The sequence below is a fragment of the Plectropomus leopardus genome, chromosome 18 (assembly GCF_026936395.1).
Source record: "Plectropomus leopardus strain MGB_pleo_1.0 chromosome 18, ASM2693639v1, whole genome shotgun sequence".
Taxonomy (NCBI): domain Eukaryota; kingdom Metazoa; phylum Chordata; class Actinopteri; order Perciformes; family Serranidae; genus Plectropomus; species Plectropomus leopardus.
In genome coordinates, this window is record NC_142193.1 from 14916849 (window position 1) to 15188543 (window position 271695).

At 40.5% G+C, this 271695-nt stretch overlaps 4 protein-coding genes and 2 long non-coding RNA genes across 17 annotated transcripts; 3 read left to right on the forward strand and 3 right to left on the reverse strand.

Moving 5' to 3' along the window:
- Positions 1-2883: 2883 nt before the first annotated feature.
- LOC148186455 (uncharacterized) lies at positions 2884-10718 on the reverse strand. 2 transcript variants are annotated; one of them, XR_015779694.1, is made up of 4 exons: positions 10244-10718; positions 10075-10150; positions 5840-5964; positions 2884-5656 (listed from the first exon to the last, which is right to left on the reverse strand). It is a non-coding gene; the product is annotated as an uncharacterized LOC148186455 (long non-coding RNA). The 2 variants fall into 2 exon arrangements; XR_015779693.1 differs by lacking the exons at positions 2884-5656; positions 5840-5964 and adding an exon at positions 9031-9512.
- Positions 10719-32751: 22033 nt separating this feature from the next.
- sdk2a (sidekick cell adhesion molecule 2a) lies at positions 32752-137074 on the forward strand. Of its 6 annotated transcripts, none has more exons than XM_088069124.1 (45): positions 32752-33224; positions 85913-86075; positions 88642-88748; positions 89018-89165; positions 92337-92470; positions 97045-97156; positions 97570-97760; positions 98028-98111; positions 98246-98440; positions 98898-99014; positions 99297-99464; positions 101005-101107; positions 102252-102428; positions 102765-102901; positions 104428-104575; positions 105755-105895; positions 106262-106443; positions 112148-112263; positions 112503-112698; positions 112798-112896; positions 113001-113192; positions 113355-113476; positions 113624-113733; positions 115275-115425; positions 116844-117081; positions 117168-117283; positions 117484-117673; positions 118283-118381; positions 118548-118742; positions 118828-119029; positions 119163-119266; positions 119563-119633; positions 119712-119847; positions 121023-121079; positions 121523-121624; positions 121730-121845; positions 121963-122149; positions 125111-125248; positions 125890-126072; positions 126181-126306; positions 126773-126937; positions 127035-127175; positions 128535-128703; positions 132809-132938; positions 135115-137074. In XM_088069124.1, exons 1-45 carry the CDS (start codon positions 33065-33067, stop codon positions 135523-135525), a joined length of 6729 nt encoding a protein of 2242 aa, XP_087925250.1. In that variant the 5' UTR covers positions 32752-33064; the 3' UTR covers positions 135526-137074. The 6 variants fall into 6 exon arrangements, with proteins under 6 accessions (XP_087925250.1, XP_087925252.1, XP_087925251.1 ...); XM_088069126.1 differs by having other exon boundaries at positions 125911-126072; XM_088069125.1 differs by having other exon boundaries at positions 85916-86075.
- Positions 116511-121514, reverse strand: LOC148186456 (uncharacterized). The gene is made up of 3 exons (XR_015774821.1): positions 121330-121514; positions 117156-117271; positions 116511-116981 (listed from the first exon to the last, which is right to left on the reverse strand). It is a non-coding gene; the product is annotated as an uncharacterized LOC148186456 (long non-coding RNA).
- A 2060-nt stretch (positions 137075-139134) lies between the features above and the next one.
- Positions 139135-161002, forward strand: cdc42ep4a (CDC42 effector protein (Rho GTPase binding) 4a). Of its 5 annotated transcripts, XR_006106727.2 has the most exons (3): positions 144586-144846; positions 155935-157435; positions 160854-161002. XR_006106727.2 is itself a non-coding variant. In XM_088091083.1 (2 exons), the coding sequence occupies exon 2, from the start codon at positions 156061-156063 to the stop codon at positions 157102-157104; it is 1044 nt and encodes a 347-aa protein (XP_087947209.1). In that variant the 5' UTR covers positions 139135-139160; positions 155935-156060; the 3' UTR covers positions 157105-159217. The 5 variants fall into 5 exon arrangements, 4 of the variants coding, with proteins under 4 accessions (XP_087947209.1, XP_087947208.1, XP_042361330.1 ...); XM_088091083.1 differs by lacking the exons at positions 144586-144846; positions 160854-161002 and adding an exon at positions 139135-139160 and having other exon boundaries at positions 155935-159217; XM_088091082.1 differs by lacking the exons at positions 144586-144846; positions 160854-161002 and adding an exon at positions 140846-140865 and having other exon boundaries at positions 155935-159217.
- A 1088-nt stretch (positions 161003-162090) lies between these two features.
- On the forward strand, positions 162091-181824 carry pmp22a (peripheral myelin protein 22a). Of its 2 annotated transcripts, none has more exons than XM_088091085.1 (5): positions 162091-162230; positions 179634-179730; positions 180257-180350; positions 180456-180596; positions 180707-181824. In XM_088091085.1, the coding sequence occupies exons 2-5, from the start codon at positions 179653-179655 to the stop codon at positions 180865-180867; spliced, it is 474 nt and encodes a 157-aa protein (XP_087947211.1). In that variant the 5' UTR covers positions 162091-162230; positions 179634-179652; the 3' UTR covers positions 180868-181824. The 2 variants fall into 2 exon arrangements, with proteins under 2 accessions (XP_087947211.1, XP_087947210.1); XM_088091084.1 differs by lacking the exon at positions 162091-162230 and adding an exon at positions 178738-178883.
- A 66568-nt stretch (positions 181825-248392) lies between these two features.
- On the reverse strand, positions 248393-262711 carry hs3st3b1a (heparan sulfate (glucosamine) 3-O-sulfotransferase 3B1a). Its single transcript, XM_042504778.2, has 2 exons — positions 261879-262711; positions 248393-250277 (listed from the first exon to the last, which is right to left on the reverse strand). The coding sequence occupies exons 1-2, from the start codon at positions 262370-262372 to the stop codon at positions 249659-249661; spliced, it is 1113 nt and encodes a 370-aa protein (XP_042360712.1). The 5' UTR covers positions 262373-262711; the 3' UTR covers positions 248393-249658.
- Between the last annotated feature and the right edge of the window lie 8984 nt (positions 262712-271695).

The window sequence follows — 271695 nt, forward strand, 5'->3', positions numbered from 1 at the left end:
CTGAACAAACTCTGGCCCTTCATTCATGCAGAACATATAACCACCCATTCTCTATCTTACAACTCATGCACAAACCCATATATTTACATCTTTCTGAGCTCTCGATTTCTTTCAAATGCAACGTCCCAGAATGCGCTATACTTACTCTGCATTACTGTGATGTTTACATCTGAGCTGGGGAGACGTGTTTACAGAACTGGAAGTAATAGGACTGCTGGAATACTGGGCCCATCGCAGCCCCGTCGATGCTTTTATACACCTGCAATCCGAAATTCCCTCACCCACTTTTAAAAATGCAATTAACAAAATTGTTGTTCCCCCCAGGGACCAACAACTTACCTGCAATTTACCTGAATCTATTAGTCAATTACCAGTTTGTCTTCAGTCTGACCCCATTGCCTAATGGCTTTGGAGGAAGGCCAGGCTCTGATTCCCTTTTAACGCTGTCTAATGGCCTGTCGACCTATACATTATGAATGCAAACTGACTGAACACAACCCGTCCCACCATTGCTATTAGAGCCTTTTTCTATTCATTGATTTCTCTCTTTACTTTTAGCTAATGATTTTCTCCTCTTTTTATGCATGCTGGTGAATCTGTTAAATACTTTCCATTGTAGACTCGACAAAAAGAGGATTTGGAATGCATTTGAAGTACAGAGATTCTGTTTGACCGCCCTGTTATCAAACGATAATGTGTAATGCATCCAAGATGAGCAATGTCTCTGTCACTATTTATATGTATATGTATGTATGAGTGTCTCTGTCTTTCCACCTGAGAGGAGAGTGGGCAGGACTGGCTTTGTTTCATTTCACCCACGATTTGAATACTAAGTGGCCAAACAAATATTAGATACATGATTTTTCATATTATTATTTAAATGATTTTTTTTTCTAAAAACCCTGTATACCATTTATAAACTGCTGGTTTCTGATGCATTACTTTTCAGCAGTTTGATGCTAGAAGGAAACAGTTTAAAGAAAATAATTTACTGGGGTGTGATAGCTACATAGTTTGTTTCTCCACATGAGTAAAAGCTATCATGAGAAATCTGGTCAAGACATTTGCTGCTGTGCACTGGAAATACCGAAATCTGTGTGCTGCCACCTTGTCCGCCCTCCATCTCACTCTCTCCTATCCCCTATATCTCGCTGTCTGCATCTTTTGCCATTCCCCTGCCCTCCTTTTTTCACCATCCCTGACTGTCTTCTCCATCTCAAACTCACATCTTTATATCACTCCAATTTTCGCACGGCAAGATGGAAATTGAGTGGGAGGACTGGGTTGCAGGATAAGATGGAGGTCTCAGAGTAGACAAAAATAAAATCCAATTCCAACCAAAAAAACTAATTGCCCCCCCACCTCCCCAAATTGCAGCCCTCCTGACTGTCCTTGCCCATCTTCAGCAGGTCTCACCTGCACAGCTCCAGAATCTCAAAACCTGACACGCAGCAGGAGGGCAAAAATAGACGGACCATGCACCAAACCACCCCAACTCTCTCCTATCTGAGATTGGACACACATCATTGCCTTTTTTTCTTTTTTTCTTTTTTTTTTACTTTAAAAGCCAATGCATGCTTCATATCATAATGGAGTGTACCAGGTGAAGCTATGCTCCAAAGAATCACTAATGTTAAAAGTTGCCAGTCCAGACTTTTAAAAGGTCTAAACAATTTAAGGAGTCAAAAGAGAAAGGCACTTCAAGAAGCTGCATGCTGTTTTTTTCTGACTGTGCTTTGTGACGGCCAGCAGGTTTGATTTGGAAAGATGAGGAGCAATGAGCTCTGTGTCTGTTGAGACTTTCTACGCAGAAAGCATTGTGTGTCCATAGTGCTAATGATGAGGCAAAACCTCTCACAGCAGTAATAGGCGTCTCTTAGCCATCAAAACACTATAAAGCTCACAAGGCCACAGCTAACTAGGCTGACAGCTCAGTGGGAATGTTGACAGGTGAACGAAGAACTGGTGTTGAAAAAATACATAGCTGCAAAACAAATAAAATGAAAAGGGATTAAAGGTTTGAATAACACGTGTCTACTGCTTTCATAGATCTTTGCATCTACAGGGTTACAAAGTGTTCAAGGATTCGTTGATAGCAGCTTTGTTGAATCAAATTCAGATTTAGTCATCCAATTCTGTCTTTCATGTTGGGTTTTCTGTAACACAACCTCCGAAAATGGGAAAAACAGACATCCTCAGATATTTCTGGCCAGCAAAGTCAGGAGGCATCTACTTATTTTTGGAGGGTGAGCAATAAGGATCCTCCAGAGCTGTAATCTAGTTGAGTGACAGCAGCACACAATGCCTTTCTCCACACCTAACCAGAAGACATTCAGTAAAAGCAATGCAATTCATGAGAAGAGAACACAGACAGCGGGCGAGGTGAGAGAAATGCACTCAGCCACAAAGAGATAAGAAGGAGGGAAGAAGATGAAAGACAGCAAAGGTGGGAAAAAAATCCTCACAAGATCTTAAATTTTGTTCTTCTAACTACACATTTTTGAGGTAGATCCGCAGTCATTTGGGGGCCTCACCCTGACTTTCTATTACTGTTACCATGGTGTGTGCCCATATTGTGTTGGTTGTAAATGAGCACATCTTTCAAGACAAGCCCCATAAGACGGGAGTATTTAAAGATAATGATGTCATTGATTTGTAAAAGTCCACACTGTATAAGAACAAGACTCAACCCAGTTTAAAAAAAATACATGCATACATACATTCACAAAGTGCTCTTTTCTTAGGCAAAATATTACAGACTTTTTGGCAGCATTAGCCCCTCCTAGGTCCTCCTAACAGTTGAAGACCTTGCAGCATGGCAGACCCTCTGTCAACTTTCCCATTAACTGTTAACTCAGATATGCTACGTGCATAAAAAAAAAATCAATATCAGTATTAGTGTAGCCTGCACTTTATTTATTTTGTAAGCCCTTATCTCAAAGCCACCTGACTTCATTGAAAAAAAACAGTAATTTTATGACAGGGGACTTACTGGTGTAACACCAACATATTCTCATCCCAAGTCATCACATATTGCCGCTTTGCAGTGGACTTCCACATTTGCATATTAGTTTTAGGTATTCCTCTGTGTCTGCTATTTATGTTCTGGGATAGCGCTACTGTGATTTCAACAAAGGCACAAGGTGGGATGACGCTGCAAATTTTTATGTTTAGACTATGCAAGCACATGGCAATAAACCCTGGGACGTTATCAAAAGCACATGCTAGCACTGATGGTTAGGAGTAGGCAACAAGGGTAGGGATGGTCAAGTTTAGGCAAAAGGGCACATGGAAAAAGAAAAATCATCACATTCAGATGGGAAGAAAACACCCTACTCCCGCATGAAAGTCCAGGTTTGTTACTGGCAGGTTCCGTCCAGCCATATCCTCAACTGATGCCAACTATCTACATATCATATTGCCGCATCAGGTGCCATTCAGTATAACAATAATGCAAATGGCTCTGTCTGGCCACATTCTCAGCTGACGCCGTATTGATGCGAAAAGGCGGCTTTTGCCATCTGGATTTTACGCACTGCAAAAGCAGCAGTATTTAACGACTTTGGCATGAGATCAGGCTGGTATCACTGCCTTGATCACTTATTGATGAAGTTAAAGTGGTGATATTTCAAATACAGTGAACAATTCAACATTTTTTAGATGGTTAAAATACATTTGGCTGCAGCTCTTGTCCAGAGCAGGGCATTGTCTAGCTTCTTTACTGGTAGATTTGGATTGTCAAAGACTCTAGCAAAGCAACACAGGGTTGTTAACTTCTGTTCGAATGGTCTATTGGTTGGGTGATGTGCTCTTGTCTGATCAAACTCTTATTGGTTGGACAATTGTTGTTACTTTAATAAGGCCATGTGTCCACCAAAGCCTTTCTTTTTCTGGCTGAAAAAGGCAGTTGTTGATGTCAGCATTTGCATTTGTTCTCAGTCCTGCCCCTTCTCCACTGTGTTTGGATGGCTGGTTTCACTGACGAGTGCAGCGTTACCCAAAGCTAAACATTTTTCCATTATCATTTTTAATTGGAAAAGTGGATAAATAATCAGAAGACATTTAGTGTCAGATTTATCATTCTGGATTTATTTCACTAAATCTCCAAAAGGACACTGCAGTTCAAGGCTGGATTACAAAGCCTATGAAAGGGATATGATCACACTGGAGCCCTTGTTTGAGCGAGAGGATGGCTAATGTTAGCTTCAGGGCTAAAAATAGTAAGTCATTCCCTTGCATGCAGCGTTACAGAGATTTTTAACTATCGTAACGTTATGTTGTATATGATATCGTCAAAGTAAATTTTTATAGTGTCCACAATGTCAGAGTTTTCTCAGTAGTCTTGTTCAATATTTAATGGTGAGATTGACTCGCTGACACAACTCAGGTGGAAAAGTGTTACATTGCGCAGTCTATTTTTGTCTAAAATAATATTGAAGAGCACATATAAAACTAACACTCAGTCAGCACCATCATCTGTATTCAGTAATAAATAGGCTAAGAAGAGTGTCCTCTGAACAGCAGAAGGGGAAAAGGGGACACATACTCAATGTCAAAAAGCCTACCCAACATACCTAGCAGTGTTTACTGATTGTTGTCCAATTATACCTGATCTTCATTCATCTTAATGCAACATTTGTGGACAGTATTTCAATTCACACCAGAGCTCCTTCTAGCCTTTTGAGATTAAATCAAAACTTCACAATTTCAATCCTCTACACTTTAGATATTTCAAGCAATAAGCAGAAAAATCAATGCAATAAAACCAAACGTAGTTGCTCAATTAAGGTGCAAATTGTTTTGGACTCACAGGATTTACTGCAGCTATTATAAATATAGACACACAAACTTTTGAGAGGATTAGGTCAATCAAGGAGTGAACTAGGCCACGCGTATCCTCTGAGTTTGAGAGGGATCTGAATTTGAATCTGACTGAATGCACTGCCGAGTCCAGGGGGACTGAGAGGAGGAGAAAACAGCAGCAGAGATGGGTACAGTCGGGGAACACAATGCAGCCCATCACACTCTCTCTGTTAGATTTTCCTCGTAAGACCTCATTCCGAGCGTCTTTTGATACGGGGACATGGCTCTCTCAATCATTAAAATTTCCATAAACTTGCAATTTCATGGAAGATAATAAAAAAGGTCTAATTCAGTGGAAGCAAATAGCACCTTGTGTCCTCGGGCGCCCTTATCTCACAAACAGATATCAGATTGTACACTGTGCACGCAACCAAATTATATTTTTGTTTGCCTCAAAGTGCAAAACAATCTTGCAGACATCTAACGAGTGCTTTGAAGTACTGCTTGTATGCCGGGATGAGGCCATTTCAGCACTTGAGTTTAATCTTCCAAATGTGAAAAGTGCAATGCTTTCGCCTGGTTGATGTCAGGGAATCCTGTTTGTCTCTTAAAGAATCCTGTACTGGAAAACACAGATAAAGTAGTTGTGTTTTTTGTAACCAAACATCCAGATACTCAGGGATAAAATCCATCCACATGAAATGAGGTGCAGCATTGGGCTGGAAAGGTGGCGACACGAGGGTTAAGCAGGGTACAGTCTCTCCCGTCACGTGGGTGTGACCCTGGAACGCTTGTTTTGCTCACAGAGCTTTTGCTTGGCCATGATAGCTGTGATAAGCCTGAGCTTATTGTTCTGAAAATAGAAAACATACAAATACAACTTGTAATACCTCTGGCAGTCCATCAGCATAATATCATCTTTATACATTATTTATGACTTGGTTTAAAACTTCATAGATTCTGTTCTGCAATACCCTATTATTATCCATTATTTGGCTTCACACACAAAAGATTTTTATGAACTATTTGAACTTACAAATCCACATGTGTATGCACACACCGCCACACTGCAGACAAGCTCTCTTCACACGTTGTCAGAGACTGAGTGCTTCTCATCTCCATCCTCATTAGACAGCAGCAGATAGCTGGGCTCCACAGTCGCTGTGGAAAGAAGCAGCCAGACACTCTTCAAAACTCACTTGTCAATCAATCTGGAAGTTATCAAGATTTCACTGACCATGCTGTTGTCTGCAGGTTATGTTGTGGGTCAAACTAGCTCTATTTCCATAGCTGCCGCTGTTATTGTGTGCAAGTTAAAACTGTCTATGTTTAAGGTGTTTTTTGCCTGTGGAAAACAGCCATTATTTTGTGAAGACAACATGGGCATTTGAATGTGCTGATGTAGTGCAGAATGCTTGAATACTAAATGTACCATCTGTATGACAGAGCAGCCTGATCAGGGGCACTAACTGATAAATGACTTTGACTGACTTTGTTCAATTAGTTACTATTTAGTTATTGAGTCATTATTTTATTAGGTACTGGTGTATAGTCTAATAAAATCTAAAACTAATGCAATTAATCTTATATTCAGTTATTATTCACTCTATGGTCATTGTTGAGGCTGAAGTTATGTTGTTGTTGTTGCCCTGGATTGGTGACGGTTGTGTTCCAGGTGAGTCGGTGAATTTAAACACATAATGACCCCACAGAGACACATAATGGCCTAAAAAATACACAACATGACAACAAAGAGACAAACGATCTCAAAGAGACACAAATTGACAACAAAGAGGCACATAATGACAATAAATACACACAATGACCACAAAGACATGAAATGACCTTAAAGAAATACTAAAGGACCTTCAAGAAAAACAAAATGACTACAAAGGGACACAGAATGTCTAGAGAATACGCTAAATGTCTACAGAGACACAAAATGAGTAAAAATACACAAAATTGCAGCAGACGCATAATGACTAAACCAAAAAAAAAAAAAAAAAAAGAAGAAAGACTTCCACCAAGTTTGTGTGTGTTGCTCCTATGTAGGAGAGATGGTGGGTCCTTTTAAAGTTTAGGCCCATTTTCTCATAATCCACCCATGTACTATGACCCCAGGCCTCCAGGGGGTGCATGGATTACAACTGTCTTTTCAGTCACAGCATACAGGTGGCACTCGACCAAACTAAGCCAAACATAGCTTACGTTCTCCTGGAGACACAATGCTCCACCACACAACATAAATATTAGTTTAGTTTAGTTTAGTATCAAAGAATATCATCAAATAAATGTAAAAATGAAATATTTATGGTGTAAATTAAAATGATAGATTTCTCAAATGGTACCTGGGAGACTGAAGTTTGATTCATGTCCACTGCATCCATCTTTTTGATCTCCATCATATCAACCAACACTACACTCACTTTTCGAATCTGCCCTTGTTACATTGCCTTGCAGCTCCAATATGCTCTCTCTTTAATTAACCTACCATATGCTCATCATTTCTCATTGACCTGTCAATGCTGACTGTTCTTTCTACTACTGCTGTAATTACATGTGTTGTTCACTGTATTCTTTGTTTTATTAATACATTAATCCAGTTAAATGCATGTCTTGTTTTACATATACTGTATCACTTACTTGATTTATACATTGGTGATTCCATATTGCATGCTATAATTTATGATTGCTAATTCTACTGAATGCCTAGAACATATATCAGTGTGTGTTGCACCTGTTAATACATCAATAGATAAACCTTTTAGTGCTTGTTGGCTTCAGTATTCATGCACACTTAAAAAGCAGCTTGCTTTTGATGTTTGGACTAAAGCTTATTCACTTAAAGCTAAAGTTGGTAACTTTATTAAAAAATCTGTTTCATATTTGATGAAACTGCCACTTCATTCTGAAAGACGTATGAGAAGATTATTTGTTAAAGAAAAGCTCCTCCTTCTCTTCTCAATGATTCTAATAGCATTGACTAGAATCTACTACAATGCACCAAAAACACCCAGTTAGAGCTGAGGAGTCTCTAACACAGCTGTCAATCCTGTCAATCACTGTGGTCAAACCAGGCAGTGCTGATCAAATATGAATCCAGATTCTGTCTGCTCTACTGCCTATTTTTCACCTTCTTTTAGTGTACTGTTCAGCTGTAATTTACAAAGTTTGTGAGTTGGCTACTGGCTGGGCCAGCTTTCTCATTTTAAAGCTAAACAGTACACTAAAATATGTTTCTGAAAACGCTGAGGCATAAATAGGCAATGTGGAACAGAATCTCAGTTCAGAAGCAGTGATTGACGTGATTGACAGCTGCGTTAGAGACTCCTCAGCTCTGGTGGGTTTTCACTCACATGCGGTAAGGACGACATGTTCTCATCCCATTTTGTCACATATCGCCGCTTTGTCATTGGACTTTTGCGCCTACATATTATGGTTATATTATTTTTATATTAGGTTTAGCAAAAAAACAAAAAAAACATCATGGTTTGGCTCTATTCACACTGGGCTCCTGCATGAAAGTCCAGGTTTATTTGGACCCATCCACCACCTCTCCCTCCCAGCCTATAGGGACCTTCCAGCCTCTTATCTTATTATGTCTTTCCAAGCAGCGTTTCAACCTGACACCATTCAAGAGTGTATCATATGGTCACAGCAGTTCTGTCCGTCCGTATTATCAACTAACACCACCTGTCTGTATAGCAAACTGTTCCAGCAACATATCATAACATCGCAAAAGGTTACGCCAAAATCACTGACAAAGCAGTGGTATTCAGATGGACTTCAGAATGAGAATACGGGCTGGTAAGCAGAGGTATATGATTTTTTTTTCACCAATGATCTGTATCAATTAATGCCGTGTGAATATAGTGACAGTTTCAGCAAATAAGACAAAACTTACTTTTTTTTAAAACACAAGTTACCAATTACAGCTTTAACACCACATAGCATGTCTTCTTTGTCATGCCCCTGTAGAGGGTCACACCCTGGCTCTGTCTGCCCTGCAGCTTCACATACACTCGATCCCACTGCCCTCTGCATCCCTTTCTCAGACCACAGCACTACTCTTTTCACGTGGAAAATTGTTCTCAATTAACACAAACACCCTTCAGACCATCATTTTTTTCTCTAGAAATCCAGAGAGATTTTCATTCTGCTTTTTTAATGGTTCTGGTCATGACCTTTCCCATTCTGAACCTAAGTACTCCACCTCCACACTGGCAGCTCAATTTCATGGCTGTCTCTCCTCTTCCGAAAATACACTTACTGCACTCAAAATATGTTTTCTTCTTTCACAATGTCCCCGACATTTCTAAACTCTCTGCATTTGGTGACTCAAAACCGTTTATACAACTGCTAAGCCTTCACTCATGTCTCACCCTAATGCCCTTTGCAGTATGATTGTCCTTCACAGCTTTTTTAACCAGTCATGTAATTAAGAAGCATAATAGTGGACAGCTCATGGCAATATTTTCCATCACAGACTCACAGTCATGAATATTACAGATCAGATTTATTTTCTGTTCACTGTGGTAATCTTAACGTTTGAGTTATCTTCCTTTTACTGCAATGGGTGCTATTCCAGGTTTCCCAACCAAGTATTTGTTTTTTTTTCCTTTTCATTCCATTTTCTCTATATCCTCATCGAGAAAATCTTTCTGCAGGCTTTTGGGCACTTCAAGACCAAACAAGATGCAGTTTTCTCTCTGCCAAAAGTATGAGAAAAAAAACAGGCACACCATCAGACCAAAAACAATTTTGCACCTAATGCAAATGAGACAAAAACGTCCACATGGCAAAGTTTTACAGGTTTAAAATCACGTTTGTTGAAACTTAGATTCACCACCGACAGGTCAACTCAAGATAACTTAAAATGACTTATACACACATGCCTGTTTTGACTTGTAAGATAGAAAGTGAATATTGTTTTCTATTTAGATGCGTTGAGACTTCTGTTATTGTCAGCGTGTCCTGGGATCAAAGAGCTCTTTACCACTGAAATGCACTTATACTATCACTGAAACACACTTTGAAGCGAACAATACAAATGGCTGGATCTATTCCATAGTACTCTTGGCAGGAATTTTAGAGGTCATTGTGGATTAAATAGTTCAAATGAAAAATCTTCTCATTTAGTTACAGTGCAGCTGAAATTGGCATTAATTTTGTCTTTGCTGAAACAAAGGACTCAGTTGCATTAAATCCCTCAGCATATGTCAAGACTCTGGAGGTAACAAAACAAATACTGTGTAGCTAAATTTAATTTACCTGGTGTTCTTACATCAGTGCATCTTTCGGGTTTGGTCAAGTCTGTCTGACGTTCACTCATGCTGTTTTGGAGCCTCTAAAACAAAAAACATTCAGGTTAAATTTAGTTCAGCTGAGGTATATGCATGGGTAATAAGCATAATAGCTGCATTATGAACAGTAGACTTACACTGTGCCTCTGATGTTTCAGTTTGTTGGGTGGTAAAAAATGAGACACAGTTCTGTGCCAGGCTGAGGCAGAGGGTACAGAAGGTGTAGCTGCAGTCTCCTGAACACAAGCCAGAGAACACGTCCACACACATCTGGCAGCAGATGTCACAGCAGTGTTCAGAGCAATATCTCCAGTCGTCACACACACACGAACAGCCACCAGCCGGTCTGCATTCCTCCCTACTTTGCAGGCAGGAGTTGCAAAGCTTGCAAGACTGTAACCCCATGGGTCTGCCTGTTAAAAACACACACAGAGACACAGGGAGACGAGATATTGGAGGAAATCACTGTCTGGAAAAATGGTCTCCCTTTCAAGTCCAGAATTGGAATTGAGGATGTATATACAAAAAGGAACTCTGCGGAGAAAAAGATGCTGATAATTGACTGTCAGCCTGTCCCGAACATTGTACAAGTTCCCTGCTAACTCGAGTTCAGTCCAAAGTTCTTGCAGTATTTGCTGATGTTCTATGCAAACAGTTTGACCAACTTTGAGTTTTAACGCTTGATGTCATACTTTCCCCCCTGAGGCATAACTCCGGTCTGCTCCGCTAACTCCCCCGTTCACGAGACACGGAATAAAGTCAGCCTGAAGAACAAATCTGCCCTCCAAAAAAGCATGACAACCTCAAAAATCACTACCAACAGAGTTATTCTCTGTTCATACAAACCCAAAATGCTCATAACACCAAAGAAGTAATTTTTTTTCTGTTCCTGGCATGGAATTCAACAGAGAGGCTCTTTCTCAGACCTACTCGTCATGGGGCCTTCAAAATAGAGATGGTGGTAAGCAAGGATAATGAGCTTTGCAGCATGAATGGGGAAAAAGTTATTTAATCCAAACAGCACTAACCACCCGAGTTTATTAACGTAATGCTGATACTGATAGGATACCAGATGTTTGAAACAATTTGGAACAGTAAATTGCTTTTTGTTGTTACTCAGAAACATGTTTTAAGGAGAAAACAATTTGCAGATTTATTGTAATGATCCCCATTCTACACATCAAATAAGGGCTGAGAGAGAAAAAAAAATAAAAAATGATCAAGAGAGAACATACACTGAAGTTTGATCAATTCTGAATTTCCCGTCATGTGCAAAACAGATACCTCATATTGATCACAAATGATCATCATTTACTAAAACAGTCAGTCTAAAGCCAATTATATTTACTTCAAAACCAACAGCTGGAGAGATGTCTACGGGCACATTGCATTTTCTTAATGAAGCATGTGCAAAATCATGTTGTATAGTTTGCTTTTAGGCCCAGATACACCAAACTGACATCAAGGAACTCGTGGCAATGAAGGCTGACTTTTGCGTTGCTTTACGTTGTCCGTGTCTTGGCCAAAAAGTTGTTGTAAAACCCATTGCAAATACTACAGTCAGCAGCCAGTCAGCACATACCTTCATGAGAGAAAACAATGTCCATATCAGTAGGCAGTGGTAGTCTATATATGTATTAAAAATAGAAGACAGGGTGGAATCAAAATGCTAATTAGCCAGTTAGCACATTAACAACACAACCAGATGTTAAAAGGACGAAGCATATTAACCATGTGCTACCAAGCAGTTTTGAACCATTTATGCTAAAGAGCTCAGTGGCTTGAAGAAAATATTTCTGTACACTTATCTTTGCAGTGTAACACTTTATTTTGATCTTTTGATGTATCCATCATCATCAGAGAATACATGAAACAGCGATAGTCAGAAAGGTAAAAGCACCGCAAGCAATCATTGGCAGTATGTAACACACCTGTGCACAATCCTATTGTTAGAGGCTCCTCATACTGGCCATTGTAGTTTTTTAGTACTGAATGGAGTGAAGCATAAAACTGAAAGCCATAGTTGTTATAAAATACCACAATACAAAATAAGGGTGGAACTAAGTAAATGCAGACAAACGGGCACAATCAGGAAGCACCTTATTATGATACCACACTAGTTCTACAAGTTTGGACTTATTGATGTTTCCAGCATCTTGCTGAAACCAAGCTGGGTAGAACGGCTGTCATCCTTTTTCTGCTAAAGACAAACTTTTTTCAATCTCACGCCCTTTTGACTTTAGTCATTTTATTTGCCTTCCTCACTTCAGTTTCTCAGAGAAATGCCAATCAGAGTAATTTCACTCAGAGTAATTTAGGGCTTCACTGTCTCCAACGCAAATTCAGCATGCTAAATTGGCCAAGAAATAGCCGACAAGGGCTGGCTATTGCTAATGGCGGAGGAAACACCATAAAAACCAGGACGATGATAGCGACAGCCCGACAGTGACTGTCGGCCAACTTGGCTTGGTGTGTCAGGGTTCTTAAAAGGCACAGTTTTTAGGATTTAGTGGCATCTGAGGTTGCAGAACGTAAACAAAAACACAAAAGGCCCTTTCAAGAGTCAGCGTTTGAGATGTCCATCCTGGGCTACTGTGGAATAACATGGTGGACTATGTATGTACATATTAGCAACTCACTCTAACAAAAACACACAAAAAAATATTTTCAGATGATTATAAACTAATGGAAACATAGTTATGACTATTACACAGCATTTCTCTGCTGACAGATGTCTACACACTGGACATTTATATTTGTGGCATATGCACACTATTTTTATATACTTTGTTCTTATATCTTTTTATATTGCATTTTCTTTTATATTTCTTTTTTCTAATGTTATTTTTCACACTAGTGTTTTAGCAAAGCCTCAGAAGCATGCCACATGCCATTTTTTTTACAACTCATACACCTTATATATGTCACAAATAAACAGGTAAAGTAAGTAAAGGCTATCCTTTATTTATTGCTTTATAAAAAAAAAACCTGTCCATGTTTCATATTGTATAGTTCTTTCTTTAGTACATAGAATGCATTCTGCAGTGAATTAAATTGAAACTGATTGATCAAAGATAGAATACCTCTCCTTCAGTGTGTGGCAGATGCAGCATTTAATTTTATTAAGTCTTCAACTGTCTTGGAAAACTAATCACTTCTTTCCAAAAACCAATGATCCTGTGATTAAAAAATCTCCCCAGGAAACAGATTGCCTTTATATTTTTACTTACATATTGTATTCTCACAGGAGCTATACTCATCACGGTTAATCAAGGACAGAGAACAGACTACATCTGTTCACATGGCAGCCCTCCTGACGTTTTATTATTTCCCTTCCCTCTCCTCTCCGTCATTCTGTCTCTTTCTCTCTTTCATACTCTTACTCTTTTTAAGACACACGCACTCCTTGCTCCCCATAACACAAATGTCAGCACGCTGAGTGTGACAGGTGAACGACAGTGAGGCAGATTTGACCTTGACGGCTCTGAGAGTGAAGTGACAGTAATAAAAGGCGGTAGTGAGCTATTGTTGGCCCTGGGGCATCTATTAATGAATGACATGAAACAGCGGTGAGATTCGGGGACAGGTAGGGGAGGAGGAATGATGGAGGACAGGTGACAGCAGCCCACACAGAGCCCTCACCCCATGATGAGCTCAACCAGGAACTCGCACAGGGTTCACACTTAAACATACATTCGGTTGCATGCACTCAGACGGGTGAATCCAGACAACGATGTGCACACAAACATGTGAGTAATGTACAGAGGTGTCAAAACACACAACTTACAAACATTCAACGTCTGAAGACATTCTGTCAAAACCTTGTGTGTACTGTAGAATAAATCACCAGCTATTTCATTTCATTATTCATGTGCTAAGTAGACCCCTCTGCACCTGAGGGCGACTTACATTTTTTTTCTCCACCCACTCACTCTGACTCTCATACCCGGATCATGCACTGATACAAACCCTGGTGACAATTCAGCTTAATCCCCAGCTTCTCCTGCTGCAGTGCATCCTGTTAGTGAATTGTTGCGAGTGCGAAAATGAGGCTATTTCGGGGATTCGAGCATCTTATATTCAACACACTGAAAACACAGCACAGTTTTGGGATCTTACACTCCAGCAGATTTTGTTGGTCTTTTCATCTGATATCAGGGATAATATTAGATAATGAATTGATAGGGGTGATAAATGTCAGACCACTAATGGAATGCAGTACTTAACCTCCATAATCCCTTTGTGCCCTTCACTTAGTGTCATGATAATTAGATTACTCCTGCTGATACTTTCTTTTCTCGCAGACACCAGCTTGTACATACACACTCATGACAACATACACACTTAAACATACACTGTGTCTGTGTATATATAACGGACATGTATAAATTTGCATCAACATACTGTAGTAAACAACTGTGATTAGTTAAAGATGTAAGTTGTAATTTTTCATTGACTTGGAGTTTTGGAGCGAAGTTTTTAAACACTAGCAGTGTGGTGGAGCAGGTCTTTGTGAGTTGGTCATGATTTGGGGGACTGCCCATTGCTCCAATGGCCCTTAATTCTGAAGCCCCCATTGTCTGAAAAATATCCCATTGGACCAAAAGCTCATTTTTACAACAGCCCATTATTCCAAAAACAAATGACCATTGCTGCAAAGGGCTGTTTTTACGACAGCATTTTCCCAAAAAGAATGTCATGGCTATTTTGTTATACAGAATAATGTCATCGGATCTTCCACTATACAGACAGAGCATATTTAAGTCCCGCCTCCACCAGAGGGGGAAAACAATTCATTGCTTTCCATTGAGTTTGTATTGCATGAAGGTGCTTTCTTGTCATTTAGTTTTTACAATCTGCTGAACCAAAAAACAGCAGTTTTAAGCAATAAGTTGTGAGGCATCCACAGGAAGATATGGAAAAAACTGTAGGATCCTGACACTTAGAGTCCTTATGTGCAGCAAGCTTTTTTTTTTAAATTTGGCCAAACAAACTGCAGCAAACAAATTAAGCAATGTAATGCCTGGTTATGATCTTTGTCAGGTCAAATGATTATCTTACCTGATGACTCAGTCAAATAGCTGTAAATATCAAGTATATCATTACTGGCCATTGAGTTGGATCATTTCTCCAAGATAATCAAGGTAAGGAGAAGGGACACTAAGACAGACCGACAAAATTAAGTTTATTGATATTTACTTTTCCTCTCTGGTAGACATAATGAGCTAAAATAATGATTCGACATTCTGAAATCTTTTTTTTTTTTTTTTTTTTTTAGCTAGCTACAGGCATGTTGTTAGATTTTTATCCTTTCAGTTTCCTATTGTGGTTCTGATAGTATTCCTCTCCAGCGGTGGGGTTTTTAGAGTATGACACATTGGACTATGTCTCTGTAGTAAAGGTATAACCCACCCTGCTATATCTTTGATTGGCCAGCATTTATTGACATTGTTGGTTGGGTTGCTTAGATTTAAGCAGAGGAGAGAGGTAGGTTAGGCTTATGGTAAGATTATCCGTGTAAGCCAATTGGAGGCAGAGTAGGGGAAGTCATGCCTTCTCTATTGTAGGAGGGTCTGATGACTTGATGTTGTAATGATTAAGATTTGATAAACGAGTTTGTTGGTTAGACTCCAGAGGGAGATTTAGTAATCGAGGGGTATCTGAGCAGCAGCACAATAAATCTCCCCATGAAGTCCAGGCACTGGTGGTGGTGTTGGCTGATGACTCTAAGACTAATGGCTTATGAGACTGATGAATCTACGAAGACAGGCAGTGATGGGGAGGTGGAGGGTGCAACATGACAAACTACAGGCAGAATGAGAACCATTTTCAAACTAAGAAGCAGTAAGAAATAAGGTATGTCATTGTGCTATTGGTCAATTGTGATCAGCTGACAAAAAAGCCAACACATTCTCATTCCAACTCGTCGCATGATGCCACTACTGTGATGTCAACAAATGCACATGGTGGGATGATGCAGCACATGGTTATGTTTAGAAACATGAGCACATGGCAACATTTCAACCTGACATCGTCCTTGCCCATTTCATGCGCATGCGACAGGTGCCATCCGTGTATAATAACAATTCCAGCGGTTCTGTCCGCCTGCATTCTCTCAGCTGCTGCCGTCCAGTGACGTTTCATGTGGATATGCAAGGTGCTTTTTGGCATCACGCACTTTACGCCAAAAGCACTGATAAAGCGGAGGTATTTGATGAGTTCTAAAGGAGAACTGGCTCAAACAGGTCATGTCAACTGACAGTTCCCAGCAATTACAGCAAAAAATGAGTAAGCATGCATGCAAAAGGTAAACACCAGGATAGTATGAGAAATTAATTACAGACCTAAACATGCAAAAGTATCATCCTCCAGACTGAACTTTGGCTAGAGCTTCATTTTCATGCTATTCACACAAAGACAGCTGACTGAGTTGACAGCACAAAATAACATATACATTTGAGATGTGTATGAGTAGTCATTCTGAATCAACCTTTGGAATGCTTCATCATTTAAATCTACATATTTTGAAATAATAAAAGGTGGCATGTGAAATCACACATTTGATACTGTCATTTAAGTTCCATCACTTCAGCACTGCGCCCAACAGCGCCAAGCATGATGTCCACAATGTTCTCCCACAACCTGCCTTAGGAGGATGACTCAAGATAAGCAATGAGTAACAGTTTAAACAGTAAAAACAGTGAGAGATTTACTGAACCTGTCGGAGAAGATATGGCAGCGCTAGGTGATATATGACGTGAAGAGGGCACACTGCGTAACGGGCGACTCCAGCATTTCATCAGGATTGGCAAGACACTCATATTTTACCCTAGCCATCGCCCAAGGGCTCTGCTCCAGCACACGGCATCTCTACATCACTCCTATCAACTGGATGGGAAGCAAGATCTAATTGGCAGGTAGCATGTCACATTCAGGGGTGACAGAGAAAAGAAAAAAAAGGAAGCAGGGAAAAAAAGGTTAGCAGGAAGGAGCCCTGGTAGGTATCATTAAAACAATGTCTGAATTTATTCTAGTTATTATAAGAACTACTGTAATGGGTGTACTGCCATTCAGTTTTGCAAAGATATCCATGATATCCATTTTTCCTTTTTTTACTGTCACTAGTAGGTAGGTTTTCACAAAGTTATTCTATTTGTATAGACATTCATGGTTCCATTGTTTCATAATGACTTTTATGAAGTTGACATATTTGCTTTTTAGCGACATTAATTGCCCCCTAAAGATGAATTGCGATAACTTTGATGATTCTTTAGCTTCCACTAGAACCATCAGGTCAAAACTTAACTTGGTCCAATATTTTAGATATATTAAAAGATAAAATGTGTTGTTGGTAAGTGACCTTCAGAAATCTTTCTGATTTGACTGTCTGATGAGCGGGAAGACTTGGATGACTTGGTTTGGGTTAGGAAAGGAATGGGTTGTGCTAAAATAGGCACTTGTTTAAGGAAGAATATAATAATTAAGGTTAAAAAAAGTACATCCTTAAGGTGGAAAACTAAAACTAACTGTTAACGCTGCAGATCTCACTTCTCACATCTAATTTACAGAGCTGGAAGTACTAGCTACAGTCTAGCAACAGCAAAACCAATCCTATCATTGAAAAATCTGTTACTTCATGACTAGCCAATGACTGAGAAGGGAGGTTATGCTAGTTTTTGATCAAAATTGTTGTGCGATTGGCTGAGGAGATAGATCAAGTCATCCACAAAATGGAAGGTCAGCAGTTCAGTCCCTGACTCTTCCAGTCTGCATGTCAAAATATCCTTTGGCAAGATACTGTATCCCAAATTGCTCCCGATTGCTGTTCCATCAGTTTGTGTTGTGGTGGCAGGTTCGGTAGCCTTGGCCACCAGTGTGTGAATTTAAGTGTGAATGGGTGAATGCCACAGGCACTGTGAAAGCACTTTGAGTGGTCAGACGACTTGAACAAAGGCACTTTAATATTGGTAGGGACATGTCCCCACTGTCTCAGCCAAATTCTTTGCCCTTGTTCAGTGGACCAACGCTGAGAGCTGCATCTGGGATGCAACTGACATCTACTGCAGCGCATCTGATGGAATTGTAAACATTGTAGAATGATCAGCTCTGGCAGCCTAATATTGTTGAATGAAACACAACCATGCCCAGTGGAATCTGGGGGTTAACCTTTATTTTTTAAACATCAGCACAATTTTAAACACTGTTGACTTTTACACAGATGGGCCTCTTGGGCATTTTTTAACCACTGTTCAGATATACAAGACCAGGTGAGAGTATATAGCGCCTTACTAAATGATACGTTAAGGAGGTAATTGAATTAGTGTTCTCATTCACACTCACATAGACCTTCAGCCTGTCTAGAGATTTGAATGAGCAGCCTTTCCAGAGGGCTGCTTCTTTGACTTTTATGCTTCTGCCACTCAAGGACAGACCGGCCATCTGGAGTTGTGGAGGACCTCTGGGCCAGTGGTGACTCTAGCACTACTGATATGAAAAAATGAAACTGCCCATTCTGTTTGGCTATCCTGATTTAGACTGAGCCACTGGGTCCACAGAGGTGCCTGCATCCAGAGGTCATCAAGTTATACCATCTCTAGAGTCAAACCTTTCCTTTCTGTCACTGTTACCTTGACACATTGTTCTCTTCATAGAGAATTTGGATGTTAATGTTGTGGTTTTTAATTGAAATATCACACTGCATGTAAGATACAAATATTATTTCTAAGATTCCTATATGTCTAGGAAGGTTTTTCAGATACCCCTGTTGCAACATGTCAAATCAAGGCTTTGGATCTTTTTCAGAACTCATCCTGCAGTTGTTGATAAGATGATTTAGTGACTGTTGACCAAGGAGGGTTTTTCACTTCAAATGTTAAAGACAGTGATGTATCTTTTTAAGCATACAGTGCATTAATGTGTCATTTATCAGCTCAGCTCAGGCGACAACTTCTCCTCATGTTTGCCAGCTGGAGACCGACTACAGCATTTCCATCATCACCTGTGAAGTATCAGGTGGAGCTGATACTGAGCTGCAGTGGAGAGGTGCCATGACAGGCTTTTCATAATGACTGATGTCATCTGTTGCACTTTCATTTACTGTTCAAAGTGATGGACAAATGCCCAGAGAGTGCCAAGGGACCGTGTCATCAAGATGTCTTTTTGAAGAAGTGTTTCTGGCACTTGACAAGCTTGCAGGGTGTTTCTGTCTCTTTCTTGCCCACGGTGAGGCAAGGAGATCGATTATGATTGGTTTCTCAGCAAGTAGTCAAGCTGCAAGATTGACTTGGTAATATGTGTTGACATGGAGATCAACTGAGCCTACTCGAGCAGCTGGTATTAATGAAGCACAAAATAACAACTGTTTGTTAGCTAGTGGCTACGCAAATCCTCATTCCCTCTCATTAAGCAGAACACCCACTCAGGGCTGCACTTGTGTGGCAGCAAACTAGTTTTCTGTACTAAACTAGCCCAGACTCACGTGTTGTTATGGCAATTAGATGATCCAGTGTCATGCTTAGTCAAGCATCAAACTTTGCTTCACATTCTCTCAACATTTCACTGAGGAATTGAATCTTCAGAACATTTATATTCTTCTTTTAGCGACTGAAGTTTTTGCAGCTAGCTTTTATGGTCCTATTTCATATAACATGCTATCAATTTTTAAACCTTTATAATGAAGGAAATGCTGGCATTGTACCTTTCTGCAGACCATGGACATGATAATGCTTCATTTGTATCATATGAACATTTCTAAAGTGACTGAGTTCTAATTATGTGGATATGAGCTGACTTTGTCATTGGGAAGTGGGGGCAAATGTTGATGGCATGACGCTAGAGGATAAGGCTGCCATCCTGTAGACCACTGTTCGAGACCCATAAACAACAAAACGGTTGTTTTTTATACATTGGTGTCATTTTAAGCTATAGTTGTGCCACCAAAGCCAGGTATTTTAAGCCAAAACATGATCCTCTTATAGACATAACCAAGCAATTTTAGTGTCTAAACATAACCACATGCATTGTTGGAGTGTAAAATTACAACAAATCTGCCACATAATAGTGTACAAAGGTTACATATCTGTGGTTTGCAGAATCATTCAATGTCAAAATTTAATCAGATTATGATTGGTGTTGACTGTTGCAGGTGTCGGGATGAATTGCAAAAACAATTTTTAAAGAGCAATGATGAAGTTGACATTTTTGCTTTTTAGCGAAATTGATCAACAATTTTGGGATAAATTGTCATGACATTTGGCACAGACATTAATTCCCCCCTGGAGGATTAATTGTAATAACTTTTGGTGATCTGTTAGCTTTTCCACTAGAACCATTAGGTCAAAGCTTCACTGAGTCGAATAATTTTAACAAATTAAAAATTTAAATTGCATTGTCGGTAACTGCCTTTCAGAATGTTTTCTGATCTGACGGTGCTTTCAGGGAGGCGACAAATTAGTTTGGCCTAGGGAAAGGTATGGTTTGCTTTAAAAAAAGCACTCATTAAGGTTGGAGAAAACATCCTGGTTTGCGTTAAAATAAGGTTAGAAGACCTTCCTCGTCATGGTGGAAGTAACTAAAACAAACAAACAAAAAAACGCTTGGTTAAAGGTATACTACGCTGGAGTTAATGTTTGTAAACAGAATTGCTAGCGAAAGTAAAAGTAAAAGCTAGCCAGATTCGATGCCAACATTTATTCTGATGATTAGGTTGAAATGCAGGTGTTAGGGGATACATTGCAAAAAAATCTTATAAAAGGGCAAATCAAAAAGACATCGAATAAAGCTTTTCCAGGAGGGTGAGTACCTCCGCATTATTTTCTACATTAACAGTATTTAGAGTTGCTGAACAAATTGAGCGACAGAGATGCTACTGCAAACTTTAACAATTTGCTGTCTTGTTTGTATGGACCGCACATTATTGGAGCTCGCTTGGCATCCAGTGCTTGCTCTCACTCATTCATCAAAATGACCAGTGCTCTTGTGAGTGAGAAGATTTATACACCATGGAAGAGAGGTGGAGAATTAGCCCAGATTTATGAGCACAGACCGCAATGGCGAGGCACTGGCAGCTGCTACTTGACATTTGAAATGGAGAATGTGAAAGAAAATTGAAGACAGGGGAAACAGGAAATTGGAACAACAGAGAGGTGGAGAGGGATTGAGAAATGAATGAATGAGACATGAGCAGGTCCAGGATTTAAAAAAAAGGTATGCAATTGGGAAAGCTAATTTGTAGTGAATAAGGCTAAAGAGGAAACATATTCAATCACAGCTGTCTATTAACTTCTAAACATGAGGCCCTTTATTTTTGAAAGGTGTAAGCAGATGATTTTTCAAAATCTCCTCAACAGAGGTACTCCTGGTGAATGGGATATTAGTGTTAAGCATTATATTTGGCACTGAATACATAATATGGCCTATAATGATCTCTGAGAAGGTTAATAATTTAGATCAGACTAAGAATTAATATGTGATGCTAAGATCCAAAGCCAATGAGGTGAACCAACATTGTGCTGAAAGAACTTGATTGGTGGACTGAAATGCAGGTTTTAAAGCCCCAGTTCACTGTCCTTCCAACTCTCTGCCACCCACTGTCATATTGCTGTTGATAACATGGCCCCATTCCTTTAGCAGGTAAGAGGCTGCAGCCTATAAGTAGACTCCCTGGGACTCCTGGCACACTACACATCAGTGTTCACTTCTCACTGTTGTAGCAGCAGTGGTAGTTCTAATAGGTGTGGAAAATATCAAGTCCAACTTTGGCTACACAACAGGGCAAAGGAAAAATGGTGTTTGTGCAGAGAGCAAAAGAAAGCACTGTGAAGCTTGTTAGTGGGTCTATATTCGAGGAAAAGAAAACACAGAACAATATTTTTACCAAGCAATTCTTAGCAGAATTATTATTATTTTAATAAGCTATTCTCTATGAGTATATCTTATAGCATAATCCTTGCTGGCATACATAGCGTAGCTGTTTGTTGACCTACAGTAGCATATTTATTTGTTGATCATATTTTGTATCATTAATCTGAATCTGCGTAACTATTAACCAGTTCTTATGGAATATTTTTTGTGAAGTTTGTTTGTTTCCTTTCTTTATTTTTTCCGCATGCTTTGAACATGCAAGGCCGGAAGGTGGTTAATGGACTGCACTTATACAGCACCTTTCTAGTATTCCAGCCACTCAGCGCTTTTACACCCATTCACACACACACTCACACACACACACACACACATTCATATACTGGTGGCCAAGGCTACAGTAAAAGGTGCCAGTTGAACATAACAGCAACAGTATGTTGCCCAAGGATACTTCAACATGCAGACTGGAGGAGCTGGGGATCAAACCACTGATCTTCCGATTATTAGACGACCCACTCTAACTCTTGATCCACAGCCTCCCCAGATGTGTGTAAAGTAATGGTGTCTTGTAATCCCACATAGATAGAGCTAAATGATTGGGTGTGACACAAAAATAAAAAATAATAAATGAATGAACAAGTAACTAAAGCTATCAAATAAATAAAGTGGAGAAAGAAAGTACGGTATCAGTCACTGAATTATAGTCAATAGAAGCACTTAAGTGTCATAAGTAGAAGATGGAAACAGATAACTTTCAACAGCATTTTTAGGTAGTATTATTATATTATTGTACTGGGGATATTAACTGAAAAGAACTTACAATGATATTCTTTGGTAACTAGCAGTAGCTACCTGAGGACAACAAAAGCTTAATCCTCCTCTTGTTCTGGTTGCACAATGGTTGATGCACTCCCTGTGTGCCATAAATCGCCAATCTGTTTTCCTGGTAGATCGTACTTGGTGGCCAACAGAATGTGAAAGCAAGGCTTATAGGAAACTAATCAAAATGCCAGTCATCATTCTATAGCCATTACACTGAGCTGTCAATAATGTCTATGTAGTAATAAGTTAAAGCAAAAAACATGTCTGTTTCCAGAGTACTTGACTATGATTTACTGTAGTTACTTTCCACCACTGGCAATGGGTGGCTTCAAGAGAATATACAGTGTCTCTGAATGGATCTGGTTCTGAAAACCAGTAATATCAGTGGAAAGAGGAGTGTTCTGTCATCACACTACCTGCAAGAAACAGAAGAGGTGGTGACAAAAATGTTCCTTTTCTTCAGTCTTTACATGATAAGAGATGATGGATATACCCTTCTAGTAGAATATTACACAACCTGAGTCAGTGGGGCAGCTCATTGGGTCTCTGTACATACAATGCAGTCATTTTGCCTTGTAGGAGGAAATAGTGAGCATGAATGCCTCGCACGGTCTGCACCGCAGAAGGAGGCTGACCTTCTCACCTGGCCTTAGAAAACCATGCTGGGATGGCTGGAAGATCACACAGAGGTGAGAAAAAGTATAGAGAAGGCTTTTTTGGCCGTGGCATATATGCAGTCACATCCACTCAGGGGAAATTGTCATGAGGTGACACAGAAAACCACAGAGGACAGTGGATGCTCGGCCTCGCGGCAAACATCCACATCCCAGCTTCGTCCAAATCTGACTCACAACGTCAGTTTTCAGGTTCCATTAGTCTGCTGGTGGCCTGCACTCTACCTTCTGACTTCATCATGATCCCCCTACATCCTGTTAGCCATCTGTGAGCATGAAAACATTGGAGGCAACCCTTAGTTGGGGACTGTCCCTGCCAACGCTGGTCAGACTTGTCTTGGCTGGATGGAAAGAGCCCCAGGAGCAGGCTCGCTGGCATTAGTCCATGGTTCTTTACTGCTGGAGAGTTGAGAGTTGTCGCAGCCAAGCTGGGTTGTTGGGTCTGACAGAGCTAGAGCTGAACAGGCTGGAAGCCAGTAAAGTCTCTCCATTGTAGCAGATCAGCTCTTGCTGTGTGATGCTCTCCTAAGCTGGAAGATCAGCATCCTTTTTGGCCATGGCAAGTGTGCAAGTATATCCATTGTCGTGTTATGACAAAGGACAGCGTTCAGTCATAAGGAAGCGCACAGATTACTTTATGACCTTCCAGTTCCGAGACTACAGAACTTTTGGAACTGTTCGCACCCCCAAAAAATGACAACAATGGTAATTTACAAATGCAGCTTATTACAACCCCTATTTATGTTTATTGTCAGGCAGCACTCTCTGGTGGTATCACAGTAATCATGACAGGAGCAAAGGAGCAAGTCAGGAGACGTAGTATGAAGAGCAACAAAGTCAGCATAGGGACATGGTCAGCGTGGATGGCTGAGTCAAAAAACACAGGACTGTGACCCAGGAGACTGCTGTTTGTGTCCCATGTGAGGCCTAAAGTCAACATTGAGTTATTTTAAGTTTGAGTTTTAAATTATGTATGTGAGTTAACTCAAGTAATGTGCTTAGCTTACATCACTTAAGCAATGCAACATATATTTACCTAACCTAAATTACTTAAGCTACATAACAGTCGTACTTATGTTACTCAAACTATCATCTGTTCATAAATATAACCAAGTAGTTTTGTTGCCTAGCCCTATACAAGCTGTTTAAAACTGCAACTGTATATAGTTATGTCATTTTAAGAGTCACCGGCAAGTGGCCTATTCTGTTGTTTAGGTACACTGTAAAAAGAGACAGTGTGTTTTAACTAAAACAGTTCTGGCTTCCTTAATTTTTAAGTAGACTGCATTTTAGGAGACAAGTTGAATCATTACGAAATTACTTACGAATAACTTTATCTTCTCAAATTCAGTCGTCTCAAAATTTTAAGGCAGCTCAAAAACAAACTTTTTTACACTCACTGAGAAATAGTTTTACTCACGGAGAAATTGTTTCTTTTTACAGCACTATTAGGATGTGTTGATCTCTTTAGGGGCGCTACTTTAGGAAATGTTCCTGTGGGTCTTATTTTAGGGTAGGAATTAACAACCAATGTGGTTGTATGGGCTGAATGACTTGTTGATATATTTTCCACCTGAGAACGTTTATCTAATTTGAAAAGGAGCTCCCTGGGTGTCCTCAATGTATCAGTTTCTTTATGCAGTATATTCATATATTTCATAGATTTATGAGCTGACATTCATAATTTATTTATTCTTACCCTGAGTAAGAAGGAGTGAAAAAAAAAATCTGAGGTTTGGGAGCTCAGTCACTCTGAAGTCTCATGAGGCAGCCATTATTGAGTCAGGAACAACAGAGATAAGTCAATAAAGACCTGCGAGGGCAGGGCAGCAGGTCAGGACCAGAATTTATCCAGAAAACATCAATCAGACTGCATAAATTCAATAGATTGCTCAAGTTTTTCTATTGAGTCTTCATTCTTTTCTTTTGATAGTCTTACATAAATGAACCACACTTGATTCTTATTAATCATAACTCGATCTTAGCATAATTACTTGGGGAATGACTTCAGCTGAGGCATACTGGTCTCTCTTAACAACTGAGGAAGTTTTTATTATGGATTGCTGTGTTGAGTATAAAATACAGGAAAGGCAAACATGAAATGATAATGATAAAGCTGTTTCTGATGTATTTGACTGTGATCCCCTGACAGTATAGTAAACCCCAAGCTGAAACATAAAGACTTTGCATTTGGGAATAGATAAGGCCTCAATTGCAGGCTATTGAGGCTGCTGGAGCCCGCAGGCATTCTTCCTGGAGGTTTGCAGGCTGGCTGTATGGACTGATGCAGGCTGTTGCATCAACAGGAGATAATATCTGACTCCCCACACTTACTGCCTGAGGGGGAAAAAAATATGTGAACCTGAAATGCGCTCAGTCTATTCAATCCAAGACTGACGTCAAAAAGACAACCAGAGGCCTGCTCAGTGGTTAATGTTTAATGGACTTAAAGGACACGATTGCCTTTTGGCACTGTATCAAATTTATGAAGCAGCCATATTTAGTGGCAGGATATAAATGTGTGGCTCCATACGCCTAATGACAAAAAAGACCTCCATGATAAGTGTATGTGTGCTTAGTTACTGCAGCTGTCCAATTTCAAATGTGATGCGTTGACGTCACAAGGACACTAATTATGTTTTTGATGTAATCACTTGACAAGAGCTCTCTATGATTAGCTCAAGTGGCTTCTCTAATGAAAATGATGTCTTGCTTTGTTAACCTTGTGTGGCTTTAACACTGAGGTGTTAAACTGAGGAGAACGTGGGCCACATACTAAAAAAAAAAAAGAAAAAAAAATTAACATCAAGAATATAAACCCCTAGCCTGAACAGCTCCATCAAATCTCATCAGCTTTGATGCTGTTATAACTTTCCTGGGTTATGGTTTGATGTACTTTACGGCCCACTTTATTGTTGCTTTATGAAAATCAATATGTCATTTTATGGCAAATCTTACAAATACTTCCAATAAACTGTTAACGGGTCATCTAATCTCCTGCGGCCAATTACATTAGGAAAGAGGGAAGGAGCAGTCTTTCAAGCCTCATTTACAGGACAGCATCATGTTGCTAATGTTTTAATCTCCCTCTATTGGGAATAATTTCTTAATGACAGTCGGCAAATGCTCTTGCAAGACATCTGCGAGAATCATCACTGCCATTACTCAGTCTAACCAATTGTTAGTGTGTCAAAGCCGTATGCTACATTATCTTTTTGTTGATGTCTAAATAGTGATTGATGCCAGTCACTTTGAGAGCAAATTTCTCTAACTGACACTGTACAGTTGATGCAACTTAACATAATGACATATGCTCTGATTTGCCATTCAGCTTGAGAGGGATGACTCACTCCTGATTTTATAGTCATCTCATTTACACTGTGATTGTGTTGACAATAAGACGGAGAGGGCACAGAGCATTTGGACTGAATGCTAATTTTTCTGTATACACCTTGTCTTGTGCTTTCTAGACAGCCCAAACAATGTCCGACCCACATGGGAGCACTCCAGCTCCACCACATTCATTTACATTACAGTACAGGCCAAACCTGAAAACTACATAAATCACTCTGTCACTGCTAAGCTACATGGGCAATTCAATTGGCTTAAGTTTAGCCAGCTAATATGGTATAATGCCATCCGTACAGTGCGATAATTCAAACCCATTGATCTGATTACAAGCATTCTGCTCCATAATTCACTGTGCTGGAAATGCAGCTAATGTATGCAGACCAAGCAGACAATAGTTTCATCTCTGTGGGATCGACACAGCTGGGTCAAACATGCTGTTTACATTTTAAAATTCTGCCCATGCAAGCTGTGAATAAACAGGAGTTGTTTTTTTTAGAAATCATTAGACTTCAGAATCTTCACACTTTGTTAAACTCCAGGAGCTGTTGTCACCTCGACTCCTGCATTGCTAAAGGACATACTGCAATGCCAGGCTGTAACGAACACCTGGAAAAAGGCACCAAGTCCACAGAGACCCTTAACATAATGTTATTAAAGCCAAGATATGGATTCTTCGCTGTGTAGATGCTGGGTTGAATAGGTATGCTGCAACAGCACACAGGAGTCTTATGGCAGAGTGATGGCTACAGGGAAGAATTTCACATGCTAAAACCAGTGTGAAATCGTAAGAGACCTCTGGCTTCTATATCTCTATTCATCCCACCTAATCTTTAGTGTGCCCAGGGTATTTTATAATGCCATGATATACCATGGCGGGGTTTATGGGCTCAAGGATTTAGCAGTGTGATGTGATCAGCCAAAAGGCAGAGTGGAGAACTATTTGGGAAAAATTATTTTGCTCTGCATGTAAATAGCTGCTTTAATTACCTTCCAACAGCCGAATATGAAGATGACAAAGATGACCTTTATCAGCCAGTGATCTAAAAATTACCAGGGAAATGCTCTCTAATGATTCTTCCTCCTTTGCACATTTTTAGCTCGCTTTTGTTTACACTGATCCAAACTATCTTGTGATTTATGAACTGCTTTTCATATGCAAGGGAAAAACAAGCAGTGATAATTATTGATTAGTCCATTCATTTTGTGAGAAAACTCATAACTCTGCAGCACAATGCGGTAAACATTGATTATGTCGCCATCTACGTGACGCTGTAAAGTACATTTCTGCTCTCCCTTTTACAGCTCAAAATGACCATATGCAATGAAAGTAAGTTCTTTATATGCTGTGGAGTGCTGCAGCTGTCACCCTATCAGCTGCTCAGATGGAGCCAGCTAAGTGAGAGAAAGGACAGAGAAACAAAAACACAATTTCTACCAGCCGTGCTTTCTCTGATTCATTCTCAACAAGGACATCGAAAGGAAGAAGAAACAATAAATTGCCAAATCAGCGCGCTGAAGGTCACAGGGAGTGACACAGGAAGATGGAATAGTTCCAAACATAAAATAGGACACAACAATCACTAAACAAATGTCAAATTGTCAAGCAGCACGGCGGATTTATGAAAAGAAGTGTTTCGAAAGCAAACAGTCTGATAAAGACTTGGCCCTGGAGTGGCAGTTTACAGCATAATGTGAAGTCATACTGTAACTGACTCTGCATTGGCCATCAAATGTAATGTGTGCGCATGTGTATATGTATACTATTCCAGGGTGCTCATTTCTGTCGGGTAGTATGGTGGACGGAAATTGCCTTTGGCAGGGCGCAGAATCAATCCCAATAATGCTGCATCTTTCAGGTAGTGCAGTTTCTCCGACAAGTTGAATGAAATGCACCCTTCACATCTCCAGTTTGAGACATTCAATTTCCAGCTGCTTCTTGGGGCAGAATTCTGCAGTGGAAGATCAATGCAAAATGACTGGAAAATTGCTAATGTTATTTACATCAAAGTGAGACTGGAGGAGACCAATTATGCCAGTGATTCAAGGCAATATTCCTAAGTGAGTTGTCCCTTGGGTAATAACCGTACAACATTCTGATATTATTAATATTCTGAGACTTACCCAGCATTGTTTTTTTTCTGTAACAACACATAAACTCAGATAACTTGACTGCGGTTATTTGATATGCTGTACATGCTATGGTTTAAAATCATTTATTTTGAAACATACTCTGTTATTGCAAAATCCTAAAAGTACCTCAGCTGCAAAGTCCAGCAGAGGCACAAAGACATGCAAATGAGGTTTTGTTGTGTGGAGAAATCAGATCTAAGGGTGCGACATAGAATGGGATATTATCCTCTGATGTCTTTGCTGAGACGCAGCTATGCATCTCAGGAGCAGCAGTTTGGTTGTATTTTTCATGTTTCAATTTGCAGTTGGAGTTTACCAGCATCTCAAGGAAAGAGCCGTGAGATGATCTGTTACCGCAGAGAAATCAGATTTTCTCTGTGAGATACTATAGATGAGGTGTCAAGACGGATATAACAACATTGTGCAGTGTATGTAGTCTATGTGTGTGTGCTGGCACTTGTTAGGGAACACATTTTTTTTTTCCTTCTGAGGAATTCACATCCATATTGGAAAATCAACAACAAAAGCATGTGTGACAAACGGGCAGCAGCATCTACAGAGGAGCGCACAGAATGAAGAACAAAGCCAAAGCGAATGGCTGGACTGTTTGCGCGTTTAAAACAGATAGACTATAGTAACTTTACTGTTTGTAGCCACAAATGTGATAGGCAGAGACTGGTATTTCACGGCAACTTTGTTTGCCTTTGCACTATCATGTCTGCATGCATAAGTGAGCGAGTGCGGGGCCAATCTCAAATAAAGCTCATTTCAATCAAGCCATTTCAAATCAGGCGAGCTGATGGAAAGAGAACAGCTTTTGAAAGGCCACGGTGCATTCCCCATCTCCCAGACCAACAAGAGTACTTATTTAGCTGTGCTGCTACATGAGAGTGCATTATCATCACAGTCCTGCTGAAGCTGAACTACAGTTACCTGCCAAGCGACTATCATTGACCCAGAGAAACAGCCAGGTAGTCTGAACATGTTGATACATGAAAAGATCTTGATGTGCAGGGGCAGATCTTTCTATAGGCAAAGGACATAGGTACCAAAATCCCATGCATACACACACACGCACACACACACACACACCTCAAAGTCATGGTGTCAAGACCACACTTGTTGCATTGAAGCACTGATTTGAAAAAATAAAACATTCAATTAAAAATTTGATTAACTATTGAAATTCTGTGATGAATTGTGTTTTTAAAAAAATATTTAAAAATGAAAATATGAATATGAAAAGAAATTTAAATCATTATTAAATGAAAAGGGGAAAAAAAAGATCCAAAGACGTAATTCTGTTAGTTGGTCTGTAGCAGTGGTACCACCTCTAGTCCTGACAATGCGGTTGGGGGGGTACATTGGGGAAGCTTGCACAGGGCGCTGAATATGCTTTGTTTGTCACTGCTAATGTGACAAGAATATAATATCGTATGTGATGACTCAAATAATTACAGGTGAGTGATGCCTCATAGATACAAGTTCAATACTATACAGTAAAAATGAATGTTACACTGCAGCAAGCATCTGTCTGAAGAGTCTTTTTTAACTCACATTCAGCTTCCAGTTCTATCAAGAAAATTACATTTAAATGTAGAAAAAATGAAACATGATGACTTCTTTTGTGCTTTTTACAAGAAATTTAGAAGAAGCCATCTGTTCAAAGGGGGACTTGAGTAGTCAAAGGCACACAAGTCCAAGGTTGTTTAATGTTTCATAATGAAATGGAAGATTTCTATTTGTAAGAATTAGTTAACCTTTTTTGTTTGTTTGTCAGTGTGACTAAAGCAGTGCAGTCTATGGATGTCTGATCATTTCGTTCATCAAGGACTCCTGCAGTACCTTTTTAAAAATACCATTACCATTACTTGATATCATGTTATTCCTCTCAACTCTTTCACTAGTCTGTTTACGTGTGATATGAAGAACAAGCACTTTGATTAAACACATTTCCTTTGGAAATGAAAGACCTCTGTCAGCTAATGGTGCAGTTTCGACGTTAGAAGATGAGTAAATGACTTTGTTTTATTATATTATGTGCAACTCTGTGATGCAGTGGGTCTCCTTTGGCAAGTAAAAGAAGCTTTTCACAGCAAGTGTATGTATAAATGTCAGCTACACAATACCATATTGTTTGACACCACACTGTGCCCCCCAACACCACCACCACCACAGTGTGGCTTGTAGTATCAGGCAGTGTCTGTTTCCTTTGCTGCAGAACAGTTATAGAGACGGAGACGGAGCACCTGCCCTGGTGCCTGAGCACTGTTCCCAGCAGCTTGCTAATGTCAACCTGCCTGATACGCACAGCGGGGTGGGGGCTCCAAGACAGCGGCAATTTTCCACTGCATGCGAATGAGACTGGAGAGCAATCTGCCGGCCTAAGAGCCTCATAATCAGCACATCATTATCAGGAGGGGATTGGTGCATGGGGTGGCAGCGGGGTGAGGGGAGAGGAAATAAAGAGAGGGAGCGATGGATGACACCAAATGAGCTCCTGGTGGGAATGAGACTTTGTGAGACGCAGGGAGAAGGGGAAGTTGGTTATTTTGTGGAGCAGATTCGCTGTGGGACGACACAAAGCGCAGCATAAAAGGGACTGAGGTGAAGCAACAACCCACAGGCACAGAGTACCACCTCTGTTTACACTTTAACCAGGCTTTTTGAAAAGCAGCAGCAGGCTTTACCCAGCTTGGATGTTCCCCCGTTAGTCGATATTACTCACAAAATCTAATGGCACACATACAGCAGAAATATTGTGACAGCTCTTTTAAGTTCACCTTGCCCTGTTTGCATTTTTCAGTGAGCTCAAAAGGAGCAAGGACAACAAAGCAGATATCACAGCCCATATGTACCCTCCTGTGTTTTCAGAAGTGCCCACCATTTCAATGCACTCCAACTCGCCTTTTATCCTTTGTGTGCTGATAGAGGAAGCACTTTGATGGGGTGAGCATTCACAGACGGTAACAGTCTGCCATCCTGCTTGATCTCAGACTAATTTCAGAATCACATTAAATTGCTCAGGTGTAAGCTATTTCCTATGCTATTTGTCTGTGTAATGGCTCGGCTGCTCTGCTTTCAACCCACATCACAGGGCGAGGGTTAACTGAGGCCAATGCAGAATAAATAGATTTACAGAATGGGGCTCATACCATTTACTTTAAATCTCTCAGCCAGTTTATCCTTGGCAGTAGAAACATCCAAAAACAGCTATTTGGAAAGATTTAGTTGTCATCAGGTAGTTTCCAAAGCGAGGCTTTTTTTAGTTTGAACGTGTCAACAATCAATCACAGCTGTCCAAATAGACGTTTCCTACCGCTTTCTGCCGCGTGGTGGCAATAGCGTACAGAGCACTTGGCATGGCATTGCTCGGTTGAGGTTGTGCGCACTGCTAAATGTGATGGTCAATTCATTAAAAACAAAACTATATATAGTGAGTTGCCACCAATAATGACAGAATGGCAGTATAGGGGTCGTTTTTAAGCACAAGGAAACCTTTTTAACCTCTGTAGGGAGAGTTTATTTACACTTTGAAACCCACACACACACCTGGGAGCTACAGTACAGCCTGGTGAAATTGAGCCTTGCTGAAGTGCCTTGCTCAAGGACAGTTGCAATTTGAAGGTAATTTAGAGAACAAATGCACAAATAGATGATTTTTTTTTCATTTCAGGCGACTGACATATCGATTTAAGCTGTCCTCTTGACATCACACGAACTTGCGCGCAGCCACCATCTCCCTTTTATTTTTTAGTTCACTAATCTCTCTGTGATACATTCAGAGGTTATTCGGAGCAGTAAGAAGATGATGTCAATATTCCGTCTCGCACACTTGACAGCCGAGCAAATTCAATTGGACTGACTCCGCCTTGCTCATGCGGGACTTGTCCACAGGCTTTTCATACTACCGCGTGCCTGTCTGCGTGCCTGGTGCTCTCTGACGGGGAGTGAGCTCTCTCCACAATCCCGCTCTCCCCCCACCTCCTCCTCTTCTTTCCTCCAGTCACTCACCCTCATCACCAGTGAGGAGCACACAGTCTGACGCGCGGGAACCAGCAGCAGCAGCAGCAGCAGCCAGGAGAGGACTCTTTCCCCGGGAGTGTGTGGCCACCGAGCAACATGTCCCCAGTGTGGAGACGGGGAAGGCGCACCGGTGGCTCGACGAAGGTGGTGGTGGCGCCGGCGCGGACCATGGTTACAGCTGGACAGGTCGGACAGGTGTGGGTCTCCTGTTGGATTCTGCTGTCGGCGACTTGTATCCTCAGCGCTCGGGCTCAAGGTAAGATGCACTCAGAATTTTTTGGGGTTCACTGTTGTCGCTGGCAGCAACCAGAAAAGCGCACGAGAAAGTCTGTGGAGAGATGTAGTGGCAAAATGTATATATATTAAGGCAAACAAAAATGATAAATGCGTGCTTTTACAGATCTGGTGACATACCCAAACTTCGACCAGTTATACCCCTGTGCCTGACACACTAAAGAGGATCATTTTTTTAAATTCGTTTCCTTAAACAACAACGTGTAAACTGTTTAATCTCCACCACATTCCCCAGTGTAACCACAAGGCCACATGCAACAAAAGCTCAAGGAGCTCAGCCTGCCTGTGTAGAACCGGACACTATAGTGTCAAATGTTTGTAGGTTTAAATGAGCCTGTTATTTGTCATTGTGAACATCACAGTCATTATAAATAGCCGCCACCATACGATATTAAAACAATACTTAAGTCACGATACAACATTATTGCACTTTTAAATGTGGTGAGATATGCTATGTTGCCATAACATGTATTGCAATATGTTGCATTTTATTACCTTTTTTAAAGCACTAATTACGTCCCCAAAGGAAAACTTTGTCAACATCTGTTTTATCTAATAAGATACCGTCTGTTCATCTCACTTCAGTCATTTTTTATTGCAGCAAATTGTATGTGGTGGACTGAAAAAAAGGATTTTGTTGCTGTAATAGACAACCAAAATTTTAATTTGTTTTGGTAATATTAATCATTCATATATTAAAATAGACTGTGATACTTGGCACCCTTGCATTGATACAATATATCCCGAAAATATCACAATACTAATTACAATACAGTATATTGCTTTAAAATGATCTGTACATACCTTTTAAATCATTTAGATATCATATTTTAATATTAATGTAATTTAGTTTTACTACATTTTTAAAAATCTCTGTACCCCCCCTGCCTATAGGCCCATCTAAATAGCCCAGCAGAGCCAGTCATTAACTTGTATGAATATGACTATGGAACAATGAAGCAGGGCCATTATTTGAAGGCTGTGTCACATTTGCCTAATGTCCATTTTTGCACTCTTACTCACAGGCCGCGTGAAAGTAATAGAGCAGAATGAATAAATCAAAACATGCAAGGGTCATGCACATCCAGTATATTCACAGATATGCGGATAAAGCCGTGAACATGATCTACAGTAATCAGACAATTACTCTGAGATGGTTGTGACTTGTCACTTGCTATCTGTCAGGGAATGTGCTTCTTGACCATGTGTGGAGAAGGTAATGAGATATACACTAGATAGTAGATTGCAGGAATAAGCCAGCAAGAGCAAATCCTTCCTGCCTCCATATTTCATAACTGGAAAAGCATAACTGCCAGTTGTCACAAGAAGTGAAGGTAAGTTGATGAAGGACAAAGTACATTGTGTGGGCTCACTGGGTTATGAATTTGAATCAACGGTCTTGATGTATATGCGGATTGCATGGTGCTTAACCATATGTTTCAAGTTCCAACCACAGGGTCATGGCTTTTATTACAGAAGGTCAGGTGGAACCACAAAAGACAGACACATGCTTGACACATAAATCCTTGAGGTATTTACCTCGGAAGGTCCCAAAGGAGAAAAAAAGTCTCGTATTAAAAGTTGACTCATACTAGAAGTGGCTTCTCTATGCACTCCCCATCTTATAATCACAATGCTCAGTGCACCAAAGTGCTAAAAGCAACATAATCCCTTTGCTTGTTTGTCTTTGAACAGGTCGCATTGCTCTAAAGTGCTCCCAGCGTTATCTGAAAAGAGTCTCAGGCGTCTCTTATTATGCAGGGCACAGTTCCTCTAGCTGTTATTACCATCCTTTTCTCGAGCTAACATGCCTGGAGTCTGTGAGGATCTGTTGAGCGCTTCAAGGCTACTTCACAGGGTTTTACCTTTCCTCCCCAAACAGACCTCTTTCTCATCCTTGCAGTTGGTATTCAGGCCCCTTGAATGTTCCCGGCTGCGCATTAGCATTGGTGAGAGATTCACTCCTCTGTCTGCCTTCTCTTTCAATTGAGAAGGACCTCCTCTATGGCGCACAATCGCTGCTTTAGGTTCTTTCGTGAAGACGCAGTTGCAGACTTTGCAGGGGGTTCTCTCTAAAGTCAGAGAGGTCTTGTTGTTCTGAAGTAGGAAGCAGATCTCATCCTCGTGGGGCATCCACGTTTGCGAATGACTGGCAGTGTGGCTGTGCCTGTGCATAAAGTTACAGATGTTGTAGTCATTCTGTGAGGAGGGAGGACCTCTGAGGATGTCATAAATTAGGCAACATACATGAGGCCCCAGGGAACCGGAGGTAGCATGTACTTGTTTTTCAACAGGTTCCTACTGAGGCTCCTGCTGCGTTTAATACTGCTGGCTGCTACAGTGCACAAGAGGATACCTGATAGAGTCCACGGGGGGACCTTTCTCCTGCCACAGGCTGCTCTCAGCATGCCATTTTAAGACTCATTTAGACCCCCTCATCGAAATAGCTAGTAAATAGATGTGAGGTTTTGTCTTTCTTCGCCTCTTAGCGGTCTCTGTATCTCCTCACCTCTTTGCAAAGCCTCCACTGCTGAAATCTACCCGTGTGTCTTGCGAGTGACTGTGTTTCTATGTGCATCTTGTTGTGTGTGTTTTTAGAAGTGTGCATGAGCTTTGCTGGCGCTTACTGTATGTTCCTGTCTATTGAGCTTTAATCTAGATAGCAGCATTGACATTCTGCCAACCGGCAGCTGCTATAATTTTCTGGACGTACGTTATTATGCAGCTTGACAGCTGTCAGGCATTTCCAAATCTTTAAATCTTATGATAATCCACCGTGCTTACAAAAAAAGCATTTGTTTAAAACACTCTGAATCCTTGTGTGATTAAAACTCCCTGCTCTAATGCGGGCACCAGATCATAATTCATCTACATCAGTGACACACCAGTACACACGCACACGCAAACACATCCACTGAAAGATAGAAAAATCAATGTGTACAAGATTACACAACTCCATCAAGAGAAATATAATACAGTTTTAATAGAATCAAAGGCATCTCCTAGTTCCAACAAAGACTGATGACAAACCCAATCGTCTGCGCCCACACGTACAACACTCTCTCACAAATAACAGAAAGCCTAATCTGTTTTGCATGTAGCTCCACGAAAGTAGACCTACATAGTCACGTTGATGCCACATCGGCCTCAGGCGTCTGATTTTAGCCATGATACCAAATCCAAAGCCATACGTGATGAAATCATTGCTTTTCCCTAAGGTTAAAGCACTTTGATGACATCATAGGTCCCATATGGGGCCACAGTGAAGTGGGAGTGCTATAACTTCTCAGTCGCCGTACCGTAATTACACATACTGCATATTCATGACATATGTATCTCCCCGTTTGGCGAAATGTAGTTAATTAAACATGTTTACGGCTCCAGAGAGCTAACAGATGTCTGCTGAAATTTGGACTAAATGCTTGTTTTCTTCGCAACATGGCTCATGCCCAGAAAGACCAGCTAGTGGCTTGCACAGCCTCAGGTGAAACGTGGTGGCAGCCTGGCTTTTTCCAAATCGGGCTTCTTGTGTGTCTTCAGCGCTTGCTTCCCATATCTGGTCGGTTGGCTGCTTTTTCTCTGGCTGCCAAATGCTCTCTACACATGTTTATTCATGTTGCCACAGGATGCTTTATTCAGAGATGGAACATATCACAGCTGAATTAGAAAAAAAAGCTGTACTCACTGGCAGAAACATTAGAAACAAATTAATGAAAAAGCTTGATACCTTTTTTCCCTTTTTTTTTAATGTGATATTTCAGAAGAGAGAGAGGAAATACATGTGCCTCAAACCGGTTTAAGGGTGACAAATGATTAGGATCTGCTTTATTGTTGAAGAACAATAGGGCCGCTGCGCTGTCAACACTTTTTAGCTTCAGGAGGCCTTTAATTGGCTCAGTCGAGCAGCAAAACTGTGTTTATAGTTCATAATGGAAATGTAATCAAATTAACTTGTACCGCAGGGTTTTGGCATTCACCCCTTGCCCAGTAATTGCCATTTGCCCAAAGGGATATGGTAATGGCTATTTGCATGGGGCAAAGAGTCCTATCTCCCACCATGCGTCTGTCTTGCTGCCATATTAGGGTAGCTGGCTGAGATGATTACTCACTATGCTGGAGTTTAGTGTTGCTGTGTTAAGTTCTTATCAGTGTGATGTGAGTTTGTGTTTAGAATTTTATTGGTAAAAGAAGGTTGTGAATACACGATGATGCAACCTGATGGGGTACGGCAAAATCTTGCAAAATCACGTCATGCAGACTGATTTTCATTACTCACGGAGAGCCCTTCTTTGTTCCACTGGGTGAAAAATACAGTTAAGAAAAGGTATAGGCATCCTAAATTAGATTTTTCAATAATGGCAGCATTGACTGAGGAGGCAAGTCCTTCTTCTGGGGCCAGTTTTAATCACATAGCTGAGAGTGGTTTTGTTTCCATGTCTCCTTGTTTACTGATGAGACTGAGGGGAGAAGCGCTGCGAGGGGGGAAGAGACAAATTCTTCCCATATTAATTCTCCTGGCTAAAAGTCTAATCAATCTGACACAGGACCAGGAGGCACCTCTTCAACTATCAAGAACAAAAAGAAATGTCTCAGAACGGACCCTGAGCTGGGACAGACATTGAAAGGAAACGACCTTGGGTAGGGAGGGGGATTCAAAGTGGCCCTATTCGTTTAATTTGTCTAATATCATTCTGACAGGGGAACAGAGATGTTGTGCATGCTGCTTCGTCAAAGCGTCATTCTAAGGAGTGATTTGAAAAGCCCTCAAAATGGTGTCATTACTTTCATCCAGGGAAAAGAGGGATTGTACTGAGGCAGTATTCTTGGACCATACATCTGTCTTGAAGCCCCCAAGCTGTTCCATGTAAACATTTAAACAACACAAAGGCAACTCAAGGAAAACTGTGGTGTGAAACAATGCTTTTTACAGCATAATGTGCACACTGAATCTCTTCTCTCATTCAGCCTGCCCCTCCTGGGGACTGGTAAGTGTATTCTTGTGTTGTGAATAAAATGGCAAAAGAGGCAAAGAAATAGAGAAATGAAGGAGAAGCTGTGGTGGGGGTGTGGGGCCCGCGTTTTGTCTCCTTCTCCTAGAAAAACAACTGGTGGTACCAATCCATTTTTCTTTGTACATTCACATGAATGAATTCACATCTTGACATTCTGCCCCATTCTTCTGCTGACCTCAAACCTGGCAAGTCACAACACTTGGTTATGTTGCCCTACCACCAGCAGCAGGTCCCTGCAGTAAGCGATGACGTGGATAGACATGCCAATACTGCTGTTTGAAGTCAATACAAAAACATAGAAAAAGAAATAGAAAAGAGTCAGATGAACAAAAAAGCCCCTTAACATGTGGAACTGGGGAAGATAGGAAAAGAATGTTTTGCTTTTGCTTCCAGTTCTAATTTGCTGGCGGCTTTTTCGACTATCAAAGCTGCATCTTCCAGCCGTCACTGACAACTTCTATCTTGTTCGAAAAGAGCTTTTTTTTAAATGTGCCTTGCCCGTGCATGGAAGTGTGTAAGAGAGGCGGGGCTGCACTATATAAGGAAAATATGTGGTATATGATAAAGTTGTTGAATACTGCAGTAACAATATAAGTTGCAATAAAAAAAACAGATATTTAAGTGTACTCTGCTCTGCCTTTCTGCTGCTTTTATAGAGCTAAAATACAACAAATTGCTTATTGAATTTGAAAAAAGGAAAGAAAATTATTTCCAACATTCTTTTATTGAACAAATTGAACACAAAAGGCACCAATTAAGAAAATGGTTATATTTTAACGTTTTCTGGTAATATTCTCTTTCAGCTAAATAAAAAAGAAATCACTGAGAGCAATATCACAGTCTTTCATTACAAGTGGCACCCCAAAAGTGAGGCTGGGGGGTTTCCATGGCTACGCTAATATATGGCTGGGTGGTATGTCCTTGAATTAATATCACAGGGCGCCCAGTAGCTCAGTTTGTAGAGCTGGCGCCCCATATACAGAGGCTAAGTCCACATGGCAGGGGCCGTGGGTTCGATTCCAGCCTCAGCCCTATGCTGCATGTCGTCCCCTCTCTCTCTCCTTTTCATGCTTAATAATAGAGTAAAATAATCTTAAAATAAATAAAATAAATAACAATACAAAAAAGAAATAATATCACGATATTTTTGGGCCATATCAAAATACACATTATATATCACACAATTTTAATCTCTGCAAAGCTTCATAAATGTTGGACTGGGCACAAAATTAAATGTCACGATATGATGAAATACATAGATATGGATACTGTGACAATAGTTTAGGGATAACAGTGTGTACTTTGATAAAATATTAACACAATGAGATTTTTGATTATCATCAGTAATGTGGATTTAATGACTTAAGTGGGTGAACGCAAGTATGTAGAACAGTCTGATAAGTTTAGAAAATTACATCACTTTACTGCAACCTTTAAAATCAGGGAAATACAACACTTGTTTCATATCATGATATGACGATATCCAAAATCTCAGATGGTATGTGGTCTCATGTCACAGTAACGGCATGTATCATGTATATTGCCCAGCCCTGTGCTAATACAATTGCAGCTCCCCGTGGCAATAATATTTATTGTATTATTTGGTTATTTGGTTAAATGTTCTTTGTATTTTTGTATTTATGTGTATTAATGTGAAACCGTTGACATCGTGGGGCTAATCTGATAAACTAAATCTAATTATCAGTAACATTAATTGCAAAATGAGTGATCCAAGTATATCAGTGTGCAATTCCTTAGCTCTCCATATTGAGGTAGTTTTTCACCAGGCTAAATACTTGAGCACTTGAACTGAATTCCTGAAATTCAGTCATGGCTTTGTTTTTGGTGTGCCACCCCAAGAGTTTCAATGGTTCCATCTGGCCTCTGCTATGAAAAGATTTTTGGGATGCCACTGTTCGAAATGTGTTTATTGTGTAGGTGATGTCGCAGTGGCCATCATAAACTATTTATATTGAAGGCCTTGTCTGGGGTCAGAAGTTTGGGCATAGCTGGGTGAAACTATTTCAGTTCATGGATACTTTTTGTCCACAGCAGGGTCTCATTTGAAAAGACGGAGTCTCCGTGCTCTCGATCTGCAGGGCTGACTTTGCTGCTCGGGTTGTGCTTGGCAGCAGGCCTACCAGTCCCACTAGGGGGCCTGGCGAAATGCCTCAAGCTGCATCTCAATGCCTTGTGCTCACTATCGATTAGGACCAGAGCTGACTTTCATTCCCTATTGTCCTGTTCCGGGCCACATGGGATGTCTTATCATGTTTGCTATCACTTTTGTTACCCAACACCTGGCGTCTTCCTCCTCCCCAAGATAGGCAGAGCTCAACATCAATTCCTCCCCGCCCCCGCCCCCTATCCTCTTCCATTCTGACAGTACTCCACCTTCACTGTAAACAAATGGCTTGCGACGGAGACACCAGGGATATCAGTGTGGATGCTAAAGCACCGAACATGTAAAAGCATCTAGTGAGATAAATCTTAAAGAAATTCCAACCTACAATCTCATCCAGCAGCGCTTTTTTGTTTGCTGATAAGGAATTCCTGTCTGGCATGCATGGCATGGAGCAGAGCTGGTTGTCATTGTAGTATGGTGGCACTTTAATGTACACGTATCTTTGATCACTGTCCTTGCCTCTAACATCAGTACAGTGTCAGTTAAGAAGTGTGATGGTGATGGCAGTTGACAGCGGTACTGCGGGCTTCTTGCTCGATGGCTCGTGTCACATCTGGAGTCCCTTTCCTTGGCCTCTTAGCGCAAACCATGAAAGTGCTTCAGGTGCTAGACTGAAACCATATGGCGGGATTCAACCTCGAGTCAAGGCCCAGACAAAGTCTTTGTCCAAATCTGTATGGAAGACTTCTTTCTTCTTTTAGGCACATTGCTTATAGAGAGATATTTATACACTTAGAAAACAAACATCTGCCTTGTTTCCAGTTTCCAGGCCTGAAAAAGTCATGGAATTGGTACAAAAATTCTTAACAAGTTTGTAAAAGAGCATTTTATTTTCTGTAGCTGTTACTGTAACATACCTCTACAATGCGTGTTGATGTTTGAGTTTTCCTTGCAATCATGTACATTCCTTCATTTTCTCTTCATATTTTGTTTTCTACTTTCATGTATGCCAGCTCGCTGAAGTGATGTTGGAACAGAGTTTGAAGCTGATATGTTTGAAAAATTACTGGAAAGTTGAGCAAACAAACAAACAAAAATGTTATTATGGCTGCTTGAAAAGTCAGTATGAAGTTTTTAGGTTTTGCCTGTGATAATATGTGGGAACCCTGTTTTGGGGTATTTATGCAACAAACTTTCTTGAAAACACAACGGATGACAACATAATTTTTTTAATTTTCTCCACCAATCATTGCATTTCCATTTGTGTGCTGAGATTTGACTAGGAAGGTTTAAAGTATTTAATCGAGACATACAAAATGAACAAAGGCTCCAGAAAAATAAGTATGGTCTGAGAGCTTGACCGCTTGAATGATACAAATTATGTAGGTGTGCTGTGCACATACAAAAATCAATACAACACAGTAGCTCCTATTGAAATCAGCAAATTGAGAAAGTTGTTGTATTCACTTTCCCTCTGCATGCTCACAGGATTAATAGATGCAGGGCCATGGAGAGCCAGTGTTTGACAATGAAGCATGAATCTGCCAATACGCAAATCGAGTCCGTCATGTGTTTCCGCCTAGGATGATTTAGGATCTGTTCAGGAGAGCTCCTCAGAGGTTAAGCGGGAAGTCTGTGGGACATTGCACCTTTGAAAAGCAAGCAATACTGACAAGGACAAAAGAGATCCTGCTCAGATACAGATGGATATTTATTTTAATTTTAAAGGCGGCTCGAAAGAGGAATCCAATAAAAGTGGCATTATTGCTCTAATGCATGTTAGCAGATGCACAAACATGCACACAGCAAGGGTGCGCGCGTACACTAATACTCAAACACATTTTCCCCCTCTAACACATGCATCTGCACACACGGATTGTTTCATTACAGCTAAACGGGGCTTTCTCAGAAGACCAAACCAGTATTTGAATCTTGTTTTTGAAACAACTAATGAAAGTGGGGCACAGCCATGGTGTCTCGTGTGAATAGACAAAATCAGAATCAGCTTTTTTCAGTGTGAAGCGTCATGCTCCGATGGTCCTCTGTGCAAAATACTTTCCAATTTAACCTGTCTCCATGCCATGTCGCAGTCAACTGCCAACTGCAGTGAAGTGTCAGAGGAAGAGAAACAGAGAGAGAAATGAATATTGCTATGGACGTTGTGAGGAGGCAATAGGTGGGGGAGGCAGGGTGGGGGCCGGGCGGGGTATTGATGGTGGAAAGAAAAGAGAGCGCTGCATCAGTGGGGTAGAGATTGCTGTGGTGTACAGTAGCACAAATCCTAAATTCTGTGCAGATCCGACGGTAGCTAGGAAACAGCTGACAGTAAAATGGGGGGATCAAAGGGATTAGTGTGCCCAGTTTGAGCCCAAACAGTAACCCTTCCACTTCTCCCACTGCCAGCCTTTTTATACATTCACCCCTGCATTTCAGTGCTGTGCTCAGCCTGTTAGACACAAACCCATCTCTGGTTATCCTCCCCTGAGTCTAATTGTTTAATTTGGAATCAGCCTTTTTACACACTCTTTAGCTCTTACATACTCTCGTAGACAGGCGATATATAGAAAAAAGGTCACTGTTTCAATTTTAGAAGAGAAGTAGGCTGAGTGGAGCAAAAACACCCCCGCTCTGACACACAAACACACACAAGAGTACACAAAAATACAAATGCCTACACACAAGTAATCCAGACAAAACAAAGACACTGCATCTCAGGGAAGAGGATGCACATGTCAGACACAATCAGTGCTGCCTTTTGTGATCTGAGTGAGATTTCCTGTCACTGGGGCTCGAGACGCAGCCTGCTTAATTCTGCAGGGGACTGCCATGTCCCCAATGCTTCGGTCACTCTCTCCTCTCGTCTCCAAGCTGGGGAGATGTACCTCGACAAACGAGCCCAAGCGTCCCCTGTTGGGGACGTGCACTGTACCGCACCAGGAAGACTTCTGACAATGTTGGCCCCCTGTCTCCACACTGGAGAAGCAGTAGACATGTGAACACACTCTAGGCTGACAAACAGCTATACCCAAGAGAGTGAAGCCAAATCAGATCTACATCACATGTGACGTACATATGGCTCAAAACTGATTTTGCGATGCCTGACTAAAGCAAGAGCATTATGGGAGCAACAAAAGCAGGCCGTTGTTTGCGAGCAGATTCCACATGTGGACGTATGATGGCTGCAGCTGCTCTGACTTGTGCAGAGGCCTTTGGGTAAATTTCTGTGTCGTTGTCCTCAAAGCTTTCTCAAATTGCTGGTCAAGCTATTTTCATGTGCAAGTTGGGGGGCTTGCAAAGAATAATTTCCTTGTGTCTGAAAGGGAATGTTTGAGCATATATCTTCTTGTAGCAATGCTGGACATGTTCTCCGCCTGTGGGGACAGCAGAAATGGGAGCGTCAGTGGGATTATATCAGTTTAATGAAGTTGCTCCGGCCGATGTTTAATTTCATGAAATTCAATTAAAAAAGCTTTATTTCCATTTCTGTAATAACTCAAGGGGTCGGCGTCATTAGATTATAGAGAAGGAATTGTGAGAAGAAATTAGCAACCAAAAATGTGTTCTTTGAGTACATGTTGCGGTGATCCGCTTGTGTCTTTCACATGCTTCACAGTGAAACATGTGACTCCATAAGAAGATAAACATTGCAATTTGCTCGTAGGAACAGAGTGGAATGAGTGGGTTGACTGGTGAGTGAAGATAGGAAGAAGTACAGCTGGACAATAGACGCAATCACTGTAGCACAGCAGATACCTTTCCACTTTTATCTTCCTCTGTGGACCCTGCTCTGATTTTATTGTTGAAGCTCCCGTTGTTGCTATATATGTTAAAGCAGGCCTAGCACTTTCTTTGCCCCCACTGCATTAGTGAGGAATAGTGAAGAAGAGGAAAAGAGACAAGGTAAACGACAGAGCGAACACGTACCCCACCAGCCCTGGTTACAAACACAGACTGCAGAGCTGACATATGCAAACTCAAAGGGTGGCGGTGTTTAAAAGCTTTAATCACACCACTGCTCAGAGCCCAATGTGGCGTTGCACTCTGCATCATTGAAAGCTTGTTTTATTAATGTTGTCCAGAGTGAAGTACGGTGGGGTAGCGGGGCTGGGGGAAGGATGCATTGTGCTCTTGATTTAAAGTGGGGTGGAGCAGAAACAATGGCCATGAAAAAAACATGGCAAGGCTGTGAGAAGCAGCCCACTTCCATTACTTTAGAAGGCACGATGCCCAAAATGGTGCATGGGAAAGTGGATGTACAGTACAGAGAGAAACACTCACACGTGATTGGGCTTAATGATTCTATAAAAACTATATTTATATGTGAGAACACACAGCCTTAGACGAGTGGATTTTTCCTGAATGCCCGTTGTAGAGGAGGACTCTGGTTGACTTTATGAAATGACTTCATCTTGTGCTTTATGTGACACATACAAGCCAATCAAGGCAAAGTGTGCTGTCTTTGAGTGAGCGGGTGAAGTGAAATCTCGTGCGAGTCTGATGCCTAATTGCTCTCATTAGCAGCCGACGTTCACACCAGTTATTCTGCACAATTAACCGGCTGCCACCAAGATGCTACGAGGCAGAATATTGCAGTGGGTCAAGGGAAAAAAAGGGAAGGTTGTAATTAATTCTCACTTAAATTAATGATTTCATATTTCAAAGGCTGGTACAATGGCATTTTCTGTCGAGATTCCCCAAGGGGAGAACACAGATGAGTGTTTTTTTTTTGTGTGTCGTGGAAATGAGGAGGTGCACGCAGTTGATTCAAATCAGGAGCCATTGTTGTTTGACAGTAGGCACCTTTGCAGTGATTGCCTGTGTTATTAATTTGTGGGATGAGAGGAGGCAGGCTCCTCCAGCCTCTGATGGTTATGCGCCGCATTAAAGAACTGCTGCTATGAATGACACTCAGGGCTAATGAATATGAATACATTTATAAAAATAGGCACGGGCTCCCCTCTCAGTGCAGATTGGGAGTGACAGTCACATTGGCTGGGCATGGTTGATGAGAGAGGGAACCGCTGCCCCTGGAGATGGAGGGATCAGACAAACAACCCACACACACAGTTCCACACATCCAAACGAATGCCACAGCATGATCAAAAAGGCTCCAGCATTTAAGAATGACAATCTTGTCATCTTGTGGTACTGTTTACTCACTGGACACAAATAATCTGATGTATCTGCGTCTACCTCACTCTTTGTCCCTGAAATAATAATTACCCCATCATTCATCAGAGTATCCATCTTAAATAATTGCTCCATTTGTGCATGATGTCACAGCGAATAGATCACTTATTACGATGTGTGAAATATTGAGCAGGTGGGAGGCTTGAAAGAGGATTTCTCTTACTTTTGAAAATCCACAGGTGTCATATTGTTTGCTGGTGATTTATGCCGCACAAACAACACATTTACATTGCCTGTCAACCAATTTATGGACCGTTTCCTGTGGAAAGAAAGTGCTGTAATTTATTGTCATTAAGCAACAATTCATTACTTTGAGACTCATTTTGGAGACATGAGGATATGTCAATTTATCTCTCTGTGTTTGTAGTTTGGCATTTAAACACCGCCATTACCTTACATGGCCATTAAAAAGCAAGCCAATGTTAACTGAAAGGCATTTGTTCAAATTTCATCCAATATACAAACACAGACGCTTTTAGTTCCACAGTTGCTGTTTGAAATCAGAAACTAAACGAGAGCACCCAGCAGAGTACAGATTTTCACCAGGCGTACGCCCGAGCTGCTTGCGGGTAATCACCCTATAGACAATTCTTATAATTTCAGCAGACGTGCCACAGCATGTTTCAGAAGCTAATAAAAAGACACGTCTATTTTTGACCAAGCCATGGCATGTTGCAAAGAGCAGATTGAGTTTGCCTGTTAACAGGCACTGTATGTAAAATGTAGATAAAATATAATTATGAGGATGAAAGTATTTTTAATTACTAGTGCAGGGCCACAATTTTTTGATACATGTCATTCATGATTGGACTTTGAACGGTATTAAGTTTGTTGACGACAGCACGCCAAAGATGGGATTAACAACCATAAGAACAATTAAAACAGACCAAAAAAGACACATTTTCTGGCTAGTTAAGAGTGAGGAGTCAACATTCAATGAAAGTAAAGAGTAGTCAGTGAAAATGTTTTTCAAAAATTATGAATCACGAGAGGTCCTTGAGTATAGTCATAAATGTGCCCCCAAAATAGCATGCTGATTAGTCCAGTAGTTTGTGAGACAGATACATATGCTCACAATCACACACGCACACATGCAGCCATACAGATGATCCCTTCCTGGTTTACGGCAGACAGAGATAATAATGCAGAATGAAACTGTTCTTCTTCTTGAGTGGGGGGAAATAAAGTCAGTGCGTATTCTATCGTGTGTACTCTATCACACGCAGGCTTTATTTTCTAAAGATGTGTTTCATTTTTCTATTTATCAACATCAAAAGCCCTGACCTAAAAAAAAAGCAACCCCACAGTCATCCCACCCCACAGCCATCAGAGAAATTTAGTATCACTAAGTGTTCTCTCTTTAACCCAGATGAGAGTTATGGCAGACAAGAATATGCAAATGCGTTCATCTGTTTCCCTCGGTAGGCGACGATTTTAATTGATTAATTGAGGATGTTTATTTGATTGGTTGCAGCTTAATAATCCAAGATGTTATTCGTCAAGCTGTTCAGTTTAGGTGCAACAGCGTGACTGTTTCCTTTCCATTTTCCCCCCAAAACGTAATATTCTTTTTTTTTTTTTTCTTGATTTGAAGCACAGACAGCACCAATCCCTCAAAGATTTGTGAAGGACTTTGATTGAGATAAGTGGGATACTCATTGCCTCTGACAGACGTAACCTTGGTGAGTGTTCTCTGGCAGCCACTTGAGGAGCGCGGCAGACTGTGAGCGCCGGACATTGGGCATGACTGACACCATGGTGCTAACCTTGAGCCAGGTTCCTGTAGAGCAGCAGCTCAGTATTTAAGGCCCAGAGAAAAACTCATTGAGCATCTGACTTAACTGGGTTAGACTGCACCCATGGATGCAAGCCATCAAACTGAACTAATTAACAGCTGAAACAACCTTGAAAGCTGCAGACAACAGTGTGTTAGCAGCATTTGCCCCACCCCACCCCTACACACCACTCTCATTCCCCCACTCTTTTTCTGGTGTCTGTTCTACGCGCTATGCTACTCAATTCATTTATTTTGCACTTGAACAACTGTTACTTTATAATCTTTTCTCTCCAGCTGAAATTAGGTTAGAAGTACCTACCCATCAAACCGTTCTGTTGAAAATTGGAGAGGCATAAAAAGACAGATAAAAGCACTACATGTTGCCCCTGAAAAAAACGTGTCGGTTTGTGGGGTTGGAGACAGAGAGAGCGAGCGAGAGAGAAAGAGAGAGAGAGCAGATGCACGCTCAGAAAAAAATGCTCATCACTTTCTAGGATGCTCATAAAGACTCTGCTTAATGGGATGACTCATTTATTTACTTGTTATTTCTATGTTGGCATGTCTGTTCATGGTGTTGCCCTAGAAAGTAAATGTCGGTGCTTTTGACTTATGTTCGCATGAATCAAAAACGGCAAAAAGGATTTACTCAAAGGGGAGACTCATCAAATTCTGTCAGATTTGAACTCTCATACCACTGAGCCCCAGGGATTCTGTTTGATTTCCTCCTGATTCAGCAAGGCTGCCATTTTCTTCTGAGGGTAGTTTGGCTTGAGTTGCTGCAGGGGGTCAGGGGCCAATTCAACGTTATTGAATAATAAATAAATAGAAATGTGTTCCGACTGTAGCTGATCCCTGTTGTTTCTTCTCCTCTCACTTCCCTGGGCAGACAGACAGCAGCTGGGGCCTTGTATTCCCTGTAATGGCCTGTATATATGCAGGGTTTCATATTTCAATCACCGCCACGGCGGCAGAAATTGGTGGTTTAAGATGAAGTTGAAATTGGAAAGTGGCTATCGTGTCTGCATGAGGAAACACATTTGAATCCCAGTGGAGAAGGTGCTTGGCAGCTGCATCTGGAACGCAGACTGACAAGTCCTTAGGAGTGGAGTTAAAGTTAGAGCCACAAGTGCTCCGGCGCCTTTCAAGCCTTAGCCAAATGATTTTCCAGCGGAGGTCGCATCAGGGACACGAGATTTGAGGAAGTATTTCATAATAGCCCTATAATCAATGATTCATCACTGGAAATATTAACGAGCCATAAATGATGTATTGGACTCTGATGAGGTAGATCTACAATCACATCGTTAAATGTCACGCGGCTGCTCGTTCATGGTAATAAGGTATTTGTAATAATTAATGTTTCGTGTTATTTGGATATGAAGTGTAGGGAAAATGATATGGCTGTGCACATTCATTTGCTTTCCCGGGGTTGCGCTGTAAGGCCTTTTCGGAAATCAGTTTGAGAGTTTCACCTTTCATTTCGAGCTGTCACTTATTTCGGTTACTCACACAGTCTCTTCTCTGTGCTACATTAACTGAATATTCATTATGTGGCTAATAGTGGTGCCTTTGAAGAGGAATGATCATATTTAATTTTCTCGCCTGAGAAGGAACAAGTCAGTGAAGAGAGGGTGGAGGAGAGACGAGCGACCGGGAAAGATAAAGGGGAGGGAGTGAGAGAATTAGATCAAGCGATGAATGGAGCGGCGGAGGGGTATGGAGTTTATGGACCAGCAGGGGTGGGAGGACACGGGTAAGGGAGGTGTGGGCGAGTGTCCAGATTACAATATGATTATATCAGTCTATCTTGTGTGATAGCATTGATTGACCTGCACCTGTGTCTCCACAACTCCTCCATCTCTCAATGCCAGTACAGTGTACGGAGGTGCATTGTTCTCCCCCACGTTGTGCCTCGCCTGCTTGGAAGAAGTCGTTCTTTTTTTTACTTTTTTCTCTTGGCAAGAGGGGATAAGATTATGAGAAAAGGAGAAAAAAAAAACTCAACCAGTGGCCACAGCGGTATTTCTTCGCTCCAGCAGCTGCAGTCCCTGGCTGAGTTTATCGCTTTATCGATTACCATCACAAGGCAGTAATTTGCCGGGACTTGCAGGGACATGATTAAAGATCCGCAAGCAATGCATGGTGGCTCAAGTTGGTGCCGGAGTGTCATGTTGATGAACACGCGCTGACACACAAACACACGTTCACAGACTCTAACGCGCTGGTAAGCAAGGAGTGCTCAAGGGAGGGAGGGTGGGGGGGGTACGTTCCTGTCATAGACATCAATGGCTTTAAATCTCCTGAGCTAACCTTTTAATGCTCTCAGATCCTTATGGCTGGCTGGATAATTGATTGAGTTTGGTCTAATGGGATTAAGAGGCAGTAGTGGCTATGGGCTGGACACAGTGATGGCAGCAGCAGTGGTAGTGGATTGGAAGATGGAGAGGTAGATAGAAGCATAAAGCGAATGGAGTGTGGATTGAATCGAGGCAGAGGTGTGTGCGTGTGTTTGAGGGAGACAGACAGAGTGACAGAGACAGACAACCAGCAAAAAGAGTGAGAGGGAAGAAGGATAAAAACAGGGTGGATAGATAGCTGCAGGTCTGCTTCTCAGTCCATCCCTAATTAGCTGTATGAGAAAACCAGGGAGCTGATGGTATCCCCAAGTGAAAAGCTTGTTAGCGTAAGAGATGCTATCTGCCGGCTATTGGTTTTGGTTGTGTTTTGCTCGCTGGGTGAGTCACTGGGTCTGCGGTGTGCAGTGAGATGAAAGCGGCGGGAAAATAAGAGCCAAGGTGGTGAGCCCCCCCTCCCCCCATCACCCGGGATAAAGCCTGTCCCCTCCTAACTTATCAACAGCCTCCGTGCTTTAGCTTCATCCTTTACACCAGAGCTTGTTTGAATGTGTCAGTCTGCTAGCCCCTCTTTCTTCTCTGAATTATTTTTAACTTCCCTCCACACTTGGGATGAGATAAAAGCAGAAGTTTGTGTGGGAGAGTAGTGAGGGATGAGGCTGTGGTTAGTACATTTTTTTCGCTGGAGTTTTTCACTGACTGCTTGTCGCCTTGTATATTGCAGCCGTGCGTCTGGAATCCCCGGTCTCTTTGTGCGCTGCATGGCTCTATCGTGAGCGCACACGCAGCGCAGAGCTGTCATCATCAGTGCCAGTGTTTTTTAGTATTTACTACCCCCTCTCTAATACTACGCACCAGAGCCTCCCTCTCCGTCTATGTTGCATAGCCAGACACTATAAGGGTTAACAGGGTCTGTCGTGGCTGGATTGCTGGCTCTATTCACAAGTCCAGCCGGCCAGATCATACCACAGATCCAGGTTTTGTCTCCAGTGAATAGAGAGGCTGCTGCAGCCCACCGGCCCTTTATACTGGGCCACGTTTTCACTTGGGCCCAGAATATGCCAGGTCAGGATAACTGTTGCCATTTTGGTGGGCGGCGGAAGGCATTTTGCCAGCATCCTGTGGCCAGAGTAGTGAAGCTAAAATGTGTTATTGTGCGTACGTGTCTGTGTGTGCATCTGTGACGAGTGTTGCTGAATGGGAGACAAACAGAGAGGAGAGAACAGAGAATAGAGGGAGGGTATGGAGTGGGCTATGTGTGCTCTGTAGGGAATATGAAAGAGTATGGTAGGGCCTGCGCGGCACATGAAAAATCATCCTGCGTGTTTGCGAGTTAGAGAAAATGTGTCACTCTGACCTGGCTGTCTGCCTATTCTTGTCGAGGAGACGACAGGTGAGGGGTTGCCATGGTTACCTGGAGTAGGGGTAGGGTTGGAATGAGTGTTTTTTTTTGTGTGTGTCTGTGTGTGTGCGTGTGTGTGGTAGCCTCGCAGTCTCAGTTAGAACTTTTTTTACGCCTCACATGTTCTAGTTTTGTTTAGGTGATGGGTGATATTGTAGTGCCATATGGATGCAGCAGGTGTTACTAGTAACTGAGTGCCAGTCTGTGTGCAGAGTGGGTGTTAGAAAGAGCTATCAGTCAGCCCCTTTCTCGCTCCGCAGAGACTTCCCAGAGAGCTGTGTTGTCCCTACAAGGGCCAGATGCTGCCTTGGTTTGCTCTGCTGCCCTCTTTCCTCTCTTCCCTGGTTCCCAGGCCCACATCAAACATGCGCAGCCCATTTCCCCCCACAGCTCTAAATCTCTTTAATTCCATCATCTGTTGCCCATTGAGGGCAGCAATTTAGTCTTTACGCAGCATTTTAGTGTGCCATTAAAAATTCCGTGAGGTTGGTGGCCGGGCCCTGTAGCCGAGAGGTGGCCAGTCTTCAATCTGTGTCTCTGTGTCTAACCTCTGCATCGCTGTCTCCCGGGACACATCCAACCATAAAGATAGTGTTTGAACAGCTCGGCCTGGACACATAGAGAATACATTACATATTCCCTACGCGCCTAGCACAGCCACTCCATCATAATGATTGTCTCTACATCATTCATATATTGTGATAACCAGAGGCCACAGTATGGTGTAAGGGCCTGCCTGAGTAGTTATCAAGTTGTTTTTTTACTTTTTTTTTCTCTCTCTCTCGCTGCTGTGAACAATCTTATACATGTCACTGTTCAATATCTGACAACTGTGGGTGCTCTGACCTTAACCAACATCTGGAGTGGGAGGTTGTAAGTGCTGCTGCATGGATTTTATAGACACTAGTTTTATGTAATTTCCAGCAATTCCACCATTACTTTTACAGTGATTGGAAACTGGCTTCGCTCAGTTAATGACTTCCCTATCTCCCAGATGGAGAGCAACACCCACACTCAAAACAATGACAGAACAATGACTTGCAAAATAATTCTGTCTCGGAAAAATTATACCAGTTTGAATTGTTTACATCATTACGGCAACAGCTCTCCAGACCAACCTGAAGCGGCTCGAGCTTAATAAGCAGCCGGTTATACTGTGCTGTGAGTCAGGGGTCTCTTGAGGTTGGGTTTCACCGGTTCACTCCTGCTAATGGGGGGTTGGTTGAACCGGTGCTGACCCTTTGCCCCTCTGGCCAGCTACTCTCCTCCTCTGAGGTAAGAGAGACGCTGCACTGTATGTCCTTAGCAGACCTGACATTGACACTAAGAGCGGTTGGCCTGTCCTAATCAGTGGATTGCCTTGCAGAAGTGGGGAGTCACTCTGCAGACCTGACCTGTCCTACTGCCCTGCTCTCCAGCTCTCTTTCTCTTTTCAATAAACTTTTTACTATAAGAAAAACCTAAACAGATAATCAAATAAAACATGATAAAGAGGCAAATGCTCTGCACTTAACAGAGCAGTTTGTAGTATTTAGCGGCATCTAGTGGTGAGGATTGCAAATTGCAACCAGCTGAAACTTCTACATAATATTCCTTTGGCATTCCTTCAGCATTGATCAGTAGTTTTTTTACCAGCAGCCAAATTATCCAAAGAGGTCTGCTCCTCTCCAAAACATGGATAAGGATAAGCTGTTTGGCTTGTTGTCAACAGGTTGCCTCTTGTAACTTAAGATCAATATGTTTAAGATGTTTTTACCGGGAAAGAAATTATCGTCAGACGTCTTCTCCTCTCCAATACAAACAGATCTGCTAATTTTAACGAGTGAAAACACTGAATAAAGCAGTTTCATGCAAAAAAAAAAAATCAGTGTTGTTCCAGTGCTGCTTGTCGCTGAAACTGTGGTGGCTAATGCAAATGATACATGACTGGCCCTATCTAAAGCCAGTGTTTGGTTTGTCTATTTTGGACTACCATAGAAATATGGCAGTGCAACATAGCGGACTCTGTGGACAAGGACGTGCTCTGTATTTAGATAGAAATGGTTCATTCTAAGATAAAAAAAACAAAACAAAACAAAAAAAAAACAGCAAGTCTTAATTTGAAGTATAAATGAAGAAAACATTATTACTATATTAGGGATGCACAATCATATCGGCATGTCATCAGGATCAGAAGATATTGGCTTGGTATCAGCTTACATGCTGGTTCCTGCCAATATGACAGACTGATTTTTTTTCTTTGTTCATCGACAAAGTGAACATGTACAGAACATCAAACTTTGTCACTTTGTTTGTTTGTTTTTTTTTAATTTTGCACAATTAATGAATATTATATACATTAAAAGGCATTGTATTTTATGTCTCCATCTGCTGCAGGGCCATCACGATAATAGTATGCATAATATGTTAATTTCACCACAGACAAGAGACTTGATGATCACTAACGTTAGGTGAGGAAAAAAGTGGATATATCAATACCAGTATTGGTTATCAGCCAACTGGGTTGTTTTTATGTTGGCATAATCAATAAAAAATCCAATATTGTACATACCTGTGTTATAATATATTCCTTTATGAACACAAGACATACCAGTGGTGTTGTTAGGCCTTGGTGTCCCAGGCTTCAGCCTTGAATGTTTTAAAAATGGCCACGCTTCTAAATTTAGGCTATATATAGCCAATGATTCAAAAAAAGAACTGGCCTAATATTATTTAAAAGCCTCAGATCCAATAATCTGTCATTTTGTTCGTGTTTATACATGAATAAATATACTTACATTCCACTACTATTAGCATGAAGTAATGCATTTAACAATTTTTTTCAACTTAAGTCAATACAATTTAATGATAGCAGTTGTAAAGCATTCTGATTTTACTCAGTACTAATTAATAATATTTTTAACATCAAAGTGTATATTTATTCCGGAAATAAAAAAAAAAAATTAAAAAAAGGTTTTAAGGCTAAATAATGTGCCTGAGTGCATAAAAAAGCATCAAAACAGAGCTTGTTCATCAAAAAAGAGAGGTCCAGACTAAGCCCCAACGTCCTTAAATCCTAGAAACGCCTGTGCAACTTACAGCCTAAATCCTACACGGGACCTTTAAACACTAGAGACAGAATTGTTTATTTTCCCAAAATAACTTATTTATATGCTGATGTCAGTTTAAAAGCCCTCTGGAAATCTGAAAAACCACAGTCTTATCAGGACATGCTTCTCAGTGAGGTCACAATGACCAAACGAGAGATCAGTGTCAAGTGTCCCTGAGAGGAGCAACACAAGCCAAGCACACTCAGCAAGTGAGTCATAGCACAACCACCATCAAATATACAATGAATCACTGTTTTATCTATGTGAATCATTCCCTCTTGGACTATGTGTACATTTCAGCAACATTTTTTTTTCACGCATGTTTATCACGTTGCATTTACCAGGATTGATGCAGAATACGTTATAGCACATAGTATTCCTACTAACACCACAGAGAGGATGTTTATTGTTGAGAAAATAGAACCTCCATTCATCTGTTTGATGAGATTATTATCAGTAAATATTCCTTGTCTACCTGTTTGCTCTGGTATCTCATTGGCAGCGGCCGGCTCCCATCTGGGAGTGTTTTTCACCCAGTATCTCGCAGACAATGATAAACACTGGTGTTGTTTGCCGGTGAGCCGATGTCAACACCAGTGATGTCACGGATACCCATTGTAGCAAACAAAACCAGGAAACAATGATACGGGATTAGCTGCCCGCTGATCGGGGACAGCCCAAGGGTAGCAGAGAGATACGGGGCCTGCTGCATGGTGCTTATGTGTAGCACATCTTGCTGACAGCTGTCTGTCCACATGTCAGCCAGTGCAACAAACCTAATCCAAGGCTGCGTGGCGCCTCCAACATACAGCAGCAGTGACAGTAAGGAGAGCAACAACATGCACCCCCCTCTGCTCCCTCTTACCGTGGAAATGCTAGGTGCGGGATTATTCGTGGTGTGGCAGATCATCCGCAGCCCTCTCACCCACCCAGTCAGCCTTAGAGGTGGATTAGAGGCCTGGTAATCTGACTGTGTGCGGTGACACATGTCAACCACGGGATGTCTAGAGAGAGGAGTCGGGGTGAATTAGAAATGGCGAGGTAATCCAGGCTATACAACCCCAGAGTCTTTCACTTGCACACCAACCCACGGTCAGGCAGAAACACATACATGTACGCACACACTCGAGTGTGTAGACACTTATTGCAGTCATTCCTGTACATGGGGCCTGTGGGCTTCCTTGACATTACCTCCCTGACATTACCTCCTCAGCACAAGCCCAGCCTGGGATTCCTGTCACATCCTTCCATGGGCAAGACTCACATTTTCATTACGGTGGAGCCAGTGGCGCTGCACAACCTTTCTCTCCTCTCTTCCTCTCCTCTTCTCCTCTTCATCACTGTGTCAATCATCACAATGCTGTCACTCTGGATCTGTCTCTGAACTAAGCTGTCTCTGAGCTAAGATCCAGACACACTTGAGAGACAGAGGCAGACTACTCACCCAGACGCTTCTCTCTTGAAGTTGTCCCAGTATTTCACTCCTTTCTGCCTCTCGACACTTCCCTAAGTTTTTTTTTTTCCTTTTCCCAGATTTTTTTTTTTTTCTTTTTTTACTGATCTAATTTGCAATATTTCCACATATTAGATGAAGCCTGTACATGCGGAACAGAGTACACATGGCCAGGGAATTGAGAACTGCAAATAATTCCCTCATGTGGAAAGGCAGCAATTAACTGGGGATGTCAGCCTTTGTAAAATATAATTGAGTTCAGGACGAAATGAACGTCTCTAATCCGGCCGACAGAGCACTGTCAATCAGCGTTCCTCGCATCCCCAAAACCAACTGTCATGCTTGTTTATGTCTGTCTCTCGACTGAATTTTTGGACACTAATGCTCTGGCAGCTGCCTCTCTTTAATGCGTGGGTGACTGGGTGACTTTGTGCACGCCCGGTGGGAGAGGAATGCCGCACTAAAGGGGAGCAAGTGGACATCTGTTTTTTCTGGTCGCGCTGGAGATAACATTGTGCGCTCAGCCGTGGTGTCAAACACCTGTGTGATTGAAGAAACATTTTCTCCGTTACTGAGCATAAATCGCCTCTTGTGACATGCAGAATGATATCAACAGTGAATGTAGCTATTAGCATAGCACGGCTTCACCTCAATTCTGAGGGTCAAATAACAGTCGGCTATTCTGCTGTCTCTAGTCAATAGGTCTCTTCCTCTCCCGTGGATACTGTATGTGAATTACCTTTCCCATCATTGCTGAGCTGTGCAAGGCATCTGAGAGACACCCTTCTGGAAATGTCAACCATTTACGACGCTCAAATAATGCCTGTCATGGCAAAAAAGACAAGTGTTGACCTTAAAGAGCCGGGATAAATGAGTGCAGTTAGAGAATGATCATTTTTTTGCTCCTCTTTTATTTCCTTTCCACCTGTCTCTCCAACGGTGGCGCCTGCTTCAGGCTCTGATCTATGACCTTTCTCTAATCAACCCTCTTACCGGGAGGTAAAAGGGCTGGGAACACATCAAATACCTCTGTGTCACTCAAAACAGCCCTCCGTGTCTTTGTCTTATGTGTGTCACACAGTTCAGTTTTTGTGTGTCTAATGATTGCCTTTCAAGGGCCTCCTCAGTGATCCCCACAGACTCCCAGCAGGCTCCCATGGAAATGGATTAATTACAGGGCGTCTGACAAATGGCTGCCCACAGTTTCGGCGGCTTTGTAAACTCTCTTGACTAATCAGCTGAAGACAGAGCCTGGTCACTCAGCACGACCTCATCACTAGGCTGACACTGTAGCTGTGGCTGAAGGGGCCTCTAGTCAGAGATTAATTGTATTGACTCTCAGTGCGGTTCACCCGCTAACTGACGCTGTCATCTCAGCGCTGCCAATGAAAGCAGCGGTTCTTCACCCCGAACACCTGTGGACCCCACATGATTGAGGAAAAATCTCTCTAGTCCTCTTCAAACCCTTTATCTCTGAGAGTTTTGATCTCTTAGTGAAATAGATTTCGGATTGATTGTCTGCACTCTGGGCTCAGTTGACTGAATTTCTATGTTTGTTGTGTGTGTTTTTTTTCATGCTCTGTCTTCTTTTTCATATTGAGCAATTGAAGGCAGCGTTTGTTCTGCCTTCCCTGAGTGATCAAGATTAAATTTGTTGCCTTTAGTGCAGCCCTCTGAGGCCTTATGCCAAATGCATACTTCGTAAAATAGATACTGAAATGTGTGTTACAACAAACAAGCGATGATTTCCCTGGAATCCCTAATAAGCAGTTATTCATGTTCATTCCTGCAACCTGCTCCTAAGCTCTTCTCAGTCTGTAACCTGTTTTCTCAGCCGCTTACCTACCATATGTTAGTTTTGAAGCTAGTTTCTCATCCAAAGCTTCAAAATTAGAAACTCAAGTCGGAGTATTCATTTAATATATTCAGTCGCCATTTTCTGAAATACAGAGAAGCGCCCGCAGCATTGTTTATGAATTTGAATAACCCCTAAAATCATAGAATACAGCAAGAATATAGAGTAATGCCCTGGTGTACCTCTAAGAACACCTTTGTAAGTGACTAAATGTGTGTGTGCGGAGGAAAGAGGGAGTGGATGAGAGAGGTTTTGGTGGGGTGGTGGGCTTGCGTGATCCCCCTGACTGGGATCCAGATCCACAGGCGGAGCACACTGAGCCCTCCGTCAGCACATCACATAAAAGCACCAGGCTTTGCAGGATTGCAAACTGAGAGTTTATTTTTTCCTCATTTGTTTTCCTTCCTCTCGGTGAGGACAGGTTTTTCTACCATTGTGAGGAGTACACAAAAGAGTCTACCATTATCACAGCCGTAATCGACCATTACGGTTTCTCTCTCATCAGAGTGCTCGTTAACTGCAGGACAAAAAGCCTCCAAAACAGACAGAGTGTCCTGGTGCAAACAACAGGGTGGTGTGCTGTGCCAGCTTAAACCAACAGCTTGTAAATTGAATCCTGTGGCATACAGTCAAGTTTACAGTGTTCAGTGGAGCTTTGCCACTATCAACCAGCCAGCAGAGCCCCAAACTGACCCTGAGGCTCAACAACACCTGGCTCTTCCCTTGTTAATCACAGGCAAGCATCCAATCTAAACAAAAGTGCCCGTGTAGCTTTTGTAATCCATGTCAGATGTGAACCATGCTTATACATCTAGGTATTTTTATACTTCAAAAACAATGCTTTTCTTTCATGTCTGCAGGTTTATAGTTTATGTCAGCCATGCTGCATTGCGCCTATTTCAGGGTTAGTCTAATTCACTGTGCCTCTCACCGTGTCTGCATCCATTTGCAAGTTTTTGTTCCCTTTGTCAAAGCGCATTATTCACGCTAATGGGCTTAGATGCCATTCATGATTGGAACTGTCAGCATCTGGATAAAAATAAAGGCCAGTTGAAGATGTAGTATGTGTTTTTCAAGTGTGTGTTTGTATTTTGGGACAAACTGTTACCTGTGCGTACGTGTGCATGCAACTTTACCTACGCTTCGGGTGGTTCGTTCTGGAGGCGCTCGCGACAAATATCCAGTCGCATCAGAGAAATTATGTGCGACAGCAATCACTTTACATTCCCAAAACTGAGCAGATGGAGCGTGTTATACAGTGAAATAAACACACTGGTGATCGTAGCACTGGTTGAATCAAGCCAGCTCTGGAAGGTTGGGGGGAGGACGGGGAAAAAAATCCTGGAGAAAACAACATTTGGCAGGGCTTTGTTCAGGGCTGCCCACTGCGTTGATGGACTTAAGGTGGAGGATTAATCTGTTGATTGAAGTAACATTTGTCCTTAACACCATGTCATCCGTTTATTTCAAACACATCTCTCTAACGCTCAATCTGCCCTCGACTCTTCAGATGTCTTCCACTTTAAGTGTGTTGTGGTCAAATGGGATTATGGGACACCGGACCACATATGGCCTGTACTGGTCCCCATCCCTGTTGGGGGATGTAATCCTGCCCCCTGCTGCCTTCTGCCCTGCCTCATTATCAGATGACCAGCATGTGCAGCAGCATTATGCCACATACCAGCACTATCTCTCACAGATATAACTGAGTACTTCCAAAAGTTTTTTCAGTCTCTTTTCTTTTGTCTCCCCCAAATTGTGGCTGACCGAGATGTTTGATATGCTATATTTAGTGGATTGGGGGGGACAGAATGGACTTGCAAGGAGATTACAGTGAGGGAAGTAGAACAACAACAATGTACGGATTACAGGCAGGATTTGTGTGAGGAACACATGATATCCTCTCTCATCCTTTTATCAGATTGGCCGTGATGGAGAGGCAGTGGTGGCTGGGACCAGGAGGAGTAGGTTTGGATTCATTAGGACAGAGCCAGATCAGGACAGAGAGTGATGATAGCGGCACATAATTCAATAGAAAATCATCTCACAGTTAGATGACGTGCCTGCCTGCAAAGTCCATTTGAGCAAGTAGCTAATGTTAGAATCAGCTTTCTCCTAAAGCGGGAGAATACATTTGCCAGTTGGATTGGATAATTGCAGCAATCTACTGTTCAACTTGTTTTGATTCATGGATTTCTATAATTAAGTCACATCACTGTATTTTAGACCGAGTGCAGTTATTGCACAGACAATGACACTTGTTCCTTAACCAAGAGAAAACAGCCCACGGAAAATATGTTATAAAGAACAAGATTTAAAATAGTATCATAATGTTTTTTTTGTCAGGTTTAGGCCATATTTCGATACTGTCTTCTAGTGGCTGTAGTATCTAGGATTTAAGAGACCTGAAGCTGTTTGTTACCTGTTTCTGAGCTGTAGTGGTTATGGTTGTAGTCATGACAATGAAGGTTGCCTAACCCTAATGAAGTAGTAATTGTAACCCAAACTTAAATGTTTTTTTTAAAATCTAATTACTTCTCAAACCATAATCTATTCATAATGGTCCAGACACACCAAACTGAAATCAGAGAACTAGTGCCAATGAAGGTCGACTGTAGTGTTGCCTTACTTTACTTTACTTTACTGTGTCTAAGCCAACAAGTTAAACTTGAACACACCATAAAGACTGCAGCAAATGGCCAACTTGCATGTACGTTCTGCATCTATGTGAGAGGAAATCACTCTCCATAGCAGCAGGCGGCGGCAGTCTGTATTTGTCATTCAAAAAGAGAAACCTAAAGACCGACAGGACGAAGCTAAGACACTAGCTAGCCAGTTAGCACATTAACGATACAACCCAAAATTAAAAGAACAAAAGATGTTATCTGTGCATTAATGAACAATAACACAAGCAAACAGTTTCTGCTAAAAAGTTCAATGGCAAGGAAAATAATCTTACTTCATAGACCAAGTTTATTCAAATCTCACTCCCTCTTGACTTCAGCTGTTTGTCTGCTTTCGCCATTGAAATTTCTCCGCTCAATAGCTGAACTGAACTGCCAGTCAGGGTGATTTGATTTGACGCCAATTCAACGTACTGTATTGGTTGAAAAACGGTCAACATCATTGACCAATGGCCGACCATTGGCTTGTTGTGGCAGGGCCCTAACCCTAACCAAGTCGTGTTTTGTGCCTAAATATTACCAAACCTTAGCCATAGAAATGTCAGGTAGTAAAGCACCCTTATTTTTCCAGCATTTTATAGCTTCTTTTAAAAGGCACTTATAAATTATGCCATCCTGTCGATTGGAGTATCAGGTCAGAAAACACTTATTCAGGCTGGAAATCACAAATCACTTTGCTAATTCAACATAGTGCTTTGTTGAGTTCAGTTCAAAGATTAGTAGTCACTGACTATGTAGTCCACTTTTTTCCTAAGCAGTCCTATCACTGTCTAAATGCACTTCAGTAAGTGAATGCATCATGGCTAAAAGCGACTGATTCGGTCAGTGACAATGGTGATACAGTAAAGTCAGTTTACTTTGATGTGACGATTCATTGACAAAGATCCTGTAATGTTTATATGTGCTGGTCTGAAAGATAGTTACAGACAACATGTTTCGATGTCATTTTAGTTTTTGTCAGTTAGCTGAATATGACACAATAATGCGCTCTATTGATAGTCTCATATTGAAAACACCTTGCTTGCTATAAGCCATTTAAAAACACCAGTAAAACACAGTTAACTTCTACTTAATAACCTGAAAGTTCACAAAACAAGCAGTATGGTCTTTTAAACCACAAGATAGGTATTTTTCTGCAGTGATGTTGACCACATAGTTAATGGGAGCCTCTCGAATCTCAGCAGTAAGGCAATTGTAATTTAACCTATACAGACAGAAAATCTATTCTTTTCCTCCCATGAAGCCGTACGCAAACAGAGAGCAATCAACAACATGCCCTTTACCTATAGTTATCTGTTCTGAAGAAGGGGGAACTGAATACACAGTTCTCTGCCGTATTTACGGTCTGCATTGTTGGGAACCCAACTCTGACAACATCAAACAGACAAGGCTGGATCCATCACTAGTCAAGCCGACACACCTTCTCACAGTGCTGTCCTCCCACACCTTTCTCTCCACTCCCTCCACTTGTCTCCCCTAAATAGCCACAGCACGGGCCTGCTATGCATGCAATCGAGGGGAAAAAAAACAAAACGCCGAGGTTGACTTTCTGCTAGTGTAGTTACGCCATAATGCCACACAGAGGGAGTTGGAAAAGTGATTGAAAAATGAAAGATAGAAGAAATTAAACGGCTAGAAAAAGAGAGAGAAAGAGGAGAGAAAGTAAGAAAGAGCTGAAGGAATAATAGACTGAGAGGAACGGGGAAGGAAACTGATCGAACAAGAGGATGCCATGACAATTATAGGCAACAGAGCCCCTAACGTCAAAGTGGAACCCTATTTCTGGGAGCTGTCTATTCTTCTGCATGTGAGACAGTAAATACCTTGTTTCTATCTTCCCCAGACGTCATTGTGACCACCAGCGCCACAATGGAAACCCTGATGAGGAGCACATGCAATTGCTCTCTCTTAATAAAATCTCACAGTTCCCATTACACCCCGGCACAATGGGCCTCTCGCCTGGCCGCTGATTGAGTTCCTACTCTCCGGGAGCTATAATAGCAGCCAAGCCCCTCCCTTCCACCACCTTCACCCATTTTACCCTGCTTCCCTCCTCTGCCTTCATCAGCCCTCGTCCAGCTCCTTCCCTTGCTTGGGCTTGAATTTTTTTGTCACATAGTGAAGTCTATTCACCCAATATTCTTACTCCCTTTTTCTTGTCTTTCTCTATCTACCTTTCTTTCATTATTTACCCCCTTTTTCTTCCCACCCTTGCTACATTTCCTCTCACACTGAGGAAAGAGCGAGAGATACCTGATATCGATCTGATCGATGGGTGGATACTTTTTAGAATGTTACCTCATCTTACTTATTTGAGGCACACCTTTATCGGGACGGCCTTAGTAGCCCTGCAGACAAAGTCTGTCAAGGAGCAGTGCTGATTATGAGGGATTTCGAGGAGGTTTGCTGAAAGAGTCACGAGGTGGGTTGGATTCCTTTGCTGGGGAAAAGGGCAAGGTAGTTCTCAGAAGTGGGTTAGCTTGTGGGAAAGGGGATTTATTTGGTGTAATTGCACTTTCTTCTCTAGCAGTACTTTGGCCGCAAGAATAAAAACACCTTAGAGGAGAATTCACCCCAAAGTAGAAACACCAAAGTAGTAACAGTAATTATTTATCAGTTCACAAAACAATGAAACTTATACAAGTATTCAAAAGCTCATTTCATATTTTTACCCTACACAATGTTTTCTAGTGCCGCCTTCCCCCTTTAGAACAGAGTTACAATAGGAAGTGGTTAAAAACCTCCTCTATGAAAGGGGGACAACCCTTCAGGACCCTGAATGTTATAGGTATGCTGGTGTTTATATACACAGACATAACAGACATTGTGAATATGCCGTCTTCTGCAGTGGTAATTTCTTTACCCTGGACTACATGCATCCTTTTGTGGTTGTCAGGACACTTGTGATGTGTTCAAACCTAAGTTTCATGCTATCAATCGATCAAACAAGTTTCATTACCAGGCCACTAGATCCAGATCATGATCTATAGGCTAATGTTAGCATATTTTGCTCCTGCCCTGCCAATGTACACTGATATAAGAGGAGCAGTTATCAGTGCAGTAACTTTGCTGCTGGACTTTAGTTAAATTTTGGGCACCATATGCCATCAAAGTTGGGGGATTTTGGCATAGAAATACGTCAAAATGCATGACTGTCATGCCCAAAATGTAACGTATCTGAAATTTTATTTAACATTAGCAAGCTAGCTAGTAAGCTGCCGAGACATCAACACACTAGTAATTGCTTATAATGAAAAGGACAACAATGTATTAAAACAACATTACACTACCATAATAATATAATTATTATTGTAATGTTTAAAATCTTTATAACAAAGAAAACATAGTGATGTGTTTCATGTGTTGCTTGTGCAGCCATCTTGCTAATATTTCTCCTAACACTCATTTCAAAGTGTGCCTTTGAAAAACTTTAATGCTAAGGGCCATGTAGCCCTAAAGCTACTTCTCTTTACCAACAAGAATAAGGATACCTTACCCCTAGTAGTGAGCACGCAAAACTGAGGGGTAAGGGCCAAGTGGTAGGGGCAATTTTTTACAGCCAGTTTAATGCCAATTATTGCTTTATGTCCATAAATATTGAGTTGGCTACCCATAATTAAAGAACAGCATGAATAGCATCTGCCTTATGATGCATTTGTACTACAACAGAGAAATTTAGTCAGTGGTGGCCAGACCATGACCTCATTTGACCGTTGCGACTTCTTAAAGTGTGGTTGGAACGGCTTGGTTGGAAGGGCCGTGTGGTTACTACAAATTAAAGGATGAGCATAAAACTCAGATTTGATTTATTAAAATCCACTGACTCACTCCCACTTTGAGGGCCTTGGCAGCACAGCCCACATCCACTTTGTAGTGGGTCAAAGAGGTAATTTTCTTTCCCTTGTTGACTTGTAATGATATAATCAAAACATTACATAAGCATATGTACACCAAACACACACACACATACATCCACACATACCAAGCCAGTACGTAAATACACACATCAGTAAACAGACAAACACACATATCTCCTCACAGGTGGTAGCCCATTAGAGACCTTTTTGATTAGCTGTTTTCAAGATGTGAGTCAGGTAAACCGAGGCACTCCCTGCTGTTGTGTGATGCTCGTAAAGGTCAGCAGCTGGTGGCTTCGCTCCCGTCTACACCACACTTACTCCCTGAGTGGAGCTCAGACACCCTGGGAGCGAGGAGAAAAAACCGAAAAAGCTTGTATTCACTAGCTGGCATCATGTGGAGGCCATAGACATACACAATTGTAGCCTGACACCTTTAATGGTATACTATCAGGAATTATTGTTGGTTGATGTTTCTAAACAAAGCATTCTATAAATGTGTGTGTGTGTGTGTGTGTGTGTGTGTGTGCATATATATATATATTTATATATATATGTATATATATATATATATATATATATATATATATATATATATATATATATATATATATATACAAAATTGTTGTTATTATTAGAGTAACTGAGAAGGGGTAGGAAATAATGAGTTTAGATTTACTACTATTCCTTTTCGAACACGTAAGATCTATTCTGTGTTGGTTATTAGAATCTATTTATTGAGTTGTGTTTAGAATATCATCTGTTTAGTTATTGTTATTTTGATTTATTTTTATCTTTTTTGTTTTGTTTTTGTTCTACATGTTCGAAATTAATACCAATCAAGCAGTCAAACACAACAAAATAAGAAGAAAAAAGCAAAAGCACAAGCAGAGGGCAGGTTCTTTGCAGACAATTCTACGCCCACACACTTTTAATGGGTCAGAATTGAGAGGGAGTCTATACATAGTTTTTAAGAAAAATCCTGCATAGTATACCATTAAAAAAGTCACAAAAAAGGATGTGCAATTTTCAACTTAACACCTCCTCTTTTTTAGATAAGAGTATGGCTTCCAGGTGTCACTTTTTCTCTGGCAGGGAGGATTTCAGTTGGCAGTGTGTATGAAAGCGAGCAGGAGAGATACAGAAAAGGAAAGGTGTTCATTCTGGCATTGCCCAGTCTGCTGTTTAACTTCACTGAAGCAGTTTCTTGGAGGTCAGAGCTCTTGACGCAGGCTTTCTCTCACTCTGATACTCCCCAGGCCTGGCATCTGCTGCTTATGTCATATTAATTTCATATGGACTAGTAGATGGGCAGCCTCTGATGTACTTTATATTGATTTTTTGTGTGTTACTTATATTTGATCCAGTTGGCTGACTTGTCTATGTGTGAGGGGCCTGATACCATGAAGATAAGGGTGTCAGATCAGTCGGGTGCCATGCTTTATTTCCCCCTCGACAAATCCGCCAAAGTTTTCTCATCTCATCCCGGCAACACGGTGACAGCGCGACAGGAGGGGTCCGGCCCGACACACTGCAACGATAGACAGCTCACGCTGACAATAATGCCACCGTTGCTCATGCTGACAAGGGCCCATCCCTTCTCATTTCATTGAGAAGGGAAGCAGAGAGGGAGAGAGAGAGAGAGAGAGAGAGAGAGAGGGAGAGAGGAGGAAGGGAGAGTGGAGAGGTGGGAAAAAAGAGGGAGGTTGACTGGCATCCAGTCAAGGAAAAAAGACCAATTTTTGAGCTCTAGACAGTCTGCCACTGCGATGGTAATCCTTCAGTAACACCCTTCTTCTGCTGTGTAGGTAGACTGTCAAACTGATGAACACATGCACACACATAAACATGGATTATATAAACCTGGCCTATATGTAAGCAACTTATGGTAACCCAGGAAATTGAGGTGGAAATCACTGTCTCACTTTCAGCAATGTAACTTATCTTGTCTCACCTCTAATAAGTGCAAGTAAAATGTTAATACAGACATGTTAACACTGATCAACTGAGAGGCTAAAAGCTAAAAGTTGACTATGTTTTCTTTAAAACTGCAGTATTTTTATATATTTAATCCCCTCTGCAAACTTTTTCCACATCAGATAATATCTATTACTATCAGAAGCAATTTACAACAGCAAATTCGAGTATGAGATTTTTGTTTTGTCTCGACTCTGACCTCGTGTTTAAAATGAGCCCCGCGCATCTCATTTGCACTTGTATATATGCACAGTAATGATGCCACAGTCAGCAACACAACCATAGCAATCTTCGAAAGTATCAACACTGGTCAGTGTTGAGCATCTCGGCACAGTTGCTCGTTATCACCCACGTTCTAAAGCAGTAAGACATATGCTTTCATCCCCGGCACAATGTGTGCAGAAAATATGTCAAACACAACCTGCCAAAAACATGAGTGATTTCTTCCTACACTGAAAAGCAACCAGTCATTAGTTGTTTTAAAATGTGGGTGTGTGGCTCTTTGAGACTAATGTGATTAAGTGCTGCACAAAATAAGTTCAACTTGACTTGTCTTATTAGGGGTTGCACCTGTTAATCCAATTTTAAATGTGAGCTTACATCTGTGATTTCGACACCAATAACTATGATTACTTTCCGCCCGAGCATAATTAAAATGCTATAGATAGTTTTGAAAATTATTTTTACTGTTGCTCAAGTTGGACATCAGAACTGTGAATATATGAAAGGAAAGAAAAAAGGATTTTATCCTTTGATCGACCAACAACCTGTCCACCCTGCATCACACTGCTCGGATGTAATAGTTATCCTCATAAAAAAGTTTTTCACTGCTTCAAAGATGGCCTTTTCATAAAACTGGGCTGTAGAAAAACACAAATGAAATTGGTGCTACATGACCAGAGAAAACAGATGAAAAGGGCTGTGGTGTTACTTTTGTCATAGATATAGAAAACATACCAGAATGCATTGCACCACATCAGAAAAATTAGTGTTCCCACTGGTGGGAGAGTAATTCAAGCTTGTCTGTTTTGACACAGGAAACAATTTGGCGGCTGGCTGGTAACAAACGATCTCCAATTACAGTTAAACAGTGCACTAAAATATGCTTCTGAAGATATTTTAGGTGAAAAAATAGGCAATGCAGTGATAAAATCTCGGGTCAGATTTGGTCAGCAATGTTTAGTTTTACCGTTTGATCTCAGGTTTTTTTCCAGCCTGTTTCAGTTTTCCACCTTCCAATTTTAAAATACAGTAAACCACTTCCTGTTCACAAATTCTCATATTACAGTTAAGCAGTACATTCAAATGTGACTCTGGGGATGTTTTGGATGAGAAAGGGGCAGTGCAGTTACCAAAATCTTGGTTTAAATTTCATTAGCACTGCTTAATTTTATTGTTTGATCTCAGCTTTTTTTCAGCCTGTTTTTGCAATACAGGAAAAGGTATGGTTCCCACTTCCTGTTCAGAAATTGTTATATTACAACCAATCAGGGCACTACAGTACATTTCTGAGGACTTTCTAGTTGAGAAATAGGCAATGCAGTCACATAATCTTGGTTTATATTTAATTGACATTGCCTTAATCTGAGTTTGGTCTGAGTTTGAAAGAAAGCTAGAAGGGTGAGTCTTTCTCTCTATCTACTTCTCTACTCTTTGTGTTTGTGGCATACGAAAATGCATAAGTACAGTCTGTAGTTCAAGTAACAGCCCTTTAGGAGATGAGCAGGGAGATCTGGGCACTGGAAGATAAAGAGAAGTTTACATGGTTCATTTTACACAGACTACCCACATTGTTATAAATCTGGTTGAAAATCAGTAAGTGTCGCTTCAAGAGAAGAAGCACTCATGCAAGTAGTAATTTTGTCATGATTTACAAAAAGAACAAAGGAGTAAGCAAGGAAAGGATTGATATAATAAATAGGAATGAAACTTAGAGTACATGAAAGAGTAGCTAGTAATGAGTACTATTTATGGAAGAAATCTCAATGTTGTTAAGGACACCACGGCACTACAGAGCCCCAGTGCTTGATATATAAACATGGCATTCTGTGGCTGATATGCATTGGATTAGATCAGAGTGGATTAGAGGAATGTGGAGGCAGGTTGGTGAGAACAGATCACCTAGATTGAAGAGGGATTTCTAACACTTCTAAATGAGATATGGGCACGCATTCAGAGATAAGAAGCCGCATATGAAAATGGGTCAATTGTTCTGCAGGTTTAGCTTGTGATTAAGAAGATTACATTCCACCAGTGAACAACAATGGTAAAGTCAGACAGCAGCCCAGTTGTACTTAGCCACTCCGTCAGCCTGGCTGATCCCTATTCTGTCCTTTCACCAGCATTCAGACTTTCATGTTTTGAGCGATGGGACTTAAGTTCTGAGGCAGTGCTTGTCAGGCAGCAGATTTTCTGCTGGAACAGAACATAACAAAGCACAGCATAATTTGACTCATTCCCAGACCAAAGACTGTTTTGATGAAAGTTTGTGCGGGTGTGTTTCTGGTCCTACCACATCATCCTCCATTTTTCTAAGGAGAGTGATTACAGCGGGAGCACTCAGGCCGGAGCTAGTGGACTGCTATTGATTGATCAAACCTGGCCGTTCAGTCCTGGAGAACAGGGAGGGTTTCCATGCAGTCTTCTATCCCTCCCTAATGAAAGGGAGGCAAAGCTTACTGCCTCCTTTGATCCAGAAGGGATTAAAACAGTGTTGCTTATGGAAGTAGAAAGATCAGGGCTGCCTGTTTCTCTGTCTGTCTGAAGTACTCCTGGGAAAGATATACAGCCCTCTGCTGAGTAGTCCGAGGCTGGGTCAGTTGACGAAGGGGCTAGGAAGTCTAATTCACTACATGGACAACTAGCAAGACCACCTGCCAGGCGATGCTTTAATCACATCCATCATCACTGGCTCATCTTTATTTACTTTCAACCTCTGTTTTCTCCCTTCTGAGGATTTTGCAGGATATGGGCTGTGCCTCTATCTCTTGTTTCTCTGTTTGTTTCTCATTTTCCTCCAGAATGATATCTGTGTTTGCTGCTATTACTGTACATGTTTCCTCTGTGTCTGCAAACAGTTGTCTTTGTAATGCATCACAAGCTCTCCATCGAAGGCAACAGATCTGAGTTTTTTTTGACAGTCTGTCTGTATTCAACAAGGAAAGCAGGTTAGAATCAATGAGATCATTTTTTGATATGCACAACGGCGCCTTGGACAGCTATTTGAAGGAAGTCCTGAAAAACACTAATAAACTTGAAGCCATGCTCTCAATAATTAAAGCTGATTTTCTCTGAGAGAAAATATTTTCGAGGGAGCTGGTGAGGTGGAAGGCTTTGATACAGCCCAGAAGCCTTCATAAAAGTTTTAGATGTAGAGAGAGTAATTGACATTTTTCGCAAGTTGGCAGTCAGAACCACATATGCTTTGCCAAGTGGGCCCTCAAGTTTGTGCGGTCAGCCGCTCGCGTTCTCTCTCTCCCTCCCTTATTTTCTCTCTCTCTTTCTCACACACACACACACACACACACACACACACACTTTCTGTCTGCTGTATTTTCAGTTTGATCTGCTTTATGGATTTCTCTCACAGCTCAGTTGAAAAATTCAATTAATTGAGCCATGCAGTGAAATATCTATCGGATCAGGATACAGTCGTTTTTCAGCTTGTAGACCATGCTGTATTCATATCTATATGATGCACAGAGTGTGAAACATAAACCATGGTGGAACAGCTGATTTATGAACATATCTGCCTGATTTATCTGTACTGTTACACACACACACTGAGGCAGGCACTTTAGGTGATGAAGCAGTCGACCAGGTACTTAGGTTTTCAAGCCCCGGGGCAGTGGAATGCGCTGTACGGTGACATGTGGCTCCACTATTAACCGTACACTTGTATGCCCTTGTGAGGCCACTGTTTGTATAGCCTTCAAGCTGTTTAGAATGGCCTGTGTATGCTAAAGCCAGCCACCAGAGGGTTTTTGTGTGGCTATTTAACAGTTTTTTTTCCCCACATGCATGTTCCCACAGAGGGAAGGTGGAGTTGTTAAAGAGACACTGATAGCCGCTGGCAGAAGCTGTAGCTCTGTCTGATCGTTCTCTCTAGGAGCGCTGTGCATGAGAGAGCGAAAACACAGCAAGTGGCATCAGAGAGAGAGAGAGAGAGAGACTCTTTCTGCTCCGTTCATCCTCTCCCTCCAACTACCTGCTCATTAGGCTGGAGACTTGGGAGCTGCGTGAGGCCTGCTAACTGCGTGCCTACCCGAGAAAAGCCTGACATTATCGCCTATTTATCAGAAGTTGCTGAACTCGTCAATGCACTACTAGGCATCAATGCATCAATAAATCAGCAATCACTCTGGGCGGTCTTGACTTCTATAGCTTCCTGCTGCCCTGACACACTTTTATATACTCCGTTTTATTCACTTTTTATGTGCTGGGTTGATGTATTTTATCGAGCTAGTTACTACAGAACATAAACTAGGGATTACAACCTTGTGCATAAAAAAAATCTGCCCCAAGAGAGAAATGGAAGCAATCTGTTTTTAATATACCCTACTTCTTATTCTGCGCACTGCCTCCACGCTTCGCCTTCCGTCACTCAGCCCGCCGTCCTTGTTACCTGCGAATGTATGCAGGAGCTGAGCAACTTTGTTTTTATATCCTATTATCCAGAGAATTTGCCTGGCCCTCTCACCCCTCCATTTTCCCCCCTACTTTACCTTTCTACCTGTTAAGACTTTCCAGAAGCAGATGCTGTTATCTCCCAGGCTTTCAACAGCCTGTCACATCCACTAGCTTCTGCTTTCTTCAAAAGCTGTCTCCAGTTACCTCGCTGGATGCACTCCCTGCGGTTGGTGGTACCTGCTGGGAGGCGCAGCCGGCGATGTCAAAGTTGGACGACTGTGGAGGGAAAAAAAGGAACCAACACAAGGGTCAGAGTGATGGAAGGAAGGAGAGGGTATGAGTGAAAGACTGAGGGGTGCCGCTGCACTAAGGTTGTTATTTATTTTTTTCCCCTTCTCCTTCCAAAGCTGACTTTATTGATTTCTCTAACCTGAAACACAGCCACAGTAGAACCTTCCATCGTCCTATAGATTGGAATTGATTGCCTTGAGGCTCTCTTGTCCTGTAAATATTTGCAAGACTTTATTGATTCCATTAGTGGCTGGCTGCTATTTGTGACAATGGTATGGATGGTTGCTGTTGGTAAGCGTAAACCAATGCTGGGAGGCCAGTCCTTTTTTCACAGCACATTAAGGTCTTGTTTCACTCGTGTATTGTTGTATACGACCTGTCCTTGCAGCCATTATGAGGCAAATGGTCACCTGTGTGATTTGTGGGGCACTTTTTCAAAGCGAGCTATTCAGGTGAATGATACACTAGCTCATGGCTGTTCTCATTAGTCCACTTGTTCATCTTCAAAGAAGGCATCAATACTCTATTTGCTGCCAGATGTTTCTTTATATAAAGCCATACACAGGGGATGACAGTATTTTGTCGCTAGGTGTAAAGAGCCTGACCTTGGATGTGGCCCACGCTAGCCCAAGCTGATTTCGGCATGATGGAGAGGGAGAGAGGAGGCCGCTACTTTAAAAGAGCTATAGTCCCACGCTCATAAAGCTTGGACACAGTGCTCATATAGGGGCCCCGTGATGTACAGTGTATATAGGCTGTGGGTGTTTCATCTAATCTGAGGAAGCGAGGGGCCCGGAGAGTGCTGCTTAAGAGCACAGGGGAGCACGAGGTGGCCCACGCACTGCTGCTCCGTTAACCCGCATCTCCTCAAACACTCCCCCACCTCCTGCATATTCTACTGTTGTCTCAGGAACACAAAGACTATTTTCAGGCAGCCAATCCACAGAGGAGTGGGGAACTGCAGCCCTGCATGCCCCTAAAAGCCTTCATGACTTTTTAATCGGTGGCTCAGGGCTCTGCGTCCGGCGGTTGGAGAGTGGACCCCACCGCTGGTGCTCCACTCCACGGAGGGATCAAATCCCCCCCGCTTGAATCTCGGGCCTGTCAAAGCAGTCAGGCATGGAGGCAGCGGATGGGTGGCATCTGAAGGTGAGAGAGAGAGGGAGAGAGACGGAGTTGGCAGTGGAAAAGAGCAGTTTTCGGTTGAGAAGGGTGGATGGTAGAAGGCAGCCAGGAGGGAATGTTTGTAAAGGGAGAAAGAATTTATGTGAAACTGCTGAGAGAAGGAATAGCCCCTGCACCGAAATAGCAATTTCTGAGGTGAGAAAGAGTTTGTTCAGTGGAGTTGTAAGAGAAAAGTGATGTGTGTGTATGCGTTTGTGTGTGCATGGTAGGGGCAACACAGCATTTGGAAGTGATGGATTGTTACAGCATACCAAACAGAGTAGGAAAGGTGGGTGGTGGATTTTATTGGAGAGCTGGAAAGGTTTTGTGATGAATAATAGTCATGAGTGAATTGGTCATTGTCAGAACCCTCCAGAGCCTATTGAATCAGCAAGGCTAGGGTTTTACAATGAGCTTCAGCCATGAAGATCAGCCCGTTGGGTCGTAATAGATGGAAAGTGAGTTGATGGAGGCAGGAGGTACAATAGATGAGGCTAGCTCTCACCACTGGAGCGGCATTTGTCTGTGGGGAAATGGGCCACAGGAGAGACCTGTGTTCCTCCCACACACTGTGCAAGAGATCAGAGAGCAATACGGATGCATTTGATGATCGCGCGCAGGCATGTGCGCCCACACGCATGTGCGCCCACACGCATGCACAGGTGCACGCACACATACAATCAGGGCCCAGAAAAGAGTAAACATGCTGCAAGGGTACCCTTGCTGGCTAATGATGCCCTGTTGACCCATCGCTAATGATCCCCCTCAACTCAGGCAGGAACATGATGGGCTTTGATCTGTCTGTCATTAAGGGACTGTGGAGTACATGCACGTCTCTTTAATCTGATGAAGAATTCAAATATACATGGATCAACTGGGGAGACACGCACACATTTACAAGCATATCCTCATGAATAATTATGCATGAACGCTCACATGTGAAGACACGAGCAAACACCTACTGTACACTCAAAAACATCTGCATTTACTGCATGTAGAGGTCAGGTTTGCTTGCTTTCTACACACACACACACACACACACACACACACACACTTTAAAGCGCACAAAAGCCCTTGAATCCATGACAGAGATTAAACATGTCATTTACTCGCTATGGTAAAAGAGAAGTAATAAATAAAACAGATGATTTATTAATATCCACAGTTGTAATCCACTGTATTATATGTGTATTAAAGCACATTACTTACCATGGCATGGTGAGCGTTAAAGTGCTTCTAATAAAATTCCTAAGTGCCTACAGGCATTTCAAAGCAGCAGCAGATCTCTGAGCAGTATCTCCTCAGTGTCTCACTAATGGGACTGATGTAAATATGTTCATTTGTGAATCTTCCCTCCAATTTAGTGCTGCTCACATTGTAGATGAAGATTATCCAGGGATTATGAGGCTTGAAAAAAAATGCTATTTGATGTGTATTTATGCACGGCTTATAGATGTAGTAATATGGAATTAGGTCCCATCATGGGTGGAAAATACAAACGTGAAAAAAGTGTCACTCTTACCTCCCCCTCCACCCCAGCTGGCACCCCGTCAGGTTGTCATTTAGTGATATTCGTTTTCCAAAAGTGGAAATTTAGCAGACGTTTATGATGCAAATCACAGGCTATAACTCTGTGTGGTGTGGAGGGCCGCATTAAGCCTTCAAATCACTCATCCTGTTGCTTGGGCGCTGGTAACATTATGCCATATCCGCTTGATCGTTCGCATATTTCAATGTGTGATTGCAGCCAACAACAGTTAATGCCTCTGCTTTGTAGGTCCTTACAGGCGGAGAAAGTTCAGAGAATAACCAACATAGGTTGTTTTTTTTTTCACACTGGTGTGTTAAGAGCATTGGTGGGAACATTTCAAGAACACGGCGGGGAGGGAAAAAAAAAGCTCTCTGAATATATTAACCTGATGGAAGATGGCTTTCCTATTTAAATTTATGTAATTTCTAACGATAACCTCCAGGATATATGTGACATTGTGTGAAGACTAAAATTGCTGTGGTTGTAATTCCTCTTTTTTTTTTTTTATAAAAAGAACTCTTGCATATGTATAAGATGGTGTCAGAAAAACAGAGCTAACCTTGGTTTTTACTTTCACAAATTCAAAACTTCTTTACACCTATCTATATTTCATATCAGATGGACATGTTGGAGTGCACGGTGTTGAAGGTTTGAATCTAGAATGTGGACTTTCCCCTTAGCAAGGTTCCTTAATCTTTACCCTCAACCCGAATTTGGAGAAAACAGCCCTGCCAAGATCACCGCAGCAGTACTGGAAGCAATGTGAGCTTGAGTGCAAACTTAAGAATATAATTAGAAAAACATCATCAACCTCACATATTAGATAGCATTGTTGGCACAGGGCTCTTAGCTGTAGTTTGTGCCAGTAATCTGATAACTATCAAGGGGTATGCTTTTCTTGTAAGACAGCTTGCAGTTTTGAGATCAATCTGACAGAATCTTTACAAGTGGAAATGCAGGCTTGTTGCGTTTATCATAAGGTGAGCAGGTGTTTCAGATGAGGAAGAGTGAATATGTACACTTTGACTGTATGAAAACAACAACTATGTAGTCAGATTTAGGGGGCTGATGTTCTATTTTGTTATCTTAAGTTGTGTACTTTCATTATCAAGAGAAATGTACACATCTTTAATGTTCTAGTGTGGCCTGTCAGAATTCACGTCTAATCATTATTCATTAATTTCATCCTCATGCATGCATAATTTCAACGTATTCACATAGGGTGCTATTAAGTGCACCCGATTTTAACAAGTCGTGTTTCTCGCGCTAAACCATCCTAGAGGATCGTGTGGAGTGAGCACAACAATTAGTATCTCTGCCTCAGAATTTTCTTCCGCTTTGTTCAAGTTGCATGCCTCTCACTCAGCGCCTGTTACTGTATCTGATAATTGAGATGAGCAATGTGGTGTGAAGTCATGTAAGAACCAGCCAAACGCCTCCATTAGCATAATGTCAGGGCGTTCAGATCTGCTGTCTGCCTGCTGGCGTAGTGCTGGCTGCCTGTCTTCACACAATGCCACAGAACTGTGTTTCTGCTCTGTCTTTCCTCCTGCTTGATGGGAGAGCTGCGTGAACCAGTAAAGAAGGCTTGGATGCCTCAGAGGTCAGAGATGTGGTCTGGTGGGGATTTCGGATATGGAGGCTTGCAGCTTTGAGGTTCCATCTGAAGGAAGTGATTTTGGAGGTGATGGGGTAGCTTTCACACTATCACAGAGCAGGACTTGGTTCTGTAGCATGGATGATGGGAGAAAATAGTGGTCAGAGGGCCTCTGTAATGCGGTGGAGAGAGGCAGTGATGTGACAAGCTCCATTCTGTCAGCTCTCACACTCCAGAGGTCTCAATTAGGAGCAGGGACTCTGGCGTCCCACAGGCTGGGCTGCACACAAAGGTGATGTTCCTGCTACACATCACCCCAGACCTCCAACAAAATTAGAAAAGACAAAAAACAACCATACACTCTTCAACTCTATTCATCTCTAACTCTAACTCCTGCCTAAAAGCCCTGACACATAAAGTTGATGATAGCCTGTTAGTCAGTGTTGGTGAATGCTAGGTTTTGCTGTGTGTCCTACACCGTTGGCACTAGTTGGCCCTTGTTGGCCCTTGTTGGACCTTGTTGGACCTTGTTGGCTTTTTTCAGCAGCTTCAGCATATTGAGATGGTGAAACTATGCTGATGTCCAAGAACTTGCAGCGACGAAAGCCCTCTGCTGCATCGCCCTCATGTCGCCATGTCTTGGCCAAAAAGTTGCACAGGAAAACACCAAATTGACAGCCAACGAGCATGTACGTTCTGCACCTGCGGATACCTCTCCATACCAGCACACGGCGGTCATCTGTATGCATAATTCAAAACAGGAAACCCTAAGACCGCCGTAATGCTAGTTAGCACATTATCAACACAACCCATTAGTACAAAGTACAAACTATATTTACTGTGCGCAAGTGAACAACAACACAAACTATCAGGAAACATTTCTTTTTCGAGCTCAATGGTCAAAGAAAATCAGTTTCACCTCATTAAACAAGTTTGTTGGAATCTCAGTTCCTGTTAACTTTAGCTATTTGTTTACTTTCTCTCCTCTCTTTCTCTTCTCATGCACTAAGGTGAACAGCCTATCAGAGTGATTTCATTGACCAATCGGCTTCACTGCTGCTGATTCTCCATGCTAAATTGGTGAAAAAAGCAGTCAAGGGTTGAGAGGGTTGACAAAGGTCAATGGCGCGGGACACAACGCAGTAACAAGGTCTGAGGGTGCTCACCAGCGGCAGAACGTAGGCGAACCGTCTGCATAGTTTGACACAGCCTGTAATCACTTGATTAACAGTTCAGCTCTATGCTCAATAAAAGAAACAGAAGTGAGGAAAGCAAACAAACAGCTAAAGTCAAAAAGGCATAAAATTGAGACTAACTCGTTATATGAGGTACAATTGTTTTTATTTGGTCATTGAGCTCTTTTGCAGAAATGTTTAATAATTGTTTTGGTTACTTTTTTGTTAGTGCATGGTAAATATTCTTTGTTCCTTCTTGAACAATGAATGCAGACTACTGCTGCCTGCTGGTATGGAGAGTTATTTCTTGTTACGCAGGTGTAGAATGTACATGCTGGTTGGCCATTGACTGCAACCTTTGCAGTGTAACCCATCAGCTGGCCTTCATTACGAATCGTTTCTCTCACAGAATGTGAAAAATCCCATTTTTGTGTGTGTGTTTATGTTTATATTTACATTTTTTATCATTCTGTGACCCCTCTTTAAATTTGGATGTTTTTGCTTGTCAGTGAAGGCAGCAGGGGCAGAACCCTTAATGAGTTTTTTTTTTTCTCAGCAGCAGTTTGTGGAGTTTGAGTTGCAGGGATGATAACTGAACAGTCGGTCCAGTCAGAGCTGATCAGATCAATGGATGAAAGGAGCTGCTGCTGCAAGCTCGCTGCACCTGGCGTTCTGCTGCTCCATTTGAGCCCACAGTGCGCTATGCGCAACAAGAGTGTGATGCAAATGAATAGCTGAATGGCCTATACAATCCAATATGTTGCGGCAGATGTTTTAATTAAAGCAGAACGTGTGGGAATCCTGAGTTATATGATGTTTGCTTGGTGTGTCTGGGCCTTAAGATTCAGTGTTGCTCATGTGTAATCAAATCTGTGTAATGCATTTTATATTTGGGAAACTCCTGAGATCCCGATCCCCGAGCGAATGATGCATTGACACAAAAAAAGAAGCTGTTTGTCTCCTGCAAAACATGTAAATAAAGCATTGCCAACGCTGATTGCTGTTCACGTCTGGGCTCGGCGGAAGGAAGTGGGACAGACAGGCAGGCCGTGTAAATGTAATGAAGGGAGATAATAATTCTTTTCTCTGTCAGCTGCTCTCTGCCATTAGCATTTACTGCCAGCCCCTGCCACTCACTGCTTGGCGCCCATGCACTCTGCCACACTGATAAGAATCACAATCACCAGCCATTCCACACGCATATATTACAATGGCAGGCGCCCTGATACCTCGCACCTAGCAAAACACTATTAGCATGCCAGTGGTATCGCTCCAATTCAGAGATTCAAAGGGATCGGCTGGGGGAGAAAAGCACGGATGGGACATGGCAGTTTGAGTCCATGCATTTTTGCCTGATAATATTCCAGTGTCGGTATCTTAAAGACACACAGTCACAAACACAGAACATACATATTCATGCAGAGGCACACATACAGTGTGAGGGATACATGAGAACAAGGAGCAGGCAGGTTTACATAATGTCAAGAGCGAGGATGACTCTCTCCTCCAAAAAAGTACAACTCTATCTATATGTTAATGGTGGGAGATACAGATTCTGTCTGCATCAAGCAATTAAATCAAGACCGGTCTGATATCTTCATGGAGCTACCCACGGAGGTCCCAGGATGGACGGGCAACACAGCATTGCAGGTGCATCTGATCATCTCCATCTCAATGCGTGTGAAATAATGTTTCCCCCACCATACCATCTACTAATTAGGATCTAATTATCCAGGCTAGTGTAAACAATCGCGGCAGATGGCATAGCGCGCAGTATTAACTCTAATGACCCGGGGCCCTGTGGAATTCACATTTCAGCGCGTTTGTTTATTTTCCTCCATTAGTCTTTGCCCTACTTTCTAAATTCACTTAGGCCTATTTCCAACCTTCTCATGCCTTGAGAAAAGCTGCCCGCCTCCTATTCCCGATGCTGCTCTTGTTGTTTTTTTTTTATTTGCTATTTCTTCCACTTACTGTCGTTTATCTGTTTTGTGTTGCTTTCTCTTTTTTTTCAAACAATGTCAATTAGCTCTCACAAAGATCAAGTGAAAATTTGTACCTATTTTCTCCCCCCACCCGCTACCATCTCACTTCTCCCTAGCGAGAAGAGTAAAGAGGGAAGTCGAAGAGAGACGTGTATGTGATCTGGCGCACAAAAACCTTACTTCTTCCAAATCGGAGAAGCCGTCTGTCTCACCTGGGAAATAATGCTGTGATGTCAGTCACACACGCGCTACAGCGGGTGGCAGGATCATTTCCCGTTGTGTTCTCCCCATAAAAGCTTTCCAAACCTCACTTCCGTAAGAAAAAACAATTCCATACATCTTGTCCTTAGAAAGTAAGAATTTGCCATAGTGTCTGGCTTACATTCCTAAGTTGATACATTGATCTGTCGGCTGCTAGAATATGTTCACAGCTCGCTGCTACGAGACATACATCTAATCTGAGTGCCACAAAGTCAGACAAGGATCCCTGCTTTGTCTTTTCAGAGCTCGGGGTATCCCCTGGTGTTTAAAGACATAACTTTGCTACATCTCGCTACAGTTGTTCATTTGTGGTTTCCCTGCTGTTCATCGGACAGGGCTGAGCTGACTAGAGACCCGATGCTGCAGAGGGCGTGTAATGGTGGCTGTGGGTGTGTGAGGTCTCATTAATTGACGCCGGGCCTTGTGCCTGTGCTCCTCTGCGTGCCGTGTTCTCTGCCAGGAGCTGGACTTGCTAATTAGGCTCCTGGATATCACAGACACGTCCCTTGGTACGCCATACAATATACTGCTAGTGACTCAGAAAGTGCTAAAGAGAAGGAGAGAGTCAGGCGAGGGGAAGGAGAGAGATGGAGTAAGGAGTGATGGCAGAGAAAAGGATGGAGAGACATCTTGACAGAGAGCTCTGAAGGAAAGGGAGAGGAAGTGAGAGAGATGACAACTGATTAGAGGGCAAGGGGAGAGAGTGTGAAAACTACTGTATTGGGAGAGATCAAGGCCACCAAGAAAGAGAAACTGCCACAACACAAAGGGAGGGTACTGATATTGTGGCGGGGAAAACAGAAAAGGGAAACTTAAGATGGGAAGAGAAAAAAGACGAGCAAATCAAAAAGAAAAAGAGGAGTTTGAGACAGGCAGAGCATAGCAGAGAGGTAGAGGGAGGCACTCAGAGGAGCAGCGAGGCAAACAGGGAAGAATTCCAAACAGAAATGGTGTGTGTGTGTGTGTGTGTGTGTGTGTGCGCGTGTGTGCGCGTGTGTGCGTGTGTGTGTGTGTGTGTGTGTGTGTGTGTGTGTGTGTGTATGACTGAATTTGTCTGCGCTGCCCGCTGGAGTGTGTGTCCAGATAATTCAATCTGCTGCCCATTGACTGGCCTCCCGCTCCGTCTTCGCTCCTAATTAAATCTCCATTTGTTGGCTGGATGCTGGTGCTTCTAATTGTGTTGCTGTAGCATCAGATAGACACACCTTAAAACACACATGCACACACACACACACACAAGCCCCGCAGCGAGCGGGATCCCAGACACGTCACCGCGGTACATTACACCTCAATTAATCACATCAATTACACATCAATTAACCCATGGCGATCCACTAAACACAGCTGGGATGCAGGCGGCATTTCATCTGCGGCGACCTGAGGACTTTTTCTGCAACATCAAAGCAGACGCATCATCAAAAAGAAAAACATTTGGGACAACTTCACATGAAAATCCATATTCCTAATTCATCTCTTTCCTCTGAGCAGTGACTATGAGCTTTTAAAAGCAGGCCACTTGTGCGGTGAAACTTATATTGCCACAACATCGATGCGAAGGGATCTTAAACAGTGCGTAGTCCTACTGAATGGGGTGCAAACATGTTCCAGGGGCTATAAATACAAAGAGGGTTGGGAGACTTCGAGGTGTGATGGACTGGCACTCGCATGCGGCATGCAGATGCTGATCCATGGGCCATTTCTCTAAATGAATGTAGGGTTAGATGGAGGCTCTCCATCTCCCCTCCCTGTCTCTGAGGCCTGGCCTGCTTGTTTGGCTTCGGCTGTAATGGGTCGCTTCACCTTGCTGCCTCGCGTTGGAGGACACCCCCCTCTCTCTTTTCATTTCTAACCCCCCCCCCCGCTCTTAGTCCCTCACCTCATCCTGCCTCTACATCACTTCTCGATCTCTCTTTCTTTCGTCATTAAGCCCTGCATTTCTCCCACCATCTGTTTGACCGTCAGTCTCTCTTCCCTTTCTTTTCGTGTTCGCTCTCTTTCTTAATCCCTCCCTTCGTGTCCGCCTGTTTTGTGACTCACCTAAGTGATGGAGTGTAAATCGGTGGGGTGGCTGTTGTCACGGTGACAGCAGCTGGTGACAGAGTGACAGATCAGGCTGACCTTCAGGACGGATCGTGTTTTTGCGAGGGGAGGGAGGGGTTCTTTTTGTGGCTGTTTGTTAAAAGAGCTTCACATTGTGGCCCAAACATTATAACGTCAACTTGCAAAGCAACAAATGTTAAAGACAATCCAGTGTGTGTGTGTATGTGTGTGTGTGTGTTTGTTGTGCATGTGTATACCTACACTGTAAAATCTGACAAGTTTATATTACTTAAAATAAATGTTGAAATTGATTGCCTTGAAAAAGGAAAGTAAAAAGAACTATTAATTAATTTTCTTAAACTTGGTTTACTGAAGTCGCTAAAAAAGATTGATTCAATTAAGCTTGTCATTTATAAGTTGCAACAACTCCACAAAAATAAGTAAATATAACACATTTTTTTAACTAAACTTAATATTTAGATATAAAGCAAACATAAATTAAGACTAATACTTATATTTACTTAAATTCTTCAAGGCAATTGGTTTCCTAGATTTTTAAATTCCTTTATCAGATTCTACATTGTGTAAGGTTGGTGTTTCATCAGCGTTTAAGATGCTTTTAACCCCCACCCCCACCACCCCTGCCCCTCACCTACCCCACACCCTTTCACCAAGCCATTACCAAGCCAAGGTCACTGCCATGACTGTTGCATAACCCCCATCAGAGAGGCTAACCATGACCCATCTCGCATGTTAAAGTCCAATTGGAGAGGCTAAATGACAGCTCTAAATTTTCCCGGTTGACATGATGCACCATGAGGTGGACTGGAGGCGGTCGATGGAGCAGGGAAATGTGCATATGTACTGTATGCATGTCTGGGAAGAGAAAGAGAGGTGGAGAGGAAGAGGTGACGAGGTGGAGTGAGCGAGAGGATAACAAGACAGTAGACCTCCAAATGTTTCAACAGGCAGGGGCTCCACTTTATCGCTGCATCTCACTGATACAGTTGTGCCGAGTGCCAGTTAAGATGTGGTTACATCGGCTCAAACACGGGTGCCTGAGGATTAAACAGAGGGCAGGGAGAGCACCCTGCGGCTGGTGTGGAGCAGGGGTAAGGAGGTGAAGCACAAAATAAGCAAAACAAAAGCTGAATTTGAACACCGTCTGTGTGATTGTATGCCAGCATGGCGCAACGGGGAGCACAATGGGCCTTGGTTTATAAAGCTGCCCTGGTGCCTGTGGTCTTTGTCTCACAGCCATTAAAATTCTGTGGATGTAGCAGGGGACCCGGCTGGAGCCATGCCACCATTCAACCTCGGCTGTCAGGTTAGAATAAGGTGTTTTCATATCTTTGGTGAATGGGCTGTGGTGGTGCAGCTTGACTGTTGGGGGGCAGCTGCTCAGCACAGCAGCCACATTAAAGCCCCCCTGTTCCTCCCATGCCAGTTTTTGGTCTTCCCTAGATCTGCCACCCCGTTTCGGATGGCTTTTATCTGCCCTCATAGTGCTGCAGGAATTCATGGTCCAGAAGGACTGCCCTCTAGCTTTCCATCTGGAAATCGAAGCCTGCAGCAGGCACTGCCATGCACCTGCCAAAGCCGCCACTGTCCCTCCGTTCATCACTGGAATGGAGGAGGCGACAGTTTTTCACGGCCAATGCGCTTCCTTTTCTTCCTCCCTGTCTCTTCCAGGAAAGATGTCAGCTTTACCTTGACACAGTGCAGCCAGTCAGCCGCAGTCAGATGGACTCATGTCCCTCAGTCTTTAACGTGTCTCTCCAGACACATTTGAAAGTAAATATTTGGTTTAACATTGTTTTAACATAAAAGTTCAAGAAAAAAGAAAAAACTCAGAAAAAGAGCATCAGGCAGAGCTACTGTTTTTCCCTCATTGAGACATTTTCTTGTGGTTAGTTTTGCTTTGGTTTTCTGCTCTCTCCAGTTGCTCACACTAGGTTTACCCATAGACTGTATATTAAAATAGACAACATGTCTCTTATTACTCCCACTCTAAAAAAAATGAAGCTAAAATATCCCGGATACTGCTGTTTTGCACTGGTGACGTCATTTCGAACCAGAGTCCGCACAGTAGCAAACACCACAGTATGAAGTTCCCATCCATACACCCGCCCGATTATATTCGAGCAGCACACTCGATCACATTCACAGGGATTGGCACACAGCTGAAAACTAAACATTTGTTTAGTGACGGATCTAATCTATTTTTCCTAGCGTTCTTCTGAATCCTATATTTTAAGGAAGTGACAGTGCCCCCCCTCTACTTTATAGAAGAATAATGTAGAGGTGTGAAAACACCTCTTCAGTGACAAACTTTGCACAGATACACGTCACTGTAGGCAAGGGCATTTTAGTTGACATAAAGAGAATAAAAACACAGTTTTGAGTGGAGATGGATTTTAAATACCTCTTGTCTATATGTCATGTACGTATGTGTCTGTAAACATGTACTATATGTCTGCTGTGCATATAGTCTGTCGCTTCGGTTCCATGAAGTCACAATGCTCTAAAACAAGACGACACCTGAGACAAATTCTGGATGAGCTCAGCGATGATACCACCAGACAAACACATCCACCTGGCACATTAGTGACAGCAGCATCAAAAGTGAGCTGTCTCTACTGTACATAGTGTTTTATCAGAGCTTTGTACTACTGTGTGCATACATGTGGAGGATCACATCTGCATGAGCAAAAATAGACAAATGTTACCGCATTGACATGTGCAAACAGACACATTGCATCTATTTGTAGTATTTGTGTTGCTGACAATCACACAAAGAAAATAGGTGAAACAGAAAAACTACACTTCAGACTCATGCAGTGTGCACTACAGGCTCAAACGTGTATCAGCGGTGTTTGACCTCAGTGGGCCACTGCGAAGATCAAAAGCACAGTGATGAAGACGAAGAAGAGAATGAGGGTCAGACAAGAGGTTCTCTGCTGGAAACTCATTAGATCCCAGAGCTCAGTGTGCAGAGGAATTGGTCCTATCTTCCTTCAGCAGTGCGAACTGTTAGCGGTCAGCGGTCATTTAAGTTCTCACAGAGTCTGGAAGAGAAGATCACTTCAGTTTTGTAGCGAGCAATCTTTCCTTGGATGTCGATTTTGCACTTTATGTGATCTTAAACAATGGCTTTTTCCTCTCCCCAGCTGGCTTTGTACCTAAAAATACACACTTTGCTCTGAATGGGAAATTGGTCACAAGTGCCAGTGTTCAGGGATTCATAATCCACTCAATGGGCCATTTTAGGCAGAAAGTAATGTGACCACATGAATGGCGCTAAAACAGGTAGCCACAGTGGTGATTACTGTGCACTCAATTTCGCCGTTCAACAATTTCACATCACTAACTTGGTATTCCGCATATTCCTTGCCTCAGACGATCAATGTGCGAGTCTGGGTTTGGCATGTGCAGGTCTCTAATGGTGGCTTGTTGATGGAGCTGCATTGCTAAGTGGATGCAGCCACCAATCCCCTAAACCAGCTGGAAGCTGTTGGGTGTTGCCTGTGTGAGTTTGTTCAGGCATAATTATAAATGTTTGGGGATTGTGTGTGTGCACGTATGTGTGTGTGTGTGTCAAGTACGACTGCATTTACTAGTGGATGGATCTACAGCAAAGCCACCACTCCAGCGGCAACTGCCTGGGAAAAATAGGGATGGCTCCTCTTTTTGGGTGCAGACAGGGATCAGTTTCAAGGGGCTGTTTGGTTTGATAGTGTTTGTTTTGGAGAAGTTCGTGCAAGGGTGGTAGAAAGAACAGATTAGCCAGGTAGTGGGGTATTGTTGTAACCAAACAGGCAAAACGTAGAGACTGGTTTTGGAAATAGAAAGCGTCAAGGTGGCTGTTGTTTGTTTGCCTCCTTTTATGAGTGGTGTCTTTGAGGGTAATAGAAAGGGGAGTAAGCTGCAGCTTTCACAGGGATATTGCGTTTGCTGGTGTGTGCGTGTGTGTCCCGTTATCTGTGTTTGCGTGTACAGTGCGCACATGGCCGCCTGTGTGAAACACGGAGGTGCACAGTCATTCTTTTATTTACAGTTTCAATCACGCTCAATTTTCTGTATCCCCTTCCCTGCTCGCTGAGGCTGCCCTCACATTCACCCAGTATTGCCGCACCATCCTCCGCTTTTACCGCCATTAATCTTGGGCGTGAACCTGTGTGTGGATCTGGAGAGAGGGAGAAGAGGCTCCAGCGATCTGCCATGCGAGTGAGTCAGCGAGTGTGGTAGACCTAGAAACAGGCGCGCTCGAGGCCTTGGCGGCTTACTGCAACTATTAATACAGACTTTAATTAGCCCGCCACAAACACTGGCACAATCGGCTCAGTGTCGCCCGTGGCTGGCGAGGCAGACAGATCAATAGGTCTGATCATGCCTTTTTCATCAGCTCAAATGAAAGCACTTTGTCTCCAAGCTCAGCCCTGGACCTTGCGTATCACCTTAAAGGCTTTCTGTGGCTTCACTGGCTGTGTGCAGTGTTGCGGATGGGGCTTGTATAATCTGGCTGCATTAGGGAACTATAAAGATAAATGAAGGGAGGCACAGAGCATAACTCATCCTGTCAGAGAAGGGGTTTTAAGGCTGGGAAACTTTGTGTTTTCTAAAGCAGCTCCTACCACCCCCACCCCCCATGGCTTCCTAGTTTTGCACTCTCTCTTCCTCCTACTTGTATTCTATGTGTGCGCGTGTGTGTGTGTGTGTGTGTGTGTGTGTACAATCTCTGCTGTATTTTTCTCCATCTGCTTTCTGTCTATTCCCCCATCCCTCCTCTCTCCATCTCCCTCCCCGTCTCTCCCCATCCTCTTTTTACTGATCTAGAGGTATGGAAGAGTTCATTTACACTTCCTCTGCTGCACAAATTGCTCCTCTACCTCGTTGCCAGCGCATTTCAGTTTGAAATAAAAGAGTAAGCTGCTTTTGCAGTAACAACTTATTTCATGTGCTTTTTGGCAGGCTTTCCCGTTGACCTTCAAGTTCCCAATCAGTGCAGAAGAAAAATGGAAATAGCTTGTTCTGAGCCCTCATTTCCTGTGAATTGCTGAAATTGTGTTGTGTGTCTGCTTGCAGGGGTTACTGAATCACCAAATCACTGGCTTTTTTTTTTTTGCCAACTCTCTGACTCTTATCTGTCTTTTCCTATATGTCTTTATATATCACTCACTTTTCTTTTCTTTTTCCTGCCAGTAGATGATGTCCCACCTTATTTCAAGATGGAGCCTCCTCAGACCCAGGTGCACCTGGAGGGGAACCGCCTGGTTCTAACCTGCATGGCAGAGGGCAGCTGGCCCCTGGAGTTCAAATGGATCTATAACGGCACCGAGCTCACACGTTTCTCCTTGGAATACAGGTGAGAGATGCACCCTTGCCTGAGCTCACTCAATTATCATTTTCTTATTCATTCACTATAATTAGCTTACTACACGAGGACATTTTAGCGGCATTTAATTGTAACTAATAGCTCAATTGCTCATTTTTATTCATATTCCAGACTCATTTCTATGGATTTATTCAGGCCTGATTTGGCTACATGTCTCCCCTGAGACATAGCATCTTGTGTTCAGGGGATTGTCAGATTTATCCCGATTTGTATCTCACACTGTATTCAACATGCAGAGATGGTTTGAGCAGATAACTCTTCTTTTCTCCCTCTTGCTGTTTGTTCAAACTATCATCGCTGCAACAGAATCTAACAATGCATATTCCTTATCAGATTGTGCAGTGTGGGTGGGCTACTTTGCTCTGTCAGCAGTAAGATGCTGTTTCACTGACCGTGGAGTTCTTCTGGGCATTTTCTTTTTTTTTATAACACTTATACTTCAGCCTCTAAACACAATACTGAAGAATTCTACTAACAGCACAGAGTGTGGCCAGAGAAAGCTCCAGCCTGTGCTAACAAGACCTCTGCATGTGTGTGTGTGTGCGCGTCAGTGTGCCCATTTGTCCATGTACTGTATTGCTTGCATGCCCGCGTGTCTGTCCACGAGTCACTGTTGCAGTCCACAGTTAGAGTCAGTTTCTATCTAATTCTAGCCTTGTTTTCTTCACTCTCTACTCCCAGTCTGTCTAGTCCCCGAGACATGGACAGACTCTCTCAGGTGGCATTTACTGATTGCTATCACTGGCTACACCCCCTCCTCCACACACACACACACACACACACACACACTTTCCCTTCGCTTTCTCACTCCCTCTCTCACATCCTCTCTCCGCTCATCTTCTTTTTCTTCCCCTGTCTTTCCTCAGTATTTGGCTGTGCTCTCACGTGGCTTAGTCTCTGGGTCTGCTTTGCAGGCCAGCCCTCTGCTTGTTATTCTTCACCAGCCCTGATCAAAGGAGAACTGGAATCCATTTAATCAGACCCCCCCCCCCCTCCTCACCAACCCTACCCTGAATTGCAGTGCAGGGGGAAACATGGCAGGGGCGGACTCCACACTCCTAAGTGGCTGTAGCAAACCAATTAAAGGGGCCTCAGCTCTGGGGTTATCTACCTAGCATTTCGCACACATCATTTAACATGAATGCACATCACAGGAGAGACAGAGTTATGGCTGCCCAGGACGAACAGGTGAGAGGTGCACGTATGATTTGATTTAACTGACTGAAGCAACAGGATAACAGCAGGTTTTGTGAGTCATGCCAGTCAGAAACTCTCTTTGCTGTTCGCTCCCTAATGGCCTTAAAGAAGTAGTTCACTGCTGAAAAGATGGTCTTTTTGTAAAACTTGGGCTGTCTATGCAGGAGGAGGCTTTTGCTTTCGCTTAAGATGTAGAAATCATGCAACTACCAGAATGCACTGCACAGCACCTGACCAACTGCTACCGCTGGTGGGACATATAATGCCAAGCCCTTGGGAAGTGCACCAGACATTGAAGCCAGTTTTTGTAGTGGCCAAACTTAACAGACTTGTTGACTTTCATGTCAAAAGAGACATTTTTTTGAGTGTTAAAACCTCTTCAAAATAACTGGTTCCACTATTAGAATCTGATCTACTTGTTTGGATAACATTTGGAAAGTCTAGAAGAGCCACCAGTTGAATCATTTTATTCCCATTCAAGTTTATGTTTGTCCTCCAACCAAGCTCCCAGCAACAGTGCCAGGCTTTGAAAACTGTTTTTCATGGTGGTCAAAAGTGGAATTACAACTTTGGAGTCTTTGATGCAATGCCATGGGGCCCAAAAAGACTTCTCTCCATGAACTTACATTGTGAAAGAGTCATCTGTCTATAAGAGCTGCACAATTGTATCATTTTACTCACATTCATGTTAGCAATGCACTAAGCCAGAAGTGAGCCACTCAGCAGGTAGAGCTGTGCCGTTTTTCGAATATCAGCCCCAGAACTAGTGTCATCTGTAGGCATCGGCCTGGGAGATCAGGTCGCTGGTATTTAATCAGATTGTTTGACAGAAAGAGACGCGTGCTCTTTCTCTATATGCTTTTGTACTCTTTGTGTCAATGTTGGCCATCCGATGAACATGTGAAAGTAGAATCTGTTGTCAACAGTCCAAGAGCCAGCAAGAAAGACAAGCAGGGAGATCTGGGTGCTGGTAAAATGGAGGAAAGTTTACCACAGTTTATCTATACATACCACCCACATAGTTATGACATAAAGCTGGTTGATCAACAAAGAAGCCTTTTAAGAGTATATTCTGCCTTCTTTAACTTACCATCTCCTGCCCATCTGAACATCAGCACTTAATCACACTTCTAAGCCGCTCTGTTATATCCCTGATTTACAACATCTGTGTCTCATGGTTAAGTGGAATGCCATTTAAGATGTGTTTCAGGTGCCCAATGAAACATCTCGATTAATTTAGCATCATGAGTGTGGGGGATAAAAGCGCCAAGATGACAAATGTCTCTGTCTGTCATCCTGATGATGACTAATGGCACTTTGCGTTGTGTGTGCCCATTAGGTACCTGATCCCCTCGCTGGACCGATCGCACGCTGGCCACTACCGCTGCATTGTAAGAAATCGAGTGGGTGCTATAATGCAGTGCAGCACTGAAGTGCAGGTCGCCTGTAAGTGCTGGTTTCTTTCCATACATCTGACAGAGTAAGGGAAGGACACAGTTTTTGTTCAAGGCTTGTCAGGCACAGTATGTGGATGAGTCACTCTGAGCAAAGGAGCTTAGCTTTTGAATAAGGTACATAATGTGGTAATAATGACAATTCTTCTTTTTCATCTTGCTGGCATATATTTCCAACATTTTCTCTTCTAGTATCAATTTTCCTCTTTTGCTCACTTTCTTTGTCTCCACTTCTCACACTTTTCTGGTTTTGCCCACCAGATATGGGCGGTTTTGTGGAAGGTGAAAGGTCTCAAACTGTATCGCAGGGTGACGGCGCTCTCATCCACGCACCGCGGATACACAGCTTCCCCAGGCCGCAGATCACCTGGTTCAGAGATGGGCGTAAGATTCCCTCCAGCAGCCGCATGTAAGCCCACCTTGGTTTATTTGGTTTGAGTAAGAGAGTGTGTGTGACTTGTGGGTTTCTTGCGTGTGTTGAGCACTCGTTTGCAAGTTGTTGGTGAAGCTGCTGAGGCAGAATAAGGCAGAATATCTTTCACTTTAGAGAACTCCACAAAGTTCAATACTGCACAGAGATTTTCTCCCACCCCCCCCCACACACACACACCATGAGCGAAGTTGAGCAGAGTAGTTGATGAAGGAATGTTGGCCCTGTGTTCATCATTGAATCACCTCTCAATGATAAAGCGGGTTATTATATTGCCCCTATTGACTTTGCAGGCGGAATGATTGAAGGGTAGAGATAGAGCAGGCAGCAGGGGAACCAATTAGACAAAATTGGACAAAAGGCCTCAATTGATGATATGTTTGACTGACAGCACTCACCCCTGGGTGGATTTGTGTGTGGGAGCATGTGTGTGTGTTTGCATTTGTGCCTGTGGTAAGAATCTGTGTGAGGCCGAGTGTGCACAGTGGGAGTTCTGTGGGTTACTGTATGTCTGTAAGGGCTATGCTTGGAGCGTGGCGGCTTTTTTTGTGCCTGCTCTGATATGCAATTTTCTTGAAGAGACACTGTGAAGATAATCACCTGAGATTAATTTTGCCATCTATACAAATTGAGGAAGGCAACTCCTCAGAAACCACCTCCTTTATGTATTATTCAGCAGCAAGTTCTACCATGTTGTAGCTGACATGAAGACTCTTACCTCGAGCTTGCTCTCGCTCGAAGGACGGATTGGTGCGTGTGCCTGCGGGGCTCCAAAAATCGCAGCACAAGCAAAGAGGGTAAACTGCAAGAAAAATCTCAACCCCTTCCATGAATGTTTCGACCTATTGCGGAGCCGGTTACTATGCGGCTGTCTCTTATCAGAACTGGAGCAGTGAAGCTTTTGCTCTGTGACAATGAGAGCCACTGACAGGACACTCCGCATTTACCGCTTGTTTGCTCGCTTTGTGTCAGGCCACATTGATATTCACAGGCGTGTGTGTATATATGTTTGTGTGTGTGTGCGAGTGTCTGTTGACTCGGTGAGAGCCACGGCTCCTAATTGTCCAGGAGTGTGTCTGTTTATCCTGCGCCGATCAGGCAGATGCTGGCAGATACGGAGAGCCTAATCTGGCCGCATGCTTAGCGTCAGCTCTCATTTAATGGGCTCCTCTCAAACGTTTGAGCCCATCAGCCTAAACAACATTCAGCCATTCTATGGGCACAAAAAAGATTTTAAAGAAATAGCTTGGTATTTTTCAGGCCGGTTGCTATTATGTATCCATTTTCTTGTATCCTGCAAAGCATACACTAATTACTATAAATGCAATTAATGTGGGACAAATCAAAAATCCATTCTAAGCCCAAAAGACACTCAGCAGATCAGCTGAGCAAACATGATGCTAAAACAACATATTATATTGAGTTTACAGCATTAAAAGAAAGAGATCAGTGTTTATTGCTAAATTAGGGACTTACTCTTTTAGTTTCTGTCTGTTGCAATTATCTCATCTGTATTCGCTGGGGCAGGTTGCACAAATATGGACTTCTTTGACTGTAGCTTACATCTTACAAATATACTTCAAATATGAAGACATCTAAGTAAATCAGTCGTTCAAAGCTGTTGTAGGGCCAATTAATTTGTCTGGGTATATTAAGTATATCATAAGACCAGCCTCAGTTATCTTAACCCTCTGGGTTCACACAGCGATTGAAACTACAGTTACTTTGTACTTTATACCCAACTACTGCAGAAACAGTGAGTATAAAAATAACGAGAGACATTCTGAACTTTTCTTTTAAGGCACTGTGGTACCTTGTAGATGGAAGTGCTCATAAAATTGTTTTTGTGTGCCTCTTTTCAGACATAATTTATGAGTTTGTGTGTGTGTGTGTGTGTGTGTGTGTGTGTGTGTGTGTGTGTCAGTTTACCCTCAGGATTTATTGACTCTGAGAAACAACTACTCACTTGTTTAATGATACGAGTGTGTCTGTGCGCTTGTTAATGTGTGTGTATGTGTTAGTGGTGTTTGGGGACAAATTTTGTAATGCACACTCGTCAACAGGGGATGTCGATTAATTGGGAGCCAAATCGGTGACCTCAATTTGATTTGACTACATTCAGTGCTGCCTGAAGCCATTTGTGTGTTTATTGGAGTAAGGTTGACGTTGTGTGAGTGTCATGAATGAGTGTTAGGCAATGCAATGTCCTCAAAGGAATACTTTACCTGCAAAGTGACCATATGTATTGTTAGTCATGCTGTGTTACCTTGAATTTGTGTAGAAATTTTGGTTTTTCCTGCATGCTTCAACAGAAAATGGCAAACACATTGATTCAGGGAAAAAAATCAGGCCTGACCCTACTTGAACCTGACCCACGGGGGCTGGTTTGGGCCCGGTCCCGATTAAAAACTAAAATAAATATGTTTTTTTTTTTTTTTTTGAATATTAAAACATTGATTTCCAGCTAAGATGTTTGGTGTTTCCTAGCGCCACTTCTTCTTTTCTTAAATCAATAGTCTGTTGTCTAATGCACAACAGGTTCAGAAGTTCAGCTTACACCACTAGATGTGTTGAGTGTGCATGCCTGGTGATGTTGCATCCTGAGGATTACCGCCCTGCTACCCCGGAAATACTGCCAACCACGTCACCTTTCTCTCTCTCTTTCTCTTGTTTCCTGTCCCTCTTTCTCTCGTATGCACTCTCTCTCACCTGGTTCTCCTCTATATTGCTGCGTTGTTCCATCACTTTCCTGTCACTTTCACTCTTTCCCTCTTGAATCAGTCCACTAAAAAATAAAAGTAAATGGTGAATTGGCAAGAACCCAACCCAATTCAAGTTGAGGTGCAAGAATGAGAAATTAAAGCCTGGTCTGGCCCAAATGTGGTATTCCTGGTTGGGTCCAGTCAGACTCGGGCAGAGAATTTTAATTGGGGTATTGCAAGAGTTTGTAAATGGATGTTTTGATATGCATGGACTTAAGTCATTCAGTAAATCAATGTTTGCCATTTTCCGTGGAGTTTGTCTTCAGTTTTTTTCATGAATTAAAGGTAAAGTAGCATGACTAATTGATGTACAAATGGTATTTTTTTCAGGTGAAGTGTCCCTTTAAAACTATGCGTAACTAATGTGGGCATGAATGTTTACTGCTAGTGCCATCACCCTGGACAACACACTTGTCATCCTGTCCACTGTGGCCCCTGATGCGGGACGTTACTATGCCCAGGCGGTTAACGACAAGAATGGAGAGAACAAAACCAGTCAGCCCATCACGCTCACAGTGGAGAGTAAGTACACATGCAGCTGCACATGCATCCATTCAAGCAACAGGCTTCCTCGCCCACTCAGAGATACACACCTCACTTGCAGAGATGTGTCATCAGCAGATTGCCTTAACAGGTTGTTGCAGATAAAAAAAAAAAGTTTAAAAAAAATTTTCCTCTTATTATTTATCACCTACAACACAGCAGCTACACAACAGGTGGCTCAGCCCGAGACAATAGAAACAGAGATAGCGCCCTCTACTGGCGTGCCCTTTCATCATATCACACCTTTCTGCCATTTCTTCCTCTACTCTCTCTGACAGACATAATCATACCCATTATCCAGAATAGTTGTCCTCTTGTCCTGCAGTCCTCCTCTAACCTCTGGCTCAGGCAGTGAATTACGGTCATGAGTTGTGTGTTAAGGTGGAGCTCCAGCAGCAGCAGCAGCAGCACCTCGCTGACTAGCTGGATGTACAGGCCCCCGTAAAGCGGACCTTCAGTTTAATCGCTCCTCACAAAAAGCAGATTTATGAAAATGACACTGAGCGAACAGGGAATGATTAAACCTACACACACACACACACACACACACACACACACACACACACACATACATAAACACACACATCAGGTTAGAAGGTTGGCCTCACTTATAAACGCTCACAACTTCAAATAAAGTTCGGCATTGCTCATGCAGGCGTGCTACATGTCAAATCATTAGAGTGTAGCTGAACCTCACGCTTCACTATTCTCCCACCTACTTTCACCTTCTTTCATCTGAACAAAGTCGCACAGATTCTCCCACATACTTTCATCTAGACAAAATCAGCCTTCCTCCACTCACTATGACCAACTTTAGGAGCCGCTAAATGTATTTTCTATCTGGCTCTGAAGATAATATTTATGCTGATCTTTTATTCCACCTGTAATACAACCTTTGATAAAAGATATCACAGAATCTGTCTTGAGTTGTATTATTTATCTAATGGAGGGGGTTCAACTGTCATGTGAGGATTTTGACCTGCTCACATGCGGAGCCGCACAATTTTTAATATCAGCTTCTTGCTCACTCCAGCATCTGCTCATCATATCGTTAATACAGTGTTTGTAATTCAGTGCTCAATACGCATGACACAGCAATCTGTGGGGACCAGATATCACGGAATATCACCGAATCTGACCTTGCGGATCACACAACCGTATTTTGCATCTGAAAGTCAATAAGGTTTTTTACAGCTGCATTTGTTCATTTTAGCAATCCTGTGGAGTAAAAGACGGAAAAATATGCAGCGAAGGGAGCGTGCTGTTCCAAAGGGAGCATACAAATGAGACAGAGCCGAGTGTTATAGTATAAAAGCAAGCTGACATCCGCTAATACCCACAGTGGGCAGACATTTTGCGTTTCGTTTTCTTATTTAAATGCCAAATTCACTCCAGTTGACTTGGGTTAACAATTGTTTTTTGGACACAGACAGATGTAAACAATGTGGTGACATTATAGCAAGAATTTGCTATGCAGGTCACCGAGTTGTTTACTTTTCCCATTTAATTAGAAGATTACACACTTGAGGTATTCTCGACACTGAGAGTTTATGAACTGCAATACATTAATTATTCTCTGCCAAGGAACCAATCATGTCTTCTGGAAAATAAAATGAGTTATTTGACTAATCTAATGGATTCCCAGTTTTCATTGTGTCATTGGCAAACATGATGCAACGTTCTCAGCCAAATATTACGGGATTTAACTTAATTTAACAAACTTGTGTAGTGTGTGTAATTACACAAATCTGTTACACATTTGATAAACTTTAAATAGATATTAAAGTGTAATATTGGCACTCTATTTGAAGGGGACAATTTCACACAAGAGTAGCACCCATCACGTTTTTTTACAGCTTTAACACGACTGCATCAACATTTCACATCAATGAATCATGAATAGTTTATATTGTATATTATGCTCTGTTTATACCACTACTAATTCATGACCTTCCTAACCACTTTGCTTATTCCTCATCTCTTGCTTCTCTTGGTAGAAGTGCTGATACAATTCTTCTTCTTTCCTCCCTTCCATCAATCACTTCCTCTCCTCCTCCTCTCTCTCTGCTTCTTCTCCACTTCAAAACTCTATGTACCACAAGCTCAGAGACTATAAGACCCACACCAATCAAACTTTCTACATAATCTCACCTGTTAATTAAGAGGCAAAAATTACATCAGACAAATGACCGGAATCTTACATTTTAGCCAATAACTTCTGGCCATAGTGGTTTAGATTTCTCCTCATAAATCAGTTGGACTTTGGTGAATCTTTGCAGCCTGTTTAGTTTCTTTCTTTTTCAATTTTGTGACTTCTTCTATGACGTTACAACTAGCTGTTCTACGTAGATTGATCAGTCTTCACTGCGCTAATTCATAACAATGTTAACAATACCCTCAAGATTCTTGTACAACCATGATAAAACTCATTAAACAGGAGTTCTTGAAGAATTTGAAAACATTTCAGTAAGCTGTAAAATTGATCTATTTACCAACCAATCAATGTGTTAATCATCTGCCTTCAAATATTTTATTTTGAATTAAACACATCACATCTCACATTTCTTTGCCTCTCCCTCCCTGTCTAGACTTTTCACTTCCAAACCCAATTTGAGTTTTTTGTCTGACAAGCATGCAATGCATTTAAAGGTCATGGTCCCCCACTTACCTGCTTTATACACTCTGTGCTGTCGTAAGGAATTATCCTTACAATCTGTGCTCAGGTATGCTGTGAGGTTAATTCATGAGTCTTATTTTTGAAATGTTAAATGCATTCTTTGAATGTGCCAGCAAAATGTCAGCAGCAGCTACATCTAACTTTGTTCTTCTTTTCCTTCCCTGCTTCTTGAAGCTGTACAATTAGAGTTAATAGTATCTGAATCAGCTAAAAGCACTACTTTTAAGGGTCCGGTACATAGGGTTTAGGGGGATGTATTGACTGAAATGGAATATTATATAATAAGTATGTTTTGTTTAGTGTATAATCACCTGAAAATAAGAATTGTCCTGTTTTTGTTACCATAGAATGAGCCGTTTATATCTGCATAGGGAACGTCGGCCATCATAACCTCTGTGACTAATCGAACGGCATTGGAAAAACACAGATTTTTAACACTGAACTGTTTTGATCAGTGTTTTACCAGTTTAAATCATAAAGTTTATATAAAAGAGGAAGAGACCTCTGCGAACAATTCGGCTCCCATTTAAAACCTCCTGAACTTCTGGATCTTAAGTTATCAGAGAAGAAAGGAGCGCACATATTAGCAGTTGCTGGTCTACTGGCCTGCCTGTGACAAACCAAATTTTGTTGGAGAAACACTGGTTTGTAACTTAAAAATACTTTATTAAGTATTTTTAGTGGGTTTAATCACCCACTTCATTTGGTTCATTTGTATGGGCGAGGAGTAGATCTCTGGGGATAATTTGGCTCCCAGTAAAATATATAATGAAGTATGATATAATGAAGAGTGAAGGAATCCTAACCAGGAGTTCACGCTCTGCACATGGGACAAGTTTCAGCTGGTTGCAATTTCCAGTTGTCACCACTAGATGCCACTGAATCCTGCGTGCTGCTCCTTTAAATGTCAGCTTTACAGTATGTAGCATTTTGCATATTAATGTGGGAGCCCAGCAAAAAACTAAATCTAATTTTGAAAAATGAATTGTATTTTCAAAACAACTTGCTCACTACACTGTATTAAATTGGTTTGTTTTTTTTAAATATGATGCAACTGAAATCACAATTTCAAACTGCAGAGCTTAGGAGATGGAGACTTGAACGAAGCAATCAAACTGGGGAGCAGAGCCAAACAGTAATAACCCATCAGGAGGGCTGCGCCTACATTCAGGCAGTGTTTGTAGAGGAAGCTTTGTCATTACTCTGCTGAGGTCCCTCAGAAACAGGCCTTGAAAGGCTGTGATTTACAATGAGGTGGCGCAAAATAACAATAATGATAATAAAAACTTGATTAGAGGCCGCATTAACCTGGGGTAGCCCTGAAAAAAAAAAAAAAAAAAATTCACACGTAGACAAAACCACACGCACGCAGTACACACATCGTAAATACGCCGTAAACGCGCAATCACTCAAACACATACGAGTGCACAGGCCCATACCCGTACTCTGGGGAGGTAGGGGAAAATGAGATCAGATTCAGAGAGAGATCACTGATTGAGGGCAGTGAATCGATGGTTGGCTGGAGGCTCCGTGAAACCCGTGAGTGATGGTGCTGCATTTAATCGCCTTTTGTGTTTGTCTCAATTATGCTACATAATGGCTTCTAACACCTGGGCTAACACCGTGCTCAGGAAATGCTGTGTGCACTGGAAAAAGGATCTAAAGTAAAGACAGAGGTGTTAATAGTTGGCTGATAGCATGCTGGCTACCTGCTGGCGGCAGTGACAGACTGTGTGTCAGTCTTTGTGTAGGGATCTAGTCATGCTCAGTTGGCTACATCAGGCACATTCGCAGGCTTAATCTGAAGTCTGCATATAGTTTATAGATTTTTTCATTTTCTTCTATCTGCGTCTGTGTTTCTCTGTGTGTGTGATAGATGTGGGAGGACCTGCAGACCCCATCGCCCCTTCCATCATCATCCCCCCCAAGAACACCAGTGTAACCATGGGGAGAAACGAGGCTGTCATGGAGTGTGTCGCTAATGCCAGGTAAATTTTATCACTCACGGAGGGACAGATAAATAAAAAGCACACGCCGACAGACACACACATTATCAAAACACATCCCCCTTCTCTCACCTCCACATCTGATATTTTGTGATTCAAATGAATCTTGAAACCTTTTGTTTGAACATGATAGAAAAGTGTTTTGTACGTCTCTTCTCCATTCTTCCCTTTGATTCAAGGCTTCACTGTGTTCTCCGTATCTTGCGCAATCTCAGTCCTCAATTCTGACTATTATCTCCAATTCAAAGACTTAATCAGAATGACAGATGTATCCCATTGCTCCCTCAATGCTCTGTAACCTTGAAACAGAATATAAATCTGTATTAAAAACCCAAACTACACTCCCTAGCTCATGCTCGCCTTTTTCGCCTTTTCATCTTTTTTTTCTCCCCCAGACCCCTCGTCAAAATGAGTATCACTTGGAGGAAAGACGGGGTAGTGGTCAATACAGGGATCCGAGATTTTGGCCGGCGGTTGGTCATCAGCTTGCCTGCGGTCAGTGACAGCGGCTACTACGAGTGTGAGGCGTCACTCCGCAGCAGCAGCGTCCCCTCAGTCACTGCCGGGGCCTTCCTGCATGTTCTAGGTAAATCACCCCCAGCTTTCATTTTAACATTTCATGAAGCAGACAGCGTCGAAATTATCCAAATATTGCATCAGCATGCTAACCCCCATGTTGAGAGAACATTTTTTCGCCATTTTATACTTCAGTAATTGAGTTGATGTTGTTAACGAAAGTGTTGCAAATGCTGGTTTACCAGAGAAGGGTCAAGATAAAAAGCACAGATGATTGCGAGTCATTCTTAAAGGCTTTAATGCCGCAATGTTTTATGCTTTTTCTTCTTTGAAACAGAATATCCTCTGTTTGTAAAAGAGCCGCCGACTCACATCAGTGCAGAGATGGAGAAGGTGGTGGATATCCCCTGTCAGGCACGAGGTCAGTGGTGTTTGTTTTTCTGTGTGTTGTTGCATGTGTGAAAGAGCAAGAAAGTATAAGAAAAAAAACAGAATAAAAGAACAAAAGGGTCACAGTGACAAGGAAAAAAAGTTAATCCTCTCCTTCCTTTGCAGGAACGCCGCAGCCAGACATAGTGTGGTATAAAGATGCAGTGCCCATCAGCCCGGTAAAGATCCCCAGGTACAGGGTGTTGGTGGGAGGCAGCCTGCAGATCAACGGTCTCCTGCCAGATGACACAGGAATGTTTCAGTGCTTTGCCCGCAATCTCGCAGGAGAAATCCAGACAAACACCTACCTAGCTGTTACTAGTATGTCCCTTGAAAATATTTCAAAGCTGTCTGCTTAATTCTGCTCATCTTCCCCTTTCTGTTCCCTCCCTTTTTTTATTCTTAAATCCGCTCCTCTGTTCTCCTCTCTAATCCTCTTTTCTCCCTCTCTCTGTCTTGCCTCCTACACCCCATCTATCTATATATCTCTTCACATTGACAGATTTGTCACCTTGGATGCTTGGGCAATTATTGGCTATTTTTGAATCAGAGAACGTGCAGGAGAAGCAGTGAGATGGCGGCGCCTTGTCAGATTCTCAGAGCTGTCCCTCAGAATGAGACCTGACAGCCGCCCTTTTTGTCAAGTCTATTAAGCTCGCTGCTGCCGTCTGCTTTATTAGGGAGAAAGCTGTTTATGTCTCTCATTATCACCTCTGTCTCACCTGATTTTTGTTTTTGCGCGTGTCTCTGTGTGTGTGGCCGACCCCTCCCCTTGCAGGTATCGCTCCCAACATCACCGCTGGCCCCACTGACAGCGCCGTGATTGACAGCATGTCAGTCATTCTGCATTGTGAGACCTCAGGAGCCCCACGGCCAGCCATCACCTGGCAGAAAGGTGCGTGGGCTAACAGCATGTGGCTCCGAGGTGGGGGTGGGGGTGGGGGTTCATTATGGCACATTTGGACTTGACAAAGTAGACGACAACTGTGGAGAGAATTCAAAATACGCATTTTCTCTGAACAAGCTCCACTTCTTTACTTTTGCTGCACTGCTTTCCCTCTTGTTTGTTTTCTCTGACGTTTCTCCAATACCCTAATCTCTGTTTCTCCCCGTTCCCCCCCTGTTCTTCCCATGTCCTCCATCCCATATCATCAATCACTTCCACCCCTCCCTGCAGGTGAACGTGTCTTGGCCAGTGGCTCGGTCCAGCTGCCCAGGTTCACTCTGCTGGAGTCGGGCAGCCTGCTAATCAGTCCCTCTCACCTTTCTGACGCTGGTACCTACACCTGCATGGCCAGCAACTCCAGGGGAATTGATGAAGCTTCAGCTGATCTAGTGGTCTGGGGTAAGCATATCTGAAACTGGACTCTCTGGCAAGGCAAGGCAGCTTTAATTGTGTAGCAAATTTCAGAGAACAGGGCAATTCACAGTGCTTTAAGGAGCAAAAAAATATAAAACATAATGATGGATACAGATTTACAACAAACGAGTAAAGAGAAAATATATAAAAGGTAAAGTTTAACCCTTTGAAACCTGAGCAAATTGTTTTGATTTCTTTCAAAACATGGGAAGAGGACAATCAGCAGCTTAACAAGAAATGGCCCAAAAATGAGCAGTAAATTTGTGGAAAAAAATACAAAAAAACAAAAGAAATTTGTAAAAAATTACAAGAAACCTACCTGAAAACAAGTGCATAAAAGCTTAAAAAAAGAAACCAAAAAAATGGCTAAAAAATATGATTTTTTCTGTAAAATAATTTTGAATAAATAATTAAGAGAATTATAAATATAGTTATATTTTTATTTATATTTTTCTTTTTTTAATCATATTTAATAATCCCATCCAGCTCATTTTCCGATCATTCCATTTTCATCCTTTACTTTTTTTTGTCCTTTTGCAGTGTGCAGGACATATCTTGCCAAGGTGCTTAATATGTTTTTGTCTATGTTTTTGAAAGAAATCAAACCAATTTTCTTAGGTTTCGGGGATTTAAATGCTCATTAAAAGCATCTAAATGCAGCAAAGAAAAACTGATGTCGATCCAGGTGTTAAGGTGTTTGCAGTCATTACAGGATAGAGTAGGAAGTGTAAGAAAAAGAACAATTTTAGCTTTCACTTAAAAGTGGCTACAGTCTGGGCTTGTCTTGCATCATCTGGGAGGTTATTCTAGGTTTGTGCTGCTTGATAACAAAATGCTGGTTTACCATGTTTTGTTCTAACTGGTCAACCCCAGATGTCCTTAGGGTCCTAGAAGGTTCATACGTTACAAGCATGTCAGAGATAAATTTGGGCTGTGAGCCACACAGTGATTTGTAGATAAGCAGCAAGATTTTCAAACCAATTCTCTGAGTGACAGATAGCCAGTGTAAAGATTTTAGAACTGGAGTCATGTAGTCATATTTCCATGTTTTTGCCAGGAATCTAGCAGCGGCATTCTGAATAAGTTGCCTAACAGCTTGTTTTGAAAGGCCTATGAACAAAACAGTATTTCCTACATTGTCTGCAGACCCCTGTATCCTCATTTTGTCCAATGCATGTGGAAAACAAACTCAGAGCCTTAGCTGGAAAATTTAATGATATATTTTATTTTTATACCACAGATTTTTTTACTTGGCAGTGCAGTGAGTACCTGGTTGCTGGAGGTCATTGTCAAGATATTCTAAATATATAGTCTAATGACTCACGCATATAGTCATTTTCTGTGCATAAATTCACATTATCAGTCCTCGGAAGCCTTGCGAAATACTCCGCCCCATCAGAAATATGCTGATGATTCACCCTGTTTCCAAAAGACATTGAGTGAAAGATGAGACCAAGTCCAGTAAGCTCTGCTCAATCCGCTGTTCAAACAGTCTCTGAATAACAACCTCTGTGTGTGTTGGCAGCACGTACCCGCATCACTAAACCGCCACAAGACCAGAGTGTCATCAAAGGGACCAAGGCTGTTATGACCTGCGGTGTGACCCACGACCCCAGTGTCACAGTGAGGTAATGACATCATCCCCTTGCGATATCTTGGAAATTTTTCACATTTCAGAGTCAGAAATTAGAATCAGAAAAACTTGATAGGAAAAACTTTATTGATCCTCGGGGGGGGGAAATTGTGGTTTGTCACAGCTGTTCTTATCCAAGCATAGAATTATACAAAGTACAAATAAGTGCTAGCACAAAGTATGTAAAAATAAAAAATAAAAATACAGTATTGAAAAGAGACAGTTAGCACCAGTATGTAAATATTGATAATTACAGATATGTATAATGTGCAGAGTGTGTGAAGTGTGTAAAATATAAAACTCTGGGCCTTATGCTACAATGCAATGTTTAAGCTAGTATGTTAAGTTACTTCTTACCCTTTTTTAATCACGTTATTGTAATAAATGTCAGAATTCTCATAGTTTTTGTCACAATTTTTTGATGCAACTCAAGTCTAGAAAACAAGCTTTGGTATCAGTGTTGTGCCTAATTAGTTTATGAAATCTGCGAGAGATCTTGTAGTGTTTATCCACCCTTATACGACCTCCTATGGGAAGATTTTGAAGCTCTTAGAGTCTGATTGAGGAATTAGTCCATCACTTCTCCTCACTCTTCAGACAGTTTTGATCATGATAGAGTGTGTGCACATGCATCTGTCTCAGAGGGAGTGAAATGATGTCTGTGGAGCCCAGTGATTAGAGTGCCTGTCACCTGTGGGCCCGCGGCATTGATCAGATCGCGGGGTAAACAGATGAATATGTAAACAGAGTAATAACTTCAGACAGCGCCTTTAATTAAACGCAACACAGAGGAGATTAGCTGGAAAGCCCGAACAGTCGCAATTAATCACAGGAGCTCCTGGTGTGTGCATGTGCATGTGAGTGTGTGAGGGGGACGCCCATATGTGCGCTTGGGTATATGACAAGGAGAGAAATGCATGGAGGAGATATTCTTTACTGTATGTGTGACAGAGAGAGATGGTTTTAAGATTGGAATCACTTTCCCATCAGCCTCTGAAGACTTTTCATTGGTGTCAGCGCCTTCTCTGTTTTGCTGTATGAACTGGTGCAAAAGAAGCAGATTTACTATCACAGCACTTGGAGATGCAGCATGTTAGAGTATGATTGTGTGTGTACTACTCTTATGTACATACCTCCAGGTACGTGTGGGAGAAGAGTGGCTCTTTGATTGACGTGAGCACGTCCCCGCGCCTGAGGCTCGATCCCGACGGGACCCTGCACATCTCCCAAACGTGGTCGGGTGACATCGGAACATACACCTGCAGGGTGACCTCAGTAGGTGGCAACGACTCCCGCAGTGCCCACCTCAGAGTCAGGTCTGAATATTTGCCTCATGTCTCCCCTGTCTTATCTCGCTGTCTGTATTTTTTTTTTTCCCTGCTCTTATTTACGTCTGACCGGGACATGATGGATGGATGTTTTCCTCACTGTTGTGCTTTATCGCTGCTCTCCTCTCCAATCCATCAAACCCTCTAATATTTACAATGCAAGGCTCTCGGTCTGGCTGTTTAATGCTATTATTTGCTGCCTCTCTTGTCTGATTCTATTTCTCTTTATCACTTTGTCCCTCTCTCACACACACACACACACACACACACACACACACACACACACACACACACACACACACACACACACACACACACACATAGGCAACTGCCCCATGCTCCAGAAAACCCAATAGCAGTTCTGAGTTCCACAGAGAAGAGGGCCATCAACCTTACATGGGCCCAGGCCTTCGACGGCAACAGCCCCCTGATACGCTACATTCTGGAGGTTTCTGAAAACAGTGAGTGGTTCAGTTTCATCTTTAAAATTTTCTGATCTTTGTGTGAAACTGAGCTGTCTATGCAGTAGAAAGACACTAATACTTTTGAAATTGGTGCTACATGACCAGAGAAAACAGAGGAAAAAGGCTGTGGCATTCGCTTTTGCTAAAAACATAGAAAACCTATAACTACAAGTATGCACTGTGTAGCACCAGACTAATAAATGCTCCTGTTGACGTGACATAATGCAAGATTGTTCTTTTGACACAGGAAACAATATGGCAGCCGGCTAATAACAATCTCAAATTACGGTTAAACTGTGCACCAAAATATATTTGTGAAGATACTGGAAGCAAGAAATAGGCAACACAGTAATTTTGGTTTATATTGATTATATTTGAAGTTTTATTGTTTGTTTTTTCACCTTTTGTTTATACAATACAGGAAACAGTACGGCGCCCACTTCTTGATCACTGGTTCTTGTGGTACAGCCAAACAGTACACTTAAATATGTTTATAAAGATGTTCTAAGAAATTAATAGTTAATACACTGTTAGAATCTTGATTTATATTTGACCAGCACTGCTTATACTGTTTGATCTCAGTCTTTCAGCCACCATTTTTACAATACAGGTAACAGTATGGCATCCACTTCCTGCTCACATTTTCTTGTATTACAGCTAAGCACTTCACTAAAATGTGTGTGGAAACAGGGGAGAAAGATACAATAAAGTAAAATAATCTTGGTTTATATTTAACCGGCACTGTATAGTTTTAGACTGAGAGGTGAGCAAGAAGATCTGGGCACTGGTAAGATTAAGGGAAGATTGCCACAATTCATTCACACATACTAACCACATTGTTATGATATAAAGTTGGTTGAAATCGACAAAGTATCTCTTTAACAGTTCCTGTTGAAGAACTAATGAATTTATAACTTGTAAGTCATTTTGAAGGCAATATTGTTGCTTTACCCTCCTGGAAGCACTCATTTGCTATCCCTCTTGTATTTCATTTCCATTGTGTCCCGAAAATTGGCAGTTGCATCCTCTCTTACCCTCCGCAATCAGTATAACTCAATTGTCTCACCTGTTCGCTTCCTTGCGAATGATCAGGGGGAACCAAATTGTGTTGAAGCCCGATGCTCTTGTCTTCCACTCACGTGATAGAATCAAAGAAGTGGGAATGCTCTCACCCGGAGAGAGTAAATCGTTCAGCCATTTCTCATCGAAGCTCAGGCTTACTGAGAAGATGACAACTCATTAAGAGGAGAATGAATCTGAGGATGCAGATGGGATCTGGTTTTTGGATAATTGAATTTCAATCTGATATTTAGAGGGAGTGTACACAAAATAAATGACTTGTTTTTTATCAGTAGCTGCAATATTATTACTGAAAATGAAACAATGGTGTGCAATAATAGTCAGGAATAACAATGAATTTAAATTTGCGGGTGCTAAAGAGATTTTTTCTCGAGGATGTTCACACAAGGTCATTTACTGTTCATTCGCTATCACTCACAGCTCTGTCTATGTGTGCGTCTCAGATGCCCCTTGGACGGTGCTGCTGGCCAACATTGAACCAGAGTCTACAGGGGTCACTGTTGGTGGCCTCATCCCAGCACGCTCCTACCAGTTCCGCCTGTGTGCCGTCAACGACGTGGGCAGAGGCCAGTTTAGCAAAGAGACTGACCGGTGGGTACTGCTCTGAGCTGTTGTACATCTACCAGGATATTAAAGATGTTGCTGTGTAACTTAATGTGTATGCTGGTGAGAACAGAGTTGCACTTTCCAGGGCTTTCACAGCTCTGGAACAGCACGTTCTCCTCCCTCGCCTTGCCAGTTCAATAGAAATGATTATTTCCTGTAAGTCCACTTTTTGGTCTTCACTCCTGTGGGAGTGAGTGAGAGACGAGCCAGCTTCGAGACGGGCCTTTTCAAGATAAAACTGTGAATGAGCTGAAATTGCGCTTTGTGAAGACTTGATGGGTGTGCTGACCCAGCTTCATCTCTCTCCCTCCTATTAACTGTCTTTGCCGTACTGCATAGTAAAATACAGGGAGGCTTGAAAGAGGCAAAGCTTCACACAGACTCAAATCTCAAGTGAATTCTCTTGATTAGCAAGACGAAACGGTCATCGTCATACAGGCACACCCCACGCTTGTGCACACGCATTCTCAGCTCATCATGATTCACCTTATACATGCCACTGCCCGACCTTGTCTGCATCAACACAACCCATTTACCGCTTTTATACCTGCGGCAAGGAACTCCCTCGAAAGCCATCACTACCCATCACACACCTTTTTCACCGCACACTCATTCACAGAGTTCCTGTGTGAATGTGCCCAGACAAGAGCGCACCACAGGAGGGTGACTGAGCGTCAGTGAGAGTGCAGGGCTTTTCTGAGGCATCTCTCGGGCACACCTCTTTGATCCTAAACACTCTGCTTCATCTCCTCCAGAGCACTGCACTGGGAAGAAATCAAGATGTCATCTTAAATTGGCTTAAGGGAAAAGTCTGCCTGGATCTCTCTTTCTTGTTCTTTTATATCTTTCTCTCACTCGCACGGTCTCTCTATTGTGTTGCTCCATTTTCACCAAGGCCTCTTTGATCCTTGTCATGCCATAGCAAGATGTCCCTCTGCGGACAGTATTGTAGAGAATATGCTTTGGACAAAGACACAGTCACACGTATCCCAACTTTCCTTTATGGTGTTCTTAAAAATACAAAAAGCCGGCTTTATTATGATTTGATGTCTATGATGAAATGGGATAGAAATATGCAGAAACTCATGATAATTAATGCATGGATTTGCTCTTTGTCTCTTATTTCACCTCTCTCTTTTCGTTTCTCTTCCCTCACCACTGCAGACTAACTCTTCCTGAGGAGCCTCCCAGTGCCCCCCCTCAGACGGTCATTGCAAGTGGCCGCACCAATCAGTCCATCATGATCCAATGGCAGCCACCCCCGGAGAGCCATCAGAATGGGCCACTCCAGGGCTACATCATCAGGTAAGAAGACCATGACAGCATGCATTATTTCTTCCTGGGGATAGGTGCCTGTCTGGGCCAATGCCATTCAGATGTGATAATAACTGTTATGTCAGCTCTTTTTCTTCCTCTCCATTTCGCTTCATTCGCGCTCACCGCTGCAATAGAATAATTGGTGCCAATTAAATACCTTCCCCTCCATTCATCTGTTGTCTTCTCTCTTTTTGTTACCATTTTAAAACTGTTCAGCGTGGCTTCTTTTCCATTACTTTCCTCGCTCCTTCTCTTTCTTTCTGGTGAATCTGCGTTCTAATATGTCTATATTTATATCTGTCTGTCTGTCCCTTCCTCCTCCCTCTGTCTATCGATTATTCCCCCTGCTGCCAGGTACTGTCTGTCAGGGCTGCCAGTAGATTGTCAGATGAAAAACATAACCAACCCAGACCAGACCAGTCTGCTCCTGGAGGACTTAATTATCTGGACCAACTATGAGATTGAGGTGGCAGCCTATAATGGAGCAGGGCGGGGCACTTACAGCCACAAAGTCACCGAATGGACGCTGCAAGGGGGTGAGGGCAACACACGGACTTAACATCATACACTGCATATGCACAAGTGGCAACCTCCAGTGCTGAAAAATTAAGCTATAACATGGAATTGTCAAAAACTGCAGTTCCTCTAATGGCCTCATGAGGCTGGCTCCAGAAGCGAGTCAGTCACCATAGAAACCCATGTTAAAATGCCCAATTTTAAAGCATAAATAAACATGTTTACAGCCTGGTACAAAAAAAGGTTTTGGTCCCTATAGCTAATTTTTCTATTTATGACGACTGTATGGGAGGTGAACTCACTCGTTGATGTTTTATTAAGGCTTAAAGGTACGCATAATGAAGGTTGCGGCCAATTGAGTGACAGACTGTCTTCGAGGCGTCATGACAGTCTTACCCCTTCCCACAATAATTAGCACATGAACAGATTTTTTTAAACACACTAATAATAGGGTATGCACGAGGGTTGCAGCAATATACCGGTTTTAAGGTATACTGTGATATGAAAGTTGACGATTATCATACCATGTACATTTGCTAATCTTTGATATTGGGGGAAGAAAAAGCAAAAGGGAGACTTTTTACACGTACTTCTATAAAAAAAAAATGTTTCAAGTCTTAATTATATTGACTGGGTTATTTATTTTATTGTTATTGTTGTTGTTATTACTATAATGATAAAACATTTAACAAAACTAACCCTTCTGCTTTCAATCCTGTAAGGGTCATTCTGATTCCGTGAAACTGCAGGGTTTTTTTGAGACAGTTATCATAGCGTGAAAATCTCATACCGATGTAACACTACCATAGACTCCCCTCACTTTGCAGACTAGAGCCGTGTGCAGCAGATGAGTAAGCGTTTCAGTTTCTTTTACTGGTATCTCATGTTTGACAGCATGGACAGGCCAGAAAACAGATTAAGGTACAATAGAAAGCAGCATGGAGACCAGTGAAAATCTTATGATGGTTACTTCTTTTTTCCTTTTTCCCCCTACTCAGTCTCTTTTTCTAACTCAGTGCAGACTAATTTGCAACAATGTTTAAGCACTGCTTGCGCAGAGACAGACAGTGTTATGTAGTGGTGCGTCATTGCAGCTCTTTAGTTAAGGGGTGTTGTATTTCCATTACTGCTGATTGGAAGAGATAAATACCCATGACCGCTGCAGACTCATTTGACTTTTGATGTGAATGCTAATTTTAACCTTTCCCATTACATACAAAATCCCGATGTTAGTGGGTTTTTTGTACAGTGGGAAAGGGGCTTATGATTCTTACGTCTTCAAAGCTCCTCCCACATGTCCAAATATGGCCACTTCTGGCTCCAAAAATCAAAATTGTAACGGCCAAAATGCCAAACTTGAGGCTTCAAAATGGCAGTCCACAAACCAGTGGCTGATGTAGCTCTAACCATATCCTTTATGTTATACAGTCTATGTATAGCCCAAGTAAGCCTATCAGCAATCCAAGCAGCTGATTCTGCAGGCATTGGTTTATGAATTTCATTTTTTTCCCTGCAGCTTTAAGTACCAGAGGCTTTATTTAGTTCTACAAATTCCATTCATCTGCAGCCTCATCATGTTTGTCCCTAGGCTAATGTTAAGCCTGCAGCATAAAACTTGTGACTGATGGTTAATCCAATCATCTGTTTTTAACGACCAAATTAAGAGTAGCAGAGCCATGTTTTCTCCACAGCACGCTTTTTTAAAATCCTTTGCTATAACCTTGAAGGAGGTGATTCACACACTTTGTTAAGAAGACCGAGGCAACTGTCCTCACTCCTGTCTCAATCAGCTGTCAGCACTTAATACAGAGTGCAGCAGCAAGGCTTTTAAAATGTAAAAGACAAGACCATTTAAGTGTTAATTTGCCTCTTAGCACTGCTTATTTTTTTGTCTGTGTTTTGTTTAGCTAATTTCTCAATAACTGCTGCAGTACTGTAACTAACATGAGCCTATAGCTCATTTTAATTTAAAGCAAAGTCTTAATTTGGGTTTTTAGATCACTTTCATCTTTTATCACTTATTTTTGTGTGGTTTCAAAAAAGAAAATGTTCATATTGTCCACCTGGAGACCTTGGCCGGCCTCTTTGAGAGCGCACGTTTAATTGATTCTGTACATAATTTACCAGGTGATGATGTGCGTCAGACTCATGACATACCTTTTGATATTGCCAGAGGAAGCTGCTGCGGATGACTTCTTTTCTCATTCTACATGCTGAGTAGTATAATTAGAACACACATTGTGAACTTTCCCCGGTGTCATACAGCTACATATTTCCGTCACACCCCAGTGACTCCAGAACCTTATGTTCCATGCCTTCCCCTGTCTATTCAAAGTCTTCAGAGGATGAAAGTTACATTTCTCACTGTAAACTTGCATCAAGCCAAATCTATACTATACCTTTGGCACCGAATGTAAGACTCTTTTTTTCTAGAAGTATAGCCAAAGTAGGCTATAGCTAATGCATCAGTGTGTTGAAAGGTTAATCCATGTTTTCATTACAAGAAGACTGAATAATGCTCTCTTTACTGGCTTTCCTAAAAAGTCAATTCATAGATTACACAGAGTTCAAATTGCTGCCGCTCGACTTGAACAAACACAAGAAAGAGGATATCGCTTTCTTGGTTTAGATATGCTGCGCTGGCTTCCAGTTTGATTTTTAAATTCCTTTAACTTGTATATAAAGCTTCAAAAGGCTTAACACACTCACATATCTCCCAATCCCTGTCATGTTAAATCCACTCCATGGACAGAGATCCTCTACACCAGACTCACTAAATATTCTCAAGAGCACTCATAAGAAAATTGGGATTGTTTCCATGTCCCATTCTGTTCCACTGCCTGCTCAGATGCATTCATTAGAGAGGGTGAATCAGCAGATATTTTGGCTTTGTCTGTTCTTACAGGTGTCTGTGATGCTGCATATCAGTTTGTTATCTTGGTTTCAAGTTTAACATCATTTATTTGTATCACTTTTTGTCATGAGCATGTCTGAAATAACTTGCAGAGAGAGCAACATCTAGACAGGAAAGCAGCAGCATTTCACACACTTGCCTGAATGCATGGAGTCTGAAACCCCACACCACTCATAAAACACACACATATACTTATTCTCTGTATGACTCACTATATTTTTATATATAACAGGGCTGTAAATAACAGGTTTTATAAGGATACAACATTATACTGTGGAAACTTCTAAAGGACGCAGCTCTAGATGATGTTAACCTTTTTTTTTGACAGTTAACACGGGAAGTGTTCTTTTAAAAAAATAGTAGTGATGAAATACAACCGCCAACTCCTGATGGTGTAAACTATAAACTCACAAATACTACAGTATCAAAAAGTGCTATTTGTGTTTTAGAACACAAAACAGTGAACTGAACAGCAATCTGTGGAGCTGTGGGCGACGCTACCATATTGATCATTTGTACGACAATACAATATTTGCTGACATTACAGTCAATTCAGGAGCCTACAGTTGGTATTGTTTGAATATTTAGGAAGGAGGAGTGCTCAGTCAGAAATGGTGCCATGGGAATTTCAAAATAAAGGTGTATCTTAAAGGGAAACTTCACCCATTTTCAAAGTTAATACATGGTTGGAGACAGTCTAAAAATATTAGTAAAAATGAACAACTTTCACACAAATCCAAAAATTAGAGTGCTAATACTCAACTTTATGATGTCATGGAGAATGAAGTCTGTAACAGATCCACAGACAGTGAATCAGGAAAGATGTAATAGATAACTCTAATATACATTTTCCACCAAATTGTTGGAACCTTGGTACTATCTCAAGAACCAGACCTTGTTTCCACCAGTTTTGAGCAGAACCTTTTTAATCAAGGGTGTATCATCAACACAGGGCATTGCACAATGGAAACAGTAAAGGCAAAATCACAGACTGCATTGTTTAAATGTGAACTTTTGTTCTTCTGTTACTTTTTTGTTAGATCCCAAAAAACAAGCACAAACTATTAATGAGACCCTGGACGCTCTTTTTTGTCTGGCGATTTCTCACTTGACTTCTTTGTTGCCTTCTTCATCCTCTGTTTCTGATCTGTATTATATAACACACCTACTGATGTTGTCACGGTTTGCACTTCAAGATAAGGAAAACCTGCAGTTTTTTGGTTCCAGCTGGGAGCCAGCTTCATTTTGGTTGAAATGCTCTGAAAAGTTCAAAATTAGGTTCAGGAACCGAAAAAGAACCCACTCCATATTGGTAGAGAAGGGGTATGAGAGCACCAAGGGAAATGTTCTGAGTAAAAAGGTACATTTTCAGAGCTTTCAGAGGTTTCAGAGCAGAGAACACAACAATGAAATGAAACTCCTGTGGGTATATATATATATGTATATATATATATATATATATAAAAAAACACTCTGTGGGTCCAAAAAATCAGGCTCCCATTCATTGTCTGTAAATCAGCTCCAGATTTAATACTCGATAACATCACAAGTTTGAGACTTATTCCTCCAGTTTCTGGCTTTGAGAGAGAGCAGCAGTCCATGTTCACAAATATTGACTGAACTTTCCTAGGCCATTGAAACCCATATTTGAATCATTACTTTAGGTGGTGTTCCCTTTTAAAGATGACAGTAAGTATTAATAGTTTTCACTTTGCATCACTGATATTGGATCATTGATCATTGCACTGGTATATAAGTCCAGATCAATGTAGCATTACCCCCCTAATATATAAATATTATAAATTATTGTAATTGTGCCTCACTTATTTTTTGTCTCTTTTAAAAGTTGTTACTTCTGATTTGCTTTTGATGATCTTCTCTGCTTCATTTTTACATATACAAATTCTTATGCATAAAGGTATTTATTCGTCTCAGTTCATTTGTATTATGAATGCTGGGCAGGTGTGTGTGTTCCTGTAAAAATAGGGCTTCTATTCATGTCATTTTCCTTTGGCAGGATGATTAAAAACTATTTCAAATGCCTCGGAAATGATGACTTCCTCATGGCACACATCATAGTTAAAACCTTGAAAACTTGTGCTTACTTTGAGTGATGCCTGATCAATCCATCGATTAATGAGCCCAAATCAGAGTCTGATGTGTCTGCAAATAAACAATTGTACTGTGCTAAAAGTGTTTAATTACCAAAACTTTGAAACAGGAAGGTTTTTTTGTTTTATTTCCTCGTCTGTTCCCCTGCGAAAAAATAAATAATAATTTCATCATCCAAGTCACTGTCAGTGAATAACGACAGTGAACAAGGCGCTTGTGTTGTTTAGCTCAGCTCTCATTAATTGGATGTTTCCGTCACTCACTCCATTAAAGGCTCAAGAGCAGATCATGATGTGCATTTAAATACGTTCAAAGGGAATCGAGGATAGCATGGGGATATGAGGACCAATACTGGCCAATCAGCTTCATTAACGTTTGATTCCCCGACTGTTTTACAGTGTTACATCAGAATCGCATGCTCACATCAAACAAACTGCTGCAGGGTTCACCTGGAAGCCGCCTGAGGCAACCGCTCTCACACCCGGTTTGATTGGCATGTTCTTACCTCCCCAAATGAGTCAAAAAAATTTTTAAAAATGCTTCAGCCTGGTTTTCACACTCTAAAAGAGGCTGGTCTGAAAGTGCCTCTTTACAGTACATTTCCCCCCCTTCCCTATCTCATCACTATTCTCTCTTTTTCTCCCTTCCTCTTCCTCTATCTCTCTGTCTCGCTGGTTTTTCTCGCTCCTCTGGATCAGTGCCCACTGTGCCACCAGGAAATGTACAAGCCGAGGCTGTCAACTCCACCACGGTGCGTTTTACCTGGAGTGCCCCGAGCCCGCAGTTTATCAATGGAATCAACCAGGGATATAAGGTGAGCGGCTCCTTTCTGTCAACTAGTGCACTCTAGTGGTCAGAGGTAGAAGAGCAATCTGTTGGTAAAATCTCATTGCAGTGTCTGAAAGCTTAATTTCCTCAGTGAATCACAAACTTGAAATGTGTGAACAATATATAACTTTTTATATCATTAAATTGTGTTTTAATCTTGATTCTACCAGTTGTGTGCCTAAAATGTGCATATTAAAACCCCGTCCCTTATCGCCTCATTTCCAGCTGTTGGCGTGGGAAGGCAGTCGTCCAAACGAGGTCACTGTGGTGACGGTGCGACCCAACTTCCAAGACAGTGTTCATGTTGGTTACATCTCTGGCCTGAAAAAGTTCACAGAATACTACTCATCAGTACTGTGCTTCACTACCCCTGGAGACGGCCCACGCAGCCCGCCTCAGCGCTTACGCACCCATGAGGATAGTAAGTTTGCCCATTCAGGATATTATATAGCATTTGCAGATAATTACATGTCAGGCAGTTGTTCTGTTCATTTATTGCCTGTGTTATTATTTTTTACAGCCCCTGGTGCTGTGGGACACCTTAGCTTCACTGACATCTTGGACACCTCACTAAAAGTCAGCTGGAAGGAGCCACAAGAGAAAAACGGTGTTCTCACAGGTAACTATTAAAGATAACTATGTAACGTTAACATGTCCTCTCTGCTTTGCTCAATTTATGAGCCACTGAGCTGTGTTTACTGTGAACACTTCCACTTCTTCCAGGCTATCGGATCTCCTGGGAGGAGTTCAACAGGACCAATACTCGAGTGACCCATTATTTGCCCAACCTAACTCAGGAGTACAAGGTGACAGGGCTCACTGCCCTCACCACTTACACCATCCAGGTAGCAGCCATGACCGCAAAGGGCCAGGGCCAGCTCTCTGCCTCCACCATCTCCTCCGGTGTACCACCAGGTCAGTCAATAACTATATGATGCTAAGTTGACTGTTTATAAGTAGTTTCAAGTATCCGCTGAAGAGCTACAACCACTTACTATGACTCTACTCAGCTATTAATAAAAGCAGCAACATTTTAACATGTATTTTAATCTGCCTTTCCTCCATCCTCTTCCACAGAATTACCTGGGCCTCCAACCAATTTAGCCATCTCCAACATCGGCCCTCGCTCTGTCGCCCTGCAGTTCAAACCTGGTTATGATGGCAAGACATCCATTTCCCGCTGGCAAGTTGAAGCCCAGGTAAGATATCTACTTCAGCATAATGAGAAGTGTTTTTTTTTTTTTTTTTTAAAAGTATGTCTGATGTCTTAACATCAGCGCAGAGGCTTTACAATACCCACTAATTTGTTTAATTTGATATCGCCACATCTTTTTTGTGCGTTTTAGATTGGCATAATAGGAGAGAATGAAGAGTGGCTGATGGTTCATCAGCTGGCTAATGAACCTGATGCAAGATCACTGGAGGTCCTCGACCTGAACCCTTATACTTTCTACAGGTGAGCACACACACGTACACACACATATTGATACAGATGACGTATATAAATAGAGCTGGGTGATATAAAGAAAATCAAATATCACACTATTTTTCACCAAATACCTCGATGACCATATTATAGGTTTCACAATTGGTGCTTTCAAACAATATTTACACAACATGGTTTTTGATAAATAATCATCACTAATGTGTCCTTAATGACTAAGTGGGTAAAAGCAAATAATAGAGCAGCAAGTAAGTACAGAGAATTGTATCCAATTACTGTAGAGCAGCCTTTAGAACAGGAAAAGACAAAACTTCCAATATTAGGATCACCTCACGGTCATGGAAAACATGGAAAGGTCAGTGGAAAAGTTTTGTAATCAGCAAAAATCCTTAAAAAATCTTGGCAAAGTCAGGAAATTTTGTTGTATTAAAATTGTTACGGTAATCTTGTAGAGATAACCTTTTACATCCAATTCCAAGGCTCAAAGTGTACAGATCCAGAAATGAGTTTTTCATCTAATGCATTCAGAGTACCCTGACAATAATAATTTCTGTTTTCCCTCATGTCAGACTTAAATATTGTAAGTGTTTGTATGACTGTGCCCGTAGTTTGAAGTTTTAGAAGTAACTATGAACATAACCAGCTTTTACAGATTGGAAACATTGCTGAATAATTTTCATACAATAATTAATATTTGGAGTAAAGTATAGCAAACAATTCCATGTGAGTCATGGAAAGTTAATTTTGTCCATGAAAATGTGTGGAATCCCTGTATGTTGATATATTTCCCAGGCCTAATGATGTGAAAAACTTCTGCTCTTAGTCGATCTTCATTTTGATAATTAATTAAATAAACTTGATGAGCCACAGTTATTTTTCTTGAAAATTAAGTTAACTGACAAGACAAATCGAATCCAGAAAGCTCTTGGTACAGTACATACATGGACAAGACATATTGTGAATTTCACACAGCATACAGCTGTGTCTGACTTTGTAGTTAGAACATCCACAAGGTCTTGATGTTATAGTACTGTAACCTTCAGACACTCTGGAGCCTCCTCACATGCCTGCACGCAGACAGTGAAGGACTGTGAAGGCCTCTGAAAGTACATAAACCATGACATGGCTAAATCTTACATTCATACAGTTATTACAACTATACATGATGATAAATACTTTTATATTGAATAATTTTTCCATGACACCTAATCTAATATGAAATAAAGATCTTGCATACCTGTCGTATGAAAGTGTTGCAAAGTTAAAAGTCTGCTGAGATAGAAATTTGTCACTGGTTATCCTTTATCCTGATTAATCAGTTTACTGCTATCTAGAATATGTTACTTTTTAAATTTTTTTTCTCATTTTTCTACTTATAAATAGCTCCTCTTTTCTGCTACTACGATGACCTAGTTTCCCTTTGGGCGTTGTTAAAATTTAATCAAAATCTAATCAAAAATGATCTAATCCTTTAACGTATCACCATCACATCTTGATCAAACAACCACCTTTTGATGATTTATCCACCATCAGCTGGTTTTCTTTGACCCCAGGTTCCGAATGCGTCAGGTGAACATTGTGGGCACCAGTCCTCCCAGTCAGCCCTCCAGGAAAATTGAGACCCTGCAGGCCCCTCCAGACATCGCCCCCGCCAATGTCACCCTGCGCACAGCCAGTGAGACCAGTCTGTGGCTTCGTTGGGTGGTAAGTTGTGAGTGCACATCAGGTCTGACTCAGGGTGTATGAAGTTAGCAGAGTTTTATTAGATTATTTTTAGCTTTAGATATGCATGTCTGGGTTGTTCCTATTCAGACTGGGCTGGATAAGGTATGCCTTTGAATGCACATTAGATATTTGAAATTGCTGTCTTTTTGTCCTCTCGTTGGTGGAAAATCATGTTGGGACTGAATTGGCAAAATGCCCTTGGGATATTAATTGCATGCAACATTGATAAGATAAGCCTTGTTAAATCAGATTTAGGCAATTTCATTTTGCCCATTCAAATCAAAAAAATCTAATTTTTTCATATATCAAAAAAAGTTTGACATTAAATGGTGACTTTCTCTATGACAGACGGCTTCAGCAGCTGAATCACAAGCATCCCTTTTGTCGGAAAAACTCAATTCAGAATTTGGCACCACTTTATTATGCCTTAATTGTGTACTTTTTTTGTCATGAAATGTTGCCTGCATTCTTCTATAAATGTGTACTCTTGGGGCTTCATATGATGAATACAGCTGATGGCAACGATAATGTTTTTGGAAAGCTGTGCGCGCTCTGTCCTTGATTATTGCTGCCTCCTGCGTCAGCATTTGGCCAATGTATTCTTTGCTACATCTGTCCATTATCATCACCGTGCCAGTGCCTGAGCAGTGCCAGGCAGGGAGAGACAGAGGCGAGGTGCGCCTGCAGCTCCTGCAGGATTATAAAGAGTGCACGTCACCTGGGTTTAACAGCAGATGGGTGTCAGCTGTGTGATATGACTCTTCAAATTAATGGCAGAGCTTAGTGATTGCGAGCCTTTTCCAAAGCTGTGTGTTAAACTGCAGTAAAAGTTTGTGGTCCACACCGTGCATCTAGAAGTCTTTCACTTCCATGGAAATAAGCCCAGTGCATATTTAGGTAAGTGTTCTCACTTACCATGCTCACTAAGTGTCAGTGCAAGATGTACTGCAAACCAAATAGATTCCTACTGGCTGAGTGAGTTTTAGAGTGATTGCAAACACCCTGAAAACACTTAAGCACCGCAGCTAATTTCAATATTAATGAATCTCTCAAACCTCTACCTGTGCCCTTCTCAAACTTTATTGCCTGCTACATATTAAAATTATATTATTGATTTAAGAGATTTATTGAATGTGCTATTATTTTAAGACAATGGAGTATTACCACATTTTATTAAAACCACTAAGTGCAGTACTGAGCGCTGAGAGGGTTTAAGCTTCTCTTTCCATATTGCTTCTCATCATTTCTGACAACGCCTCTTAGCTGTTGTAAAATCACTGTAAAATACAGCCTCTCATGGCTTATTGCTTCATTATGCACTCAGTTATGATGTCATTTATATTGATCTCGATTGAACTTGGGGAACAAAAACAAAACAAAAAAAAAAATCCTCTTAGCCTCTTCCAGAGTGGGAGTACAACGGGAATCCAGATCTCGTCGGCTACCGGGTCCAATACTCTAAAGCCGGATCTAAAGGGGGCGTTCTCTCCCATGTCATCATGGACCGGCTGGAGAGGGAGTTCACTATCGAGGACCTGGAGGAGTGGACAGAGTATGAGGTCAGAGTTCAGGCCATCAATGGTATCGGCTCTGGGCCCTGGAGCCAGCCAGTCCACGGCAGGACCAGGGAGTCTGGTGAGGAAGGCAACATAAATATGCCAAACACATGCTTCCATCATGTTTGAAACATGCTAAACTAAATCTTTCACCTCTTGCTACAGTGCCCTCCAGCGGCCCCACCAATGTGTCAGCGTTCGCTACCACATCCAGCAGCATCCTGGTGCGATGGGGGGAAGTCCCAGAGGCTGACCGCAATGGACTCATCCTGGGATACAAGGTCAGAGAGCAACAGTCATCCCCCAGCATACACCATTCATCTAAGCATGACCTCTTATGTTAGAAAAATATGTGCTAACAACATCAATATTTAGCAGACTGTGTGCTGCTCAATCACTTTGAAAGCCATAAAAGCATAAAGAATGTTACTGTTACCTATTTCCTCATCAGTTGAAATGTCATCTGAACAACATATCTCAGGTTGTATATAAGGAGAAGGACTCAGACACAGCTCCCAATTTCTGGGCAGTGGAGGGCAACACCACCCACACTGTCCAGCTGAGTGGTCTGGGCAAGTATGTCCTGTACGAGATCCAAGTCCTCGCTTTCACACGTATTGGAGACGGAAGGAGCAGCTTGCCGTCCATTTTAGAGAGGACCCTGGATGACGGTAAATATATCCATCATACCATCATCATTTTGCATACTGCAGTTCATTTTTAGTTGACCACTGCATAATGTTTATAGACAAATTAAATTAACTTTGGTATGTTTTTTTCATACTTGCACTCAGTTATGTAATGTTTGCTTTCATGGTTCTTTCCTGCAACTTGATTGGAAGATGTTGAATTGCTTTAAACAAAGTGGATCTAGGGAATTTACTATTGACTTGCTGGGACTGAAAAGCCTTAACAAGATTTGATTCAGAAAATGAAGGGAAATTAATTGAGTTTTAGCACTCTTTAAACAACATACTTCTTAAGCTTTGGGCTTTGGGAAGATTTCAAGTTCAAGTCCAACTGAAGTCACGAGTGTTTGGTGTTAAAATCCAAGTTGAGTTGCAAGTCTTCTTTGATTTTTTTTTTTCTTCAAGTTAAGTAGAAAGTCATCAAATTTGTGACTGTAATCTAACTTAAGTCAAAGTCATGTGACTTGAGTCCACAACTCTGGTGGCCATGTGTTCTAAGACGGTTTCTTTGATTCAGTTTTTATCAATGGATTTATGCCACATCCAACACTTTATTCTGATTTGTCATTTTGGTCATTTTTCGTGTGACAGTACCAGGCCCCCCAGTTGGCATCCTCTTCCCAGAGGTCAGAACCACCTCAGTCAGGCTCATCTGGCAGCCTCCTGCGCAGCCTAACGGCATCATCCTGGGTGAGTTTACTATATACAGACTTTCATCTATGACCTGATATATCATCATGAGACTGAATTTTCCCTCAAATACAGTCTTGTTTGATTTTGTCGTGCAGCTGAATTGTTCTCTTTGCACAACCTTTTTTTCTCATGGTTTTATATTGATGTGAGATTGTACTCTTAGCCTATCAGATCGCATACAGAAGAAACTCTTCAAACAGCAACGCAGCCACAGTAGATGTGCTGAGCCCCAGCGCCCGACAGTACACAGCGACTGGACTGAAACCAGAAACAGTTTACGTATACCGCCTCACCGCTCAGACACGAAAAGGTTGGGGTGAGGCAGCTGAGGCTTTGGTGGTGACCACAGAAAAGAGAGGTAAGTGTGAAAAACTGCAGCTATTTAAATTATTCACCTTGAAATATTATGTTTGAGAGTGACTGTGTGTGTGTTTGCCCTTCAGCCCGACCCCAACCCACGAGCCGTCCCGTAGTGCCTCAAGAGGAAGTCCAGGCTCGCAGAGTTCTGTTGTCATGGGAACCAGGCAGCGACGGCCTGTCCCCAGTGCGTTATTACACGGTCCAGTACAGAGAGCTGCCGGACAGCAACTGGACTGTCCATTCTGCATCAGTCAGCCACGAAACACACTCCTACATTGTGGACAGGTAGATGTGAAAGTCCACTTTTGCCCCCCCCCCCCGTCCACAGTCGTCGTTATTCAGTTAGAAAATAGAAAGTGAGCAGGGCAGAACATGCTGTATGTGACACGTGTATTGCAATCCTCTTCTCTCTTTAAAGGTTAAAGCCTTTCACTTCATATCAGTTCCGTGTGAAAGCCACCAATGACATTGGAGACAGTGAATACAGCCAGGAGAGTGAGGCAATCACTACACTTCAGGATGGTAAGATCTTGCAACTGAAGTAATTACACATTAACCAGAACATGTCACCATGTAGCCCACAGCCATTATCCGCTGATTTTCTGTTCAGTTGTACAAGAACACTTTTGAAATTGTACGAACATGCCTTTACATCAATGTTTTGACTTTGGATTTTCACAGCGAGTGCTTTACGTCAACAGCATGTCTGTTTACTCTCAAGCTGTTTCCTAGCAGACTGTTTGAATTATATATCACTCTGCTCAGCTGTGTTGGTTTGCTAACACCAAAATTCTCTATTTTTCCCTTATCTTCTCCAGCTCCAGACAAAGCCCCGACAATTCTGTCCGTTACACCTCACACCACCACGTCTGTACTGGTCCGATGGCAGGTATGCTGTATAATTACTGTGTTTTGAATATGTCCAAATTTGGTGAATATTGGGTACTAAGCAGAATTCTCTTTGCAGCCACCTTCTGAGGATCACATAAATGGAGTCCTGTTGGGGTTCAGGGTCAGGTACCGCGAGTTACACTATGACCGGCTACGCAGTTTTACTGTCCGTACAGTGAACAGTCCCTCTACCAACTGGGCTGATCTCACTGGTGAGTTCACTTGCTCACTCCTTACCCATCAACTGCTTCTGGATCTGTACAGAATATGATGCCACCTTGAGCCTTGAATGTTCTTACTTTAAATCCAGGTGTTAAAGGTCCAGTGTGTAGGACTTAGGGGCATCCATTTGCAGAAATGGTATGTGATAATCATAATTATATTTTCATTAGTTTAAAATCTCTTGAAAATAAGATTTTTTTTTCATTATGTTAGAATGTGCTATTTATATCTACAGTTCTACAGTAGCCCAAAATGGACAAACCAAACACTGGCTCTAGATAGGGTGATTTGCATTTTTATGTCGGCCACCATGGCTCTCCCACACGCTTGGCTCACGGTAAAAGTTGCAGTTCTGCATCCTCACAGCTAGATGACACTAAATCCTACACAGTGGACCTTTAAAGCTACCAGTAAGAACAAAACAAAGTTATTTTATTTAACATGGGCAAAACAAACAATGTGTCAGTCACTGACGATCACTTTAGGACTGAAACTCATTTATTTTTGTCACTAACAACGGCTTTTTAGCTGAAATATGTTTGCTTTTTCATTGCTGATTGTAGCTTTGTAGGTAAAAGTCATTCATTTTTATCACTGACGTGGGCTTTTTGGCATTGTTTTTGTCAGTGATGATGGCTTTGTTACTGAAATTTGTTCATTTTTTTAACTGATGAGGACATTTTAGCTTTTTTATGTCACCGGCGATGGCTTTGTAGTCGAAATGCATTAGTTTTTGTCACTGACAATGGTTTTGTAGTTTGAACACATTCATTTTTGTAACCGATGTTTTCTTTGTAGCTGCAATGCATTAGTTTTTTCGTCACTGACGAAGGCATTTTAGCTGAAATGCCTTCGGTTTTGACACTTATGATGGCTTTGTGGCTGAAACACGTTTGTCTTTGTTCATTTTGCGCACATTAAGTACGAAAAGTTATTTGTAAGTGCTGTTGTTTTGTTAATTTTAATCCTTGCCACAACCAGACATCATTGTTCAAGATTTGGTGTTGTACATACTACCATTTTTTAACGTATAGGCTACAAGTAAAGCCTGCGGTGGTTTTTTTTGCTAAATAGACAAAAAAGTCAACTAACACTGCTAATCTTTCCCAACCCTGCAATTTACCCTTGTTTTCTTATCTCTGCCCATTCCCTTTCCAACTTCCAGCTCCTTACAGCATCAGGAACTTGAGTGAATCCTCGCTCACCCAGTATGAACTGGACAGTAAGTCTTCTATCTCTTCATGCCTCTTTTCCGTCACTCTCCATCTGTTTGCATGTCATCTGTTGCATGAAAATATGCCATTTGTATAATAATTTACAGCAACTGTGCTTTGCGCCATCCTCCCACTCAGTCGTATCCGCTGAGGGGCCGCCGCTGAATCTTAAGATGCGTATATGACTTTAATCTCTCCAAGCTGCCCTGTCATTATTTCAGCAAGCTTTCTTTCTTTTTAATCGCTGACAAATCTTACCCGTGTCCCCGCGACAACCCCATCTTTTCATCACTTTGCCTCATAATTCCACACCACCGTCTTTTTGTTCAATTTGTGATGTTGTCTTGCCACGGGCATCACTATGGCTGTGTGTCTCTCTGGAGTAAATTCTTTTTCGCTCTTTTATCTTAACTGTTCTGTTATAATGCTGCCATGGGTTCTCTCCTCGCAGATTTGAGTAAACACAAACGCTATGAGATCCGTCTCAGTGTGTATAACGCTGTGGGGGAGGGTCCCAGCAGTGCACCACAGGAAGTGTTTGTTGGAGAGGCGGGTATGTTTCTTCTGTCACTGTGCAGCATGTGTGCTACTTACCTTTAATCTGTATTTCTTAGGTGTCAAGCAAGTTGTGATTATTGTTTACACTGCCACATTCTAGTACCAACATCCCCTCCTCAAAATGTGGTGGTCCAGTCCTCAACAGCCACACAGCTGGATGTCACATGGGACCCTCCTCCTCTGGATGCTCAGAACGGGGACATACAGGGTTACAAGGTATCAATAATGTGCATTTTTTTGGTGTTACCGCAAATCAGCCAAATTTACATCATGCCTTTCCTCTTTTTTTAGATTTTCATTGAAAAATCCTGAACTCTGTAATTCTGTTTATAGATCTATTTCTGGGAGTTTCAGCTCCAGAATGAGACGGAGCGCTTGCGAACTCTGTTCCTGCCGGAGCTCGGGGTGAAGCTTAAGAACCTGACAGGTTACACCACCTACATGATCAGCGTGGCAGCTTTTAATGCTGCAGGGGATGGGCCCCGCTCCCTGCCCACCAGAGGGCGCACTCAGCAAGCAGGTGAGTTGTGGTAAATACAGATGTGGTTGAGGAGATAATAGTGATAGTTAAAAAAAAAAAAAGAGAGGCCAGTGGTGTTTTATCTTACAGCTTTGATCTTCTGCCAACACCATGTAGCATTTCACAGCTCTGTGTTTTTTTTATACCTCTGTCTCTCCCTCAATCTGTCTCCCTCTGCCGTCTGCACAATGATACTCCCGATCATGTTTAACCTTATTGTTGATTCATGGTGCTCAAGTGCTTGTGTGGAGTGGTATCCCAAGGTCAGTCTTCTGTTCAGTCAAGAAAAGGTGCTTACAAAAGACTCGATGAGTACTTTCATTTTGTGTTGCACAGAACTGCAAACTGCCCAAACAATGTAAGACCCATTCTTTCTATTCACTAAGAAATAGAACATTTTAACTTTAGAGTTTAGTTTTCTCCTGAGAGACATAGCAGTAGAGATCAGAGTTGTCTTGGCCCCTTCATCCAGGACAAGCCACGAGGGTGGAAGCCTAATGACGACGGAGAAGCAGTGAATACAGAGTGCGGGGGACACATGTAGATTAGTTTCTTGGCCGCAACTGCACAAAGACGTCTGTGTTTACCAGCGAGCAAGAGTCCCTCCTCTGCGGTTTCAGCACAAAAATGGTTTACAGTATAAATTTCTCTTGTCTTTTCCGCCCCCTTGAAGGCTGTGACATTGGCAAGGGGTACAAAGTGCTGAGAACTTAAAAACACAGGCAGGAATTTTGGCTCTCTGCACCACAGGGTACTGGGAAGTGAGCCAACACAAGCTTTTGTGAGTTTTATGCAGAATTGTGGCGAAATCCTGACACTTAGCTGGATCTGGGTTGGGTCAGCAGGCAGAATTGTAAAAGCTCTTCGTTCAAGGTCACAGAGTGATTTTGTGTTGTTTGCTTTTTAGTGACGGTTTTGCAACAGTCATAGGATTTTTTTTCCAGTTTTGCATTGAATTGAGCTGTACACCACTGTATCTGGTTTTACACGCACAAAACATTTCATTATTCATGCTCGGATAAAGAACAATGAAACCACTTTCATCACTTTTATAGTGTTTCAGTTTCATTTTATCTAGCATAACAGGATTTTTTCAGAATATATCTGATTGTCTGCTGCAGACCATGAGTGATGCCTTTAGATTTTCCTCTGTCATACTGGCCAAAATCTCCTTTTGATGACAGTGGAATTGACCCAAGTTTTTTGAGAGTTTGGAGGAAATGGAGAAAGTAAAAACTAACTAACTAACTTAATACTAAAAACAAAGTATTATTTTTTTTAAAAATCGTAATTAATCACAGAATTTCAATAGTTCATCGTGATTAATCACATTTTTAATTGCTTGTTTTCAATTCCATTATTTTGCATTTCAAAACAGGTTTGAAGTCCATTTTGACAAGGTGAAGCAATTCTTACCAGATACATGTCCGTAAAGGGGAGACTCAAGGGTACCTACACGACCCTTTTTCATTTAGATATCTGGAAGAAAAGGGTTAAGGGACCTTTGTGAAATGGCCATTCCATTTTTCCATTGCCAAAATTGAGCCTAACTTTGGAGCATTATTTAGCCCTCTTCCTGAGGAGCATTTTTTTTTTTAAATAATGTGTTAAATTAGTATTGCAATTTCTGGAAACTGACTCCTGTATATGAAAGTCAGGAATAGCTGACATAAAAGTTGTTGAACAAGTTGAATACAGTATTATAAATATTGAGGTCCTGTCCCAGTATGTGCCATAATAACAGAATTCTGACAAATACACTGAGAATTTACAAATGTTGTCATGACTATGCACTATAAAGCCTCTTTTATGCTGCCTGGCCATTCTGTATATAGGATTTGATTGTGGAATTGGGGGACAAAGTTGTGTCACCTTCAAGCTGTCACAGGAAGTAATAAAAACGCCAAAACAGGACAGCCAGCGGACGAGATCATCGGTGGGATGGATGTAATGTTTTGATAATGTGTTATGTGTGTGACCCACCACAGGAGATTTAAAAAGCAGCAGTTAGGGATTAACTCAAAAAGGAAGAACAGCAGCCATAAATTTCCAAAAATTATTAAAACAATGAGATTTGGGAGTTCCTTACCCTCCAAGCAGTGGATGAAATAAGCCGTCAAATAACAGAGAAGGTATTGTAAATGCCATTGTTATTGTTAATAAAGTGCTGCTGAGGCATATGTGATGTGTCACAAGAAAGGCTGACTAAGGCTGTTTTGGTGTTTGGGTCACCAGATTTTGCTGTGAAGTAAACACACTGACTTACACTATACTCTTTGAAACACAGAGATGCATACATGCTGCAGCTGCACAGTATGACTCTATAATAACATTATCTTTTTTTTTATCTGCTTAGAAGTGGTAAATTTACTGTTCACAGTAACTTAAAACCATACAGTCTCTGGCTTTTGTTTGATATTTAGTTTCTGCAAAAAAAAAGTTTGTGATCTGCCATTAGGGCTGTTAGTTTGTGTACTATATTACATTAATGTCACTGTCACACTGAACGTCCTGATGAGCCCCGTTCTAGCTTTAAAGCTTTATATGAAAAAAAAAAAAAACTTGAGTCATCAAATCTTCATATTGAACTGCCAAATATGATTCAGCTGGCATAATTCTGAGCCGGATACAGCCCTAAGGCTAAAACCGTTGTGTTAGATGTCAAGCCTGCAATTCCTCTCTTGGTTCTGCCATGCCAGCATGCTATCTAAAATCACAAACTGGAGTGGGATAATGCTGCCGTTATTTGGTTCTGTGTAAAAATGCAAAGGAGGCATAAATAAGAGACATTAATAGTGGCTCTATAACAAGATATCTGTGTAAAAAAAAGTTTAAGGTGGTATATTCAGCTAACTGAATTGCACTTTTACAGTTGAGTAGGCAGAGCAGGTCGTGCTTTGTCTCTGTATTGTGAAGTGATCCAACTGTATTAATCACTTATCTTCCTTTCTTCCCCAAAAGCACCAAGTGCTCCCAGCTTCATCCACTTCAGCGAGTTGACCACAACTTCAGTCAACGTGTCCTGGGGAGAGCCTAAGCAGGCCAACGGCATCATTGAGGGTTACCGTCTGGTCTATGAGCCCTGCACCCCAGTCGATGGTGAGAAACTTCGCCGGAAGCCTAATAACTCTGCCATGCTTTGACTTTTCACAGCTGGCTCTCTCAGACTGCAATTTACAATCTCTTACCCAGTTACTATACTCTTTTTAACTCGTTCTGCTTAAGCTCACGCTCTAATCTGCTACAGATGAGTGTAGGCCCTGCAGTTACATATATGGCATGGCTGATAAATATGTGTTAGAATGCACTGGTGAGACTTTGCACAGTTTCCTCTCTCACTGAAAGAAACATGGCTAATAGCTGGCTAAGTGTGGTTGCCTGGACCAGATTGTCAAGTAATTGGGAGCAGAGGTGGAATGCTGAGCTGAGGCTGCTGTGGTCCCTCGGCTATCCGCTAATGGACCCAGAGCAAAGCCTGAACAGAGCAGTTAAGACAGGGAATATCAATTGGTCTATTATAAAAAGGTCCTGGTGTCTCTTCCTATCTGGATATCTAGAAGGCTGCTGGATAATAGACCTTTTCTGTTACATATGCAAAGATATGCATGTCTCTGATGGTCCTTGAGTCGGTCTGTGTTAGTCCTCTAACTCTTTGTGAATTTGTCTTTGTCTGTTCAAAAAGCTTTGCTATTTGTCGCTTGTAGAAAGCAGCATCTAGATTCTTAGTGTTTCTTGTACAGACTCCTCTCCTCGCACTCCAGGTGTCAGTAAGATAGTGACAGTAGATGTGAAGGGCAGCGCTCCCCTGTGGATGAAGATTAAAGACTTGGCTGATGGCGTCACCTATAACTATCGCATCCGGGCCAAAACTCTTACTTATGGCCCTGAAGTGGAGGCCAACATCACCACTGGGCCTGGAGAAGGTGGGACACAAAATCTGTGATCAATCACTTCTTTTTTCTGACATTAATGCCACGAATATCATCTTTTAGAGTGCCTTGTTAACTTGTATTTTTTTTTATCTTCCCAAGGAGCCCCAGGCCCTCCTGGAGAACCCTTTATTTCTCGGTACGGCACTGCCCTCACACTGCATTGGACCAGCGGTGATCAAGGCCGTGCACCCATCACGCGATATGTCATCGAGGCCAGACCCTCTGGTGAGCCCCTGGAAGAATTAGCAAACAGGCCTACCGGGTACAGGACTAATGGCCCAAATTGAAAGAGGAGGGCCCTGGCTTTCACCTGCAAAATGTCACTCCAATTAACACATACTGGCCAAAAAAAAGATTCAAAATGACCACAAAGAGATGCAAAGGAACTGCAAAGAGACACACAACAACCACAAAATTACTAAAAAGAATTCAAATTACCTAAAAGAGACACAAAAAACGATTACAAAGAGGCACAAAACCAGAAAAAGATGCATTACAACTACAAAGGGATGCAAAATGACAAAAAATACTAAACATCTATGAAGTGTGTGTGTCTTGCTTCTGTGTCGAAGAGGTTGGGGGGGGTTGAGCCACATACAAAAAGAGTCTTCCAGTACCTGAACTAGTGATTCCTACATGATGACAGCTTTCATTGTGAATATAATCACCTATTTTCTCTTCTTGCCTTCAGATGAAGGACTGTGGGACATCCTTATCAAAGACATTCCTAAAGAAGTGACGTCCTACACGCTTAACCTGGACATGTTGCGAGAAGGGGTCACCTATGACTTCCGAGTAATCGCAGTCAACGACTATGGCTATGGGTCACCTAGTGCTCCTTCCCCTTCTATATCAGGTACCTTAAACTGAAAAAAATAAATCAACAGTGAGTTAACAAAACAATACATGCTTTTTGGGGTGTTATAAATATCTCTTATTTGTTATGTTTTCAGCCCAGAAAGTGTCTCCCTTCTACGAGGAGTGGTGGTTCCTAGTTGTAATCGCCCTTGTGGGCCTCATCTTCATCCTCCTCCTTGTTTTCATCCTCATCATCCGAGGCCAGAGTAAAAAATACACGAAAAAAGCAGATTCAGGTACGATACACCACTGTCTGCTAAATTTGCTGCTAACATCTCAGTTCCTCAGTCTGCTTCTGCAGTGCAAGCTATCGACTTGAATTTGTCATCCTCTTGGACAGCTCTGCTGAGAATTGCATTTTAACGATTGCACATCCGAAGTCTATTTTAGAAAATGGGATTGTGAAGGCTCACACAATTAGACAAATTACCTGGGTTCTCTTAACATTGTTTGGCTGACAGGGGAAGGATGAGCGTAAAGGTTACCGGTGAAACAGCTTACATAGGCAGGTGAATAAACATTATTGTTCATGTTTAACTGCAGCGACGATCAATACCGGGATAAATGGCTTGGCAGTGGTTTAATGCTCAGGTCATTAGTCAGACTGAGAGTAATTATATAACTAGAGCAGTAGCAGCTCTTACACCACTGTATCAAGAAGCCAATTTTCATGATTGTGAATTATCCCAGGTGACAGTGCTGCTCCTAGAAACTCTTTATCAGAGTTCAAACCCAAAAACATAAGGTAGGGGATGTTAATCAGTGTTATTTGACTTATAGTTAATACTTCACATTATGGTAATCACTGTGAGGGCATCTGGGACTAATATTTTAGATGCAGTGTTGTAACCCAGCATTATTGAGGTAGTAGTGGAGTTGGACAGAAGGGTGAGATGGGGAGAAGGAACATTTTAGGGGGGGAAGAGGAGGGTTCGGTCAAGCCTTCTGCCTCGTACCATTGACTTTTTAGCACAGTCAGCATTCAGCAGGGTGCCAGGGTTACCAGGGTCAGTAAACAGGGCTTGGCGAGACCAGTCCAGACAAGGATTGTGTTTGTGTGAGGATACAAAGAGGGCTTCTTAGCCCCTTTAAACCCCTCCCCAATTTTCTCAGCCATGAAGCTGATGTGTGTGTTTGTTTTACTAGAGGTCATGACTGGACATTGGGCCTGACTGACTGTCTAAATCAGCATCTTTACTTGTTTTGTACGTATGAATTGAAGATGACATGATCAATAAAATGCCTGGATACTTGTTTTTGATTAAAATAACTGAAGTTAACCATGGATGGATTATTGAATGGGCACAAAGTTTCAGAGACCCCCCCCCATTTTTGCAAATCAACAACAAAAAGATGTTAAAGTACAATAAAGTCTATGTGTCTCGCTTCCATGTAGGAGAGATAATGGGGTCTTCTGCATGTCTGTGCCCAGGGGCCCATTGTGTCATGATCCGCCCATGAAGTTAACCGTTCAAAAGTTGAAGCCTTATTTTTGAGTTTTATTATGTTGAGTTCAACTAATTCTTAAGACTGACACTGATTCTAGATTTGACAAGGGATCACAAATCGCTTATGTCATCCCACAACCCACACAGTGTCGTCCTCCTACCCCTGTCCAGGCACCCACTCCAACTGCACAGCCCTGCCTCTGACCCACGGCGAGATGGTGCGCCTGGACGAGGGACGCTTCCCGGCCCTTGAGCTCAACAACAGGCGCCTCTCCGTGAAGAACTCCTTCTGCCGCAAGAACGGCATCTACACACGGTCAGTCACTAACAATCACAGGCGCTCAGCTGAACATTGCATCCATTTCTTGAAGATTCCACTTCTCAAACATATTGTTAACTCAGTTTTTTCTCCTACAATCCGGTGTTACATAAGTGTAACTTATACAGGCAGGAATTAATAATGTAGTGTTGTGTTTTCCCCCTCTTTTCCCTGACAATAGTCAGTCTTGAGAGAACAAACCCAGCCTCGAGGAGCCCAGCTGCTGATTTGAGCCTGCTTCCGCTCCCCTTGTTGATATTCAGTGATTGTGTGAAGCAACAATTTATATAAGGGGAACAGCACAATACCAGCTAATTAGCATTCATGAGCTTCTGCATGGCTCTTTGTCTGTCCATCACCGCTGTGGACAAAGGGTGCTTATGGGTCAGAGCCGGCCATTTTCTTTTGGCCTCCAGCCCAGAGTTCCTCTCGAGTGCAGTTCTGCGAGAGCTGTCTTGACATAAAGTGCAACACCCTTGGTATGAGAACACGTCCCTCTACCCGTCAGCAGGACTTTGGCAGGCAGGCAATGTTTAGTTAAATGTTAGATAAGAAGGATTTCACAAACTCTGCAGTACAGGAAGCAAGGGGAATGACCTGTGTAGAGATATGGGTAGTGGGGGAAAAAGTATCCAGTTCATTTACTTAATTAGAAGTACTAATACCACTCTGAAAATACTCTGTTACAAGTTAAAGTCCTGCAGTAAGTACAATCAGGAAAAGAATACTTTAAGTATTAAAAGTAAAAGTATCCAAAAAACGCCCCAAAAGTGTATTTTTTAAATTAGAAATAACGCCTCAAACCTCAAAATTATTAAAAAGAAGCAAAAAACCCACTCCAAAACTCCTAATTGTAAATAATAGGATACAAACACTGAAAAAACTCAAAATGATTTAAAAATATAGAAAAATACCCCCCAAAACCTCAAAATTGTAAATAAAAATAGAAAATGATCATGTTTATCAAAATAGTGTATTGATGGGTTAGGGTTATAACAAAACATCATATTTTAAAAACTCTTGTTAGGTTTTTATAGGAAAATTTTAATTAATAAAGTAACTAAAGCTGTCAGATAAAGGTAGTAAAGTAAAAAGTACAATATTTCCCTCTGAAATGTAGTGGAGTAAAAGTATAAAGAAAAGAAAATACTCAAGTAGAGTACAATTACCTCAAATTTGTGCTTAAGCACAGTACTTGAGTAAATGTTGGTTACATTCCATCACTGGATGTGGGTCACATATTTGGTGACTGGATGGATGGTGGTGGTTGTGCTGGGGGATGTGAGTCCCGAGTCTGCTTCTTGTCACAGAAAAAAAAAAGAAAAAGATGTTGGTTTTTGCACATTATGTTGGAATGTGCTAGAAGGGTTGCAGAAGAATCTGTGCTGTTTTTCTCCTTGACCAAGGAGGCCAAGACGGGGATCAAAGGGTCTTGAGTTGTGCCGTCTCTTTTGAAGAGCTCCAATCTGCTGCCGTACTCTCTGCTAATGATCTGTGGACTAAGGAGGAAGAGTGGGAGGGATCCCTGCGGGATATTTGAAAGGGTGAGGGAAAGAGGGATGAATTAGACAGATAAGGCAATGGGAAAAATACAGTGCTCCTAAATAATTCAAAGCTCACTGGCAGCATTTTGGAGTCTGATCGGTTGCAGGATTCATCGTCCTTCCCCTACACACACGTGTCTCCATCCTTTTTATGTCTGACTCAACCTTGTCTGAATTCTTCATAGATGTTTTTTTTTTTCCACAGTCCGCCCCCTCACGTCATCCCCTTTAACCCAGAGGAGATGTCTCTTTGTTGTGTCAACCCTTTCATGGCCGTTGTCATGTTGTGTCTTCTAAGCTTCCTGTTCTTGGCATTCCCGGTGATTTAGCTCCCGCATATATCTCAGTACATATTAATTTTTATTTGAGAGGCCGTCAAGGTTGTCTGCTTTATGCCTTAATATTACCCTTGACATCCCAGCACTTTATGCCTGTCTAATCTGCCCCCACATACAACGTTTTCCTTTTCAAATCATTTAAACATTTACTTTCATGCCATTCCTAGTTTATTTAATTCTTTATAGTCTTTTTTTTTTTTTTATTCTCAAAACCAACGATGCAAACTCTCCTCTTTATGCTGTGTTAGCCTGAGTTACATCCTGAGCCCACTGATGTAGCTCAGTGATGTGAGGGTAGCGATCCAGATTTGGCCCTCTGACCGTCCAATTCAATCTCAGCAGACCTTGAACACAGCAGCAGTCATTACTTCAGAGGAAGAAAAATAATTGTCTTCGCAGATGTTTCTCTCTGCTTTACTTTATGGACTTAATGACTGGAGATAAAAGACGAAGCTAGGAGTCTTTTTGCTTGACCTATGCTCATAAAAGAACTTTATAATAGTTTGCTATGCTCAGGGACATGTGCAGCTTTTCTGCAGGAGGTTTGTATCTGTGACTGTCGTAATCTGTACTGCAATTCAGCTCTAATCTCACAAAGAATCCTTTCATGAAGATGCTCATAAGTCGTATTGCCTCCATGCAGGTAATAGCCATGGCCATTATGTTTTCGGGTTGGCCATCCATCCATCTGCATGTATGTCCGTCCTCTATTCGTCATATTTTTAAGAACGCGAAAGGGATACTTCAACGATTTTCAAACAGCTTTGTATCAAAACAATGTGGGTAGTATGTGTGAGTAAACTTTCCTCCATCTAACCAGTGCCTTGATATCCCTCCACCCCTCGACAAAACATCGTCAAACTATGTCAGTTACGTCATTTGGCAGTGTTTCGCCAGCTCTTGGGGCTGCTGCGTGAACTACAGGCTATACTTCCGTGTTTTCGTATTGCCTGGCCTGTACTCAAAGAGTATACAGCTGATCAAGAGACACATCCAATCCTCTCTCTGTCTCTCAAACTTGAACTAAATATTTGCATCTTTCTACTGCATAGTCAGCCTTGTTTGATGTGAGGGACTTCTTTATATTGGTGAAGTATTTCTTTAAGAGAATTTCTTCAAATTTGGCACAAACGTCCACTTGGACTCTACAATGAACAAATTTGAATTTGTTGGTCTCAGGTCAAGATCACTGTGACCTTGTGTCTATCTCATTCTCATAAAGCAATATCGTTGGTAGACCTTAAGGAAGTTTCCTTAAATTTGGCTCCAACGTCCACTTGGACTTAAGAATGAACTGATTAGAAATTGGTGGTCAGCAGTCAATTGTCAAAGTCCCTGTGACCTCACAGAGCATGTTTTTGGCCATAACTCAAGAATTTATATTTAACTTCGACAAAATTTTATAAAATGATGAAGTGAGGACATTTAACATCCAAAGCGTTAAAGGTAAACTTCACTCTGACATCATAATGTTCTGCAAAAACACTTTTCTGGCAATTACTCAATGTCATAACTCAGGAACCAAGGGGGAGACATATGGTCAGGTACTGAGTAGGTGAAACTAATCTTAGGTGTCCACCTTGAAACTGTGCTGACTGCATAGATCTTCTGTCCTGCCAGGGGGAAGTATTCATGTTTTCTAGGATGTAAACAACTGCAAGGCAGTAATTCTAGTTTAAACAGGATCCTGTTTGTGCATTGCATGACGGTCGATGTGAGCTGAACTCATGCAGCATCCTCTTGCCACTGCTGCTGACTGACACTGGAATGAAATGGCAAAAGAATAAGACCAATTATAATCCCATATTCCTGCTTTGTGTAGAATAGTGGCTTCCAGGAATACACAAATAACCCATTTTGTGCTCATCTAAATGAAGCTATCATTTTAATTTTCATAATCAATGAGTCTGTGCTGAATCTGTGCATGTTGATCCCACTGAAGCCCCTGTGGGATGTGAAGCTTCTTCATTTTTGGAACTATTTTTCCGTCCTTGATTAGTCATCCGAGTGGTGTCAGTCACAGAAACAACAAGTCCTTTTATGTATACTCATATTTGTTCACAAAGAGGAGAGAGCTCTTGAGTATCTGTTTGAGTGTCCCAAAGGGAAAAATGATGCTGATCAAATGCAACATTTTTCTTATATAACAATGATCTCTCTCTCTTTCTGTTTTACTTTCTGTCTCACTCTTTCTCTGTCTGCTTTTCTCCATCTGTCCAGGTCTCCACCGAGACCCAGTCCTGGAAGCCTGCACTACTCAGATGAGGATGTCAGCACTAAGTACAATGACCTGATCCCGGCAGAGAGCAGCAGTCTGACCGAGAAACCCTCTGAGATATCTGACTCTCAGGTAAGCACCAACCCTGGCTTTCAGCCCATGTCCGCTCCACGTCCGGAATATTCAATGAACATAAATTAGAAAGTAAAATTCAGCTGTTTGAATTTCTCAAAGTGACAAAGTCCTCCAGGGCAGAGTCGTAACCTTTCCAAACTCCAAAAAGTACTTCTCTCATTCCACTTTTTTCACATTCGCTGTCTGTCTTCCAGATAACCTCCCATCTGTTTTGTCATAATCACTGCTTTTCTAGATGCAAAAACTAGATGGCTGTCTAATTATGAACCAGAATCTCTGAAAATGACAGTCAGCAAGACATTTGCCTCAAGTGGATAACCTCGAAATTAAATATCCTCTGTTAGTCATGGCTGACATCTCTGGATCTGACTTTTAATACTGATTTCTCCCATGGGAAGGAAGTACGGGGCCAATTCTCATGTCTCGTGTGTCTTGAAATGTCTTTGCAACTAATTAATTTTCCTCCAACAGGAAATGTTGTGTTAATCTGGGCTGCTGGGTCTCAGATGATCATGTGATGATGTGAACAGCTCAGCGTGTGTGTGTGTGTGTCTGTTTGTTGGAATAGGGCGGTCCTGTGCAGGGACAGGGAGGTTAGATGTGATGAGGGACGATGGGTACAAAATGCGGAGATTGTAGCAGATCGTGAACATCTGTCTTCCCACACTCGCGCCAGGTCTCCCTGGCCAATTTATCTGGTACCTGCACAGTCAAAACATTGTTCAACCCAGTTTGAGCAAACACCACTCTCGTGGGAGACACAAACTGGTGTTATTCTTTTCCTCCGCATGGCCTCCCACTGTTTACCTGCCACTTGTGCAAATAAATGGTGCTTGAACATCTGTTAAGCCGTAGTGTCTCAAAAGAGCATTGGATGGGAAGCCACTTGTCAGGCACACAAATGTGCCAAGTGTGTAGTGTTTTCTGCGAGAGTAATTTGCTCGCTTTTCTCTTAACTGTTTGTGTTTCTCAGACAGTTTAACATGCTGGAGCGGCGACAGGATTCACCCACACAAACAGTTGTAACTTGCAAAACTGATGGCTTAATATGACAACAAAAGGAAATGAGTCCAGTAAACGTTGTCTCTGTCCAATTCTAGGACACTCTTGTGTATGCGTATCACTTCAGTGCTCCACAGAGCTATGGGTGAGCTCCTTTGTGTAAAAGAAGGTCAATAGAAGTGATTATCTGCCCTGTAGAGTTGCATCTGGATTAAAGGAACAGTGTGTAAGATTTAGAGGGATATATTGGCAGAAATGCCATTTAATACAATAATTATGTTGTTGTTTTCTTTTTAAGGATAGTATCACCTAATCATAATAATCGTCTAATTTTTGTTATCTTGGAATGAACCATTTGTAACTACATAGGGAATGGGTCTTCATCCACAAAGTCTGCCATGTTAGATCACCATGTTACTACAGAGGCCCAAAACGGACAAACCAATCACTTACTCTAGATAAGGCCATTCTCATTTTCCCATCAGCCACAGTAGGGAGCAGCCCCTCTGTGGTAAGCCAAACAGCCTCAGAAAAGAACATTTTAAGTGAAATTGCCTTAATCAGTGGTTTTAGGAGTTTGGACAGGGTCCACTTGTTTTGGAGAGAAAAAGACCTCTGTAAATAATTTGTCTTCCAGTAAAAGTCTCCCGAAGGTATGACTAATGTTTTCAAGGAAGGAAGGTGAGCACACATTAGCGGCACATCTGCAACAAGCCAAATAGTGACAGAGAGAAACTAATTTGTAACGTGACAATGCTTTATTCAGTGTTTTTACTGGTTTTAATCACCTGGTCCATTTATTTTAGAGTGGAAGAGTCCTCTGTAAATAATTTGGCTTCTGGCAAAAACCTCCTGAGCAATTATACCAAGGAATCCTAACCACAAGTTAATATTTGGCACACGGGAGATGTTTCAATTGATTGTAATCTGCAATCCTCACTGTTAGATGCCACTAAATCCTAGACACTGCTCCTTTAATTGATTTCCAGATGTCTCTCGGTAGAAATATCCTGCTGTGTTATGCCCAGTATTGTGCAGTTTGACAGTAAGGGTGCTGTATTAGAGTTAGCCTTGATTTGAGAACATGGAAATTTAGCTTGTAAACACCCCAAATATACATTTATTCAATAATCTTGCTGTCTTCTAATGCTTTTTCCTGATTGACTCGCAGGGCAGCGACAGCGAATATGAGATGGATCAGAGTCGGCAGAAGACCCACTCCTTTGTCAACCACTACATCAGCGACCCCACCTATTACAACTCCTGGCGGCGGCAGCAGAAGGGCGTCTCTCGTCCGCCGGCGTACGGCTACGCCCAGCCCGAGCCCCTGGTGGAGCAGGAGTCACGGCAGCACCCGCCACCTGTGCCCCCTCTGCCCCCACTCCTCCCCCAGAGCGCCCCATCTCCGCAGCCCCAGTGCCAGGGCCAGGGCACTCTGTTCAGGTCTAAGGGAAGCCGGACTCCCACCCCCTCCCTGCTGTCCTCCGAACCTCCCAGCCAGCACAGCACCCTCTACAGGCCCCCCAGCAGCCTGGGCTGTGCCGCTCAGGCACCTACCGCGGGCTTCTCCTCTTTTGTTTGACACACAGCTCTCCTTCCAATAACAACAGGACCCTGAGGACGAGTCTTTGATTTTGTTGTTGTTGGTTTATTTGTATTTTGCTCTTTTTTCTCTTTTTTTCTGTCTATTTGACAGAGTTGTTGCTCAATATTAAGCATTGCAGGCATCTTGAATAGCGTTTTCTCCTCTGTGAAGAGTGTGTGTGTATGATTGTGTGTAGCGCGTATGAGTGGTTAATCCATGTGATATGTATTTTATGAAAAGACAATCATTTGAAAGTTTTTATGCGTTGCTTAAGTAACTTTATTTGAAGGTACAACCATGTGAACAAGGGAGAACAGAACCCGAGGTTCTGAAAAAAAAGAAAACCTTGTTTTAAAAACACTGTATTATTGTTTAATATGAGAGCTTTATGGAAAAACAACCACCTTAGAACCATATAGAGTACGGACCACTTGGCTTGCTGAGACTGGACAATGTGAAAAACCAACTCTGATGGAATAATGTGATGTTTGGACAAAGAACAAACTGATAGTGAGAAATGAACTCTGACTTTGGAGACAGGCACTCGTGGTCACCGTGGCCCCCGGCTGCCTTTGACTTTCTCAATCTGCCTAATCATTGTTGGAACTGCATTACGTGTTTACTCTATGTACTTGTCTCATATTGTTTACCAGATATTTATATCAATCAGCTTCAAGCTAAACATTCTCAGAACATCACTAGTGACAATGTTATGAATCACATTAAAGCATTGTGGCACCTTTATAGTAGTCTGGGGAATGTGTTGATTGTGTGCTGGTACTCATGTCAGTAGATATTACAAGCTAAAACAATTTTCTTACTGTGCATCTGTTTGCTTTTATGTTAGTCACAGAAAATGACTGAGAACCAAAAGCACAAAGTAGTTTTATCCCATCACAACCACATCAAACATGATGCTATTAATAGCTGTCAAAGAAGAACAAAAATAACCGGTTGCTGAGACATACAGAACAGTGACCAAAGTGAAAAGATTTTTTTTACAGAACATGTTTCCTTGACAACACTCCAGAAAAGACAACATGAAACTTACAGACTATAAAAATCAAAATAAGAAAGCTGACATACTTTCCAATCTTGGTTTGTTGACGAGGCTGGTTAGCTTCATGGTGAATCTCTGTTTATTTAAGAAACGTTATTTAATAATTGATAGCAAAAGGACACAAGTATTGTACATGAAATGCATCACCGAGGATCGACGTGTGACTTCATGTGTATTCAACGTGTTACAGTGTAACATGACATTGATATGATGACTGAAAATGTGTTTTATGCTCGCCGTGCAGACGTATACATATGTTAATGATGAGATGTTTTCTACGACTCTTTTGAATATTGCTGGTTCTTTACAAAAGTTGAATGGGACATTGCTGTGCTGGAGGTGGACATATAGTGTATAAAACTTAAGACAGTCGCTCCGAAATATCATCTGTCAGATTTTCCAATGTGAACATCACTGTATATCATGAAGGAAACATTATGGACCTATTCATGGTAGCTCTCTAAAATAAATTATTCTATTTTGTAATGGCCTTTTCTTCATGCCTCATCTCAATATTTTAGAATATAATGTAATATTATACAGAATAATATATATAGGCAAATGTGACTGATGAAGCTCAGCATAAATTCAATCAGGAAGACTGTCTTTATGTTTCATTTATTCATAAATCTTTCTCTCTATCTGCGGGCTGATTTTTTTTTCATAACTCCATTTACATTTTATTAGGGTCCAAAGTTGCACATATTTATGGCAGGCAACTTGAGTGACAGGCTGTCTGCATGGTGTCGCTGCATTTTGTAAGTGAGATACACCCCTTGCTCATCCACAGCTCCACCCCCTTGTCTCCTTGTCCCCTTGTTTTTTCTGGCTGAAAAAAACAAACATTATGGTGACGGCCAAAATGGCGAACTCGAGGCTTTAAAACAGCAGTCCACAAACCAATGGGTGACGTAACTGTAGCTACTTTCATTACTGAAATAGAGGGGAGTCATAGAGGGGAGTCACTATTCTACTATGGTTTCAATACTGCCCTTTAAAATATATGACGCCAAAGACTATTCCCATTTTTCAGACTTTTGTGCTATGTAGGCTACGAAAATATTCTTTCACTCACATTGAGTTCTTCCTGATTAAGCTTTACATGACAGAGTGGTAAAACTTTGCAACAGCGGTATTAACTAAGGGTTTTAAAGGACTCATAAACCATATCAGACCCTGCAGACAACTGTTTTACACAGACAGGCCTAAGTGGACCTATTTGCATGGTCTGAAAGACAAAGTGATTATAGGTGACATTTGATCCTACAGTGCATAAATGACCTGATTCTCTCAGCCACAAGAGACATAATTGGGATGCATAAGAGCATGAGTTACAGGGAAGAATTTGAAGAAGAACCTGATCCGGTGCAAGCATGCTGAAAAGCTGGGGGAGGGTGGGAAAGTGTGCCTGGGTAATCTCCTTATTTCAGGCCGGAAAACATTGATCTTAGGCAAGGCAAAGGAGGGGGGGGATCAGGCTGGAAGGTTTTAAGGGAAAAGTCAAGTCAAGGGTACATTTTGTTGGTGTTGGAACATTTTTATTTACTCTCATTAAACCCCCCCCCCCAAAAAAAATTGGCAGTATAAATTACACTTACAGATTGTTATCTTATGGATAATAGATTATTATGCAAATTGTTTTACTTCTGGGTTATCAAATAAAATTATGATGATGTGAAAATTCAATCTTAAAGGTTTTCCAAAAGAATTCCCCGAGCATGAAGTTTTCAGATGACAAATCACATCATATCACATCTCATGTATACTTTATAGCTCAACTTGTTTCTCCAACAAAACTAAAGCTCCGTTTTTAAAAACTAAATATGACATACTGCTTTGTAACATTTTCAATAATTCTATTTTGTAACTCAAAATTATGGTAATTCTTCACACTCAACGCTACTGTGACTATTGTTCACCTTCGCTCAATTCACTGCGAGGAGGCGCACAGAGTAATCTTCTGTTCACACGCTCAGACACAGCTTCACATCAACAAATCTGTTACATTTTTACATTTCAGCTCAGTATCTCCTCATGGGACCGACTTATACAGAATGCGTCCTAATTCTGACTGCGCTTGTTGGAGTGCATCAAAGCAATTTTGCAACACAGCTAACTCAGCCTGACTGGTGACTCCAAAATGAGGGCAAATCATGGTGTATAATACTGAAGGAAATTGGACGTTACAGCTTTTAAAAAGTTTTAAAAGTCCTCTGGTTTAATGTTATTTCACCTACAAGTCACATATCTATCACCATGCTGTCAGCTCAGAGTTCTTTGTAAAAGTTAGGACAGTCAAGGGAATGAAGATTATGCATCTTTTTCTATTTTATGAGCATATTCAAAACCCTCAATTGGGTTTGATAATAGACTGCCCTCTGCAGGGTGGTGTGCTGAAATTGGCACATAGGGGAGATTAGGGATTGTTGTAACATGGAAGAGTTGTAACACTTTCAATTTCTCCAATCAGGAACACATATAAGCACCACCTGATTCACTCTGCACATGCTCAGTTTAGTCCTTGGTCCTCGTGCTGAGGTAGCTCCTGTGCCAGACACAGCTAAGTGTATGGGTAAGAAGGTGTTTTGTTTGTTTGTTTGTTAGTTAAACTTCATTTTTTGTAATAGTATTGCCTGATTTGTAGAAACACACATAAGTTTTTAATGCTAACTATTGCAAGGTATGCTAGGTCATGGCTTTAAGATTTTGGGAGTTGTCATTGCTGATGTTTCAGCTGTTAGCTGTAAGGTAAGCTAGTTCCTGGCTGCAGAGTCTTGGACTTGTTAGTGCTAATGTTTCAGCTGTTAGCTGTAAGGTAAGCTAGTTCCTAGCTGCAGAGTCTTGGACTTGTTAGTGCTAATGTTTTAGCTGTTAGCTGTAAGGTAAGCTAGTTCCTGGCTGCAGAGTCTTGGACTTGCTAGTGCTAATGTTTCAGCTGTTAGCTGTAAGGTAAGCTAGTTTGTGGCTACATAGTCAGGGTTAGTTGTAATAATATGTAAAAATTGTTTTAACTTAGAAGCAAAAATTTACCACAGTGATTGACACATACAACAATTATGTTAAAAAGTAATTCAAAAAAAAGCTTTATTAAACTTACTGTGTGTGTGTGTGTGTGTGTGTGTGTGTGTGTGTGTCATATTCCTTATTTTGTAGTGTTTCACCACAGGCTATGTTACAAACTAACCCTGCGATTCAGACTAAACATGCATGTTGGCATTGTTTTACAGAGATAACAGCCACGCCATTTATTAGCAGACACATGGAACTAGTTTGTGTCATATTTTGAACGCCCTGGTTTATAAGAGCTCCTATATACAGACAGAAATGTCAAACATTTTACAACCATCACCAGGTTCCCCTACTGCTCAACCATTTCAGGTTGTCTCGACCTTTGCCATGGTATTTGTCACTGAACATTGTCAATGGCCACCGCCACCCAAATTGTCATGCACATCATGGTTACGGGGTTAAAGGGTACAGTCTTTGCTCTTGTACATGTTTTATAGGCTTAACAGTAAAGCCTGACCTTATTTTGCACCCTGTGAATCATAAGATTGACAAAGGATCCCTCTGCACTGAGGACAGAAATCGTTACATCACTCCTCATCTGATCTGCCGGCGTCACAACAGCCATGCCGAAGAGATACACAACACAGACTGCTAATGCTGTGAGCCATTGCCAAAAACTCCAAACCGAAAGTGCTGCAGGCGAAAGGGGTCCCATGTACAATCTGGGAGAAACCTCAACATCTGACCCTCTGAGCATTACTGTAAGCAGAAGGGGAAACTGGGGGAAAAAAGCCAGACAACTTAAGATTTCCTGAAAGTCCAAAAGACCTCAAGTGAGGATTGACTTTTTGAAATATTCAAAAACATGAAGCACATAGTTGGCAAAGGGTGAGGCAAAGGCTGAGACATCAAAGCACAAACAGCCTGTTCTGATGTGCAACTGAACAAAGCTGTCAGAGCTGCCAATGCAACACGCAGAGCTGCAACAATAGGAGACTGTTGCAGTATTGCTCCAGCAGAAACACCTAGAACTAAGCAGCCTGGATTTTTCTTGTTTATCAGCAGTCTAATGGCCAGAAAAAATGCTGGCATTGTACATGTTTGCAATCATGTTACATTTTTATTTCATGCAGAGCATATCAAAATTTCCAAAGTGGCAAAGTTTCAGTTTTAACAGCTGAGTTTTTCAGCAGGACGAAGAGAGGATGGAGCAACATCTGCCAGTCAGCAGACGCAGCAGACTGTTCAAGGCCAACAAACAAAAGCAGGTATTTTTAATGAAATGTCAGTATGGCAAGTCGTTTTAAAATTTAATAGCTAGAGTGGATATATTATCTGTGATTAAATTATTTTCTAGTCAAAATAAAAATTTAAGATATCCAAAATGACATTCCTTCCCAGGATAAATGAGGTCATTTTTGCCATTCATGTGCATTGAGCTTTCAGCTTCAGATATCCTCAGTTTCATTTTCTAATATCCAATGCAATAGAATTATTAGAAAGAGTACCATTTCAGATGTCTACAATCCAATTGTTACTGAGTATAATTTTAATTTTAGGTATCCAGAATAAAAAAAACCTTTAAAATATCTATTCCAAAAACTTACTGGTTAAATATAGCTATTTTAGATATCCACAAAATAGTGGATATCTCGAAATTGTGTAATGGATAAATGGGGTGTTTTTTTGTTTTCATTTTTGCACAAATGCATGATTCTGGATATAAAAACGAAACCAACCAAACTGGGTGTTTTAAGCCAAAACATGACCTTTTCCTAATCCTAGCCAAGTTGGGTTTTTTTTTGCCTTAACCTAAACTACTCATTACCTATAGCACTGCCATAACATAAAATTAGAAAACTGAAATGTAAAGTTTCAACATATACATGCTATGTACATATGCTACATATGAAAGATACAAATTAAGCATATCCCTGGTTTGCAGGCACTTATAATGACAACATTTTTATAGCGACTGTTACAAGTCACTGAGAAGTTCATTTTCCCACCATTGAGTATGTAAAAACCTAAATAAGCACTAAATGCATTAAACAGATGAGTCCACATGAGAAAAATCTGATAACTGACCAGTTTCATGTAAATGCTGGTTTTACAATAATCAGGTTATGCACTGTTTGGAAGTGCGTTTTCCAATTTCCTGTCTTAACCAGATTTCAATTACCAGGATTAGAGAGAGAGAGCGAGAGAGAGCTAGAGAGCGAGAGAGAGAGCGAACACATTCAAATAGAATTTTAAGTGTATGTCAGGCAGGAAGAAGAGTGGTAAAATTGATACTTTTGGACCGTGGGTATGTCAGAAAAGCAACTTTTAAAATCTGAGTGCTGCTTCATCCTGGACAAAAGGCCACTGCAGTCAAACTCTCATCATAGAGAGCACTGTTCTTCCATCAGCTGGTGGGACAGAGCAAACTGGGAACATAGCCAAAGGCAGGAAATAACTGGACTATGTGTGATGGACACTGTCCATGCAGCTCATCACATTACACAGATTTTCAGGAACAACATGGACAGATAGGCTTACCAGACTAAACGTCTGTAAAAGACAAAAGTGAATAGTCATTCTATCCAGGTAGTAGAGGCAAAGTGACTTCTGCCCTTTGATAATTATCAACCATTCACACATTCCTTTCTCTTGAGCTCAGGGTGAGCATGCACAGCCTTGGGGTGTACCTCGGCTGTTCCCCTCTCATTTCCATTGAAAAGGGTACTAATAAGTGAGGGCAGCTGATTAACATGGAATACACAAGGTCAGATAAATGGGTCATTCACAAAAAAAAGGACTTGAAAAACCTTAGAAATCAATGAAAGCTTTCGGACATCTTTCTTCAAGGTGTAAATACATTGTCTAAAAAGGAGAGAACTTAAAGCTATTTTTAACTTCATACCTTGACTTTAATCCCAGTGAAAAGAGGCTTATCCTGTATTTGACATCCCAGTTCGTAATTGTCCCAAATACTGCATAATTGTCTGCACATGCTGGATCCTACTTATGAGTCTTGTTAGCTTGTGTATTCAGTTCTCCATGTAAAATTGAAAAGTGAGGTGCCTCACCTTTTCAAAAAGAAGAGCGCTGCAAGAAGGATATTTTTTTTTTCTCCTACTTCCTCTGACACATCCGTTGCTCTTAAACAGGATGACAGTGCATTTTTCCCCTCACAATGATGCAGTGGCTTTTTTCGACATCAGCCGAGCCCTTTCTAATATCTTAAAGAGAGAGTAAAGTAGTGTAAATCCAATAAAACAATGTACAAGGATAATGCTGCCATTTTTAATATAAGTACAGCCTTAAATGTTTCGAGAAGTATGGTTGTACTGTTGAGTCTTTTAATTAAGTTCCCCAATATTTCCTCATTGAAATATCACAGAGAAGTGGTATAAAAGGTTTTTTTTTTTTTTATGATTATTATTTTTTATTCTTTTCTATGTCATCAAGAATAAAGTTTGGAACTGCTCTATAGAGAATGGACTGGGAAATATGTTGAGATGACAGTGAGAGCACTCAGGGGAATGAGTGTGAGGGTACATTTTCTCTTTCAGACTATAACAGAATAAAGCTCATTAGGGTATAAAAAAGAAAACAAACATTCAGAGCCAGCTCTACCTTTTAAGCAATATAATAACTTGCTTAGGCCCCACTGGTCTCTGGGGTTCCCCCTAAAAAAAGATTTTTTAAATAAACAATAGGCAATATTTAAATAGAAATGGAGCTACCTGACAAAAGTTGACATGTTTTGTCATTTCATGCCTTGTTTGTCAAAAACAATGACAAAACCACAAGTTCAGAGACAGGTGAAATGGACATTTTTGGGGGTCTAGTGTACTTTAAAGACACCTATATATAACAAGCACGCTTGGGATGTTTTTAATAACATTTTGAAATTGTATTACATATGACAAGTTAAACAAAATTAACAGCAAACAAGACAACAAAAGAAAATCAACACAATCTGGGATGAGTATCCTCACAAGGTATTCGACAGTCTGCCAGCATTGCAGATTTAGTTAAATAAATAACATTTGGAAGTAAGTTTAAGAGGATAATTTATAGGGTTAATAGGTTATAAACAAATACTGTATTTACTGTAATCTATCTGAAGATTGTGTTCCTGTTAAATGGCCCCACTTTAGTCATTAAATGCTATTTGTACCCAATGACGACCTCTACCACTACACTTAAGTGGCCGACTTCACAGTAGAAATAAACATGTTTACAGCCTGGTACAAAAAACAGTTTTGGTTTCTACAGCTAATTTCAACATTCATGAAAACTGCGTGGAGGATTTTTTAAAAATTGTGCTATAACTCATCTTTTTATATTTCACAAAGGCCCCAAGCACGGGCTACATAAGGGCAGGGCCATTTGAGCGACAGGCTGTCTGCCAGTCAGATCCACCCCTTGCTCCTTCACAGGTTCAAAATATGGTCACTTCTGGCATTAAAAAAACCCAAGATGGTGATGGGCAAAATGCCAAACGGAAGTACACAAACCAATTGGGTAGGACACAGTAGATATGTCCATTATTTCTAGCTCCAGTCTGTGATTTGTACATTATGTGTACTTAAACTTATATTTACAAACTACAACTTTGTTCATTGCCATGTGAAGTGGCAAAACATTAAAACGAGCCCCAAAAGTCAAGAACAACAACAAAAAATAACCCAAAACGGATCTTTCTTAAGGCCCCCAAAAGTCAAGGAAACATTCTGTGGGGCCACAAATCAGGCTTTCATTCTGGTGCAGCTCCTGTATACTTGATGGCATCCTAAGTTTTAGACTTACTTTTCTGGCTTTGAGAGAGAAAAGCTCACACATATTGACTGAACTCTGCCATGAAAACAACATGTTGGAATAATTAATTTAGGTGGTGTTTCCCTGAAAGTGTGAAGGAAATGAGGCTGAGCCTGTCTGAGTGGCCCCATGCTGGCAGCCTGTGTCTTTAAGGAGCCATGTAAAGAGGGCGTGTTCAAACGCACTACCGAGGCAGGAGGCATTGTAGTGAGTTATTGCGCTTCAGAGCAGCAGCACCGCTTCTGAGGATGCGGTGACAGCATCAGTCACATTTCTAGTAGAAAACGAAAGATCAGTCTGTCTGAGAGTCATTTGGATTTCGCGAGAGTTTGATCCGAGCGCTTTTACGTCTCCTTCCGCTTGATGAATACACCCCCTTTGTCAACCTGCTGGGGGCCTAAAAGTGAAGCAGCAGCCGGCTTTATGAATGGGGATGCTCGGTAAGTGCTTCAGTGTTTGTACTTGCACTCAAACTTCAATAAACAAACTGCACCTTTTGTTTTTGTTCAAATGTGTATTTAACAGAATGCTTTATTTCGCGGTTCAGTAGAGCGCACGGTGCGCGAGGCGGATGACGCTTTTGTGGTCAGCTACTTATTGTTCTCGTGCCAGTGACCCACCCAGAATCACAGCTTTATTGTATTGTGGGTGAATGAGAAGACTAATAGATGCACGAGTTCTGTCAAATGGACACTCAGGAAGACGTATTTTTCACTCTCTGAAGCATTCCTTTGTGGAGAGAAGAGGTGTCGCGAGAACTGAGCTTATTTGCAGCCACTTAGCGATAAGATACATTTTTTTCATAATATTAACTCACTTAGGAATGCTTTGAATATAATGCATTGGTTTCATATTATAATGAGAAGCTTTCACCAAAACAAAACTCTTACAGGCCTCATAAAACAAATGTGGAGCTTCAAAATATTCAAAATTAGGTCAAATATGTGTTTGATGACATTTTGCTTTGCAGTTCCTATTGCACATGCATGTGTATAGGCTTTTCTCAATATTGATTTATTTTGAAATATTTGTGTAACTTATTTAAAAGTGAGTGATTTTTTTAGGTAGAGGAAGTTGAGTTACCACACATCAGATGACGCGATCGGATGGCTAAACACACAAAAAAAAATCACACATTACACACTCGCTGCCCCATCATGCAGTGCACGCCTGTCCTGTTTGTCCAGTTCATTACCCACGTATCCCAGAGCCTGTTTACTTGGCAGCACTGTTTGGTTTACTTGGCAGGGGTGTCACGATGGCATCTGATGAGCTCATTGACTGGGATAATAAGGTGATGGGCCTCAGGTCTGTAGGCCATCACTTCATCACCGCCACGCTGATAAGAACTCCTCAGCAGTTGGTTGACGAGACAATGTTATCACAGGTTTCTGCTTTGCAAATTGGGTTGCTTTCTTTGTTTTTGTAGGTTTAAATGTGACATTTGACCCGTTTCATCCAAAACACGCACAGGGCTTTGTGAGATGTCAAAATGTTCATGCCTGGCCGCTGTGATGGATTTAGGTTGACGACACAGCAAACAGGCGAGCCTCATCGCCAAGATTTATGTGTCACGGGCTTAGCCTGTTTACTTTTTTCCTCAGAAGTGGCTCAGAAATGCCTTTCAGGAGAGGCAACATATTTCTCAACCAGCCTGCACAGGTTCTGCTCCCTCTACTTTCCTCTGTTTCTTAAATTACAAAGCGTCTAATTGCCTGCAGGAGATGTGTTTAGTGCCTGAAGGTGAAAGTTATCCTTCCTCCGAGTGGTGTTGGACACAGTGCCAACCGCTCTGTTATTGGATGCAGCGCAGTGTAGAACGCAGTTTCTGGCTCATAGCCCAGGAAACACAACCTGCTCAGAATTTAGTTTACAAAAGTGAACAAGTTAGTGTGCAGGATAATCAGCAACTCAAAATCTCTCCGCGGTTGTGCCAAAGTGCAACTTTAGTGTGTTATTTGTGGCCAGTGAGTGTACGGTCCTGCACCCATGTTTGAACATGTCTGCAGTTAGTGTGCTCATTTGTGGCAGTGTGTGTGTCCTGTCCAGCCCCTTTCACATTCCAGGAAATACCAATATAAACTGTTATTTTTTTTCCTGGAATGCCTCTGAGGATGGCGATAGTAAACTGCCGGGTTATTATAGAGGACGTGACAGGTCTTTTGAAGGATGTGTAGTATAAGTAACATGTTGGCTTGTTGTCATTGCTCTTAGTTACTACCACAGGCCTGGAAATGTTACATATAAATGCCAGCATGGTGTTAAATTTACTATTTGCTGAAAACGTACATTCTCTCTGCACACAATTTACAGTTTGCTTGTTTAATTTAACCCCTTGAAACCTAAGAATTATTTGCTTGATTTCTTTAAAAAAAAAACATGGGGCGAAAGCAATGAGCAGCAAAAGAAGAAATGATCCAAAGATTAGCAAGAAATTGGTAAAAACTAAATAAAACAAACAAACAAAAAAGAAAAAAAAACCCAGAAAAATAAGAAAACAACCTGGAAAAAGTGCTTTAAAAAATAATAATTCTGTAACGCAATTTTAAGTATGTAATTATGATTATGAATATGATTATGACAAATTTTCCCTAGATTATTATTTTTTTCCCTTGATTTTCCCCCCTGCCTTTTTAAAAAAAAATTTCTAAATCTACTAATTTCTTGTAATTTGTGGATTTTATACCAAGTTGCTCATTGCATTTTACCACGATGTTGAAAGAAATTGCCTCAATTCAAAAATTTTAATACTTGTGAAAGGTGTCTGAAAGCAGCACAGAAAAAGTGATGTAGCTCCAGGTTACAAAGGGTTAAAGCAACAATTCAACAGTTATTTGTTTTGTTGTCCCAACATCAAATTCTAAGGGCCTCTCATGTTTCAGTGTGTGAATGCTGTGTTTGTTCCTGTGTCTTTTGTTTGGTGGCATTGTTTTGTGGTCTGTACCAGCATGCTTTGCATAGTGACCCGGTAGGCTTGGGTTGGCACTACAAGTCAGAGGAAATGTTTATTCTCTGTTACCATCCTGTTTCCTCGTCGCAAATATTGTCAGTGTAGCAGTAGACGCTGCACAAATGTTATGATTGCTGACCAGCATGCTCGTATTTGTTTGACCATATTTTTTTTCTCTCTCCGAAACCACAACTAGAATAATTTCTGTGGTTTGAAGTCGTCTTGGCTGAATTCTATTACTCTAATAATTGGATATTAAATTCTGAAAGAGAACCCTTGCACAGTGTACTTAATATCCACTCAAAAATGAGACGGCTGCCATGCTCAAGTTGAGTGGTTTCTCAAAAATAACACCTTTGACAAAAAGAGCCCTCCACTCTTTGATAGCAGCTTCTTTGGCTTCTTTCCAGCTTTTGCATTTTGTTGCTTTCCTGCTGTTCTGACGCTCATAATTATGGCACTTTCGCACTTTAAAGTAAGATTCTCTGGATCCCATAATTTCACTGCATTCTTTCCACCGAGGAGCGCAGGTTTCCACTCGAGTGGTGCAAAATGTAACCTCTCTCCTCTTCTGCAGCTCTTTAGAGAAACACCTGGATGGTGTGTGTCGGTGTGTCCTGGGTGACGATGCGGACACCTGGGCCCGCGGCCAGAGCTGTCATCAGCTGGGACACAGTTATATCTGCTATGAGGAATATCCTGTTGTTCTAAAATTAATTAATGTTGCTGAACTTGCCTCCAGCGCTTCATGTACTGATACATTTAGTTGTTGAACACACAGTCCCAAGCAGCCCTGTGGGTTATTACAACTGTGTGTTGATGGAGATATGAGCTGTGTTTGTTTGGTTAGCCCATCAGTAGCGCAGTATGAAGGAGAACAGCCATGTTTACATTATGTGTTGTCAGGAAGGGCAGGCTGGGTAGATTTCCGCAGAGATGGGAGGGTCAACTGCCTCATTTTCTCCCTGCCCTTCCTGTGGAAGTAACATGTTAACACGCTTCTCTGTGAAACACTTCCATCATGCTTCTGGAGTAATTGCTGTGTCGAGGTTACTGGTGTCGCTCACTTATCTTGGTGGTAATTAGTCAGATTCTTGCAATTCTGTGTGCAAATGCGATTTAAGAGTGCTCGGACGTCTTTTGTGGAGACAGGGATGGTTATTAATGATCTGAAGCTGGTCGTTGACCTTGGAGGTCCAGCTGGATGCGAATGAAAAAGCTGGGAAGCCATGTCACATTGCTGCAAACATTAAAAAGTATCGTTAAGTGGTTATTTCTGGCTTGCTCTTTTGTCGCTATTGCCAATGCCAACCTCCTCTCTGCATTTTCTCTCTGATTATGTTTAGATACTCTAAATGTTTGAGTGGTGCCAATGTCTGTCTCCCTCCACCCTCCATTTGTGTTTAGATGCCAATGCCCAGTACAGAGACAACATTGATGTTGAGTCATGCTGGCTGCCATTTCAGTCACATCATGTAGCAAGTTCTATTCCGATAAGAGACAATAACAGAGCAGGAATGGAAAATGTTGTTTGTGTGAAAAAAAGGCATTGTAGATCCGTGAAAACGATGCGTATCAGTGTTGTTTAACCCACACAACACTTCATTCTTGGATGAAGTGGAGTATTGCTTTCTTGTTCGCCAGCCGCTGTTTGTGTCTGTAATAAAAGCTGTCAGTTTCACCAAAGCGGAGGACGGAGAGAGAGAGATGGAGTGTCGTGTCTGGAGGCTGCGTCGGCTGTAATGTAAAAGAGACGAGTCATCTCCTCTCGGGTATCAGAGGTCAGCTAGTACACGCCGAGCTCACTTGCTGCAGGACTATTGTCTGCCAGGAAGCCTTTCATTGGCCGTCTGGGCTCTTTTGAAAGAATCTCTGCTCTGTCCTGGTCATCATCTGCCCATCACTTCTGCTTCCCTTTAGCTCCTCTGACCTGCTCGTGTAACTAATACAGACTTTCAAAGTTGGCCTGATGGTAATGCAGCTGCACTTCCACTCTGATTATATGGAATTAACAATCTGCTGCTTAGTTGTATAATTATGTACCAATAACTCAGTGTTATTTTTAAACACTGCTGAGTTGTTGTAAGTTTCTTTTAGCACAAAGCTGCTTACCTCAAATATTCCAATCCTTGATCTAAGGATAGCCTCAGATTTAGTACGCGCTGATGTGAATGCCAATTCAAAAACCCTGCATGTACTTTTATTAGCGGGGAAGCTCTAAATATCTGTTTGCTTTGATCCCTACTTGAGCAGAGTGTCCTGCTGGGTTAGGTGTGACATTAGCATAACAGACTGTCTCACACCAGCTTGCCAGGTATGGGTGGGGATGGCAAAAGCACTGATATGTCACTTTTTTTGCTGTCTGTGTTTGGGAAATGCACACGAGCTGGCTTTTTATCTTCTCTGCTAGTCCTCAGAGGCATAATTCTTGTTTTTGGAAGAACTGTGTTTGTATCGAGGTGCTTTATTCATCTCCTTTTTGATTGAGGTTTTTGGCCTTCCTGATTTGTTTGTATATTCAGGGCTGCATCTAATGCTTATCATTTCTGATTTATCTGTCAAACACTTTCTCATTTATTTGTGTGAGGTGTTTTGTCTAGTATATTTCAGAAAATAATGACAAATGCCAGTTTTGCTCAGTTTTTTCAGAGCCCAAAGTAGTATCTTCAAGTGTCTTGTTCTGTTAAATCAACATTCCAAAAACCCAGCAATGTTTAATTTCAGAAGTGCAAATCCTCACAACACATTTTTTCTTAAAGGATTAATTAATCATCCAAATAGTTCCAATGAATTTCTCTCAATTGACTAACCAACAAATCAACCACTTGTTTTCACTTTGTTTTAAATTAGTTGATTACATAAAAAGAAGCAAACCTGATAAGAACAGACTTAATTAATCCCACACTGGTGAAATTTACTCATTACAGAAAATTAAGTGTCAGAAACAGAGAAAAAAAGGATTTGAGTTTAAAAAAATAAAATTGTATAAAATAAAAATAATATAAAAACTGTTTACACTATGTGCAAAATATGATAATTTTATAATATAAAATCTATATACACTTTATGCACACTGCACAAGTCAAGCTTGGTGTGAAAATGGACTGTTGGCCTGCCTGGCATTTCCCATCATTTTCAGCATTTCACCGTCACAGAGTTTGGATTTGCCTTGCTCTTTAGACCACAGAGGATTTCCACTTTGATCAAAATGAGCTCTTGGCTTTCTTACTGTATTTGGAGCACATGGTGAGGCAGAGGCGTGGAAAATGGGTGGTGGGGGCAGGAGGGCACTCCAGATACCCTGTAGGTCAACATACTTGATCTGAATCAAAACACCACAAGCAAATGGCATGCCTCTTAGAATGCCATAAAATGGACCATTTAAGTAACGGCTGAATCTGGCTTTTATGTAAGTAGAATGGCTTAATTTGTACATTTTCATTAGAGCCGTGTGTTTTCTCTCATTACTGTATTTATCTCAGAGGGCAGCATCAGCCTGATGTCTGTTGTTCCCTGTCTGTATGATGGAGAGATAATGTGATTTCCACTGTTTGTCCTTGGGCTGCTCCTTCCTAAATGAGACATTCAGGCCTGCTAACTGAGTTGTATGACAGATACCTATCTGTGAGAGCCCATTTGTCTGCTTAATTACAGGAACATGTGTGTGTGTGAGTGTGTGTGTGAGTGTGTGCTAGCCTATTGCTGAACACTATCTCTTGCTTGTATTGCATTTAGACAAATGGAAAAAATGACCGTTTTCCCTAACAAATGGGATGTTTGTAAATGGTGTAAAAGACAGAAGGAATTTTAAGCTAGCGAGACTGTGCCCAGACTATGCTCTGCAGTCCTAGAGTCTAATGAAGTCAATAACTGAATGGTATAAACTCTCTTATAGTGATCTGAATGACTGGTCCAATTTGAAAAATATAAAATCAATGTGTGGCGGCAGATGTTTTAATTGTGGCGCACTGCCAAAAATATATGAATGAGTGGGAAACCCTGTCGTTTCTTTGCTTTGCTCACTTCTTTTTCTCTTGTCAGGCCGTCATTGTGATTTAGTTCACAGATGTGCTCTGCCCTCAACACCGATGCTGAATCTGCAAAAAAAAAAAAGCTGAAAAGGGTCAATGTGCCAGCTGTGTGTGGCACTACCAAAACAAGGGAGACACACGCTGATAGACAGCTCGACATTGACCAACAGATCAGCGTTGGTTTGGTGTGTCAGGGCCCTTACAGGCAGAGCAGTTTGAACTGAACAAGACTGTATTCCCACTTTTTCACACAGATTTGGGAGCATGTGGCCTCCCACCCCCAATGTCATTTCACCCTCAGGTCATGCGGTTGTCCATCCAGGTCAGTGACTTCAAATGAGGCTGACAGAGAGCCCCCACTAAACCGTCTCCCCGACAGTCAAACACACACCGCTCGAATTAAGCACAAAGAAGATGCATCAATACTCAATTAGGGAAATGGACCATCAGTCATGTTTGAGTGTGTGTCTGGGAGTCATCTCTGGCATAGTGGGAGAGAACTGACAAAAAGTGAAAACTTTTAAACACAATTATCCAGGTTTAACAAGAGTCTTATATCATGCATATGAATTCAGTCTTCTGATGGTTTTTTGCGTGTAAGCTGATCTGTATGATGTTAATGGATGCATTTTTGATGATGTGAGTGTTTCTGAGTCATAGCTCAAGCTTGTTTTTTCACTTCCTGTGATGTTGCATCTCTCTGTGGTGTCTAGAAATGAAACACAGTATTTCCTTTGGAGATACAAAACTCTCCCTGGTGAATATATGTACCATCTGATTAAGTGCTCCCTTTTTTTTTTGCCCCTTTCAGTAAAAGAACCCGTTTCTGTTTACCTCCTTCCTACGTTATTTCTGTGCCTTTCCCTCAGAAGAGTCTATTTTTTCTTCCCACAAAGTAGTGGCTATAACTGTGTGATATTTAAGCGGCTTCAGAGCCCTCCTTAGACCCAGGCTAGGTATTTATATTGATAATTGAGTTATGTGATCTATAAACAGAGCTAACATTACATTTCCCATGACATAAATACATTTGGGGGAAATGGGTTGGAATATCGTTTACCCAAACAGATGTGAAAAGATGAGAGAAATGAAGCAGCATCGGCGACGGTTTGGAAATGTTCCAAGTGTGCTCAAGTTTATCACAGTGTGTGCGCCCTACTGCTTTTTACTCAACAGTTGAGAAATACCACATCCACATAAAACTGGTCAGTCATCCTCAAAATCATGCCATGCAAAAGGCTCAAGGTCTTTAGGTCAGTGTGCAGTGTGTGTAAACGGTTTCCCATTTCGCTGTCAAAATGAAAAGACGCAGTTGTGCCTCATTTGCTTGTCCGGTCCGTTTCTGTCCCACATTGTGTGTCTCCAGTGGGTCCTATGCTGCAGCCAGACCCCGAGTGTTGTGAAAGTCTGTTTATAAAGTCAATCCCCCTGCTGTGACCCCGTAGTTCCCACGCTAACTGCTCCCTTCTCAGGCCCTTTCCCACTTCATTCATTCACGTGTACCGTCGCACGTGCATGCACGCACACAAAAACACACAAAGCTATAAATATATCAGGGCTGCGAATCAGTTTTGATGTAACTGCTTAAGGCCTGTGCTAGACTGGGTTTAGATTCAGCTGATGAGAAATCTGCCTGGTGGTCTGTAACAAATTTCTGCGCCCATGTCCCCAAAATGGGCACCGTTGAGCTTTTCAGCCTGATCCTGGCCCGGGGGCGTGAGATGGAGGAGTGGGAGGCGGGCTTTCTCCATCTCCCCTTGTTTTATCCGCTGGTTGTTTTTGCTCGCCTGTTTGTGCCACCCAGAAGCAACTAGTCTGAAAAAAACTTTGTTTTTTTGGCTGGGTGTGAATTATTTCCTTCTCATTATTTCCCCCAAAAAACAAATCAGAAACTAGAACTTCAATAATAAACATTTTTCAGTGAAAAAAAAAATGTGGCTTGTTTGTGTGTTTTGGCACAAAACTATTTGGAGTACATGGAAAGTTTTTACTTTGTGTCAGTTAAAAATGCTGCAAATGCACACACACGTCTTGATATGGAAACCTCTATTTTCTTGTCTACAGAAGCAGAACATTTGTATATTTTATTAATTCCCATTTGCACCAATAAAAACACACAGCATGGATGAAGTGCATGAGTGAAAACACAGCAGACACCACATTAAAAGGTGCTATTGTATGAGCTCCGGGTTGACGCAGACGGAGGCCATGTGTTGCATACTTGTATGAAGCCTGAAGCCTTCCGCAGCCCCTGACAGGAAACACTGTTGCTTGCTTGCAGGAGGGTGTTTCCATGGAAACCAAAGCAGGTGAAGGCATTAACAGGAAGAAGAGTATAGGCTTGGGGGGTGGAGACAGAGGAACGAGGTCACCGCACTAAAAAGTCTGCCACATAAAACAGCCGAAATCTCCCCGTGGCATTTCAACCAAAAAACAACTCCTGACTTAAATGTCTTTTGAAGGCTTGCCTGCAGGTTAAGTTGCTGACAGTTTTAATGATATTCCAGTGTTAGCGTGGGCAAACAAAGAAAGAGGCACAATGTTCAAGACAGAGAGGTGCACACTGCTGACGGCAAGGTAAGCGCTTTCTTCAGGCCTGCTATGTGTAACCATTTTTCCACCCACAAGTCAGAGGTGCATGCGTTTTCTGGTATCTGTCTAGAAATTGCTTGCACCTTATTTTTTTGCAGACCACACTGGCATTGCTCTTTTTATGTGTACTTAATACGCTGGGATGTGTCGCTAATGAGACATCTCGCTCCTCTCCTCCCGTGCAGCACCTGTGGAAGCCGCAGTGATAGCTGTCAGCCTGTGGTGAGGTTTCCTGTGTCTGGGCTGCATGTTTTAATAATGCAGGAACACAATTTTTAACAGCTATCAGTCTCAAACCTCTAGGGGCTTAAATTCTGTCAAAGAAGAAGAGGAAGAAAGTGGCAACTGACTTTTTTCTTATTTCCCACGTCTCTGAGTACAATTTCCTATACATTTCTCAAAACAATGCTCCGGTGACTGTTAAACAGCACACCCCAGTTGAGAGGGGTATTATTGTTCTTGTATAATTGACTTTGCCTGTGACCGGAAGATTAGTTCTTGGTCGTAAACAGAATGTCATACAGTCAAAGTTGAGCTTCACACAAGAAAATCCCTGGCAGCCCTCAACCATCCCTCTCTGCTTCATGTTGGTCTGTGGTTGGTGTTTTGCTCTCAATTATAATTCTTCTTTAAAAGCAGAATCCTGTGGTGTTCCCTGTGTTTTTCTTCCCAGAGCATTTCAGAGGTCATCTCACAGAGATGTTGGAAGAGTTTCTGCTTATCATTATGGAGCTGCATAATTGGTAGCTTCAGCTCTTGTAATTAGTGGAGCATTTGAAATTCTTCGAGATGTTTTCATTGATTTGATGGGATTAAAAATCCAAATGTGAATGTTCTTACACTTTTTAATGTGTTTGCAGTAAATAGATGGCTATAGGTGAACCATGTGTCTGTTGTATATATCTTTTTGACAGCAGTAATTGTGTTTGACATAGATTTGCTTTTTGATTGTGCATCAAATTTTGACAGATTTACTTTAAATTTGTTTTTATGCCTCAGTGCTGGTGATTGTTATAAGTATTATTTTTTGTGTTGTACATGCATATTTCATGATTGCCTTGAGGGAATTTCTTAAAATTTGGCACAAATGTCCACTTGGACTCAAGGATGAACTGATTAGATGTTGGTTAAAGGTCCAGGTCATTTCGGCCTTGTGTCAGTCTCATTCTTGTCAAGGCAACATCTAAAGAACATCTCAAGGATATTTCTTCAAATTTGGCACAAACGTTCTCCTGATGAAACGGACGCAAGGATGAACTGATTCAACTTTGGTTGTCAAACCTCAAAGGTCATTGTGAGCTTGTGTGCCTCTCATTCTTGTCCTTTTTATCTCGAGAAGGCCATGAGGGAATTTCCTCAAATTTGGCACAAACATCCATTTGGACTCAACAGTGAGCTTATTTAAATTTTGGTGGTCGAAGAGCAAGGTCCGTGAGACCTCACAAAACCTGTTTTTGACCATAACTCAAAAAATTCAAACAATAATTATGATAAAAACTCACTCAGTGTCTAATAGGATAAAATGAGAACATTTTATATCCAGAGGGTCAATGTTCAACTTCACTGTGACATCATGATATTCTGTAAAAAACACTTTTCTGGCCATTATTTAATATCATAACTCAGGAACAGAAGGGGAGACATTTGGTCAGATACTGAATTGGTGACACTAATCTTAAAACTGTGCTGATTGTATAGATCTTCTGTGGAACGTGTGTGAAGCATCCTCGTTTTAAAATTTCTAACTTCTTTGCAGCAAAATCCATATTCGAAGGATTGTCAATTTTTGTGGCTACATATAAGTATGGACAGACATGGATATCAACTGTAACTGCATCCTGAGTGGTTTGCGGAGGCATGTTATGGAAATACTAGCTTTAATTTAAATTGAAGGATTAAAATGTCAAAAGAATTTCATACATCCCGTCTAATTTATTCTACTCTTTATTTTTCAGTTTCACAAGCTGACTGCAACTGAGGAGCATCAATATTCCTTTCAAGTTCTCCAAAAGGGAGTGTATTCAAGATTTAGAAGCTCTTTGTGACACCTTTGTGCAAAACAAAATTGCTAGTCAGTCACCATGCCAATCCTAAAACAGCTAGTGTCTGGCTCCTCTCAGACCAAGCGTCGCTCACGCATGGACCTGACCAGGGAGATGATCAGTGCTCCGCTGGGTGACTTCCGCCACACCATGCATGTAGGTCGCAGCGGTGATGCATTCGGAGACACCTCCTTCCTCAGCACCCGCTCAGGAGAACCTCCCCCTGAGAACACATTTTTCCCCCGCTCTCCCCGGCCCGGCCTCCTGTCTCGCACCTTCAGGAGCAGCAAACGCTCCCAGTCGGTGACCAGAGTGGACAACGCCCTGGTGACCCCCGGTGGGTCCCCCACCTATGTGAAGAACGCCATGTCTCTGCCGTTCCTCAATGATGAAGACAGAGGGGACAGTATGGTGGCAAAGAGCTTGTCCTCTAGTCCTTTAAAACAACACGGGGAGGTGGATGAGAGAGGCGCCGCTGCAGCTGCTCACATCCTAGAGCTGGAAGAGCGGCGCTTTGGTGAGCTGACTGAGCTCCCAGAGAGCTCCCACCACTACGGAGGCGGCATGAAGCACGCCGAATCAGTAATGTCTTTCCATGTCGACTTGGGACCATCCATGCTGGGAGACATCCTTGGGGTCATGGAGAAGGAGGAAGATGATCTCGGCTATGAGGAGGGCAAGAGCAGCGAGGGCCGTGCCTCGCCACCCCTCAGCACCCACGGTGAGGAAGAGGATAGTGTGGAGAGAGAAAAAGATGAGGATGCAGAGGAGGAGATGGAGGCAGAGGAGGAAGCAGCAGAACCTCAGCAGCAGGCCTCTGTGCGTCCAGCCAGCTCTGTAGATCTGGGGCCTGAGAATGGAGGGCCCTACACCCCAGAGTACACCCCCGAGACTCGGCCTAAACACTTGCAGCATCTAGACAGCTGCTCCATGTCCAGCTCTGGCTCTGCTGCCTTGGATGAGAAACCAAACAGCCAGACCTATGCAGGAGACACAGATAGCGCCACCTTCAGTGCCCCGCCAGAGGAAGAGAGCAACTTCTCTTCTTTCTTGGAGGATGAAGATGATGAGATTCGCGTATGAGATTCCAAAGCCTTGAAAAAAAAAAAAAATAGCACAGAGCTGTGGAAGGGGTTTATGTGAAGCTTGCAAGTCCTTTGACAGTGTGGATTTGCACTTGAACGGAAATAAGACACTTTTGTCGGGTACTGTGGGAATGGGTCTGTGAAAATGACGGAGGACTCTAACTTTGTAGGTCTGCAAGGAGAGAGTGACTGCTCCTTTTGGAGGAGCCCAAACTCCATCTGTCAGAGAGCCTCACCCTCCACTGTCTGTCAATCCGTCTCTCCCTTTTGAATGCTGAGGGAACTGACATGGAAGAGCAGCCACTCTTTGAATATGGAACATTCCAGAAGTAAGCAGGGAGGACGGGTTAGAAAAGAAACTTTTAGGAAAAACACTTTCCATAACTAAAGCTCTGTTCGTGCTTTCCTTTCTCCTTCCTCTCACTTGATGCATCACATGCTTTTCTCATTTGATTCGTCTGTGTTCTTCGTCTCGTTCTCTCTCTCTCTGTCCTCTCTCTCTCTGTTTCTCTCTCTGTCTCTGTCTCTCTCTCTCTCTGTCTCTCTCTCTCTGTCTTTCTCTCTGTCTCTGTCTCTGTTTCTCTCCGTCTCTCTGCCTCTGTCTCTCTCTGTCTCTGTCTCTGTCTCTGTCGCTCTCTCTCTCTCTCTTCCTGTCTCTCTGTCTCTCTGTCTCTCTGGCTGTGGGACATCATGAGGCCTGAGCTGAACAGAAGGCCTCTGTCACCACAGGATCACTGGTGGGTATCTTGTCACAATAAAGGGGGCTGTGTTTGTCACTGGAGTGTGAAGCCCTGCCTTGAGCCCCTTTCATCTGAAAATGTTATAGTTAAGTGCCATAGATCTGTCAGAGTTTTCTCCCTTATGTAACTCAGGGTCCTTGCGACGCTGCTCAAAGGCTGCCATTTCCTGCTGTAAAGCTGGACCACAAAGCCCCAAACCAAAATTCTGCTTTTAATTCACTGTGAGCGCCACACAGGCTGAGCCTCAGTGTAAATTAGAGAAAAGCAGGGTTGTAAAGCTAATGGGAATACATTGGCCTGCATTAACTATAAACAATGGCATTACAACAGGAAGCCCACGGTGTAAAGAGGAGTGCGTGGCACACTAGACAGGGAGTATATGTTGTGTTTGTTGTCTTTTTCCAAATTCACAGATTCTTTTGTTCTGCCTTGAAGCCATGATGATGATGTTACAGATTTCCGTTAACTTAGATGAATTGGCTATCTTCTTCCTTACTGATCTGTCATTTCAAGTTGAAACTGAAAAGACTTTGATAACCACTTCCTTCCTTGTTTTTGCACATTTGAGCAGCTGCAGTGGTGCAACTGAACTGTGTAAAAGATCCTCATTAGTCCAGGGGCTGTCTTTATGTGCAAATCAGTTTCCACCACTACTCATGAGGAAGCCCTGGGGGTATTGAGAATCAGTGCACCAGCAGGCACAATTAAACCACACACTACTAGTATTTGGTGTTTAATACCTGTTATGTTTTATCTTTGGAAAAAAAAAAGTTTATGTAATGCCTGTTTATAGAGTGGATGAAAAAGAAAGACACAGCCAGCAATAGATGCAAGAGCATTTAAAAAAAAAAGAAGCTATTTTTATGCAAGTTGCATAGTCATTGCAGCTCGACTGTATCTCTTGCATCATTAAAAGCAGCGGCCAGAAGTATCAAGGCTCGGGAGCGCTGATTGATTTCACTGCCTTAACTGAAACTGACAGATGTGCCAAATCATAATTTTCTAGCCAAAAATAATTTCTCACTTTTGGGAGAGCCTGTCAAATCTGTCTGTCACTTCCTTCTCTGTGTGGGTAATCACTGGTGAATTTCAGCTCAGAGGTTAAAAAAAGAAGGGTTTTAAGATGTAACATCATGCAGGAGTAAAAAAAGGAAAAGAATTTGCAAAACTGGATATTTATATTTCCACTCAAACACTACATAATATATTCAGGTAATTTCTAGAGTTAACAATTGTTTGGGCGAATGGGGAGTTGTCTGTGTTGCCCTTTCTGTATAATGATGTATATTATGCCTTACTTCTTTACTGTTACCTTTTTTCTTTATTATTCAAAATAACCTATATTTTTCAATAAAATAAATCCTGAATGTTTTTATTGCCACTTTGTCTCACCAGAAGATAATGCAGTTTAAGTGCTGCGCAATCAGCAGCATTAACAAAGGAATTCCTTGATGGCCTTTTCTGTTTCCTGTCACTGTTCTTTGACTCTCCCAGAAGAGGAAGGAAGGAAGCAATTGAGGCCTAGTTGGATGTGTCTCTTAAGTATTAGCAATACAAGCTGAGAATGCTGTGATGACTCATGAGTAAATGTGTGTGTGTGTGTGTGTGTGTGTGTGTGTGTGAGAGAGAGAGAGAGGAGTCAATATGTAAGGCTTAGTTTAAAAGCTCTTTTATCTGATACCCCCGTGGAGCAGCTACATGCTCACAGATTTGGGAGGGTGTGAAAAATGAATGGAAGAGGGAAAAATGTATCATTATGGAAAGTTTTTTTTTCATCATAAAAAGTGATGACTGGTAATTCTTCTCACCGCCCCGATTGGAGGACGGATAAGTCTAGCAGGATCAAACTCATCGCCAAAGACTCTCAAATGTCACTTTTGATATTACTCACCACACGTTGGCTTTTCACACTCTAGTGCGCACCTCGCGGCTCGGTCAAAGTTCACTGCACTCTGTTTTGTTAACACTCGCCACAGACAGTTCAAGGTCTCACCCTGCGTCGTCCCTCCACATTAAAACTGCATGCCGAAAACACCTCTTCATTCTTCTTTGGTGTCTTTTTTTCCCACCGATTCAATCTTTCATCTCCACTTCGGGGGATCTTTAATCTCCTTCCACTTTCAGTTTTTCACAGTCACATTATACCAGCGTCCAATCTGCCTGAGGGTTAGAAAAAGTCATTATTCTTACACTTGTGGTAAAAACAGGCCATTTATATTGATTGTTTTGGTCAATACAAACCAGTGGGGCTATTGATCCTACTTTTCTCTGTCTGTACAAAGTCATTATTCTTTTTAGAGGTTGTTAGTTTTTTTTTGTTTTTTGCTTGTTTCTCTGAGAAGGAAAGACTAAATCTTCAACAGTCACCACTTTAGCATTGGTTTGGAAAAGTCTTGTTTTTTTAATCACCCCTTTTAACTGAATTATTTACGTTTTAACTGATGGTGTGGTGCCAAGCAGCAAATCACTCTATCTAAGTCTTGTTATCTACTGCCATCTAGTGGTTGTTTGAGGCTCACATCTGGTGTTGGGTGTGTCGGGAAATGGCTGGTTTGACTTTGGAGGTTGTAAATGACTCTTTTTAATATCTTTGTATCCTTGTATCCCCAAACATCATGCTGATCGATGAGCTTTACTTTTATTTTATTCATTTTTCAGCGCTATGCCTGCATTTTCCTAAAAAATATTTGCAAGAAAACCCCAACTCATCCCCAAGACTGTCAACTGAGATTATTTAGATGATTTGTAGTGAGACGCAGGATGTGAACACAACTGTTGAAATTGTCCCTCACATTTTGAACTTGATACCGGAGACGGTAGATTTGTTCAGGAGACTCGGCTCACTTCCCTACCCCCCAGCAGAAATTCATTGAAATCCGAGTCTGCCATGCAGCTGTTTCTCCCTCTCAAACACTCTGGATGCAGTTTCTCATCTGCTTCAGAGGCTGTCAAATGTCATTTCCCTTTGGTTTCCAGCTCACTTTGAAAACCGTATTTCCTTCCTCAGGCCACCAATGGGAGGCGCTCATTGCCTTCAGGTTTATTATGTCAGAAGCCCCTGCCTGGACCCACAACCTTTTCCGCCAAATTCCATCAGCAGACTTTGCAGCTCTTCCAGGAGGCCGACGGCATGCTGAAATCTGGAAAGTATTAAACAACCTGCCGGTGGAGGGGACTGGGGAAGGGAAGGTTGGGGGGGCGGATGAAGGAGGGGAAGTGAAAAGTGGGGGATGGGGGAGAAAAGAAACGGAATACAAAATTGTGCATATGCCGCCCTTTTGCCTGGCTCTGCTCCGTTTCCCCTCCCACACACATACACAAGCCCCCCTCTAAAAAAAAAAAAAAACCAGACCACTCCCCAAGCAGCATTTTTCTTTTATGATTGCTGCAGTATGTTGCTTTTCTCTCTCTTTTTTTTAACAGGTCATAAACAAACACCCATTTCTGCTGTGTAGTTGAGGAGGAGGAGGGGGAGTATGTGGGTGTGGTGTGTGTGAAAGAGTGTGTGGAGTTGTTTTGCTGGCACAGAACCGGGAGGCGAGTGCCATGGTCCAAAGCCCCAACTGTGTGTTTGTGGTTAGGGGCGAGAATTAAAAAACATGGATTGCATCCAGACATCCTTTCCCATGCTTTAATACACATATCTCTGACCAAATGTATGCACAGTATCTGGGAGGGTTGACAGTACCTCAGTGAGACGGCCCGCCCTGAAGAAGATTTATAGAATGTGAACTGTGCCAAATTATGTTTTGAGGCAAGCGAGAAAAAAATCTATCTTCCAGGGTGTAAGATTGCTGTTACGTGACGGTGCATACCTCAGTGTTTTTATTTAAAATTCTCTATTCCTTTATTGTAACGTAACGTTTGACAGCATTTCAAATTCTATTGTCATTGATATCTTGTACATTTTTTAGTCATTCCGGAAATACATTTCTCCTTTGCTGTCTTTTTTTTGATAGAATCTCAACACTTATTGCCAGTCATTTATCTTCGCCTTGTCAAATGCTCTACTTCACTCTGCCAAACAAACTGTAAGACAGTCTTACTATGTGGAAATCAATGTTTTCCCTCTGTGTCCTCAAAGACAGGCTGAGGTTTTCCTCCAGGAGTGCAAGACACAGCACTACGGATATTGGTGTTAACAGGAGCAGCGAACATAAACATTCCAGTACCCGGTGTTGACCTCTTGACCTCTAAACCCTGGAACTGCAGGGCCGGCAGCAGAAGACCACACACACATGATGGGAGGGGGAGCGGGGAGGACGTGGAATGTCTCCGGTGTCCTTGCCTTGAAGAGCTTAAGATGCCTGTGCTGAAGACTGTGAAAAATTAGCCCATCCTCTCCTAACATCAGCAGTGTTTCCCCGCTCTGGGATTGTTGCAGGTATGTCAGAATGTGAGTATGGCTTTTTCAGATGGAAAAGTTATTCCGAAGGAAACACAGCTCTTGCTTCTCTCCCCACAGTTGTTGAGCAACAAGCACTTTCCTTTATGAATCTGGGGATTGTGTCATAGCCTCTTTGGCTATGACACAATCCCTTCAGCGTTAAAATGTGTTTTTCCATCTCGCAGAACCACAATTGCCAAATCTGCAGTCAGCTCAGCAGACCGAAACCATGTATTCAAACAAAGTTTTATTGTGTTTTTTTGCTACGAGTGAACAAACAAACAGCAAAACAAGTTTTTCTTTCAAAGTAATGATTTCAGAAAGTACCCGTCAATCATAAACTCAACCTCGACCATGATTCTGCATCGAGCTTGTAAAGTTAAAACCGGAACACAGAGGACTCATTTTTGCCATAAGCTTTAAAACAATGAATCATCCCTTCATTTTCCATTCTTTCTGTGTGTCTGCGTGCTGCTCTGGTAACCCTGTCTCACTCTGCTGAAGAGACGAGCGGGTCCTGCAGCCATGTGCGTCCCCAGGAGGTCTGGCCTGGCCTGCACTCAGCCATGACCACATAGGATGGGGCTGGGGGCTCTTCTGCTCTCTACCCCCTCAAGTCTGCCAGAGGCCGCATCCCTTCCAAGGCCTGTCCACAGCTGGCTGACACTGAAGGAAGGCGAGCACGCTACATACCCCCGCATATGCACTCCTCCGCACTCCCACACCTTTAGGCTGAAATGTAAACTTTCACATACAAAGTTTGAAGTGATTATTGATGAAAATATAGTTAATTTTTAAACATTAAAATCCTTAGCTTTAGAGTTTAAAGGGATAGTTCAGATATTTTTGAAGCAGGTTGTACTTATCAGTGGACCCCCCTGCAATAGAGGTTAGTCAACATACCCCCAGTTTGAAGAAGCAGGCTGGAGTCTGAGATGGAAGCTAAGCAATCTACTGCTGTGGGTGGGGGTCAGTAACAAGATTCCAGATTCAATTTTATTGTCATTTCACTGCATATTCGCATACACAAAATTAAACGAAATGCCGTTCCTTTATAGCTCAGTGCAGTGCATTTGAGTTCTGTGCAAAAAACAGATTTTAGCAATATAGAAACAAACAACATTATCAGTTTAATTGTGCACTATATTGAGAGTAATTTTATTGCTGTGACTTTCCGTCAAGCAGCCCATAACAGCTTCAGTTCAACATCTATGCTCTCATTAAAGCCGTGAGACTCCATTGACAAAAGCAGCAATTTTAGCATGCTGCACCGGGGAGATTCTGGTACTGCTCATTCAGTCAGGTAGTTATTTTTTGTCGTTGTTTGACTTTGGTGAATCCAAACTAACCCTTTTAAATGTCAAAGTCACATAATAACACAAACTAGATAATAGTTCATGGCATTAGTAGACCAGCAGCTCCTGTGTTCAGCAACGTTTAATCACTGTTTTTCTCAATGAAGTCTGGCTTAGAAGAGAGCAATACCGGCTTCATTTTCCTATTAGAAATCACTGCCTGACATCTTGGTAAAAAAGTGGAAATATTCTATATTTAATGTACACTTAAAGTGATAGTGGTTTTTTTTTGTAGGTGGGACTTTTTTTGGTGGCTAGCTTTTTGCTGCACTCTTCACAGAAGTACATTTCGCAGCTTCCATGTTGGACTCCAGCCTGCTTCTCCAAACTGGGGGCGTGCTGACTGACATATACTGTTTGTAATACTGTCTATGGATAAGAACCCCATACAACCCCACTTCAAAAAATCTGAACTATCCCTTTAATGAATGTCCACACAACAATAGAAAAAACTACTTGCTATCAGTGAATGCATCTCATTGGTGGGAACAGTCAATTTAGCAAACCCAGGACGGATAAAAAGAGGCTTTAGATGTTGATCACACAGTGAGGCTTCGTCCTTGCCAACATAGACTTGGCCCCATTCCAACAGAGGCTGTCTGTCCATACAATACCCTCCTTGTTTAAGAGATACTGCATGCCCACTGTGGAGAGAAATACTCCAAAGCTGACCAGGAAGTGAGGGATCACAAAGGGTCACTTCCCATAGGCCAGCTTTAAACTTTGACCTTCCAGTCCTTCTTCAACTTAATCTTCCCTCTCTCCCGACATAATGAGTAATAGCAGTGCCACTCATTCTCTGCAGGGGTGGAAGGAACTGAAGGACAGTCTAACAGATTGATGTCTGACGATAATCATTGTCCAACATTTAATTCATTTGGCTCCTCTATTATTCAGCAAGCTAAAGTTATTTCTTAATATATATCTACCTTGCGTGCCATACATTTCTGAACATGTCTGTTTCTCCAAAATAATTGAACATTTAAACTTCTTTTCACATTTTTAAAAGTACTTTTAATTAAAGTCTACACAAGGATTTATTAGTTGGGAAGTTTGAAGTTTTTTGCACTTAAGGGAGTGACAAAGATACGCAACTCAGAAGCTATGACATCACCTCAAAGGCTATATTAAGGAGTATTTAAACAGCTCCTTACTCGTTTCAGACTTCATGCTTGGTCGGGTGGGATGCTCTGCTGTGTTCAGACCTCTGTAAATTCCTCTGGTAGCTTTAAAACACACAGTGACCAGCACTCACATGGACTAAACCTCAGTGATTTCATAGTGCGCCCACTAATATCAGCTCTGGCCGAGCCAGTCAGACAAACTTTCCATTACAGTCTATCAGTTTCCTGTTTTCATGCAACTTCATGCACAGCCTCCAAAACACTGCAGCAGCTTTAAGGCTCATTCCCTCAAATCTCAATAGCATCATAAATCAGGGAGTGTCAGAAGATAAAAAAACAACACCAGGGTGAAGAGCTCCATGTGGAGAGATGACTTTAAAACACTGTGTACTGGGTGTTGGTCCCGCATTTAACAACTTCGTCATCCAGTTTATTCTCCCCTCCCTCTGGTCATGGTTCCCTCAGGGCTGAGCTGGAGAGGAGAGGGGGAAAAGTCCGGCCGATGCTGGCTCTCTTCATCGTCCCGTCGGCCAGGCTCTGACTCTCCTCCTCCTCCTAGCTGTTCCGACTTTACACAGCCAATCACAGCCAGCAGACCATAAACAGATGTATTGTGAATGTTTGTTTGTCTGTTGGGTTGGGTTTATTTCATTTTCCCTGATTATTCAAAGACTGAATCAGGCTGAATTTATAGTTTGCTTCAATGTAACAATTAAAGACTTGATATTATGAATTCAAAAGCAACTGAACATACTGACTGACGAAGAGGATGACTTGCACAGTGACATGTGAGAGTGATTTTTAAAAACTGAGTTCTAAAAGAAAGTCCAGCATGTAGAAGCTGCAATAATGTGCAAAATATTTACATCTTGCACATATTGCATTCATGTAAGCTTAATGTTGAATAACAGCAAACTGTACAGCAGTGGTAATCACTTCGACAAGAAGCCATCGTCCTGCAGGCATGTGTGCTATAAATTTTGACTCAAATGCTGGATTAAAACCAGTGTCAAAAACAGCACAGCATGATTATTTGATCTCTTAAACAACCTTAACGTTCTCCCATCTGCCATGAGACATTCTTTTTTTTCTTCCTGGGTAGATTTTTGGCTTGAAATTTCAATCTATCTGTGGTGTTTATTTTAAACATAAACACACAGTGTGATGCTTCGCATGTGATGTAGAGGCGTGTCTGGCTTTGAGCTCCGAAGACGCAGCTGAGCGTGAGGCCATCTCCTGGCTTTCCTGTATCAAGACAATTGCCTTTTGGCAGTGTACTTCACATGGTAAAGCCTGGTTAAAGCCCTCTCCACCCTTTCCATCTGTAGCTGCTTACACTGATTGACAGCTCGCTGGGATGCTCAAAGAGGCAGTGAAAGTTGTACCAGATTCATTTCGAGCGGAGCCTCATTCACACCACAGTCTCCAGAAAAACGTCATGTTGACAGCAAAAGCTTTATGGGAATGGGGCGCATATGTGTGTGTTCAGGAATGCAAGAGTCCTTATGTGGGTGTCTGACCAACTTGGTGAGCAATGACGGGGTCGGACAAAACGTGAATCAGAGCAGGACGGAACAAATAGAGAGGGAATGGTTAAGTAATCATCCAAATACGATTTTTTTCTCTATTCTAGTGCTGCATGTTCCAGCTGTGCCTCTGCTTTGGGCCAGTCAGGAAGTGTTGCAAGGGGAGTGTGTGGGGTGGAGGCAGGGTGAGGTCACCGTGCTGTTGGCCCCTGGGATGGGAGGAGAGAGGCGAGAGGAGAGACACTCAGCCCACTGTCACAGCTCTGTCTATTCATTTCTAATCTTATTGTTGACCGAGTCCTTTATCTGCACAATGTGGGACACTCCAGCACTACATCTGGAACGCCGCACAGTGCTGCCATTTCAACACTATCAAACACCCCCCCATCCCCACTCCCACCCCCTTAACATATGTGCCCATACACACAGGCGTGCATAGTGAGAGTGAGTCACCCACAGAACCGTAGGCATGTTTAGAGACCACTGTGTGAGTGCCTGGCCCTGCATGCTTGGGATGCCTTGGGTGTGACCAGGATGGCCTGCAAGTGTGTGTGTGTGTGTGTGTGTGTGTGTTTTGGTCGCTCCAGCTGCCTGTCGTCTGTAGCCTGTCCCATCGCTTCTCACCAGAGGAAGAAAGCCAGCCAGACAGCGACTCGAGCAGACACCACACACACACTGAGGAAAGGCTACTCAATGGAAAGAACTGCTGATAGAATTTGGAATTTCCTGGTCACTTGCAAGTTTCATTGGGGATTAAGTGTTGGTCATTTTCAGGCTTTTACTGTGATGATCTCACAGTGCTCATAAAGTCAAATTCTATAATGAAACCGAAAGAGTTGGCATTTTAGTCACAGAGATACCTGGATTTGATGATGAGAGGTTTTACCGTCACTACAGTTTCAAGATTTCCATGAAGTTTCCAGTCATCCATTGTGCAACAGTTACACTGTAGTTGACTCTGCCGATTCTCATGACTTGGCCAGTACCCTACTCCCTCCTCCCACAAGCATGTGTGTAGTTTTTACAGACTGGAGATCTACAAACCCAACCATGACCTCAGAGAATTAAATATGCTCTTTGGAAAACCCCCACATCCTCCAAAGTGGCATTTTAGGTTGTCAGCTGCATTGTGATTGTACGTGGAGTTTCTGTGTGTGTAAGAGAGAGAGAGCAACACAGAGAGATTGTGGCTGTGATGTTTTCCATGAGCATGCATTTTAAACTAGTGCTTGCTTTTGTTTGTGTAGTCAACACGCTTGTACTTGTAATATTTATACTGTACATTAGTCCAGCAGAGTGGCATTAGGTCTTGCAGCAGCTCAGGTTTTTAACAAGGATGAAGTTGAACTGTAGGCCCACTATTATGAGAGCCCAGGTAATTGTTTTGAAAGGGTAACTTTATAATGGAAAAATATAAAAACAAGCCCTGTTTTCAATTAAGTCTTTCCATCCCACCCCCCCCCACAACTGAAAAAGTGGAGAGTTCACTCCAAGCTGCTATGCTATATTTTCTTCTCTGAGTTCACCACCATATGGCCAAGAACAGGGTTTAATGTATTTTTTCCATTTCATTCTAAACCTCATTTTTTGGTCTTGGATGATGCCTGAGGCCTTACTTTTAGTCATAATTCTTCAAAGCGTTTTGCTTTCAAAAGAAATTGAAAAAATGCTACAAAAAATGTTGAAAATGTATAGACATTGTTTTTCTCTTTGCTTGTTGTTTTTGACCACACCCAACTTTTCTTTTGTCATGAGAGGGTGAAATTCATTACATAGAGCGGAACACATGTTTTGAAACACTCACATGGGTGGGGGAACAGGCTAAGGTCTCATCTGGAATGCATAAAGCATAACAATACATCCCAACGTCTCTCATCGCTTTGGATCACGAGCGAGGTTAGGCTGGGATAGGAGTGGGTGGGATTTGCTATGTCTTAAATCCTGCTGGAGTACTATAGGCTAAAGCTGTAGACTGTATAGATTGTGCTGTTCTTCCTGTGTCCTCCTTCATACATGTGAAAAATATGCACTGTTGGGGGAGGACAGTTTTTTCGTTTGTCTTGCAGTTAGGTTCAAGTGATAATCTGTGAGATCTGTGTTTTATGGGCATTTTGGACACATCTTTCATGATAAGCGGTGACTGCGATTCTGTTTGTGCTCCACATTTTCAAGATATCATCTCACAATCAAACATCGTGGCCGGCACTGTGATATATTTTTTCCTTTTCTTTGATGAGATCTTGGTTTCTGTGGCAACGTACTTTTGTGTTTGTGCTCAGTTATGGTGGTTATCACTGTTTGCAGCAGCTACCCAACTGTTTTTCAATATATTCCAGTCTAATTAAGTTTTGTAAACCACTTCCTACTGTGCTGAGAAGTTTTTATTCTTGGGAAAACCCACCTGACACACTTTGCTTTCATGAGCCTTCACTAACTTATCACAATGACTTTATAAAAATCATAAAAAGAAAGGCACAATATTGTGACCCTAGTTGTGTTACCACAGGTGGAGCCCTCTTCTGTATGAGATAACACATGAGTAGCCTAAGAGTCATGCTAACAGCTTGGTGAAGTTGCACTTGGCACAGTGGTGCTTTGAGCTAAATGTTAATGTAAGCATGCTAACATGCTAATGCCACAGTCACTGTTTTAGTTCATTATGCGAACATGCCGCAATTTGCTAATTAGCACTAAATGCAAGGTAAAGCTGAGGCTAGTGGGAACCTGACCTCACCTGGGTGCTTTGCTGACGAATGTCCCAAACATAACAAAATAAGAGAAAAGTAAGAAAATACAGACAGAGTGTGAGGTCTCTGCCAGACACTAGTAGTGGGTCAAAGTGATGACTGAGAGGGATTAGTTTTGCGTAAGTATATACATTATGGCTTTTACAGAGACTAGTTGAATAGATCTTGGTGTTAGGGAAATGTAGTCAGAGCCGTAATAACAAAATGGTAATGTATTTGTAGGTGTTTTCAAGGGTGTGTTCTGTGCTGGTGTTGATTTATAACACGTGCCGGTGCATCTCTGTGTTGGCCAGAATTTATCAGTCCATCCTCACCTCCTCCTCCTCCTCCTCCACTCCTCCATTCCTCCACTGAGAGGAGCTGTCAGTGGGTTCTGTGCAGATCATGTGTTAGTGTCTGCTTGGGCTGCAGTTCAGACCGATGCCGTCCAATGAGCACACACAACACAGATTCTCTGCTCCAAGCCAGGCTTTACGGCACAGCCACAGTTTCCCTTGGCCAGGCCACTAGACAGTCACTAGGGTAGCCATCACTGTTTATGTGTATCACCACATTCCCCAAAGGCAACCGAGTTTGACCAGCCATGTACTTCCTCAAAAGCCGACATGAAACCAAAACATTGTGAGTATTGTGGATTCCATTATCACATTTGGTTTCATGTATCAACAGCCAGATGACTCACAACTTAAGATGTGAGATCAAGAATGAGATAAAACTAAGGCTTGTCCAGCAGCATATTTCACCCACAGAATGATCATTTGTTTATAAGTTACTCAACCCGTGCTATGTTGAATATGTGAAGAAAAGGCCTTTTTCTCGTATGCCTCTATGGTGAATAAGAAATCCCGAAACAGAGAAAATTCTTAAATGAACTGGATTAAAAGGGATTACCAATAACAACAGCAAAACTATATCAAAATACCCATTTACAAACCCGTATATAACTTGAGCAGAGTTCAAATGCAAGTGCTTGTCAGGCACTTTTAAATGAATGTTTTGATATAGTTTTGTTGTTGAATTTACACTTTTTTGATTCTTCATTCGTTATAGAGACATGCAAGAAAAACTTTTTCTTCACAAATTTAAGGAAATGTACACAAGTAATTGATATACAAATTATACGAGGTGTGGACTTGAGTCATAAATTGGATGACTTAATGACTGACATGAAAAAAACAAAAAAGGATTCTACTTAGACTTTAACACCTAGAATTTGTGACTTCACGTCAAAAATCCTTGATTCCTTCACTTAATTTCAAGAACTAAAAAGTACATTATTCAAAAAAATCAGGAGTCAGTTTATTCCCTTAATTTCCTGAATCATCTAACACCTTTCAGTTTGAACAAGTCAACACTTAATTCCCCAGATTCAGTTTGTTTGAACAAATCCAATGGCATCCAATGATGCATTGATTAAAAAAAAAAAAACTAAACTAAACTAAACTGAAAACAACTGAATTGCTGTATGCAATACATGCAGGTCAAAAACTGAAGATGGAAGCACAACATACTTTCAACAAACTTGCTTTAACATGAATACAAGTTTTAATAGCATTCATGTGTTTTTTAAAATGTAATCTATGACTGTTGTGACATTTACTGAAGCGTACATTATGACTTATTTACAACCCATAACTCAAAGCTTAGGATATGGGACTTGACTTGGGACTTGAGTGCAAAGACTTGAGACTTACTTGTGACTTACATAACAATGATTTGGTCCCACCTCCGCAAATTATCATTTTAGGGGTGAATTATCTATCTCTTAAAGGGTCATCGTCTTCTTTTTTTTGCCTCCTTTCTTTTACTCAAAGAAACTGCTACCCCTTTACTAGCTGTCTTAAAGCTAAAAATCTGTTGACTCACCTCCCAGCTGTTTTACACAGACTTAATAATAGTCACTGCCTTGGTGTAACAACCTCCTGATGACCTCAGGGTGCCAGAGCTGCACTCTCTAGTGCTAATCATATAAACACATCTTGCCTCAGAGAGCAAATGAGCACAGTGTTAGGTGTTTACATTGGCCTATCATGACCTTTGACACCAGTTCAGCACTGTATATCACTTATACAACATATAAATGCCTTAGTTGATGCAATTTGCAGGCAGTTAGAATAAACTCTTTATTCTGCCGTTCTAGAAAAGCTACAAAGTACTGGCAAAACTTTAGGGAAAAAAAATCCCTGGCATGCACCTTTCTTTACATAAAGTTGAAATTGGCAGCCTGTAAAGGAAGTGCTGCACTGTTAGCTGTCAAAGGAGCACAGATACACTGCTAGGAAAAGATAGCACAGAAGCAGGAGTGAGAGCACCACTGATAACAAGAGGACAAGAATTATTTTCTTCTCAGGGAGTTGAAGGGGAGTTTTAGCTGCGGATCAGTAAATGAATCATATGACCACGAGTGTTTATTCAGACATTTTTGATTGGAATTAAAAATAACTAGCATGGAGTGTGTCTGATGCAGCTTAGATATTTATCCCCAGATAACAGAACAGTGAGAACTGTGTAGAAACGAGAGCAAAGCAATTCAAATCGAATTCTTTCATAGCTTTTATTGCTTCATTCCAAACCCCTGAGGCCAGTATCACTCTGATTCGAAGCAACAGTTTGTATGCCGGTCTTGCCTGTTGGGATGTGTGTGCTGATGACATCGACTCCAACAGGAAGCCAGGGGCTAATGATTAGCACATGTTTAGGATCACTAGGGTGCCACAATCTGGAGTTCGTCATGCCGTATGTCTCTGATTTATTTGGTTGTTGTTGCTTCACAGGGAGGGACAGGCATATTTCTAAAAGGCTAAGAAACAAAGCCCACTCCCCTCTATAACATCTTGGCCCGCTTTATCTGATTTAGCAAGCAACCAATGGAGATTTTCAGCTCGGTCACGGTCCATTTTGGAGCCTCAGAATTTAAAATGGGAGAGGTAAGACGGAGCATGCATGGCACGGATGCTCTAATGTGATCCTGCTTTACACTTGCACACAGACCTGCATATTATGTTCCTCTCACACACAGCGAAGAGATTTTGATTGTAGCCTACAGTCTCTCAAAGATAAGCTGCAGACATTACAGTTTGAGGCCTAGAAGCCAGTGAAAGAGTAAGTGTATTTGTGCATGTTTATAGTCCGTGTCAACATGCAGTCTAGTATCAGTCTCACTGTGTGTTAACAGTTTAACATGGCCTTGCTAAGTGTGCAAACCTTTAACATAGGTCTGGGTCTGAAGGACTCCTCTCCACCTCCTCCTGCATGGTCTGTGGGATGTTATCTGATAGTCACTAAGTGGTGAAACACAAACACTAAGAGCAGCAACAGTGAGGCCAGTTCAGCCAGGCGGCATAGGGAAAGAGCTGTACACATCCTGGAAAGCAGAGAAAGCATCTGCAAGAGGAATGTCGCTGTCTGTGTCTGTTTCAAAGTGATGCATTTGACACTGCGTTTTTGATCAAACCAGGCCACGATGCAAACAGGCCAAACTAGCACACACTATAAGAAAAGTTCTGTCAGCAGCTATGCATTGAGTATTTCCCATCATTTTTCAGCTGCAATGATTCAGAGATGTCCAGTGAGATATCTTTTTTTTTTTTTTTTTGACACAGGCGTTGTCAGCTACTCCTGATGACATTTAACCAGACTGACTTCAGAGTTTTAGTGTTTCCTCTTGTTTTGGCAGCGACTTCCATAGGTGAAGCAGCACTGAGGCGTTCCATCATTCCTTCATATTCCCACAAGTAAAATTGACTGTCCAGCTGTCCCACTAAGACGTACTCCAAGCAGCCAAGCCAAGGTCGTGTCCAAAAACCAAAACCTAATCCCTAATTGTCTTTCCCTTCCCTCAGTCCTGTGTTTGCTATTGGAGCTGGGGCTGTCCAAAAGAGTGGCCTCTCCTGCAGCCTGGTGCTGTATACTAGGGTTGGGCTTAAACTGAGGCTGACTCATTCTGTCACACAACGGCGGACTATTCCAGTAATACGCCTTAACTGTAACACAAGTCTTGACTTGACTTTTGATATGAGCACTAGAGTCAACAACTTATTAACTTGACATAATTTGCACTGATACCAAAAAGAAAAGTGAAAGTTAGCACTCACCATGACTCTCAGCCCTGTAGCATTTAGAGTGACATGGAATATGAAACAATAGGTATGTTTTCTTCAGTGTAATCACCTAAAAATAAGAATAGTTGAGTTACCTTAGCCATTTATATTGACATAGAAAGCAGGTCCACGACCACGAAGCCCACCATGTTAACATGCTATGTTTCTTAAGTAGCCCAAAATGGACAAACGCCTGCCATAGGTAAGGCCATTCCCATCGACCACAGCAGTGAACAGACCCTCCATGAAAAGCTGGAAGTGTCGGAAAAATACCATTTTTTTTTTTAAACATGAAACATTGTTATTCAGTGTAAGCACTACTTAACCAGCAGATCTGTTTGATTTGGAGAGGAAGAGACCTCTGTGGATTATTTGGCTCCCAGTAAAAACCTTCATTGTATGAGATTTTCATGGTATGATAACCATCTCAGAAAATATTGTAGTTTCACAGTATTACAGAATTACTATTATTATCGATAAGATTGACCTTTAAAAGAATGAAAATAGAAGGGTTAGATTTGGTTTAACAAATGTTTAATTACTATAACTAAAACCTGAAGTATGTTTTAAAAGTTCCACTTTGAAAGTAACTTAAAAAAGGTGAGATTTTCCATCCAGGAGCCCCCCCCCAAATATTGTAGATAAACAAATTTACATGGATAATAACCATCAACCTTTATATCAGGGTATAAATTAAAATCAGTAAATCTTTGCATCCCTAATATATTTTGAAGAGGAAGTGACCTCTGTGACTAACCCTAACCCTAACCCTAACCCTAGGCTTTTTGCCCTTATTCGGACAGGACAGATTAAGTGTGGGAGAGGGAGAGAGAGGGGATGACATGCAGCAAAGGGCCAAGGCCAGAATCGAACCTGCGGCCGCTGCAGCAAGGACTCAGTTTTAATTAACTGGTCTGTTTGTTTTGGAGAAAAATAGACCTTTGCGGATAATTCTGTAAAAACCTCCTGAACAACCAACTCTGAAGGAATCCTAACCATAAGTTCATGCTTGCCACAAGTTTCAGCTGGCTGTTATTTGCAATACTCACCACTAGATGCTACCAGATCCAACATACTGCTCCTTTGACACTGAAGTCCAATCCATAAATACTGGTGTACTTAAAGATAGTGGTTAAAATTATAGTAACCATAACAGACCAAAAACAAAAAAGACTATATTATCATGGTTAGAAAAGAAGATTCATGTTCAAAAAAAGTTATCCACACTGTGAATTCATTTTCTTCTTTTCTATGATTTCCTATTAAAAACAGACTTTCCTAATAAAGTCACAGCCCAATGTTTCATAGCATTAGAATTTGTATTTTCATTAAACAGCAGTGAAATCCCAGTGACGCCCCTGCGGTTCCGTTTTGGATCAGCTGTTTTGCTCGAGGTACTCCTCTAAACAGAACAGTAGCTCTATTGCAAAAATCCATTTAGAAAAACAAAAACAGAAACAGAAAACAGAAAATTCCCCACAAACTTTGTTTTTTTACATTCCAAATAACCAACTCTCCAAGATAGCTCACCTGGTGGAATTCCTCAATGAAGCAGGGCGTGTCGGTTTTAGATTACATCTGCAGCTTCACCACAATGGCTGTGACTATAGTTACTGGTTGGTGAGCTGCTCCTGCCTGTTTGCTTTGTAATCCCACACTTTCAAAGGAAGAAAAAAGAGGAGCTGTGTGTTTTCATTTAATGGGTTTGGGGGTCAATGGTTTTGGATGGGTTCCAGTGCTATCAGCCATATAAGAAAGAGCATAACTCTTCAGGGTTATGGTTGAGCTATCACTGACACCACAAAGTAATCAGTCAAAGGGATTGGTGTTTAAAAAGCACACAAAGTGAGAACGTGAGAAAAACTATAAACTCACATATCTCTTAGAAAGTCCTCAAAAAAATGGGGACTTTCTGGCAGTGGTTGTGTGTCATACTGAAATAATTATCACAAAAAATTCGAGCAAAAACTGAATGAAAGATTCATTGAAAAGGCAACATGTGCATGTTTTTATTAAATATCCAACTGCTGTGTAATGATAAGATGAGTGCAATCTCCCAGTTTATTAAATCAAATAAAGCTGCAGAAAAGAATGGGTGGGGCACCTTTTTGCTCACTGCAGTGAAGCATCATTTACTGAGGAATGTATCACAAACGCTGTATTATGAGAGCTCCCAGTGACAGAAACAGAGTAGCTTTATCATTTTAAATTTACTGTTATTCTTTAAAAGGATTTCTACACCCCAACAGAAAGAAGTACACCAAACAAAAATTGAAATGCAACACTTTTGTTTTTGCTCCCACTTTTCACAGGTTTAAGTTAAAGATCTGAGACTTTTTTTATGCACTCAATAGATATGTTTCTCTCAAATTTTGGTCACTAATTTGATCAAATCTGTGTCCATGGGTACTTTTCCTTCCAAAATAATCTATCCATATTGGCATGCTGACTGCAGGCATGTCCAGATCTGTTGTCCATGAACTGATTGTGATCATCACACATTGCACCGTTGCAGTAGACGTCTGCATTTATATATTACGCTCTATGTCCTCTATGTCCTCTGTATGTATCTGTGCTCCTTCTGTGTCTGCTATTTACATTCTGGGATGCTGCTACTATGCTGTAAACACAAGCACATTTAGGGATTATGCTGCACATGGTTATGTTTGGGCAACACAAGTACATGATGACCAATGTTGGGATGTCAGCAAATGCTGTCAGGGATGGTTAGGATTAGACAGCATGGGATGGTTAGGATTAGGGGAAGGAGGCAGTAGTAATAAAAAATCCATCACATTCAAAGGGGAAGTGAACACTGGACTCCCCCATGAAAGTCCAGGGTTTGTTGGACCCATTCACCCCCCCGCCTACTCTAGAGGTGCCCTTGTGCTCCTTATATTACATCGTTACTGGCAGCTTTGCAGTCTGCTGCCATCCTGGCACATATCATGCAGTAACGACACGTTCTTAATTGATGCCGGCCATTGGTGTGTCATGTGGACGCAGCAGGTGCCGTCTGGCCATCCCCCAGTGTATGATAACACCAAAACTGGCTGCATTCTCAGCTGACGCTGTCCAGTGGTTTATCGTGCAGATGCGAAAGGTGGCCTTTGGCATAAGGATCTTATGCAGCACTGTAAAAGCTACAGTTATTGACGACATTTGAATGAAAATGGGCTGGATGTGGCAGTCCTGAGCTGGTGTGGCTGGCTGTACTGCCAAATTCTAGGAAACTGCATTGTAGAAGGCTTATGATAGTAAAATTAATGTTTAATTCTCATGGAATAGCTCTGTTGAACATTCCTGCAGTCAGCATGCAATTGCATACTCCCTCAAAACTTGAACACAAGATTTTAAAATATTAAATATGTTAAGTCTGTCAAGTATGAAAAAAGTGGTAGCAAAAAAAAAGTGTTGTGTTGAAATTTTTCTTCAGTATTGATTTGCCTCTTTACTTTTCTGCTTTGTCCACTTTGTCAGTAATAGTGCAGGATTGTGTGTGAATACTACTCTGATTAGAGAGGTGTGTTAGCCCACTGTGTCATTTATAGTCTCTGCTCACACACCTGCTCCAGCTGGGCAGCCAGGTTTGACTTCTCACCCTGCTGCCGGTGCTGGCGCTGCCTTCAACCTGACCACTGCACCAATTACATCTTCATAAACAGCATCACGTCCAGCTGAGCGGTTGGGCCGATTTTCAAGGAGCTCTCTCTCTCTCTCTGCCCCCTCCAGCTCTGCCCAGGCTCACGGTGCTGCCTCACCCGGCATCCCACAGTTCCTCCCCTTGCGTGTTTACAAACACAGACCACAGGAATCCACCTGATGAGCCAAAAATGGCAAGGGAGAGCAGAGGGAGAGAGGCACGAGCTGTTCTCTGTGACTGCAGCTGATCACAATCACATATGGGGCTTGGGTGGTTTCAACACAGTAAATGTGTGCTTTTGTCACTGTTGTCATTTGCGTTCTGGTTTGGTTTACAACTTTGTCGCTTGTGAGGAAATGGCCTGAGACCACGGTGTAATGAGGGATGGAGAGTCAAGGCGGGGGATGCAGTGGGGCGATCTTTGTCACTCATCCTTGAATCATGTGTGTGTGGAGATCCATGCCCGCCTCCATTAATTTAGCATGACTGAAACATTGCACTGTGGTAACTCCCTTTGGCACTGGACAAACTCTCCCTCCACACTGAAGACGCAGGAGTAAACACGAGGCCTGCTTCACACACACAGGCATTCTGGGCATACCGCGGGGCCTCCTGAGGGCTGGTGTGTTCACATGCAAGCGCACACACACCCGCACACCATCTGGACAGAGCACTGCTGGACGCTTGCTTTATGGAGCTCAGTGTGCACATATAAGTTGAGCCAATCAGTAAGGCTGTCCAGCCACCTTTAACCATCTCGAACAAGGTCATCAGGAGTCATCCTGACTGTCCTGACAGCTTGTTAGATTGTTAGGATATCAAGTGTGGCCTGAAGGTAAAACATAAACAGAGATGTATTGTGCTGTATGTGAGGAGTGAACACTTTGGGAGTCAGGATCGAGCTTTTGACAGGAAACAAGAACTACAAAATAGAAATGCACTAATACCCAGAAGGGTGGGTGGGGGGGCGTACATATCGAACAGTGAAAACATAGATACGTTTTTGGCGCTGTACATTTCATACGAACTCTACCCTAACCTTTTGACCTTTTTCTTGTTTTGTTTTCTTCCCTTCTCCTTTTGGTTTTCCCGGCTTTCTTCTACGAATTTACGTTGTTCAATTTCCGGATCAAATCCTGCACTGGGACTATGGAGCATGCACAGAACGCCTAGGCCATTTCAGGACCAAGTGAGGCATATAAATGAAAGAGTAAATTGACCCCCAGCTGCATTATCTAGGTGTTTTAGTTTGACACAGAGAGATTTGACTTAATATGATTCCAGTCAGACTGACATGTTTACATGTATTTTAAAAGTCAATTTTTAGTCGGACTAACACAATAATTTAGCTTTTTCTAACATCATGTAAATGTACAAATGAACTGTTCAAATTACATGTAAAGAATAAAAATCCATGACATATGTACTTAAAGAAATATGTCAGTTCTGGAAAGATGGTCTTGTCACTAAACTGGTCTGTCTATGCAGCAGAAAGACGCCAATGCTTCCATTTTATCTTTTTTTTTTAAACAAAGTTTAGCTTCTTACAATGTATATAAAGTAATGGCACATGTTAATTAGAAATAAAAATTGCAAACACAACAAAAAACCCAAAACTTCATACCAGGCTTTTTGACGCCCCTCCACCATTTGGGTAATTAGTCCTGCTCCCCCCTTCCTCAAAGTACAACGCCCCTGCTGATAACACACAAATCATAAAATAACTGAGTATTATACACACAACATGCCCTCTTTGGAATTTGACTGCTTGTCATGATGATATTTCATTACTAGGAGTAAAATAATGGATGTTTTTAAACAGTCGAACTTGCATTTTTAAGGCTTTGCGGTTTGCACAATAATAGCATAGGATTCTCCATACAATCCTGTGGACTTCAGAACAATCCCGATGATAGGCTAAACCACGAGAAGAAGGGAAAAAAAGAAAAGTTTTTAGGACGGGCCTCTGGTGACGTGCAGGGCCTGCAGGGCGGTGTTTCTCAGGCGGAGAAAGAGTCAGACTGGGGTGTGTGAGCCACATCTGGAATAGTAGCCACAGAGAAAGAAAGTCGAGAGAAGCTCGCTGATACTTTCCTTAAACTCCTCTCTTCAGCACTCCCTTTTCCAAGGAAACTTCTTTGCTTTGCCTTTTTTTTGTAAGTTGGATTAATGTGTTGGAGTTTCTTTTGTTTCATGCAGTGTTTTTTTTTCGTTGACTTTTTTTCCACTCATACAACAGGACTTCACCTTTGGACTTTAAATCGATTTTGGATTTACTTATGTGACGCGAAAATGCACTTTTGGCGCAAATGTGGCTGCTTTACGCGACTCACGCGCTCTTGTACCACCGTTATAGACGTAGATACTTGAACTAAAGCTGTAACGTTTGACGCTCGCGCATGGCGGCACTACGCTGGAATGTTTTTCCACGCAGATGGGTTGAGTTTGTTTTCCAGCAGCATGCATTGATTAGACGTGAATCAGCCTTTTTTTTCTTGACTCGCATCTAACTCATTTATTCCCCTCTCGAGCTCTTTCATTTATTATGCAAACATGCATAGCTGTAATTAATGACTTGTAATTAAATCATGTGGACTTATAAAAATGGACAAAACAAGTTCAGTGTGGTGAAAACAACTTCGGATTCGTTTGCGTAATTCCGACCTGACTTTACACTCAACATTTGCCATTTTAGCCGCCGTCGAGAAGAAATTATAGTCCCTTCCTTCTTTTTTTCTACGTTTGAGTGTAAGGTGATACTTTCACATTGAGGTAAACATTGCGGTTGGTGCAGAAGTGAGGAAATGGCGCCACCTGGCGTCAAAATGCGGTGCACTACCAACAGGGCTTTTGCAGGGATAGTAAATTCACGTGGACTGATTTTTTGTCTCATGTATTCCTCTAGATTTACTTGAAAAAACACCATGCTGCTCATCCTGCTCGGAGTGCTTCTTTTGCACCTCATCATCCTCATTCTTCTCATCGTGTCTACGGCAGCTAGCGTAAGTTATTCTGTTACATTTTATTCAATTAATTTTCAAATTGTCTTGGGGACTCCCCCGCCCACAAAAAAATAGACCAGGGCGTTGAGTGAAAGTGATAGCTCGGGCTCTAGTTGGTTTATAATGATGAGCATTAACTATTGTAAGTGTCAGGGCCAGCAGAAATACTTTTTCAGCTCTGGTAACCATGCATGAACACCCTTAAAGCAGGAAATGAAAGCCTTACTTGAGGGGAATTTATAAAATGTAGGAAAATATTTAGATTCAGTTATATGGTATTTGATATCTGAGCAAGTGTGTGTGAATGTAGGTAGATGCGTGTGTGTATGTATTGTTTTTTCTTTTTCAAACTGTTGTATACCTGCTATATATTGGTTTGATATGTTTTCATAACATAAGAAAATGACAGTAAATAGCCTGTATTGGGTGGGTCATTATAAGTTTTGGGTAATGTAGTCCTGTGGGCTCATTTGTGCTGTGGATGCTGAAGTGTATCTAAAAGTGTCTGTGTTGTTGTGTTTACCAGGCCTGGTCTGTAGGTGGGGATAGGAGCACAGATCTATGGTACAGTTGCATGACAACTAATGGAGGCTACCACTGCAAGCCAGCCAGCAGTGACGGTTTGTTAACATTGCTGGAGAAAAATAAATAAATCATGTATTGTGCCTTCATTGGAAAACAAAACGGGTTTGAATTAATGCGCTTCATCTCTATTTGTCTTTCAGACTGGATCCAGGCAGTACAAGCCCTCATGATCCTCTCCCTGCTCTTCTGCTTCTTCTCCCTCATCGCATTCGTGTTCCAGCTCTTCAAACTGGTCAAGGGCGGACGCTTCTTCTTCACCGCCATCTTCCAGATCTTGGCCAGTGAGTATGACTTCATCACATGCTGAAGGGTCACACCCTGAGCAGATTTGGGTGGAGTCATGAGATCATCTGCTTTCAGATCCTTCTCATCTCTCCTTTTCTTCTCCTAGGTGTGTTTGTGATGTGCGCAGCGATTATCTACACTGTGATGAGTCCAGATGATGGAACCGGCAGCACACAGTTCGGCTATGCCTATGTGCTGGCCTGGGTGGCTTTCCCTCTGTGTCTCATCAGCGGCCTCATTTATATTGTCCTGAGAAAGAAGGAATGAGAGGAGGAGCAGAGGAGAAAAGAGGAGGGGTAGCTTGGAGACCCCTCACAACAACATCGCACTGTGCCTACTGCCCACAGACCATAGACTGACATCCCAACAGCACAACAAAAGTGCATGTGTCACTAATGACTGTTAACACAAACTGGAGACATTTATCACTGCTGGGTATTCTATATTTGCTGTATTTCAGTTACTAATTATTCCCATCACATGCTGAAAAATATCACACCTGTTTGTTTTGTAAATCTAAACAAAAGCTGAGTGTCACTACACCTGTTTCCAGCGGTGACAGATTGTCTTCAAAATGTGTTTTTAAATGTGTTGGGGACATATTGACTTTTGTTGCATGCTTGCACACACAAATCCATCATGTGTGATAAACAAAGAGGAGTGATCCTGCCTCGCTTCAGTACAAAGATGTACATAGTGTCTGTGGTTTTTAGACATATTTATAACATTTTTACATACATTTTGTACATAGTCTTGTCAAGTTAACATTGTCATGCTCATTTTACGTGATAGAGTTTTTTTGTCTCTCACAAATCATGCAGCTGTGCCAAAGAGATGTCGCTTAAACTGCCAAAGTATCAAGCTTTTTAAAACTGTCTTTGTTTTGTCGACTGTCCATCACTTTGAACCCCGTGCCTTATGTAGAATATCTGTCTTGAAGGAAATGAGAAAATCCTCAGAAATTAATAAAAAATAACAAGAAGTCTTAATCAACTCATGAAGTTTTTTTTCTGAATTATCATTGTACTTGATATGCCAAATATAAAAAAAGTGTTTTTCATTTTGTCATCCATCTAGTTTTGAAAAATGGTGCTTTTTTATCTACTATTCTTGAAATGTATAGCCTTCTTTGTGTTGCAACTGTGTGCTGTGATTAATTTGCTTTGTACAAACCCCAGTTTGCATTTTTGTCAGTATTCTTCAAAATAAACAATTTGAAAAGAATTATTCTTACAGCTATGTGCATAATTGAACTGTTTGCGTGTATACATTTAGCAATGGCACCACACAGACATTTTTTACCTGATATTCCATGTTCAGTGCTTTTAGCTGATTAATAACTGTAGCAATATGCATGCTGAGACAGAAAAATTATTCATGTACTGAGGACACACTCTCTGTTACACACAGCTCCTTGTTGTTCTTGGATTGTACCGCTTGGTAGAGCTGTTATGCATAAAACACTCCCAGACACACACTTTCACCCCAGGGAAACATAGATGTTGGTGAAATATACTGGCACAACATCACCATACTTTGACAATATCAATATAATAACATTATGCTGTATTAGTTAAGGAGAAAGTACAACTCAAACTGTCATGTGCATCATTATTTTTTCACACAGTAGCTTTTAATAAAGGTATTTCGGAGTGGAACAGCTGATGAAATGCCTTTTTATGTACATTTATCCAAAAATGGAAACCAAAACATTTTAAAAATAAAAATAACACCATCTAGCTACAGTCTGAGGACATGGGAATTATTTCAGCAAAAGTATACATCAAAGAATACTACTGCTAATATCATTAAATGTGGTTAAGGAAAATGCAGCTGCATTTCCATGAGAAAAAAAAATGTTTATATTTAGATAAGACCTATTCAGATCCTGGGCTCATACACAATAATGGAAAGCATCTCATAAAAGACAGAGATCTTTCTACATGCCAGACTAGTTTCTACATTTATCTTTTTTTTTTTTTTTTTAACAATATAGACAATATTGGTTACAAAGGCAATACACACTGCATTGTCATCTGCGCTTTACTTACCATCAGCAGGATGATGCCACAATATCTATCAAATTACCTCTGTGTTCAATCTTGTAAAATAATTGGAGATTGAATTTGTAGGGTGCAAGGATGACCAATAGATGTCAGTAGAGGATTAGTTTTTGTGTACTAGTATTTGTTTTAGTCAGTGGTGAAACAAGTTTTCAGATTTTTTACTTGAGTAAAAGTATTATAGCATAAAGATACACTTAGGCCTCAAGCACCTGATTTAAAGGTGATCATTATGCAGAATGGTCCACTTCAGAATAATAAATTAAGATTCAGATTAAGAATACCTTATTGACCTCTGGGGGAGAAACTGGGAGAGGTTACAGTTGAGACATAGATAAATGATAAGAAAATTGAAATATTAAGTATGGAAGAAAAATGTGTATTATATTACAATTTATACAAATAAATGCAAAAATACACGAAACATAAGAAAACATAAAACAAAATGTCGTGGAAGAGATAAAAATATATAAAATATGTACAAATATGTACATCTTCCTACAAGTGTGCTAAATGTAAATGCAAGCCCCAATATGTGGGAATTATGTAAATTATTTATTTATTACAGGTTAGCCATGTTAAAATTTCATGAGCTATTAGTTGACATACACTTGAAATAACCATTTATAGTATAGTATGTTGTCAAAAAAGTTATACCATAGTAAACTGTAGTATAATTTTTTCATGCTATTTTGGATGACAAACTATAGCAAGAGTTCTTTATGCTATTTTTGACAACATACTATTCGATGACTGTTAAATGTTAATTTGGAAAGACAATATTTTTGTGGTACTTTTTTTGATATTTTTATGACAACATACTGTACTCGTACTCTAACTCTAAACCTCTATGGTACTTATTAAGATGCCAATTGGGAAAAAAATGTTTGGAGTGTTTTTTGTCCATAAAATAGACCAAATAAACATAATCTGAAGGAAAAAAAGTAAATATTCCATGTCCCAATGTTGCCTGCAGGCAACATCATACCATTGTGCAACAACCTGTTGGAATGGATACGATTTTCAGCTGTTTTTGGGACAAATTTTGACTTTTTTGCCATACTACAGCCTTTTTTGATCATTTTTTCGACATGCTATATTCTGATGTTTTGTGCCGTTTTTGCAGGTTTTAATGTTATGGTGTGTCTCAGCGACCTATTTTAAGCTGTTTTAAGGTGTTTCCAGCTGTTTTTGAGATGCGTCATATTTTGACTTTTTTGCCATACTATAGCCTTGCTTTTTTGGTCATTTTTTCGACATGCTATATTCTGATGTTTTGGGCCTTTTTTGCAGGTTTTAATGCTATGGTGTGTCTCAGCTACCTATTTTAAGCTGTTTTAAGGTGTTTCCAGCTGTTTTTGAGACGTGTCAAATTTTGACTTTTTTGCCATACTATAGCCTTGCTTTTTTGGTCATTTTTTCGACATGCTATATTCTGGTGTTTTGTGCCGTTTTTGCAGGTTTTAATGTTATGTTGTGTCTCAGCGACCTATTTATAGCTGTTTTAAGGTGTTTCCAGCTGTTTTTGAGACGTGTCATATTTTGACTTTTTTGCCATACTATAGCCTTGCTTTTTTGATCATTTTTTCGACATGCTATATTCTGATGTTTTGGGCCTTTTTTGCAGGTTTTAATGCTATGGTGTGTTTCAGCGACCTATTTTAAGCTGTTTTGAAGTGACTCCAGCTGTTTTTGAGGAGTCACAAATTTTGACTTTTTTGCCATACTATAGCCTTGCTTTTTTGGTAATTTTTTAATCATGCTATATTATAACTTTTTTGGCCGTTTTTTTCAGGTTTTAATGCTATAGTGTGTTTCAACAAGATATTTTAAGCTGTTTTGAGGTGTTTCCAGCTGTTTTTGAGACGTGTCAAATTTTGACTTTTTTGCCATACTATAGCCTTGCTTTTTTGGTCTTTTTATCGACATGCTATATTATAACGTTTTGGGCCGTTTTTGCAGGTTTTAATGTTATGGTGTGTCTCAGCTACCTATTTTAAGCTGTTTTAAGGTGTTTCCAGCTGTTTTTGAGGAGTCACAAATTTTGACTTTTTTGCCATACTATAGCCTTGCTTTTTTGGTAATTTTTTCGACATGCTATATTCTGATGTTTTGGGCCGTTTTTGCAGGTTTTAATGCTATAGTGTGTTTCAGCGACCTATTTTAAGCTGTTTTGAAGTGACTCCAGCTGTTTTTGAGGAGTCACAAATTTTGACTTTTTTGCCATACTATAGCCTTGCTTTTTTGGTCTTTTTTTCGACATGCTATTACTGGTGTTTTGTGCCATTTTTGCAGGTTTTAATGCTATAGTGTGTCTCAGCTACCTATTTATAGCTGTTTTAAGGTGTTTCCAGCTGTTTTTGAGACGTGTCAAATTTTGACTTTTTTGCCAAACTATAGCCTTGCTTTTTTGGTCATTTTTTAATCATGTTATATTATAACTTTTTTGGCCGTTTTTTTCAGGTTTTAATGCTAAAGTGTGTTTCAACAAGATATTTTAAGCTGTTTTGAGGTGTTTCCAGCTGTTTTTGAGACGTGTCAAACTTTGACTTTTTTGCCATACTATAGCCTTGCTTTTTTGGTCGTTTTATCGACATGCTATATTATAACGTTTTGGGCCGTTTTTGCAGGTTTTAATGCTATGGTGTGTCTCAGCGACCTATTTATAGCTGTTTTAAGGTGTTTCCAGCTGTTTTTGAGACGCGTCATATTTTGACTTTTTTGCCATACTATAGCCTTGCTTTTTTGATCATTTTTTCGACATGCTATATTCTGATGTTTTGGGCCTTTTTTGCAGGTTTTAATGCTATGGTGTGTCTCAGCTACCTATTTTAAGCTGTTTTAAGGTGTTTCCAGCTGTTTTTGAGACGTGTCAAATTTTGACTTTTTTGCCATACTATAGCCTTGCTTTTTTGGTCTTTTTTTGACATGCTATATTCTGATGTTTTGGGCCTTTTTTGCAGGTTTTAATGCTATGGTGTGTCTCAGCTACCTATTTTAAGCTGTTTTAAGGTGTTTCCAGCTGTTTTTGAGATGCGTCATATTTTGACTTTTTTGCCATACTATAGCCTTACTTTTTTGGTCATTTTTTCGACATGCTATATTCTGGTGTTTTGTGCCGTTTTTGCAGGTTTTAATGCTATGGTGTGTCTCAGCTACCTATTTTAAGCTGTGTTAAGGTGTTTCCAGCTGTTTTTGAGATGCGTCATATTTTGACTTTTTTGCCATACTATAGCCTTGCTTTTTTGGTCTTTTTATCGACATGCTATATTATAACGTTTTGGGCCGTTTTTGCAGGTTTTAATGCTATGGTGTGTCTCAGCGACCTATTTATAGCTGTTTTAAGGTGTTTCCAGCTGTTTTTGAGACGCATCATATTTTGACTTTTTTGCCATACTATAGCCTTGCTTTTTTGATCATTTTTTCGACATGCTATATTCTGATGTTTTGGGCCTTTTTTGCAGGTTTTAATGCTATGGTGTGTCTCAGCTACCTATTTTAAGCTGTTTTAAGGTGTTTACGGCTGTTTTTGAGGAGTCACAAATTTTGACTTTTTTGCCATACTATAGCCTTGCTTTTTTGGTCTTTTTTTCGACATGCTATATTCTGGTGTTTTGTGCCATTTTTGCAGGTTTTAATGCTATAGTGTGTCTCAGCTACCTATTTATAGCTGTTTTAAGGTGTTTCCAGCTGTTTTTGAGACGTGTCATATTTTGACTTTTTTGCCAAACTATAGCCTTGCTTTTTTGGTCATTTTTTAATCATGCTATATTATAACTTTTTTGGCCGTTTTTTTCAGGTTTTAATGCTAAAGTGTGTTTCAACAAGATATTTTAAGCTGTTTTGAGGTGTTTCCAGCTGTTTTTGAGACATGTCAAACTTTGACTTTTTTGCCATACTATAGCCTTGCTTTTTTGGTCTTTTTATCGACATGCTATATTATAACGTTTTGGGCCGTTTTTGCAGGTTTTAATGCTATGGTGTGTCTCAGCGACCTATTTTAAGCTGTTTTAAGGTGTTTCCAGCTGTTTTTGAGACGCGTCATATTTTGACTTTTTTGCCATACTATAGCCTTGCTTTTTTGATCATTTTTTCGACATGCTATATTCTGATGTTTTGGGCCTTTTTTGCAGGTTTTAATGCTATGGTGTGTCTCAGCTACCTATTTTAAGCTGTTTTAAGGTGTTTCCAGCTGTTTTTGAGACGTGTCAAATTTTGACTTTTTTGCCATACTATAGCCTTGCTTTTTTGGTCATTTTTTTGACATGCTATATTCTGATGTTTTGGGCCTTTTTTGCAGGTTTTAATGCTATGGTGTGTCTCAGCTACCTATTTTAAGCTGTTTTAAGGTGTTTACGGCTGTTTTTGAGACGTGTCAAATTTTGACTTTTTTGCCATACTATAGCCTTGCTTTTTTGGTCATTTTTTCGACATGCTATATTCTGGTGTTTTGTGCCGTTTTTGCAGGTTTTAAGGTTATGGTGTGTCTCAGCTACCTATTTTAAGCTGTTTTAAGGTGTTTCCAGCTGTTTTTGAGATGCGTCATATTTTGACTTTTTTGCCATACTATAGCCTTGCTTTTTTGGTCATTTTTTCGACATGCTATATTCTGGTGTTTTGTGCCGTTTTTGCAGGTTTTAATGCTATGGTGTGTCTCAGCTACCTATTTTAAGCTGTTTTAAGGTGTTTCCAGCTGTTTTTGAGATGCGTCATATTTTGACTTTTTTGCCATACTATAGCCTTGCTTTTTTGGTCATTTTTTCGACATGCTATATTCTGATGTTTTGGGCCGTTTTTGCAGGTTTTAATGCTATGGTGTGTCTCAGCGACCTATTTTAAGCTGTTTTAAGGTGTTTCCAGCTGTTTTTGAGACGCGTCATATTTTGACTTTTTTGCCATACTATAGCCTTGCTTTTTTGGTCATTTTTTCGACATGCTATATTCTGGTGTTTTAAATGCTTTTGCAGGTTTTAATGCTATGGTGTGTCTCAGCGACCTATTTTAGGCTGTCTTAAGGTGTTTCCGGCTGTTTTTGAGACGTGTCATATTTTGACTTTTTTGCCATACTATAGCCTTGCTTTTTTGGTCATTTTTTCAACATGCTATATTCTGATGTTTTAATGCGTTTTGCAGGTTTTAATGCTATAGTGTGTTTCAGCGACCTATTTTAAGCTGTTTTGAAGTGACTCCAGCTGTTTTTGAGGAGTCACAAATTTTGACTTTTTTGCCATACTATAGCCTTGCTTTTTTGGTCTTTTTTTCGACATGCTATATTCTGGTGTTTTGTGCCATTTTTGCAGGTTTTAATGCTATAGTGTGTCTCAGCGACCTATTTATAGCTGTTTTAAGGTGTTTCCAGCTGTTTTTGAGACGTGTCAAATTTTGACTTTTTTGCCATACTATAGCCTTGCTTTTTTGGTCATTTTTTAATCATGCTATATTATAACTTTTTTGGCCGTTTTTTGCAGGTTTTAAGGCTATAGTGTGTTTCAACAAGATATTTTAAGCTGTTTTGAGGTGTTTCCAGCTGTTTTTGAGACGTGTCAAATTTTGACTTTTTTGCCATACTATAGCCTTGCTTTTTTGGTCTTTTTATCGACATGCTGTATTATAACGTTTTGGGCCGTTTTTGCAGGTTTTAATGCTATGGTGTGTCTCAGCGACCTATTTTAAGCTGTTTTAAGGTGTTTCCAGCTGTTTTTGAGACGCGTCATATTTTGACTTTTTTGCCATACTATAGCCTTGCTTTTTTGATCATTTTTTCGACATGCTATATTCTGATGTTTTGGGCCTTTTTTGCAGGTTTTAATGCTATGGTGTGTCTCAGCTACCTATTTTAAGCTGTTTTAAGGTGTTTACGGCTGTTTTTGAGACGTGTCAAATTTTGACTTTTTTGCCATACTATAGCCTTGCTTTTTTGGTCATTTTTTCGACATGCTATATTCTGATGTTTTGGGCCGTTTTTGCAGGTTTTAATGCTATGGTGTGTCTCAGCTACCTATTTTAAGCTGTTTTAAGGTGTTTACGGCTGTTTTTGAGACGTGTCAAATTTTGACTTTTTTGCCATACTATAGCCTTGCTTTTTTGGTCATTTTTTCGACATGCTATATTCTGGTGTTTTAATGCTTTTTGCAGGTTTTAATGTTATGGTGTGTCTCAGCTACCTATTTTAAGCTGTTTTAAGGTGTTTCCAGCTGTTTTTGAGATGCGTCATATTTTGACTTTTTTGCCATACTATAGCCTTGCTTTTTTGGTCATTTTTTCGACATGCTATATTCTGATGTTTTGGGCCGTTTTTGCAGGTTTTAATGCTATAGTGTGTTTCAGCGACCTATTTTAAGCTGTTTTGAAGTGACTCCAGCTGTTTTTGAGGAGTCACAAATTTTGACTTTTTTGCCATACTATAGCCTTGCTTTTTTGGTCTTTTTTTCGACATGCTATATTCTGGTGTTTTGTGCCATTTTTGCAGGTTTTAATGCTATAGTGTGTCTCAGCGACCTATTTATAGCTGTTTTAAGGTGTTTCCAGCTGTTTTTGAGACGTGTCAAATTTTGACTTTTTTGCCATACTATAGCCTTGCTTTTTTGGTCATTTTTTAATCATGCTATATTATAACTTTTTTGGCCGTTTTTTTCAGGTTTTAATGCTATAGTGTGTTTCAACAAGATATTTTAAGCTGTTTTGAGGTGTTTCCAGCTGTTTTTGAGACGTGTCAAATTTTGACTTTTTTGCCATACTATAGCCTTGCTTTTTGGTCTTTTTATCGACATGCTATATTATAACGTTTTGGGCCGTTTTTGCAGGTTTTAATGCTATGGTGTGTCTCAGCGACCTATTTTAAGCTGTTTTAAGGTGTTTCCAGCTGTTTTTGAGACGCGTCATATTTTGACTTTTTTGCCATACTATAGCCTTGCTTTTTTGATCATTTTTTCGACATGCTATATTCTGATGTTTTGGGCCTTTTTGCAGGTTTTAATGCTATGGTGTGTCTCAGCGACCTATTTTAGGCTGTTTTAAGGTGTTTCCGGCTGTTTTTGAGACATGTCAAATTTTGACTTTTTGCCATACTATAGCCTTGCTTTTTTGATCATTTTTCGACATGCTATATTCTGGTGTTTTGTGCCGTTTTTGCAGGTTTTAATGTTATGGTGTGTCTCAGCGACCTATTTATAGCTGTTTTAAGGTGTTTCCAGCTGTTTTTGAGATGCGTCATATTTTGACTTTTTTGCCATACTATAGCCTTACTTTTTTGGTCATTTGTTCGACATGCTATATTCTGGTGTTTTGTGCCGTTTTTGCAGGTTTTAATGCTATGGTGTGTCTCAGCTACCTATTTTAAGCTGTTTTAAGGTGTTTACGGCTGTTTTTGAGACGTGTCAAATTTTGACTTTTTTGCCATACTATAGCCTTGCTTTTTGATCATTTTTTCGACATGCTATATTCTGGTGTTTTGTGCCGTTTTTGCAGGTTTTAATGTTATGGTGTGTCTCAGCGACCTATTTATAGCTGTTTTAAGGTGTTTCCAGCTGTTTTTGAGATGCGTCATATTTTGACTTTTTTGCCATACTATAGCCTTACTTTTTTGGTCATTTTTTCGACATGCTATATTCTGGTGTTTTGTGCCGTTTTTGCAGGTTTTAATGCTATGGTGTGTCTCAGCTACCTATTTTAAGCTGTTTTAAGGTGTTTACGGCTGTTTTTGAGACGTGTCAAATTTTGACTTTTTTGCCATACTATAGCCTTGCTTTTTTGATCATTTTTTCGACATGCTATATTCTGGTGTTTTGTGCCGTTTTTGCAGGTTTTAATGTTATGGTGTGTCTCAGCGACCTATTTATAGCTGTTTTAAGGTGTTTCCAGCTGTTTTTGAGATGCGTCATATTTTGACTTTTTTGCCATACTATAGCCTTACTTTTTTGGTCATTTTTTCGACATGCTATATTCTGGTGTTTTGTGCCGTTTTTGCAGGTTTTAATGCTATGGTGTGTCTCAGCTACCTATTTTAAGCTGTTTTAAGGTGTTTACGGCTGTTTTTGAGACGTGTCAAATTTTGACTTTTTTGCCATACTATAGCCTTGCTTTTTTGGTCATTTTTTCGACATGCTATATTCTGGTGTTTTGTGCCGTTTTTGCAGTTTTTAATGTTATGGTGTGTCTCAGCGACCTATTTATAGCTGTTTTAAGGTGTTTCCAGCTGTTTTTGAGATGCGTCATATTTTGACTTTTTTGCCATACTATAGCCTTGCTTTTTTGGTCATTTTTTCGACATGCTATATTCTGATGTTTTGGGCCTTTTTTGCAGGTTTTAATGCTATGGTGTGTCTCAGCGACCTATTTTAAGCTGTTTTAAGGTGTTTCCAGCTGTTTTTGAGACGCGTCATATTTTGACTTTTTTGCCATACTATAGCCTTGCTTTTTTGGTCATTTTTTCGACATGCTATATTCTGGTGTTTTGGGCCGTTTTTGCAGGTTTTAATGCTATGGTGTGTCTCAGCGACCTATTTTAGGCTGTTTTAAGGTGTTTCCGGCTGTTTTTGAGACGTGTCATATTTTGACTTTTTTGCCATACTATAGCCTTGCTTTTTTGGTAATTTTTTTCAACATGCTATATTCTGATGTTTTGGGCCGTTTTTGCAGGTTTTAATGCTATAGTGTGTTTCAGCGACCTATTTTAAGCTGTTTTGAAGTGACTCCAGCTGTTTTTGAGGAGTCACAAATTTTGACTTTTTTGCCATACTATAGCCTTGCTTTTTCGGTCTTTTTTTCGACATGCTATATTCTGGTGTTTTGTGCCATTTTTGCAGGTTTTAATGCTATAGTGTGTCTCAGCGACCTATTTATAGCTGTTTTAAGGTGTTTCCAGCTGTTTTTGAGACGTGTCAAATTTTGACTTTTTTGCCATACTATAGCCTTGCTTTTTTGGTCATTTTTTAATCATGCTATATTATAACTTTTTTGGCCGTTTTTTTCAGGTTTTAAGGCTATAGTGTGTTTCAACAAGATATTTTAAGCTGTTTTGAGGTGTTTCCAGCTGTTTTTGAGACGTGTCAAATTTTGACTTTTTTGCCATACTATAGCCTTGCTTTTTTGGTCTTTTTATCGACATGCTATATTATAACGTTTTGGGCCGTTTTTGCAGGTTTTAATGCTATGGTGTGTCTCAGCGACCTATTTTAAGCTGTTTTAAGGTGTTTCCAGCTGTTTTTGAGACGCGTCATATTTTGACTTTTTTGCCATACTATAGCCTTGCTTTTTTGATCATTTTTTCGACATGCTATATTCTGATGTTTTGGGCCTTTTTTGCAGGTTTTAATGCTATGGTGTGTCTCAGCGACCTATTTTAAGCTGTTTTAAGGTGTTTACGGCTGTTTTTGAGACGTGTCAAATTTTGACTTTTTTGCTATACTATAGCCTTGCTTTTTTGGTCATTTTTCGACATGCTATATTCTGGTGTTTTGTGCCGTTTTTGCAGGTTTTAATGTTATGGTGTGTCTCAGCGACCTATTTATAGCTGTTTTAAGGTGTTTCCAGCTGTTTTTGAGATGCGTCATATTTTGACTTTTTGCCATACTATAGCCTTGCTTTTTTGGTCATTTTTTCGACATGCTATATTCTGGTGTTTTGTGCCGTTTTTGCAGGTTTTAATGCTATGGTGTGTCTCAGCTACCTATTTTAAGCTGTTTTGAGGTGTTTCCGGCTGTTTTTGAGATGCGTCATATTTTGACTTTTTTGCCATACTATAGCCTTGCTTTTTTGGTCATTTTTTCGACATGCTATATTCTGATGTTTTGGGCCTTTTTTGCAGGTTTTAATGCTATGGTGTGTCTCAGCGACCTATTTTAAGCTGTTTTAAGGTGTTTCCAGCTGTTTTTGAGATCGCGTCATATTTTGACTTTTGCCATACTATAGCCTTGCTTTTTTGGTCATTTTTTCGACATGCTATATTCTGGTGTTTTGGGCCGTTTTTGCAGGTTTTAATGCTATGGTGTGTCTCAGCTACCTATTTTAAGCTGTTTTAAGGTGTTTCCAGCTGTTTTTGAGATGCGTCATATTTTGACTTTTTGCCATACTATAGCCTTAGCTTTTTGGTCATTTTTTCGACATGCTATATTCTGATGTTTTAAATGCTTTTTGCAGGTTTTAATGCTATGGTGTGTCTCAGCTACCTATTTTAAGCTGTTTTAAGGTGTTTACGGCTGTTTTTGAGACGTGTCAAATTTTGACTTTTTTGCCATACTATAGCCTTGCTTTTTTGGTCATTTTTTCGACATGCTATATTCTGGTGTTTTGGGCCGTTTTTGCAGGTTTTAATGTTATGGTGTGTCTCAGCTACCTATTTTAAGCTGTTTTAAGGTGTTTCCAGCTGTTTTTGAGATGCGTCATATTTTGACTTTTTGCCATACTATAGCCTTGCTTTTTGGTCATTTTTTCGACATGCTATATTCTGATGTTTTAATGCTTTTGCAGGTTTTAATGCTATAGTGTGTTTCAGCGACCTATTTTAAGCTGTTTTGAAGTGACTCCAGCTGTTTTTGAGGAGTCACAAATTTTGACTTTTTTGCCATACTATAGCCTTGCTTTTTTGGTCTTTTTTTCGACATGCTATATTCTGGTGTATTGGGCCGTTTTTGCAGGTTTTAATGCTATAGTGTGTCTCAGCGACCTATTTATAGCTGTTTTAAGGTGTTTCCGGCTGTTTTTGAGACGTGTCAAATTTTGACTTTTTTGCCATACTATAGCCTTGCTTTTTGGTCATTTTTTAATCATGCTATATTATAACTTTTTTGGCCATTTTTTTCAGGTTTTAATGCTATAGTGTGTTTCAACAAGATATTTTAAGCTGTTTTGAGGTGTTTCCAGCTGCTTTTGAGACGTGTCAAATTTTGACTTTTTTGCCATACTATAGCCTTGCTTTTTTGGTCTTTTTATCGACATGCTATATTATAACGCTTTTGGGCCGTTTTTGCAGGTTTTAATGCTATGGTGTGTCTCAGCGACCTATTTTAAGCTGTTTTAAGGTGTTTCCAGCTGTTTTTGAGACGCGTCATATTTTGACTTTTTTGCCATACTATAGCCTTGCTTTTTTGATCATTTTTTCGACATGCTATATTCTGATGTTTTGGGCCTTTTTTGCAGGTTTTAATGCTATGGTGTGTCTCAGCGACCTATTTTAAGCTGTTTTAAGGTGTTTACGGCTGTTTTTGAGACATGTCAAATTTTGACTTTTTTGCCATACTATAGCCTTGCTTTTTTGATCATTTTTTCGACATGCTATATTCTGGTGTTTTGTGCCGTTTTTGCAGGTTTTAATGTTATGGTGTGTCTCAGCGACCTATTTATAGCTGTTTTAAGGTGTTTCCAGCTGTTTTTGAGATGCGTCATATTTTGACTTTTTTGCCATACTATAGCCTTACTTTTTTGGTCATTTGTTCGACATGCTATATTCTGGTGTTTTGTGCCGTTTTTGCAGGTTTTAATGCTATGGTGTGTCTCAGCTACCTATTTTAAGCTGTTTTAAGGTGTTTACGGCTGTTTTTGAGACGTGTCAAATTTTGACTTTTTTGCCATACTATAGCCTTGCTTTTTTGATCATTTTTTCGACATGCTATATTCTGGTGTTTTGTGCCGTTTTTGCAGGTTTTAATGTTATGGTGTGTCTCAGCGACCTATTTATAGCTGTTTTAAGGTGTTTCCAGCTGTTTTTGAGATGCGTCATATTTTGACTTTTTTGCCATACTATAGCCTTACTTTTTTGGTCATTTTTTCGACATGCTATATTCTGGTGTTTTGTGCCGTTTTTGCAGGTTTTAATGCTATGGTGTGTCTCAGCTACCTATTTTAAGCTGTTTTAAGGTGTTTACGGCTGTTTTTGAGACGTGTCAAATTTTGACTTTTTTGCCATACTATAGCCTTGCTTTTTTGATCATTTTTTCGACATGCTATATTCTGGTGTTTTGTGCCGTTTTTGCAGGTTTTAATGTTATGGTGTGTCTCAGCGACCTATTTATAGCTGTTTTAAGGTGTTTCCAGCTGTTTTTGAGATGCGTCATATTTTGACTTTTTGCCATACTATAGCCTTACTTTTTTGGTCATTTTTTCGACATGCTATATTCTGGTGTTTTGTGCCGTTTTTGCAGGTTTTAATGCTATGGTGTGTCTCAGCTACCTATTTTAAGCTGTTTTAAGGTGTTTACGGCTGTTTTTGAGACGTGTCAAATTTTGACTTTTTTGCCATACTATAGCCTTGCTTTTTTGGTCATTTTTTCGACATGCTATATTCTGGTGTTTTGTGCCGTTTTTGCAGTTTTTAATGTTATGGTGTGTCTCAGCGACCTATTTATAGCTGTTTTAAGGTGTTTCCAGCTGTTTTTGAGATGCGTCATATTTTGACTTTTTTGCCATACTATAGCCTTGCTTTTTGGTCATTTTTCGACATGCTATATTCTGGTGTTTTGGGCCTTTTTTGCAGGTTTTAATGCTATGGTGTGTCTCAGCGACCTATTTTAAGCTGTTTTAAGGTGTTTCCAGCTGTTTTTGAGACGCGTCATATTTTGACTTTTTTGCCATACTATAGCCTTGCTTTTTTGGTCATTTTTTCGACATGCTATATTCTGGTGTTTTGGGCCGTTTTTGCAGGTTTTAATGCTATGGTGTGTCTCAGCGACCTATTTTAGGCTGTTTTAAGGTGTTTCCGGCTGTTTTTGAGACGTGTCATATTTTGACTTTTTTGCCATACTATAGCCTTGCTTTTTTGGTAATTTTTTTCAACATGCTATATTCTGATGTTTTGGGCCGTTTTTGCAGGTTTTAATGCTATAGTGTGTTTCAGCGACCTATTTTAAGCTGTTTTGAAGTGACTCCAGCTGTTTTTGAGGAGTCACATATTTTGACTTTTTTGCCATACTATAGCCTTGCTTTTTTGGTCATTTTTTCGACATGCTATATTCTGGTGTTTTGGGCCGTTTTTGCAGGTTTTAATGCTATGGTGTGTCTCAGCGACCTATTTTAGGCTGTTTTAAGGTGTTTCCGGCTGTTTTTGAGACGTGTCATATTTTGACTTTTTTGCCATACTATAGCCTTGCTTTTTTGGTAATTTTTTTCAACATGCTATATTCTGATGTTTTAATGCTTTTTGCAGGTTTTAATGCTATAGTGTGTTTCAGCGACCTATTTTAAGCTGTTTTGAAGTGACTCCAGCTGTTTTTGAGGAGTCACAAATTTTGACTTTTTTGCCATACTATAGCCTTGCTTTTTCGGTCTTTTTTTCGACATGCTATATTCTGGTGTTTTGTGCCATTTTTGCAGGTTTTAATGCTATAGTGTGTCTCAGCGACCTATTTATAGCTGTTTTAAGGTGTTTCCAGCTGTTTTTGAGACGTGTCAAATTTTGACTTTTTTGCCATACTATAGCCTTGCTTTTTTGGTCATTTTTTAATCATGCTATATTATAACTTTTTTGGCCGTTTTTTTCAGGTTTTAAGGCTATAGTGTGTTTCAACAAGATATTTTAAGCTGTTTTGAGGTGTTTCCAGCTGTTTTTGAGACGTGTCAAATTTTGACTTTTTTGCCATACTATAGCCTTGCTTTTTTGGTCTTTTTATCGACATGCTATATTATAACGTTTTGGGCCGTTTTTGCAGGTTTTAATGCTATGGTGTGTCTCAGCGACCTATTTAAAGCTGTTTTAAGGTGTTTCCAGCTGTTTTTGAGACGCGTCATATTTTGACTTTTTTGCCATACTATAGCCTTGCTTTTTTGATCATTTTTTCGACATGCTATATTCTGATGTTTTGGGCCTTTTTGCAGGTTTTAATGCTATGGTGTGTCTCAGCGACCTATTTTTAGCTGTTTTAAGGTGTTTACGGCTGTTTTTGAGACGTGTCAAATTTTGAGTTTTTTGCCATACTATAGCCTTGCTTTTTGGTCATTTTTTCGACATGCTATATTCTGGTGTTTTGTGCCGTTTTTGCAGGTTTTAATGTTATGGTGTGTCTCAGCGACCTATTTATAGCTGTTTTAAGGTGTTTCCAGCTGTTTTTGAGATGCGTCATATTTTGACTTTTTTGCCATACTATAGCCTTACTTTTTTGGTCATTTTTTCGACATGCTATATTCTGGTGTTTTGTGCCGTTTTTGCAGGTTTTAATGCTATGGTGTGTCTCAGCTACCTATTTTAAGCTGTTTTAAGGTGTTTACGGCTGTTTTTGAGACGTGTCAAATTTTGACTTTTTTGCCATACTATAGCCTTGCTTTTTTGGTCATTTTTTCGACATGCTATATTCTGGTGTTTTGTGCCGTTTTTGCAGGTTTTAATGTTATGGTGTGTCTCAGCGACCTATTTATAGCTGTTTTAAGGTGTTTCCAGCTGTTTTTGAGATGCGTCATATTTTGACTTTTTTGCCATACTATAGCCTTGCTTTTTGGTCATTTTTTCGACATGCTATATTCTGGTGTTTTGTGCCGTTTTTGCAGGTTTTAATGCTATGGTGTGTCTCAGCTACCTATTTTAAGCTGTTTTGAGGTGTTTCCGGCTGTTTTTGAGATGCGTCATATTTTGACTTTTTTGCCATACTATAGCCTTGCTTTTTTGGTCATTTTTTCGACATGCTATATTCTGATGTTTTGGGCCTTTTTTGCAGGTTTTAATGCTATGGTGTGTCTCAGCGACCTATTTTAAGCTGTTTTAAGGTGTTTCCAGCTGTTTTTGAGACGCGTCATATTTTGACTTTTTTGCCATACTATAGCCTTGCTTTTTTGGTCATTTTTTCGACATGCTATATTCTGGTGTTTTAATGCTTTTGCAGGTTTTAATGCTATGGTGTGTCTCAGCTACCTATTTTAAGCTGTTTTAAGGTGTTTCCAGCTGTTTTTGAGATGCGTCATATTTTGACTTTTTTGCCATACTATAGCCTTGCTTTTTTGGTCATTTTTTCGACATGCTATATTCTGATGTTTTGGGCCGTTTTTGCAGGTTTTAATGCTATGGTGTGTCTCAGCTACCTATTTTAAGCTGTTTTAAGGTGTTTACGGCTGTTTTGAGATTTGTCAAATTTTGACTTTTTGCCATACTATAGCCTTGCTTTTTGGTCATTTTTTCGACATGCTATATTCTGGTGTTTTGGGCCGTTTTTGCAGGTTTTAATGTTATGGTGTGTCTCAGCTACCTATTTTAAGCTGTTTTAAGGTGTTTCCAGCTGTTTTTGAGATGCGTCATATTTTGACTTTTTTGCCATACTATAGCCTTGCTTTTTTGGTCATTTTTTCGACATGCTATATTCTGATGTTTTGGGCCGTTTTTGCAGGTTTTAATGCTATAGTGTGTTTCAGCGACCTATTTTAAGCTGTTTTGAAGTGACTCCAGCTGTTTTTGAGGAGTCACAAATTTTGACTTTTTTGCCATACTATAGCCTTGCTTTTTCGGTCTTTTTTTCGACATGCTATATTCTGGTGTTTTGTGCCATTTTTGCAGGTTTTAATGCTATAGTGTGTCTCAGCGACCTATTTATAGCTGTTTTAAGGTGTTTCCAGCTGTTTTTGAGACGTGTCAAATTTTGACTTTTTTGCCATACTATAGCCTTGCTTTTTTGGTCATTTTTTAATCATGCTATATTATAACTTTTTTGGCCGTTTTTTTCAGGTTTTAATGCTATAGTGTGTTTCAACAAGATATTTTAAGCTGTTTTGAGGTGTTTCCAGCTGCTTTTGAGACGTGTCAAATTTTGACTTTTTGCCATACTATAGCCTTGCTTTTTGGTCTTTTTATCGACATGCTATATTATAACGTTTTAATGCTTTTTGCAGGTTTTAATGCTATGGTGTGTCTCAGCGACCTATTTAAAGCTGTTTTAAGGTGTTTCCAGCTGTTTTTGAGACGCGTCATATTTTGACTTTTTTGCCATACTATAGCCTTGCTTTTTTGATCATTTTTTCGACATGCTATATTCTGATGTTTTGGGCCTTTTTTGCAGGTTTTAATGCTATGGTGTGTCTCAGCGACCTATTTTAAGCTGTTTTAAGGTGTTTACGGCTGTTTTTGAGACGTGTCAAATTTTGACTTTTTTGCTATACTATAGCCTTGCTTTTTTGGTCATTTTTTCGACATGCTATATTCTGGTGTTTTGTGCCGTTTTTGCAGGTTTTAATGTTATGGTGTGTCTCAGCGACCTATTTATAGCTGTTTTAAGGTGTTTCCAGCTGTTTTTGAGATGCGTCATATTTTGACTTTTTTGCCATACTATAGCCTTACTTTTTTGGTCATTTTTTCGACATGCTATATTCTGGTGTTTTGTGCCGTTTTTGCAGGTTTTAATGCTATGGTGTGTCTCAGCTACCTATTTTAAGCTGTTTTAAGGTGTTTACGGCTGTTTTTGAGACGTGTCAAATTTTGACTTTTTGCCATACTATAGCCTTGCTTTTTGGTCATTTTTCGACATGCTATATTCTGGTGTTTTGTGCCGTTTTTGCAGGTTTTAATGTTATGGTGTGTCTCAGCGACCTATTTATAGCTGTTTTAAGGTGTTTCCAGCTGTTTTTGAGATGCGTCATATTTTGACTTTTTTGCCATACTATAGCCTTGCTTTTTTGGTCATTTTTTCGACATGCTATATTCTGGTGTTTTGTGCCGTTTTTGCAGGTTTTAATGCTATGGTGTGTCTCAGCTACCTATTTTAAGCTGTTTTGAGGTGTTTCCGGCTGTTTTTGAGATGCGTCATATTTTGACTTTTTTGCCATACTATAGCCTTGCTTTTTTGGTCATTTTTTCGACATGCTATATTCTGATGTTTTGGGCCGTTTTTGCAGGTTTTAATGCTATGGTGTGTCTCAGCGACCTATTTTAAGCTGTTTTAAGGTGTTTCCAGCTGTTTTTGAGACGCGTCATATTTTGACTTTTTTGCCATACTATAGCCTTGCTTTTTTGGTCATTTTTTCGACATGCTATATTCTGGTGTTTTAATGCTTTTGCAGGTTTTAATGCTATGGTGTGTCTCAGCTACCTATTTTAAGCTGTTTTAAGGTGTTTCCAGCTGTTTTTGAGATGCGTCATATTTTGACTTTTTTGCCATACTATAGCCTTGCTTTTTTGGTCATTTTTTCGACATGCTATATTCTGATGTTTTAAATGCTTTTGCAGGTTTTAATGCTATGGTGTGTCTCAGCTACCTATTTTAAGCTGTTTTAAGGTGTTTACGGCTGTTTTTGAGACGTGTCAAATTTTGACTTTTTTGCCATACTATAGCCTTGCTTTTTTGGTCATTTTTTCGACATGCTATATTCTGGTGTTTTGGGCCGTTTTTGCAGGTTTTAATGTTATGGTGTGTCTCAGCTACCTATTTTAAGCTGTTTTAAGGTGTTTCCAGCTGTTTTTGAGATGCGTCATATTTTGACTTTTTTGCCATACTATAGCCTTGCTTTTTTGGTCATTTTTTCGACATGCTATATTCTGATGTTTTAATGCTTTTGCAGGTTTTAATGCTATAGTGTGTTTCAGCGACCTATTTTAAGCTGTTTTGAAGTGACTCCAGCTGTTTTTGAGGAGTCACAAATTTTGACTTTTTTGCCATACTATAGCCTTGCTTTTTTGGTCTTTTTTTCGACATGCTATATTCTGGTGTTTTGTGCCATTTTTGCAGGTTTTAATGCTATAGTGTGTCTCAGCGACCTATTTATAGCTGTTTTAAGGTGTTTCCAGCTGTTTTTGAGACGTGTCAAATTTTGACTTTTTTGCCATACTATAGCCTTGCTTTTTGGTCATTTTTAATCATGCTATATTATAACTTTTTTGGCCGTTTTTTTCAGGTTTTAATGCTATAGTGTGTTTCAACAAGATATTTTAAGCTGTTTTGAGGTGTTTCCAGCTGCTTTTGAGACGTGTCAAATTTTGACTTTTTTGCCATACTATAGCCTTGCTTTTTTGGTCTTTTTATCGACATGCTATATTATAACGTTTTGGGCCGTTTTTGCAGGTTTTAATGCTATGGTGTGTCTCAGCGACCTATTTTAAGCTGTTTTAAGGTGTTTCCAGCTGTTTTTGAGACGCCGTCATATTTTGACTTTTTGCCATACTATAGCCTTGCTTTTTTTGATCATTTTTTCGACATGCTATATTCTGATGTTTTGGGCCTTTTTTGCAGGTTTTAATGCTATGGTGTGTCTCAGCGACCTATTTTAAGCTGTTTTAAGGTGTTTACGGCTGTTTTTGAGACATGTCAAATTTTGACTTTTTTGCCATACTATAGCCTTGCTTTTTTGATCATTTTTTCGACATGCTATATTCTGGTGTTTTGTGCCGTTTTTGCAGGTTTTAATGTTATGGTGTGTCTCAGCGACCTATTTATAGCTGTTTTAAGGTGTTTCCAGCTGTTTTTGAGATGCGTCATATTTTGCCTTTTTTGCCATACTATAGCCTTACTTTTTGGTCATTTTTCGACATGCTATATTCTGGTGTTTTGTGCCGTTTTTGCAGGTTTTAATGCTATGGTGTGTCTCAGCTACCTATTTTAAGCTGTTTTAAGGTGTTTACGGCTGTTTTTGAGACGTGTCAAATTTTGACTTTTTTGCCATACTATAGCCTTGCTTTTTTGATCATTTTTTCGACATGCTATATTCTGGTGTTTTGTGCCGTTTTTGCAGGTTTTAATGTTATGGTGTGTCTCAGCGACCTATTTATAGCTGTTTTAAGGTGTTTCCAGCTGTTTTTGAGATGCGTCATATTTTGACTTTTTTGCCATACTATAGCCTTGCTTTTTTGGTCATTTTTTCGACATGCTATATTCTGGTGTTTTGTGCCGTTTTTGCAGGTTTTAATGCTATGGTGTGTCTCAGCTACCTATTTTAAGCTGTTTTAAGGTGTTTACGGCTGTTTTTGAGACGTGTCAAATTTTGACTTTTTTGCCATACTATAGCCTTGCTTTTTTGATCATTTTTTCGACATGCTATATTCTGGTGTTTTGTGCCGTTTTTGCAGGTTTTAATGTTATGGTGTGTCTCAGCGACCTATTTATAGCTGTTTTAAGGTGTTTCCAGCTGTTTTTGAGATGCGTCATATTTTGACTTTTTTGCCATACTATAGCCTTACTTTTTTGGTCATTTTTTCGACATGCTATATTCTGGTGTTTTGTGCCGTTTTTGCAGGTTTTAATGCTATGGTGTGTCTCAGCTACCTATTTTAAGCTGTTTTAAGGTGTTTACGGCTGTTTTTGAGACGTGTCAAATTTTGACTTTTTTGCCATACTATAGCCTTGCTTTTTGGTCATTTTTCGACATGCTATATTCTGGTGTTTTGTGCCGTTTTTGCAGGTTTTAATGTTATGGTGTGTCTCAGCGACCTATTTATAGCTGTTTTAAGGTGTTTCCAGCTGTTTTTGAGATGCGTCATATTTTGACTTTTTTGCCATACTATAGCCTTGCTTTTTTGGTCATTTTTTCGACATGCTATATTCTGGTGTTTTGGGCCGTTTTTGCAGGTTTTAATGCTATGGTGTGTCTCAGCTACCTATTTTAAGCTGTTTTAAGGTGTTTCCAGCTGTTTTTGAGACGCGTCATATTTTGACTTTTTTGCCATACTATAGCCTTGCTTTTTTGGTCATTTTTTCGACATGCTATATTCTGGTGTTTTGTGCCGTTTTTGCAGGTTTTAATGTTATGGTGTGTCTCAGCGACCTATTTATAGCTGTTTTAAGGTGTTTCCAGCTGTTTTTGAGATGCGTCATATTTTGACTTTTTTGCCATACTATAGCCTTGCTTTTTTGGTCATTTTTTCGACATGCTATATTCTGATGTTTTGGGCCGTTTTTGCAGGTTTTAATGCTATAGTGTGTTTCAGCGACCTATTTTAAGCTGTTTTGAAGTGACTCCAGCTGTTTTTGAGGAGTCACAAATTTTGACTTTTTTGCCATACTATAGCCTTGCTTTTTTGGTCTTTTTTTCGACATGCTATATTCTGGTGTTTTGTGCCATTTTTGCAGGTTTTAATGCTATAGTGTGTCTCAGCGACCTATTTATAGCTGTTTTAAGGTGTTTCCAGCTGTTTTTGAGACGCGTCATATTTTGACTTTTTTGCCATACTATAGCCTTGCTTTTTTGGTCATTTTTTAGACATGCTATATTCTGGTGTTTTGGGCGTTTTGCAGGTTTTAATGCTATGGTGTGTCTCAGCGACCTATTTTAGGCTGTTTTAAGGTGTTTCCGGCTGTTTTTGAGACGCGTCATATTTTGACTTTTTTGCCTTGCTTTTGTGGTAATTTTTTTCAACATGCTATATTCTGATGTTTTGGGCCGTTTTTGCAGGTTTTAATGCTATAGTGTGTCTCAGCGACCTATTTATAGCTGTTTTAAGGTGTTTCCAGCTGTTTTTGAGACGTGTCAAATTTTGACTTTTTTGCCATACTATAGCCTTGCTTTTTTGGTCATTTTTTAATCATGCTATATTATAACTTTTTTGGCCATTTTTTTCAGGTTTTAATGCTATAGTGTGTTTCAACAAGATATTTTAAGCTGTTTTGAGGTGTTTCCAGCTGCTTTTGAGACGTGTCAAATTTTGACTTTTTTGCCATACTATAGCCTTGCTTTTTTGGTCTTTTTATCGACATGCTATATTATAACGTTTTGGGCCGTTTTTGCAGGTTTTAATGCTATGGTGTGTCTCAGCGACCTATTTTAAGCTGTTTTAAGGTGTTTCCAGCTGTTTTTGAGATGCGTCATATTTTGACTTTTTGCCATACTATAGCCTTGCTTTTTGGTCATTTTTTCGACATGCTATATTCTGATGTTTTTTGGGCCGTTTTGCAGGTTTTAATGCTATAGTGTGTTTCAGCTACCTATTTTAAGCTGTTTTAAGGTGTTTCCAGCTGTTTTTGAGGAGTCACATATTTTGACTTTTTTGCCATACTATAGCCTTGCTTTTTTGGTCATTTTTTCGACATGCTATATTCTGATGTTTTGTGCCGTTTTTGCAGGTTTTAATGCTATAGTGTGTTTCAGCGACCTATTTTAAGCTGTTTTGAAGTGACTCCAGCTGTTTTTGAGGAGTCACAAATTTTGACTTTTTTGCCATACTATAGCCTTGCTTTTTTGGTCTTTTTTTCGACATGCTATATTCTGGTGTTTTGTGACATTTTTGCAGGTTTTAATGCTATAGTGTGTCTCAGCGACCTATTTATAGCTGTTTTAAGGTGTTTCCAGCTGTTTTTGAGACGTGTCAAATTTTGACTTTTTTGCCATACTATAGCCTTGCTTTTTTGGTCATTTTTTAATCATGCTATATTATAACTTTTTTGGCCGTTTTTTTCAGGTTTTAATGCTATAGTGTGTTTCAACAAGATATTTTAAGCTGTTTTGAGGTGTTTCCAGCTGTTTTTGAGACGTGTCAAATTTTGACTTTTTTGCCATACTATAGCCTTGCTTTTTTGGTCTTTTTATCGACATGCTATATCATAACGTTTTGGGCCGTTTTTGCAGGTTTTAATGCTATGGTGTGTCTCAGCTACCTATTTTAAGCTGTTTTAAGGTGTTTACGGCTGTTTTTGAGACGTGTCAAATTTTGACTTTTTTACCATACTATAGCCTTGCTTTTTTGGTCATTTTTTCGACATGCTATATTCTGATGTTTTGGGCCTTTTTTGCAGGTTTTAATACTATGGTGTGTCTCAGCTACCTATTTTAAGCTGTTTTGAAGTGACTCCAGCTGTTTTTGAGGAGTCACAAATTTTGACTTGTTTGCCATACTATAGCCTTGCTTTTTTGGTCTTTTTTTCGACATGCTATATTCTGGTGTTTTGTGCCATCTTTGCAGGTTTTAATGCTATAGTGTGTCTCAGAGAGCTATTTATAGCTGTTTTAAGGTGTTTCCAGCTGTTTTTGAGACGTGTCAAATTTTGACTTTTTTGCCATACTATAGCCTTGCTTTTTTGGTCATTTTTTAATCATGCTATATTATAACTTTTTTGGCCGTTTTTTTCAGGTTTTAATGCTATGGTGTGTCTCAGCGACCTATTTTAAGCTGTTTTAAGGTGTTTCCAGCTGTTTTTGAGACGCACCATATTTTGACTTTTTTGCCATACTATAGCCTTGCTTTTTTGATCATTTTTTCGACATGCTATATTCTGATGTTTTGGGCCTTTTTTGCAGGTTTTAATGCTATGGTGTGTCTCAGCTACCTATTTTAAGCTGTTTTAAGGTGTTTACGGCTGTTTTTGAGACGTGTCAAATTTTGACTTTTTTGCCATACTATAGCCTTGCTTTTTTGGTCATTTTTTCAACATGCTATATTCTGATGTTTTGGGCCTTTTTTGCAGGTTTTAATGCTATGGTGTGTCTCATCTACCTATTTTAAGCTGTTTTAAGGTGTTTACGGCTGTTTTTGAGACGTGTCAAATTTTGACTTTTTTGCCATACTATAGCCTTGCTTTTTTGGTCATTTTTTTGACATGCTATATTCTGATGTTTTGGGCCTTTTTTGCAGGTTTTAATGCTATGGTGTGTCTCAGCTACCTATTTTAAGCTGTTTTAAGGTGTTTACGGCTGTTTTTGAGACGTGTCAAATTTTGACTTTTTTGCCATACTATAGCCTTGCTTTTTTGGTCATTTTTTCGACATGCTATATTCTGGTGTTTTGTGCCGTTTTTGCAGGTTTTAATGTTATGGTGTGTCTCAGCGACCTATTTATAGCTGTTTTAAGGTGTTTCCAGCTGTTTTTGAGATGCGTCATATTTTGACTTTTTTGCCATACTATAGCCTTGCTTTTTTGATCATTTTTTCGACATGCTATATTCTGATGTTTTGGGCCTTTTTTGCAGGTTTTAATGCTATGGTGTGTTTCAGCGACCTATTTTAAGCTGTTTTGAAGTGACTCCAGCTGTTTTTGAGGAGTCACAAATTTTGACTTTTTTGCCATACTATAGCCTTACTTTTTTGGTCATTTTTTCGACATGCTATATTCTGGTGTTTTGTGCCATCTTTGCAGGTTTTAATGTTATGGTGTGTCTCAGCGACCTATTTATAGCTGTTTTAAGGTGTTTCCAGCTGTTTTTGAGATGCGTCATATTTTGACTTTTTTGCCATACTATAGCCTTACTTTTTTGGTCATTTTTTCGACATGCTATATTCTGGTGTTTTGTGCCGTTTTTGCAGGTTTCAATGCTATGGTGTGTCTCAGCGACCTATGTTAAGCTGTTTTGAGGTGTTTCCAGCTGTTTTTGAGACGCGTCATATTTTGACTTTTTTGCCATACTATAGCCTTGCTTTTTTGGTCATTTTTTCGACATGCTATATTCTGATGTTTTAATGCTTTTGCAGGTTTTAATGCTATGGTGTTTCTCAGCTACCTATTTTAAGCTGTTTTAAGGTGTTTACGGCTGTTTTTGAGACGCGTCATATTTTGACTTTTTTGCCATACTATAGCCTTGCTTTTTTGGTCATTTTTTCGACATGCTATATTGTGGTGTTTGTGCTGTTTTTGCAGGTTTTAATGCTATGGTGTGTCTCAGCTACCTATTTTAAGCTTTTTTAAGGTGTTTCCAGCTGTTTTTGATTTGTGTAATACTTTGACTTTTTTGCCATACTATAGCCTTGCTTTTTTGGTCATTTTTTCAAGATGCTATATTCTGATGTTTTGGGCCGTTTTTGCAGGTTTTAATGCTATGGTGTGTTTCAGCGACCTATTTTAAGCTGTTTTGAAGTGACTCCAGCTGTTTTTGAGGAGTCACAAATTTTGACTTTTTTGCCATACTATAGCCTTGCTTTTTTGGTCATTTTTTCGACATGCTATATTCTGGTGTTTTGTGCCGTTTTTGCAGGTTTTAATGCTATGGTGTGTCCGAGCGACCTATTTATAGCTGTTTTAAGGTGTTTCCAGCTGTTTTTGAGACGTGTCAAATTTTGACTTTTTTGCCATACTATAGCCTTGCTTTTTTGGTCATTTTTTAATCATGCTATATTATAACTTTTTTGGCCGTTTTTTTCAGGTTTTAATGCTATAGTGTGTTTCAACAAGACATTTTAAGCTGTTTTGAGGTGTTTCCAGCTGTTTTTGAGACGTGTCAAATTTTGACTTTTTTGCCATACTATAGCCTTGCTTTTTTGGTCTTTTTATCGACATGCTGTATTATAACGTTTTGGGCCGTTTTTGCAGGTTTTAATGCTATGGTGTGTCTCAGCGACCTATTTATAGCTGTTTTAAGGTGTTTCCAGCTGTTTTTGAGACGTGTCAAATTTTGACTTTTTTGCCATACTATAGCCTTGCTTTTTTGGTCATTTTTTAATCATGCTATATTATAACTTTTTTGGCCGTTTTTTTCAGGTTTTAATGCTATAGTGTGTTTCAACAAGATATTTTAAGCTGTTTTGAGGTGTTTCCAGCTGTTTTTGAGACGTGTCAAATTTTGACTTTTTTGCCATACTATAGCCTTGCTTTTTTGGTCTTTTTTTTTACATGCTGTATTATAACGTTTTGGGCCGTTTTTGCAGGTTTTAATGCTATGGTGTGTCTCAGCGACCTATTTTAAGCTGTTTTAAGGTGTTTCCAGCTGTTTTTGAGACGCGTCATATTTTGACTTTTTTGCCATACTATAGCCTTGCTTTTTTGGTCATTTTTTCAACATGCTATATTCTGATGTTTTGGGCCGTTTTTGCAGGTTTTAATGCTATAGTGTGTTTCAGCGACCTATTTTAAGCTGTTTTGAAGTGACTCCAGCTGTTTTTGAGACGTGTCAAATTTTGACTTTTTTGCCATACTATAGCCTTGCTTTTTTGGTCATTCTTTCGACATGCTATATTCTGGTGTTTTGTGCCGTTTTTGCAGGTTGTAATGCTATGGTGTGTCTCAGCGACCTATTTATAGCTGTTTAAGGTGTTTCCAGCTGTTTTTGAGACATGTCAAATTTTGACTTTTTTGCCATACTATAGCCTTGCTTTTTTGGTCATTTTTTAATCATGCTATATTATAACTTTTTTGGCCGTTTTTTTCAGGTTTTAATGCTATAGTGTGTTTCAACAAGATATTTTAAGCTGTTTTGAGGTGTTTCCAGCTGTTTTTGAGACATGTCAAATTTTGACTTTTTTGCCATAATATAGCCTTGCTTTTTTGGTCTTTTTTTCGACATGCTATATTCTGGTGTTTTGTGCCATTTTTGCAGGTTTTAATGCTATAGTGTGTCTCAGCGACCTATTTATAGCTGTTTTAAGGTGTTTCCAGCTGTTTTTGAGACGTGTCAAATTTTGACTTTTTTGCCATACTATAGCCTTGCTTTTTTGGTCATTTTTTAATCATGCTATCTTATAACTTTTTTGGCCGTTTTTTTCAGGTTTTAATGCTATAGTGTGTTTCAGCAAGATATTTTAAGTTGTTTCGAGGTGTTTCCAGCTGTTTTTGAGACGTGTCATATTTTGACTTTTTTGCCATACTATAGCCTTGCTTTTTTGGTCTTTTTTTCGACATGCTGTATTATAACGTTTTGGGCCATTTTTGCAGGTTTTAATGCTATGGTGTGTCTCAGCGACCTATTTTAAGCTGTTTTAAGGTGTTTCCAGCTGTTTTTGAGACGTGTCAAATTTTGACTTTTTTGCCATACTATAGCCTTGCTTTTTTGGTCATTTTTTAATCATGCTATATTATAACTTTTTTGGCCGTTTTTTTCAGGTTTTAATGCTATAGTGTGTTTCAACAAGATATTTTAAGCTGTTTTGAGGTGTTTCCAGCTGTTTTTGAGACGTGTCAAATTTTGACTTTTTTGCCATACTATAGCCTTGCTTTTTTGATCATTTTTTCGACATGCTATATTCTGATGTCTTGGGCCGTTTTTGCAGGTTTTAATGCTATGGTGTGTCTCAGCTACCTATTTTAAGCTGTTTTAAGGTGTTTCCGGCTGTTTTTGAGACATGTGAAATTTTGACTTTTTTGCCATACTATAGCCTTGCTTTTTTGGTCATTTTTTTAATCATGCTATATTATAACTTTTTTGGCCGTTTTTTTCAGGTTTTAATGCTATAGTGTGTTTCAACAAGATATTTTAAGCTGTTTTGAGGTGTTTCCCGCTGTTTTTGAGACCTGTCAAATTTTGACTTTTTTGCCATACTATAGCCTTGCTTTTTTGGTCTTTTTTTCGACATGCTGTATTATAACGTTTTGGGCCATTTTTGCAGGTTTTAATGCTATGGTGTGTCTCAGCGACCTATTTTAAGCTGTTTTAAGGTGTTTCCAGCTGTTTTTGAGACGTGTCAAATTTTGACTTTTTTGCCATACTATAGCCTTGCTTTTTTGGTCATTTTTTAATCATGGTATATTATAACTTTTTTGGCCGTTTTTTTCAGGTTTTAATGCTATAGTGTGTTTCAACAAGATATTTTAAGCTGTTTTGAGGTGTTTCCAGCTGTTTTTGAGACGTGTCAAATTTTGACTTTTTTGCCATACTATAGCCTTGCTTTTTTGATCATTTTTTCGACATGCTATATTCTGATGTCTTGGGCCGTTTTTGCAGGTTTTAATGCTATGGTGTGTCTCAGCTACCTATTTTAAGCTGTTTTGAGGTGTTTCCGGCTGTTTTTGAGACATGTGAAATTTTGACTTTTTTGCCATACTATAGCCTTGCTTTTTTGGTCATTTTTTCGACATGCTATATTCTGGTGTTTTGGGCCGTTTTTGCAGGTTTTAATGCTATGGTGTGTCTCAGCGACCTATTTTAGGCTGTTTTGAGGTGTTTCCGGCTGTCTTTGAGACGTGTCAAATTTTGACTTTTTTGCCATACTATAGCCTTGCTTTTTTGGTCATTTTTTCAACATGCTATATTCTGATGTTTTGGGCCGTTTTTGCAGGTTTTAATGCTATAGTGTGTTTCAGCGACCTATTTTAAGCTGTTTTGAAGTGACTCCAACTGTTTTTGAGGGGTCACAAATTTTGACTTTTTTGCCATACTATAGCCTTGCTTTTTTGGTCATTTTTTCGACATGCTATATTCTGGTGTTTTGTGCCGTTTTTGCAGGTTTTAATGCTATGGTGTGACTCAAAAAGATATTTTAGGCTGTTTTGAGGTGTTTCCAGCTGTTTTTGAGACATGTCAAATTTTGACTTTTTTGCCATACTATAGCCTTGCTTTTTTGGTCATTTTTTCGACATGCTACATTATAACGTTTAGTGCCGTTTTTGCAGGTTTTAATGCTATCGTGTGTCTCAGCGACCTATTTTAAGCTATTCTGAGGCGTTTCCAGGTGTTTTTGAGACGTGTCAAATTTTGACTTTTTTGCCATACTATAGCCTTGCTTTTTTGGTCATTTTTTCGACATGCTATATTCTGGTGTTTTGGGCCGTTTTTGCAGGTTTTAATGCTATGGTGTGTCTCAGCGACCTATTTTATGCTGTTTTGAGGTGTTTCCGGCTGTCTTTGAGACGTGTCAAATTTTGACTTTTTTGCCATACTATAGCCTTGCTTTTTTGGTCATTTTTTCAACATGCTATATTCTGATGTTTTGGGCCGTTTTTGCAGGTTTTAATGCTATAGTGTGTTTCAGCGACCTATTTTAAGCTGTTTTGAAGTGACTCCAACTGTTTTTGAGGGGTCACAAATTTTGACTTTTTTGCCATACTATAGCCTTGCTTTTTTGGTCATTTTTTCGACATGCTATATTCTGGTGTTTCGTGCCGTTTTTGCAGGTCTTAATGCTATGGTGTGTCTCAGCTACCTATTTTAAGCTGTTTTAAGGTGTTTCCAGCTGTTTTTGAGACATGTCAAATTTTGACTTTTTTGCCATACTATAGCCTTGCTTTTTTGGTCGTTTTTTTGACATGCTATATTCTGGTGTTTTGTGCCGTTTTTGCAGGTTTTAATGCTATGGTGTGACTCAAAAAGATATTTTAGGCTGTTTTGAGGTGTTTCCAGCTGTTTTTGAGATGTGTTAAATTTTGACTTTTTTGCCATACTATAGCCTTGCTTTTTTGGTCATTTTTTCGACATGCTACATTATAACGTTTAGTGCCGTTTTTGCAGGTTTTAATGCTATCGTGTGTCTCAGCGACCTATTTTAAGCTATTCTGAGGCGTTTCCAGGTGTTTTTGAGACGTGTCAAATTTTGACTTTTTTGCCATACTATAGCCTTGCTTTTTTGGTCATTTTTTCGACATGCTACATTATAACGTTTAGTGCCGTTTTTGCAGGTTTTAATGCTATCGTGTGTCTCAGCGACCTATTTTAAGCTGTTCTGAGGTGTTTCCAGGTGTTTTTGAGACGTGTCAAATTTGGACTTTTTTGCCATACTATAGCCTTGCTTTTTTGGTCATTTTTTAATCATGCTATATTATAACGTTTTGTGCCGTTTTTGCAGGTTTTAATGCTATCGTGTGTCTCAGCGACCTATTTTAAGCTATTCTGAGGCGTTTCCAGGTGTTTTTGAGACGTGTCAAATTTTGACTTTTTTGCCATACTATAGCCTTGCTTTTTTGGTCATTTTTTCAACATGCTATATTCTGATGTTTTGGGCCGTTTTTGCAGGTTTTAATGCTATGGTGTGTTTCAGCGACCTATTTATAGCTGTTTTGAGGTGTTTCCAGCTGTTTTTGAGGGGTCATAAATTTTGACTTTTTTGCCATACTATAGCCTTGCTTTTTTGGTCATTTTTTCAACATGCTATATTATAACGTTTTGGGCCGTTTTTGCAGGTTTTAATGCTATGGTGTGTTTCAGCGACCTATTTATAGCTGTTTTGAGGTGTTTCCAGCTGTTTTTGAGGGGTCATAAATTTTGACTTTTTTGCCATACTATAGCCTTGCTTTTTTGGTCATTTTTTCAACATGCTATATTATAACGTTTTGGGCCGTTTTTGCAGGTTTTAATGCTATGGTGTGTCTCAGCGACCTATTTTAAGCTGTTTTAAGGTGTTTCCAGCTGTTTTTGAGACGTGTCAAATTTTGACGTTTTTGCCATACTATAGCCTTGCTTTTTTGGTCGTTTTTTCTACATGCTATATTCTGGTGTTTTGTGCCGTTTTTGCAGGTTTTAATGCTATGGTGTGACTCAACAAGATATTTTAGGCTGTTTTGAGGTGTTTCCAGCTGCTTTTGAGACATGTCAAATTTTGACTTTTTTGCCATACTATAGCCTTGCTCATTTGGTCATTTTTTCGACATGCTATATTATAACGTTTTGGCCGTTTTTTTCAGATTTTAATGCTATGGTGTGTGTCAACAAGATCTTTTAAGCTGTTTTGAGGTGTTTCCAGCTGTTTTTGAGACGTGTCAATTTTTGACTTTTTTGCCATACTATAGCCTTGCTTATGTGGTCATTGTTTAATCATGCTATATTATAACCTTTTTGGCCGTTTTTTTTTTCAGGTTTTAATGCTATGGTGTGTGTCAACAAGATATTTTAAGCTTTTTTGAGGTGTTTCCAGCTGTTTTTGAGACGTGTCAAATTTAGACTTTTTTGCCATACTATAGCCTTGCTTTTTTGGTCATTTTTTGGACATGTTATATTCTGATGTTTTGGGCCTTTTTGCAGGTTGTAATGCTATGGTGTGTCTCAGCGACCTATTTTAAGCTGTTTTGAGGTGTTTCCAGCTGCTTTTGAGACGTGTCAAATTTGGATTTTTTTGCCATACTATAGCCTTGCTTTTTTGGTCATTTTTTAATCATGCTATATTATAACGTTTTGTGCCGTTTTTGCAGGTTTTAATGCTATGGTGTGTCTCAGCGACCTATTTTAAGCTGTTCTGAGGCGTTTCCAGGTGTTTTTGAGACGTGTCAAATTTTGACTTTTTTGCCATACTATAGCCTTTCTTTTTTGTTCATTTTTTTGACATGCTATATTATGATGTTTTGGGCCTGTTTTGCAGGTTTTAATGTTATGGTGTGTCTCAGCTACCTATTTTAAGCTGTTTTAAGGTGTTTCCAGCTGTTTTTGAGATGCGTCATATTTTGACTTTTTTGCCATACTATAGCCTTGCTTTTTTGGTCATTTTTTCAACATGCTATATTCTGATGTTTTGGGCCGTTTTTGCAGGTTTTAATGCTATGGTGTGTTTCAGCGACCTATTTTAAGCTGTTTTGAAGTGACTCCAGCTGTTTTTGAGGGGTCACAAATTTTGACTTTTTTGCCATACTATAGCCTTGCTTTTTTGGTCATTTTTTCGACATGCTATATTCTGGTGTTTTGTGCCGTTTTTGCAGGTTTTAATGCTATGGTGTGTCTCAGCTACCTATTTTAAGCTGTTTTAAGGTGTTTCCAGCTGTTTTTGAGACATGTCAAATTTTGACTTTTTTGCCATACTATAGCCTTTCTTTTTTGTTCATTTTTTTGACATGCTATATTATGATGTTTTGGGCCTGTTTTGCAGGTTTTAATGCTATGGTGTGTTTCAACAAGACATTTTAAGCTGTTTTGAGGTGTTTCCAGCTGTTTTTGAAACGTGACATATTTTGACTTTTTTGCCATACTATAGCCTTGCTTTTTTGGCCATTTTTTCGACATGCTATATTCTGATGTTTTGGGCCATTTTTGCAGAGTTTAATGCTATGGTTTGTCCCAACAAGATATTTTAAGCTGTTTTGAGGTATTTCCAGCTGTTTTTGAGACGTCACAAATTGTGACTTTCTTTTGCCATACTGTAGCCTTGCTACTTCATAAATTTTACGAAATGCTATATTACAGTGTTTTGGGCCATTTTTGTTAGTTGTAATGCTATGCTGTGTCTCAGTAAGATATCTTCGGTTGTTTTGAGGTTTTTCATGCTGTTTTTGAGACATGTCAAATTTTGACTTTTTTGCCATACTGTCTTGCTTTTTTTGTCATTTTTTCAACATGCTATATTATAGTGTTTGGGGCTGTTTTTGCTAGATTTAATGCTATAGTGTGCCTCAGCAAGTTATTTTAACCTGTTTTGAGGCGTTTCTAGCTGTTTTTAAGATGTCACAAATTTGGACTTTTTTGCCATACTATAGCCTTGCTACTTCGGTAATTTTCATGAAATGCTATATATCAGTGTTTTGGGGCTGTTTTTGTTAGTTGTAATGCTATGGTGTGTCTCAGCAAACTCCTTCAAGCTGTTTTGAGGTGTTTCCAGCTGTTTTTGAGATGTGTCAATTTTGGACTTTTTTGCAATACTATAGCCTTGCTTTTTTGGTCATGTTTTTGACATGCTATATTGTAATATTTTGTGCAGTTTTTGCAGGTTTTAATGCTATGGTGTGTTTCAACAAGCTGTTTTTGAGAGGTAACAAATTTTGACTTTTTTTTGCCATACTATAGCCTTGCTTTTTTGGGTTATTTTTGGACAAGCTATAATATGGTATTTTGGGCCGTTTTTGCACATTTTAATGCTATGGTTTTTCTCAACAAGATATTTTAGGCTGTTTTGAGGTGTTTCCAGCTGTTTTTGAGATGTGTCAAAGTTTTGATTTTTTTGCCATACTATAGCCATGCTTTTTTGGTCATTTTTTCGACATGCTATTTTATGGTGTTTTTGGCCGTTTTAGCATGTTTAAATGCTATGGCATTTCTAAGGACGTTATCTCAGTCTGTATTGTAGTGTTTTCAGCTGTTTTGTAGACATGTCAAGTTTTGAAATATTTGCCATACTATAACCTTGTTTTTTTGGTCATTTTTTTTACATGCAATATTATCGTTTTTTTGGTGTTTGTTTTTTTTCAAATTTCAATGCCATGGTGTGCCTCTGCACGCTATTTTAGGTTGCTGTGAGACTATTTCAGCCATCTTTGAGACATGTCAAATTTTGACATTTTTGCAATACTATAGCCTCGCTATATTATTGTATTTTCGGCTGTTTTTGCATGTTTAAATGCTATGGTGTGTCTCAGCACATTATTTCATGCTGTTTTGATGTATTTTCAACTGTTTTTGGGACATGTCAAATTTTGACATTTTTTTGACATTTAGTATGGCATGTAGAGATATGTTATCGTAAAAAGTTTTGAATAAACATAAAAAAACAGCCGAAAACCCCATAAAAATGCATGTTGAAAAAATGACCAAAAAAGCAAGGGTATAGTATGTCGAAAAATTTCAACACTTGACATGTCCCAAAAACAGCTGAAAACCACCTAGTATAGCATGTAGAGGCATGTTATAGCAGAGAAAGTTGCAAAGACGTCCAAAGCCACCATAACATAACATGTAAAAAAAAACACTGAGGACACCAAGGCTATAGTATGGTGAAAAATGTCAAAATAAGACATGTCCAAAAAACAGCTGAAAACCACTTAGAATACCATGCCGAGACACGCCATAGCAAAGATTGCATTGAAAACGGCCAAAAACACCATAATATAGCATATCATTTGCCATCAATTGCCTAAAAATGCCATACTATCGTCTGGCAAAAATGTCAAACTGTGACACGTCCCAAAAACAGATGGAAACTGCATAAAATAGCATGGAAAGACACACCATAACATAGAAAGTTTCAAAAATGGCGAAAACACTGTTATATAGCATGTCGAAAAAACACCACAAAAGCCATAATGTATGGTGAAAAATGTCACAATATGACATGTCCATAAAACACCCGAAAACCACCGGAAATATCATGCAAAGACATATCATAGCAGAGAAAGTTGCAAAAACGGACAAAAACACCATAATATAGAATGTAAAAAACACTGAAAACGTCAATGCTATAGTATGGCAATAAAATGGCAAAATATGACATGTCCCAAAAACAGCTGAAAACTGCATAAAATAGCATCCCGAGACTTGCCATAGCATAGAATGTTGCAAAATCGGCCAAAGACACCATAATACAGCATGTCAAAAAGACTACTGAAAATGCCATACTATAGTATGACAAAAAATGTCAAAATATGACATGTCCCCAAACCCGTTTAAAATAGCATAATATAATTTAATGGGTTGGGGTTTTTTTAAAAACACTTTTTATGATTTTTTACAGGACTTTGGACAACATACTATGACATTTTAATGCTATTTTTGATGCAGAACTATAGTATGACTTTACCTTCATTTTTTATGACTTTTTTATGGTATTTTGGACAATGTACTATAGCATGACTTCATCGTGACTTTTTCATGGTATTTTGGATGACATACTAGAAAAAGACACTTTAATGCTGTTTTGGATAACATACTATAAAGTAACTCTTTCATACTATTTTGGATGGCATACTATAGTATGCATTTTAAATGGTATTTTTGGACTACACATTAAACTACACATTCCTTTTATGAGTTTTTAGTGAACTTTTTATGCTGTTTTGGATGACATAATTACATGACTTTTTGTGGTATTCTGATGACATAATATCACGTGTTTTACAATATTTTGGACAACATAGTATTATATTACCTTTTTTAATGATACCCACAATGTGTCACATTTTAAGGATTGTTCAAAAGCTGATGCTACACAACAGTGCTGGCTGAAATATGCAAGAACGTGATGAGGTACTAGGAATTCTTGAAAGAGTGTCAAAGGGTCTAGTTAGTACGATTATCAGAGAAATGTTGAATAAAACCCATGAAATATATTTTGTGAACTCCAGAGATGTTGAAGTGAGGCTCGCCTCCAATGCTCAAGCCCTCCGTTTAACACATTATGCATCTTGCATCGTTTGTAAAATGTTCCAAATCCTGTGTGTGGATGTGTGTGTTTTGGTGTGTTCAGCATCACTGACAAGTTGCCATGGTTGTTGAATTCTGATCCCTTTAATCACAAAGACATCAGAATTACAGATTTCACCAAGCTGGACAACAGTCTTATTAAACTTTAAAGACAGACATGTTCACACAGCACGTTGCTCTTCCAGATATCTCTAAGTGGAACAACAAAACAGGTCCATGCTGCAACAAAAATACACCTGGACAGGTCTACTGCAACAGATATCTAAACAATATAACAATTCATATTGTTACATCCTTTTTTTTTGAAAGTTCATTTCTTTCCCTCTTTTCAGACATAACATTTATAAAAACCAAATGTTTTAACATGTACCTTGTATGATGGTAAAAACTTCAAATTTCTTTTTGACACAACGTAGAACTCAATCAGAAGGCACATCTACAGCTACTGAGAAACAAAGTGCTATATTAACCCTTACAGCTCATATTATACATCTCACAGTTCAGCATTTATAAACTTTAGCAAAGTAAATATTTCTGAAACATAAAACTGCTTTTTATACTTAACTGGTTAGTAATTAGTTAGTAATTATCTTGAAGATTTCTTTCAGATTTTCAGTGTCCATTTTCCAACTTCAACTCATTTAACTCCCAAAAGTGCCACACACCTTTCTCTCTTCTTTTTCTTTTTTTTTTTATGTCACAAAGCACTTCAGGCACTGTGGCTTCATCACTGCGCAGCTACACCTGTTGGTTAATGGCATGTCACTGTTGCTAGTGTCCATGGGGGTGTGTCTCTCAGAGACGGAGTGAGGAAGAACGGTCTCTGAGTGACCAGGCTCAACAGTGTCCATGTCAGGAGACCAGCTGGGGTTATCCCATGAGCACATCTAAGGTGCCAATAATTTCTCCTGAGGGCACCACCAGAGTCCAACTGCACTTCATAGGAGCTATCATCAATAGACCTCTGTACATTTAATTCAATTCATTCAATTTTATTTATAAAGCCCATTATCACGAAACACAGTTTGCCTCAGAGGGCTTTACAGCATACAAGTATGACATCCCTCTGTTCTTAGACCCTCACATCGTCTAAGGAAAAACTCCCCCAAGAAACCCCTGTAACGGGGGAAAAAATGGTTGAAACCTCATTTAGAGCGACTGAGGAGGGATCCCTCTTCCAGGACAGACAAATGTGCAATAGAAGAATCAGAATTACAAATCCCTAATAGATGTCGCAAATAACAATTAAATTAAAGTAATGACAAAAAGGAAAGAGAGAGACAGAGAGAAAGAGATGGAGAGAGATGCACAGCAATCACGGCAACAATAGCATATCATTATAAAAATAGCGATAGACGTAAAATTAAGAAATGCACTCTATGATAGCATGTGACGTTAAGTGCAAATATCGTAGGCGCTAAAAAAGAGTCCCACGCATGTATATAGTGGAGGCATGACGCATAATAATGGCAGTAGAAGGTCGTCTCAAGCAGGATCACAGCATCTGCGCAACCAAGGCCCACGACACAGGCGCAGCCTCCGACAGGAGCACAGCAACAGCACAACCAAGACCACGATCAAGGCGAGCCGAAGGTACAGCATCAGTGCAGCCACAACACGAGCACAGCCAGAGGCAGGGTTACAGCATCAGCACAGCCATCACCATGATCCAGGCGCAGCCAAGAGTGCAGCCAAGATCCAGGAACACTACGAAACATGGGAGCATGAATGCTCCGGAGAGGCAACCGAGTTAGTGTAATGTAGTAAAAAGACAAGCGCGTATGCAGGTGGAGGGAGCAAGGGAAGGAGCCATGCGTGTAATCTCCACGGAGGACTGGGGGACATGGTTGGACAGACGACTTCTCATTGCTGTTTTAATTTTTTCAAAGATGTCTGTTTTACACAAACTTCCCTGACGACCTTTCAAAATAAAAGCCTTCTGGCAACATCTGTGTGGACAGAATCCCAGTTGCGGACACAAGGCATTTTATTTTGAAACATTTGCGGGATGCGTGTTGTTGGCAATGCAGGAGCTTGCACAACTTCATAAATGAGTGGAATTTGTGCTCATAAAGGTGGAAATACAGTTCTCATAGCAGCAGGCAGCAACAATGCAACAACGCTGCATGTGTGAACACCACGAGCATGAAACACGCTGCAGATTGGCGTGGCTGCCTCTTGGCTTCTCATTTTGTTTCTGTATGACCATAACAAAATTCAATCTGTGGGTTTGTGGGCTTCTCTGGGGTGACAATGTTGTCTGCTTCCAAAAAATTCTTATAGTGTACTTTTGTAAGCTTTGTGATCTCACTGGCTTTTTTTTTTTTTTTTTACCAAGCAAAGTCACATTTTTCATCTGCCTCATACAAATCTAGCTGATACACTTTCCGGTTTCTTGAATTTCTCAACACTTTTAGTGTGTTCAAGTTTTGTGTCCAGATTCAGCAGATTAATTGGCATAATGTTGCAAGTGACAAACCTTTCTTTTTTTTTCAGTTTTGGGTGTGCTTCGCATTTAGCTGCAAAGTGGTTCTACTCGCCACCATCTTTTTGGCAATTCTCACTGTACAACAGGTATTTTTACTTGCCTTTTTCATGTGTTTTGCCACAAAATTTGCATTACAGCAACGCTGCTGTTTGTCTCTCTCGTGCTGCTTCTTGTACTGCCTGCACCTCTGCCACCATCGGCCCTAAAATGTTTTACAGTTCATACAGCTCTGTACATAAAATCTATGATACATATAAACGCACGAGTCCAGCGGCATATTTTCCTGCGAAGCAGTGTCTCTCATGCCCTTTCCTTTAATGTCCTTTATTCCGCACACAATCCGATCGATTTGACCAGCACTTTCAGTTATGTGATGTAACTGTCAATAGTTTCTTGGTTCACTGTGAAGAAACGATAACCTTCAACAGTCTCCTTAACGCCAGGGTTGCAATGTCCATCAAACTTTTCAATAATGCCTTTTACCTTTCATGTGTCTTTAGCTGCGTCATCCATTGACGTGTCCAGTAACTCTGTGCATCTCGCGCCGACAAATGTGTCACTTTTCTTTCTTTTTCACCGCCGTCGTCTATCGTCAGGTCCGCATAGAGAAAAAACTCATCTTCCCACGTCTTTGAAAGATCGCCGAAGTCCAAGCACAACGTCTGCGGCGGCCTCAATCCCTCCATCACCGGCTCTCCCCCGCCGGCAAAGTCTTTGCAGCAAAACAGCTCGTTCTGCGCTCGTAACACTGCAAAAGTCCACTTACCGCTGATTTAAATTATTTTATAATCACGAAGACTCCAGATTTCCTGATTTCACCAAACCGGGCGATAGTTTAATAAACTTTAAAGGCGCACATGTTTTCATGTCATCTTACTCCTCCGATTACCTTTGGGTGCAACCTCAAAATAGGTCCGTGCTACAACAATACACCTGGGCAGGTCCACTGCAACAAATATCTAAACAGTAATGTTACAACGGTCACTAATGAGTAAACTCCTGGTTCTGCCAGTTGATATCAGAGATTTCAGTTGAACCTCTCCTCTAAAAATACTGGCCCTCAATCAAAACCAATAACTCAGAATCACTGCAAACTAAGAGAGAGGACAACCTGATGGAAACTTGTGATTAAACTCATACATTTATGAGGACAAGTTGTAAAGTTATGCAACTTCACTCATGACTTTACAAGAAAAACCTGGATAAACTTATATTATGTGAAAAAGTCACAGATAAAAACTATAAAGTCAGGAAAGATTATAATAAAAAGCACCAAAGAAATTAGTTCAGCCATAGTCTGTACTTCTTTAAACATTTTTAGACTTATTTTTTTCTGATTTTTAGAATTATTATTTTAAGCAGTCAGGATGTATACAGCTCCTGAATGGACATTATTTACATAAATCCAATCAATACTCAGCTACTTGTAACAGTATTTCTACAGTTTCCTATTAGCACTTTTACGTAAAAGATCTAAGTAGTTCTTCCACCACTGGTTGAACTATTTATATGGACTGCCAATACGACCACGATTAAACAGGACATATATTTTTTTAAAAAGCAACTCAATTAAGCACCCAACTGAACTTTACCAAAGTATGGAGTATCAGTGGAATCAGTGTGCATGTGACTCAGTGTTGTAAGGCGCACAAACAGAACCGAACGACACCAGAGGTAACACTGCCGTCCTCACACCTGTTCTGAACTGTAGTCGCCTCACAGATGGTTAATGTAGAGATACTCTGTTTCTGTTTCTTCATTCTTGCCTCTTTCTCCCTTTCAAGTGTTGATGTCTGCCTTTCATGAGCACAGTATGCCAGGTACATTTGTTAAGTTCTGGCATCTACAGAAAGGAAATGAAATTAATCTTTTTCTATGATCTACTGTTAGCTGACCATCAGCTGGCTGTCCTGGAAATGTAGAATACATAGTTAAGATCAGGTCTTTTAGTTATTCTCTCAAGTTTATGTATATTAATATAAAACACTAGATTAACAATTTAGAAATAATGAATCAACTAAGTCTTAAAAGTCACTAAAAGTTCAACCTGCCATGGGACGTGAACCCCAAACACAGGTCCTGTCTATAAACCCCCCACCGACCAGACAGCTCACTTGCAGAGGACTGATATCAATATGACTGTGCATCACTGTGTGGCTTTAATCTATGAACTTTTTCTCATTACATTACAAGTTTAATCTCATGATAATATTACCTTTTCTAGTAAATATATGACTTTAATCTTGTACCATTTTTTTTCTTTTAAATTTATGAATCCCATAATGCTATGACTTTTTACGTAAATTTAGAAGTTTGCCCGTACACCCCAAATGGACTGACCTGTTCTCTGTTCCCTCCTCTTTGTTCAATGGTGGAAATTTGCAAGTTGAAATAGATGTGAAATGGCAACAAACTACATTTGTAAAAGCAAAGTTTGGTGTTTTTAGTTGATCACACACACTCCTGTGTGATGTACCTCAGCCATTAATGAACCTCGAATCTGCATCTGCCCCGTTACAGTGGTTCTTTTTCAGGAGTTTTTCCTTAGGTGGTGTGAGGGTCTAGGGGCAGAGGGATGTCATGTAAAGCCCTCTGAGGCAAACCGTGTTTTGTGATAATGGGCTTTATAAATAAAATTGACTTGACTTGATTTACTTACATCTCTATTTAAAACTTCAGGTCCTTTAAGGGAATGATTAAAGTGCAGGCTATGAATTAATTAATTTATCTAAATTAAAACACTTGCACTCACTCCTGTGTAGCACACCTCAAGCAGCGTTTGAACCTCCAGTTGGTTGATCACTGCGTCGTCAGTCGGTGTCTTTAACCACTGGATCATCTTCGGCGCCAATGGACTAAAAGAAGCAGAGAGAGAAGACGAGACTGAAACTGCAGGACGTTCATCAACCTGCTGAGAAACAAAGTTGCCTGCAGACTGAAAGCTGTTCTGGAATTCCTGAAGATGTTCTGGAGGTTCTTTAAGTAGTTCTCTCCTGTTCACTCATTCTGACAAACTGAGAACGTCGTATTGCTCTGTGTGGGATTTGACTGAAAATCCTGTTCCCACTTCAAACATTTGTTTTCACTCTGTGAACGCAACACAAGGGATTCTTATTACGAAGGACAGCTTCGTACAGACATTTTTTAATTAAGGTGAAACTTTTGAGGCAGCTATAAAACTATGTGGTACATCTTAAGGGATTGTTATCATTTTTAAAAACCCCTAAACCACAAATATGACTAATTAAAAAACCCTTAAGAAAGGTCTGATTAGATTTAATTTAAAGCTAGAAAAAATGTCTGTGAGGGCTTTTAAAACCCTTCAAACTCTAGAGATAATCAATCTAAATCATGTATCACAGAGTGTCTCGGTGACTGAATAGTTACAGTGTATACTTTCCAAACCTGGTTTTGGTGGTGCCTGTCCGGTGTGTGACCATTGTTTGTTTGACCTTTTTTGTTGGAAGTGCAAAACTGCTAATTAATTTCTGAGTTTTAGGACTAAGGCACGGTATTCACATAACTGTTGTTGGTACTTAGTCCATTCACACTGCATTCTATTTTCATTCTAGTTTGGACAACAAACCATGCTATAAAATTCGTATGCTATTTATATTGAGCAACATGCTATAGTATGACGTTTTAAATGCAGTTTTGGATGACATACTATGGTATGACATTTTTTTTGGGATGACATACAAATGACAATATAATGAACATACAATGACTTTTTTATGCTTTTTCTTGGGTGAAATACTAGACGACATTTTTGTATTCTCTTGGACAGCATGCTACATTATGACATTTTTATACTATATTGGATGAAATATTGTGATATCTTGAAGCTACTTTACATACTATAATATGACTTTTTTATGCTATTATTGATGATATACTATAGTATCGCTTTTTATGCTATTTTGGAAGAAATACACAAATATGTTTTTTTATTGATATTTTAGACAACATATAATAATTTTACATTTGTATGCTGTTTTGTATAACATACTTTAGTATGACTTTTTTATGGTATTTTTGACGATATACCATAGCGTAATTCTTTTATGCAATTTTGGATGACATACTTTTATATGACTTTTCATGCTCTTTTTGGATGAAATACTATAGAATGACATTTTTATGGTAGGTTGGATGACATAGTATAGCACAACTTTTTTGCATCTTTTTTATGACTTTTTATGTTATTTTTGACAACATATGATTCTTTTCTGCTATTTTGGATGAAATCCTAAAATATAACTCTTTTATACTATTTTGGACAACATTCTATAATATGAGTTTTTGATTCTACTTTGGACGAAATATTATAATATGACTTTTACTGCTCTTTTGGACGACGCACTATAGCATGAGTGTTTTATTATATTTTGGACGACAATGTATAATAAGACTTTTTTATGCTTTTTTGACAACATGCTATACTATGACTTTTTAATGGCATTTTGAAAGACATACTGTGAATTCTCTTTTGGGCAACATACCACAGTATGACTTTTTATGATATTTTGGATGACATTGTATATATTTTTTATACTTTTTTTGGACAATATAATATACTATGACTTTTCAGTGGTATTTTGGAGGACATACTGCACTATGACTTATGCTATATTGGACAGTGGTGATGGTGGGGGTGGGTTTTTTTGAAAGGATATTGGGATGTCCCCCACCACCATATATATTGTATTTATTGCTAAATGTTATATGTCAAGCAGTCATAAAGATGCCCTTAAAGTGTCATGTGTCAAAGTTGTTTTTTCATTCATATGACATGATTCAGAGCATCTTCAGACCCCAGATATGTTCACAGATAACACCTGCTGCCATGACAGATAAACACCAACGTTTTTTAAGCTGCACAACAGACGCCAAGGTATGATTACCATTAGCTCACATACACACCAACACCATCTGTGCACACACTTGTATTCACAAGAGGACGCCCGCAGTGCATTATGCAAACAAACACAGACACAGACACACACACACACACACACACACCACCAGTGCACATTTTTTACACAATAATTAGGGCTGCTGAACATGCAGACAGAGGATAAAAATCTCAGTTGGTTGAATAAGAGATCACTTTGTATTTAATGTCATCAGTCCTGACACAAAAAGGGGGCAGTTAATGCTGCTCTGGTTTAAGTTCCTGGGCATACAGATAACATATTGAAGATGTCAAGAAAACTCCAGAGGCCTATAATGGTCTCACAGCTCCATTTCAAACGTGGTTAACCTTAAGGGTTATTTATCACTGCAGGGGTCACCGGGGGGCAGTTAGTATTTACTGCAGGATGGGGGAGAGGGGCTTGAGAGGAAGCCATCCTCATCACCATCCACTGGGTCCTGACTTTGGTGACTGTTAAACACTGCCTAACAACTTGATAAAGAAAAACAAACCAAAACAACAGAAAAGGACATTTACATGTAGGCAGTGGCAAGTGTTGGTTCATGGTATCCTAGGAAAACATCATCTCCATAAGTCTACGGTTGGGAATTTCTCTGGTGAGGCTGTAATGGTTGTGAAGCAGCACATACAATGAAGCCACAGCCAGCTGATGGGTCCCTGAATGGGACATGTGAGGACTTCAGAGGGAGCTGCAGGCCTCCTCTCTTCTTTCTCTTTAGATTTGTTGCCTTTTTATCCTGTGTGTCTGTCTCCCAGAACAAACCCTGGAGCCTTCAGATGTGGCTAAACGATAGAGAAAATGGGCAAGCCCAGTTTATTCAAAGCTGATTTCATCACGCCCATAAATCTCAGAGAAATCAAAGCCCATCTTATGCCCGCCCCTTTTCTCTCTCTTTGTCTTGCTAATACACATTAGAGTGTGGCTGGCTGGCTACTTTGATGGCAGCCGGGACAGGATCTGGGCAAAGTTACAAATTTAGAACCTGGAGGCACCTTTGACCCATGACCCCCGCTGTTAAATCTTGCCACTAGCGTCCGCCTCAGACCCCTGCCATGCAGAGGAATCTTCCAGCTCCATTTCCTGCCTAAAACTCACACCGAGACATGACGACATTTAGGATGAAGATGACAAGGGATAAGAAACAAAAATAGTTGTTTTTTCTCATCAGATATGTACACATATGCATATGACCACAAACACACTCCTACAGAAAATAAGTGTGTGCGAGTATGATCCCACAAACAGTAAATCACCCATCCCTCATGGTCTTTATAACACGGTTTCACAGTTAAGAGCAGATTCTCCTACAGCTGTCAGGAGCTCTTCAATGCAAAACTCCAATGGACTTCAAAAAAAGAGAATATATTTTCAGCAAAGTTTTAGATTAAAGTTTAAGAAACAGTGCCGCAGTGTGTATTCACTCATCCCAAGTGACCCTGAATAATATTTGACTCAAAACATTGCAGATGTAACTTGAGACTTAATTAAAACAGTGTGTTGTTAATAATTTATTGCCAGCAGTGAGACTCTACCGGTCATAATCGTTGAGTAAGAAGAGAGATTACATGGGGAGAAAAAGGAGAAAAAAAAAATCAATTATTCACTGCTATTTTTATGCACATTAAATCTAATGCCATAAATATCAGGGAGGGATTTGGGAAGCAGTGCTAACATTTGGTGCTTCAATATGGTGCTTCTCCTCCATAATTCTGTCTGTCTATCAGACTCACATCCACCTCATATGCAGACTCAAAAGCTACATGGCCACTAGCCAGCAACAAAGACCTTCTAATCAAACACTGGTGGAGGTTTCTGGTGTGACGAGGCCACTGAGGCAAACATTTCTCCTTTAATTTTCAACAGTGAGTTGGAGAGTGTCTTGCCGCTCTCTGGTGTTTCAGGTCTGAGCAAAGCTCCTCCAAATTAGAGAGCGGTGTGACAGTGCCAAGATGTATCAGTGTGGGGAAACATGGAGCAGCGGTTACATGGCTGCTGATCCATTTATGGGCTTCAAATGACTTCCCACATTTGAGTTGAAGATGAAAATATGCAGATAATTTGAGAGAGCTTGTGAGAGCTTGTGCATAGTACCATGTGAGGACGATTATACATAAAGTGCCACAAAAAAAGAAAACATGATACAGTTTAGAATGAAAGAGATTCTTTTCTCTTCAAACATAAATGACAGGGTGATCACTCAAAATATGTATATATTAAACATGATCATATTTGATCATGAAATTATGTCTTTGGTTGCACAAAAGTCTTTTACTAAGTGCCAAGAGACATGCTTGTGAAATCAGAGGGTGAAAGTACAGAGAGGAATCCTTCTTACTGTGCTTTAGTCATTAATGAATAAGTGTCACCATGTATTAGGCTGAAACAATTATTATTCTTTGTAAGATGCATACATACATAAATACATACATACTTTAAAGACATAAACATGTATGGAAAGGTCAATGTATAATGTCATCCAAAATAGCATAAAAAGTTGTAGTATAGTAGATCGTTCAAAATAGCATAGAAAAAATCATAGTATAGTATCATCCTAAATAGCATAAAAAAGTCATAGTATATTATGTTGTTCAAAATAGCATAAAAAAAAATCAGTATAGTTTGTCAACCAAAATAGCATAAAAAGTGGGAGTAGTATGTATGTCCAAAAAAGCATGAAAAAGACATTGCATAGTATGTCGTAGTATGCTGGGCAAAAATAGCATAAAATGGATACAGTGTAGTATATCGTAAAATGTAGCATAAAAAAATTCATAGTGTAGTATGTCGTCTCAAAGAGCATAAAAAAAGTCATCGCTTCATGCATACATACATACATACATACATATTGTACATACTGACACAAAACACATACATACTTACATACATTCATGCATGCATATATAAATGCATACCTTCATACACACATACATACATGCATATGAAGACATACATACATACATAGATCCAGGCTTTCATCTGTCAGTGGGCTAAATACGACTGAAAGGTGGATGTGATATCTGCTGGCAGATCAAATGAAGGATGGCGGTCGTGCCCTAATTGAGGGGTCAAACTCAAGTAGCTGTGTTATTTCAACCCCACTGACCCTGGCCGGTGGCCCCAGTCTCCCTCGTGGATTTCAGTGGATGGGGAGTCGAGAGCAGCCGTGCAGTCGGTGTTTGTAGTGGGTGTCTTTGTTTGTCTTCCCAGGCTCGAAACCCTTTCCTGGTGACTGATGATCGGAGTCCTGGTTGTTGCTGGAGTCTGAAATAAGGAAAGATAGAGTTACACCTTTAGCAAACACTCCACTGCCCAAAGTTCAGAAAAAAGGTGGATGAGATTGTTGCTTACATCAGCTAAAAGCTTCTCAACTCACACAAACAGGTAGAAGGCCCAGAAGTTGCCAGTTTCTGGACTCTATCTACTACAGATAGTTTTTGCCTTGGATGTATTTCTTATCTATCCGATTCGTCAGCAGTAAAACCCAGGGATTGCCTGCATCCTCCAATTGGATGTTAACAGCCTATTTCCTCCCACTTCCCCTTCATCTCCAGATCATTACACACCAAGTTAAGTTTACACCAATTCATCCTCCTTTGTCATCAGTTGAAAAATGGCTGAGCCCAAATATCTTGCAGCAAGAGGGCCCCCAATTTTCTTTCTTTCTTTCTTTCTTTTTTTTAATGAGGGTCTGTTGCTGCTATGCTGCAGCTGCAAATTCATTCATGTAAAAGTCCACTTGTAGCATTAGGACCATGCCAGGAGCTGTAAGCTTTATTATCTGTTTATACTGCATCTCTGTGTTTTCATCTGCTCTTAAAGTGACTGACATGGGATCACATACAATGACTGACACTGTGTAAGAGCTTGAAAGACATTTTAATAATGTTTAAAGGGTGTAAACACTATGTTCTCAATTGAGCCTCAATGTACCTCAATTTTGATGAGATTTAAAGTAGCAAAGGGATGACTTCTTATCTGCAAATTTAAGTGTAAGAATGTATGAGTAAGAATTTCCAATTAGGGCTTTAAAGAGTGTTGATGTGTTCGAGACTGGACTATGTAAGCAGCCCGTAGGCCAGAAAACCTTTTTAAAGCTGCTGGCATAAACCTGTAAACACTAAGGAACCCCAGCTGTAAGCAGCCAGTCTAAATCTTGTTATCCCGCAGTTAACCCTGTCAGCGAGAATGGTCAGACACCTAAATATTAGGACAAAGGGAGAGGAAGAGAAAAGAGAGGAATATCTACTCAAAGTATAGACTCCCATGTTCTAATGGGGTTAATAGGTTCCCCAAAATGTCTGCGTTGTGCAAATATTGACAGTGTCTCCTATGTCTCATCTAATGACCTGGTCCATGTCTGATCTCTCCTACGGTCATGTTGCCTAAAGAGCCCACACAGCTGCTCTGCGATCACGTCACTTCTGTGCTGAGCAAATCCAGACAATGTACTAAGACCCACATCTCTAATGATTACCCAGACTGCCCGCAGCATAGATAGGAGATTTAGAGGTATGTACAATTGCAAAAGTAATGCAACAGAGGAATGGCCCATGAATCACTTGAGAATAATCTAACGTTAATGAGAAGTGTGTAACAATATCTTCTCCTTTCAAATCTTTTCAAAAAATAACTATATTATAATGTCTGGGGAGGGACATTATTTAATTATTGGGATAATACAATCTTAATTCAATCATTATACTATTGGCTAACAAGTCTAATTCAAAACATTTTTAAGAAGTTAACATGAAATATAAGATCGAGACAAGGATATGTGAGGACATTGTTTAACCCAATCAGTTTCACATTCCACATACTAATATGAATCTGTTATTGAAGTAATTAAATGTAAGGAAAGTTTATATGATCCACCATTCATTCAGGGCTATTCGGAGAAATGATTTGTTGTAAACCACTCCTTCTGCCCTGGAGTAGTTTTCCTCTGCAACAGCACATTTTCTATTAAACAACTTGTGTCAAAATAACTGTTAACTGTGACAAGGTAGGTTAATTCAAACGTCTCTTAGAGCCTCTTATTCAATCCCACATTGATGGTGTCAGGAAAAGAAATTGCCCCAGGCTCATACAAGGCTGTGAACCCTATAAATGTGTTTTGGAAAAGTCTGAACCGGTGAGTGAATTGTTGTTAAGCAGGAAAACACTTAAACCCAGGCGCACCCACTGCACAGCTGGCATGTAACTGTTAATTGCCAAGTATTCCTCTGGCTACTTTAATACAGCTTTTAAATCAAGTTTCTACATATATAAACCTCTTTTGCTTCAAAGCATCAAGATACTGAGATAGAAATAAACAGAGATATGCAAATGCAAAATACAAAAAATACAAAAAAATACTATCTGCAAACAAAAATGTGCCAACTTTGATTGCTCATTCTTCAAAAAGGATACGACTTCAAGAGGAATGTGCATTCTTTGAATATCTTTGAAGCCTCAAGTGGCGATGCCAAACAATGGTGATCATTAGCCATATCATAAAGAGCATCGACTAATGAGCCAGTTAACCTTTCAACCTGCAGACACAGGGCTCCTGATTGGTCAGTGAATTCAAGCATGAAGCTGTGTGTCACCTCCATCAAACCAGGATAGAAAAGCTGTGAAGACAATCATCTGTCTCATTTTTTTCTTTTTGTTTTGTTCTTAAAAAGTCCACATTTAGGACAAGCATATGCTTCCACAGAGCTTTACAGGGTTAGGTTAGGTTAGGGTTAGGGTTCTGGTTAGAAATTCATTATTCTAAATGTAAAAAAAAAAAAAAAAAAAAGTCATAGTAAAACGTTTTGAAGATGTCCAAAAAGTCAACATTTAAAACGTTGAAAATGTCATACTATTGTATGTTGCAAAATGTCATACTATAGCATGTGGAAAAAAATGGTTGAAAAATGCATTGTTACAAATGCCAAAATAGTCATAGTATAGCATTTTGAAGAACATTATAGTATAGGAAATCGAAGAAACTATCTAGAAAGTCAACAGTTAAAATGTTGAAAAAAGTCATACATGTGGTAAAAATGGTCAAAAAATGAATTGTTCATGTTGTTAAAACTTATGGTACAGTATTTTGAAGATGTTTAGTTTAGAATTTCAAAGAATGGTCCAAAAAAAATCAACATTTAAAATGTTGAAAAAAGTCATTCTATAGTATGGTCCAAGTCCGACTTGCACACTTTGCTGCATGTCATATGTCCATCTCTCCCCCTCTCTTTCCTGTCTCTCTGATTAACTGCCCTATAAATAAAAGGGAAATGCCCAAAAAATAATCTTAAAAAAGTTATAGTTTAGCATTTGAACAAACAGTACACTATAGCATATGGAAAAAAAGGTTGAAAAAGTCATCATTCCAGATGTCAATAAAACTTACGGTATAGGATTTAGAAGAATATTATAGTATAGAATGTCAAAAGAATGGTCCAAAAAGTCAACATTTAAAATGTTAAAAAAAAAAAAAAAAAAAAAAGTCATACTATAGTATGTCGAAAAATGCCATACTATAGCATGCGTAAAAACCGGTCAGAGAAGTCATTGTTCCAAATGCCAATAAAAGTTATGGTACAGCATTTTGAAGAAGTTTATGGTGTGGAATTTCAAAAGAACAGTCCAAAAAGTTAACATTTAAAATGTTGAAAAATGGCTAACTATAGTAGGGTTAGGGTTTGGGGTCAGGGTTATGGTTACCCTGCAGAGCAATGTGATGAAGTAAATAGGTAGTTAAAACATGGACAGGCTTGGCTGAACATGGGCATACAGGGCACAGGCCCAGGATGCCAATGTGTCAGAGGGGCCAGAGCCTTTCCCTGCAAAATTTCCATAGTAACCAGGAAGAGACTCAAAATTACCACAAACATCCATTTTCCACCAACATGAAATGAGTTCTGTTCCAGTTCTCACACCTAATTTTAACTGCTTGGCGCATAATTATTAATTTTAATTATTAAATGATTAAAAATTAATTGGTTCAGAATCCAAAAAGTTTGCAGGTGGAACCAAACAACAGCAGGATTTCCTTTACAAAAAGTGCAAGTGCAATCATCACAACATCAGTGGGTGTGTCAGAGTCTACAAGTTGAAGAAAGAGCATAGTGGAGGAAACCACAAGAGACATCAAGGGAAAAATCATTGGAAAAACATGTGCAGTGGTCTCATTAATAGTTAGTCCATGCTTGCACCACTGAGTCTGTGTCTTGCTTCTTATATGCAGGAAAGGTGGTGGGGCCTTTTGCACATCTGTGCCCAGAGTCCCATTGTCTCATAATCCACCCATGTAGATAAGCACCCATTTTTTGAACTCCCTTTATTTTATCCATTATTCCTCTCTGCTCAATGAACTCTCGACATGGTTTCAAGCATTTTTTCAGAAGTCTGACAACTTGGCTGGTGATAAACTTTGCAGCTGCTTCCTCTGCAAGTCTCAGAATTTGAGAGCTGTCAGAGCCTTGACCTTTTTGCTACCTGCATATGAAAGAGACCTAATATGCATACCTTCCATAAAAGTTATCCAAGAAAAATAAGTCTGCCTCTGTGCACATAAATGACTCAGTGCCCACATTATATAGTGCTAATGTTCTCAATTAACCATTGCTACCTAAACCTCCATGCATTCATCTATTCGCTTAATAGAAATAAGAGGGAAAATAAGAGTTCTTTGACAGAAGTAACGGATGCTTTTACAGCACCATTGGCACCTCAAGTGTGCATATGCACTGTAATGAGACTTTTCCATCTGTGGTTGTCAAGGTGTCAAGAAGCCTTTTGAAAACCCCAGAGTTCACAGCGTGTTCATTTTGTCAACACTAAACTTCTGGGCCATAAAAAGCAGGATTCATGGGAGGACACCTCGGGTTAGCCAGAGGTAAGATGAGGATTTGTTCGTCGTAAAGCCCGTGGAGGAGCACAGCGGTCAAGTACTGGCCTGCTATGGCCTCAACGCTGTATATCATCCCAGTGAAGCACAAAAACTGGTGAGCAGTTAATAATCATCAGGGGTCATGTTCACACATATTTGTCAACAGAAGAAATCATCACATACGCATATAGACATACACTGAATTACATAGTATAAGCACATAAAGAACAGCACAGTGCTGCAATACATATTGATGAAAGCAGTCATTTCTTATCCCAGTGCCACCTCAATTAGAAAGGTCCATTGATTCTCGATGTTCAATAGGACTATGCAAGGACAGGACTGTATGTCACACGTTCCTACATCTGCCCCCTATTTCCAACGAGCACAACAGGCATCATAAATCTGATCTAGCCATAAAACTCTGCCCTCAACTGAGATAAACACTGAGAGGTAAACAGTCACTGGCACATTCCTTTGCACACAGACTGTTTAAAACCTTATCTGTATCATCACTAACATGAATATGAGCTATATTCATAATGTCATCTGCACACATTAGCTGTACCTTACATGTAAACACAAATACAACAAGGGCAGCTGTCTGTGGCTACTGCACAGCCAGATGTCCAGACCACAGCAGCCTCACGCTAAGCCTGTGAGCATTCACATGTCCTACTTAACCGCTGCTAAAGATGAGTGGTGAGTGGAGCTGACCAACCCTGACGGCTGCGGCTCACCAAAGTCTGTTTGATCTTGGTGCAGCTTGCTAAAAACACAGTAAGGCAGGATGTTGCAGGATGCCTGTTGTGGGCAACATGAAGTCAATTTTGACACTCAGTGGCATAGTGACATGGTGCAGCAGAAATGTTCTCACTGAAATTCTTGGCTGTAACCACACCTGATGGGTAAATTGTTGCCCATTCTGAGTTTATCCCACTGATTTTTGATTTTTTTTTTAGTAGTAAAAGCAATGTTTAAACTCAGACAGAGGGCTTTTTTATTTTGAATTATATATGGATTATTAAAACTAGAAAAATAAAAAACACCAACCTCACCTTAAATCTCAGTTTTAGACTAGTAGGCTGTGTACAAGCAGAAATTGGTCACTAGACATTGAAGGGCTAATCAGGTCTTATATGCAAATTGCATAAATGGAATTTGGAAACATGAAGACTCAAACGCACATCCTCTAGCAGTTGTTTTTTGGGAATTGGAAGTTGTCAATCAGTGTACTTATGGGAACATTTTAGTCCCTAAAAGTGGGTGCTGAGTCAGTGCTCCTCACTTTCATGCTGCTCCCCAGGGTAAAAGCATTTCACTATGTCAAGTCATTCCATGTACTTGCAGAAGATGTCTGCGAAGGTTACAGGCAGTTGCAGACCCAGGGCCAGGATGAGTCTGAGGAAATGAAGCCTTTCCTAGTCAGGCTTTGAGATACGTTATCTTCTGCCTTATGCTTAAAAATGGTAAATTTAAACCTCAGAACAACGTAATAAATAAAGTCCCAGGCTTTAGTTCCAGCAGGGATTCCCACATATTCATTTATTTGTGGTGGGCCGCCACAATTAATAAATCAGCTGCCACCTATCAATTTAACATTTTGGAACTGAACCGTGTAGCACTTCATAAAAAATGCTGTATATATATATATGATATATATATATATATATATAACCAATGGAGTGGTAGAAACCTCAGGCACAGTGAAAGTGAAACTTAACTGTTTACTGTGCTGGGTCTAAAAGTTAGCTCTCAATTTCTTCTGCAGCAGCTCCTCTCAACCACTGATTCGATCTGATCCGCTTGAACTGGATCAACAGATTAATTATCCACCTCACAACTGCTGAGGAAAAAAATAAGTCATAGTTCTGCCAGCACTGCATTCACAGACCAGCAAAAACGTCGGACAGAGGGGACACAGAATAATAAAACAGGGACACATATACAAAATAACCAAAACAAACACAGTATTGCCAAAAAAGAAGATATAACAACTTATTGTTAAAAGTAAAGGCCATTCAATCTCATGGGAAGTAAGATACAAATGTGCATGTACAAAATCTTACAACTTGCCATTGATAATATATTGCATGAATTCCTAATTTGCTCCCCATAAATTATCTGACATGATGCGCTATGTGAACCCCAGCCTGCTGCTGAACTTTGACATGGATTCTTGTTCAGCGCTGGAATAACTAGTGAGCAGCAAAGACGAGGAAGGGGGCAGTGCAGCCATGTCAGCTATTATACTGCCTACCATTTAAATTAAGAAATTGGAAGTGCGCACTTGCTTCCTGTCTTAAGAAGCTTTTCGAAAGATTAATTGCTTCCGACTGGCCTCTTACAATGAAGGTCAGATATTGAGCTTTATTTTAGTCTGTTCATTATTTGGAAGTGGAGAGAGAGCAGAGGAAAAGAGAAAAGAGAGGAAGCCCTTTGAAAGGAGCATCTGAACCTTCTGAGCTCCACTCATGCTGTCTCTGGTTGGAAGTTCTTGATGAGCTAAAAGCGATTTTTCAAAGTTCGTAGGGCATGAAGCCATCTTTAAAGCTGACAGCTCTTTGATTCTGCGGTTTGCCATGATTTGTTTCTGATTAATGTGGAATTTGGTCTTTTCATTCATGTGGATACGTCCTCTCCTGTTAACACACACACACACATACACACACATGCACACACATGCACTTATACTTAACTCTGCCTCAACGCAGTCACACAGCGCTGACACACCAAATGCAAAGATGCCAAAACACAGCTGACTCCAAAAAAACTGCATCCCAGCGCTGTGGGTAATGCAGCCTGTTTTCGTCTGTTTGAAGAACAAGGAAAGGAAAATGTCACCCCAAAGGCAAATGTAAGAGAATAAAAAACATGGGGAAAGAATTTGCAAAATAACGGATTAGTAAGTATCATACTACTGGAAAGTGGTTTCACTTAGAATTTACTGCACAATATTGCAGTTGTGGCCTGGCCACAGTAAACAGAGGATGTTCCAGGTGCAACAAGAGAACATCACCTTTCATTTTATTTGCTCTAAGACATAAAATACATGCTTACGGGGCCAAGAGAAAATAAAAACTGTCAACACTTTTCTAAACTCCTTAGGTCTCTGTAACATCAGCAGACTGTTTGAACTTCATGCCCCCCTCTGTCTCAGTTGAACAGAGGTGATTTGTTTTTTTCATGTCCATGAAGTGGTCAGTTTTGCCACTGACAGGCTCTGATTGTGATTGTTTCTGACATTATGGAAAGGAACCTATAGAGAATTTTTCTTTATGTTTGGCTCAAACTGGTTTTGTGTCTCACAAAGTCTCGCTTAAGAAGAAGTCTACAAACAGATCGGATCAAGCACATAAAGGCAAACTTTTTATTTACTTTCCATAATATTGTCAGACATTTTTAATAACAATCTGAGCCTGTCAATATTGTAACCCAGTTCTATTATCACTGGTGGAGCCCTCTATTGGACTGGGTGAGTCTAGTAAAGGGCAGAGCCTTAGTAAGATAGAGCAAGTAGTTTTAGTGGAAATTTTTAGTCTCCGCTGGTCACTGAGATACAAAAACATGGGAAAATAGGGGCCATGTTGAAAAATAACACCACCAAAGTCTTGTGAAAATGAGTGAGGAATGGAATAAAGACTTGAAGGTAAATTGAGAGCCATTAATGTAGCTGTGAGGTCCACCACTCATAACCATCATCCCTACATACGAAGCTTGCTCTACCTTTTAGTCTGTCACACTTTGTGGTTCCTACGATGACCACATCACACTCTCCTCGCTTTAATGCACATCAAAGTTCATGGTCTAATTACAACACAAAGAAATCATTTCTAAACATAATGAGTTTCAAAGTAAGAAGTAAGCTATAAATTTAAATTGTAAATTAAATCTTCTCTTGCAAAATCCCTTTAATGAGTAAATTAGAGAAACTTTTTTTTCAAAGTTAGCTGACAATAATGGAACAAAACTAATATAATTATGAATAATAAGTCAGTCAAAACAGTCACATGCGGACGATTTTCTGGATATAATATAGTCATTACAATGATAATAGTGACTGTATTACTGAATGAATAATTGAATTAGTCTGCCTTGTCTCTCTTAATATAAAACAACTCCCAGTCCTCTGAGCTATGGGTCAGTGGTTGGTGGAAATGCTTTAGCAAGTGACCAGAGAGGAACGCAAACTGTTTAACTGTGTGAAGTTAATAACTGGATGTAGCAGGGCCGATGTCACAGTGCTGTTAATGTGGGATGACATCAAGTGGAGATTGTGTGTGTGTGTGTGTGTGTGTGTGTGCGTGCGTGCGTGCGCGTGCGTGCGTGCGTGCGTGCGTGCGTGCGTGCGGTGTGTGTGAATGTGTTAAGCAATGAGGACATGAGTTACAAAGCTGAACCATCCACCCACCCACATTATTATCCCTCCCACCCTTTCCTCTCTGCGAATTGCAGCGGCCAAGTCAGGAGAGCCAGAGCCGGGCAGGGAGCGGGATCGAGCGGGTGGTCGTCTGCGAGCAGACTCTATAAAACATTTCTGTACATGAGGTTAAGAAATATTCCTGGCCCTCTGCTAAGAGGTCACTGTTAAGTCTGATATTTGCTTTTCTTCTCCATCCTTTCAGTCCTTTCACTGTAACAATGCAACACAACTCATGGCCTCTTGTTAATCACTGGTAGTAATGAAGACCTTGTACGTCTAATATATTTGGTTTTTCAACTCCTGCTCCAGAAGTACTGTTTTTGCTACCCTTAAGCTCTACATTAAGTGGAGAAACATTTAAGAAAAGTTATGGGATGAAGTCACATGGAGTCACATGAAATACAATCCATGTCAGTGGATGGCCAGATGTTCAAAGAATTGAGTTAGTTGACAAACCGCACCCTCGCAATTTACATCCTCACAATGCCAACATTCAGGACCATCGCAGAAAGTACAGTGTTTTACTTTTTATTAACAAGACAAAATATACAGGTGTGGAGGTCCAGTGGTAGATGGGCATGGAGATGGCTTTCATACAAGAGACCGGACTCATGTTCTGACAGTAACCTGCAGTTTAATAATAGTATTGACAACAATTAAAGTTTTTTTTGTCTAGTTTAGTTTTCTAACCCTACCTCAGCCATATATTATTTGCCTTAATCATGATCTTTCCCCAAATTCATCCATAATTTAAAATCACTCTCATTCCCAGTGTGTCAAATACCGTTGCTTTGTATGCCCCTCAGCATGTGATATAGATGCCAAAGGCAGCCTTTAGCATCTTTATGAAATGCACCAGGCTTTCAACAAACTCCATTGTAAATCCATTTATAGCACCGCAGTTTGCACCCAATGTGAAAAGTTATTGTTGTAACATAACGTTTGGCAATTTAGGTAAAGCTGTCGCGCACTGACATCACTCCTGACATATTTAGAGCCATTAGAGCCTGTTGATAGTTTTGTTATATTTTGTTTCATTAATAATGGTTGGCAACCTAATGCAACAAATCTGCAGAAAATACAGACTTAATCATTTAGAGATAGGGTTATAGCACCAGTACAAGGAGAAGGAAGACAATGTCTTAAACCAAAGCATTTTTTACTATGCTTAGTCAAAACATGCCAGAAGGCATTATATAATGTTTTTAAAATACTTTGGCTACTTAGAAATGCCACATTTTGCTTGTGAGTGGCTCTGTACATGTTCCAGCATTTTTGTATCCAGAAAGTAAAAGGAACAAAAGTCAACCAGAACAGAGGCGAATATTTGTCCTGTCATAGTATGTGGTATTCGACCCAAAACAATGAAGAACTGATTGCCAAAGCTATAAATAACTGAATTCCTCTCTTTCATGACTTACTTTCTTTTGAACTCTTTTTGACTCCTTATACAGCCTCTGACATGTGAGTAGAGATTTTTAAGTGTGTGTATAAGTGGCTGCTGTTATTGGAGGAATTTGATTGAAACAGACCTTGAAGGGTCTGGAGCACCACCTTCTCAAATCAGCACAGCACCGCTGCTGACATAAACATTAACACTCGCTCACTGAACAGTTAAATAGAAGGTGACACGTAGAGGAAAACAACAGAACAAAGACACTTTCCGCCCTATAGATGGGATGTATGACCTAGATAAAGATTCTCTAGTGGTAAAGGCTGAAATTAATTCCATACTGCGACAACCGTCCTCTCCCAAACCCCAGGCGTCTGCCGAAACTACAGGCAGAGAGAATGAGAGCATCTTGATTGTGCACCTTGTTACTTTGAAGACTTTGAGACGTCATCACGGGTAGCCCAGTGAACAACAGATACTGGAGATGTTAATGATACTGGGAAAAGCTTCCAGCAGCACCATCGTTTGATTTAACACAGTTTCTATAGCCTATGTTGTGCGGCAACGTGGCTGTGTTGTAAAGCTATAGCAGAGGAGCTTCATTGTGCCGCGAGGAAGGAAAGAGAGAAGATCAGAGGAGGTTCTATAATAGTTCCTCCGCATAACTTCGACCAGCTGGTGTACACCCACAGAATGGAAAAACTGGGCTTTGGGGTTCAGCATGTTGTCTCACAATGTGACTTAATGGAAGTCATCAAAGGGAAAAACAGTGGAGAGTAAGGTTTTGAATGAATTACAGGATAATTGCTGAGGCTTTTAGATGTGGTATGATGCAGCGCAGGCTTGGATATAGAGGGAAAGAGGAAGACGAGTGGGAGGATTCCTGGGAGTTTGGTGGATCCTAGTGTGAGAGCTAAGCCTCACTCAGGATACATTCTTCGGCAGATCTAAATTAATGATTAGAGTTTGTTTGGTGGTACGCAGATTAACCATCAGCAGCATCTGTGCTTCTCTCGTACCATCTGACAAGCTTCTGCCAGTTTCCCGTTTGAGCAATAGTCTCAAAAGTGCAAACATAGTAACGGAGAAAGAAATGAGAGCTTGTCATTTCTGTGACAATGAGTGACAGCACTCCCCTGATACCATGGCAACACAAGGAACTCTACTCAATAGAACCCATGACGAATCAGGACCTTGATGTTCGCTGCTCTCCAACAGAGGACAGCAGGGGGAAGGAGATCAAGGACGAGACTCATACAGATCAGGAATAGTTCGCAAGCTTTATATAAGAAATTAAATTTGACAGTGAGAGTGAATGCCATCCTTATTGAGAATCAACTGGAGACTTGTTATTATGAATCATGACTACAATTTAGGTGGTTTTTCAGAAGGCCTCTGTAACATTTCAGTAAATGCCAAAATTTATTTTGACCCTGTGTAGCATTTATTGTCCTTAGTGTTTGCAATGAACTAGGCCATGTTAAGTACATGAATAGCATTGAGGAAAAAAATAAAATGATACAGCAAGCCAATCCAAATATCCATGCATTCAACTGTACAATTCAACCAGGATGCAAAAACAGTGCCTTGCCTACTGTAGCTTATGACTGACTGATCCTAAGGTCCACCCGCTTGGTTACTGCTGCTAAGGCGGACATGCTTGAGGAAAAGATGGGTTCTGCTTAGTCAGATGGCACAACGCTTTTTAGATAGTTTCTCTGCATTAGGTAATATAGCCCCAAAAAGCTGACAGAGAGAGGACTGCCATTTGCAATGGAAGGTAATATTCACGATTTCTTAACGAACAAAGTAAAACGATGAAATTTGAGGCTTTTGATCTCAATTACAAAGAAAGAAGCAGAGACCAAGGGAGACAGGACTATCAGCGAACACTGCTCTTGCACAGATGTGTATATGTGCCCTTTTCCACTTTTGGGGATCAGTTAAGTACTCCTTGTATTACTGAATACCAACCAAGGCACTGACTTAATGTTAGTCTCTCTTTACTTTAGAAAGTTATAATACGAAACATTGTCATACAGAGATAAGGAAGCAAACCTGGCTGATGTTGATCTGATACTAACGTCTCTTGATGTAGCAATTAGCTAGATAGGTAGATAACTTAATATGTGACTACAACTTAATAAGTTGGTTAAGATTGTGACAGTCCCCTAAGAACTTTTAAGCTTTTTAAACTAGCACACATATCTTAGTATAACAGGAAGTGGAAAGTTGACTGAGGCTCTGCTGGGTTCCAAACTTGCTCAACTGTTACTGGAGCAAAGAGCAAAAAGGTAGTGAGACTAAGGAAGGGCTAGTTCAGGATACTTCTGGTAAGACTAATAATGCTCATTGAAAAAGGATGCAGGCAATCATCCCTGTAATAGAGGTTAGTATCTGTTCACCCCTTTTTTTAAATTCCCTGTTCTCCAGACTGATTTGAAGAATTGAAGAATATATGACATAGGACTCCAGTGGGAAGGCTTACCAGACGCTAAGACACTTGGTGAAGTATTTATATTCCCATTAGCCAGATTGTAAAACAATGGGAGGCATAAATGTGTATGAGATAAACAGCAGACAAACCACAAAGCAACATTGTACATCTTCTCCTTGGAATGCTCTTGCATGTATTTGGCTGGCCAGTGTAGTGCCCTGATAGGTGACGTTACATTGCATTGCAACAGACGCAAGCCTGAATGCAGCCTCAACCAACTCTCTGACAGCTGAGGCTGAAACAACCAATTGTTCTCCTATTGGGGCATCTATAACAGATAAAATAAAATATATAAAAGGGTTTTTTTTCCCTGGCAAAAACTTGAGAGCTATTGTAAATAAGCAACAGAAATGAAAAATACTCAAGGAGAGATAAGTGATATGTTTGTATGGATTGGAGATAAACAGAGTCTGGTGCAAGGGCTGTCTTGGGAAATTCCCTGCCCCGCTCTGGCATTGCTTTAATTTCCGTTTAATCCCAGGAGCAGGAGTTTAACGAACCAATTAATTGCAAAATCAGATTAAATCCCTGAAAGCCTTGAAATTATCTCTGTGTGAAGTGTTTCTCCAATGCTCAAAGCACAGATATTACTGTCCCCAGTTAATTTTTATTGTAAGGTCTCTGTTAGAAACCAACAAGTCCTTGAGTTGTGAACACCCTCTTCTCTGCCCTTTTAAACCCTGTCCTCAGCCATAATGAAATATGTTCTGCACCGTAACTTGATTAAATATAATGCCGTGTGGGCTTGTCTCTGCCACGTCCAGAAGGAGCTGTCCTGTTGTCAAAAGCACCATTTTAAAAATATCCTTATCTCTTACACACATATGTACAGATAAATGTAACTGTCTGGTCCTGAGGCCAGCTCAGACATTACCATGCCCTCCACTCCAGATTAGCACAGACTAAAGGGTAAAGATCCCCCTTCCTCGGCCTTGGCAGACAGACGACAGACCACGCAACAGTCAGTCCACTCAGTAATCCCACTGAGAGTCCCACAAAACCCTCACCCCTCAAGGTCCAAATCTTGGATTATGAAGGTGACATTGGTCCATAGAGAGAAGTGGGCTGTGCACACCTCATTACAGAGAAAGCAAGATAAGACTGGAAAAGCTCTGAGATGTCTGAGCTGGGTGGGATCACAGGTAGCAGATTAACTAATGCTATTTTTTTTCTGGCCCCACATGATTGATGTAAATTAAAGAAAACAAAAGCATTTAACCCTTTGAAACCTGAGCAAACACGGAGAAAAGGCATTGAACAACATAACAACACATTGCCCAAAAACTAGCAAGAAATTAGTTAAAAGAAAAAAAAAGTGTTCAAGTAAATTACCTGAAAATAATAAGAAAAAAACAACAAAAATCTAACAACAAAATAGCCCAAAGCAGAGCATGACATATTTTTTAAAAATATACTTTTTTCCCTGTAACATAATTTTGAAATAATGATGATAATTATACATTTTTGTCTAGTTTTCCCCTAGTTTTTGAACATTTTCTTTAAAATAAAAGGTAATTTTCTTTCATTTTCATTGTCGCCTTTTAATTTTATTTCTTGCAGTTTGAGGGACATTTCTTGCCAAGTTTTTTTCTCAAACGAAATCAATTTGCTCAGGTTTTAAAGGGTTAAATAGCTTGTATGACACATCTGAACGCAACACAAGAAAACTGATGCTGAACCATGTTTTAAAGAATTAAAGACAACGCGGCATCAGATCAGCCATTTCCCAAGGCTTTTTCATGTGTTTTGAGCAGATTTTCATTTTTGTGCCACATTTCCACTGCAAAAATGGTTCTGCGATTGCGGACTCAATGTATTAGGTGGAGTGATAAAGTCATTAGAATGGCATGCCACTGGGATTTGGAGAGGACTGGTCTGGCCTAATGGAGAGTCCAAAGTGGTACCAGGCAGGCGGGCGACTGCAACAAATAGTGCTGGGAGACCACAGAGTGAACATTAACGACAGAACTGCCTGTATTGGTTAGAGGGCACTTCTCCCTTCATCCCTTTCCTCAAGGGAATCTCTGGTTACAACACGCGGATTTCACTGGAGGTGATGCAACATCCAGTCTTTACAGCATCACAGTATCTGTTTGTCCTCTGAACTATAGAGACTGTCGAGGATTCATATATCAACAAATGCTGATCAAAATGAATCTTATAAGAAAAAAGTCCTCATCTAAATGACTGGCACAATGATGACAGAAAAAAAATCAGAGCAACTTCAAAGCTCAAACTAACAGCCATATTGAGTGCCATATGTGAGGGCTAATAATCTCATAGGACAAAGCCTGAAACCCTGACCCTTTGAGAGCACTGAGGAGATCAGCTGTTTTGCATAAGGTTAATGGTTTGAAGACAAGAAACAAAAGGTTTTGTCTCATGGACACTTACAATAACAGAATCCAGAGTAAACAAAATTCCTCCAAGGACTGGGTGAGAGCATTTTCAAGTGGTGTTAAAATACCAGCAGCACACAAAGTAAAGCTATGCTAATGCTTTGGCTAATTAGAGTCGAAGCAATTACTAAATCAAAAATGTGATTAAAGAAGGTCTGAGAACACTTTACCCATCTGTTTCAGCCCACAATGAGCTAAAACCAAGTGTTAGTGCATAACAATAATGACCAGCATGAAAACATGTTAGGGAGAATTGATAACATTCACAGCTGAAATGTGAAGTATGTTAAAGGTTTAGACAAATACTAAACTACAAAAGCATTAAAGGGATACTTTGCCAATTTTCAACCGGCTTTGTATCATAACAGTGGGTTGTGTGTGTTAATAATATGGTAAAGCTGCATCTTACCATGACCCAGAGTTCCCAGCTCATCTCACATCTTTCACTGGCTCCTCCAAATTTTTGTGTGCCTGCCACCACTGACAGAAAGAGTAAAGAAACAGATTAAGAAAAGGAACCATCTCTCTCTTTCTCTCTCTCTCAAATGCAGACCAAACTCAGATCAAACAGTAAAACTAGGGAGTGCTGATCAAATATAAACCAAAATTCAATTACTGTATTGTATATTTCTTGTGTAAAATGTCCTCAAAAACATATTTTAGTGCACTGTTTAGCTGTAACAAGAGAATTTGTGAACAGGAAGTGGGTGCCATGTCTTTATTGTAAAAATGGAAGCTGAAACAGCTGAGATCAAACTGTGAAACTGGGCAGTGCTGATCAAATACGAATCAAGATTCTGCTACTGCATTGCCTATTTCTTGCCTTGAATGTTTTCACAAACATATTTGACCTTTTAATTGTAGATTGTTCATTACCAGCTGACTGTGGCGGTCAGCTGTTCATTACCAGCTGACCGCCACAGTATTTCCTGCTGAAGAACACACTCACTTTACATCCTCTACCAGCGGGAGTTTATTGCAGCATTTATTGCATCTCTACTTGAGTACTACTACTACTACTGCATGTTTTAGATCTCTCTGCTCCAGTACAGCTGATACTAATGACCAACTTGTTATGAACACCTGAAGCTGCTTGATGACAGGCTGATTTTTAAATTCAGCTGTGTTGCAGCAGGGAGAGATAGTACTGTGCCACTGTGGCACAATGCATTCTGGTAGTTGTAGGTTTTAGACCTCTTCAGTAAAAGAAAATACCACAGACCTTCTCCCTTGTTTCTCTGGTCATACAGCACCAATTTCAAAACTATTTACTGCAGCCTACATTTTGAAGATACTATCCTTCTAGTGAAAGATAGAGAAAATGTAGGTTGAGCAAATGTTTTGTGATTTTAATGTATTTCATTTTAGGTTTTATGCTTATGTGAAATGATTATACGAAGTACTGTTAATAAAGAAGACTTGCTGTAACCATTGTAAGTTTGATGGCAGTTTGATGGCATTATCAAATGAGAATTGACATTGTGACATTACTTTTCTTGTGCTGCTTTCAAATGCCTTTCACAAGTTAGTTAACTATTTGAAACCTGAGCAAATTTGTGTGATTTCTTTCAAAAACATTGGAAAAAGGCAATCGGAAACTTAGTAAGAAATGAGCTACAAATTGCTAATAAATGAGTAGAAAACTAGGGGAGAATATCATGGGGAAAAAAAATCCAAAAAATCTAGGGACTATCAAAAATACATATTCAGAATTGTGTTAGAAAATTATTAAAGGGAAACATTTTTAAACACTTTTACCAAGTCTTGTTTATTTGTTTTTATACATTCTTTTTCTTTTTTGTTTGTTTGTTTGTTTGTTTGTTATTTCAAACTGATTTCCAGGTACTTTTTACTAATTTCTTACTAATCTTTGGGTCATTTCTTCTTATGTTGCTCATTGCCTTCATCCCGTGTTTTTGAAAGAAATCAAGCCAATTTGCTCAGGTTTCAATGGGTTAAGCTTACACAACACATTATGAAAATTCAGTTTTACATGGAATTGTCCCTTTGATATATTGAGCCCTGGAGCAATGATGTGGGAAAATTAATTGTACTAAACCACAGCTCTGTGGCATTTGAACAGATGCCTGAGAAATCTGTCTTATTATTCTTCAGACAACATGTTGAGAAACGTTTAGTAAGTCTATGTGTTATGACAAGTTGTTTTCAGATGCAATTGAGCATTCATAGCATGGGATCCTGCCAGTGACGAGCTGTTGTACATTAGTGGCACATCAGTATTTGACAGCAGTGATATTCAGCACTTAGATTTGACCTGACAAGCCCGAGGTGTGGGTGTGTTGTACACAGATCTGTAATTTTGAAAAAAAAAAATCTGCCGCATCTTCAAACATAAATTTTCATCCGTGTTATATTTGAAGTTACATAAATGAAGTTGGCTTCATACAACGCTGAGAGGCCCTTTTGAAAGGGGGATTAGATTTGGATTAGCTATGTCAGCACATACATGTCAGCTCCAAGTCTACTGTCTCAGATTATTGCTTGCCACTTCCTATCGGATTAGGATTAGGGGTTTGGACAATGTAGCATAAAAGATTAGGGGGCAAAAGAAGAAGGCAATTGTCTCATTAACCGCTGAAACAAAGTTTAACCACAGTAAGAATATTTACCCTACTGTTATTTTCTTCCTGATTTGAGTACTCTGTGAGTTTCAGAGATATCAGCTCTGTCCTAGAGATCAGGGTTTCATGGTGCTTCAGCATAAATACCTCCAGTATTTCTAAAGAAACGTCAGCTGCGTTAGAAACAGGCTCCCTGTCGATGACTCACATCAACAGTACTGAACATTTGCTGTTCTTTAACCTTTTTCAACCTTCATCTATCTTCTTTAGTTCCTTAAAGAATACATTTTACAGATTAAAAAAAAAAACACAATTTTCACAAAAAATAGACTTAACATTATGTTTGGCTGTTATGTGCTGCCTGACCTTGTACAGGAGTTTACTCTTTTGATGCAGAAGTGAAAATAGCTTAACAAAAGCTCTTTTATTCCCCACAGGTGCATTAAGAACAACCCAGCCACCAGAATAAGTTTTGGTATTGTACATATCTGTAAACCATGGCTATGCAACATTTGCACATTATTTTCTAGCGGATGTGTTCAATCTTTATATTTCTTGATGTTTCAGTAACACTGTGGTGAACATATGGTTATGTATAGACATGTAAACCGTAACGTATCTACGGTTTGCAGAAATGTACATCAACATGTTTTTCTGGCAACTGGGTTGTTTGTAAACATGACTGATGTCATTTTCTCTGTGACAAATTTCAGCCATCAGTCTGTAAGATTGTCTCAACAGTGTCTATTTTAGTCCAGAAAAGTACTGTAAGATCAGATTTAAGATAGTGTTAGACCCCTTTACTTCCTGTTTTGTTTGCCAAATTTAGATAAGCTTTCACACATATATATGCACTTCTATAGGCTGAGGCACTGTCTACCTGAGATATTTTTGGTTTAAAGTCAGCAGGGCACCTCTGCTCATATCATCACCTCCCCTCTCTCTCTATCGCTCACTCTCTCTTTCTCTGTTAAGGTCCAGACACACCAAGCAGAGATCAAAGAACTAGTGGTGAAGAAGGCTCACTGTTGCGTCACGTCACCTCACATCGCCTCTGTCTTTACCAAAAAAATTGCACCTGAACATACTACAAAGAGTATGGCCAACAGCCAACTTGCACATAGGCCTGCGTTCTGCACCTGCTGGTGGTAGTTAGTATCGCCATTTGAAAAGGGAAACTGAAAGACAGAGATGACCAATTCAAGAGCCAGTTAACACATTAACAACACAACCTGATGTTGAAGGAACAAACAATATAGCCGACAAGGGCCAACTAGTGAAACGGGTGCCGGACCAAACTAGAATGACAGACACTCACCGATGGCCCAACACTGACCAACCGCTGATAGTCTGCTTGGCCTGTCCTGGCCTGTAGTTGGTGAATCTGTTGCTAATGTCACATAAATACTGAGTGATTTTGAAGCGCTCAATTCTTAAATCATTCAGTGACTCCCACAATTGAGTCACGTGTAAAGTGGATAAATGACTTGCAATAATTTCTACAGGCACATATCAAACATATTTAACTCTCATCTTGCATGAGTGACACCTTGTTAGAAAACAAAGGCTTTTCACTGACATCATAATAAGGCGACAGTTCATTCTGGTGCCAGCACCCAGGCTCCAAATTTCTGTACATCTGTTCTCTAAACCAAACAGTCTGCTGCTGTATGATGTTTTATTTTCTTTCACTTGTATTCAGCAGCGCTGGTTCTATTCCCCAGTGGTAGCTGCCAAGTAGATGTGTGAAGTCGCTTGATGCTTAGGGCTGCCAGGTGTCTTATTTTCCTTGTCTTCCCAATCTTCAAACAACAGCAGCCTCCCTTACAAGAGCCGGGAGGGATGTGTGCTAACAGCAATTCCCCAGTTGGGAGCCTAGCAATTACAGCACCCCTCCTCTATCCCTGTAATTGCAAAGGGAGCTGCTTCCTCAGTGATCAGACTGCTAGCCTGCCACCAGGGAGACCAGCTTCATCACCTCTGGCAGCCCCAGGTAAATGAGGGTGTTTTGCTGGAGAGTTAAATAAAGGTTGTTCCTTAATAGAGCAGGGTGATTCATATCTCACTTGAACCATAACCTTTTGCTCTGCAGTTAGCTGTGCTACATGATGGATGGGACAGGTTGCTTGAGGCAAGTGCACAGACAACCTGTGGTGCCTCCCTTAAAATATGACAGAACATATTGACAAAAGATAGCAAATGCTTGTGGAATAAAAACAAATATGTGCAACAGACTGTAAATCTATGACTGAATATTATGCCATCAGCAGCATAGTGAGCAGGATCACTTCAGCTATAGGTGATGGCTCAAACACACAAACAGGAAAAGAACCTCCTGTTTACACCCACAGAAAAACATTTAAACAGCACTTGAAACCTGACCTCACTTCATATTGTCGAGTGTGGAGTGTTAAGTGTCACTCAGGGACATAAAGGAATGCCGGTGTTTTTCATAATATGTCATGTCTCTCTGGATGAGAAACCTGACACTTTGTTTTGCATTTCTGGAGGTCATGGCAGCACAACCCACTCATTGGTGGCAGCGGGATGGCTGAGACAGCTAAAAGTGGTTAACACTGCTGTGCTAATTAGCCAGTTGATGGTGAATTAGACACAGCGGTACACCTTTGCCCGCAGGGATTCAGAAATCCATACAGGTAAGGAGGGGGGTTGAGTTACAAAGAGCAGCACAAGTTTAGCATTTTGAAAAAGTAGAACAATGACATAAACCTATAAAACATATTTTAAAATAATGTAGCAAAATAAATGGTAAAGTCTGGGTAAAGTATAATCAGAGATTTCGTTCTAAACACATAATACAGGTTAGACAAAATTTGTACAAAACCTGTGAAAAGACTGTAAACTATACAATATTAGCAGTTAAACTAACGTTTTTCACCTTTTTGTGTTCAGGATTTTTTGAGTGGGCCTGAAATGAATGAGCTTAACGTACTGGAGCCATCTTAACATATTACATAAAAACAAATGTTAGATAGCATGGCATCAATGTCACTTCGTTCATCATGTAGGCCAGGTGTGAGTGTGACATTCAACAAGCTTTTCCAGTCTAACAAGTACATAAATATCAACTCTGCTAAATGCCACAATCATGTATAGACAAGCAAAATAGCTAAATAGTTGCCATGAATGTACCTTCATTCTTTAAGCCCCAATCATCAACCCAGCCCTCAGGCAGTAACTGCTTACTGTGTGCTTTGTGTGAACGTTAGCTGTTGTTGGTTGCTAAATCAGCGCTGCAGTGGCTGCTCATTTTTTGGCTCAAGGAGTATGTGCTTAGTGCTACATAGGTAGCTGCTAACGAGAGTCTGTTGCTTTGCAGCTTCTCGTCCTTCGGCTCAGCCCCTTCAGCAGACATGCTGCCAGCAGTGAATACTGCTCATTTTTTTCACAATTTTAAAACCTAATTTAATATTCTTGTTGATTTTTTTAACTATTCAACTTTGGTTGGGTGGAAAGTGACAAATATTTATTGGTGTGACAAACTAAAACACATAGCCTATTTATTTTTGTTTCACCTGGACTTTGATATAGTAAAGCCAAACACGAGAGACTATTTATGATTTTGGTAAAACATATTTATTGTTTTTACTTCATAAAAATACCATGACTGCACCTTTTCAATCAAACTTTCTGCCAAACCTGCTTCATTTACATGTTTGTTAAGCAATGCATCCTACAGCAAAATAGTGCCTCTACCACAGCGGGGTTGCAGTACCCAGTCATCTTGGAATGTTAAATTTCTGACAAATGTATGTCTATAAAGGTTGACTAAAACTCAACCATACATTTAATTCAAATGAGGACTTTGGGGTCAAGGTAGGATTATTTTGATCCTTTTCAGGTATCACTGAAAGTAACCTACAAAGATGCTTATTTCAGTTGGTGTATCATGGGTAAGGGCCTCGTTAGCACATCTAGTATCACCTGTGGTACAAAACAGCTGTACAGAATGATCAATGAGAGACATTTTAGTACAGATCAGTGAATGTAATTAAGCCATATGACTCATTTTCTTTTTGGAAAGAGCAATAAGCGATTAGGCATTGAGAAGCCTGTGCAGCAGGTTTTTGGATGAAAACATCCCCAAGTATCTTGACAGGACACGCTATTGGATCCTAATCAACATTCCTTTGTAGTAACTGTACCAATAGTGGTTGAGTCAAAACATTGGAGTGGAAATTTATATTATTATATTAATTTGAAGTTGGCTCATGGGTCAACCATAAACTTACTACCATTAATGGATCCATGTTTTATTGCTGTGCTCAAGGGAGCAAGGCAGTGCCATCACTCAGGTCTAATTGACATGATGAGGAGCTATTACTGTATTGATCCACCTGGCAAGTGGCACTGGATCAGCTGAGGCCTGTATCGACCTGACTAAGTGGGTCCACAGACCTCTGAGGGTCAGGCAAATGTTAAGGGGATATTACCAGTTGTTTGTAAAGTTGGACCTTGTTCAGGGTTTATGTGAAGCAAAAGCAACATTTGGAAAACTAAAAGAAGATGTATGAACCCAAAAAAAATGTCCTGTTGAAAAAAAAGACACCGACCCTGCTCATAATACCCGTAAAAACATTGTGCTTTTATAAAAATGCTCATGTACTCAAGGAGAATTAAAACTGAAGTGTGTCATTGATAAACCTGGTTAGGCAGCTTAGTGAGTTAATCATCATAACAATAAATTATCATAAAATAGACTTCTGAACTTTTTACACAGCCACCAAATACTGTACATACACTGTATAACAATATCTCCAGAGTGATGTAATCATAAAAAATCACAGACAAGGGACCTGCAGAGTCCAACATCATCCTTTTAGTCCCAGCCAAAGTCGTGACCAGTCATCTGGTAAAACTTGTTGTTAAAGGGTTTATAAAAGTCCCTTAGCCTTTGCACCACCTCTGGGTCAATATTAGGATGGGTCCTGCCTTTGGTTTTGCCCAAGCAGTGCGGCTTGCTGTTCCACTCAGGTCTTTTAAGGCAGGGGAAGCCCTTTGCTGGGTTAAAGTGGAAATGCTTCTCTGTGACCACCCTCCTGAGCCCAAGAAAGTCCTGGACACGAGCCATCTCGCCCGCAGGGTCGCTAATCAGACGCTCTCCGCTGACAAACAGCAGCTGCTCCATGGGGAAGTACTGGAGCCAGCGCTCAAGGTGCTTGGCATACATGCCGATCTGAACAGCACTCCATGTCGTGTCAATCAGACCCGCTGACATGTTCTTAAAGGTCAGGTTCTCGAACGAGGGGATGTCTGGCTTCTTGGAGCGAGTCTGGGTATAGTCTGAGATGGCGCGAGTGACAGGATCCCGGACGACTACAATCAGCTTTGTATCTTTAGACATGGTGTAGATTCTTGCGGGGACCTCCTTGGTGACATAGTAGCTTGGAGTCTTCTCCATGGTTAACTGGCCCTCTGATGACTTGGGCATCAATTCCCTGCAAAAGGACACAAAAACACTGATTTACATTTGCGCTGCAGGCACAGAAAAACAACTCTATATTATTATATATTCTATTCATCTCTCTCACACTTTAAAAACTTACAAAAGCTTCCATACAGGAAGATGAGATTAACATTGACATAGTAGGTCTAATGCAGATTTAAAGTACTGTCAGGCAGGAGCAAGTCAATCATCATCAAGAAGACAACTGTAGACATCATGGGCAACATTAACAGAGCCTGTGATTGTACCTAAAGTGACAAGAACTGGTAGGTAAGGCAGGAGTCCTGCCAATCATCTGTGATTGCGTGTGAATACAATGCACAGTTCATGACATGTTCCAAATACAAACCCTCAAGGAATACATTCATACCCTGCTGCTGCACTTAATCTACCTAAAGACCTCAATCCTCTTTCCAGCCTAACATTGAAATATTCCACACCTTTATTACATTATACAAAGGACGGTTTAACTGTGAATAGGCAGCATTATGCTTCTTAATGTCATGCCAAGACAGATGTCTGTGACTGCACCTTTCCCGTCATGTTTGTGATTTTGTGTTGAGCAGGAACATTTTTGGAGGAGCCTCGCATTCCTCTGGAGAAAATGCAAAGCTGGGGAGCTGTCTATTCCCATAACTGCACATTCTTCTTGACCCTGGATGGCTCTGGTTGATCATAATATAGCCTGTTAACTGCAGCCCTGACTGGATAATGGCTAAAGTGAGCCAAGGGGGATTAGGACTAAGCCAAACACGCTAGAGCATTAGTGGCTGCTCGACTGCCTTGTTGGCTGACTGGGTGGCTGGCTCGTCTCTGGAGAGAGAAGAAGAGAGGAGGAGAGATATGTGGCCATGACGATGAGACTCAATAGTAAGCAGTTAATCTATGAAGTGACACAAGTGATGGACAAAATAACACAGCCAACCAAATCTGGTTACTTTTTGTGAGCCTGTGTCCGAATTGTGTTCACTCAAATTGGGTGTAGTTTGAGGTTATGTTGCATAAAGCTTTATTCTATATGACAATGTTCCTCATCCATTACATAATATAACAATGTAATGCAATTCAACAACAACATAGACTGCAGATCTCACAGAAGTTGTGCATTAACCTCCTCCATTCTGCTAGGGCATCGGCATCCTTGGCCAACGTTACTGTCTTTCACAGGATGGAGTGATGTAGTGAACTGAGTTTTAAGGCTTATAGTTTTTAAACCAACCATGTTATTTGGTGAGGGAAAACTGGCATAACCATTTTAATAGGGGGACCTTGACCTCTCACCTTAAGGTATCTGACTGAAAATAGCTTCTATAGGAACCCACAGTCTGTTTACAGACACATCCAATCTCTGCTAGTCCCATGTAGTCTTTGGCTAAATCCATGCAGTTTTTGGCTAAATCCATGCATTTTTTTGCATGCAATGCAAATGCATGCATATATGCATACTGGAGTGGATAAACAGTATTGGAATTGCATGAATTGGGTATGACTGTGAATTCATTGAGCCCAATTTTATTCATGTATGATGACTGCAGTAGTTTGTAGATTGTATTTAATTGCAGTGAGATCATTTAAAAAAAAAAAAAAATCCAGGAAACTTGACCAGCACAAACGAGAGACCTTGAGCATTCAGCAGATGAATGTATTACATACATATATTGACAATAAAGGGGATTCTCAGCAGTTTCCAGAAAAGAAGTGCTCTCCATTTAATTGCCAAAAAATGAAATTCTTACAAAAATCTCTGAATGTCGAAAGTTTTTGATACTAAATCACACAATTTCTCTAAGGTATATGGTCTTGGTGTCTTTATGTAGTATTTTAAGGATTTTTGACCATTTTTATTCATTCTCAAGCATTAAAAAATGCTTATAGTCCTGAGCAGGGGAATGGGCATCATTTACTTCAGTCAGAATTTTCTAATTTAAATGAATAATCTATCATCTCTATTCAAAGTTATCTTCAATTTCTCAGATTTCAGATTATGTATACCACTTCTATATGGCATATTCTGTTGACGTGCTATCTCCAACTAAAGATCCCCTGTTCCCCCTAATGAAGACAAAAATTGGTCTACCTCCAGCATAAACCCAGTTGAATAAAATTATAAACTTCACAGTAGCTATGAAGATTTCCTCACTTGTCATATGTGTTAAAAAAATACTTAAACTTGCAGTATTTCTTGTGCAGGTGCATTGGAAAGAAGCTAAGTATCTTCTTGGGGATCGATGCTTGTGAATATCACATATATGTTTTCTTGCCTTGCATAGAAGCAGAAAACGAGATTCACTCACTCAAGAGATTCAAAAGATTTATTTATTAACTGCATCAAACCAACAGTTTGGTCCCTGCAGTCCTTCATCAAAGTATGATACCCCATACAGGCTCAACAGATGTCTTGAGAGCAAGAGCAGTGTGCAGATTTTCTGCATTTTCTGACATATATATTTAAGGATTTAAATAAATATAAGCCATGATACGACATTCGCAAGCGCCAGCCACCCCAACATATCTCATGTTGGTTTAAGTCAGTCAAAATGTAAATCTTCATATTATTACAGTACTTGGTAATATTCTCATGTTTTGATTGTGAGCGGTTGAGCTAAATCGAACAACGGGAAGGCAGAGGAGCCATGTCATTAAAGTGATTACAATAATTTCCAACCATCTGTTGGTACACGCACAAGGAGCTTCAATATCCCTCTCTGAACCCAGCAGCTTTCATCTTACAAATTTATGTGGTGGGAACGAACAGAGAATGATCTGCCAGATTTTGCTGTGCTGTGGAGCACTGGGGAAAAAGCTTTAGTGATTATGGGAAAAGTAGGCATCACCCATAGCTCATTAGAGCCATACAAACACACAAGGGGTTCTCTTACTTATGAAATATTATCACCTAATGTCACCTGCTCTTCCCTTTCTGTTTGTGTATGTCCTTTGCTCCTAGACATTTATTCCACTTCTCTCTCCCTAAGTGTCGTACTATTGTATGTGGTGGAAAACTCACAAACCTAATCAAGGTAATAGGTGTGAGAGACACAAACAACTCTATCAGAACACCCTGCAATTATCGTCTGCATCTCTTGGATACACACAAGTGTATCGCTGTAGGCCTTTCTTGGGGCCTCAAGGGACACAAAAACTTACTACCAATCAAACTTTCCACTTAGTCCCCAAGCAAAACAATCTGTGTGAGAAGTACATGCATTATTCATCTTAGCAGAGATAAAGCAGGGGAGAACATCTCTTGACTGAGCGAGGAGTGAGAGAGTTGCCTTCGGGGGGCAGATGTAGCAAGCTTTCACAATTTGTTCTGCTTAATAAACAATGTCGCCTGGAACCAATAGGTTTCAGTGCATCCTCATCTATCAATCAGCCATGCAAAGGCATCATCATTCAGCTTCAAGGCAGTAAAAAAAACAAAAAAAACAATCCTCTCTTTAGAAATGCGCCACAGCGTGCTGACTTTTGCCCCTTCATGAATTTTGCATGTTTCTGTTTGACCTCATGAAGCTAAAAATGCTGCTTTACTCTGAAATTGTAATATCTAAGTAGGCTGTAAAGTTTTAAAGCAAGGACTATAAGCTTTGAAGAGTTCCTACCTATAATTGGTGCACTAAAAATACATCTATATTGATGCTGAGGTACACACATAAACATCCTCTGCCCTCTAACCTGTCCTGTTAAACTCGCAGGAGAACAGCAGGGCCGAGGAGATAACAGGAAGAGAACGAGATAAAGCAAGTGAGGAAGAACTGGAGGGAGCATAGACAGGATTAGATGGAATCGAGTGCACTGTTAAAGGATGCAGACTGCACAGGTCGACCCCCCTGACCCTGAAGCATAAGTTTTAAAGGTATTGTTCACATATTTTTAAGTGGGGTTGTATGGGGTATTTTTTATAGACTGTATATTACATACAGTAGATGGGGGTGAGCACATCCTCCGACTGGATCTGTATTTTAGCTCTCTCAAAAGAAAAAAAAGGCTCACATGAAAAAATCAGTATCAAGTGTATGCTGTTTTGACAGTATTTCCACTGCTTTATCTTGCAGTCAGACAGTGATTTCCATTTGGAAAATGAAGCAGTTACATTGCTCATTTCAGAGCCAGACTCCATTGAGAAAACATGTAATTTAACATTGCTCAACACAGGAGCTGCTGGTTTACTGCTTGATCAGTTTTTTTTGTTATTGTGTAACTTTGGTGTGGTGGCTTTGACGAGAGCATAGATGAGGAGCTTAAGCCGTTAACAGCTTCCCTTGTTGAAACTGCCTAAAAAAAGGAGTGACTCTCAATATAGCATACCCTTAATCTGTGATCATTTTTTTAGGTGGCTAATATACATTTTGTTACTGACCCCCATTCACAGCAGTATATTGCTTAGCTTTTGGGTCGGACTCCAGCCTGCTTCGCCAAACCAGATGCGTAACAAACTGCCATCTACTGTTCGAAATATACTGACTTTGGATAGGTATAAAACCTCATTTTAAAAAAATCATAACCGTACCTTTAAGTCATCAGCAACTTCAGATGCTGTGTGCGTAGCAGTAGCACAGGATAAGTCTCACCCCTACTACAGCCTACACACAGATATTAAACCAGGAGCTCTGTGTTGCATAATTTGCCTGTGTTTAGTCTGCTGGGCAGTCAGGTGTGTCCATTGAACTGGCTGCTGGGGAGACAGCGTTTGAAAGCTGGTGCCTTGTTTACATTCGCTGCTATCAGGAAACAGGTTCAAAGGTAGGAATTTGCAGCGCGGCTGCTTGTGACTGTGCTAGGCTGCTGGATGATGCCCTCAGTGATGAGTTCACCAAAGTGAGGAACAAGCAAAACTCTGGCAAGACTTACACTTTCTGTATCCAGCAGTATTCTGCTTGACTGACTCTAATTGGCATCTATATTTCAGCTTTTCAGACCGCCGTGACAAGGGACTGCTCCAGAAAAAAACCTCAGCATTATCTAATGTCATGATGAGTTCTAATCTCACACTGCAGCGCTGAGAGGGTTTAGCTACTGCAGGAATGTTCTCAAAGATAGGATGAGAGGTGGTGGTATGCAGCCACTTATACTAATCAGTCCAATACACGGTGAGATGAGTTCCAGACCTAAATTAAAAAAGAAAAAGAGGAAAACATCTTAAGAGGAGATGCGCTTTGGTCATTGTAGCTCATCTTATCATGCGTGTGAAAGTGATCATTGTGCTCTGCACTCACGACGCCGAACAGCGTTCAGTATCTCAACAGCATTCCTGAACAACAACAGTGGTGCAGAGAATGCCTTTTTCCCATCCTCCACTATTACTGTCAGTATGCAGAACTCAAGGCCACCTGGCTGTCTGATGGAGACAGGCCCAGTTTGAAGGGAGGAGGAGAAGCAGGAGGAGGAGTGCGTGAGACATTCTGGCTTCCCTCACACAACTGTCAGCCTCACATTAACACATAACAGTTTTGACAGTCAGTTGTTTATAGAACCAGCGAGCACTTTTTCTCGGGTGGTGGTGCTGGATGCACACCTTGTGAAAGTGATCAGAAGTAGTGATGCAGGATAACAATCAATATCCATATGTATGGATATACTGCATTTTTTTAGACATAAATTCATTGAAAACTGTGCTATCTTAGCTTTGATGCAGGCCCTCTGTGCAGTAACCACTCTGTAGTTTTGCTCAGTGTCCAGGTCATAGCACTTTCCTATTGGTCACACCTCACAAGTAATAGCCTTTTAACAGTGAAGGCTGCCGTTCCACAGACAGCAAAGACAGAAACTGGAGCTGCTCCGTGAGCAGCTGACTTGGAACTATCAAATGTTACACACCAGATATTACTGAGGCTGCTATAAGCATCATAATCTTTTATACTGAAGTTGCAAAAACATGCAGTGTTTTCACTGGTAACAGTCTGCCATTAGTCATAGCAGTCACTGGATGTAACTTCTGTCCTATGAATAAGTAAGTATGAGAACTGCAAGAAGAGGAGGAGGAAGTGAGATGGTGCCTGGACATGTGCATTGGTGGAGCTAGAAAGAGTGAGCTTAGCAGAGCTCTGAAACCTGTTCCTCATCTTTGCGTGAGGTTGGAGAGTCGAGGGTAAATTAGCCGCTACTAGCATGACAAAATGGTCAAAGGCAACGAAGAAGAATAAAACAAGATGATATCTATTGCTCTGCTGCATCATTTCAGTCAGTCTTTATTCATTAATTAATTCAAAACTCTTTTAAAGACTCAGCTCAAAGACAAGTCCATAGGTTTGGACATAAAAATAAAAAAAGGATTAAAAAAGGAAATAATACATACATATATATACACACACACACACACACATACATACACACATATATATGTAAATATATATAGAGAGAGAGATATACGTACATACATATTATATTATATACATATTATAGGAGTCACAACACTAAATCAATACTCTTTTAACAAGCAGCACAATGAACCAGAACCACCCAAAAAAAAACCCAGAAAGACTCCCACAGAGTGCAAAGGAATTTCTGAATGAGTGTGACAAAGTGATATCACAGAAAAGCTGAAAGACCCCAGCAAATAGTGAAAGAGCTACTGTGATGACTTGTCTTAACAAGGGCAGCAACAGATATATTTGAGTAAGCATCAGTAGCCGACAGTTTCTACGAAGGAAGTGTTGGAGGAGCTCTGAATGAACAGATGAAAAATGCATTCAGTGGAAAACACAAAGAAACACCAACAGTCAGGACAAACAAGAGCCGGTGACTGATATCTGTTTGTGCAATTAATTGTTGTAGTTGACTTAAAGTTAAAATTTTAATTAAATATAGAAATTCAGTCAGTCCTAAAATAGTACTACTAGTTCCAAAGTGACTACTCTTTTCTGTGTACTTTATTGTAAAGTGCTAATATTTGCTGCATTACACTACTGCAGGCAATAATGTCATTTAGGCAAACAGAAAAAAATACATGTTCTGTAGCCATACTAGTTGAGAATATTGGTCACCTAAAGCTCTTATGATGTTATGGTTTCCATTTAATGGGATAAGACAACCCATTCATCTGATGTATGTTTTCCAACATATGCAATGAGTGGTACAATTAGGTCATTCCCCAAAGACACATGCTGGTCTGAGAGGATGAGCAAAAGCAAACAAGACTTCAAAGAAGCCAAACCAAAGATGGCTGAGGCAGATTTCTGAAGTTGCTCTGACTTGCTGTCAGGGAATCTCTGCAGTGGAAAAAAAGAAAAAAGCAGGAAACAGCCCATTCTCTCTGAAGATACTACAAAAGAGAGCGAGAGAGAGAGATGAGGAAGTCAACAACTCAAGGGGATATAACAGAGTGAACTTGTTTTGTTCCAGTGTTTCCAAAGTGCTGTAATAAGTGCTGTGGTTTGACAAATTACCTCAAGCTAAAGCCCAGGGGGTTGTTGCAGCAAATTAAACCTTCAATCTCCAGAAAAAGGAGGGGAGGTGCACATTATTGACAATCTGGAGGACTTATACTAGGAATGCTAGCATCATTTTATTCTATCAGAAGAAATTTGATACAGTCTGAAGTTTTAGAGTATGAGGTTTTATGGTGTGCGGAAATATTTTAGGAATGTTTAAAACAACAGCTAGCATGTGTGAATTGTTTCTTTGAAGCATCTCATTATCAACGCACTTTTCCCTTCTTTTCCTGTCAGTGTGCTGACACATTAGTTTAAGCTGAGGGGGATATACCTATATCGAGAGCTCTCTCACTTAACGCCGATCCCCCTGTGTCCTCGCAAAGAGCCAGAAGTGTTGAGTAAGTAAAATTCCACCAGTGGACTTGAATGAACCTTCTCTTGGGAAAAACACAACTTTTCCACACAGAGATCTCTGAAAGTCAACTTTCAGGCTAAAAAGCTTAAGTGTAGTGTTTGAGTCTTTTCTTGGGCCGGATCCAATGAATGCTCTTTCTGATGAACTCCTGCTGGGCTTCGTCAAAGGGCACTTTCACCCTTCTGAGCACATTTGCATACAAAGTGAAGGCAGAGAAAACATGTTTCACACTAATTGTCTGCTCTTTTATTGTCAGGGTTAATGCAGACCTCAGGGGATCTCCAGCATCCCCTTTCATTGAGCTCCATAATACTGTTGCGCTTTCTAAAGACTCACTTTAAATTTACTGCCCTCTATCTGCCACTGGCCTGCAGTAAGCTTTCCCTGGGGCTCTGGGGAGGATTAGGCCGTCTTCCCTGACACCCTCAGTGAGTTAGTAAAAAGGCCGCTCATTGTTCTATATAAGGAGCCTCAAGAGGAAAAACACAATCTCAGCAATTAAGTCACATCTACTGCATAGAGCACAGAAGACCTTGATTTGAGAATGCATTCAGTACATGAGCATTAACCTGCCAAAATAAGACGTACGAGAGGAAGTTGGTGCTGTTATTAAAGAGAGGAGGGGCCTTCTGTGTGTGTCTCCCTGCCTCTCTGTTTCTGCCCATGGTAGCAACATGCCGTATTGTAGTTGGAGTCCTGCTGTGTGGGGGCCTCTCCGCTATGTGGGGCCTCCAGCAGGATGGACACAGCAGACCTCCAGCAGGATGGACACACCAATCACAGCAGATAAATAGCGTGGGCACAACTCAATGCCACCACAGGAGCTGATAAGCCCACCCAGTGGAGCTCCTCTCCCCGAGCTACTGCACGCCATTAGTCTGGGGGCAATGATGTGAAACATATAGGGGAAACAAATCCACACACACCTTCACCTGCTCTTAGCATATCTTTAAAGTAGTTTACTGCTGGAAAGTAGGTTGTCTTTTCAGTAGAAAGATGCAAATATTTTTGAAATTGGTGCAACATGACCAAAGAAAGCATAGAAAAAGGACTGTGCCATTCGCTTTTGCTCTAGAGGTAAAAAAACCTGCAATTACCAGTAGGCACTGCTGCGACTGACCAATGGAATAGTGTGTCCATGGTGGCAGCATGGGTGCCGGGCTCATTTACATATACTGCCCACATTTTTATGATACAAAACATGTTGTAAATCTGCAGACTATCCCTTTAAGAATAACGTCTGCACAGAAAAGACGCAGGGCTGTAAGGAGAAATGTTTCAAGAGGCTTTAAAAAGGTGATCCACAGAGCTTAGACATCATTTAAAAATGCTCATTTATTGAGTCGAGAAAAACTCATTCGTCCAGCAACAGTGCGCTCCACCAAGAAGCTAACTGAGCGGCTTTCTGAGCTCCACTAAATGATCATTAAGGGCTGACTCGATGTTGTGGCGTTCTGCTGTATGGGGTCAATCTGTGGCACAGCGCTCTCGCTGTGACAACTCAAGCCAAGTTGTTTTAATTAGCCAGATCACCTCTCTGGGAAAAGAAGCCTTCATTACACAGTCCAAGTCCCGAGATGAAACAGTGTCGCACATCCACAAGCTGCCACTGTGAACAAGTCACCAGCATGTCTCAATTATAAAAAACTGAACTCTTTGACTGCATAACATTGCATTGTGTCCTTCTCCTTACTTACAGACATTACCATACATCGCCTCATGCATCACTGGTAAAAACAGCGTATACACAATAAGCACGGGGCAATTTCAATTTGTTCTTGTTGCTCAGTCTGTAGAGATGGACAAAAGACCACTCTCCACACACTGATCATCCAAAAATGTCCTAAACCTATCAGGAAATTCTTAAAGGAGCTTAAGCGAGAAGTCCTTTGAACAATGCTTCGCTTCCCCTATTGTAGCATCGTGGAGCCAGCTTTGAAACCGTGTCTAGATCCTTTGACATTGCCTGTTAATCCCTTAGCTCAGCCAAACAGACACTCGAAACAGCAGCATCTCTTATTATCTCTTATTAACAATATGGTTGCTCTGATGTAAAACATTAACCATTTCCGGGAACATCTTGGGCACATGAAAGATCAATTATTTCCACAAACATAGTGCGTTTGTGATTTATTTTCACACAAGCAAGTTGTGTAACTGTGCAGCTGAGTCAATAGAAAAGAACTTGCATATTGAGATTGTGAGGCATGGTACAAGGACAACAGTTGCCATGGCAGAGAATACAATAAAAAATGTTAGGTTGCACAATGTCGAAGGTGTAAGCAGCCTCAGGTCTCTGTTTTTGACATTGATGTGTATTTGGATTGAAGATCAAAACAAATTACTGCCACTGAATCAATACTCTGAAACTCATGATGTTGAATCACGCTCCTGACTGCTCAAGGATGATGGCATGATGTAACTTGCTAACTCCTAACCGTAAACCAAAGGGCTATTTCTTTCTTTGAACTGCATCCAGAGTTGAATGTAAATGGCAGCGCAGCTTTATCTTTTTCTACCTGGTGCCACCTCGTTGTCAGGAAGCCACAGCAAGTGTTGATTCAAGGTCGGATGTAGAAACATTCCAGGAACACTGGGTGAAGGCCACGCAAACAAGCAGGAAATCGATTGTGCTTTGCAAAATGGACATGACTGAGAAGGGCTGCCAAATATGTAAAGATTTAGTTTTTATAGAAATGTTGGTACAGAGGGTTGTGCCCTATGACCTGTGGTATACTGACATTAAAGAGTTGTTTGCACCTGCAGTTGATGAAACTGTAAGATGCACAGATGTTGAAAGTTCTTAGTCCTTCTCCTCCTATTGTGCATATCAACTTTTTGTGTAGTATTCTGCAAAATATGATCACCCAGGGTCACACTTATCACCTTATCAGTGGGGACTATTGGCAGAGTTTCAGTTCAGTTCTTATCAGTAATATATTTACAATATTGAACAACACTTAACTGTTTATTATAATATATACTATACATTACATACTATATGCATTACTCATGTTTTGTTTGTTGACCTAAAGCATTTACCTTGTGAAAAACGTATTAATCAAGGTAATAAACATAAATGTGAATATCAGTGCAAAGCACATATAAAAAAATCCCTAAAAACCCTAAACTACTATTAAATTAGTATTATTTTTATTTCTAATATTTTTTAAATCTATAAAAAGGATCCCAGTATGTGCTTTTGCCAGTAAAAAAAGAATTTATTTAATGGCATTACAAAATATCATTCTTTTTATCTCATTTTCACAATACCTTCCATGGAAACTTACTGGAATATGAGTTGATTTCACAACAGGTCATCACATTTTTTTCTGAAGCAATAAGTTATGACTCTTCACGATAATGTAATATAGAAATGGTGCAATTTGAAAGCCAAGCTTAAATGAGAGGAGCAAAGTTACAGTTATTAATATAAATGTTTTAGTCTACTTAGTCGATTACACATAGGCCTATTCCTGCCCGTCTTGTGTGTGTGTATGTGCGTGTGTGTGTGTTGTTGTTGTTGTTGTTGTTGTTGTTGTTTTTAATGTTTAAATCATAAGAAACAGTAGATCAAATTTGCATGACGGGGGAAGAAGAAAAAGAATAAAGAATAGAAAAATAAAATTTCTAGAGGAGGAGCGGGGATGTTTGAGTTTTATTCTAGTCATGTCTCAAAAGAGTCTCCATGAGATGCCTTTTAGCAATGCACACTTTATGTAAATGTATAAATGAAGCACCTCAGAGCTCAGTTTGACTGTCTATCAGTGGATTAATGTTTTGAATCAGTAGATCAGTGTGATACCTGTACCACTCCAGTCCCTTGTCGTAGTTGCGGTCGAAGAAGTGCGGCTCCGCTCCCACCGCTCTGATGTCTGGATGCAGGCGCAGAAACTCCAGCAGCGCCCGGGTCCCTCCTTTCTTCACCCCGATGATGATCGCCTGGGGCAACTTTTTACTTTCCGACTCATTGAGGAAACCTGACATGGCATTATCATCCAACGCCTTCGCCTCGCCTTTAATTTCATCCCACTCCTCTCCTCTGCTGTCCAAATCGTTTTCGTTATTCAGTAAGTCCCTGGACGCCCCGAGAGAGGACTCCTGGTTATCAACTTCTGAGTCGTTCTCGTGTCTGTTCACCGAGCGGTACGCCAAGTTGGGCATCGTGGAGCAGTAGCCGACACAGCAATATATCATATACACCCAAAGGGACAGCATTATGCAGAACACGAAGAGTTTGTTTTTCACGTGGGATGATGGCACAACATGTAGATTGTGTAAAATCGGACTATATTCCATAGGTCCGCTGTGAAAAAGTTATATTCCGGTTAACAGGCATTTTGGCAAAGGCGCCTCACTCCTCTGCCATGACTCAGGTCCTGAACAACCGGTGCGCAATTTCCCAAAACACATGGAAACTGATAATGAATTGTACGGCGGGCGTTCACCTCCTGCTTCAACTCCAGTTCTGCTTGGAGGATGTGAAGGATTTGTTTTTTAAATTCTTGACAGAAAAAAAGAAAAATATATAAAGCAAATCACAAAACAGGCAATGGAAATATCGCAGGTGAGCGACACGCGCGTCAGGGACTCAGTTTGTCTCCCATCACTTGCTCTGGGTGTGTGAGCGCTCACATAGCGTGCAGCACCAAGTGATCTATGCCAGGCAACAGCATCGAGCGTGCTAGAATAATGCATCTGTGCTTCCGGTAGGGTCTTTCAAAAATAAAAGCATTGAGAATAACGCAAAGGAAGGTCAGAAAATGTTTTTGAATTCTGGTAAATGAATTGTCTACCCCATGCAAAATGAGTAATGTTTTATTACATGCATCAGTTGCATATATTTACTACCAAGATGTCACTGCATTTGTGAGCTATAACTCAAAGGTTATTTCAATAACAATTATCATCTGCAAATTTATCTCAGCAAATGTAGTATACTGAGCATATCGGCTCTATTGTTGTCACTGATTTGTAATTATGTTGAAATATATTTTATACTTGTATAGCACTTTTCTAGTTGTTCAAAAACTCAAAGCGCGTTTTACATTACAAGGCACATTCACCCACTCACGCATACAGTAGCATTTATATACTAGTGACCGAGGTTGCCGTACAAGATGCCACCTGCTACTCAGTTTTTAACCATTCATATACATTTTCACATCAAAGGAACAGCCATCGGGAGCAATATGGGGTTCAGTATCTTGGACTGGACTGGATGAAACTATTATTCCGAGTCATTACTTTTATTTTGAAAGTTTACAAGGTTCTAGTCCTGTTCTGACTTTCTTTGTGCACCTTGACGCAGCACACAGTGGAGGGCGGATGACTTTAAGTGAGGCTGAGCAATCCTTCCAGTCTTAACATGATTGGAACATTTTTAATGCCTCACACCAGATGAATGTCACAGTGTGTTACCACGACATTACAACTCACAGGTCACATGTGGCTCTTTTTTATGTTCAATTACGATGGGAGTGTTTCTGTGTCAAAATACCCGCCAGGTAAAATAGGAGGCAAGTTTGAGCTTGACAGTGTACCTGTGTGTTTAAATTTTGGTGAAAATTGTGTGATTTGACTTGATTGTTTGTTGTTTTTGTTTGTTTTTTTAAGAATAAGAGCCAATGTGAAATCAGCACAAATAAACAATTTAGCAAATAGCTAACAAATAATAATAATAAATAACAAAAAAAATTAGGGAATACATAGGTACAAATTTGTGAATTTCGTCTTCTTGTTTTTGTACTGTGGCCCATATGGCTTTTGATATTTCATTTCCTCTTATTCATTTCCCTTATGTTTGAATTCTTGAATGTCAAAAAAATCTGTGTGCATCCAAGGTCACTGCCTATGTTGCCAAAAGGAAAATCCACCACTGAGAATAAGTGTATATATAAAAACTTTATTTAAAAAATCACCTGCTTACTTGTTTGTATGTTCACAACTATATATGCACTTCTGTCATTTGCACTGCACCCAAACTTCAGCTTTAGTTACTAGCAGACAAACTAGTGATTAATAAATATGTGTCACGGATCAGCTGTTTTTTTTACAGCTTCACACTTTTCCTGGTATTGTGGGCCAAACAGTCCAGAGTTAATTGGCCTCATAATCCTTCCTAAATGCCCCTGTTATCATTCCAAACAATGTGGACATGCCGTCCTACATAAACAAACACTATCAGCGCATTTTGGGGATCCATAAAAGTTAATAATTCACTCCGCAGGGATGTGGTGGTACAGACACAGGAAGTTTCAGTCATTATGAAGATGTGTGAATGTGAATTCTGAAATGCTACTAAAAGTTTGGTGAGTGCGTGTGTGTGTGTGTTAGCGCCTCCTCTTGAAGCAGGGTCAAAGGCCTTCAGTCCCACTGCACCCCTGAGCTAGCAGAGGATTAGCAGGATTACCCAAGAGCTGCAATGTCAGTCAGAGTTTCACCAGAGACAACCCTGCCCCCTTCATCTAAGCCCCTTATCTCATCTCTCAGACACTGCTGTATATGATATATATGTGGTGTGTATTTGCGTGTGTTTTCTAATCCTAATAGTTGCATTTCCACAGTTCATGAGCACAAGATAACCTGTTTGGGAAAATGTGTGTGTCAAGGGGTTTGCATTGAGCTACAGTCATGGTTTGCCCTTCCTCTGTGTGTGTGTGTGTGTGTGTGTGTGTTTCTCTGTTTGTCTTTGCACTGTGTACTTGTAACTCTAGGTGGAAGTTGAATGGTTCAGTTCAAGTGTTGTCAGAGTATTAACTTTTCTCTGAAATCCACTTTTCCTGTGTTTAGCAATTGGAAGAAGCCATTGAAATCATGTCATGTCATGTCTTTGACCGATAGTCTTCCACAACATTTAATTCCTACACCCACGACTCCCATTATAAGAACACCATCAATCACTGCATGTCTGTTTTGGAATAGTTCTGATATGTTTGTCAAGCTTGACCTTTTTACGAGTATTAGTCACAACCAACATTTTTTCTGAGAAATTTAGTTGGGTTTGCCAAGTGTAAGCACACTGGAACACTCTAATGAAGCACAGCCAGATGAAAACAGTTTTAAACAATTAAAAAATTAATGTCTCCTACAAATAATATTTTGTCTGGAAATGGTGTGATTTACATGAGAGCATGAAGTGTAAGTGAATTAAAAGTTGTAGGATTAAGGGGGATATATTGGCAGAAATTGAATATAATATAATAAGTATGTTTTCTTTGGCGTAAAATCAGCTGGAAATGGGAATTGTTGTGTTTTCATTACCGCTGTATGACCTGTTTATATCTACATGGGGAGCAGGTCCTCCTCCATATTTCTACAGTAGCCCAGAACGGACAAACCATCCACTGGCTCTAGATAGGGCCATACTCATATCCCGTTGACCACCGTAGTTAGCAGCCTCTTCAATACTACCTGTGTTGGAAAAATAATTTTTTTTAAACACGAAACTGCTATATTCAGTGGTTGCTTTTAGGTTATTTTTTTTGTTTGTTTTTACCAGTTTAAATCACTTGGTCTATTTGTTTTTGGAGAGGAAGGCATCTGTGAATAATTCAGTTTCTGGTAAAAAAAAAACCCAAAAAACTCCTGAACAATAAACACTAAAGTGGGCAAAGTTTCAGCTGGTTGCAATCTGCAATCCTACAGGTTGCACAAGTTTGCTTGTTTAAAGAGCTTCTTTATATGTTGTTAAAGACATTTTAACATATTCCACACTAAAATTGCAAATTATTTATCTACTTAGAATTTGATGATGCTACTGCAAAAGCTACATTGATAATACATTGATATTCTTTAGAGTTATATTTAGATCTATTGATAATTTTTGTCCATTAACTCACTTCTTAAAATGAGTTATAGGCCTTATTTTTACCTTTTTCTGAGGTCTCATTTTGCCTGCGTTGAGGGTACTGACAGACTTCAAAGTAGAGCACAGTCATTGAAGGATAAGACTTAAGAGTAAGAACAAAAGACACCTGAGGGAAGATGCACAGGCACAAACATGCACACACACACGGTACACAAGCCGAAACACTTTTGCAGCTGCTGATTTGTTCCATCTGTTGTGCTTCATGCACAGAGACGTTACCTCTCACACACACACATACACACGTGTGCACTCTGTGTCATCTCACAAGGACAAAGGACAAGTAAACACACTAAGGCGCACTAAAGGAAGTGCTTGACTTGTTCTACACATCCTGAATACGAGCCCACTTACTGAACCATGTTAAGACACTTCTCTTCTGCAGCCTAAACAGATGACATAAACAGCAGCTCATACATGAAAGCCAGACAGTTGGATAAAGCCCTGCATCAGGACACATTCTGAAACTGTATTCAGGCATGTCCCATTTATCGCACCGTGTAGCTACAGTTTAAACAAATGCAATCTGATCTAACGTTGGTATATTTGGATTGTCAGTGTGCCATTATTGTGGTATTTCCTGATTTAGTATAAGTAAAAATGTAAAAAAAATATTAACATTGTGAGTGTTCAAACCACTTAATATATTGTTGTTGCATCACTGCGGGGAGAAACAAGCCTGAAACCGTGTTTTTTAACTAACAAGGACATGTGGTGTCCCTTACACCTGCCTGCACGCTATATCTTTAATCGTGCCGCTAACAAGCTGTGTTAACTTATCACCTTGAACTGTCAACATGTTTTCAAAACCCACTTTTAAGCAATCATGTGGGTGTGTTAATAAATAAGGTGCAAATGTGAGCTCTAATTCCTGTATTACCGTGTGCCTACAGTGTGTAATTGGAATGTATAGTGTAAGGTCTAATGTGCACACAAATGGCAAGTATACAAATAAACACTAACATCACTGTGGAAGATACCTCCAGATGCCAGAGATCTGAGCCCATTAGAGGGTAAAGTGGACTGATGGATGATCTCATCCGCTGCCCTGCCCCAGAAAGAGCAACAACAGTAGAACCGAAGAGGTCTTACACACGCAAAGCCCTCATTCTAATGACGGGGTTATTAGGCCGGCCAAGAGGCAGATCAAGACACCGCTCAGGCTCCTTAAGTCCTCCTTTAAGGTCTTCAACTCTGGCTAAGGCCATTTAAAATGTCTATAAATTCTCTGAAGCCATGCTAGAGACCATCTTATCTTCTGTTAAGAAATAGCCTGAGAGGATTTCCTTACTTGATCCTGTAGAAAAGGTCTTATCCCTTACTGCTGTCCTCCTGGACCTGAAAACAGCCCAGTGGCAGGTTGGAATGTTCAAGCAGGCTTAGATGTTCTGCTGCTGCCAAGTCTTTCCCAAACTATAAAAAAAAAACAAAAATCCTGTAATGCTGTTGATTTTTTTTATCACAGAGTGTAAAACAGTGACTATTACACTGCAGAGAGGAACTGTCTTTTGGAATGAGTATTTGTGAAATATTTTAGTGGCATGTGGATGCGGCGCTTCAAAAACATTATGTGGGATCTGTGGTCTTTCCAAGCTGTTGACACATCACTTTAAAGCCTTTAACACCTGGATTGACATGAGTTTTCTTGTGTTGCATTTAGATGCCTTTCATTAGCATTTAAACCTCAGATTTCTTTCACAAACATGGGAAGAAAAAAAAACATAATAACAAACTTGACAAGAAATGTCCCACAACTGCAAAAAAAAAAAGTAAAAACTGATGTGAAAATTAGTTGAAGGGAGGGAATTATAAGACATTAGCAAAAAATACACACACACACACACACACACACACACACACACACACACACACACACACACACACACACACACACACACACACACACACACACACACACACACACATACATATTTATTCCCAGGCCTCCTCTGTCACCACAGGCAGAATATGATAAGATTTGTTAAGGGAGGGCTCAGGGAATGAACACATGACCTCCAATATATGATGACCTCCAATTTTTTTCACATATTTTCAGGTAATGTTACGTAACATTTTACTGATTTTTTGCCTTTAAGAGGAATTTTTTTTTTTTGGCCATTTCTTGTTAAGTTGCTCGCCACCCCATTCTTAAGCTTTTGGGGGAAAAAAATCAAGCCAATTTGCTTAGTTATGAAAAGGTTAGAAAGCATTTATGCAGACAAATAACTGCTTTCCAAATATGTGTAAATGTATTGGTTCAAGAAAATTACCTCACACTGACATGCCCTATTTGTTTTGATCTTCTTTTAGTAATTAGAGGATAAAAGTTTCAGCAGTTCTGCATCGTCACTGTAGACTTTCTGTACCACTAAAACTGAAGTTGTCTCAGAAGTTCTTCAGTATCAAAACTAGTTTTTTATCCCTGTAATCATAAGTTGCCTAGATATTTTTCACAATACCCAGATGGCTCCCAAGTTTAGAATCAAGGTTGCGGTCTCAGGTGTGAAACAATTCTATCACTTCATTTTCAGGTCGTCATTCCCATTTAGCTGCCGAACTTCCACCTTTAAGAAACATATGTGCTGCAAACATTGTGCCGGTTGAGTCAGAATTGTTAAACCCCGGTAAGGGGGTAAGGATTCATTTCAACATTGAAACGAGGAGTCCTCAGCCAGAAAATTTTGAGCAGCAAACACTCAACTTTCTGCCTTGTGGTGAGTGTTTATGCATCAATTCGTGCAACTTCTGCACCAACTTCAGGTGTAAATGGTTTTTGATTTGTCAAAACAAAAGTCTTCTGATTCTTTATGTTTTTATTGGGGGTACAAATTCATATGTTCTAAATATTGACAGTGGTGGTGTGTCCCCTGTGTCCCACCTAGATCTATGCCTATGAATCCTAGAAAATGTTGGGGTAACACTACCTTTATGTCAAAGGAAACATTTCAGGCAAATGTCAATCACTTTTATTTTAAAATTTTACTGTAGTGTTTCACCAGAATATGCTTTTCAGCTGTTCTGGGTTCGTAGTCATCAATTGATTGAAGTTCTACAGTTTAATTAAAGACTATAGATACTCGTTTAAATGCCAAAAGATTGCAGGTGCCATCTAGACGGAGAAGCAAATCATACTTTAAAGCTACTTCCTCTTCAGGTGTGTCTTCTAATGAAAGACAATAATCATAATCACTGTCAAGGTAGCTCATAAGGTCTAATTATCAATGGAAAACTCCAGGTTTAGATATGAAATGTCTTTGACATCAGGTATGGTTTTAACATTTAGCCTAGAGGAATATAATTATTTCATTCATCCCTTCTCTCTCTTTCTTTACAAGCTTTCTTAAATACAAAATAATTCACACACAGTTAGTTTATTCAGCCATCCAGCCCTGCTTTGTTATCATACAGTCAGATAATAACTTTAAAGCCACCTTGCTTTTGACCATTTCAAAAACAGATCCTACCAGTCAAAGCACACATGTTGACTGTGTTCAGAAGGTTGCAACAACATTCACTGGCAATGGCGGCAACTACATACCCTAAGTTGAAGGCTTGGAGACTGGGTGTCCCTTAGGGGGTATATCCTGGATGAAAATGTGGCCCATTATTCGCTCTAAGAACAGGTGCTTTCAACAAAGAACACTGCATCCTTACGGTCCCGCGGGAAATTAGGGAAAATATCAAGGTCCAGGAATTTACGATGTGGCCTTTTGAAAGTGAAGCAGATCAGATGCCAGGGTTGTGAGTCAAGCTTGAGAAGCCATTTATAGAATAAAGCTGGAGAAGTAAGGAAAGCTTCTTCTACATGAAGCAGTAATGGAAGAGAGTTTTCTTAACCAGCATGCAACAGGTCAGTTGGACACGCAGATGAAAATTATGAGTTGGTCAAGAAATTATTTTGAATCTGCCATGTATGATGAATCACATTCATTATTGTAATTATCATGTATCACTAGATGACACATAAACACAAAATTGTGTAATTATTGTATATTTTAACATCTAATCAAGATGACATGAATAAATAACACTTAAAATATTAATGGAGTTCCCTCCAAGCGCTCTAAATCATTTCTCCTTTTTTTTTAAAAAATTTTACTAAGTACAAAACAAGAGCTGAACATGCTGCAGCATGATTCACAAACCATTTACTTACAGATTTGCGTCTTAATTGTCTCAGTCAGCATTTATTGTTCAGTTGAGAGGCTCTGCATGTCAGCAAATACTCTGAGGTTACAAGAAAGCAGATCTGTGGCCAAGAAAAATGTCTCACTGAAGAGCCTTCTGGGTGGAGGTGCTCTAAAGACGCGTTTTACCCCACATTTCCGCCACCTCTCCTTGCCGATGCTTTTGTTTCAACATTCCTGACGTGCTTCTTCTTTCACTTCACTTTCATTTCACTCAAGTACTTACAAATCTTGCTTCCCTACTCACATATCTTGAGCATCTCTCAAGCGAAGTTAGAGGAACTGGGTGCAGACAACTCCCTCTAAATCTTTCTCACACAGGTATACAGATCCTCTGCCCTTTTGCTCCATGTTCACAATAGCCTTCATCCAGAGACCATGGCTCCTGTCAGACCAGAGCAGGGTCCCTTTGATCTGGGCTGAGATGACAAGGCTGTGAGGTCCCAGCACCCCAGGCCTCTGTCACTACAGGCAGAATATGACAAGGTCAGTTAGGAGAGGGCAGAGGGAACACACACGACCTCCAATATCTACCTGTAAGACTGGGTGGGGGGCACACAGCTAACGACTGCTTAAGAAAAGTGATGGGCAGACAGATTCTTTTCACAGTATCAGTTTCTCTGAGTTGATACATGTACAAGTATTAAACCTTTCAAAGTTTGATACTTTTTTCAAAATAAAGTGTCAGTATCTTTATGACACTCCATTACAGTGCATGAACATTCAACAACTAGTGTTGCCCATCTCAAAAAACATCTCCTCAATGCAATGCTAGTCATCACATAAATTCTAATTAAATTAATATGAATAAAGATGAAATATTCATTTTAATGCACTGATTCAGTATCCCACTTGTAAGTAGGTAGGCTAAGCTCAATACAATCTTACAGAAATGTTACTGATGAACAATCTGTCAGTCTTTAAGTGTCAGACATCGCAGTTACCTCGTCAGCCTTTGTGCTGCATTCATGTGGTGTCGCAATAATCTGAAAAATTAGTTCCTTAAAAGAAGTCATTCAAAAAGATTGAATCATTCATCGTTGCCCACCATTATTTAAGGCCCCAGACTGAGGTACAAATTGTTCCTAATGTATAAAGAAATGTAGTCTGTTGATGTTCTGTACAAAGTGTTCCTATTCTATAAATAAAGGTAGTCTGTTGATGTTCAGTACAAATCTAGATTAAGAACATATTGTCTCATGAAAAACAACTACAGTGAAAAGTTAAAGCAAGCAATGTAAAACAGAATTTAAAGTTTCCCTCCAGACGCAATACTAAAATGGTTTTCCCACATAAAAAGTAAGAAAAGGAAACTCTAAAAGGGGTCTTGAAGTTTAGCATAACAGAAAACACTGGAGAGATTCAGCCATACATCTTTGAGCGTCAGTCAGACTCAGATGAGGAGTCTGTTGTGCACCAAAACAGGCAATTAACAGACACACCAGAATGCAGAATGGTAAGTGAAGTGAACATCTTTTCTTTGTTTATGTGGTTTCTTAACTTGTAACTGCCAGAAGCTGATACAGCATTAGTAGTTGCAAAACATACAATATTATCTGAAGTTTCAG

Excerpts from the sequence above, each read along its gene's own strand:
- sdk2a (XM_088069124.1), top strand. The coding sequence starts at position 33,065 with ATGTCCCCAGTGTGGAGACGGGGAAGGCGCACCGGTGGCTCGACGAAG. Across the intron at positions 112,699-112,797 it reads CTTACGCACCCATGAGGATA|CCCCTGGTGCTGTGGGACAC; the intron begins GTAAGTTTGCCC and ends TATTTTTTACAG. Across the intron at positions 128,704-132,808 it reads AAGAACGGCATCTACACACG|GTCTCCACCGAGACCCAGTC; the intron begins GTCAGTCACTAA and ends CCATCTGTCCAG.
- cdc42ep4a (XM_088091083.1), top strand. The coding sequence starts at position 156,061 with ATGCCAATCCTAAAACAGCTAGTGTCTGGCTCCTCTCAGACCAAGCGT.
- pmp22a (XM_088091085.1), top strand. The coding sequence starts at position 179,653 with ATGCTGCTCATCCTGCTCGGAGTGCTTCTTTTGCACCTCATCATCCTC. Across the intron at positions 180,351-180,455 it reads CAAGCCAGCCAGCAGTGACG|ACTGGATCCAGGCAGTACAA; the intron begins GTTTGTTAACAT and ends TTTGTCTTTCAG. Across the intron at positions 180,597-180,706 it reads CATCTTCCAGATCTTGGCCA|GTGTGTTTGTGATGTGCGCA; the intron begins GTGAGTATGACT and ends TTCTTCTCCTAG.
- hs3st3b1a (XM_042504778.2), bottom strand. The coding sequence starts at position 262,372 with ATGGAATATAGTCCGATTTTACACAATCTACATGTTGTGCCATCATCC. Across the intron at positions 250,278-261,878 it reads AAGGGACTGGAGTGGTACAG|GGAATTGATGCCCAAGTCAT; the intron begins GTATCACACTGA and ends GTCCTTTTGCAG.